The sequence below is a fragment of the Pogoniulus pusillus genome, chromosome Z (assembly GCF_015220805.1).
Source record: "Pogoniulus pusillus isolate bPogPus1 chromosome Z, bPogPus1.pri, whole genome shotgun sequence".
Lineage (NCBI taxonomy): Eukaryota > Metazoa > Chordata > Aves > Piciformes > Lybiidae > Pogoniulus > Pogoniulus pusillus.
Window position 1 is genome coordinate 30,567,845 of NC_087309.1, and position 288,358 is coordinate 30,856,202.

At 41.3% G+C, this 288,358-nt stretch overlaps 4 protein-coding genes across 7 annotated transcripts in view; 2 read left to right on the plus strand and 2 right to left on the minus strand.

The window, feature by feature from the left end:
- Positions 1-2,661: 2,661 nt before the first annotated feature.
- Positions 2,662-5,150, minus strand: ANKRD34B (ankyrin repeat domain 34B). Its single transcript, XM_064176612.1, has one exon. The coding sequence runs from the start codon at positions 5,120-5,122 to the stop codon at positions 3,620-3,622; it is 1,503 nt and encodes a 500-aa protein (XP_064032682.1). The 5' UTR covers positions 5,123-5,150; the 3' UTR covers positions 2,662-3,619.
- A 19,205-nt stretch (positions 5,151-24,355) lies between these two features.
- DHFR (dihydrofolate reductase) lies at positions 24,356-46,931 on the minus strand. 3 transcript variants are annotated; one of them, XR_010309095.1, is made up of 7 exons: positions 46,735-46,916; positions 46,229-46,278; positions 42,984-43,089; positions 42,035-42,161; positions 27,098-27,213; positions 25,417-25,953; positions 24,356-24,871 (listed from the first exon to the last, which is right to left on the minus strand). XR_010309095.1 is itself a non-coding variant. In XM_064176564.1 (7 exons), the coding sequence occupies exons 1-6, from the start codon at positions 46,818-46,820 to the stop codon at positions 25,869-25,871; spliced, it is 570 nt and encodes a 189-aa protein (XP_064032634.1). In that variant the 5' UTR covers positions 46,821-46,916; the 3' UTR covers positions 24,356-24,871; positions 25,844-25,868. The 3 variants fall into 3 exon arrangements, 2 of the variants coding, with proteins under 2 accessions (XP_064032634.1, XP_064032635.1); XM_064176564.1 differs by having other exon boundaries at positions 25,844-25,953; XM_064176565.1 differs by having other exon boundaries at positions 24,356-25,953; positions 46,735-46,931.
- An 8-nt stretch (positions 46,932-46,939) lies between these two features.
- Positions 46,940-187,935, plus strand: MSH3 (mutS homolog 3). Its single transcript, XM_064176566.1, has 24 exons — positions 46,940-47,221; positions 48,923-49,040; positions 51,444-51,667; positions 55,046-55,258; positions 56,940-57,056; positions 57,786-57,903; positions 58,868-59,013; positions 61,079-61,245; positions 96,884-96,996; positions 98,571-98,685; positions 109,496-109,580; positions 110,699-110,808; positions 125,755-125,887; positions 137,342-137,529; positions 141,537-141,705; positions 148,181-148,245; positions 149,651-149,767; positions 151,434-151,541; positions 154,578-154,692; positions 159,899-160,056; positions 183,120-183,306; positions 183,519-183,648; positions 184,754-184,928; positions 187,191-187,935. Exons 1-24 carry the CDS (start codon positions 46,961-46,963, stop codon positions 187,297-187,299), a joined length of 3,441 nt encoding a protein of 1,146 aa, XP_064032636.1. The 5' UTR covers positions 46,940-46,960; the 3' UTR covers positions 187,300-187,935.
- Positions 187,936-226,818: 38,883 nt separating this feature from the next.
- The window catches only part of RASGRF2 (Ras protein specific guanine nucleotide releasing factor 2), a 157,932-nt gene continuing 96,392 nt past the window's right edge, over positions 226,819-288,358 (plus strand). For both annotated transcript variants that reach the window (XM_064176660.1, XM_064176659.1), the window contains exons 1-5: positions 226,819-227,200; positions 276,019-276,125; positions 285,043-285,190; positions 285,799-285,888; positions 288,011-288,264. In XM_064176660.1, coding sequence (XP_064032730.1) covers positions 226,916-227,200; positions 276,019-276,125; positions 285,043-285,190; positions 285,799-285,888; positions 288,011-288,264 — 884 coding nt within the window. In that variant the 5' untranslated portion in view covers positions 226,819-226,915. The remainder of the gene's footprint in view (positions 227,201-276,018; positions 276,126-285,042; positions 285,191-285,798; positions 285,889-288,010; positions 288,265-288,358) is intronic.

The window sequence follows — 288,358 nt, forward strand, 5'->3', positions numbered from 1 at the left end:
ATTGCTGTTTGCCTGGCAGAAGAGGCCAACCCCATCTGGCTATAGCCTCCTTTCAGGTAGCTGTAGACAGCAATGAGGTCACCCCTGAGACTCCTCCAGGCTAAACAACCCCAGTTCCCTCAGCCTCTCCTCAGAGGCTTTGTGTTCCAGGCCTTTCATTAGCTTTGTCGCCCTTCTCTGGATACCTTCCAGCACCTCAACATCTCTCTTGAATTGAGGGGTCCAGAACTTGGCACAGGACTCAAGGTGTGTTGAGTACAGGGGAAGAATAACCTCCCTTGTCCTACTGGCCACACTGTTCCTGATAGAGGCCAGGATGCCATTGGCTCTCTTGGCCACCTGGGCACACTGATGGCTCATCTTCAGCCTTGTAGTGACTCTGGATCCTAAGCAGTGAATGAAAGGATGTATGTATTTCCATATTCTCTGATTGCAGGGAGGGGGTGGGGAAATAACTTTTATTTATGCATTGTTAACAACAGCCAGAAAACAAAACAGATTTGTTTGTCCTTTGAAAGGTCACTTGTAACACTGATGTAACAATAAACATTAACACTGATTTTTCACGTTGCTTCTGCATCAGCATTAAGCGCAAAAATATCTGGCAACACTACAGAACTGCCACTTCTCAAGACATTTGCCATTTTCATTCTCTGGGCACTCCCTAAAAAAGTTGCTGTTTCAGTTGAGTAATGCCATATGTGCCATTAATTTCTAAATCAATGCAGCAGAAAATGGAGCTTTTACCTTCAGCAAAGATACGAGGTAGAACATATTTTCTAAAAAAACAGTTTGTTTTTAAGATACATATTTTAGTTATGGGTGTTTAAATTCACTAAGAAATTAACAAATTGTCATTTCCATTGGCAGTACTATAAAAACCTTTGAAAAGCACATTTGTGCCTGTGGTGTTCGTAGGGACCAGTTGGTACCCAGTTAATAATGTGGGCATACATTGTTCCACATATTTTGCTGCCACAGAAAGGGTTCCATGTAATCCTTGTTTCTACCTGGTGTGTACAGATGCCAATGCAGCAGCATCTCCTGAAGTAAGAGGCAGAACCTGAATGGAACCTAATACTTCACCACCTCCATGTTTCTACTGTTGTTTAGCTAGCTCTAAATATGTAGGTAACCTCACTTTTGGAGTTTGTCTCATTTTTGGATGCCTAATGTGCAAAGTCAGGCATTTGGGTTTTGTTAACACAGGGAACACTTACATGCAGAAGCTGGAGTTTGTAGTCTGCAACCATCCATGAGTCTGCCAGTGGCTGCACAGTCCATCTCCATTTAAAGGAAACAATGCTGTTGTGTCTGATTTCTCTTGAGGGGTGAGAAACTAAACATTCATATCTGAGTAAGCCAAATGCAGTTATATATGGTGAAGCACTCCAAAGGCTCCACCTCTCAGCTGCCACCAGAACCCCACATCCCAGGCAGGCAGAGCTGTGACAGAAGGCAAGCACAGGACACCGCAACTTTTCAAGGCCTGTGTTTTGTAGTGAAGCGTTGATTTTGATAGTTGTAATACACACTTGCATCTTTGCTTTGTGAGAGCCTAGCCTGAGAATCCACAGCAAGATCATCTGCTTTGCAGCAGCTGTCACTTGACACTGGAGAGATTTTGTGCCAGACTGAATCAAGACTTAAATTTGTTGTTTCAGGTAAGTGCATGACGTACAACTCTGCATAGAAATGGAAGCCACACACATTCACTTTCAGATGTCAAATGTTCCCTTATTCATAATATGCATGTTATGAACTCATGGACATTTTAGTATTTTTACATTAGGATTTTTTTTAAAAGTATTTACAGAGACTGTCAGTTTATGGTCTACTTGAAATTGTCTTACACTAAGGGCAAAGCTAAGTAACGTGGCAGTGATTTGTTAAGTAGTGTCAGACCAGGCAAGTTTTGACTGCAGCTGAAAGAAGGCAGAGAGTACCCACTGTGTGTGCAGGAAAGCAGCATTTCAGTACACAGAAATTCACATCCTACAGTTTCAACACAATTTCTGTAAATTTTGACAGAACAACACAGTATCTCTCAGTCTTGTTACGCTAAATGCAGCAACAGACATCAAGCATTTATAGACTGTGCACAAAGTAGGTGTTTGGAACTGCAGAACACTGAATGGGAAGGAAAAGGGTATTTTGGATTGGGATACCTAAAAATACACAATAGCTAGGAGACAAAGGAGTGTTCCTCATCTGTAAGAAATTCAGTTGGCTGTTCAAATTAGGCAAAGTGAGGACTTGTACCTCTCAATACTGTAGCTGACAGATTTTTTTTTGGCTAAGTCTCAGCAAGAAAGAACTCTTCTGTGCCCCTAAGTGTACATGTGAAGTGTCCTTGCTGGTGAAGACATCTGAATGTGCCCCACTATCTGTATTCCATCTTATTCCATCTTGAAAAGAAACCCAGGCCTGTGACTGAGGAGAAGGAGCTCCTGCATTATGCAGTTAAATATATATATATAGGGTTGGACTTGATGATCTGTGAGGTATCTTCCAACCTTGGTGATACTGTGATATATATATATATATATATATATATATATATATATATATATATATATATATATATTTGGTTGGTTTTGAGGCAGGGAGAATGTCTGGAACTAAAGGCTCCCAGTTTAAAATAACAGACCTAGTGGAAAGTTAAGGACTCTAGTTTAGATATGACCTCTGCCTTCCCACACCCTTTCTCTTTTTAGATGAGCAGCTCCCAGCAGTCCCATAGCTTGAGAAGCCCAAGATGATTGGCATGCCTAACTGACAGTGAGCAGTGTTTGGTCATTTTGCATGAGTTTGCTCAGGACTTCTTGTTCACTGTGCTAGCTTCTTGACTCATCTCTCAAGTGATGTGTGCTGAACATGAGCTGTCCCATTCTTTGTGGGTCACACTGACTTCCAGGGGGCAGCCAGTAGTCTAAAGCAGGCTTGAAGCCTTTAGCTGGAATTCTCTACACATAGCTAAGTGTGCAACAGAGCTCTGCAGCATGGAGTTTGCTGACTCCATGCATTGTCTGTTTACATGCAGTAAAACCACTGAAGCCAGGAGACACTGCCCATGTACAGTTGCCTCTGCCTAACCCAGAAACACTGGTTGGGTCTAGTAGTTCTGGATATTGCACAGCTTAGACAGTCAGTCTGGTGTCCAGCATCACAGTCAAACACTTCTAGTCCCCACATTCCACTACCACCTTTCTGGGTGCAGCAAGGAGACATGTTTAGGTGAATCTAGGAGGCTTAGTGTTTCGAACCTAAAAAGAGAACTGCAGTGCCTAAGACCTGGGCTGTCATAGGTAAGATATCAGTGCTCACGGCAAAAACATTACAAATGTGTTCAACAGATTAATAAAAATTATTTGACAGAATTAATAATCCCCAGTTTGCAGAAAGCAGCATCATTGGTTAAGTCCATCTTTTCATATAGTAACTCATTCTAAGGCAGTGAGCTTTACATCACAGGTCTCCTATGTTTTGTGATATGTATCATAACAATCAGGTAGTGTGGTGTATATGTACGTATTGTAAAGGTTTTGTAACCCTTTTATCCCCTGTTAAAAATTCACTAATTGCTTAATCTGGTAAGTCCATAATGATTGCCTTCTTATCAGCGTTTTTCTATTTTGGTGTCCTTAGGTAAAGGAGGTGCTACTGGTACTAAGTGTTTTTGTCCACAGGAAATCATCCCAGAAACTCCGTTTATGAAAGTAGTATCTGAAACTGGGGGTTGAGGACTTACATTCAGTGGTGGAAGAAAACCTGGTCTTGTCTGAGCAACGTGATTCAACAACACAGTTCCCGAACCCTGTCTTTCTGAGAAAGGCTGGTTTCTCCCGCTGAAAATAACAGGAGGTGTGTTCTCCAGTACTTCTCTGGACCCTGATAACAAAGAGCGAGGTGGAGAGAGAATCTTTTTCTTTCTTGTCACTGACTTAAGTCCTGCTGTAGCAGAAGACATTAGATTAGTAGTTAACTGAGAATCAGAGCTGCACTGATTTGCTCCTGAATTTCTTTTTTTGATAATACTGCTGAGGTTTGAAATAAAGCCAGTATGTCCTGAACTGGCATCCTTACCTGCAAGAATCCTATTGGGGTTATGTTTCTCTTCAACACCTGGGGTCTGAGGGCTTAGCTCTTTATAGGATAATTTCCTTGACTTAGATTGATCAAAGGTTTTCAGTAAATGAGCAGTGTCTTTTATGTCAATACTTTGGTGCCTGGTGATGAATCTCTTCATTAAGGTAAGGCCACCAATTTTAAAAGAGAGTTGCTCTTCTGGAGTAATATCCTGAAGTTTTTTTACAGAGGTATTTTTTTTCTGGCGAAACAGTGAAGGGGAGCTCTTTATCCAAGGTTCAGACTGTAGCCACTGTATTGGCACCAGCTTGGATCCTGCTTTTGTTGAGCTGGATTTTCTCACCACTGAAGCTGTCTGAGATGAGTTGTCCACACGCTGTGGATGATCCAGCTGCTTAAAGTCAAATAGGGCTCTTTTGATTTGATCTGAACTTGAAAGTGGGGATGGAGACGTTTTCAGTTCTATTTCTGATGGGGAAGTGCAAGCAGGCGGGCTGTGGCGTTCCTCAAGGACTGCAGGAAGCATGTTTAGGTACTGCTTTGTCTTCTGCCTTCCTGATGGGGACTTGTCTGTTGTGATGATGATGACTTCTTTTCCTCGAGCCCTGCAGGCATGTAGAAGAATTTCCAGCGTCTCTTTGTCTTCAGAGTGTATTGCATACACAAGTGCAGAGCAATTGAAATGGTCTTGCAGGCTTGGGTCAGCTCCGCTTTTCAGTAGCAGAGACACTACTTCAGGGCCTGCTTTTTCTAAACAAGCATGCATCAAGGCTGTCTTCCCAGATTTGTCCTGTATGTTCGGATCAGCCTTGTTTTCCAGTAGGTATTTAACCATCCTTGCCTTGCTGACACTCTGGGAGTCCACATGCTTTGTTCTACAAGCAATCATTAAAGCGGTTTCACCTCTGTCATTGCTCTCATTGACGTAGGCACCACCCTCTAATAGCAGTCTGGTGAGGCGCAGACGGCTTTGATAGACAGCTCTTATCAAGGAAGTCCCCTCTGCTGGCAACTCCACCCTTTCAGTCATCATACTGGTATCACTTAGACCTTCCTAGTGGCTGAAATAATACCTGTTTTTCAGGAAAAGCAAAGAGGAACCCCCCCAAAAAAAAAAAATTAACTGTGCAAATTGCTTCTGTAAACAGCCTTGTACTTTGTGAAAAGAACAGGAAGAAAAGACAAACACACATCATATTCCCACCTTCTAGAGGTCAAGAAATGCATTAAAAATATGAAATAATATTTGTATGCAATTGAAACATTGCTAGATGCTTAAAGCATGGTGGTCACCTCTTGGGGTTTTGTTTGTTTGTTCTCTATGTTGTCACATTCTGCCAAATAGGCTGCAAAAGAACTTTAATTACCCCTATTCTAATACCTTTACACTGACTACACCCAAGTGGCTCTTCTCTGGTTGTACTACTTCTGATTTTCATCAGTGCAAGTCCTAGGTGAATCCTGCAGCACTTTTTTAATTGATAGTGTCACATTCCCTTAGTCTTTCTCATAAAGTGTCAAATGCTAAACATGTAGAAATAAATGAGAAGAAAGGCAATTCATGAGCTGTGATAAATAAGAAAAGCAAGACAGTAAAATATTTATCTAAGAAGAGAATTACAGAGATGGAAAATAAATATTAATGTGTTTCATGAAATGAGTTGAAATGGTGGAAGTACACTACCTTCCTTTAGCTCCTTTAGAAAGACACTGCTCTGAGTGAAACAGCATAAACGAAGTGATGACAGCCTGTCCCACTCATCGTGGGAATCAGCAGGCTGAGAGGAGTCCTGTACTTGAGCAGAGGTATCAGTTCTAAACCAAAAGAAATATTTGACAGCATCAAAGAAAATCTGGAATTATCACAGAGCGAAAAAACAAAACAAAACAACTTAATGTGGTATAAATAAAGGTGTTGTATGAAATACAACTGCATACATGCAACTAATACAGCTAAAGGACTTTTAGTTGTCTATCGTGTTTGCTTGCTCATCTGCAGGGGGAAATCTTAGATTAAAAACAAAACAAAAACAAACAAACAAAATTATTTGACAGTTGGCAAAGCAATATGATTCCAAAGACAAGATTATACATGAATACAAAAATAACATTTGTTTATTTCCCTTATTTTTCCTAGAGGAATAAAAATGTTTAATTAGCTTAACTGCAAAGGAAATCAAGAGAGACTCATTTTTATTTACCATTGAAAGCACTGTCAACATCCTGGCAAATAAACGAAGAGAAGTAATTTTGTTTTCTTTCTTTGAAGGCTTCTATTGAAGCCTTACTTTGATTTTCAAAATCAAAGGATATTATCCATGTAGTTTGTTCCAAAAGTCCAACAAACAAAATCAGTGGAAACACATGAACAGATTTCCTACCGCTCCCCGTTTATTCTATTTCACTTCACAGTATCATGCTCTGCAGCTACAGATGCAGCAATGTTCAGTAAGAACTTAGCAGTCACAATGAAAAAAGGTAGTTGAGGCCTTCATAATTTTAATGTGCTAATAAAGTATTTGTTATTTAACACAGTGATTTGGTGATATTGTGTAGTAATGCTCTTAGATATCATGTGTCTGAGTAAGACACTTCACAAAAAGACAAACACGCGAGATGAACCAGTTCATCTTTGGCAGCATTTATTTGTGGGCTTATGGCCCTCACAAAGACTGTTCAGCTGTGTATGTATGAATGCAGTCCTGAGCAACTAAGAAAAGTGATAGAAAGCCAGAAATTCTCTGCCTGCCCTTGTGAGAGTGAACATCGCACCTCTGACCACTGCTGACAACAGAGGCACCACTGCAATACTAACATCATCTCTTGACTGGTTGTTGAGGTTTTTTTTCCCCATTCTCTCTTAAAAAAAAAAAAAATCAAAAATTAAGTGATTGCATTGAAATTACTTTAAAGATTCATTCCATTCCACTGAAAGTACATGGTTCAGCAGTGTCATTCTCAGCTCTCATTGATGTTTAAAACATTATTATAAAATGCATGTTTTTAACAAGTAATATTATCAAAGTTATTATCGAGCCTTTTAATTAAAAAATGTATGCAATTAGTTTGTGCATTGAGGTTTCCAGAAACAGAGCAAACAGAAATATCTTTTAGATAACACACACGCTAGAAGTGTGGCTGTGTTTTCCTTTGGTTTTGACATACCTGGACGTCATTGGTGATTTTGTATTTCTCTCACAGTTACCTAGAGCTCTTCTGATACTTAATTGCTTGCTTCACTGAAGTGATGACACTTTTTACAGAAGTCTTTTCATCTGTAGAAATACCTTTTTTTGGACAAAAGAAGATTAGCACACATGGAGAGGACACAATGCTACTTGAAGTCAAGCAGTAGGTCAATCCTAAAATGAGGCAGTGTTTCTGACATCTGATCTCATGTGTTTACTTGCTTAAATTCACTGTCTCTCTAAACTACCAGGACTGTCAGTGTCAATGAGGGTAGAGAAAGGCTCGTCTCAGCCAATAGTTAATAGTTTGAAAGTCTGGATTAGGTTGTATTGTTAGGATGTAGCATGCTGTAGAGATGCTGCACTTAGGGACATGATTAATGGTGGGCTTGGTAGCATTACGTTAACAGTCGGATTCAGTGATCTTGGAGGTCTTCTCCAACTTTAATGATTCTAGGAACCCAGCCCAGAGAAAGACTGGGATGTCTTTGTGCAGTCAGGTGAGCAGTTCCAATGTGCCTGAGACTCTCCCCAAGGCTTGTAGCTACTAATAAATTGCATTTCAAAAAACAAACTTGTTTTATGTACACCAGTTGAGATTGTCAGGTCTACAGAGCAGGCTGTAGGAGCACAAGCACCACATTATTTGTAGAGTGATCTACACTTTGCACTGCAAAGGAAAAGGGGGCAGAGGAAAGTGGAGAAATAAATACAATCTGAGGACTAAAACCCCATAAATATTTCAGCATCAAATACTGTATGATTACAATTAAGTGTTACAGCTTTCCAATTGCAGCAATAGGTTTGGGGCTGTGTCATCCCAAAATTGCCACTGTGGGAATTAAGTGCAGATGGACTTTCAGAACACTCATACTGACATTTCCACCTCAGTGGAAATACAATGGCCACACGTGGATTTGGTACAAACTGCTCAAAACCCCCCAAACTCCACTGATAACTATCTCAAAGGGAAGGCCTACAGTTCATGCAGATTCCTAAAAAATGTATCTCATAATTCATCATAGATTGATGCTGAACAGATTGGGATTATAAAACATTCTCAAATCTAATTAACTCTGATGTCAGAACCACTGCTTGCGTGTTACTGAGATGTCAGGACTGACACAGCTGCTTTTCATCTGCAAAGGTAAACTTGTACCAAGGAATAAAGAGCTATGCAAGAGCGTGTGTTACATTGAATCATGAACTTTCAGATCATCCACAAATTTCAGGTGTTCTTCTACAAATAATACTCCTTGAACAATCTGTCTAGCAAGATCTTAATTTTGTTTTCAAAAAGCAGTATTATCCTGGGAATTATACCAAGATGAAGCAGCACAAAGCATCTCAGATTAGGAAAAACATTTTTTTCAAGCCAATGATCATTTGTTTCCAAGAAGACAATGGCTGCTGTTATGGATTGTGCTACGTCCTACCCAGAGATGAGGCTGGAATTATGAGTAGAACCCAGAGCCCTATTCTGATACAGGTCCTGCTGCCCTAAGAAAAGCCACTGGAAAAGTTTTAGCACTTCTTCCTCCAAACCTTGCTTCTCGAGTTGTAAATGGCATTTAAGTGCTAAGAAAAAAAATCATAGTGTTTTGTTCCATCTATCAGTGTAAATTTTGTTTTAAAAATCTCATTTATATATAATCAAATATTAATATAATTAATATTTTCACTAAGTATACAGGTACTATGAATAACTTCTCCTGCAAGGCAATCCTCACTTTTTCAATGTGAAAGCAAAATGTTCTGCCCTTTGTGTCTCAGCTGTCTCAGAGTTAAAGAAGCAAGCTTCCACACTAGTTTTTAGAGAGCTTAGAATAATTTCAGTAAAACGAAGTCATGGATTCTCATCTCTGGGGGGGAAAAAAAAAGTGCTTATATACTTAAAGAGCGTAATTCTTTAAATATCTCTGTGACTCTTAACATCTACATTAACCCTGTAAATTCTCTCAGTCAGTATAACAAAACTTCCACTTTCCTGCTTGTCCTAAAATTCATATGTTGTCATAACCACATTGAAGTTTACCATGTAAGAGTAAATTCTAATCACAAAAGTTGCTTTTCTAACACAGTCAAAACCGCATCATACACAGCCCCACCGCCGCCCCGAGTTGCCAGTATCAAGGTCAGTTTTGTAAACTTAGCCTGTGAAATGCAACTTTCCTTAGCGAAGCATCTGACTCGGTCAGCCTTGGTGTCCTCCGAGTTTAACCGCTGCACGGTCGGGATCCACGTTTCTCACCCATCTTCTCGGAGTTTCCCCTGCTTGTACTTCTGAAGAAAGTTTGGAGAGATGCGGCTAGCTCATTACGTCGCTTCCTCCTGTCACAGCATTTACTACCTTTCCCAGGAGAGGTTTCTTACCGTTAGTGAGCGCTGCCAGAGAGTGGTGGGGAACGCTGGGAGGGAAAAGTGTCCCCTGGGGCTCTGTGTTAAGGTCAGCGTTGTTGCTCACACGTTTCACAGCACCCTGGCTTCTAACGACTCTAAAGTTTTTGCTGAAGGAAACCTTAAGAAGAAAATATCAATAGGCAACTTCTCTACAGAGAACACACCTTAAAAGTAAAAATGCAGACTAGAAGAGTAAAGCATACTAAAGGCTTTTTCCCTTAAAAAAAACACCGAGAAGGAGGAGGCAGGTGTTTGAACCAAGAGCCTGACAGTATGGCTTTTCAAGACAAACATCCCCCGTTCGGACCTTTAGTCTAGTTCAGGATGCCCCTGCTGACTGCAGGTTGGGTTGGACTAGATGACTTTCGGAGACCCCTGCCAACCCAGACCATTCTATGATTCAGTCACGCACCTGAATCCTTCCTCCTCATTGCCGCCGCCCTAACGCACTACACCGCGCTAAAGCCCCACTCCGCCTGCTTGGTGTGGGAAAGGGCGAAGTCTGGGAGGCTCGGTCCGGGACTGAGGTGTCTGGGGAGAGCGAGGGGAGCGCTTTATCTGTCGCCGTCGGCAGCGCCTCCTTCCCGTCCCGCATTACGGCCCGCCCAGCGGGAAGGGACGCACCTGCAGCAGCTTGAGCAGCTCTGGGCGAGAGGAGGGCTCTGCCGGTTCGTACGGCTTTCCGCGCCGAAGCCGGGAATGCTCCCGCCGCCAGAGCACGGGAACGCCGCTTTCCGCAAGCCTCCCGCCCGCGCCGCAGGAGCGCGCAGCCTGAGGCGGCGAGCCAGAGGAGCGCACTGCCCGGCGGCTGCCGTCCCCGTCCCGTCCCGCCACAGCTGGCGCCCGGAGCTCACCTGAGGAGCAGGCAGCGAGGCGGCTAACGGTGGAGCTGGGAGCGAGGTGCGGCAGCTGGCGGGAACCGAGGGGAGCTGAGCGGCCGCCACGGGCTCACCCCCTCATACACCCTTCACGCCCACCCCTTGCCAGCAGCCACACCCACTCACACCCACCACTTGGCACACACGCACCACACCCCTCACACCCACTCAGGCCCACGGCCCCTCACAGACATCTCCCCAAACTTCACAACCACCCAGAGAAAGTCCTTGACGCTGCTTCACTCTCCAAACTCACATCCCCTCACACTTGAAACCCACGTACTCCTTCACTCCCGTACACCCTCCCATGTCCATCCCCACTCCCACTCAAACCCACAACCCATTACAGCCATGCACCCTGCTCACTTACACATCGTACACCTGCTCACTCACCCACACCCTGTCACACCTATCATAATGTACTCACATTCACCCATACCCTTCTTCATTTTCAAACAACCCAAAATCCATCCATCCGTTTTTTTATTATGCAGGAGGAGTCATGGACCTTGTGGGAGATTGGAGACCCTCATGTCAACACAGGACTATCTGACGTCGTAGGCTGCCTCTCTGCTGCTTGTTATAAGACCAAATGCAATCTGCTCAAAGCATGCCAAGGGAGAGTTTCTTTGCTCTCGAGAGCTGATACTGCCTGCCACCAGATGAGCTGGGCACAGCAGCAAGTAAGTCCCAGTTTCCAACATTTTCTTGCTTGGCAGACACACAAAAAGTTTATCTGCAACACTGCTTTAATGCAACTTCACTTTATGCAGTTTCCTGAGTAGTAGGTTACCTTATGTTTTGCAGTGTCTCAGAATTAGCCTCAGCACTCAACAAGTTTCAGTAAGCAAAAAATTGTTCTCTCAAAGCCAAGTTGTAGGCTCTGAACATTGGAACAAAATTTGCAAAATAGAGAAAATTCTTTGACATTCTAGAATTAAATTCTTCTGGCAGCTGACATGTAGCACTTCTCTGAGGCCTTCTCAGCTCCTTGGGTCCCATTATTCTAAGTTTATCTCATAGGACCTTCATTCCTACTGGGACATTTCAGGTTACTACTAAAATCCTGTGAAATTTCAAAGCATAGAGGAAGACTCATCTTGATTTTTGTGGAAGTTTGGGACACCTTCACAGAATTACAGAATGGTTAAGGTTGAAAGGGACTTCTGGAGGCTGTCTGGTCCAATCCCCTCTGATAAACCATGGTCACCTAGAGCCATTTGCCCAGAACTGTGTCCAGACATTTATTTTTAATGTCTCCAAGGATATAGACTCCACAACTTCTGTGGGCAGCACCAGGTCACCATGACAGCGAAAAAGTATTTCCCAGTGTTCACAGGGAATCTCTTGTTTCAATGGGTACCCAGTGCCTCTTGTCCTGTCACTGGACACCACTGAAAAGAACCTGGTTCTATCTTCTTTGCATCCTCATTTCAGATATCTACATATATTGATGAGATCTCTCTGAGCATTCTCTTCTCCAGGCTAATCAGTAGCAGCTCTTTAAGCCCCTTTCACAGCACAGTCACTTAATGGAGCAACTTATGCACGGTACTGTCCTTAGGCATATCAAGGACAGAGGGGCCATAAGGAGCAGTCAACATGGTTTTACCAAGGGAAAGTCATGTTTGATCAACCTGGTAGCCTTTTACGAGGCCATTACCAGGTGGATTGATGATGGTAGTGCAGTGGATGTGGTTTATCTTGAATTCAGTAAAGCATTTGACACTGTCTCCCACAGCATCCTTCTAGCTAAAGTGAGGCAGTGTGGTCTGGATGATCAGGTAGTGAGGTGGATTGTGAACTGGCTAAAGGGAAAAAGCCAGAGAGTTGTAGTCAATAGGATTGAGTCCAGTTGGAGCCCTGTGACTAGTGGGCTCCCACAGGGGTCAGTACTGGGACCAGTTCTGTTCAATATAGTAATCAATGACCTGGATGAGGGCACAGAGTGCACTGTCAGCAGGTTTGCTGATGACATCAAGCTGGATGGAGTGGCTGCCACACCAAAAGTCTGTGCTGCCATACAGAGAGACTTGGACAGGCTGGAGGGTTGGGCAGGGACAAATTGAGCAAAATTCAAGGGCAAGTGTAGAGTCTTGCAGCTGGGAAAGGACAACCTCAAGGACCAGTATAGGTTGGGGACTGACCTGTTGGAAGGCAGACAAGGGGAAAAGGGTCTAGGGGTCCAAGTCGATGAGAGGTTGACCATGAGCCAGCAGTGTGCTCTTGTGGCCAGGAGGGGCAATGCCACCCTGGGGTGTTGCTGGTAGGTCAAGAGAGGTTCTCCTGCCCTTCTACTCTACCCTGATGAAGGTGGATCTAGAGTACTATGTCCAGTTCTGGGCCCCTTAGTTCAAGAAGGACATAAAACTGCTTGAGAGAATCCAGCACAGAGCCACAAAGATGATTAAGAGAATGGAACACCTCTCTTATGAGGAGAGACTGAGAGACCCGGGGCTCTTTAACTTGCAGAAGAGGAGACTGAGGGTTGACCTCATCAGTATTTAGAAGTATGTAAAAGGTGAGTGTCAAGATATTGGAGCCAGGCTCTTCTCAGTGATGCCCAATGACAGGACAAGGGGCAATGGGTGGAAGCTGAAGCATAGGAAGTTTCACTTAAACACAAGGAGGAATTTTTTCACTGTGAGGGTGACAGAACAGTGGAACAGGCTGCCATGGGGATTTGTGGAGTCTCTCTCTCTCTGGAGATATTCAAAACCTGCCTGGATGCATTCCTATGTGATCTGGTATAGGTGATCCTGCTCTGGCAGGGGAGATTGGACTAGATGATCTTTCAAGGTCCCTTCCAGCCCCTGACATTCTGTCATTCTGTGATCATTTTCATGGCTCTTTGTTGGATTTTCTCCACTATGTCCATGTCTCTCTGTGGAGCCCAGAATTAGACATAGTACTCCGGATATGGTGTCACCAGTGCTGAGCAAATGTGAAGGATCACCTCCCAAGGGCAATATCTCACCTAACATAGGCCAGGCTGTTGTTAGCCTTCTTCGTAGCAAGACCTTGGGTAGCACTCATCTTGGTACCCACCAGGACTCCCAGGTCCTTTTCTGCAAAGCTGCTTTTCAGGTGGACAGCCCTAGCACATCATGGTGGTGTGGGTTGTTCCTCAGATACAGGATGTGGCATTTCTGCTTGTTGAATTGCTGATGTCCCTGTGAGACCATTCTTCATTCTGTCCATGTCTCTGGATTGCTGCAAGACCCTCTGATGTATTAGCCAGTCCTTCCAATTTCATGTCATCTGGGAACTTCCTGAGGCTACCCTCTGCCCCACCATGCAAATGCAAGTCTTATACAGGATTGGACCAAATATTGGCCCCTAGGGTACACCACTTGCTACTGACCTATAACTAGGCTTCATGCCACTGATCACCATTCTGTTGGGCTTGGTAATTTAGCCTGCTTTCAGCCCACTTCACTCTCTGTTTCTCCAGCCCAGCTTCTCCACAAGGATCTTCTGGTAGACAGTGCCAAAAGCCTACTGAAGTCCAAGCAGACATCTGTTATTACATGCTATTGTAGGAGGTCACCAGGCTGCTCAAGCATGACTTCTGTCCAGTGAGGCCAAGCTGACCACTTCTGATCACATTACTGCGCTGTGGGTAGTTACCACCTCTAGTGATGTTTATGGAGTTTCCCTTAGCACACCTGCAGATGATAGGACTTCCTAATACTCCAAGGATATTTTCTCAGAATACTGATTCCCACAAATGCACAAGGTAACAGTTCTACACAATGGTTTGCAAACACTTCTGATTTTGTCGTGCTAGCTTGGTGGCAAGGCATGGAGGATGAAACAGACAGACCCAGGACCTGCAGCAACCGTCTGGTCTGCCTCTCAAGAACTGTTAATTGTGGGGGCTGTAGTGCTCCTATTGTGCAAGGCCCTGTACTCATCTGTTTTAAGAGGCACCTGCTGCCTCTGAGATGTTGTTGTCTCTGTATAATAAAAGACAACAGGTGGATGCAGCAAACAAATAGGGGAGGTGAGGACAAAGTAAGAGCACAGCAATCCATCATGGTCGGTATAAATAAGTAGCAGTCACAGGGCACCAGCATCCTTGATGCTGTGGAGGGCTTTTTTAGGCATCATCACGGGGAAAAGAAGTTTCCAGCAGGAATGTGAAGGAGATGTGTGCCATTTGCCTTCATAAAGTGCATGACAGGATCAGTTAGATAGCAGCATGACTAAGAGCTGTATGAGACATATGAATAAGCCACTAAAACAAACGACATGCCAAGGGCAGGTTCTTCAGTAACCATTTAACCTTGTTTCTCAAAAAAATAAGTTGAGAGACTGTCCGCAGTCTACTTTTTCCCTTTCTGCAGTGTAGTTCTAATTATCTTTGTTTTCTTTTACTCTCTGCACCTCACCCACATTGTTAGTGCTCAGGCTTTGCCGACCAGTCTCAGAAAGGCATGTATATTGAACACCCACTCTTCAGTGAGGTTACTGCTCCTCTCAGACCTGTTGTTGTGTGAATTATATAAGACACGGAGGCGGTGTACACTTGTGTATGGTTCATCAATTCTGCTGCTGGAGCAGTTTCTGCAGCTCCTCATGTCTACTTTCTCCCATCTTTACCTGCATTGCACTGTTGTGTTTGTGATAGCCAACATAAGTCTTCTACCAAAAACAAACAAAGAAAAAAATATGCCTCACCAGTTCTTAGATGAGCACTTTTAGGAAGATAATTAGATGATTTTTATATAAATGTCAAAATATCCTCCCTTTTGGCTACTTTTAGTTGGATATAAAAACAACTGTTGGTATCAAGAATTTCTATGTTTACAGTGAAGGGGAAAGGAAAACCAGAATAGGGAATACATCAATGCAGAGCAACAATTATGTTAAAATACAGAAGATGTTTGCATATGCATATCAATTTGTCATACTTCTTGGCATCTCTCGCAGAATGTCTATCAACTCAGCTCTCTCCTAAATTTCACTGAGAATTGAGATAGCTAGATATCTGCCAGGGAAAAGTTTCATGGTCACAGAGTACTAATACTAATTTTAACTGACTGCAACACTTCACTGTCGATTAACTTTTATCCAAAGATGGGCAGACAGACAGTAAAGCTAAAAAAACATACTTACTTTTCTGGTAGCTTGTTCAACAATCTTCTGGAAGGCCAGAGATGAACTGCAGACCTTAACCTTGTTTTGGAAAGGTGGTTTCAGAGCTCAAGCCCTAGGAGTTGCACTTGGGAGTCCAGCCATTCACAGAATCACAGTGTCACAGGGTTGGAAGGGACCTCAGATGAACACTCAGATGAACATCCAGTCCATCCACCCTGCCAGGGCAGGATCACCTAGAGTAGGTTGTGCTGGAATGCATCCAGGCAGGTTTTTAATATCTCAAGGGAACAAGACTTCAGAACCTCTCTGAGCAGTCTGTTCCAGTGTTATGCTACCCTCACAATGAAAAAGATGATTTTTTTTCATGTTCACATGGAACCTCCTATGCTCCAGCTTGCACCTATAGTCTCTTTGTGTCTCTGTGCTGGATTCCAAGAGCCCTGCCTTTCCTGGTGCTGCTGAGGCTTCCAAATGCTATCAGCAACAGTACGGGGCTTTTCTGGGTCCTTGGGGATCCTAGGAATTAGTGAAATTAGCTGCTTATTTTGTTTAAAAATGAAAAAGAATAGAATTATGTTGGTATTATCTAAAGCAGAACTATTTTGGGAATTTGCTTTCCCTCAGGAATTGTAAGCATTTTGGTTGTGTACTGATTTAAGATAGCTCACTCTCACAAGCAAGCCCACCCCTCACAGAGCAGGAGGGAAATTAACACCAGAGCAAGCCCTGGGTTGAAATAAGGAGTTTAATGGAAATAAACAGTGTACAATTATCTTAGCCCATTTTGCACAGGAGCACAGCAAATGGAGAAGCAGCAGCAGCAGAAGCCAGCCCATGAAATGGGAGGCTCAGAGGTGATCTCAGCGCTGCCTACACCTACCTGAAGGGAGGCTGTAGCCAGGTGGGGATCAGTCTCTTCTCCTAGGCAACCAGCAACAGAACAAGGGGACAGAGTCTCAAGTCGTGCTGGGGGAAGTATAGGCTTGATATTAGGAGGAAGTTCTTGCCAGAGAGAGTGGTTTGCCATTGGAATGAGCTGCCCAGGGAGGTGGTGGAGTTGCTGTCCCTGGAGGTGTTCAAGAAAAGCCTGGATGAGGCACTTAGTGCCATGGTCTAGTTGACTGGCTAGGGCTGGGTGCTGGGTTGGACTAGATGATCTTGGAGGTCTCTTCCAACCTGGTTGATTCTATGATTCTATGACTTCCCAGCCCCAAACCTGCAGCCAGCCCAGTAGAAATAGACGAACACTCCAAACAGGAAACTGGAAGCAGCAACTGAAGCAGGAAGCCTCTTATGTTACAACACAAACTACAATCCCCATGGTGCTTTGCTCTACCCAGCACTTTCATTTTGAAGCAGATGTTACATCAGTATGGTATTGAATACCCATCAGCAGATTCAACTGAAGTCATGGCAAGTTGTCATGTCTGTTTGGTACTCAGCAGCCTTAGCCTACACTAGCAAAACCAGATTCACTTCAAGAAGGAGCCACAAGTGCTTGCTATACATAATTATTTATACATTAATGCATTAGTGTGCAAATTGCTTAGCATGGCATAATGTAAGTTATTCTAGTAATTCTCTTACTTTGTTATGAATCATACACAGAAGATTTTTCTACTATGAATAAATGGAAAAAAACTCCAATAAAACATAATTAACTCGATCTAGTTATGATAACTGAAAAAAACAAACAACCCAAACCAGAATGAAATAGGAAAAAAAACCCACACAAAAATCCAAATCAACAAAAAACCAAATCCAATCTGAAATTAGTGTTATTATATATTAGTTTGGTACCCAGAAGAAGTATTTCTAAACACTACATACAGAGGTAGATGTTTACTGTGCTAGAATGGTTTGTAGAGAGAAAAGCAGCAACACACTGTAAACAACAGTGTTTCTTCAAAATACTTTTATTAAATGTAACAGGCACAGCTGCTTGCTTGTTTAACAGAATGAAGCGAAATTATGCTAGTGATTTAGAAGCATAACTGAAGAGGTCTAAAAGAGAGGAGAGGAGACAGAGGCAGCAGGCAGGGTACAGAGAAGTGCCTTGTTTTGTTTCTAAAATAATAAGCAAAAACAAACAGAAGAAATTAGGACTGCATTAGGAGTCTCACAAAAAGCCATAACTCTGCATGCAGTATAAAATCTAGAATAACACTCTATTAATTTATTGGTTTGTTTATCTAGGCAGTTTTGATTTTGAAGTGTACCCAATATCATGCTGTCTTTGCTAACACATGCTGTGGGGTCGATCACATCACATAAGAGTGCTGAGACAGATTCATTTGACATTTAGTCAGGTATTACCTCTTCGGCTTCAGTGAGGCAATGCCAAAGTTGAGTTTTCTCCTGATTTTTGTCAAGTTTACTTTAATTGCCTCATTGCGACATGGCCTCTTCTTTCTGCAACGATATGCTTTCTGAAGTGTTCAGTGTAGTTTTGCTAATTATTTCCATTTAAAAAAAAACTGGCTACATGTGGGAATTGCACTTGTGATACTTGCAGGAAAAAATTCAGTTGGTGAGAGAACAGGAGTTCTTCACACAATTTTAGAGGATATATTGCAAGAAAATATCTTCTTCCACGGACCATTCACGACGCTGCAAAACACAGCTGCTGATTACCTAAGAGCTATAAATCAGCAGGCTCATGGGACAGCTTCCTTTTGCCAGGATTTTTATCTCCTCTGGTGTGAGTCGGATATTGCTAACACAGCGTGTGCACATCCGTAGAGTCATTTTTTTTCTCACAAATGTGTTCAGAAAAATTGGAAATAGATTGTGAAAGAAGTTATTTTTAAGATTACTTGACATTAACTGCTTTAGGCTTACTGGTAAAGCAAGAGTGTTGTAGCACAGCACACTCTCTGCCTTATAACAAAGACCTGTGCCAGTGTAGTGACTCTCAATCACAGCACTTGTTTTCCAATTAGGAGGAAAAATCACATCATAGTTCAAGACATCAACTGCTACTCTCTTTGCATACAGGCTTGTTTGAAATTCATACACTAGTGATGGTCAATACCAGATGAATCTTTCACACTGCTGAGAAGAAACACATACACTCAGTTTTGCCACACTTTTTGGTTTTTTTAGTCCAAACATATATAGGTAGATCTATCTATCTATGTCTCTCTATATATGTAGTTATATATAATTTTAGCAGATCAAGCCATTATTCTGCTCTAACTTGAAAGATACAGATTTCTTTCATGTGAGGATAAATAATACATGGAATAAAAGCAATTATTTAGATTGCAGCAAGAAGCTCTCTGTGTCCTTTGTGCACTCCAGTAGTTTCTAAAGAAACCTGAATTACACACTAGAAAAAAGCAGTGAATTGTGTGGTAAGCAATGCTGTAACTGCTGTGTGCAGAAGGAATAGCATTTACATGAATTCACCTGAAAGAGAGCTACAGTTTGATGAAGGATGCTGAGACTCAGTGCTCTGAAGAAATCCATTGTGAATGACTGAAACAGCAACACACATGAAAGTGCTGAGCAAAAAACTGCAGAAGAATGGATTGCTTTTCTACATGCTTAACAAGTGAATAAACATCAAAACAAAAAAAACCCCACACTATTGTAAATTAATTAGTTAGGTAAATTAATTATGTCTAAACTTCAGTATGTTAAACTGATGAAGTTTTCCACCTATGAGTGTTGATGGAAACAAGTCTAAATTTTAGCCCTTCTGAACAAACCCTAACAAGATGAGGTATAAGAATTAAAACTCCCTTTTTACACTTGTTAAAATTAAGCTCTCTTTTGGGCTGCTTTCACAAAAAACAAGTCGTTTTCAGGAGTTTATTGCTGTGTTTAATAGCCTACTGCTGCTGAATTGAAGAGTTCAAAAACTTCTCAAGTGCTTAATACAGCTGCACAAGCTTCAGCAGAATTCTGTGGCACAGACTATGTTAAATAATTTGCTCTCACAGGAGAGGTCTGTTTAACATTTTTGTTTCCTGTTTTTATTTACTGAAAGAATGGGAATGAGATGTAGCAACTGCAGTGAGATTGTATGAGGCTTAACAAGGTCAAATGCTGGGTCGCAACAACCCCATGCAATTCTACAGGCTTGAAGCAGAGTGGCTGTAAAGATATCCAACGGAAAATGATCTGGGAATGCTGGTTGACAGCCAGATAAAATAAGCCAGCAATGTGCTCAAGTGGCCAAGGCCAACAGCACCCTGCTCTGGACCAGGAACAGTGTGGCCAGCAGGAGCAGGGGAGTGATCATGCTCTTGTACTCAGAACTGGTGAGGATGCACCCTGAATATGTATTCAGTTTTGGGCCACTCATTCCAAGGACACTGATATGCTGGAGCATGTCCAGAGAAGGGCAAGGAAGCTGTTGAAGGGCCTGGAGAATATCTTATGAGGAGCAGCTGAGAGAACTGTGATTGCTGAGTGTGGAGGAGTCTGAGGGGAGACCTCATTGCTCTGTACAACTACTCAAGAGGAGGCTATAGTGAGTTTGGGGTTGGTCTGTTCTTCCTATTATCAAGTGATAGAATGATAAGCAATATCCTCAAATTGCAGCAGGGGAGGTTTAGACTAGATATTGGGAAAAAATCTTTACTGGAAGAGCAGTCAGACATTGCAACAGGCTGGCCAGGAATGTGGTGGAGCCATCACCCCTGGAGGTGTTGACATGGCACTTCAGGACATGGTTTAATAGCCATGATGGTGTTAGGTTGATGGTTGGACTCGATGATCCTGGCAATCTTTTCCACCTGAAACAATTCTGCTCATAGTTCAGAGCAGGCATCTTCCGAGCACACAGTCTGAGGTCTGCTCATTTCAAATGATTCCAGGTTTTAAAGCTGTTCACTTAGGTCTAGCTGAAGCAAGTGATGACATACTGCTCCTGCTTGGCTACAGCCGCCCAGGGCTGGAGGTTACTGCTCCCACAGCTGCTACCAGTGGGAAGGATCACCTGAGTTTTAACTCTCCCCTTTGGGCAAATGCACTTTGTTAATTTGAAACCACTCTTCACAGGACATTTAATGTTCACTGGATGAACATGAAAAGCATGTTACTTCCGAGGAGCAAATGCTCTGTTTTTTGTGCAAGTGTCCTCTGCTAAATCATTGACGCAATTTATAGCCAAAATGGCTTCTATACAATCACTTGTTTATTGAGAAAGATTCTGCTTGGTATTAGAGGCTCATTAAACTGAAATGCTGATGGAAAAGACATTGATTTAGGCTTTTGTGACTAATGGCATACCAACCATTTCCTGTCCTTTCAAGTTCTATATTTACTTTTTGGGAGGTTATTTTGTTGTTGTTGTTGTTGTTTGGGTTTGTTTGTTTGTTTTCATAGCAGACATAATTTAGGAAAATACTTGATTTCATAACTGATATATGCAAAATACATGTCTTCCTTTCAGAAGAAACACTTCCAGCTCATTAGACTCGGTTTGAAATACTTGCTTTTCTTGATCTTTTCTAAATGTCTGTAAATTTCCAACCTAACAAGATAGCTGGCATGATAAGAGACAGAACTGAAGATGAGGAAAGAAGGTGAGATGTAAATCCTGTATCCAAGACCATCAAAAGATAGGAGCACACCAAGATTTATATGTCAAGATAATCTACTTTATTAAACCACCTATTTTAACTGTAGGTAATCAGGCAAGTTTTGACTTGTAAGCCCTTGCTCAAGTCACCTGAAAAAGAAGTCTTGAGAAGATAACTAGTATAGGACTCTGTCTGAAAGCTTGTCTGCTCTTTTTCCAACCATACCAATTAACCTAATGAAAGACTTCTTGTACAGATTTTGCTTTTACACTACACAAAAGGAGACAGAATGACCTGCTGAATGATCTGCAGACAGAAATCAGATAAGAGAATAAATAATGCAGGCTGAGCCTGAAACTGGCAGAAGGCCTTTATTACTGAAAACAAAGAAAAAAAATCATCAGATTTCCCATGTGTGGTCCCAGAAGCATGTTCAGTCCTGTCTGGGAGATCATCAGCCCGGGCACAACGCCAGCCTGTGGGCTGCTGGGTGCTCTGGGATGGGACTCATGCTTTGACGTGTAGTGCAGGCACTTCAGGATAGGAACGGTAGCTTAAGCTGTCTGTGTAACTGATAGAGACAGCCACACAGACATCCAAATCCTCAAAATCCTTTGCTAATGAAATACTTTGTCACGGCATTTTACAAGTGCTAAACTCAGCAGTGGCTTGAAAGTGTCTCCCTAGTAATTATAGTTACAAGGCAAAATAACACTTCTAGGAAACTAATCCTCCCAGGAATCATCAGTTTCCTCTTCTCAACTCTTTCCCCTTCCTACTCTTCTCTTCAAGGACCTGCCTCTTCAAAAGAGTTTTGAGATTTTTTTGGTCAACTCACCCTGACTTGTTAGGCTTCATTCCTGGGCATGCAGAGACTTAATGCAGAGCTGAATAATGGGGGAAGTAACCCCATATCTCATACTGATCCAGGCATCATCACTTCTGGTCGCCTCACTCTCTGCGTGGATTAACAAACAACCCTTCCCGCAGCTTCTCCACTCTCCGAATCATCAGATGCCTGCCTCTTATCTTCCTCTCCTGTTTGCATAACTTTTAAACTACTGGGAATGAGTTTGGGTTTAGGTTGGAGCCTTTGGCAAATTAGCTGTTCTCATGAAGACAATATGGTTGCCTGGTCCCAGTCAAGACTCATGTCAAGTGCTCCTGAAGCTCTCCTTAGATAACATGCATAAGCTAATCACTGTCATTTTCCCCTTCCTGTTTTTCTGCCGGTGTTCTGTATGTATACTAGTAATACTCTGCTAAATTAGGGAACTCGTATTATTTAGAGTGTACCTTTCTTCTCCATGAATTGCTCTTCATAACAGAGATTTGTTGTTGGAATGTTCCCAATTTTGACCTTGAATACACTGCAGCTCTGATGCTATTGGTGAGCTACTGAAAGCATCAGCTTTCTACTGCCAAATGGAAGCTGCTGTCCACTGTCAGATAAGAGATAATGAGTGACAGACAAGCAACAGAGTCATGACTGGTTTGGTTTTCACCTCTTATGCAGACGGTCTGGTTTTGGTGATCTTGTTAAAGCTAGGTTTATGCTCAGAAATTAAAATTTTAATCTGTTTAGAACACTTTGTTCTTGGGAAAGCATGAATGAGGGGGAATAAATTATACCTGTGCTATGCTTTTCTTGGTGATTGGTAATTATACTGTCACTCATGATGCACTTAGCTGCATGGAGCTGGGGAAAAACATGACATTTCCCCCTGTACTAGACATAATGAGAATCTATGGCTTTTCACAGAATTGTACATCAGTGAGGTACAGGAGTAAACAAAACATAGGGAAGTTGTACTTAGACCAAAGAGTTTTTTTTCTTCCAGCCATAGTACAAAATATTTTTATTTCCATTGGAAAACGCAAACTGGTAGGTCACAGGTGCAATGCTCAATTTAGGTGAAGAGCAAACATTTTTCATCTGTTGCTTTCTCAACCAGCCCACCAACCAGTAAAAAAGTTTTTGAAAAAGGTCCCATGTAAGTTCAAGCTGCCAGCTCAGGCCTTCAGGGGATGAGTCCAGTTTGGTTTGGGGTAACAAGCTGAGGTATCTTTAAAAGACAGAGACTTAAAAAAAAAAGTGACATTTCCATTTGCTGGAAATAATGTAACTGTCAGCAGTCTAAGACAATGACTTAGACCCTTTTGCATCTCTATCTTCTTCAAACAGTAAGCAGATAGTGTCGTAGTGGTTATTATGTGTCATTAGGATGAAAATATCCAACCTCGCTACAAGCAAATGCATTTTTGCAGTTCTTGACTGGAATCCGCATGTCGTATTGAAAAACTCTGCAGCAAGAGATGCTGTCTAAAGAGAGTACCTTTGTTAAAAAAAACCACAACAAAACACACACACACACACATAAAAAACCCCCAAACACAAAAAAATCCAAACAAAAATGTATGATTTTTGCTGTGGTATGTTGAACATACTGCATCACTAACATGTTGTGAGAACTTTTAAGCAGGAAACTGATGTATTATTTCAAGTAGTTTTGGTGAATCATACATTGACTTAATTTGTTGTGGAATTGACAAATGAACATAGTTAAATCTCAAGAGGGTCAAGTCAGTCCATAGGGAGCTGGAGTTAACTATGTTTGTAGTAGGCTTGTTCGTATCCATCTTTGAGTTCGGGGCAACCAAAGTGGTTCAACAAAAGATTTTTGGCCCCAGTGGTTGGCATTTCATGCAATGTGTGCTTGGGCAGGAATTTTCTAACACATGTTCACAGCAGTATTACAGTGTAATACAACTCTTTGAACTCTCTGCTTCCACTTTTAATAAATGTCAGTTGCCATAAGCCATGATCCTTCGCAGAGCTTTCAGCAGTGACCTCTATTTGGTACTAACTGGCACTTACTAAGCTCTTCTGGGAGGTTATTTTCTCGTCAGGGTCACTGTGACTTATACTCTTTCAAAAAATAACATCCCTCTGGTAACTGTATTTGCCCTTCGCTTCTGCAATGTGTTGGCAAATTAAAACTCAGGAGACTTTTTCCTGTATTGTGCAAGTATATAACTTTGTTGTTTTAATACTTGTTGACTGATGTGAAGTCAGCACACATGGGGCAAGATCAGCATAGAAAAGCACTCACATTTTTAAGAATGAAAAAGTAACTCAGAAAACTAAGACAGGAGAGACCAATTGCTGCAAAAAGAAACCTTTATTTTTATCAGTTACATGTTGTAAATTGCCATGGGAAATTCAAGAGGTGTTGATAATTGATATTCTAGTTGCTTTTCTTCTATCTGAGAGGATTGGCATTTCAAGAGTAACCAAATTAGGGTTCAATCTTCCCTTAGAAAACCAGGTACTGCTACAGTACTCCGTACAACTACAACCCGTGTAAATCCAGCTGGTGCCTCCCTGGCATTAGACCCCAGGCCTCAGTGTGGCACTAAAGGATGAGAACTATTACTTGAATCTTCAAAAGGCAATGCTTATAAAATGCTCTGGAGAAAGAGACAGCAGAGTTTGGATGGCTAATTAAAAAAAAAAATCAAAACACTTTTTTTTTTTCCTCACTGTTCTGGTCTCCAATCTTCCACAAGAGAGGCTGCTCCTTCCTTGTAGGCAATCGTTCCCAGGGTGAGAGCTGCAGCTCAGGGACGCACAGATTGGTACCTTATGTCCAAGCTCCTCTGCTGCCTGAGTAACTCCCTGTCATCAGAGCACAGTTACAGTCCACTATTACTGGTCATGTTGCAGCACCATTGGCAATTAACAACTTTGGTCAATATTTGGTATTGTACATTGTAGTCACAGTGTTACTACAGGAGCAGTACACTGCTCTACTACTTTTACGGAATAGCAATGCGAAATATCATTGTGCTAGCTTTGTTTAATGGAATAGGACCCCACTAACTGCTTTTAATCCATATTTGCATGCCACACTAACAAATTAACACTGCATCTGCACTGCTAACACTTAGAAGAGACTTAAGAACAGAATCTGTTAAGAAAGCAGTTCTCACACTGCGAAGCGGCCATGCCAGACTGACATAGCAACTTTATAAGAGCATAGAGCCTTCACAAGGGTGTGAAGCTAATGGAAACACTAAGACTTCTTTATCACAGCCAAAAGGCTTGAAGTAGGCTGTGTACCCAGGACAGCTAAGACAAGAGAGGACTTCATGAAGGAACAGTGTATGCCTCAACTATGACCTGAGACTCCCAGACTCCATCCACTTGCTTCATTTGCTTACCTTTTCCAAAAGTCATAAAGATTGAAATGAATGTATAAATCACCCCAGTCCAACTCAGGAGTTTTGTTGCCTTCTCAGTGTTGCTTGTATTGACTTAGGAGATACTCAAATCCTCTGTTTAGAGAGCAAGACTCTGAGGGTCTAATGCCTTTCACTACTTGTGGAATTGTTAGGGATGCTGACATGGATTATAAAGACCAATGCAAGATCTTGTGCAATGTTAGTTGTGGTAAAACTTAAAGCTGTTTCTTTCACACTGCTGACCACTCTCCTATTTCTATGACAGGGTGCGTATTCAGAGTGTGGGGTGTGCATTTTGTAATAATTCACTCCTGAAGTATTGTATTATCAAGCAGGATTTTCTTTCAATAATTTAATATAAATTTGCACTCCATAAGACTTAGTGACTTAAAATGTGAGCCCTTACATGGAAGTATAGAAAGCCTAACTTGTCATGCTACAACATTTTTTTCATACACTTCAAACTTGTATTGGATGCCATTCTCTTCTTGGATATCAGCAGGGACACCTGGGTACCTGGGGAGAGGGGAGAAGAAAAAGCAGAAGTGAACAAGCAAATAAAAATATAATTATGAGACACCTGCAATTTATCCAATCCATTAGAAAAGATAGGACTCTAAAAAAGAGATGAAAATACCACCCTTAGAACAGGTATACCAAATACAAACTGTTGTTAGGAATCACATTAACTACTACTAGCAACTTGTACAGACATCTTTTTAAACTGAGACCGCATACTTTGATGCAAAAAAGTCTTCACCTTCTTTGCTTAATCAAAAAAATCCTGTCTGCAGCAGCTTCTTAAGGTAGCTGATGGCTACCAAGATGACTACTACCATGCAAAATATTCCTCTACACTTCAGATTTACTAAACCAGTTTTCATTAACAGACACTTTGAAAAATCTCTTCAGCCCCCAGTGACAGAAAAAAGATTTTCTAAGAGTAATGTTATTAGCTCAGTCTATCAGGTTTCCACTTTTGAGAGGAAATTATCTGCTATTTCACAAATTCATGCCATAAGCCTGAATTGTGATTTCAGCACACTGGGCAAAACCTATGTAAAACCTGAGAAGCAGCCAAGAGGGAAACAGGGGAGCTTCAGGTCAGGTAATAAGGGGGGCTCAAGCTCAGTGCAGTGCAGAATATGTTAGAAGTGAAGACGGCAACTCATGCTCCCTACTCACCTGATTTGTCTCTCCTGCATTCTTTTCTCCTGTCCCCAGTTAGTGGCCCCCACTTCAGTCCTAATCCAGTCCCATGTCCCTTGCAGAGATCTTGACTTGCCATACTTTCTGTTTCTTCTACTGCTGGTCTGTGACCAGCTAGGAACCAAAACAAGAATAGCAAGAAAAGAATGTCCTTCCCTTGCTGGCCCTCGAGGTAGACATTGGAATTTTTGACACCACCCTGCTGCCTGTTGGATGTAATCTCACGGGACAGGACAAAGCAAACCAACAAATGCAGTTCTTTACGGTAAAGTTTACTGGAAGTTTGAAGAACACAGCAAGTTCCAGGTTCTAAGTAAAATATGGCTCCAAGAGACAAAAATACACTGAAAAACTCCTCTAACTTCAACCAGAATAAGGACTCTTACACATTCAAAGCAGAGTATGAATTCTTCCCTCTGGACACAAGACTAGTATGCAACTTTGTACTTACTCTGTGAGAAGTTTGTAGTCTTTGTGGTTGATTTCTGGGAAAAATGTGTCACTTTCAAATTCCTGCAAAATTCTGGTCACAAATAATCGATGATTAATTGGCTTCTCCATTGCTGCCTTTTAAAACAATACAAAAAAACAGTAACATTGAGTTGTTCCCTGTAAAACAGCTCAACCATGTGTGAAGTAGTGTTGTCATTAGAATCTTTAATAGTCTTGTTTTATAACTGTGATTGAGGTCTGAAAGATAGTATCAAGCGTAAGCTCTGATTTGAACACTAGATTTCTTTGTAAACTTTGCAAATTCTTGTTTGGCCTGCACCAGCCATCACCATAGCAGCACTCAAAAAGAATCAAGAGATAAGAGTCTTGCCATATTTTCTACTAGTAGTTGGCACACCAAATATGTTATCTAAAATCAAAACTCAGTTACTATTTTGTATATGATGGAATTAAGCAAAGCAGTGAAAACTGAGCTCTGAAACTTGTCTTTCGGACTGTGCCCAAAATGATTTTCTAAAGGGAAAATTTCATCTTGTGGCAGCAATTCCTATCCTCAGAGCTTGGGCATCTGTCCAAAATTATTAAAATAATTATGAGTAGTCATGTGACAAGAAAGAAGCACTATGGACGTGTCTCAACAGGCAATTTCTGAATCTTCTTTTAAGACAGGAAGCTTTAAGTGGTAGCAGAGGTAACATGCTCCAATGTTTAATTACTATCACTGTCAAGGTTTTATAATGTATTTTTAGTCTGCCTCAGTTTCCAGTTCCAATGATCAAGTTACCTATCAGTTTAGCTTTGAAGTTTGATAACTAGGTGACAACAAAGTGAGAATATGCATTGAAAGTTACGTAACAACACCACTAAAGAAACTTTCCAAGCTCCTTAGATGAAAAAAAAAATGAAGCTATCTGCTAGGTGAATTCCTCCCTAACAAATTCATATAAACTCAAGAGTTAAGACAGGCCATTTTATCTCCAAATTAGACTGAACAGTCACCTCTTCCAGACTTTCTCGACATTAAAATAACCCATTAAAAGCCATAATGGTGCCTGGTTACAATACATTCTTTAAAAGCTTACAGCTGTTTCTCCCTTTCCCTTAAATTGGCAATGAGCAATGCTCTTTGCTAAAGGTGATTCACCATGCAGCATGCTATTAGGCATTACTTTTACAAGTACAGGAACCAAGTAATAGCATATGTAATCTAATAAAATTAATTGTACCACTGCTGAGAAGGTATTTTCTAGAAAAGCTTCTCTGTTACTAGAGAATGTCCTAAAAATGAAGGATAAGTCACAGCAACCAGCATCCAACAGCACTGAGCTGGTGTTTGCCCAGTTTGTATATTAACACCACATCCTCACCTGGTTTTAGCCTGTCCCCACAGCCCTGCCTAGTCATCCCAGGGCTGTATCTGACTGGTTATCTTCATCGGGCCTGATCCTGCCCTGTGGATTTGCCTCATCACCATGACCCTTGGCTGATGAGGACCCTGCCATGCCAGTCAGGTTATTGCCCATAGGTCCCACCTTCCATCCTTGGGAGCACCTGGTCCTCCACATTTCCCCAACAGTGAGATTCTAGTAACGTCAGAAAAGCAAATTTTGTGTCAAACATGAAATGGTCCACACATGGAGTCTCTCCAGGAACCTTTTCAGAGAGGACTGGACTCGGACTCTGCCTCTGCAAACTGTTGCCATGGACTTCACAGGATGGAGAAGAAGCTTTATCACAACTCTGACATTTGTATGAGGATTGAGTTAGCTCTTCACCGATCGGTAATGCCTTTTTTTGTTTTGTGAATTTTGTAAATGGGAGGATGATGTATGTGATGGAAAAAAGCAGGCAGTAAGAGAGGACCCTCTAGAAATAATTGTACCAGGGCATGGGAGCAGATTTTGAAAACAAAATGATGCTATCTCTGAGCTCATGCTTCTGCAAATTTGAAAAAAATCTGCATCTTCACTCCACAGTCATTACATTACTTCACAGCCACAATGGGCCTCAAAGTCGTTCATGGTACAATTTTAATTTCCTGTGTTTTCCCGTCATAATCCATTCAGTTACCTTTGGATGTGTTTGCACCTGCGCTGGTTTGCCTTCAGTCATCCCAGGTATGTGAGCCAGAGTGCATTATTACTCATATCTACCTGACCCTCATAATTTTGCTCACTTCCAAGAAATCCTTGTCAGGCCTGCCTCTGAAGCTCAAATCAAAAAGGAGGTGATGACCTAAGGATCATCTGCCTATAATTTCCAGCTGCACTGGACTGACAGCCATACAAGATTAGATTATATCTACATGCTCAGGACCATTAGTTTCTCTTTGCAGAGCACAGGTTAAAACAGTCCTGAAGCTCTGCAACACAGAATAGCTGTGTATTACAAGTAGATTCAGAAGTATTATATGGAAAATTAATCTTTCATAGATCTAATCACCAAACCCTTGTAAAGCAGTGGGTGTAACAACCAATTTCTGTAGAATGGACCAATTATTTCTAGTCATTTAAAGAATCACAGGTCTTAGGACACACATTGCTCCTGATTTCTCATCTTCTACTGATGACATAAAATAACTGCAGCAGCCAAAGTAACTATGTGAGGCACTTATTTTTCAAGTGTCTTCCTAGAAAACAACAATGCCAATCTAAATGAAGCACTACAACCCCCCTCCAAATTTCAAAATAAACACTCTGTTTATTTTCTGTTTTCCAATCTTTTATTAGTATTGGATGATATAATCAAGTTGCATTTAGAAGCCACGAGAGTATAAAATAGTAATTTTACACATTAAAATACCTTACAGGTGAAGATCTCACAAAGCTCTTGCTCTTACCTTGTTAAAAGGACTTTCCTAAGTTAAAGTATTAGGAGAGTTGCAGCGACAACTAGGAAAATCAATACCTTCAAATATCCTTCCTTGCCACACTGCTAGGGCTCAACTCAGTCAGGTACAGAACAGACCTTCCTCACCAAGGCACTAAGGCTAAGTCTGCTATGGGAGGTAGACAGCATGGTAGCTACCATCACCATTTCTCTGCCAAGGACAAAAGCAAGTGCAACAAAATTCTTCCATAACCATTATAAAAAAAGCCTGCCTGTTCTGCCCTTGCAGAAACTAAAGAAACACTTTAGTCACTAGACATTTCTGTCTATTTGTCTAAAACTAGGGTGTTTAAATCTTTTCATCTATGATCTCTGCAAGCATCTTTGAAAAAGAACTTTAAAAGCAACAACCTTTCATAGCTGTATGATTTGTGTCTGCGACTGACTCATATATTAACCTTTTTTAGTCATTATTTTTTCTCAGAGGAATGTCAAATCAATATGTTTGTTCACAAGAATGAGCACACAAAAAGCTTCTTTAGGAGTAGGAGCAATATTAGACCTTTCCTTCCAGATTAAAAAACCTCTAAATTTATTCTGAAGACTGTACTGGAAAGGCTTGGTATATCCCTCTCAAATCTACAAAAGTATAAAGATGCTAAATTAAATGAAAATTCTTAAACTTTTAGGAGAAAATATTATTTAGTCTACCAGTCCATTGCTAATATTGTAGTTCTGTTTCCTCTTGTTTTGTTTTTAACTAGGTGTCATGGAAGGTAGCAGAGCCCTTTTGTAGGCCCCATTTGTGCACAGGGTCGTGGCTCACATGAAGACCAAGTCATTGTAAAATCAAAACAATATTTCTATCTGCTGTCCCAGCAGCTACAGAGCCTCTGAGAAGACTCCTCCTTCAGAGGGGTAAAAGGTAAACATAGGCTATGTTTTGAGACAGGGACCTTGGTTCCATCGCCCGATGTCGCCCGCTGAACATCTGTTTGGGGCTGACCCCTGGGTGGTCCTACAGGTTGTTTGTGGTAATAATTGTCCAATTGTATGAATTGATTATAACTTTGTACCAATCTGTAATATTAACATAAAATCGCCTGAACTGGCTAAACACACCTCTCTTGAACACTATAAAAATGCTGCATTTACCTCAATTGGGAGCTCTTCGCCCTCTCGCTCTCCACCCTGCTCTCCTCTGAATGACACCCTGCCTGCACACGCAGCGCTCGGCAGCATTAAGAATTACGGCCAGCTCGGCACGAACTCGGCACGAACTCGGCAGCGCCCAACGATTGTCAGCCTCAGGGGCCAGGGCCCAGCTCAGCCCGGACCTGCAGGAGGCTCGGACAACGCACCTGAAATTCATAAATACTTTGAAACTCTTCTGAACTGCATTTGGACAGTGAGTAACTGACAAACTCTTTACTTAGAGACTGAATAATTTCTCAAGACTCAAACGAACTCTCTTAAAATCACAGACTCTCTTCATTTCAGCCATTTTCTATTTTAATCTGCAACCGCGAACCAAGAACTTACGTGGGACAGTTACAAACAAGTTTGGGGAAGGGGATTTCTAGTGTTTTAGTAATAAAACTAAAACTTTATTCTTTATAAATCGGCCTCACATGTTATTCCCCATAAATTCCCCTAAACTCTGTTCCACAACACTAGGTAAGCACAGCAAGAAGTATTGGCCATTGCAAGCATGACTATGATAGTCCCAGTATGTTTCACAAGCCATTAATCACAGATTTCACAGACTGCACTGGGTTGCAAGGCCCTCAAAGGTCATCTTGTCCAACTCCTATGCAGTCAGCAGGGACACCTCCAACTAGATTAGGCTACCCAGGGCCACATCAAGTCTAATCTTTAATACCTCCAGGGACAAGGCCTCAATCAGATCTCTGGGCAAGCTGTTTCAGGAATTCACCACTCTTCCTCTTTACATCTAACCTAAATTTACCCTTCTCCAGTTTAAAACCATTGGCCCTTCATCCTATCTATATAAGCCCTTCTAAATGGTCCTTTCCCAGCCTTCCTGCAGGTCCCCTTCAGATAAGGTCTCCCCAGAGTCTCCGCCTCTCATGAGTGAACAGCCCAAATACTTTCAGACTGTCTTCACAGAACAGGTGCTCCAGCAACTGATCATCTTTGTGGCCCTCCTGTGGAGCTAGTCCAGCAGGTCCAAATCTCTCTGGTGTTGGAGGCCCTAAAGCACTCCAGGTGAGATCTCACCAGAGCAAAGCAGAGTGTCAGAATCACCTTTCTCAACCTGCTGGCTGTGCTTCTTTTGATGCAACCCAGGATGTGATTTGCCTTCTGGGCCACAAGTGCACATTCTTGGCTCATGTCCAACTTCTTGTCCACCAGTACCACCAAGTCCTTTTCCGCAGGGTGCTCTCAAGAAACCCTGCAGTATCTCTAACAGGACAGTGCTGTAGAGCTCTGACTGACACTTAAACAACAGAGATCTTGGGTAATCACACTAGGAGTGCGCAAACTCTTCCTCAAAAAAACACCTAGAAGGTCATCAGAGAAATTGTCTTCCCATTCCCACAAATCTACACAACTACATACGGGAAAATTCTCCTGTAAAAAAAGTAGTAGTTAAATAAGAAAGTTACATTTGCACAGATGACAGGAGGACAGTAACCTGTCTCAGAAACAACTGCTCAGGACCATAAAAGTGTACCACTGAATAATGTTATCAGAGTGGTGGAACAGGGTAAGAACATACTATTAGCGCAACCATGACAGCCTTCACTTTACACAGGGTAATGTTATCAGCTTTCAAAAACATCAAGTGGATCAAACCATAATAATTACTTCACTCTAAACTAATGAATAAAAACCATAATGCAGTACTCAGTTTTTTACATTGGTTGCTCCCAGAGCAGAATAATGCTTAAGGCCTGCAGTGTGATGCCCTCTATGTCAATGGTGTCATGTAGCCTAGAGAAGCTTGCTCTTTGGAGCATGTTCTTTGAGAGTCCTGTTCAAGGGGAGCAACTTCACTGCAACCTGCAAGAGTGGAGCACCTGAGCATGGAAAAATGATCTGACTGCAGTTTGCAAGTGGATCCCAGTCCTCAGTCTGCAACACTTCCAAAACATGTTAACAAACACATTACTCTTTGTTCCAATAGCCACTCAGATTAAAATCATTCCGATAGGCACACAGCTCAAAACTACTTGGTCTTATATGCAGAGAAGGTAAAAAAAAAACTATTATATGTTTTACAGTTTACGGGAAGTTTAGACATACTGAAATGTACTCTTTAACATGTACAGATTAGTACATTAGTATTAGCTAGTAAAGTCTTGCAAGGCTTCAAAAAATCATGATAAAACTAGTGACTCAAATTGTTATTGTTAACACATCTCTATTTTAAAGAGGTGTTCCCTACAGTACAGCGAAGATTTGAAGCTTAGCACTATGTGGCATTCACAACCCACTCAAGGCATTCAGAACCCAGGACAACTTACTTGCTTAGTCCAGAAACTCTGTTTAAGAGGGTAATTAATCACCTGCAAGAGACTTGCTTTATGAAATATGAAGAGCAACTTCATTATTCAATAAATTTGAAGAATGAAAAAGGGCAGATTAACAAACATAGTATGTCAAATAGATAGGAAGACACCTGAGCATGAATATTAGATAAAATTTTCCCTTGGAGATTACTCCAAATTTAATTCTCCAGCTCAATTCTTTTTTGTTTAAGACTTTCCCCAAATGCTATTTATCACCAGCATCTATTTTCTGTTATGGCCAGACAAGATATTAACTAAACAGCAAAACCAAAACTTCTTATGAGAGAACTTTTTGTTCTGTTATGAAATTCTAAGTTTCTTCTCCAAATTTAATACATGAGTACAATTCTCTACTTCAGCAATATGACCTTGAGTGTTATTGTTTGCTTCTCTGGCATTGAGAAAGCAACAAGCTGAGTAGGAACATAAAAATTAGAAGACAATTTAAAGTGTTCAAGATGTTGTAGGAAAAACTGTTCTATCAAGGTTAAAACCTGTTTGACACATAGCCGGTTTAGTGTTACTAAAAAGGCCTTGGTTATGAGGACCTGAGTCATATTTTTTAAATTTTTTTTAAAAGTTCTGTTGTTAGGTGTTGGTTGTATATTTCCCCCTCCCCCCCTCCACTGGTAGGGATTTGTGCTTAAATTATTTTTACACAGCAAGATTTATATGAAACACCCTACAAACAACACAAGAAGACCATACCACCCACGTAAGTAAATCTACACCTGGTTGGGGTTTGGTTTGCTCTGTTTTGTTTGTTTGTTTGATTAAAAAAAAAGATTTTTAAAGAGTCCCGTTTAATATTTGGGCATGTGCTGGACTTCCAGTTCCTACTCCTGATAAAATTTGAATGCTGCTTTTAATCAGTTCAAAGAACAGTTTATAACCAGTTCAAAGGGACTGATCCCTTAGGATCTTCAGGTAGCACTACTTTTTGAGAATCAGTGCCAAGACCAGAACCTCTCGATTAAGAGACAATATGTCTTAACTCAGGACAGAAACATGGTTTTGAAATTAATCTCATTGTCCCCACTCACCATGCTTTAGCTGTACTGGGGAGCAATTTTGGTGTGCATTGACTAGATTTCTTGGAGATGAAACTAAGCCAGAATTTCTGTTCAAGGAACATGTCTGATGAGGTCTAACAGCTAATAGGAGTTCAAGGGCAAGAACCAATGTGTGAGTCATCACCACAGGTTTTCCAGCACACAATGAGCACTCATGAGCCAGCAGAAGGCTCTCAAAACATTAAGTACTCACACAAAATCATAGAGTGCCTCTCATGACACATAACAGCTCCATAATTGCTGTGACCTACTGGCCATTGCTGAGCTGATACACTCCTTCCTCATCTATCCAGTCGATATCAGCACCAGCTTTCTCTCTCAGGAGATCCAGAATAGTGCAGAAGATCCAATATCGTGCTACACTGAGATCCAAAGAAATGAAGCTTGTAAACTTGTCCTGCAAGAAGTCCAAAAACTTCCCTGAAGGCAACAGTACAACCTTGTGGCTATATCGGGAGATTACGAGCATGGTGATCAGTGTCAAGTCAAGTTTAAGAAGAAAGCTGCACCGAGCTGTTTTCACTCTTTTCCTCTCTCACAAATACCTTACTACGTTCTCCACCACCACCAAAATGTCTTCTATGTCTAAGTGTTCTGCCTTTTCCTGCTGCAGAAGGAAAGGCCCAGAAGAGAGCTTCTCAGAGTATGCTGCTGAACGTGGCATGAGTGTAACCTACACAAGGACTCTGATGGCCACTCTGTTCAAAGTTCATGTTTCTCTGGTCTTCAGAGGACCAGAGACAACTTATGACAATAGTCCCACCACCCTGGAAAGAACTGTGTCCTTGAGAATCTAGGAGTGGGAAAAATGGCCAGAAGGAAGAGAGCTGCACTATGTCCAACCAAATGTTTAGAGACTGTAAGGCTCATGCCTCTCTCCTCTGCTGTCCTACAAGGAAGAGCTGTGAACAGCAGCAGTACCTCACCTCCAACCCATAACTTGTCCCTCTGCTGCTGAGGGCAGCATCCTGTCTCAAAATGCCATATTCCAGCATGTGCTCCAGCATGTCTGTTTGCCTCAGTTCTTAGAGGCTGGGAGGGGACATTAGCCATTTGTACTTGAGACTGAGAAAAAGGTACTCTGGTAGCTCTACTACAGGTAGCTCTACCTCAGCACAGCTCTCTGGATGAGGGAAGGCTTGTGATTCAGCACAGAGGGGAGGCAGCTGTTCAAACACCTTGAATGACCCTGTGCAGAAAGAAGATGCTAGCATTCTGTTTCAGTCTGAGTTTCCCTGGAAACCTCCAGAAATATGTGACTATTGGTAACCCTTCCAGCTTGCCACCCTGGATTGGGAACCCGGCTGGGATGTGTGTGCTGCCCAGAACACCCTGTGCTGGTTTGAGGCTAACTGTAATATTTTAATGAGACAAATTAAATCCTTGGCTGTCAGAAGAAAATAACAGTGACAGCTATATCATTCTTCTGCTGAGAGACGCAAGCAGTCAAAACACAGAGAAGGCACTCATTTCTCACAGACAGTCTGTGGTTCTGGTTGCATCTTGCTTAGCTCCTTTACGTAAGATCTATGTAATCTGGTCTAACCTTTTTCCTCTAACCTCCTTATCATCTTTTTGACACCTCACCTCAGATCTCTGCAGATTTATCATGTGATCGATATGGAGACTGATCTGGATATTTTGGGGTGGGGGTGGAAAAAGAGAGGGAGAGGGAGGGGGGAAGCTAGTTCAGGAGTGTTCTGGGCAATCTGTTTCAAGAAGGATTTTGTATTTCTGTATTATTTTAAATTTGTATATAACTGTAAATATCTGTGCATATTGTGTTGTGTAAATTGTGCTAAGCTGTAAACATAAAGATTCATTCCTTAACTCCTAGCTGACTGAGTCTAGTCTGGATGAATTCCTAACCATGTGGGGGGGTGGGTAATCCCCAAACCACTACACATCCAAAGGATGTGAGAAAACAAAGAGAGCAAAGACCTGGGAGCCCATGTGAATGTACCCTCCTCATATCACCTACAAAAATATGGCTTTGGGGATGGCTTCAAGTTGCTCCATGACAATGACTCTGAACATGGTGGACCTTCCCATCCCAAAGTGATTAATTAATCAGAAGTCACTAAGGTTAGAAGCCATACTAAAAGGCTCTACAGAATAATAAGCCATCCTCCTGAATAATGATATAGACAACGTAAGTGTTTTCTGGCAATGGCAAAGCTGTTTGTAGCAGGTCTTACCAGATAGCCTCAGCTGAGCAACCTCACCTTCAACACATTCTACCTTCATCTACTTCCTCTTCTCCAGGAATTCCATACCAATCAGATGCCTCCGGCCTAAGTTCAAAACCTATGCCAAAGGCTGTAGATAATCACGGCAGAACACCTACAGTGAGAACTCCAGGAATGCCATTATCCCCTACCTTTCTACTTAGGCTTGTGCCTTTATGGTCAAGAAGGCCAATGGTGTCCTGGCGTGCATTAAGAAGAATGTTGCCAGCAGATTTGAGGGATATTCTCCTCTCCCTCTACTCTGCTTTGGTGAGGTCTTGCCTGAAATACTGTGTCTAGGTCTGGGCTCCCCAGTTCAAAAAGCACGAGGAACTACCAGAGAGTCAAGTAGATCATAGCCACTAAGCTGACTGGGGAAATGGAACACCTGCCTTATGAGGTAGCACTGAGAAAGCATGATTTGTTTAGCCAGGAGACGACTGAGAGGGGAATCACTTTAATGCTTACAAATATCTAATGAGCAAATGTCAGGAGGATGGAATCAGACCATTCTCAGTGGTGCCCAGTGACAGGATAAGGGATAATGGATATAAAATGGAACACAGGAGGTTCAGCCTGAACATAAAGAAAAAAAAATGTTCAGCTTGAGGATGACAGAGCACTGGAACAGGTTGTCCAGAGAGGTTGTGGAGTCTTTATCTCTGGAAGCATTCCAAACCTGTCTGAATATGTGTTCCTTGGTGTTTTACTCCAGGTGATCCTGCTATAGCAGGTTGTGTGGACTAGTTATCTAGATAAAGGTCACTTCTATCCCCTACCAAGCTGTGATACCCACAACAGCCTGTGACAGGCTACCAAAGCAGCCTGCCTGAAGTGCAATGAGTATGCATGTGACGTGTTCCCTTTAGTAGTGAATAGGACAAAAAAGTAGTGTACAGTATGGATTCAGCTATCCATATGACTACCAACCTGAACAGACCCAGGTGTGTACCATCTCATGCATGTTCCTTGGCCATTGGATAAGCTCACTCACAAAACTGTAACAGAGGAGCCTGCAGGCAGCTCACACTTGGTACTGATGACTATATTACCCGCACATCCTTGCTTTGATCAGAATAAGCAGTAAGAAGCTCTTACAAGTGAAATTCCTTTCCATTTGACAGCAGAAATAATAAACTTGTTTTTTTTTCTTCAAATAAAGTCCCATAATAGGATTGAAATGAGGTAGCTCTTTCTACAGACAGGGTCAGTGCATCATGCTGAAAGTGGCTTGGAGGCTTCTTCAATGCCATACAACTTAGGAGTTCCCAACATCTACAGGGATGTACTTACACTATTCTGCTCTTCTTTAAAGTGTTAGGTCTCTGAAATAGTGATTTAAATAACACTTCACAGAGTCAGGATGTTCTTCTTACTGGGATCACAGTGGACTATCTTCTCCTGGTGCCAAACAGCTCTTTACTGCACTATTGTGTGGCTGTGCTGAGATGCTGAAGATGATTCATTCAGCTGGTGCAGTAGCACGCTAGTTCTCATTACTTGTAAATGAGTAGGACTGGCTGAGTACAAGATCAGAAACAGAAAAGGGTTGATGGTGATTGGGAGCATCACCTCTAGGAGGCAGATAAAAGAAAATACAGAGCTTCCAGAGTGTCCTGCTCATCTCCTCATCAAGGTCTGTAATCATACAGCAATACCTGATTTAAAAGGCCTGAACTTAAGGTTAAACTCCTGGAAGTGCCAAAAGTGGAAATGTCATGTCCTCAGCACTACCTGTTTCAAATCACTGATGCTGCACCTAATTGCTGAAGTAATTACAGACACTTTTACCATTAAAGGCTTATACTAATAAACACAATCAGTTCTAAACCTTTGAGCTGTGCAAAGCAGGATGATCAAAATAATGCCTTAAAAGCAAATACCTACAACTACTGAATAAAATTACTCTCTTCAATTACTGACTGTTATTTCACTTCCCGCACATTTCTATGTGGTATAATGGAAACATTCTTGTAATCCTTTGCACACCCCTAATACAGGCACAAAAAAAAATACTTGCAGTTTTGGTAGAGGTGTATGGTTTCCATCAAATCCTGTGCTAGTTTGAAGCTAGCTAGAATGTTTTGGTGAGAAGAACTAGATTACAGGCTGTAAAAGGAAAACAGTGGTGATGTCTACTTCCCTCATAGGCTTGCTGAGATGTATAGGAACAAAAAATAAAAACATAGATAACCATTCTCACTTGGGGGGCTGCTGCTGGGGAACTGGCTGAACTGCATCTTACTCTCTAACCTCATCCTCCATTTCTGGACTAATCCACTTTGCTTCCTAATGCCCTAGCCAAACCTCTATTCTTCCTTGGGACTGGGTTAAGGTTAAGAGGGGTAGGGGGACGGTGAAGGGGTGGTTGACAGCACCTCCTGGGGACTCAGGTTTCTGGGAAGGGAGTTGTTTCTGTATTGCCTTTTATATTGTATATTTCTGTATATAACTGTATATACTGTAAATGTCTGCTTGTATATTGTGCTAAGCTGCAAATAATAAGCTTCATTCATATTTCCAAAGCTGTCTGAGTCTAGTCTGGTTGATTTCTAAAGTGTGGGGCAGCAGGGAACACCCAAATTTAACCAAAATCACAAAGTTAGTTTGAATGCAGCAATCTGCATAAAACTGGCAGATTTTTCCCTAATGAATTAAAAAATAATTTGAAATACCCCAGGTAGACAACTGAAAGATGGAAAACAGTTGAAATTTTAAGCCATATTTCTTTAGGCCAATCAACAGAAGTGGTATGTTGCAGATAGACTCTCAAACCCAGTCTCTTGCTAATATTGTGCAGCTATGCCAAATCTGTCTCCAGAAAGAAATATGCTACTCACTGCTTTGAAGCAGACATTTTCATGGCTGACATTGAAGGATACGTTACTCCTATATATTTAATTACAGACTGAATGTGTCTGGACATCAAAGATATCTCCACATGCAAAAGTAATTATAAAACACAAATTAAGAAAAAAAAAGACTAAGAAACATATGCAACTTACTTTTCTGACAGCCTTAGCAATATCTAACTACTTCGCATTTTTTTACTGTAAAAGATTCAGTGACAAGTTTCATGAAATCCACAAACTGTAAAAGCAAGAAATATCAAATTGTATTTTCCCATCTTGCACACAAAGCATATCATCATCTCTAAAATTTGCTACCAGGAACATGATAGCATTATCGTGACGTGCCTCAAGTCCAAGTGCCAAACAGGAAGTGCGGTATGCTTCCCAGCACACTTTTAATGACTAAAGGACAGCAGGGCTGTTTCCTTTCCTCTGTTCAAAAAATAAAGAATTGCTTTAAAATTCCTTAGTTTTTTGGTTTTTTTTATCAGAAAAAAGAAAGCCTCCTGCTGTCCTTGCTCCATATCCTCCTGGTATGAAAGGAACTATGGCTGATGGTCATAATCATTTGTGTGGTATTGTATAATAACAACAATTATGATGATAATAATTATAGTAATAATACAAATGAGAACTTGACAAAAGACAAAACTGTTTGAGAACTCAAGGGCAGAACCTTGGCTGTGCAGGGGCTGAAAGGATAACTTTATGAATGTGAGTGGAGGCATGTCATGGAAGGTAGCAAGGCCTTTAGCAGGCTTCATTTCTGCTAAAGTGTAGTGTCTCACATGAAGCCGTACAATTGCAAAACCAAAACAATATTCCTATCTGCCCGCATGACCTACAGGGCCCCTGAGAATATTCCTCCCTAGGAAGGGTAAAAGGTAAACACTGGCTTTGTTTTTTGAATTTAGGGACCCTGGTTCTCATGCTCGCTGACCACCTGTTGGGGGCTGACCCCTGGGTGGTCTTACAGGTTGTTTATGGTAAGAACTGTTCAATTATATGAATTGATTATAACTTTGTACCAATCTGCAAAAATAATGTAAAATTGCCTGAACCGGTTGAGCACACCCCTCTTAAACATTATAAAATGGGGCATTTTGCCTTAATCGGGAGCTCTCGCTCTCTCCCTACCCTTGCACCTCGAGCTCTCTCGCTCTCAACTCTCCTGAATGACACACTGCCTGCACAGCCTGCACAGCCTGCTCAGCACGGAACCAGCAAACGTCCGATCCTCGGAGGCCAGGGCCTACCTCGGCCCAAACCTACAGAAGGCTCGGACAACGCCCTGAACTCAGTAACACTTCAAACCCTGTTGAACTGCTTTGAACAGTGAGTAACCAACGAATTTTTACTTAAAGACTGAGCGACTTATCAAGACTCAAAAGAACTCTCTTAAAATCACAGACTCTCTTTATTTTAGTCATTTTTTGCATTTTAATCTGCGACAGTGGACCAAAGAACTTACGTGGGATAGTTATAGATAAGTGTGGGGAAGGGGATTTTTCATATTTTAGCAATAAAGCATTTAATCTTTTACAAATCGGCCTCGCATGTTTTTCCCCATAAATTCCCCTAAACTACATTCCGTAACAAGGCATCAAGAGCTGACTACACTTTACATGTGCGTAATTGGAAAATAAGAGGAAAGGTCTGGGGCAAGGGAGAAGGAGTGGCAAAGACATAAATGGAGGCAACAGATAGATTTTACCCAGACTTTCATGTTTCACAGCTAATATGCCAGTTAAAGACAGGAAGACTATTGCACTTGTGGGAAAACGGGACAGTTCATACAGGACTTTGTTTACACAGATTGTCCTGGGATTAAAGTGGTACATGTCATTTTCTTGCATATGAACGGGCACCTGAATACCCAAATACCCTTGACACTTTGACAAACTTGGGCCATGGGAACAGTAGGGACATTTGCTTGCTGGGTGGGAAAACAGTGATGCTACCTTTTGCTGCATGCATCCTCATTACTCACACCATCATCTGCCAGCTCTCTCTAAATTCTCTTTTCTTACCTGTATACCCGTGTAAAGTGCCATACTCTGTCTAAAAATGCTGGATATTTTTTCATTTTTTTCCACATCCTCTGTAAAGTCAATGTATTACAACAACAGTAAACACAGAAGTTTTGGTTGAAAAAAATAATCAATTCAGACATTTAAGAAAAGCTCTAAGAAGTGCAGCGACTGTATGACACTGGACCATTATCTGTAACAACCTCTGCATAGATGTTTTAAACTTGAGACTTGAGATCTTACTCTCCAAGACTTGTTCTCTTGGAATCATGAGAGTTTGTCGGGTCACATGAAGCAAAAACACTTTCTAAAGCAGAAGTAGCAGGAACTAGAGTCACCTTCATCCCATCGCAGAAAATGCCTATTTTAGGAGTACTGTAAATGTACCTTGTAAACTGAAGTGCCTCCAACGATCCAAACCATGTCTACTTTGCTTTTTAACTCTGGTGAATCCAAAAGAGCTAAAGCATCATCCAGACTTCGGGAAAGATAGTGTGCTCCTTTAGGGGTTTCCCTAGACAAAGCAAAAGCTTCATTACTAAATAATTAAAGGACCAATCACCATGATAATCGGTACAATCCAGACATACAATATGTTTTGTTGAATTCACAAATAACTAAATGTTCTAAATCAGTTGATTGGTTTGAAATGCTCATCATTGCTAAACTCTGTTAGAATTCTCACCTGACTGCGGGATTGTTTAATGACTACAGTTTAGTCATACTTGCGATGTAAGAAGCATTATCAATCACAGATCAGAAATTTTACAGCATGTTTTTAAAAAATTGCAACTGAGAACTGTAGGTATCTACAAAATTAAACTTCTACTTGAATTTTAGAACAGTATCAATTCCATAAAATCAGTCAAAAAGCCCCTGCCCCCTGCCTCCCCTCATCCTCAGCCCAAAACATCCTACAAAGCAATAAACGATTTTAAGTAGATACTTTTGAGAATATCTGGATGACTTCGACAAGAGAGAGCAAAAGGAGACCTACTGTTCTGTAAACGCTTAAAAAAACCCAACTTTAAAACAAAGGCCCGAGAGCTGCCAATCTAACCAGGAATGAGCTAAAGACAGTTAAATAAATGAGTCAGAAAGAGTATTAACAACTGTCAGATGGCTTGTGTTTCCAGATAGGACTAACATTTATTAAGCAAAATAATGACAATTATAAATGTTAATGAAAATATTAAAGGTAAAACAGTGATATCACTCAGAACCAATTGCAGAGATCTTTCCAAACACGATACCAAAAATGTTTCATACACTATGTACTGTTACATACACTTGTAGGTATTTTTTATTTAACAGGCCTCTCATTCATCATACATACTTGAGTTCCTTGCTGAGCACTATATTAATTCTGTCTTTCAAAGGACGATTCTTCTCAGGAATGGAGAACCAGGTTTTTTTACCCATTATCAGTGCATTCTGTTTACCTGAGCAAGAGAGAAAACACTTATTTAAAAGGTGCTTTTGCTTTGTCTCAAATTTGTCTTGGTAGTTAAGTGACACTTAACTCTCCCTCTGAACTCTCCCTCCCACCTCTGAATTCCATTTTCACAGTTAACAGAACTACAAGCTAAAGCCTCCATTCTTAATTCAGTCACAAAGATGCAAGAACACGTTGGTTGCCTCAAAGCCTTATCAAGCAGTTGACAACAAAGTAGTCTTATGCACACCTATATACTTGTAACCGAAAGAAAAAAACCCCAAAACAATCTCAAACAAAAAAACCCAAACATGTCATAATACGGACATTGACTCTGCTACAGCTATGGGCCCACATTAATGTCTGTGAGACCAGCGCACACCTTGTTATGGAAGGCCAAAATAAGCCTAAACATGTCCTGGCTTGTCCAGACATGCTCTCCTGTTCTTCCTCCCTTCTGCTTTTGGGAGAAGCAACTGCATGGGGCGGGGAAGCAACTCCAGGGAAGGAAGACAAAGGCTTGATGCCATTATGTCTCTTTCAAGTTGTAAACAGGGTACCTTCATGTGTTCACACACTTGTTTGCGTGCTGCCCCAAAAGGGTAAAAGCAAGCGCCAGCTCACCTAATATGGTCATGTTTGGCAAACTGCCATTCTGATTGGCTAATTTGTGGCCAAAGAGCCATTAGTCTTGGGCAGAATTGATAAAAAGAGATGAGGAGGTGGACACAACATGCTCTGCCTCAGCACTCACTGCCACTGCATATGTACTCTCTGCTGTTGTATTCTGCCATGCTTTTACCTTATTTGTTTTGTAGCATTATGCCTGCCAAGTCCCAAGTCAGCTTGCTGCATAATAACAAGCCCTGATGCTTTGAGCTTCTATACCTGGAATTACTTTAGTTTACCAGAAATAAGCATTAAGTGCTTTCACACAATTGGCTCACTTAGCCAATGTGACACTGTGCCCATCTGCACATCTGTAAGACATTGTGTCAAGTTAGCACATCTGCAAGTCTTCTGCTGAGACTAGGAGTTCTGGAAAGAACAGAGAGTTGTCCAAGAGGAACCAGGACCGGGTCAGAGATTGTCTGCCCCTCTTCCAGCAACCTATTGGAGCCTGGAAAGATCCGGAAGCCTCAACAAGATACTGACAGAAGTCCCTTCAAGTGTTTGGGCACTGTCTGAAATGGTAATTTAACCCCAGGAATCTGGAGATACTATTTTCTGAGTATCATAGAATCAACCAGTTTGGAAGAGACCTCCAAGATCATCCAGTCCAACCTAGCACCCAGCCCTAGCCAGTCAACTAGACCATGGCACCAAGTGCCTCATCCAGGCTTCTCCTGAACATCTCCAGGGACAGAGACTCCACCACCTCCTCAGGCAGTCCATTCCAATGCCAATCACTCTCTCTGGCAAGAACTTCCTCCTAACATCCAGCCTATACTTTTCCTGGCACAACCTGAGACTGTGTCCCCTTGTTCTATTGCTGCTTGCCTGGCAGAAGAGACCAACCCCCACCTGGCTACAGCTTCCCTTCAGGTAGTTGTAGACGGCAATGAGGTCACCCCTGAGCCTCCTCTTCTCCAGGATAAACAGGCCCAGCTCCTGCAGCCTCTCCTCATAGGGTTTGTGTTCCAGGCCCCTCACCAGCTTTGTTGCCCTTCTCTGGACACGTTCCAGCACCTCAATATCTCTCTTGAATTGAGGAGCCCAGAATTGGACACAATAGTCAAGGTGTGGCCTGACCAGTGCTGAGTACAGGGGAAGAATAACCTCCCTTGTCATACTGGCCACACTATTCCTGATACAGGCCAGGATGCCATTGGCTCTCTTGGCCACCTGGGTACACTGATGGCTCATCTTCAGCCTACTATCTATCAGTACCCCCAGGTCCCTTTCTTCCTGGCTGATCTCCAGCCACTCAGTCCCCAGCCTGTAGTACTGCTTGGGGGTGTTGTGGCCAAAGTGCAGAACCCTGCACTTGGCCTTGTTAAACCTCATCCCATTGGCCTCTGCGCATCCAGCCTGTCCAGGTCCCTCTGCAGGGCTCTCCTACCCTCCAACAGCTCAACACCTGCTCCCAGCTTGGTGTCATCTGCAAATTTACTGATGCTGGACTCAATCCCCTTGTCCAGATCATCAATAAAGGTATTGAACAGAACCGGGCCCAACACTGATCCCTCGGGAGCACCATTAGTGACTGGCTGCCCAGTCCACCATGTCAGAAAATTGAACCAGCTTAAGATGTTAAGCCAGCACTAAAGTCAGTGTGTATGAAGAATGAGGACAATGCTGCAAAACTCATTTCTTCTAGCAGGGGTAGGTAAGTACACAGCTAGCACAAATTAGTTGATCTCATGTTTTGCATTCCTATACCCGTTTGTGCTGATTCTTACAAAGTTTTCATCCCACAACAAACTGGTTTTATCTCACCAAATCAGAACAGTCTTGTGACTTTGCTGTTAATCTCATGCTGAATCTAAACATTATCACTGCACAGTACTGTGCAGCCATACTGCATACATTTCAGTACTGTTGCTATCTTTTGTCAGTACCAGTTAGACTCTTCCGGCATACTGGGATGGCTCAGCACTCAGAAAATCAACCAATGCTACTGTCACAAGGGTCAGAGGGGTGGAACAAATGTCCAAGGCTGAGCTAAATCAAACAAGTCAGATAAGCCAGTACAGTGCAGAAAAGATGTCTGTGAATTGATTAGTGTACAAAACCTTTTCATTTTTTAAGTTTGAGGTTGGAATTTTAGGTAAAGACAGGTAGGCGAAGTTTTCTACTCTGCTGGGGGGAAACAGGACCTTAAAACTTTTTTATTCATGTACCACCTTCAGGCCCTGACACATCTTTATTCACCCTGCAGTTTCTTTATCTGAATGAAACGATCTGCAGATGACATACATCACAGATTCACAAACTGCATCAGGTTGGAAGGGACTCTCAAAGATCATCTTGTCCAACAAATATGATACTTGTGACGCCGAGGAGGGTAGGCATAGCAGGCTGTTTGCAGAAATAGGACTTTTAATTCAGTGGAAAAGTAAAATTACCAGTCTCTTCCACGACTGATACCACACAAACTAATTCCAGCAAGTAGAGGCATGCCTCAGGCACAAACAGGACCTTACCTTCCACATTGCATGTGCTAGTCATCCTTTGGAAATACTTGTATTCATTCCTGTCAAAAATACATGTAAGGCATTACAGCGTGGTTCAGAAATAAGCTACAATTCTCCAACTGTAAAAAAAACCCAAATCACGAGTTTCGTTGGCGATCGTGAAGGAGGGTCTGGAGGGGGCCAGAGCCCGGTGCCAAGGCTGAGGCTAGACCTTTAGACTTGGCTCGGTTGCATGAGAAGTAACCCACGGCCAGGTGCCTGCCTGCAGACCTTCCGGAGCCCCGAGGGGCTGCGGGCCCACCCACCCCTGCCCGCCCTGCAGTACGCCCTGCAGTCCGCCAACCTCCCCGGTGGGCACTTTCCCGCCCTGCCGCACATCGCCCTCCCCGACTACGCGTCCCGGCGCGCACCGCGCGGACCCACACCGCTCGCAGGCCGCACCGCCCTGCGCTGCACTCTGGGAGTCGCAGTCCGACCGCCGAGCGGCGGGAAGACTGCCGCCAGGTCCGCCGTACCTCAGCGGCGGCCAGGGCAGGCTGCCGTCCTTCCCGATGCCCATGTTCTGGCATACGGCCACGATGGAGTTCAGCGAGCGCACCATGACGGCACCGACCGCTGCCTGCTGCCACAGCAGACTGCGAGCGCGCAGCACCGCAGCGAGACGGCGTAAAGGGGCGGTCGCAGCAGCAGCAGCAGCAGCAGCAAGAGCGTTACCCGGCGGCGGGCGGGAGAGTGGAGGCAATGCGGCGCACCGGGGGCGTAGGAGGCTCTCCGGGTGCCCCGCCCCGCGCTTGCCTTGGCCGTAGCATCCGGCGGGAAGGTGGTGCTAGTGCCCTCAATCTCGGCCCCAGCTCCGGCTCGGAGGCCGCTATTGCCATGCCTCGGGGCCGGCGGCGGGAACGTGGCGGCGGCGGCGGCGGCAGTGGGGGCAAGCAGCTTCTGCTGAGCAGATTCTTCGGAGCGGTGGGCAGCGGCGGGGAGCAGGGCGCTGCCAGGCAGACGGTGCGCTCAGGGCGGCGGCGGCGGCGGCGGCGGGAGAGCTGAGTGCCTGAAGGGTCGCGGGCCGGGCCACAGAGGCCCAGCGGGAACCCTCGTGGTTCAGAGGGTCCTGGAGCCTGTCCAGTTATACCGAGCTAGTAGATCCTGTCAAAAGCGGTGGCTGGAGCTGCTGCACGAAGGAGTGCCCATGGGGTGGCCCGTTAAGAGACAGGGCCTTGTAGTCACTGACACTTGCCATAGCATCTGTGACCCGTGTAACAAAGAGTAGCAGTACATGGTCTTCAGAGAAACATGCCGGTTTGGTAGGAGCTGAGGCTTGACGTGAGTGCGGTGAGCTTGGCGAAACCAGTTTGCTGGTTTGTGTCACAGGGGCTTTGCTCCCATGCGGCTGTGTTGTGTGCTGTGGCACAGGTTCTGCCCCCTGGCATACCAGGAGTGGAATTCATGGCCCAGATCGTGGAGTTCAGATTACTTTAGTCTACTGTTAGGTACAAGGCCCGGAGAGTCCACAGTGGTCCACTGGCTTCTCCATATTGCTGCTGGGAAGAAAAAAAGTTATCTCTTAAAACTCTGTGTCTTAGTGTCTCTTTTCTCTCTGTATTTAATAGTTCTAGCTCTTTCTGACCTTGGAAAGATACATGTTTTTTTCACCTCTATCTCAAGTCAACATTTTTTGTTACCTTTTGTCCAAATATCCACTGAAATGTGTGGTTAATGCTTTCTGTCCGTGGAGAAAAACTGCTTCCTAATTAGTGCTAATCTAGTGGTCTGTAACAGTGTACTTGGAAGGGAAACTCAGCTACTCACGTGGGTATGTTATGAAGAGGTTATGGCATAGTTGCTGAGGGCGAAGTTCCAACTTTGTTGTATGGAGATTAAGTTTCCCCAGTAGCAGTTTGACTGCAGCTGTTAAAAGCACCCACCTGTTGTGCGTTCGTCTGCAAACTGAAATCGTGCTGTATTTGTACATTGTTGGCAGTTGCAAGTTACTTCATATTTAGTCATACTTCTTGCATTCTGTCAAGTAGAGTATGTCAGTGATGTAACAATATCAATCGATTAATTTTGTTTGCAAAGTGTTAGAAGTGCATCTGTCTAAACACTAAAGCCATCTAAGAAGCAATAATCGAACCCACCATATTCTATGTAATCCCAAGGCAATGCTAACTAGGTGGTTACAGATAGTGTAGGAAAATCTTTAAAGCCTGGATTTATATTTCAGAATGATGTAGAGAGGATGGTCTTCTGTCTTTGGGTTGTAGATCATAGGAAGTAGTCCTCTTGGAGACACAGCTTGTATCTCAAAAAAAGGGCTCTGGGCAGTGGAAGTGAAGATTTGCAGAAAAGATATGATTGAGACACAGGGTGGTAGTGTGTCTCATGATCTGAAAGTCTTTCAATTGCTGATTCAGTTTTCTGCCACAGAGGTAGCTCTAAGCTGTTTTTTGAAACCATAGTAGCTGCAGGTGTTTCTTCTCTAGGGCAACAACCAGCTTGTTCACAGAATGAAGTATTTCTTCCTCATGTAGACTTGAATGTTAGCTGAATTGTTTTATAAACAAAAGTGTAGATAGTTACAATAGTAAGGCATTTAATATATTGTAAGTTAATTTCGCGTTTTGCTCTATCTCTATGAAATCTCTGGGCCCATTATTGTCTTTCATAGTAGCAAAGAGAAAAAGTAACAACATCTTTATTTTTTAGGCATCTGAATTTGTCACAAAAAGGAGAACATCCCCTGAAAGCAATGAACCCTGTGAAAAGAAGCCACGACAAATTACTCTAGAAGACATCTCTAACTCTCTGAAGACTCAGGATGAAGGTGAGTTGACTGTATATAAATCTTCATGTATTTATACACAAATCATAGCTTTTTTTCTTGTCAAATGTAAAAAAAAGTTTGGTGGATACTGCAGGAGGTGCCTTTTGAGTGTAAGATACATCTCTGAAGAGCCATTAGGAACATATTAACTATTCTGTTAAAGCACTTTTCTGTTGCTCAGAAGCTTAGTTTCTGAGCTTTGCTCCAGAATTGCTCTGCAAATATCCTTAATCTGACTCAGCTTTTACAAGCTGTTCAGTCAGTGAAGTCTAGATGCTCAGGCAGAAATCACAGTATCATCAGGGTTGTAAGAGACCTCACAGATCAAGTCCAACCCTTTACCACAGAGCTCAAGGCTAAACCATGGCACCAAGTGCCACGTCCAATCTTGCCTTGAACAGCCCCAGGGACGGCGACTCCACCACCTCCCCAGGCAGCCCATTCCAGTGTCCAATGACTCTCTCAGTGAAGAACTTTCTCCTCACCTCGAGCCTAAATTTCCCCTGGTGCAGCCTGAGGCTGTGTCCTCTCGTTCTGGTGCTGGCCACCTGAGAGAAGAGAGCAACCTCCTCCTGGCCACAACCACCCCTCAGGTAGTTGTAGACAGCAATAAGGTCAGCCCTGAGCCTTCTCTTCTCCAGGCTAACCAATCCCAGCTCTCAGCCTCTCCTCATAGGGCTTGTGCTCGAGGTCTCTCACCAGCCTCGTCGCCCTTCTCTGGACACGCTCAAGCATCTCAATGTCCTTCCTAAACTGGGGGGCCCAGAACTGAACACAGTACTCAAGGTGTGGTCTAACCAGTGCAGAGTACAGGGGCAGAATGACCTCCCTGCTCCTGCTGGCCACACCATTCCTGATGCAGGCCAGGATGCCACTGGCTCTCTTGGCCACCTGGGCACACTGCTGGCTCATGTTCAGGCAGGTATCAATCAGCACCCCCAGATCCCTCTCTGTCTGGCTGCTCTCCAGCCACTCCGACCCCAGCCTGTATCTCTGCATGGGGTTGTTGTGACCAAAGTGCAGCACCCTGCACTTGGAGCTGTTGAACGCCATCCCATTGGACTCTGCCCATCTGTCCAGGTGGTCAAGGTCCCGCTGCAAAGCCCTTCTGCCCTCCAACCCAGCCACATCTGCCCCCAGCTTAGTGTCATTTGCAGACTTGCTGATGACTGACTCCATGCCCTCATCCAGATCATCTATGAAGATGTTAAAGAGGATGGGGCCCAGCACTGATCCCTGAGGGACACCACTAGTGACAGCCGCCAGCTGGATGTGGCACCATTCACCACCACTCTCTGGGTCCGTCCCTCCAGCCAGTTCCTAACCCAGCACAGAGTGTTGCCATCCAAGCCATGGGCTGACAGCTTAGCCAGCAGTTTGCTGTGGGGGACCGTGTCAAAGGCCTTGCTGAAGTCCAGATAGACCACATCCACAGGCCTCCCCACATCCACCAAGCGGGTCACCTGATCACAGAAGGAGATCAGGTTGGAGAGGCAGGATCTGCCCTTCCTAAATCCATGTTGGCTGGACCTGAGCCCTTGGCCATCCCTCGGGTGTGCTGTTATTGCCCCCATGATAACCTGCTCCATCAGTTTCCCTGGCACTGAGGTCAGGCTGACGGGTCTGTAGTTCCCAGGTTCCTCCATCCGACCCTTCTTGTTTATGGGGATCACGTTGGCCAAATGCATCACCTTTCCTTTGTGTATTGTTTTAACTGCCTATCTTTTGGACTCAGACTGAAGCATGACTGATGCCTGATAGCAGTGCGGAATCTGGCCTGTTAGTGGAATACTTAAAAGGCTCCCTCAGAGTAAATGGTTCTACTGCAATGCTCTTAACTGTGAAATGATAGTCGCTTAATTGCATTGAAAATGCCTGTGCTGCATCTGGCTTTGAACTAAGAATTTAACAAATTAATTGTGCTAGTAGAAAAACAAATCAGTGGATTTAAAGTTCATTACATGTATGTCTCACTGAAAACAATTACCCTCTCCATTTTTTCTTGAAGAATGAATTACATTCAGTTTTGTGGGTGTAATAGTTTAAAGTATCAAGACACTATCAGCTGGTAATGCTATCTGCTTCAAAAATGTACAGAAAAATACTGCTCATCTAGCAGCATTCTTGGCTAATTTTCTGGTTTTGCAGTTACCAGTCCACAAAATAATTGTGCTGCTTCTCCAGTGTATGAAGAAGCTTACAAATGAGGAATATTGAGTTTCCAGGGAAGTTAACTAGGCTGATTACATATGTGATTTTGTCAGGCTGGCAGAAAGAGTGATGGGAAAGGAGAAGGAGACAGAGTAAAATGATTGCATTCTTTTCTAACTGATGTCAATCTAATAGACATTTGTTTTTGAAAATAAGTTTCTAATATGTTTTTGTTGTGTATTTTTACTGAAGAAGAACCTCAGAAGTGTGAAAAGCCCCGTATATGTTTGCAAACTCTAGAGAGACTGAGAGAATTCTGCAATGACTCAGATCAGCCCTGTAACAGAGGCCGAGAGGATAGTTCTTGGGAGAAAGATTCTCAGAGTTTCAAAAAATGTCCCAGTATTACTGGGAGAAGTTCAGAATTGAAGAGCCTTCTTCAGTCCTGCAACACGGGCGTAAAGGTTGCTCAGAAGGTATGTAGAATTTTGGTCTAGTGCTGTGTTGAGTACATTTTATGATACAGAAAAAGAAGCTTTGGCACAGAATTCCTTTTGTGTTCTGTAGTGAAGCAGTGCAGCAGTACCCAGCAGACCCATGTTAGCGTATAGTAGTACCTTTATTTATAAGGCTAATTAACGTAAGTTAGTTTTTTGGGTTTTGGGGTCACTTTGGTCAATGGTGTATTGAGGTCCCAAAAATCATACCATGCCTTACTGTGGTGGTGCTGCACTGAGACTCCACTGCTCTTTAGCAAAGCTCTACAGATCTGCAGATGGCTTTTAAAAAAAAAGAAAGATGTTGTAAGAAAGGTGTCATTCACTTGAATTTCTCTCTGTGGTGCCTGAACAAGCAATCAAAATAAAAATAGTGAAATGAACAGCTTGTCGCAAGAGATTTCTATTGTGATAATGAATTGAGATTGTGTAGGTGTGGTTAGCTGCAGAACATTGAGAACTGGTGTACCTCTTTATGAAACATTTGTCTGTTTGTAACTTAGTGGTTTCTGAACCTTTGTCCATTTGGTAACGTTGATGTTAGATGTTGCTCCTGCTAGTTTAATCTCTAAATTGTACTTTATCATACCTTACAGGTGTTTGTTCTCAAATTCTAGGCGCTGAACCTCTAAAATACGTTTTGCATGTGCATAGAGGTGTAATTTGCTTGAGGGACATTCAGTGATTTTTTTTTTTTTTCTGTTCTTCAACACCAGACACAGCATGTGCCTGTTATAGGTTATTGGTTAAAAATGTGTGTTACAGTAAGTGCCACATCTTTGGAGAGCAAAGCCAGGTGCACCCCTGCTTTCAGTAAGCTGTGGGCCTAATACAGCTGTTTCTGCAGAATTCAAATTTATCTTCAAACACACTTCTTAATATTCATATATCAGATGGTGCAGTATTTCTACCTTCTTCTGGAGTTGCTTTTGAATGCAGTAAAACTGGTGTGCTTTTTATAGCAGCATTACCACTGTATACTTAGGTGCTTCAGCACTTGCCCAGTTTATCACAGACTGTGAGATCATATATAGATTACCTCCCTTCTTAGATTGTAGAAGGGTCAGCTTTAACCATGTACATTTTGCATGCTGTTTCTCTGCACATAAAGTAGATCAAAGATTGTTTTATTCATAATATACTCAGTGAGGACTCATAATCTACTTGACAAAGCACTACTATTATCTTTCTGTGTAAGACACCTGAGTATGTGCTGGCCAGGCAGTCAGGTGGGCAAGGCCTGACCTGCCTATCTCAGATGTTTGTGTCTTGTGTTTCCTTAGAATTATAACCTCTTTATGTGAGTAATTTTTTTAATAAATTTCTTGAGCTGATAAATTACTACCATCTCAACAATTCAATTTTCATATGTGTTTTTGTCATGGAATATACACGTCCTGGCTTGCCCAGGCATGACCCCATGGTTCCCTTCTGTCTGCAGAGGTCGGGGAAACAGTGCACAGGGAGAAGACAAAAGGCTTGGAGACACCCACTTTGAGGGTCCAACACTTGCCCAGACTTGTTTTGCCCAAATAAGGAAAAGCAAGCTCCTCACTAATATGGTAGAGTTTGGCAAAGTGCCATTCTGATTGGTGCATCTGTGTGGTCGATGGGCCATTTCACTTGAACAAACAATGAATAGGCCTTTGCCACATGCCCCTTTACTTTTTTTGCCTGCTCTGCCCTGCCCCATTATGCTCTGCTTAGCCAGTGATGACTTTCAAGACACTGACAGAATTCCTTTCAAGTTTTGGTTACTGTGTGATTACTATTTTGTGAGAAAATATTCAAAACCTCTCTAAGAAGTTCTGTGACTAGATTCTATTGTGCCTTTCTGCCTTAATAGCAGAAAGGAGCCTCTCAAGTCCCCTGATGGACAAGAGGTATAATTGAAACTAAGAAACTCCTTCCAGTGTTAATGGTTGTATTTGCTTGTTACTTCCTTAAAGTGTAATAATTTGCCTGTTCCCTGTGTGTGTAAGTATGCAAACCATGCATTTCGAACATTCTAAATAAGTTTTCTGGTGAGATTTAATATCAATAAGCAATTTTCATAGTTATTAATAATATTTGGATATAAAAATGAATATTGATTATTAATTTTGCATAAGCTGTAATAGTTTTTACTTCTTTTGATTTCTACCATGGCCTCATTTCATATGCTTCATCACAATTTTCTCTGTAAACCAATATGAGGTCATACTGCTGGGCTGGTACAGATTTTGGATCAAAGGTAGCTGAACCCATGAGCTAAGGATTTTGCAGCAGAGGTATCAAAGATCCTAGGGCCATCTGAAATACAGGCACGGTACAGCTCTGTTTGTGCTGGGCTGTGCTATCTGGTTGTCAAATGGATCATCCCTTGTTTGCTTGCAGTTCTGGGGATTTTGCAGTTCACAATTAATGATGCAGCTAAGTGTCCTTCCCCCCACCCCACTTGAAGGTAGTTTTCGGACCACATTCTTCATACATTCATATGACCTAAAACATATGATTTGCACTGTCTGTGTTTCTTCTGAGTTACTGTTCTTCTAAATAGTCTTCTGACTTTGTTCCTTGTAATTCAGGTGGGACAGTTATTAGAAATGGAAGTTTGCCAGGTTTATTTGCAGATACAGAGACTTGCAGCACAGTCTGATCAGCTGCATTTTGCATAATTGTAGGCATAAACAACTTGTAGAGTTTTTTTTTTATCTTTTAAAATAGACTTTATCAGTGGTTGATAACATGACAGAAGTGAGGAGGAACTTAGTTTTGAAGAGGAGCACCTTAACAGCATTGTTCACTGCCCTTTTGAAATACTGAATTCATCACCCTGCTTATAGTACAGAACAGATGCTTCTATCATAGGCTGCATAACATATTGTAAATGATAAGTGGCAGAGAGGGTGTCTTCAAACCCTTAGCTGTTGAGGGATTTAGAAACTGTAATACAAATTTTCTGTGTTTAAGAATAAATTATTTTGGGAGATTTCTTGAGCTCCCTGTAGGAAGGACAGACTGAAGCAAAAATACAGTTTTGGTGCTTGAGATAGCGAAGTATGGCTTGTATTCAGTTGATGTACTTCTCAAACCATGCCCAATCTTTGCATCCTTTATTTCTGATTTGAGACCTCACAATACAGTTTCAGCTGACATGTCGGAAAACTGTTGTAAAGCAAATCAACTAATTGGTGAAAAATCTTTGACTTTTTAATTCCAAATTACCAGTATTTTGTGTATCCTACTTGAAGAGTTTTGCAGCAGTTTTGGAGGCTGTTTGCTGTAAGAACAATCATTAGCTCTATGATCAATGTGAGTCAAGAGCTGCAGGGGAGATTGGTTTCCTAACTAAACTTTTCCATCTTCTGTTTACAGGAGGAGTTGCACTGTGATCTTAGTCAGTTTTCTGCGTCTCTTAAGCCTTATGGAAATGCTCAAAATACTTCAGATATAACTCTTAATAAGAGAACTAAAAGCATTTACACTCCACTAGAACTTCAATTTATAGAAATGAAGAAACAGTATAAAGATGCCATTTTGTGTGTGGAATGTGGCTACAAATACCGCTTTTTTGGAGAAGATGCAGAGGTATTTCTTCCTAGATTATGGAAAAAATGTTTATATTAGTGTTGTATTAGGTCTAGAGCCTCTTACAAAGGGAAGATTTTGCAGGGCATAAGTTTTGTGGGTTTTTTTAATAGTTGAAGTCAAGATGGAAAGTCTCTACGTGCTTAAATTGAAGGCTGTCCGTCAGTCATACGTATACCTAGTTACTGTTTGCTAGTTTGTAATCAAATGGTACTGCTTGTTATCTTACATTTGAGAACTTTAGACAAGATTCTAGAATAATTATTTGTCAGAATTAAAATGCTTCTAGAGGTGAATTTTCTGTCGTGGACCATAACTCCACTTTGAAGACGGTACAGCAAGTGGTATGAAAATAGATGACTATAGCTAGTATAGTCTGGGTGCAGAAAGCTTTTTGGATGCACGTTTTGATGTGGCACCTTCATCTCAATTCAAGAGAGATGTTGAGGTGCTGGAACGTGTCCAGAGAAGGGCAACAAAGCTGGTGAGGGGCCTGGGACACAAACCCTATGAGGAGAGACTGAGGGAGCTGGGGTTGTTTAGCCTGGAGAAGAGGAGGCTCAGAAGTGACCTCATTGCTGTCTACAACTACCTGAAGGGACTTTGTAGCCAGGTGGGGGTTGGTCTCTTCTGCCAGGCAAGCAGCAATAGAACAAGCGGACACAGTCTCAAGTTGTGCTGGGGAAAGTATAGGCTGGATGTTAGGAGGAAGTTCTTGCCAGAGAGAGTGATTTCCCATTGGAATGGATTGCCCAGGGAGGTGGTGGAGTCACCATCCCTGGAGGTTTTCAAGAAAAGCCTGGATGAGGCACTTAGTGCCATGGTCTAGTTGACTGGCTAGGGCTGGGTGCTAGGTTGGACTGGATGATCTTGGAGGTCTCTTCCAACCTGGTTGATTCTATGATATGTAGGGACTGGAAAGTACTTTGCAGCAAACAATTTAAAAGTGACAGATCATAAGTGAATCATAACCAATTTTGTCATGATCTGTCTGCAGATAGTTGCTAACCAGTTTAAGCTATACTATTTTCACACCAAAGCCACCGAGAAACTTTGTTTAGCTACTGGAATTAATTTCTCTGATCAGATATTGTGTAGGTTGGCTAACTGTTTGCTAGTGTACACACAGTCCGAAAACACAAGTCTGCTATGTAGGTACACAGTTCAGTGCTTGCAGTTTGTTCTTGAGATCAAGCAAATAAAAGTAATGTATTATAATGTTGCAGTTTAACGTTATGTAATAATGTATTGTAATGTTGCATTGTTACCTAAACATTTTTCTATGAAATAGGTGCCATTGTTGTTTGGTGCTGATGTCTCAGTATTTTAGTTGATTAGCACTAAGTAAAAGAACTCCATTCTTTCTACATTTGTAGTATTATGGAAGTTATGTAGATTTTTGTTGAGATATGTTGCAGAATCTATCTGTGCTATGTAGGTGGCTTCCTTCACGATGGTCAAGATCAATGTTCAGTGTAATAATCTGATCTATGAAGTCTTGTACTGATATCCCCGTTTTGTTACAATGTACTGGAACAGGAAGGTGGAGAAATACAGCTCTCTGGGCTTTTTCCTGGAGCATTTATGTTTTGGTACCAAACTTCTGGTTGTAGCTGTGTAGAGATGAGGTTCGGTTTTGCGTTTTGAGCTATTAACTGACTCTTCTTCTCAAACTTTGCAGATTGCAGCCAAAGAACTGAATATTTATTGTCATCAGGATCATAACTTCATGACTGCCAGCATACCAACCCACAGACTGTTTGTCCATGTGCGACGCCTTGTAGCTAAAGGATATAAGGTTGCCCCTGACTTTTATTAAATTATGTTAAGTACAGAATAGTTGCACTGATTGTAGCAGAGACTTATTCCAGCTGAGAAAGCTCATTAACCTATTTTTGTGATTAAAATGGCTACCCTTTGTTTCAGTTTCTTTATTCTGGAGAGTGTTATAAAATTTAAGCAGGTGCAAGCTTCCTCTGTTTTACTGAGAAACATTTTAATATTTCTAGAATGGTTCTAGAGCAGTCCTCTCTCTCATTATTTTATTAAGACTTTGCACTTGATAATGAGAAATACATGTACACTCTCTTGTTATTCTTCCTCACATCTTTCTTTTTCTTATGCCAGCCCATTTATTTTTTTCATTTTTTTCCCTGTTGTTGATCCCTGAAGTTCTTTGGCTTTCTGTTGATATCTCTTTTTCTTTTTTCCTGCTTATGAGTAAAGGACTTGTTGAATTTAAATTGATTGCAGGACCGTCCTCTGGAAAATTATGAACTCTAAATTATTTCTAAGTAGGACAAAGGGCAGAAGTTGAGAGGGCAGTTAAAAGTAGACAGAGCATAAGCAAAAGTAGTGGCTTAACAGTCTCATTAGTAGGTTTGATACTAGCCTCTGCCCTTATTGCTCAGCTTTAATGATGCACTTGCAGTTTGCACATCTTAAAAGATCACCCAATTTATAACATTAAAAATAAAATAATATATTGTCAAAGAGATAACTTTGTTTCTTGTCTGTGTGCTTGTAGGTTGGAGTAGTAAAGCAAATGGAAACTGCAGCCCTGAAGGCTGCTGGAGAAAATAAAAGCTCTCTCTTCAGCCGGAAACTGACTGCTCTCTACACAAAGTCGACCCTTATTGGAGAAGATATCCTTTTCAAGGAAATTTGGTTTCACACTTTGGTGTATGAGAGGCCATAACTGTAGTATCATCACTTAGATGGAATATGAGTAGCTAGTGGCTGATACAAAATTAGCAGCAGGAAATTTCCTTTAATTTTGTGTTAAAATGCTATTCTGACTTTGTAAATTAATCTCCTCAGGGCTTTATATTTGTTGTGAAACAGCAGACCTTGTGTTTACTGTAGTTGTTTTGGGAAGTAAGCTTATGTCCTAAATCTCTAGATTTTGTTTTTCTGTATCCTGCCTTACCATTCCACTTAATTAAAGAAAAATTTCTTCAATTTGTCAAACTAGTACTTGCTAGATACCAGACCTAAAAAAAGTTGTAATGCTAATGCTTGTGATATTGCACTTAAGGACAAAGGGACACAGATAACACAGTCCTTAGATTTTGTTGGAAAACTTGTGGAGTACTTGCAGAATTTCTTGTAATGACCCATTCTGGTGGATTAGACATTCAACAAGTATTCTACACAGCAAACCTAATACTTCTGCTAAGATACAGACTTTGCTTCATTCTGGGTATTGCCTTTTTTTTCAACTGCTGTGTATCAAGTGAATTTTTGTTCACTCATGTACTTTATGGATATGAAGTTAAAACAAAGTGGAGCAACTTGTGCAGAATCATCAGCTGGTTCAGTTTCTGACATAGCTGCTCATTTGATCAGGAACCCAGACATATAGTTACAGATGGCCTTTGCCATGAGCTGATGAAGTCTGTATCTACCTGCACTTTTCAGTCCTGATGCTAACAGTGATCTTAAGCTCACCAAAATTGTGATAGAAGTTAAACCAATAGAAGCCAGACAGACCTTTAGTCTAAAAGGGCTGTTGAGAAGGCCTAGTCGAGAAGGATTTAGATCTAGAAGAACCTATGAATAATTTGCCAAAACCTGTGTACTATTTTATTTTTTTTAACCATCTGTTACATGTGAACCCTTTGCTGAAGCTAGATGAACCTGTAGATATTGAGGAGACAACAGCAGATGTCCCTGATAACTACCTCCTTTGTATCTGTGAAAATGGGGAAAACTTAAAAGACAGGAAAAAAGGTGACGTTGTTATAGGCATTATGGTAAGTTAGTTGCACAGGAGAATGTACTTCAGGTTTTTTGTGGTGTTTTTGTTGGTCATTGTTGTGTTGGGGTTTGTTTTTGAGAGGTAGATGATTATCTTCTTAAATGTATGGTTGTTCTTTCAGATTTTTTTTGAGGGAGTTTTGATTTGTATTGAGTTTGGATGGTTTGTTTGTGTGTGCGTTTTGTAGCAGCTTGCAGTTCAGGTAACATTTGTGTGTGAGTTGTGATTGCTTCATAGTGAAAAGTACAGAAAAAGTCAGGAGTCGACAGGTGAATATTGCTGATACTGGTTTTGGGGCACTGTCACTTGAAAACATAACTGTGTTTTAGCTAAATACAGGAAAGTTGTGTCTCAAATGGGAATCCTGTCTGTACGCTGGTTGTGGCAGTGCGGAGAAATTAATTGATGCGAGAGGATATTTTATAAAAATATATATTTATTAACTTAAATATTTTCAACTCTCGCCACCCCCAACCACTGAACTTTAATATTAAATTGTTCTTTACACAGTTATGAAGACATTATGGGAATATTTATCTACAGAAACTTATTAATAACTAGCAAACATTGGAACTATTAACAGAGAGAGTTTTCCCCACGGCTTAATGTCGCCTGGGGTCTTATACTATTTGCCCAGCAAAGCCGAGCTGAAAGCTGCTCTCTGCTTTATGGCAGACGTAATAGAAATTACAGAGGCATTCAAGTATTTACTCACAATTCGGATTAATACGAAATCATCCTCCGGGGCTATGTCACAGCCTATTGCAAGTGTCCAGTTCTTCAGGGTCTCTGCCTGTGGACTTTGAGGCTGTAATCCTCTGGTTTCAGGGGAAATAAGAGTCTCTGACCTTGCTGCTGATTTCTTCTGGCTGCTCTCTCCAGGGGTACACAGGCAGGATCTCCAGATACAGAGGCAGGATTCTGTGCAGTCTGAGCATGGGTCTAACACTGGCTCCTCGTGCCAATCGAATACAGACAAGTGGGTCTGCTGCTGGCAACTTGTGAGAATGGCACACACCAGATAATCATATAAAGGCAGGCATAAAGCTGCAAGGAAGTACGCAGTCAGGCAAGCAAGCAACATGGCGGAGCCGCAAGTAATGTGGGGGAGGCTGCACGTGAGCCTGTGCACCCCTATTTATTAAATGTGGGCCAAGAATTAATAATCTCATTGGCGACTAGAATGACCAACCAGGTTGGCAGCCAGCCAACCAATTGCCTGGACTATCCCAAATATGGGGATCACATGGGCTTACACCAGGGAGACATGAGCTGGGTGTGTGGGGGCTTACACAATCAGGTGTCCTGGGCAACTGACTTTATGGCCCTGGTCTTGTGCCCCTTTGTGCTCGTTCACCCCTCGTGCAGGCAGAGAGACATGTCCAGGCAGAGCAGGCATAAATAAGCGTGCTTTCGGGCCTACAGGCCCTCCACAACAGGTTGTTAGTTCAGATGCCTTATTTTTAAACATCTAAAGTTTAAGCTTTTTTAGGGTCAGTATTTGAAGCCTTTTGAGCACTTCTTTCCTCTCAAAATACTGTTCTTTAGAGGAAGAGACTTCTTTTTTTACTGTTTGTGCTTGAAACTTGTGTTCTTTTTTTATGGCGAAGATTAAAACTGTGATTGTTAAACTGGAAAAACACAATGAGAGCTGAAGCCCAATCTGCTAGTAATTCATTCACATTGCACCTGGGAGGAAACAACAGAAGCATGTGCTAGAATGACAGTTTCCAGGCAGAATTGCTTGTACCTTTGTCAGACTTCCAATTGCATAGATTTGCTGGATAATAAAAGTTGATCAGTGATGGACTGAGAACAAGAGCATGTTTATGTTTTGAAAGGTTTGCTGTCATTTACCAAGCAAATGTCATTGTCTTTCGTGTTATTACAATATCATAGATTTGAAAAACGCAGTTATATTTATCAGTCTGCCACATCTAGTAAGTGTGTGTGTGTGCTGTATAGTTTTGTGCCATACACCATAAATTTTCAGTTAGCAATTTGAGTTGTGGAAATACTGGCAGAAAATTTAAATACTCAATTTTTTGTTTGTTTGACAGGCAATTCAGCCAACTACTGGAGAAGTAATTTTTGACAGTTTCCGGGACTCTGCATCTCGTTTGGAATTAGAGAGTCGGGTTTTGCGCCTGCAGCCAGTTGAAATAATACTTCCACCTAGCTTGTCAGATCAATCTGAGAAGCTCATTAACAGTATAACTTCCATGAGGTATGTTATGTTGGCATTTTGTTATTATTTGCTGTTATTTTCTTGAATGTATGTGATGAACCTGCAAAATCTTGTGGAGGACATTTTTGTGAGAAAACAAAAGGTGTGATGATTTTTTTTTGTTTGTTTGTTTTGTTTTTTTCAAACCATGTATCTCTGGGCTGTAAAGAGCTAGGTTAGAGTTTGGAATTTCTGTTTTGAATTAGCCAGAAGGTATGGTTTCCTTTATGTATTAATAAAAAGTGGAACTAAAGAAAACCAAAGATAAATGAACATACTGTGTAGACAAAGTTTTATTTTGGGACAAAGACACGAGTGTCATCACCTTCCATATTGTGAAGATGGACAAATGAGTGACAGTCACATGGATTGGATCTCCTGACAGTCAGCTCAGTACCTTGACCACTTCACTTACACTCTGCCTAAATCATCATCTTTTAGTTTCTTCTAGAGCTTAATCAGCTTAACCAGCCTGCTCCACAAGCATTCCTTTCCCCATCTGCCAGCATAATCTGTCTTTATCCCTTGAGGTGAAAAAAAAATTGACTTGGAGTGGTAGGTAGACAGTCAACTCATCAAGCACAGCTGATTCTGTGGTACAGATGTTACTATACTCAGCTGTCAGGTTTTCAAGGCCATGTCTCTGTGAGGCAAGACTGAGAGCAAGGGCTGAGAATGTTTGATTTTGGAGTTAGGCATCTTAAGAAACTGTGTCTTGTGAAAGTGGTGGTTCATTATTCAGTGATGGTGTGACAAACTGGTAGGGAAAAGAGCTGTTGTTACGCTGTAGTCTTCTGTACTCTAAACTTGTATATGGACTGTAAAACCATAAGGAGTTGAAAAGGTCATCTCTAGGTGTTCTCAGCAAGCAATTTAATTTTATTTTCTGCAATAAAATGGCTTGTTAAGGTTTGTTCAGGTAAAATACCAGATTAGGAAGTAAGAAACCTTTTCCAGTTGCCACTAGATGTGCATACTAGAGCACAAGTCTTGTGAGGACTGGAGTTGTTTATCCTGAAAAAGAGACAGCATACAGCTCCCTGAAAGGAGTTTGTAGTGAGATGGGGATTGGTCTCTTCTAAGTAACAAGTGATAGGAGAAGAGGAGATGACCTCAGGTTGCGCCAGAGGATGTTTGGGTTGGACAGCTGGAAAAAATTCCTCACAGAAGCAGTTGTCAATCCTTGGAATGGCTGCTCATGAAAGTGGTGGAGTCACCATCCAGTGTAGATATGATGCTGAGGGGGATGGTTTAGTGATGACCTTGGTAATCGCAGAGGTCTCTTCCCACCAAAATTATTCTGTGATTTTTATGCCTTGCAATGCCTTTTATTTTGATAAACTTTCTCATTTGCCATTTAGGAGTATGCCTAAAATATTTCTAGATATACCATGATGAAGATTAACAGTTCTTATTTTTTCTTTGTTTGAGTTGGATATTTTTGCTAACATTGTGCACTGAGAGTTTTGTGAAAGACAGGGGAAGGTATATATAATGTAATAAAATGACAAAGTAATTGCCTGTTTCAGGAACAAGTACTTTACTTGTGCATTAAAATAATTCTGATGTTTGACAGGGTGATTTTTGTCGTCTTTTTTGTTTGTTTGTTTGTTTGTTTTTTCTTTTGATTGTGCCCAGCTAACACTATTAGTAGGTAACTTCTTATTTCTTTTAGGAACAGTAGCTGATTTTGAGAACTGGAAGAAGCTTTTTTTTTTTTTTTCCTGGTAACACACTTGTCAGCTCTCCAGCCTAAATGTTCTTAATTATGTGAGAGTGGCAAAAATACCACACATTAATTCAGTGTGCTTCCAATTCAAGGATTTTCTCATATCAAAGATATAACCACTAGAGGGCTCTAAAGTATTTAATATTAAATTAAGTGGTTCCAGCATGCTGCTTTCTTGTATTTTTAACTAGGCTCCAGGTTTCACATTCTTGCTTTTATAAAGGCAGTGTTTTTATTTTCATGTATATTGAGTGGATTCAATTTTAGTTATTGGACATTGCCTGGTAATTTTGTTCTTTGCATGCTCTGTTGTTGTAACTTCTAGTAAGAATCATCTATTTGATGGGAAAGATTTAACTTATTTAATTTTTTATGACCTTTCAAGATAAAATAATGGGAACTAGATCTTGTGTTATGATTCTATGATTCTTTATGTATTTATAATTCAGCAGAAAACTACAGAATTTGTAAAACAGAGTACCGACAGGAAAGCAGTTCCCAGAGGTGTACAGTTTGGAATGGTTATGAACAGAGCAGAGAGATCCCTCTCTCTGCTCACTGCTTGCCCACTTCATGTAAGAATTGCTCTCAGTAACTTGGGATGTAGTTTGGTTATGAATGTCCTGTATTAGAACTTCACGCTGAGAAATAAAGGTACTGTGGTCTAGGTCTCCACCAGCACAAAGATTATGCTGGTGGTTACTTAAAAAAAAAAAAGAGCAAACACTCTTTGTTTTGAAGCTGTCATGATAGCAGCATGATATTGAATGTCAGCAGGGCATTTAAACCACGACCGTGCATGTATTTCTTCTTTACAGAATGCTATGCTTCCCTCTTCATATTTTCTTCTGTGGCCACCACAGCTGTGTCTGGGCTCAGTAGTGTCATTCATACTGTTTACTACTGCTTCTGTTTTGGAGTTGTGTACATTTCCATGTCCAAATTTACATCAAAGGAACACCTATCACAGAAGGTAGAAACAGCTAAGTGGCAAGACACTGCTGTTCTAAATTTGCTTTTGTTAGAAACAAGAGCCAGGTAAGTGACCAGAAAGGTTTTAGTCTTTTAATCAGGTTGACAATCACCCGGATCTACTACTTAAGCCTAAGAATTACTTCCTCATGGTAGATTTTTTTTTACTATGAATTAGTGGTAGAATCATAGAATCTCAGGGGCTGGAGAGGACCTTGAAAGATCATCTGGTCCAGGCCCCCTGTCGGAGCAGGATCACCTAGAGCAGATCACACTGGAACATGTTCAGATAGTGCTTGAATATCTCCAGAGAAGAAGATTCCACAACCTCCCTGGGCAGCCTGTTGCAGTGCTCTGTCACCCTCACTGAAAAAATTCCTCCTCAGGTTCACATGGAACCTCCTATGCCTCAACTTCCACCCATTTCCCCTTGTCCTGTCACTAGGCATCACCAATAAGAGGCTGCCTCCATCCTCCTGGGAGTCACTCCTTACATATTTATAAACATGAACGAGATCACCCCTTAGTCATCTCCTCACCAAGCTAAAAAGCCTCAGCTCCCTCAGTCTCTCCTCATGAGGAAGACATTCAGCTTCCTTAATTATTTTGTGGCTCTGCACTGGACTCTCTCTAAAACAGCTCCCAGTCCTTCTTGAGCTGGGGTGGGCAGAACTGGACATAGTACTCCAGATGAGGCCTCACCAGGGCAGAGTTCAAGAGATGTTGAGGTGCTGGAATGTGTCCAGAGAAGGGCGATGAAGCTGGTGAGGGGCCTGGAACACAAACCCTGTGAGGAGATGCTGAGGGAGCTGGGGTTGTTTAGCCTAGAGAAGAGGAGGCTCAGGGGTGACCTCGTTGCTGTCTACAAGTGGCTGAAGGGAGGTCGTAGCCAGGTGGAGGTTGGTCTTTTCTCTCAGGCAACCAGAAATAGAACAAGGGAACACGGTCTCAAGTTGTGCCGGAGGAAGTGTAGGCTGGATGTTAGGAGGAAGTTCTTGACAGAAAGAGTGATTTGCCATTGGAATGGGCTACCCAGAGAAGATGATGGAGTTGCTGTCCCTGGACGTGTTCAGGAAAAGCCTGGATGAGGTGCTTAGTGCCATGGTCTAGTTGATTGGGTAGGAGTGGATGCTAGGTTGGACTGGATGATCTTGGAGGTCCCTTCCAACCTGATCGATCGTGTGATTCTGTGAGTAGAGGGGAAGGAGAACCTCTCTTGACCTACTAGCCACAGCTCTTTTAATACACCCCAGAATGGCACTGGCCCTCTTGGCCGCAAGAGCACATTGCTGGCTCACAGCCATCTTTCCATCCCCCAGGACTCCAGAGTCCTCCTCCCCTTCACTGCTCTCCAGCAGGTTGGTCCCAAACCTATACTGATACATGGGATTGTGCTTTCCCAGGTTCATGACTCTACATTTGCCCCTGTTGAACTTCATTAAATTTCTCCCTGCCCAGCTCTCCAGCCTGTCTAAGTCTCTCTGAATGGCAGCACAACTCTCTGGTGTGACAGCCACTCCACCCACCTTAGTGTTGTCCACAAACCTGCTGACAGGGCGCTCATGGAATCATCTAGGTCATTCATGAATACATTGAGTAATACTAGTCCCAGTACCAATCTTTGGGGAGCTCCACTAGTTACAGGCCTCCAGCTAGACTCTGTTCCACTGACTGCACCTCTCAACTTCTTTCCTTTAACCAGTTCCCAATTCACCTCACTACTTAGTCACCCAGACCACACTTCCTCAGTTTAGCTATGAGGATACTGTGGGAGACAGTGTCACATGCTTTACTGAAATCAAGGTAAAGCACATCCACTGCTCTTCCATCATCTATCCACCTAGTTATGTCCTCATAGAAGGTTATCAGGTTTGTAAGGAGTTCTGAGTAAGAAATTGCAAATTAAAAAAAATTGAAAATAGTTTAAAAGTGCCTCATCACTTTTTATGTTTTGTGCAGCACAGTGGTAGTGAAAAGTTTGCTTATCCTGCAGATCAGTGGATAGGTTTATATGTGTTTATAGTCTGAGAAGTTTATATGTGGTTCTGAATAGATTCTTCCAACAGGAAGAATGAAGTAAATTTTACAGTAAGCTATTCAATAACTTCAGTCAGCAGCAGGAGAGGTTTTGTAATAACGATTTAAAAGCAGCAGATTGATCTGTACCTTGGAAAGCCATTTGCAGTCTAAGTGAAAGATTTGGTCCTGTTTTTGAAGATCTCCATGTCTGCGTAAATGTTCATGTTGTGAACAGTTAGCAAGGTTAATTGCTGCTGTAGTGAGATTACTTAGGTGTTTGCACAATTTGGTGGAGTTTTAATTCAGTTAGTACAAAGCCAATTTGCATACTTAGAGTAGGACTCCTCCCCTTCCCTAATCAACAGGTATTGCACCACCAATTTAAATGAAGTTAGACTCATCCATCTTTTTGTAAAGGTTTTTGCTTAACCATTTGGGTTAAAGTCTGGTGTTTGTTTTTCTGAGTAAGCTTTAAAAAATACTTTAACATGTGTAGTAGATTTCTGTTACGGACTTTCCCCATTGAAAATTTAAGACTCGTGCAAAACCAATGTTTTTTGAAATGTTTGGTATGCTTTCATGTTTTTTTGCTTCTAGCACATTGCTGTTTCAGGTGGTAAAGGAAATATGCCTATTGCTAGATGTTTTAAGAGACATTGCCCATAAAAATTAATAACTAGAAAGTACTATTCAAGGACAGATTTAATGACTAGAAAGTACTATTCAAGGGCACTGAACTGGACATTGCTTTTGGTAGAGAGTCCTCCTTCAAAAGCAAAGTGTAAGTTAAAAATCCGTTATGGAAACTGGTTCAGAACAAACTGTTCTGTTGGGTCATGCTCTGTTCCCAAACTGTTTGTAACATCTGTTTGCAAGCACTGGCGTGGCTGGAGGAAACTTGGTTTTGTTCTTTCTAGAAAACCAAGAAAACTATTTTTTATTATTATTTTGGTTTTTTTTTTTTAGTACTGAAGTTTTACAAGAGAAGACTCTGTTTTGTATCTAAGCTCTTCCTAGTAAATCTAAAGTCAGGATGATATGATAACTAACCTCTCATCTATGCCCACGGATTTTTCACTTTATTCTTCCTCCTGTTAGCTTGGGCATGTAATGTCAGAGGCAGTTTTGACACTGCCGGCATTATGCATGGATCAGGCTGCAGGTAAGGTCAGCTACTTATTCCCCTGTAATATATCTTAAGATTTTTTTTTTTTCCTTTCTCTATGACATTGTGATTTCAGTTTTCACTTGAGTATTGTAATATTGCCTTTGGCTTGGAGTCTGCTCCCTGGAATTCCTGTCTGTTTCAAATCTATTGAGAATTAAAATCAACCTCCTTCCCATTGGTGAAATCAAATTACTTGGATCCCTCATGTAGCTGATCCTCTGTCATCACATGCAATGCAGGCATTTTTTTCCATTTTGTTTAAGGACTTCACTGAATAAGGTTTCAGGTTCTGCTTACAGTAAGTCATTGCAATGCTGATATGCATTGCAGTAAAGTCACTGCAGTGACTTCTGCTTCTAACATCATCTCAGTTGTGGTCTCTCAGGTACCTGCATTGTTCCATGGATGTGTTGCTCTCTAGTTTCAGAGCTGTCACGATCTCTTACCACCCCCAAAGCCCTAGCTGTTGCATAGCTGGTGGGGAAATTTGACTGCTGGTTGATTGTTTCTCATCCTGTCATCTTGTGCCTCAATTGTAGTTCACCAGAAATGAAGAAATAGGTGTCTTTTGGCCTTTTTTGTCGCTGTGTATGTGGTGCTGTAGTGGAATACGTCAGGGCTTTGAAATGGGAAGTTCTTTGAAATGGGAAGTACAAGTTAACTTGTAAAAGGTATACAGGAACGAGCTATGGCCTGTTTACTATGTGCATTGTTCATTGGTGCTATTCATTGCTGAATCCTCTCATGGACAGAGTTATAGAATTATGCCATTAGTTAAGGAACAGAAACTTTGTTGGAATGAACTCTGAAATAATGTAAATCAGTATTAAATGCTTTCAGTTTTGTGGCTCTTTATGTGTGGTTGATAGTTGCTTAGATCAGAGGATGCTTTCATACAGTTAATGTCAAGGATTTTTTTTAATAGGGAGCAGTTATACACGTATTCATATAGTTTATGTCATGAAATTTGTAAATGATGGAGAGGAAAGCTTGTGTCAAAAATGAGACACCGAATGGTTACAGTGAAAGTAAACAATATTGCAAATGTAATTGCTGAGCGGGGAGGTGAAAAGTATCTAAAGGATTGGTAATCATAAAACCCAGTAGTTGCATGGTTTGTATAGCTTGTAATGTTCCCATGGATTTTTAAGTGAAAAGCAAGCTGTGACAAACATCTTGAGAATGTGTTGTATAAATGGAAGCTACAAGCAGTTGAATTTGCAGTAGGAAAAAAAAAGGCAAATAAAGTACAAAACCAGCATGTGAGCTATTTTCTGTAAATAGAAAATCCAAATGCATCACTGAACAGATGTTTACTGAGTAAGGAGGCCTTTTGCACTTCTAATAATCCAATTCATGACTTAGACAGCTCAGCTATATGGAGACTTGCTTGAAGAATATTGGTCTTGTCATAGCTCACTTGTTTTGAATAGAAAGCAAAAAAAGCACCATACTACTGTGTTATCAAATCATGAAATGACCTGAAAGAATCGTTGAATAGGTTTTCTTTTTCCATTAAATCTTCTTGCAGTCATGAAATGTGCTCTTCTCAGTATTGTGGCTCGTTACTGTCTCCTGTGGCATTGCATGCGACTTAAAACTCTTGACAAATGGCTTACATGTAAAGTCTACTTCTTCACCATTCCCAGCTTACTTCCCTTCATAGTTGGGGACATTACACAGTCATACAACATCCTTGAGATTAATTACTGTTCCATTGTGTGAGCAGAGTTGTCACTAGAAAAACATGTAAAGGCAATTGCAGATCACTGCGTCTCAATGCAGTGCAGAGCACTTTTCTTACCCTAGGTGATATATTTGATTAAAAATGCTAATATGCTTCTTAAAGTAACAGCTGGCTTTTGCAGGTTTTGCTCAGCCCATATGTTTCTAAAAATTCCTCTAGGGAAAAGTGAGGATGTGTGCCCTGACAAGCTTTACCAGAAGTTCCTACCTGTTCAAATGCATATTATTTTTCATCTGATGGCAGGCAACATGGAAAGCATGTCATATTCTGGAGCTGTACTTGTGGCATTTTGGCACTGATTAGTGATATTACAGGACAGACACTGAGGTGCTGGAGGGAGTCCAGAGAAGATCAATGAAGCTGGTGAAGGGTCTGGAGGGCAAGGAAGAGGCTAAGGGAACTGGGATTGTTTAGCTTGGGGAAAAGGATGTTGAGGGGAGACCTCATTGCGCTCCACAGCTACCTGAAAGGAGTGAACTGGGCCTTGGTATCTTCTCATTTGTAAAAGTGACAGGAGGAGAGGAAATGGGCCTCAAGTTGCACCAAGGGAGGTTTAGAGTGGATATTAGAAGAAAATTCTTCAGTGAAAGGATTGTTAAACATTGGAATGCATGGCTTAGCACCAAACTTGATATAATTAGGCATTGATTAATCTTGATGATCTTGAAGGTCTTCTCTGACCAGAATGATTCTGTGAATTATAATTCCAGTGTTACTTTTTTCACCTGATATTTCAGCCAGAAATTGTTAAATGGAGAATGTATTAGTTTCGATGCTTATGCAGCTTCTTACTGTAAAAAAATTAACCTTCGAATTAGAAAAAAGCACATTATTACTGAAAGAAGCAGGAAATGTAGGACTTTAGAACATTTCATATTTTGTCATCAATTTATTACAGGATAGATCAGATGCTGCAGAAGGTGGCATGTAAGTAATTCTGCATTTTGTTGTCCTCTCTGTATGATGTTAATGATTTCTTTCTCTCATTATATATTTATATATTCTTTGGTTTTCATAGCTATTGTCAAATATTCTAAGGGAAGGGTGTTGAAGCTCACAGTTGCAAACCCAGATGGGAGCCTGGAGGTGTACACTTTCGTCCCCCAGGAGGTGGCACCACCATGCTGCAGTGCTGCTGGTCCTCATTCTAGGGAGGGAAGTTATGAAAGTTACCAGTTAGTAATAAGTAATTTTCCCTAGATATTGGCAAGGAAAAGAATTATGTTGTATTAGATTAATTGGTAGAGAAGGGTAATAAATTCTCAAGTTGCATAATCCTAACTTAAATGAAGAATTCTAATTTACATTAGGAATTCTGAAACTTGAGACAGAGGTAATTGCTTTGATTTAAAAACAAAACAAACAACTACAATTCAAATAAGCTAAGTACTCAAATGGCATTGTTATTCTGATTTTGTATAGCAATTTAATTTCCAGTTTTCAGATAATGCATTTACCAGAAAAGTGAGCATTTACTAATGTGTATTTGCTTTGCTGATAAGCTAATATAGTTTTAAATTGAAGGGTCTTACAATTGTTTTTAATACAGTAATTGCCTGCTGTACTGTAGTGAGAGGAGGGAAGGCATACACATGCTTAAAACTGGAAATTGTCTCAACCCTATTGAAGTACAGATATAAATGACTTGCAAAAGCATTGAATATCCCTGTAACTATCACTGGAGAGATACTGGGAAGTGCTGAGGTCATTGTCCTAAGCCAGACGCTTGTTTATGTTCTTTGAAGGGACCAGAAAAAGTAAGTGGTTTATCTTAAAAAGGAGCCAAACCCTAAACATAACTGACAGCTTTCAGTCCAAAGAAATATATTCTTTTTGAGGGGTCTAGTTACAGCAATACTTCACTGTTGTAATTCCGTAATCCAGGCTGTCCTGCACATCAGCTGATCCATGGTAACTTCCAATGTGCACTTCCTGTGACTTAAATGTGAAGTTAACTTGTCTGTTTGCCTTGAGAGAGGATTCAGCTGTACCTTTGGAAGAGTAAACATGTGGGTACATTTTGATCTGTTGTGGAGGAGCTTCCACACTGTGAAGCAGCATTTGTGTGTCTCATGCCGATATGCATGCTTTACTTTATTTCAGCTGTCACTGAAAATGTTGCAGGGCCTCTAACTAGAATGGATATTTTCAAATAGAGAAGGACTATTTAGCAGAGCCTATGAATGTTTGTTAGCATCTTTGTTACAAAGTCCTGGAATTTTCAATAATAATTTTTTGTCTGTAATTTATTCTTCTTTGAAGTCAGTTTTGGGTTTCCGTGAGGAACAGTGGCATCATGGACATCTTGGATGTGTTAACTTCTCAGATGTTACTACTTCTCATATTTCCTGACCTCATTGTTAGTGCTAGGAAATAGAAATCCAGGAATTTAAATCAAAACAATGTAGTGATATAAATTAAATGAGCATGGGAGAGAGGAAGGCTGAAGCTGTCTGCCTGCTTGACATGCAGGTAGCAGTGATACTAGGCAAGGGAAGAATAATGCTCATATACTGGTGGTTCCAAATTTCTCCTGAGTTAGGGAGGGGAGAAAGGCGGGTTTTATGTGCCATCAATCTACTGAACTGCAAAAGGGGACAATTTTTATCTTTCGGGATATCTGTAAGAATTTAATTTTGTGCTTGACTGCCTCACAACATTTATCTCTTTTAACAGATGTTCTTTTTGATATATGGCATATGTAAGAGGATTTCAGTAAATTAGAGTTGTGAAGAGTCTACTTTAACCATGATCTCTTTCTCTGGGAATCTGGAATAGTATAAATTGTTAGAAATACTTTTGCTTCTAAATCTACATGGATATTTCTGAGTTCTCAATAAAGAATGTGAAATCGTTACTAGGATGACTAAATCTTCCAGTGCAAAGCTTAGTAATACAGTAGATGTAAATGTAAAAAGGTTTAAGTATGTCTTTCTACAGGAGCAGATGGGCATATACTTAAAAACAATTTCTAGCAAATGAACCTTTTCCTATTTATGTTGTGCCTATCTTCTCTTGCTTCTTATCAGGAGGAAGATAGCTGCCTGCCTCTCCATTCCTTTTGCCTGTTCTTGTACAAACATGCTGCCTACTTTCATGAGTCTTTACCACCTCTTCATGACTGCCGTTTTGTGTCTGGGGTGCTCTTGTTGCCTTATCCAGCAAGATTCCAGGCACTCCTTGAAACAGGTTGCTTGGCAGTGTTCTTGTCCTCTACATGCTCTTACACAAAGGGCACAGACTTTAAGATGGAGAGAGCATCAGCAGCTCCTCAGATACCATCCTGGGGAGGGCATAATTCACACTGTTCCGTCTTTTTTGTCTTTCATATGTGATGGTGAAGTGCAGGATTCTGAAAAGGAAGAATAACTTCCCTGGGGATCTTGTAATTCATACCTTCTCAGTGGATGATAAACTAGACATGAGCTGGCAATCACATCTTTCTACCACCCTGTAGTGGATAGTAGGGATTGCCCTGACCCAGGAGCAGGACCTTGTTCCTGGCCTTGCTGAGCTTTGTGAGATTCACGTGGGTCCACTTTTCAAGCTTCTCTAGGTTCCTCTGGATGACATCTCGTTCCTCAGGCATGTCAACCACACCATTCAGCTTGGTGTTGTCTGCACACTTGCTGAGAGTGCACTCAACCCCACTCTCTGTCACTGAAGAAGATATTAAATGATAGTGGTCCTAGTATGCACCCTTGAATGACTTGTCCATCCTGACTTGGAGATGTTGACCACTAACCACTATCGAGACAATTCCTTCTTTACTGAGCAGTCCATCACAGAATGGTACCTGAAGGGGAGCCTGCAAGAAAGTCAGAAAGGGACTTTTTACAAGGGAGTTTGTTGTGATAGGACAAGCTTGAGGAATTTAATTTAATTGAAGCTTGAGGAGGGTATATTTACACTGGATATTAGAAGAAATTATTTCCAGTAAGGGTGGTGAGACACTGGAACAGGTTGCCTAAGGAGGCTGTGGATGCCTTCTCCTGTGAGGTATGCAAAATTCATGTAATTGAATTCATTCACAGGGCAGTACTACACCTGTTATTAAAAAAAAAAAAAGTATTGATGCATCTGAGAGAAATGGAAGAAATGGAAGCAGAAGATAGAAGGCCAAGAAAGGAAGCCTTTAATTTATGTAGAACAGTTGTGTAACTGTCAAAAATCTGTACTTAGGGTATTAATTGATAAAGTGTTTTAATTACTTGAAAACAGAGCCCATGGATTTGCATCTCAGAGTGGAGAAGTAAGCCTTGCCATGAAACGTTATATACTGTGAACACAGTGTGGTTGTTACTCCTCATGGCCTTGATGAAAGTATTCTCTGAGATGTAGTTAAAGGATATGTACTTCATGTTAATCTAGGTGAAAATATATACATGTGTAATACTGCAGTTACCTGTTTAGAAGTGAGCTGTACAGTGTTTTACAAACTCCTTGGCCATAAAAAGAAATTTTGTTCCATGAACAATTCATAGAATCATAGAATCAACCAGGTTGGAAGAGACCTCCAAGATCATCCAGTCCAACCTAGCACCCAGCCCTATCCAGTCAACTAGACCATGGCACTAAGTGCCTCATCCAGTCTTTTCTTGAAGACCTCCAGGGACGGTGCCTCCACCACCTCCCTGGGCAGCCCATTCCAATGGCAAATCACTCTCTCTGGCAAGAACTTCCTCCTAACATCCAGCCTATACCTACCCTGGCACAACTTGAGACTGTGTCCCCTTGTTCTCTTGGTGGTTGCCTGGGAGAAGAGGCCACCCCCCACATGGCTACAATGTGCTTTCAGGTAGTTGTAGACAGTAATAAGATCACCCCTGAGCCTCCTCCTAGCTATAAAATAGAAAAATGGAACAGCTTATGTTCTTTTACTTACAGACAGCCTAAAAAAACACCTAAGAAAACTGTAAACTGAAGGCTGGATGAAGAACATCAATCTTCCTAGACAAAGTTTTAATGTACTTTTTTGAAAGCTCTTAAAGGATTTAGTTCTGTTTGCATCATTACTATTTGCAAGTTAATTATATATTAGCTTGCATTTAAACTCAGATGAAAAAAATCATAATTTGACCTAGAAGATGCTGCAGACCACTTATTCCCTTTCTGAGTAACTATTTTTCAGCCAGGTTTGGTTAATGACTGTTTAGCGTAGCCTTGGATTGTGAAGAGCAGGAATTGAAGGTATTAGAGGAAGCTGTGAAGCCAATGCAAGCCAAGTAAGCTGCTGCTCCTCTCTGCTGGATTTCTCACATGTTTGCAGAGTGAACGCTGCCAGAAGGCTACTTCTCAGCTGTTAGGGAATGTGTAGTGCTTACTGGTTTGAAAGTGTACAGACAAATCAAGATGTAGAAAACATTCTTGAAGCTAAGTAGAAAAGGACTGAAAATTAAGAATATAGGAACAAAAATTTTATTATCTAAGCTGAATGTCAGAAATTACACATGGCCTGGGTTTCCGAGCTAGATTCAGGCCACAGACTCAACGTGGCATAAGAATTTCAGTGTTAATGCTTTTGGACTTTCAAAGTAAAGAGATGTTTTTGTGACTCTCTCAACTGAATATTGTTATGATTAACACGCATTAAATTACTTTGTATTTTGGAATTTGTTTGCTGTTTATTAATGAAAATTGTAATTTTTGCAAACCATGGCACAGTGGAAACTAACAACTTCACCAAGTGAAATAAAAATTGTAACCCTGAGGAGCAGAAGCAGCTGTTAGTTAAGATCCTTGGTTTTATGCTGTTTTATAGTATGTGTCTCTTGACAGAACAAGTACATCTCTTTTAGTTGGCACAGGCATGCTCTGAGCATGTATGTAATGTAGGGATCTGTAGCTCCGCCTCTGTCAAAGCTCTGGATTTAATACAGTCCAAAATGCATGTACTGAGTTTGAAGTGATGACAGTGGTGGTAATGTGGAAGTTGGGCAGAAAGGAGCTTTGTGACTTTGTATGAGTGTCTGGCCTTTGAAATATGATGGATCATCTTGAACATAGAAGTGCTGTAAAAGGCCTAGGTAAGGACTGTGACGAGCCAAACCACCTCTGATGTGAAAAGACTCATTATGTTTTTAATTCTAGAATTATTCTTTCCTCCTTGTATTATAGATTCAAAGATAATTGTGTGTGCCAGAGTGGTGTCATGACCTGATAGGAAGGGCAAGGACTGAAGAGAAGGCAGTAAGAGATAGGAAGGATCTCATGGCTACTGAGTGAAGGTCCATACATTCATTTTGGGAATTCTATTAGGTAACTGAAGGGATCCTGATTACAGAAGAGTTGTATTTGACACTTGTGTTATGGTTCTGAAAGGGTTTAAAGGAAAAGCTTCGTTTGAGGTGACAACTAACTGCTGTGTAACTTTTTGATGTTAAAAAAGTGAATTGAAATTTCCATGGCAATGTAGTCATCTTGTGGTATATAATCAGCATACTATAAAATGTTACTAACTAAAAAGCAGTATATTTGATTTTTAACATGCATGGAGTTTCACCAATAACTTTTCAGTGATATTGGTGGATTAAGCAATTGCTTCTGCTTTCCCACAGCCCCTTTCATGAGTCACCAGAATGGGCTGGCCCAAGAAGTTGTGGAGGCTCTAAACCTGGAGTTATTTAGAGCTAGTTTGATAGGGTCTTGAGCAACCTGGTCTAGTAGGAAGTGTCTCTGCCTATGGGGTTGGAACTAGATGATCTTTAAGCTCTGTTTCATTCCAAACCATTCTGTGATTCAGCACAGATGTTTTTGTGGCTTCATGATGAACTGCAGCAGGTAACTAGAACAGGTCAAGAACTGCTATGGTATTTTTTGCCTGTCTAGGATTCTTGTCTCAGTTCACTAAATGGTTGTACACATTTTTATGACAGTGCAAAAGCAAAGAGGTAAGAAAGAAGAGTTTGAGAATGGCAAGGCTGTTTTTTGCATTTGGTGGCTGTGTTAAATCTATCAGTTTGAACTGATGGTAAGGCTGTACTCCCACTTGTCTGAGTGCTGTGCTCTAAAAAGGATCTCTGATGTGATGAATTGAAAGAAAAAAACAACTAAACATAATTATTTTTCATTTTTCTTTTCTTAAAAGTAAAAATTGCTTGAAGCATGATCATGTTGACAGTTACACAGGTTTAGGTTGATTGTTGAGAGGATCTAGCTTGAACTGAAGTCCCCTTATTAGTGCCCATACAGTTAGTATTTCAGACACAAATCATTTTAAGAAATAGATATCTATTAATAGAAAAGTATTTTCAGACTATTCTGTCTCATCAGTTGCTGTGAGTAGAATGCAGACTAGAGCCTTGTACCTTTTAGAGTAGCCTAGGGGAGGAAAATTCTCGTGGTTTTGTTAGAAACATTCTTTTGGGACAGACTTCAATATGCTATACCAGCAGCTCTGTATATTTTAAAACTGAGCGAAAAGTATATTTTGTATATGAAAATCCTTCTATTCCTTCTAATCTGATCCTTCTATTCCATCTATCATTGTAAGCATTAAATGCCAGTTACCATTAGAATTAAGTTACTATTTTTTTCCTTCCATTTCTGTCTTTTTGTTTTAAAAAACACAATCGGATCTGACACTTCTGAGGACTTTTTTTGTTCTATTCTGCAAAGGTGACTTGCAGTGATACTGAAAATTGTATTTTGGGTAGAACTTTTGCAAGAGAAAACATTCACTTAAATCAAGTCTCCGAAGTGTAAAGATGAGATAAATTGATTTTAAATTTTGACTACTGATCTTTTTTTTTTTTTTCCTTGAAAAAAATATACCATTAAGCCTTCATCTGTTTCCTTCAAATGTGTTTTCCAGTTGTAAAATAATTTAACTAGCTTTTTGCTGTTGACTCATTGATCATAAATACCGGCAAAGCAGTTGTATGAAAAATACAGTGCATAGCATCTGTATGTTACATACTGAAGTAAGTTACAGGAAAGGTATCTTCCTTGCTTTATCACTTGTATTAAGTTTCCATGAATGTGTAATCAAGGTGAGTAGCTACTAGTGATTAAAATATGCTGCTTTTAATTGCAGGAATATGGCAGTGACAATAAAATTTTGTATATAGAGGGTGTAATTATTAACACTCTTTGTATTTATCAAATTGGAAATGTCACTGTGTTTAAGCATCTTTGTACATCTCACAGGAAAGCCTGAAATAATTTGAAAAATTAACAGCTTCATCACATTTAATGGATACTTAAATCTGTATCAGCTTATCAAAAGAAACATTAATTAAAAGTGTAATTAACTAGCCAGCTGTTTCCTGTTTTCTGTCCAGCAGGCTTTATTGAAAGCATTACAAAACATGTAAAGCTCTTTAGCTGAGGGAGATGAGAAGTTCCCTGTGCCAAATTCTGCTCAAGCAGGGAAATTGAAATGGTAGTTTCTTTGGTGCATGTTGAATGACCAGTATCTGATGGCTTCAACTGTTACATGTGGAGGTGGGCAATGTTACCAGTTGGCAGAGAAACCTGTTTTAAAACATGGCATTGAGGGTTAGCATGCTGCAGCATGGTGCTCCCAGAGGAGAGCACAGCATGACTAAAGCTGAGCGTGTGGTTGCATTCTCCCTGCATGCAAGAAATCCTTTGCTAGCAGTGCTTTTGTGTTGAGGGCAGTGCATAGGCACGTACAAAAATGAGCTCTACCTTGCTGAATTGGCATACTTTAGCAACTTAATGTACAAGTAATTTTCTGCATGAGTAGAATATGATTTGTTCATTAAGTTTGCAGCATTCATTTCTAAGTTTGGAAATTGTTCTTCCCAGATACAAGAAGCGGCTCATGGAACCATTCTGTCTTTCAGTTTTCTTTTTCTGTGTTGTTTGGGAGCTGCAAATGTGCCCTTGGTCATGGGTAATCTCAGTTGTTCTTTTGGGCATGCACAGTTAACAATGGAAATGTAACTAGCCTCCTTTTGTATCGATACTACACTTTCCATTGGGCTAGTGCAAGACAAATAATAACCGAACTCGGCAGCTACCTGTGCAGAATGCAGTTACACCCTCCTGGGGATTAATGTAGAACTCTCAGGTTTGAGAGAGTTCTTTTAATGTTTGTCTACCATTTGCAAGTTATGGTGGGTTTTTTTGGTTGGCTTGTGGGTTTGTTTGGGGTTTTTTTTGATTAATTTTTTATTCATGTATGTGTGTTAGCGCATGAGAACTAGATTTCTGTTTGAATTCAAATTACTAAAAGTGAAAATTCCATTGGGTCATTATAAAAGATGCACTGTAGCAACACACAGAAGGATCTTCCTTGGAAAATGATAAAAAGTCTTGCAAAGTATAGACCATGTGCAGAGGCAAATTAATTTTGATTATTTAAGCTTCTGTAGTGCATAGGGGACTTGAACACATTAGGTGCCTCAGATGCTGATCCTAGAAGTGGAGGGGAAAGAAAGAGAAAACCTAGTAAACTGATTAGTTACATAATCTATCTTATCCTTTTGGATGTAGTCAGTTCAAGTGATGCTGTCAGTAGCATGAGAGGAGAATGAAATGTGAATAGCAAATTACGTAAGTCAGAAAGAAAAAAGAGACTTGTGCCACAATCTCATAGGAAAAATATGGTTAATATCCTGCTCTTTCTGTTGCGTATAAATTTTGCTTTCAGAAAAGGGAAGGGCATATCTTTTCATACCATAACTACTGGGTGGTTAAAGTCATCTGTGTGAAAATGTATTAGTAGAATTCCTTAGTTTTCCAATGAGCATCCACTGCTCAGAACACAGATCTTGAGCTTTTGAGATGTATAAGTAAGATTTCTGTGGATTGAAATAATGTGAGACTATGATGTGGTCATAAACCAACTTTAGAACCATAATTATTACAGTGTCAGATCCATATCTGATCTCATTAGTGCTCTTTGTAAGCAGTACGTTAAGTGTATGCTCATCTTTTGTCTATAGCACAGGAGAAAGTGCTTACTAGAACTGCACTGTGAGGCAAGAATGGCAATGCAACCAGTCTGTATATTCTTCTTCTCACTGCAGTTGAGCTGCAACTGGCTTATAGTGTTGAATAACTTTCACAGTTTCTTAGAATCATTTGCTTCTCAAAATCTTGGAAACGTTTGGTTTGGATGGGATTTCTGGAAGTCATTTTGTTTAACCTCTTGCTCAAAGCAGCGGGCAGGCTTCAATGGCAGATGAGGTTTCATGCAGGGTTTTCCAGTTTGGAAAATCCTCAAAGAATGGAAGTCCCCAGCCTCTCTGTACCAGCTGCTTTTGTGCTTAATTGGTCTTGTGGGCAAGATTTTTTTCCCCTAAAGTCCATGCAGAATTCCAAACAAGTTAGAATCATAGAATGGCCTGGGTTGGGAGGGGCAGCCAGAGGTCATCTAGTCCAGCCCTCCCCACACAGTCAGCAGGGACATCCGCAACTAGACCAGGTTGCCCAGAGCCCCATTGAACCTCATCATGAATATCTCCAGGGAAAATGGCTCAGCCACCTCCCTGGGCAACCTGTTCCACCAACCTTATAGTAAAGAACTTGTTCCTAACATCCAATTTAAATCTACTTTTCTCTAGTTTGAAGCCATTGCCTCTTGTCCTGTCACTGCAGGCATTTGTAAACAGTCTTCTCCTTTTTTCTTGTAGGCCACCTTCAACTACCAGAAGGCTATTAGGTCAGCAGATCCAGAGCAGAGCAGAGCGACAGAATCAACTTTGTCTGCTTGCAGTGCATCTTTTGGTGCAGCCCAGGATGTGATTGGCTTTCTGAGCTGCAGTTGAACACTGTCTGCTCATGTCCAGCTTCTTGTCCATCAGCTCCTTCAAGGCCTTTCTACAGGGCTGCTTTCCATCTCCTCATCCTCCAGTATGCATTGATATCAAGGATTGTTCCAACCCAGGTGCAGAACCCTGCACTTGCTCTTGTTGAACCTCTTGAGGTTCACCTGGGCCCACCTCTCCAGCTTGCCCTGCTCCTTCTGGATGCAACCATCCATCCAATTCCTTATCCACTTAACAGTCCACTCATCAAATCCGTATCTCTCTAATTTGGGGAGTAGGATGTTGTGGGAGACTTTATCAAAACCCTTACAGAAGTCCAGATAGATAGTATCCATAGGTCATCCTTTATCTGCTGACATAGTCACTTTATCATAGAAAGCCACTGGGTTGGTCAGGCAGGATTTGCCCCTAGTAAAGCCCTGATGGTTGTCTTGAGTCACCTCTCTGTCTTCCATGTGCCCTAGCATGGCATCTAGGAGAATCTCTTCCTTGATCTTCCCAGGCACAGAGGTGAAGCTGACAGGTCAGTAGTTCCCAGGGTCTTTCTACCCTTTTTTAAAATTGGGATAGTGCTTCCTTTCTTCCAGTCCTCAGGGACTTAACCTGGCTGCCAGGACTTTTCAAATATCATGAAGTGTGGCTTGGCAACTATGTCAGCTAATTCCCTCCAGGACACTGGGGTGCATTTCGTCAGGTCCCACGGGTTTGTATATCTTCAGGTTGCAGCTTGCAACTGCTTGATTTTTTTCCTTTCATTCTGCATATCTGACAGGAATCTTCTCAAGGCTTTTCTAAATGCCTTTTATATACTACAGAATATATCTGGTTGGAAGAGACCTCAAAGATCATCCAGTCCAACCCTGAAACTGGCACTGAGGGATCAACACTAAACTATTTCTCTAAGTGCCAGCTCCACACCTCACTTGAACGCTCCTAGGGATAGTGACTCCACCACTGTCCTGGGTAGGTTATTCCAATGTTTTAGAACCCTTTCAGTGAAGAAATATTTCCTAATATCCAGCCTAAGCCTTCCTCGACACAGCTCACAACCTCTAGTCCTGTTGCTTGTCATCAAGGAGAAGAGGCTGCCCTCTCCTCTCTCCAGCCTTCCCTTCAGGTAGTTGTAAAGAGCAATAAAGTGTCCCCTCAGCTGCCTCTTTAGACTGAACAGCCCCATCTCTCTCAGATTAGTAGATACTCCCTTAGCTTTCTCCATTCCAAGAGAGGACATTTCCTTAGTCCTCTTGCTATATGCCTTAGCTCCCTACTTTTCTTAGAAGTCCTCCTGGATTCCCTCGAGTATGTGAATAGGTGTCTTGTTCTGAGGCCTAGACTGGACTCATTACTCACATTGGTTCTAAAGGATACCAAGTGAAGTGGAATAATCACTTCTCTTGATCTCACTGTCCTTGTGCTACTGCAAGCTGGAATGGGTTAGACTGCACTGCCACAAGAAATATTTGCCTTTGTAGTACTTAAATTGCTTCATCTTGGTGTGCTTCCCTGTTTTTTCTTTTGAGCAGAATTCACACCAGTATTCCTTCATGTTCTACCTGCATGGAAAAAATCATGTCTTAGTGACAAGAATGATTAGGGTCTGACTGTAACAGAAACAAACAAATGAGCACTAGTTTGTTAGCACTGATACCAGTAGCTGAGAGGCTCTCTGCATCACATTATTCTTTTTTATAACTGAATTATAATTGCTACATTGTAGCCTAAATGTATTCTTCCATGTATGTCTTGTAGTCCTGTTTAATGCTACTCTGAGGTTGGAGTGTTATGTGATACGTGAATAGCATGCCGTTGGTTTTCTTTTCCTCTGCAGCCCGGATAAATGCATTTCCCATTTTTTAAACAAGGAATAATATGCAGAGGAATGGCTACTTGTTTTGCTGATAATTAATAATAAAAAAATATTATTTGGGAGTATAAAAACTAGTGCAAAAGTATCTGGATAGAATTACCCAAATCTTGAAGATGTACTTTGGAATTTTCCTCCTTTTTGTTATAAAGTGTTGGAATAATGTGGTGTTTTGAGCAAGACTTCAAGAATAATTACACGTTTTCTGCCCAGTTGCCAGGTGTAATGACCTGTCAACATAGTTTGGAAACACAGTAGTGTGTATCTCTTCCCTTCAAATTTAAAGTGACGTGTTAACAGGCTGAATTTTGATTTTCTCTTTTTTTGTTCCTTATTTTTTAAAGTTGTTCTGTAATCCTACGGGGTCATGTGAAGTATTTATCAAGAGGATTCAGTATTTTTGTTTTGTTTGAGAGATTTTTTTCAGATATGTGTTACTAGTGGACATCTGCCACGTTGAGAACTAGTGAGTTTCTTCTGACTGAACTTGGCTGAGGAATGCATAGGAGAAATGTTAGACCATTGTTTCTGCTCTAAACTGGCTCTGCACTCCTAGTAAACTGGAAGAAGAAAATATCTTTTTTCCACTAGTTTATGTGAAGTACCAAGCCTTCCTCAGCTGTGAACACAAACCTATGGGTCAGAGGGCAGAGTTAGTTATATGTAGCTAATTTTGACTGCAAGAGTCAGAATATTACTTTCTGTAATGTAGACAAAGCATAGATAGATTCTTCCTGGAGGCCTTTCAGCTCTTCCATTCCCATATGACATCTGTGTGGAAAGTACAACCATCTGCTCCCTGGCCTTCTCCCTCCTTCAGGCTGTCCCTGGGGACCCTCTGCATTTCTCTAATTCCCTAGTACAGCAGTCCAGCCCAACAAAACAGCCAGACTGTCATCTTATACCAGTTTTGTTTTTCTCTACTTTTACTGTATGTTTATTGTAGAGATCGCTGAGTTTCCTTTGCAGGAAGCTGAAAACCACGCAGTGGGCATACAGTGCCTTTACAGAGCACAGGAAGGTGTAAGAGCCTAAAGAGGAGCTAGATCTCATCTTTAGAGCCATTAACATAAATTACTTTAATGCAGTGATGAGTGGAAAATCCAGTTACGGCCTTCCTACTTGCAGAACCAACATACTTAGTGTGGTTTAGCACTCCTAGTTAATTTCCACAGTAATTCTCATGCTGATTAAAGAACAAGATTTATGTTTTTGACAGCTCTTGTCAGGTGAGCTGTGGTAGTAGCGTAGGAGGTTCAGATTGATTTATAACAGATAGGAGGATGGACTCTCTGTTATCATCTCCATTATTTCTTAGATAATCATTGGAAATGATGTTTCATAAACTGACACTGACTCCCATTCAACTTCCCATTTATGCTGTCTGTGATAATAGAATATCCTTTTATCCATCACCTGGGCTAATGCATTATTCATGCTTCAGCCACAACCCTCAGAAGCACCATGAATTTTCTGTGACTGAAACATTCTGCAGCATTTGGCTTTGATTTGGGATTCTCTTTATTCCTGTGGAGAAATCACTAATTTAAACTCAAGATTCTGTCCAGAAGTATCTTGTGTTGTAGACATCTGCTTTTAATTTGTGCTTGTTTTAACCATCTCGTCTTGGAAGCACTTTGCTTTCTCGGACAAGAGCAATAAGTATTTTTCATATGTGTGTATAGGATCCAGAGAACTTGGAATGTTTTGAGGGCCAGTCATATTTAAATACATAAAACTCGAAATGCCTGAAAGATTTTTGCACAGCGTAAGGGAAAAGGACATCATAAAATGGGTGGGAAACATTGTTGAGCACTGAGCTTGACTTGATTCAAACTGAATTTGGGCCGTTATTTCTGCTGCTAGGGAATATTTGTCGTTGAGTAAGATGTACTCTACTGATATCCCACCCTCATCAGCTTGATCCTAGAATGAGGTAATGGTGAGTTTTAGTGACAGTAGGCAGTGATTTGTCAGAGGAGCAATGGTTGTGGCTTCACTGCAGGATCTGGTAGGTAGAAAGCTTTATTCAGAAAAATCAGAAGAGAAACAAAGATAAATGCTTTGTATTCAAAAGGTTTTGCTGTTAAAAATAGGAAAGTTTCATGTTCCTGTCGCTCAACACAAGTATGATCAGACAATATGTGATCTTATGAAGCAAAGAGCAGTATGTTCGCTTTTGAGAGATGTAGAGCGAAGCAAAGATGTGAAAATAGGGGAGTGTTGTAGAAAAGCTGCCTTTTAGAGTGAGGTGATAGTCCAAAATTCGTATATTTGTGCTGCAGTTTCTAAACTGATTTTGCATCAAGCTTGCTTTGTCCTTTTTCCTTCACTTTGCATGTCCAGAACTTTTTACATCCTTTTTATTTTTTTTAATTGACTCAGTTTTTATTTTTTTTAAGTATTTCTGGTTATATAATACTTAATATAGAGGTTCTTTTTTTCTGTCTGTCATGCTATTGTCTGGTGGTGTAGACATTCTTTTACAAATCCCTTTTGTTAAAAAAGTATGATAACTTAGAAGGGCTTCTGAGAGTCTATTATCGCTATATTAGAGGATAATTTAAATTAGCATTAAGCAGTTGCTGTAGATCTTCTCCTCAAATATGAAATAGCCTAAACTCTTTATATGAGCATATTTAACTGTGTTTTACGATAGGGCATCATCTTTGTAAAAGTAAATAATTCAGAATGGGCTGTGGCTGGCTTCTGGGGAAGACATATTCAAAAGCAGATTAAAATGATGATATAATTCCTGGATTGCATTTCTGCTTTCTTTTCCAGAGAGTTACGTAGATGGCACTCTTCATTTTGACCCTGACATTGTTTCTCTGAGTGAAACCTCTTTTCCCTAATGATCAGTTTTGTTGTACTTTCCAGAGAACAGCAGTTCCCAATGTTTTTTTTTTTTTCTGGCATGTCATGTGCTGGAAAAATCTTGGCACTCAGCTCCTTGTCATGGTTTCAGTTAGGAGCAGTTAAAACTCTTTTGTTTCTTACACTGCAGTATTTCCTTCTAGCATGAGTCTATATTAGCAGATAGATGTGCCGTTGTCCTGTGCTGTTCTCTGTGGGAGTACAGGGTGTAGCTCCTGCAGCTGTGGCTGATCCATCCCACAGCCTTTGCTTTTATGCTACATTTTAAAATTCACTTTGGTTAGAACTTGGTCTTGCTCTTACAGCCTGCTTCTCATTTTTGTCATCTCTTATACCAGTGACAGACATTTACACAGTTTGGTGAAATGGTCTCTCATGTTGGCATTGATCCTTCTTCAAGTGACGGTCTGGACAGCTTGACTTGCAGAGCTCTCTCAGTGATTTCTGTAGTTTTAGAGGCAGAAGTCAGGGTTCTATTCTGCTGACTGTGATCATTCCTGACATTCAAAACAAAGTTGATAAGCATTGTAAATATGAAAACTTGGAGGTGGGGAGGGCAGAAAGGTCAAGCAGTGAGAGGCATGAAGGGATGAGTCTTGTTGCTGACAAACTGCAAGAATGAAATAAAGCTTTGGGCCTTAGGGAGAATTGGAAGAAGACTCTGACACAAGCCTGACACAATAGTCAAAGTCCCTAAAGCTTTCTGGTGGCAAGCTTTGGCCACAGCCTCCCTTAGAGTGATCAGATCAGAGCTACTCTCTTCATGTCACTATCACTGTCTCTTCACTTTATTGTTACTGAGCCATTTAGCCATCCTAAACCAATAAAAAGGTTGGGGTTTTTTTTTCCTCCATCCTCCCACTGTGTATTTTCCGTGACATAGTATGCTCTGAATACTTGGTGTGGGGTCAGAAAGGCTTTGCAGCCACTGGAGGAAGAAGTGGGAATAAGCAGCCATGGACAGGATGGGAAGTGTGGTACCAGGATAGTGAGTACCTACGTTGACGTGGACATGCACAGAACTGCATCTGCAAAGTAATTGAGACCAGACACAATGAGAGCTACTGCTGAAGTAGATTAGTGTGTATCCGCTTCATAGAAAATATGCTTGTCTAGCTATACATTGTTGTATAAAATTTAAGACCCGACCGTCTCCCATAATATCCTTGTAGGTAAGCCTAAGAAGCTTAGGTTAGCTGAAGTGGATTGAGAACTGGCTGAAGGACAGAACACAGAGGGTTGTGACCTGTGTTTCAGGGTCTAGTTGAAGGCCTGCAGCTAGTGGTGTTCCCCAGTGGAGTAGTACTGGATCTAGTCTTGTTCAATGTTTTCATCTAAGACCTGGATGAAGGAAAAGAGTGAACTGTCAGCAAGTTTGCTGATAATACAAAAGAGGGGGGAGTGGCTGACACGTCAGAAGGCTGTGCTGCAATTCATTGACATCTGGACAGTCTGGAGAATTGGGCAGATGTGAACCTCGTGAAGTTCGACAAGGGCAAGTGGTAAGGAGTAACCTCATGCACCAGTACAAGTTAGATATTGATCTGCTGGGAAATAGATCTGCATAGAAGGACCTGACAGGCTTAGTGGACAGTAAGTTCACCATGAGCCAGCAGTGCACCCTCAAGGCACCTCTTCCCTGGTGAGACTGCACCTTGGAATATTGTGTCTAGTTTTGGGCTTCCCAGACCAAGAGGGATAGGGAATTACTGGAGAGAGTCCAACAGAGGGCCTTGAAGATGATGAGGTTACTGGAACATCCCTCTTGCAAGAAGAGGCTGAGCTCTTTAATTTGCTAAAGAGAAGACTGAGAGGGATCTTACATAAATATACAATCTTATATAAATATATATTTATAAGCATATAAAAATCTAAAGGGTGGGGGTCAAGAGAATGAGGCTGGGTTCTTTTCAGTAGTGATAGGAGAAGGGGTGAAGGATATGAACTAGAACACAGGAGGTTTCCCTTGAACTTAAGGGGAAACTTTGCTTTGAGGATGGTGGAGCACTGGAACAGGCCGCTCAGAGAGGTTGTGATCTCCTGGATATATTCCTGTGCAACCTGATATAGGAATACCTGTGTCAGCAGTGGGAATGGGCTAGATGATCTGCAGCAGTCCCTTCTAACCATTCAGGGTGAGAAGAAAATACAGAAAAATACCCTATCTGTTGCAAAAGGATGCAAATAATAAATATTTTATTTAATTCTTGGCAAAAACTTGAACTTCAGTCAAAAGGAAATGATGCATTCTTGATGGGGAAAAGAGAGGGTGAGGAGGTGAGAGGAGTTCGGAACTGGAAAATGATCCTGAAAACAGTGTGGTGCTTGTGAGTTTCATGACCTGTCAGCGAGGTGCAGAGAAAGAGACCTGCAGAGGAGTCTTCCACATGTGATTTTAGAACAAATAGCATAAATATGGGCTTTCATTCACTTATGTTTTTTATCTTTGTAACTATATTGTCTGTTTGAATTTTATAAATACATATATTTGATTTTAGGTTACCTCTCCTTACTCCCACTCTAGTTAGGATTAGTGTTGGCTTGAAGCTAAGTAGCAAGCATCAAATCACTCCAATCCTTCAAAATCCTTCATGTTGGTACATTGGATTGCTCTGGCAGCATGCAGCAGTTTATCATGTTTTTCTTTATCATAAGAAAGCTCTGTGGGTCATGTTAAGGCCATATTAGTGTCGTGTTATTGATGTCTTTTTGGAGAAACATCTAGTGACTATTAGGTAATGAATCTTTTGGCACACTCCTATGTGCTTGAACCCTGAGTGTTTCAGGCAGTGCAGTATAGCATGCATCTGGAATGAAGCTGTTCTCTGACAGAAAGGCACCACAGTGAAATCATCTTTTTAAGAAAACTAAACCAAATCATGTACTAATTCTGGTGGAAACTTCCAACCGTAGATTTGTATAACTAATGTCAGAAAATTCAGAGCAGAAATAGTCACAATTCAGTGAAACAAGTCCATAAAATATGCCCTTGTGTGGGAGACTTCATGCTGTGCTGAAAAGAGAGACAAACCGCAGAGGTAGCTATCATGAGTGAATAATTAGATCTATGTCTTCACTCTCTCTGCAGTCGCACTTTGATTCAGAGGGAGGTGTTTTCCATGGTGGGATGTGGCTGAGGGAGCATTATTTAATAGTTGTTAGTGTGGTATGACAGATATTAGGCAAGGTGTTCCTGTATTTTTTGGTGGTAGTGTTGTTGCTTTCGTTGGGTCTTTTTTCGTTTAAAGCCCTGTAAAAAGAAAGATTTTTGCTGAATGGCATTATCTCAAGTGGAGAAATCATGGTGCCACTGCTGATTCTGGGGATAACCTTCCACTGCTGGTTTATGAAGTTGTCTTTATCATCTTACTGTCAGGGGTGCAGGGAAAGTTTAACACCACAACTAGCACATAGCATATTAGTCCAGTGTGCTTTCAAGTCTCCTGGCAAGACCAAGTCACAGTATCACAGTATCACCAAGGTTGGAAGAGATCTCATATATCATCAGGTCCAACCCTTTACCACAGAGCTCAAGGCTAGACCATGGCACCAAGTGCCACGTCCAACCTTGCCTTGAACAGCCCCAGGGACGGCGACTCCACCACCTCCCCGGGCAGCCCATTCCAGTGCCCAATGACTCTCTCAGTGAAGAACTTTCTCTTCACCTCGAGCCTAAATTTCCCCTGGTGCAGCCTGAGGCTGTGTCCTCTCGTTCTGGTGCTGGCCACCTGAGAGAAGAGAGCAACCTCCTCCTGGCCACAACCACCCCTCAGGTAGTTGTAGACAGCAATAAGGTCAGCCCTGAGCCTCCTCTTCTCCAGGCTAACCAATCCCAGCTCCCTCAGCCTCTCCTCGTAGGGCTTGTGCTCAAGGCCTCTCACCAGCCTCGTCGCCCTTCTCTGGACACGCTCAAGCATCTCAGTGTCCCTCCTAAACTGGGGGGCCCAGAACTGAACACAGTACTCAAGGTGTGGTCTAACCAGTGCAGAGTACAGGGGCAGAATGACCTCCCTGCTCCTGCTGACCATACCATTCAGTCAGAGTGAGCTGCATCCTCCTGGTGTGATGTTGGGTTCATAGAATCATAGAATCAACCAGGTTGGAAGAGACCTCCAATATCATCCAGTCCAACCTAGCACCCAGCCCTATCCAATCAACTAGACCATGGCACTAAGTGCCTCATCCAGTCTTTTCTTGAAGACCCCCAGGGACGGTGCCTCCACCACCTCCCTGGGCAGCCCATTCCAATGGGAAATCACTCTTTCTGTGAAGAACTTCTTCCTAACATCCAGCCTATACCTACCCTGGCACAACTTGAGACTGTGTCCCCTTGTTCTCTTGGTGGTTGCCTGGGAGAAGAGGCCACCCCCCACCTGGCTACAATGTGCTTTCAGGTAGTTGTAGACAGTAATAAGATCACCCCTGAGCCTCCTCTTCTCCAGGCTAAACAACCCCAGCTCCCTCAACCTCTCCTCATAGGATTTGTGCTCCAGGCCCCTCACCAGCTTTGTTGCCCTTCTCTGGACACCTTCCAGCACCTCAACTTCTTTCTTGAATTGAGGGGCCCAGAACTGGACACAGCACTCAAGGTGTGGCCTGACCAGTGCTGAGTACAGGGGAAGAATAACCTCCCTTGTCCTACTGGCCACACTGTTCCTGATGCAGGCCAGGATGCCATTGGCTCTCTTGGCCACCTGGGCACACTGATGGCTCATCTTCAGCTCACTATCTATCTGTACCCCCAGGTCCCTTTCCTCCTGGCTGCTCTCCAGCCACTCAGTCCCCAGCCTGTAGCGCTGCTTGGGGTTGTTGTGGCCAAAGTGCAGAACTCTGCACTTGGCCTTGTTAAATCTCATCCCATTGGCCTCTGCACACCCATCCAGCCTGTCCAGGTCCCTCTGCAGGGCTCTCCTACCTTCCAACAGATCCACACCTGCTCCTAGCTTGGTGTCGTCTGCAAACTTACTGATGCTGGACTCAATCCCCTCGTCCAGGTCATCAATGAAGGTATTGAACAGGCCTGGGCCCAGCACTGATCCTTGGGGAACACCACTAGTGACAGCTGCCAACTGGATGTGGCACCATTCACCACCACTCTGGGCTCTGCCATCCAGCCAGTTCCTGATCCAGCACAGAGTGAATCTGTCCAAACCATGAGCTGCCAGCTTGGCTAGGAGCTTCTTGTGGCAGACAGTGTCAAAGGCTTTGCTGAAGTCCAAGTAGACTACATCCACAGCCTTCCCCACATTCACCAGGCAGGTAACCTGATCATAAAAGGAGATCAGGTTGGTGAGACAGGACCTGCCCTTCCTAAACCCATGCTGGCTGGGCCTGATCCCTTGGCTATCCTGTAGGTGCTTTGTGATGGCACCCAAGATTACTTGTTCCATCACCTTGCCTGGCACTGAGGTCAGGCTGACATGATATGCAAAACAAAGGGGACTCTAGCTGGAAGCTGTGCTGACTTCTGAAGAGCAGTTGTATGAGCTGGCACAGACCCTGCAAAAGACACTGAAGATCAGTTCAAATGGATGTGAACTGCTCTGTGTTATCATTTTGCAGGTAAACTCTGGATGTGTAATGGAAGTTTAATATTAGATATTAGAACTCTTGCTTATTTATCCCGCAGTCTACTTGCACATGTGTTGTTTATTCACAAGTTTACATGATGGAGAGAACTTACATTTTTATAGGTGATTTCTCCACTATGCTTTGAGCTCAGATTTGGTTTTATAACATTCTTTGTAGTCGCCTCAACTTGATACCTTTTTGAAGTTGACTGGAATTGCTCTGTTTTTCATGTCTAAGCAATAGTGAAGTATTGAGTGCTACCAGAGGCAGTATTAATCTTCATGCAACTTCGCAAAATAAGTTATTTCATTTTGATAGTGAACTCTCAGTACCATTCTGAGTAGTGTTCTCCTGCCAGTTTTGTATGCATTTTGTAATGAGTATGTCACATAAATCATGCATATGTAGTTCAGTTAGGGGAGCATGTGAAACGGTATAAAATAACCTCACCAAAGACAAGCATGTAGGAAGTCACAGGATCACAAGGTGTTAGGGGTTGGAAGGACATCTGGAGGTCATCAAGTCCAACTCATCTGCCAGGGCAGGACCATAATTTAGTGTGGATCACACAAGAATGTGTCCATATAGGTCTTGAAAGCCTCCAGAAAAGGAGACTCCACAACCTTTCTGGCAAGCCTGTTGGGAGTACTCTGTGGGCAGTGCTCTGTGACCCTTACAGTAAAGAAGTTCTTCCTCATGCTGAGATAGAACTTTCTGTGCTGTAGTTTACATCCCTTACCCCTTGGCCTATCACAAGGTGCAAATGAGAAGAAACCAGTCCCCTCCTTCTTGACACACAGCCCTCAGATATTTATACATTAAATCCCTTCTAGGTCTTCTCTTCACCAGACCAAAAATCCCCAGGTTCCCTATTCTCTCCTTATAGGACATGTGTTTCAGCCCCTTAATCATCTTCACAGCCCTAAAAAGTTGTCTCCTTCCTGCCTGTGCACAAAATCTGTTCCTTTCCATTAAAGGAAATTTAATGAATTTTATGAGATTTTATTTTTCTTGGCAAATCCATTCTGGCTATTAGATATCTTAATTTTTCTAGGTTCTCAGAAATAGTCTCCTTACAGTTCTTGGTCTTTTCTTGTAGGTTTCCAAGAAACATCCATTCTTCAGATAGACAAATGGAAAGAGCCTGAGGAGGATTTATGTCTATTCACAAATGCAATAGCTGCGGGAGCACAGCCATGTTTATATTTTATCCTGTGGTACCTAACTCTCTTCTCACAGAAAGCATAGAGTGTCATACAGTACCTACAAAACCCTCTGCTCTTAGCTTTTCTGATAGCATCTTTGCTCTACTTCTTTGGCAGCTTCTGCTTCTGAGTTTCTAAAGCTACAAGAATGTTTCCGTGCTTATAGATCTGGTTGGAGCTTCTTTCATCTGTAGTTCTGCTAAGGTGACTAGAGTCAGGATGTATGTGTTGAGAAGTGTTGATAGTTTGGATAGTAAAAGACAAGGAAGGAGCTTTTCCTCATGTTTATCTCTGTGTGTATGTGTATGGATACATGTACATAAAAGATACATATTGTATATTCATATTAATACATATCTGAGTTGCTTCTAAGCTCTTCACCCACCTATATCTTAAATGATGGGTTTGGGTGGGATGTTCAAAAAGCTGGAGGTCTTACAGGGTAGTGCATTGTGTGTGGTGTATTGACAGCATACATGTGGTGATAATTTGTTGGTTATTACAGGCAGCAGTGATTTATCTCATTCTCAGAGTGACAGATATTCAGAGCAGGTAACTGTACTGCCATTTTTCTTGCAACAATGTTGTCTCCATCTTTGTTATCTGAAGGCTGTTCAGAGCAAACGTGGGAAAGTACTTCACTGACAGGAGAAGGAAGCTGTGCTTGTAAAAATCTATGCACTCAGTGCCAAAAGAACAGTTGCTTGGAAATGTCTTTGAAGCTTTGCCAGAGAAGCTACTGGAGCTCCATGCCAAGATTTACCAAAAAATGAAGCATAGTTCTCCAATTTTCATAGACAAGTTCAAACCTAAAGCCCCTGAACTAGAAGCAGTTGTATAACAAAGATAACACAGTGGTGTCAAATAAAGGAAACGCCGCTTCTTCTGAGTATGTTAATAATGGAAGATCACGGATGACATGGTATGCTTGGATTTCTGAAGGGACTAATGCATTCAGGTTACCTTGCTGTGCTGGGCACTTAGAGCATTTTTTCCCTGCCATGACGTACTTGTCATCCTAGCACAATGCACTGTGAGAAGTGCAGAGAAATAACAGTTTGAATAAAGTGTATAGGAAAAGTAAAATAACCATTATTTGACCTTTACAAATGAGTGGAGTGCTTACTTTAGGTCCTGGAGAGGCACCATAGAAGGACAGTGAAGCTGGTTGAAGGATCTGGAGAAAAAGTATTATGAGAAGCAGCTGTAAGAGATGAGTTTGTTCTAGAGAAAGGGAGGCTGAGGGGAGACTTCATTGCTTGTTAGAACTACTTAAAAGGAGATTTTAGCAAGGTGGGAGTTGACTCTTACCCCTAGTAACAAATTACAGGAGGAGAGGAAATGGCCTCAAGTTGCACCAGGAGAGGTTTTGATTGTATATTAGAAGAAACTTTTTTAATGGAGAAGGTTCTCAAACACTGGAAGAGACTCCCCAGGGAATCCTTGGAGGTGTTTAAAAGCTGCAGAGATGTGCTGCTAAGGTACAGCGTTTAGCACCAGGCTTGGTAAAGTTGGATAATAGCTGTCATGATCATAACAATGTTTTCTGACCAAAATGGTTCCATCAGAAATAAAAACCTGTTACTAAATTTTAGGAACAGAGGTCTTCCTTCCAAAATCATGTATCATGTATGAACTTGTGCATTGATACATGGAAGTATAGTTAAGTACTGGTGCCTGCAACTCTGCATTTGAATAGCCCTAAGGCAGAATGATCACTACAGGATAGTAGTTGGAAGGTTCTGGAGTTATTTGCTTTCCTTAGGAAGGTTTCCTGAGCTTTAAGAAAACTTAGTTTGGATGTGTGTGACTTTTCAGGAAGTTTATGTACTTCATGCCTGTTGCTTGTGAATTGCAGAGCAGTAAAGAAGTGATTGTTGTTTTATTCAGCAGAGTGCAGTGAGCTCTTGTTCTTATGTGCAAGCCCATTCTTACCATAAAAGTTTGCTTGATTGTTTGTTTTACTCTTGGTCAGTTTCTGTAATTTTAATTCCTTTATGTTGTTTCATATTTTTTTAACTTCTAATTAGGGGTTGGTTTGCATTTTTTTGATCCTTTAGAATGTTTTACCCCCCTCTAATTTAGTGATCTCTTCTGCTGTCTACAACTACCTGAAGGGAGGCTGTAGCCAGGTGGTGGACAGTCTCTTCTCCCAGGCAACCAGCAAGAGAACAGGGGGACACAGTCTCAAGTTGTGCCGGGGAAAGTCTAGGCTGGATGTTAGGAGGAAGTTCTTGCAGAGAGAGTGATTGGCATTGGAATGGGCTGCCCAGGGAGGTGGTGGAGTCACCATCCCTGGAGGTGTTCAAGGAAAGACTGGATGAGGCACTTAATGCCATGGTCTAGTTGACTGGATGGGGCTGGGTGCTAGGTTGGACTTGATGATCTTGGAGGTCTCTTCCAACCTGGTTGATTCCATGATTCTATGAAATGTTTTCCCTGCTTCACTTGCTAAGCAACGAATCTTTAAGTGGATGCATTGCTTTGTCTCATAAATCAGTGGCTAAAGCCCATCAATGTTGTCCTTTTTCATTTTCCCAGTAGTGTGACAGATAAATTAGTCCTTGTAGTAACAGAATTATAGAGCAGCATTGGTTGCAATGCCTTAAAATTACTCACACACTTTTGTGTATATGATGTATCAGTGTAAATGTGTACGTTTTAGCATCTTATACTTCATATATTTATTTAAGGATACATTGATTTCACATTCTTAGTTGTAGTTGATTATTATCTCTTCAACTTCCATAGTACCTCTTGTGAGGAAGACAATACTGCAACAAATCTCAGTGTTAATGAGCAGGGAATTTTAATATGAGGCACTACAGGATAATTCATACTGTAAGCTGACAGTCTGAAACGATGAAACATATCAGTTTGCCTAATATCCAGTTTGAATGATGGCAGAGGAACTTATGAAGGTAAAAAAGCTTTGGAAAGTAGAGGTTCACCATTGACTCCATCAGCATTATGGGAAATGAGGATGGCTTGTTTTCAGAAGTACTGGAGGGGATGTCAGTCAAATACTGGAGGAGTTGCACAGCAGTTAATTGTAGATATTCTAACAAGAATGATGTTTACAAAAGCTGATGGCAAATTGACTTCTGATTTAAATATGCGTTGGTAGCTGGAGAGATGACGCATCAACGTACAATTCTGGCTATAATCAGAAAAATGGCCTGTGGGAGGTTGTCTGGATAAACAAAGGACAGATAGGAAACCATTCTGCAGAAGATTTTTTTTTTTCATATATCTTAATAAAAAGTCCTGTTTTTTTCCTAATGGAATAGCTATTTTAATTTATCTAGTATATCAGATGCATGCTTTCAGAAAGGCATTGTCAGATGTTGGTTGATGATACCTTATCTACCATAAAAATATCAAAATATGTGAAGAGCTTTACAGATCACTGAGTTACCTAATTCTAACTTGAGCTATTTCCTACTATCAATAAAGTTGATGAACAGATACACAACTGTAAGAGGACACTCAAATTATATTGATTGTAAGAGTGACTTGCCAAAGTTTGTGCTAGAGACGTAGATAAATTTGATTGTGAAGTGAAAGAAAATCACAAATACATTAAAGAAAATGATAACAATTATTTTTTATCCATTACTTTAAGGAGGTGTGATGTGACTCATCCAGTGAAATAATATACTGAAGCCTCCTGTTTTGCATTTGGTTCTAAAAATTAGCTCTGCAGACCATGCTAAACCTTGCTTTTTCTGAAGATTATATTAATAGGTAAGAAATAGAAACAAAAAAGGATTTCTCCAAGTTTGTACTCACACATTGTTATCAAAGAAGTCCTGCTGTCTTGTGGGACTATTTCAGAGACTTGTTCAGTGCTTACCTTCTTCAGTTCTTATATAGTGTTTTAAAGAGTTTGGTGCTGAAGTTGTATTCTTGCAAAAGGCTGTGGTAAGTACAAGACTAATTTACTGAAAAGGATGAATGTGTTAGAGGAGATTATTGGTGAAGGTTGGAGCAAGTGGAAAATGCAAACAATGAAACGGTTGATTGTTATTGGAGGCTGAGGAACCCAGACTAATAGTCTTCTACAGAAATCCATTGGCTTTGAAAATATTAGCTCATTCTGAGTAAGTTTGGGGCCGAGGGGAATCCTAGAGAGTGTAAAGACTGGAAACTTAATTGAATGAGTCATTTAAAACTCAGGTACTTGAAATAAGCAAGGAGTCATGTAGGATGTGCTGAGAAAAGTTAGACCTCTATGACTCTATTAGTTTGACGCCTATTACAGGAAAAGAACACTAATTTTTAAGAGTTGAGCCTTAGAGGCATATTGGTGTTTTCAGGTGGGAATATGAACTGTGTAATGCAGAAAACTTGTCTCTTTGTTTGGGGTTTATTTTGATTTGAAGTTGTAAAGCCCTGCAAAAGAATATTGATTAGTACCCTTCATACAATACCTGCACAATCCCTCTCACTGGCATAATTCCAATGTCCTCAAAGTATTTGTTTAATTCATGTCCCATTGGTGGTATGAGACTGGATACACTGAGGGCAAACACTTTTTATACATGCCTTTTACTGTCAGCTTTTTGCTGGCTGCTTCTTCAGTGCTCATTCTGTATCTGTGTAATTATGCTCAAGGGTTGCAGGGGGTGTGTGTGTCTTTTTTTTCTTTCTTTTTTTTTTTTCTCCATTTTCCTTTTTTCTTTATTTCTTTTTTTTTTCTTTTTCTTTTTCCCCCCTCTTCCTCGAATTTACAGTGTACAAATCAAATTGGTAATGCAGCATCCAGTTTTAATTTCAGTGAGCAGTTAGAGAAAGCAGCTAGTGCCCAATGCTTGTGTCTTGTAAATACCAGACATACTCTTCCCTGAGTCAGGTTTTTGCACCTTTAGTGTACTGCTTGATACTTATGCCCAAGTACTGAGCAACTTCGAGCTCGCACACATTGTGACAAATAAAGATTTTTGCCATGGTCTCACATAAGCAGGCTGTGAAAGCTGGGGTCACAGACAACAGGCTAGGTTAATTTCTCATAGATTGCAAAACTGGCTGAAATTCTACACTGCTGTGATTCTCAGCTACATGGTGACACTAGCAAAAGATTCATGGGATAGATCTCATTTAGCTTAATAGTGAAACAAAGGTATGTTTGCCACATTTGCTGGTACTGTTAAAGTGGGAGGAATTGCTGGCATGTTGTGAAGACTAAGTTTTCATTGATAACATCCTTTACAACCTGGACTGCAAAAAGACTGCAAGAAATATCTTAGCAGAAGGAAGAGAGAATTATAAAATAAGAACCAGCTGCATACAGGAAAAGATGTGATCGGTAATATTGCAAAAAGTTGTATAGCATAAAACAAAGCCTTTAGGGATAAAGGATAATTAAATATGGGAATAGGTAGCATAGGAGAAATACTTTATTGTTTAATCATCGTAAGTCTTTAAGAACAGATAAGGGAAGTACTTGTTACGATTGGAAACATATTTACATCTCGTTTGCAGGCATGCTGGGCAACCTTTTCAGGTCTATTTTACGCTTGCTTGTTGCTGTTTTTGTTTTGTTTGTTTGCACTTTCACAATGGAAAGAAGAAACATTTTCAGGAAAACCCACCAGACTGTTAGAGCTGTTCTGAACCCATGCAATTGTTTCATCTCTTCATTCTTTAACCATTTGATTTTTAACAGAAACCACACCTTTGTACCCTACTTTGGTGTTTTTCATGGAAAGCATAAATACCAAATGCAAATTATTACTGTCTTTCAGGTTACGCGATGATAGAATTAGGATAGAAAGGATGGAAAACTTCCACTTTGAATACAGCCATGCTTTCCAGCTGATTACTGATTTTTATGCAAAAGAAGTGCCTGATAGTACAGGTAAGTCACAGAATCGTAAAATGCACTGGTTCAAAGGGATCATTCTAGAGGTTTTCTAGTTCAACTGCCTTGCAGTAACCAGAGACATCCCTAACTAGATCAGATTGTTCAGAGCCCCATCAAGGCAGACCTTGAATATCTCCAGGGATGGGACCTCCTGCCTAGGCAACTTGTTGCAGTGTTCTACCATTCTCATAGTAAGGAACTTCTTCCCAATGTCTATGTCGTTAACAGTGTCTCTGAAATGTGCATCCTGGTGGGCTTTATGTAGATAAGGAAAAAGTATGGGTGCATCCCATCAGGTCTCTTAGACTTGCCTATGTTTATTTTATTGTAAGTGTTCCATGGCTTTGTTCTCCTTTGTAAAGGAGAAATCATCATTGCCTCAGAATTTTCCACTGGTTTGAGAGTCCTTGAATTTCCCAAAGCACATTGTATGAGTAAAGACCAAGACAAAGAAGGCATTTTGTTCCTCAGCTTCATGCATGTCCTTTGTCACCAGATCTGCTATCCCATTCAGCACTGGGTCTGCATTTTTCTTTTGTCTTAATTTTGCTACTATTGTACCTGTTAGTGCCCTTCATGAACCTTGCTGGTGCCAGCTCTAGATGGACTCTCTTTTTTCCTAGCCCTATCTCTGCAAGCTCAGACAAATTTTCAGTATTATTCCTGGGTCATCTCACCCTGCTTCCACCTATCATAGTTCTTTCTTATGTTTGAGCTAATCAGGAGCATCTTGTATATCCACGCAGGCCTTCTGCCACCTTTGCTTAATTTTCTGCACACTGAGATCTTTTTTGATGTTTGAGGAAGTGAACCTTGAAAGTGAATGTTAATTAAATAGAAACTAATACAAGGCTACCATCTCTTTTATCATATTAAAATTCACACATACAGGAACTGAGGGAAGTTATTCACCATCTAAAATATTCAAGATGCGTGTGTGCATTGGCACTCTAAGAACAAAAGAACAGCTTTTAAAAGCATCTCTGAGAAAACAACTGCATAAAGTTTTAAAAACTACTATTTTAGGTTGAGATGTCACAGAGTGAATTTTCTTATTGTTACAGCTGCAACAAGGCCTAGAGCAGACCATTGTTTAGAAATGCTATCAAATGCAAAAGGCTGTCTCACAAATAAAAAAATCATTATATGCAGACCATCCGAGGCAGATAAATAACCAGCACGTATGCTAAGACCTGTTCACTCCTGACTTGCACAGATGTGCCTCAGTAGTGGAGATTCTAGGATTCAGTTCTTGGTTTGTGTGCTTGAAAGTTTCTTATGCTAACAGTTTGTTGGTATAGTTTTATGGAGAAATGGGAGTCAAATGTTTGGTGTTTCATGATGGGTTTACACCAACGTTCTGTATTTTTTGGAGCCATAACTCTTAGCTTGGAACCTTGCTTTAGGTTGGTTTCTAAATAACATACAACACTGCATGTGTATTATAGATTTCTGTTTTATTAAATTGAAAAATACATTATGCTTCTTCTAAAATACATAAGTAGCAAATAGTGAGTTAACAAGAAAATAACATTATTGGGTTTTGGGGTTGTTTTTTTTTATTTTAGGTCCTCAAAAATTATCTGTAATACTGAGCTTGGATAAGCCTGTTATTTGCTCTCTGTCAGCAGTAATTGCATACCTCAAAGAATTTAATTTGGAGAGGATGCTTTACAGTCCAAGGTAAGTTGCCTTATATAAACTTCCAGTTCAGAACACCAATGCATGTACCAGTGCTGGCTTGTAATTTTAGCAGACAACTTCCCTTCCATGTAATGAACCCACCTGCTAGAGTGATAAACACAGTCTTGTGAAAATTATAGCTTACATTTAAGCTCCCAACTGGAAGAATCTAGTGATTTTTTTATTTTTTTAAGTGGTGTTTCATGAAAATGTTTATGAAGTATGTTTGTCAAGACACTGCTATTAGTAATGTAGATGAATATGTGCTGCTGCCAAGTATTTTTGAAAATAAAGTACAAAAACTAGATGCTAGAGACAAGTTCTAAAGTTTGTTGATCAATATTAGCTGTCACAGTATCACAGTATCATCATCAGGGTTGGAAGAGGCCTCACAGGTCATCAAGTCCAACCCTTTACCACAGAGCTCAAGGCTAGACCATGGCACCAAGTGCCACATCCAACCTTGCCTTGAACTGCCCCAGGGACGGAGACTCCACCACCTCCCCGGGCAGCCCATTCCAGTGTCCAATGACTCTCTCAGTGAAGAACTTTCTCCTCACCTCCAGCCTAAATTTCCCCTGGCACAGCCTGAGGCTGTGTCCTCTTGTTCTGGTGCTGGCCACCTGAGAGAAGAGAGCAACCTCCTCCTGGCCACAACCACCCCTCAGGTAGTTGTAGACAGCAATAAGGTCTCCCCTGAGCCTCCTCTTCTCCAGGATAAACAATCCCAGCTCCCTCAGCCTCTCCTCATAGGGCTGTGCTCAAGGCCTCTCACCAGCCTCATCGCCCTTCTCTGGACACGCTCAAGCATCTCAACGTCCCTTCTAAACTGGGGGGCTGAGAACTGAACACAGGACTCGAGGTGTGGTCTAACCAGTGCAGAGTACAGGGGCAGAATGACCTCCCTGCTCCTGCTGACCACACCATTCCTGATGGAACTTAACATCTCAACTTCATTTTTTTGTGAACAAAACTTAGGTTTTATATTAGCTTTTAAACAATAAAAGGAAAAAAAAAGGTTGCAATTTAGCTGTGCAGATGTTTTATTTTGCCAGAGTTATGTTAAAAAAAAAGAACTGTATCTCTGGAAGCAGATATAAATGCTAGTGCAGTGTAATGTTTAGAGAGTACTCAGAAGGTCTGTTTGACTTTGTTGACCTAATTATGAGTTACTGAGAAAAGAGACATCCAGCATGTCCTGGCTTTCTAAAAAATACTTTGTGTTGGCTCATTGGTAACCAGGAGTGGAGGTACGTACAGTTATCTAAAATGCTGTTGATAGATGTCACTGTGTGCAGGATACTACAAAAACACACAGAGACGGATACAGTCTTCTCTTCCCTTACCTAATTCCAACACCTAGGTATATTAGATATGCTCAGATGAGTACTCAAATTTTGTAACAGGATTATGCAGTTGGAAGCAAACAAATGTGGAAAGACACCGCCACTCAAGCATCCTTTTATCCTGTCTTGCACAAGTATAAAAGATTGTCATCCCACTTGTCTTAGGTTCGAGGCTTATTAGAAGTGCTTTACAGCTTTATCGTCATGGATCTTGTGCAAAATTTTCTCGTGGTTATCTCACTATTCCTCTGTCCTGTTGTTATAAAGGGGCCTAGTTGAATTCTGATTTTGGGGTAAAATGCAATGAAGCCGATTTAAAAGTTATTAAATAATGTATTAATATACACAAAATAATTCCCCCAGACTTATTTACAACTCTCCACACAAGTTCTTTGATGTGGTTAGCAGAACTATTTTACAGAATGTCTCTATACAATGGAATTTTGAAAGGTTTCAGAAAACATCTGTAACAGAGAGTCTGGCAGCTTAATTTGCCGCTTGTGAGGATGATTAAAATCCTTTAGCAACTCGAACAAAGAGTTAAGAATACTCACTAGTGCCAATGTCTGTGGCCTGAAACATAGGCAGGAAAATATTCAACAGAAGTCCTGTGGTGAATTCCACGTGGGCTGCAAAGTGGAGTCAGCTGCTGGCTGAGGTGGCTGAGGCGAGGGGTGGGCGAGCAGCAGGTGAGGGAGGAACAAACGAGCATGCAAGCTCCTTATTCCCCTGTTCACTCCCATTTATAGGGTAATGGCCCAATCACCTCTGGCAATCACCCAAGTAGACCCAAAAATGGAAGAACCCACAAGCAATGCAGACAGGCAGGTAAATAAGACAGGACATGCTCAAGCCCATTTTATGTCCTTTGGGACTATTCACCACACTTGTAACTAAACAGAATTTAAGAAAGTAACTCCAGCTGCAAACTGGAAACTTAAAAATGTCTCGTTAGGTGTAGATCATTCACATGTTGTAGGAGATTCTTAGTTTCAAGCTTTATTTTGAGGAGCGCCCTACATTGCTGTATTTTTTAAATGCAGCTGCAGTAAAAAAATTACTGCAGATGGCAGATTTGAATTATTTTAAGGTATCCACTAAAATATTTGGAAATTATATTATATCCATTTTTTCTGGATTTTAGGATAGTTTTGCTTCCTTAAGTTGCTGTCCTGGGTTTGGCTAGGATAGAATTATTTTTCTCACAAGAGACTGGGAGGAGTCATGCTCAGAATAACTGACCAAATCATCCAGTGGAGTGTTCGATATCATACTGCCTACTACTAAATCCAGTTGGTGGCCAAGCACAGGTAGTAATTCCACAGGCATCACTACTGGGGCCAGTTCTTTTTTAATATCTCTGTCAGTTATCTGGAGGAGAGGATTGAGTGCTGCTTATCTAAGTTTGGAGATGACACTAAACTGGGAGAGAGTATTGATATGCTTGAGGGTAGGAAGGTATACAGAGAGATCTGGACAGTCTGGGTTGATGGCCCCAGGTTAATTTGGTTTAACAAGGCCAAGTGCCAGATTCTGCCCTTGGGTCACAGCAACCCAAGGCAATGTTACAGCAGAATGGCTGGAAAGGTGTCTGCAGAAAAGGCCATGGGGTGCTGGTTGACAGCCACCTGAACATGAGCCCAGAGTATGCACAGGTGGCCAATTAGGCCAGCAGCATCCTGACCTGGACCAGGAACAGTGTGGCCAGTAGGAACAGGGTGGTGATCTATGCTCCTGTACTTGGCACTGGTGAGGCTGCACCTTGAATAATGGGTTCAGTTTTAGGCCACTCACTCCAGGGAGGATATTGTTTTCTTTCTTTGGACGTGCCCCTCAAAACTGGTGAAGGATCTGGAGGACAAGACTTACAAGAAGTGGTTGAGGTTGTTTAGTTTGGAGAAGAGGAGGCTGAGGGGAGGCCTTATTCCTCTCTACAGCTGAAAGCAGGCTGTACTGAGGCGGGGGTTGGTCACTTCTCCATAGTAACAAGTGACAGAATGAGAGGAAATGGCCTCAAGAGGAGATTTAAATTGGATATTGGAAGAAACTTATTCACTGAAAGGGTTCTCAAACACTGGAATAAGCTCTCCAGGGAGGAGTTTAAAAGATGTGGAGCTGCTGTGTTAAGGGAAGTGATTTAGTATCAGACTTTGTAGATAGATAACAATTGAAATAATGCAATGATTGTGAGGCTGAGGGTGGGAGAGGATTGCCACAATGATTCTTTTTTTTTTTTTTTGTGCCCAGCATAAAATTTGAACTGAATTGGTTTTATATCACTCAGTATATATTACTTCATTAATATTAACTTTATTCCTGTTGTTCATTCCATTTTTTTTATTGTTCTGTTAAACTCTCCTTACCACAATGCAGGTGGGTTTGTATTTCTCTTCCAATGTTTTCTTCTGATCCCAGCAGGGGTGGAGGGCAGTGTGTGAGCAGCTGCATGGGACTCAGCTGCTGGCTGTGTCTAAACCATGACAATGTTTGCTGAGCTTCTAGGCCTAATGACTAAAGAATCCTGACATCCTCTAAGACATCTACTTTGCCTCATCCAAAGATGAGGTGCTAATCTGTGGTGTCCCCACTTGGTTGGCTTCTTTGTTTTTGTTGAGTTTGAGTTGTGTGGCGTTTGTTGTTGTTGTTTTTTAATGCTTGAGTGGCCAGAAAAAAATCTTGTGAGACTTTCTGAAGAAAGTGTACTCCAAGGAAGTGCTATTCCATTGTAACAGTTGTAGATTACTGTTGTCACAGTGCCTTATATGCAGTCAGACATTACATGAATGTTCTTTCATATAATCTTCTAGGCTGGAAAAAAACTTTGAGATTATCTGGGATAACCATAAACCTAACACTGCTATGTAGGCCTTCTAGCTGTTTAGCTTTGGGGGAATATAAGCCTATGGGCAAGTATCAGAGCTCTGGGATATAGTTGATGGGGGAAATGCAGTATCCGTCTCTTACATGGAAGTAATGGATTAGCAGAGGAGAAACATCATTATGTGAAGGCTTCTGTAGCAGCAGTCACATTTGTAATAGCTGCATCTTGAAATGAAGTATAATTGCATGCTGGGAAGGAAAAGCACTAAATCTTAGGCTTCACATTTGCCTATTTGGGGTTGTTTCCATGGACATTACTTGAATGTGTAAGTACTGAGTGGAAGGCAGTGAACTATTTTGAATAGTGTCGATAGGCTATGTAGAAATAAAATACATTCCTAGAGATAACTTTGTTCCTCTGCTCAGCAGCTTGAATTCTGCTATATTTATTTCTGAAACTTTTGCTGTTTTGACTACCTGATACTGAATTCTGCTTGATGACTTTAGTCTTTGTCATGCATTGAAATGGTAAGCCAAATGCTGAGGTAAACTCAACTTCATTGTTTTTCCTAATGGCAGTGAAATAATATCTAAATACTGAAAAGTGAAAGCTTTATAAGCATGTACCAGGCTCATGCACCTTATGTGATTCCTCAGAAAACAGAGAAATACTTCCATTGCACTGTGAAGCAATTAAAAATTCCTAGAGAATTCAGGTCACTGAGCATATACTGATGAATCAGTGAGCACGGAGTCAGAGTTGTGAGGTAGTTTTCAGTTTATTAACGTAGGTGACACAGATCTGATTGAAAAATACCTATGTGATAGGAAGGATGAAAAAAAAATCCTTACACTTCTGTACCACCTTCTCCCAGCTAAAAAAGATTCCAGCTCCGTGTAATATTGAGTCATGAAATATCGCTTAAGTGATGAGGGATCTGGTTTAGTGGAGAGGAAGCAAGTTTTATTTTAACATTTACATCAAGCTTTCATACTTACTTCTAATGGCCTAAATAATGCACAATATTTAAAAAAAAAATCTACCACAGCAGGACTCTGGTATATGACTATAGACTTCATTTAGAGTTCTAGCAGCAAGTAAAAATAGACTTTACATTTTTTAGATCATTGTTTTCTAATACCTATATGTACTGAGAGTTTTATTGGACAGGAAGTTGGTACATGTCCAGGAGAGGTCTCCAAATGCAACTGCATACACAGTTTTGCTTGGAAAGAAAACCATTATTAGCATAGCAGTTGCTGTGAAAATGTGTCTTACTGTGTTTTAATTTTACCTACATGTTTTCTAGCATATTGGAGATGAAAGAGAGAGACAGTAATACATAGAATTTGAATAGGGATAGATGAACTTCCAGAAATGCAGGGAATGGAAGAGTCAGGTGTCTTTCTCTAAGGAGAGTAGCTTTGGGAATGGAGAACTACCAGCACTGAAGGTAGAAGACAGAGACAGAAGTGAGAGAGGAGAGTTAAAGTGGCTTTGAGAGAAGAAAGGAAGAATTCAAGGAAAGAAACATTTGGTTGCACCTTATCGTAGTGGTGGAAGGGAGTTGTCAAGGTGAAATTAAGAGAAAAGTTGAAATGTAAGTTCTTCAGCTTACCATCTCTGATTTTTTTATGGGAAATGGAACTAGGAATTGAAGGAATGGTGTTCATAAGGCTTTCTTATCTCTTGGATGCCAATGATGTCAGAAACATCATGGATGCAAGATGATGCATAGGCTTATTTACTCACTGTAAGAAAAAGATCACTGAAATTGTTTCATAAGGTGTCTAGTGGGAGGTGCCCCTGCTTATGCCAGGGGGTTGGAACTAGACAGGGTTTTTGAGATCCCTTCCAAACCTAACCGTTCTATGAAAGTTAGCTCAGGAACCCGAGACACTGAATAAAAGAAAGGCGTGGTTTTCAGACACTAAGAGGTGCTTAGCAAAGGATTTGCTATCTCTTTTGAGACCACAGAAGAAGAGCAGCAGGTGTGATGTTTTGCAGTCTGGACATTTGAAGCTTGTAGAGTATTGAGGCTGTATGCAAGGAAATATAGCCCGAGTGATGGCAAACATTTGAGTGGAACAAGGTTGGAGGCTTGCTTCTTGTGGTGAGTTCAGTGGAGAAAAAGAATACTAACTCAGGATTCAAATGAGGGAGATAGTTTTTGTTTCTCTTAATCTGTCCCAGCTAATTTCTGTTCTTGTCCCTTGTTTTGTGTTTCTCAATTTTATTTTGTGTATGTATGTTTATGTCTGTCACTTATGTCCAGGACTGTCTGGACTCTTATGGTATCTAGATCAGAAGTTCTAGCCCTGTGGCAATATTCACTAGTTAATTTAAATCTGGTTAATTAAATACAAAACATAGTCTGGGCCTGGTATCCTTTGCTACTTAGACTGTTGTCAATGTCTTTCACACCCAAAGAAATCTAGTGCTTCTGAGAAATAGAGAGCCTTGATTTTACACCTTAAAGGTGAACAGGGATTCTTGCAACTGCTGTCTAAATATATAGGTTTGTTCTGTGTTTATTCACCCTTAAAAATCTAAAAGACATGTTCTCTAGAGGACTGTGAAAGCTAATTGAGCAAAGAAAATGTCCTGCTTAGTATGCTTTCAATACAATGCCTTGTAGCTTTGCTGGGAAGTTTTTACAGATTGGCAGAATTGAAATGGTTGAGAACTACTGATCTGAATAACGTGCATTCACTGAGACTGGGTTACTGAGTATGAAATTATATATTCTATCTCCTGAGGAGGAATGAGTAAAGCATAAAATGCGCCCTTCACTGCAAGCTTGTCAGGAGGCAGAATGGCCAAGAAGATTGAATTTCACAGGTAACACACAGAATTCAAAGTCTGAGGATGTAGTTTATAATCCTAAATCAACTGTACTAACCCTTTAACACTCATCACAAGTGTGTTTCAACTCTGAAAAGTCAGTTTATGAATAGGAACCTCTTTCTCACGAGTATGCCCTTAAAGTTTCCTAAACCTTACAAGAAGCCTTGTGTTTCTTTTTTTCCCCTCTTTACACTTTTCTCAAGCCAGATTACATCATCCTATTTTGCTTTGTTCCTGAGTTTGCCAGCTTGCTCCATCATGTGTTTTGTGTTGAAGTATTCAAAAGAGTTGCAAGTCTGTTCCTTAAAACTTGGGTCACACTGTCACCTGCAGAAGGCATTTTGGCATTATGATCCAGTTGAAGCAATTTTGATGGGTCATTTTTACTGATCCAGGAGATTGCTGATAGTAGTACATTAACATTTCTCACAAGGAATTTGTGACACCTTTCTGTAAAATCAGCAGCAACTTAATATTTGTTTACAACTTTTTTTCTTATGCTGTTTATTCCCTACAAAGAATCTGTCTTTGTTCTCATTTATATCAAGTTCTCATCCCAAACTGAAGGAAGATGAGGAGGTGGAAGCAAAACATGTTCCATGCTGAGACATCTGGAATTGTTGGTTGGGCATGTACTGCAGCTGATCTTGGCTGTTACTAATACACTCTAAACTCTCCATTACCAAGGTTAATAGTAGGATGGAGTAACTCAGATAGAGCAAACACCTGGATAGTATAGAACAAACATAATGTGTGCAGTGAGAGGAACTTCAGCTTATCAAGTTCTGAAAGAAGAGTAAATATAGTCAGCAGTGGAGCAAAGTTAGTTGTCTTTAAGCACTCCTTATTACCAATACTACTTAATCTGTTGTGAACAGAATATACTCTCTGCTAAGTGTTCTGAAGTCAGGTGAAGTGGGGTAGCATCACTAGAAACAGTAAATTTGCAGTCTTGAAACTCATGTATAGGTGAATGAGGGATGATAGGAATAGCCCAAAGCATCCTATTCATTTTTGGGCAGTGTAAAGAGGTCACAGGCTCAAGTAGTGGCAAGCTGAAATGCAGCAAAAGCAAAACTACAGTTTAGGTAAGTCCTAGGTGCAGAAGAGGTGGTTTTGGAAGAGTGGGTGGAATTTGTTGTTGATTGCAGGGATTGGAAGCCAAGCAGAAATTATTCCTATTTAAATTTTGCTAGCATCACCAGTTGTGACTGAAGGTGATAAAAGGAAGCATTGCCTTGTTGCTTTATGTTGTGTATGTTGGATAATACTGCTGCTTTTGCTTCTGAGGTGGCAAGGAGACAACTTGTTAGTTGTTGGGATAGCACACTAATGACTATAAGTACATTTGTGAGTAGGCTCACTGGAAGCTGGCCTGTGTGGTGCCTATCCACAAGAAGGGTCGGAAGTATGACCCAGGAAATTCCAACCCTATCAGCCTGACCTCAGTGCCATGCAAGATAATGGAGCTGATCATCCTGAGAACAATCACAGAGCACCTACAGTATGGCCAGGGGATCAGACCCAGACAGCATGGATTTAGGAGGGGCAGGTCATGCTTGACCAACTTGATCTCTTTCTGTGACCAGGTGACCTGCCTAGTGGACATGGGGAAGGCTGTGGATGTAGTCTACCTGGACTTCAGCAAGGCCTTTGACACTGTCTGCCATAGCAAACTCCTGGCCAAGCTGGCAGCTTGTGGCTTGGAAAGATTCACTCTGATATGGGCCAAGAACTGGCTGGAGAGCTGGGCACAGAGAGTGGTGGTGAATGGTGCCACATCCAGTTGGCAGCTATCACTAGTGGTGTTCCCCAGGGATCAGTGCTGGGCCCAGTTCTGTTTGATATCTTTATTGATGATCTGGACGAGGGGATTGAGTCCAGCATCAGTAAGTTTGCAGACAACAAGCAGTTGGGAGCATGTGCCAATGTATTAGAGATCAGGAGGGCTCTGCTGAGGGACCTAGATAGACTGGATTCATGGATACAATCCAGTGCCGTGAGTTTTAACAGTGCCAAGTACTGGGTTCTGCACTTTGGCCAAAACAACCCCAAGCAGTGCAAGAGTTTGGAGACAGAGTGGCTGGAGAGCAGACAGGCAGAAAGTAACCTGGGGGTACTGGTGGATAGTAGGCTGAAGATGAGCCAGCAGTGTGCCCAGGTGGCCAAGTGCCAGTGGCATCCTGGCCTGTACCTTGAGTACCTTGAGTACTATGTCCAGTTCTTGACCCCTCAATTTGAGAAAGATGTTGAGGTGCTGGAATGTGTCCAGAGAAGGGTACCAAGGTTAGTGAGGGGGCTGGAGCACAGCCCTACGAGGAGAGGATGACGGAGCTGAGGTTATCCAGCCTGGAGAAGAGGAGGCTCAGGGGAGATCGCATTGCTGTCTACAACTACCTGAACGAAGGTTGTGTAGCCAGGTGGGAATTGGTCTCTTTTCCCACAGCAGTCAGTGACCAAACAAGAGGACACAGTCTCAAACTGCACATTAAGACGAAATTCTTCACAGAATGAGTGATTTAGCTTCGGAATGGGCTGCCTGGCAAGGTTGTGGAGTCACTGCTTCTGGAGGTGTTTAAAAGGAGACTGGATGAGGCACTTAGTGCCATGGTTTAGTTAATTAGAAAGGTTAGGTGATAAGCTGGACTCGATGATTCTAGAGGTCTTTTCCAACCTGGTTGAATTCTGTGATTCTGGCTGTGCTAACAAACTATCACTGAGCTTCCTGAGGGAGCTTGATTGATTTAGTCTGCTTCTTTAGGGAAAAAAATGTGGAAAATACTTCTAATTTGACCCATTTGTTAGGAACAAATTTGATAGCAGGCTCAAACACCAACATACAATATATGTATATACTATTAGTCTCTCAGTATTTCGTGTTTCTGAAAGTCTCTGTGCTGTTTTTGTTTTTAATAAAGCACAGTGCAGCTGCTTGCACCTAACAGTAAAGTTGGTGCATTTGAGTTCTTCCAGGGAGTTTAAAATCCAATGCACTGATAAAAATTTTGTGAGAAGTCAAGAAAGCAGTTTTAACTCCTACCCAGGAAGTCGTTCTGTTTAGTCTGGAAAAAAAAATAGTGTCCTAGATTTTGTGCAAAGGGCAGTCAGCAGAATGATTAACCTAGACAATCATGACTTGATTTGTCAGAAGCATTTAGTGAAGATCTTTCTCTTCATTTCACAGTCCTGACTACCACATGTGGATGTCTGAGACTTAAATAATTTTCATATCTAATATGATTGTAAAGCTAATACAATTATTAATGTTGATTCTGAATGAACACTGCCTTTGAGTTGATCTCATCCAGTTCTGGTAGGAAGTGTAAAATAATTAAGTAATTAGGTCATGGCTATTTAATATTAAAAATAAAATGGTGTAGTTTTAGTATACCCTGGTTTTATTTTCTTCAGTAATTGCACTAAAAGTCTATTTAAATTTGTAGTAGTAGTAAAAAAAAAAAAGGGGGAAATGTATTTTAATATGTTTTGATGACTTGTGTTAAAAGTTCCACTCTTGAAGTATTAATTCTTAGGTAGCAAGAGAGTTAGATTTTTATTCTAATCGTTGTCAGTCTTTGTAGGAAGCTGGGAAGTGAGTAGTAAATATTATTTTACCAAGCAGCAAATGGAAAGAAATTATTAGTCTTCAGTTCTTTTTAGTTGAATAGATTATAATTTCTTGATTAAAAAAAAGTACAACTAATGAATTCTCTCATGTGAGAAACCTGGTGATACTTCACCATTATGTCTGCACCTATTTTAAAATAGAACATATGAAATTTCTTTCTCTCCCCAGCAGTTTCAAACAGTTGTCAAATGAAGCTGAGTACATGACAATTAATGGGACAACAATGAAAAATCTGGAAATTTTACAGAATCAGGTAAGGACAAGTGTAGTTGGTTTTGGTAAATACTGAGATTTTCACAGCATTTCGGCCTACTTCTCCCAATGAAGTTAGCTAGGTTGGTTTGCAGATCTTACCCAGAGGGTTTACTCCCAGCAGGATTAATTTTTTTCATAGGCATGGCTATTAGAATGTGTTAGGACCTTTACTACAGATGGATTAAGAACTTTCCTAAAGTTTTCTTGAGCAACTGCAGTAAAGTAATATGGCTAGTGTGGCCTGTAGGACAAGGGAGGTTATTCTTCCCTTGTACTCAACTTTGGTCAGGCCACACCTTGAGTCCTGTGCCCAGTTCTGGGTCCCTCAGTTCAAGAGAGATGTTGAAGTGCTGGAAGGTGTCCAGAGATGGGCAACAAAGCTAGTGAGGGGCCTGGAACACAAACTCTATGAGGAGAGGCTGAGGGAGCTGGAGTTGTTTAGCTTGGAGAAGAGGAGGCTCAGGGGTGACCTCATTGCTGTCTACAACTACCTGAAGGGACATTGTAGCCAGATGGGGGGTGGCCACTTCTCCCAGGCAACCAGCAGTAGAACAAGGGGACACAGTCTCAAATTGTGCTGGGGAAAGTATAGGCTGGATGTTAGGAGGAAGTTCTTGCCAGAGAGAGTGATTTGCCATTGGAATGGGCTGCCCAGGGAGGTGGTGGAGTCACCATCCCTGGAGGTGTTCAAGAAAAGCCTGGATGAGGCACTTAGTGCCATGGTCTAGTTGAGTGGCTAGGGCTGGGTGCTGGGTTGGACTGGATGATCTTGGGAGGTCTCTTCCAGCCTGGTTGATTCTATGATTCTATGACTACAGTGAGGTTTTGGGTTTTTTTTTTTTCTTTTGGGTTACTGCACAAACCTTTGTGGGCAGACTTAATTTAACTTGTTTACTTTATTCTGGTCATGTTTCAAAAAGAAAACCATGCTTATGTATCCTGTGCCAGCTGGAGGTTGTTTATGCAGGGTGTTGCTGCTGAACAAGAGTGGAAAATGAACATGCAGTTGCTATATCCTGAAACCCGAACAGAATGTTGAAGAGGCATAACGAAGATCCTTTCATTACTTCATTGACTGTTCAGTTAAAAATAATGATGTCATTATTATTATTTTAGACTGATATGAAAACAAAAGGAAGTTTGCTCTGGGTCTTGGATCATACTAAAACTTCCTTTGGACGTCGAAGATTGAAGAAATGGGTAACCCAGCCTCTCATGAAATCCAGGTGAGGTAGCTCTTTATCTTGGGCTAAGTCTGTGTTTTATAATTATTGTATGATGTATGCCAAATATATTTATTTTTCCTGAAGGCCTGAGATCCATAGTAGAGGTGACAGAGGAAATTATGTGAGAAAGATGTATATGTTATATGTTTATATATGCTCAAAAGAGTTAAACTGCTCTGTTTGGTCTCAGAACATCTAAGTAGTTCAGGCTAGTTAGCTTGAAACAGATCAAAAATTCCTGTGCAGGAACCAGATTGGGTACTATTCTAATTCATCATCCTTTTTTAGACAATGAGTAAGGATTACCTGCTATTGGAGGAAGTTTTATTCCTAAGCTTGCCAATTAATCATAGAATCCTAGATAATGTTTGATGTCTTTCTTGTTTCACATGACTTTGCATTCTTAATGCATTTAATTTGTTCTGAAGTAGCTGTGGATGTTTGTTTTATCCCTGTGTACAGTGTATAGCATATGAAAGTATTTATTGTTATTAGTTTTGAAATGGGATGATTATTTAGTCACTTGAGCTATGCTTTTTTAATTAATGCTTTAGAAATGCTTTATTTTGTAACACCACCATGCTTATTTTTACTTGTCTCTATATCAAAATGGACTCCATCTTTTTATTTTTATCTTTTCAGGCATTTTATATCTGAATATGATGCAATAATTGTCAGTATTGAGTCCATGTAGTGGTTTTTGCCTACACCTTAATGTTTTGAATCTATTTCTTTGAATGTACGTTCCTGAAGCATTGGCAATGTAGAGTTTACTCAATCATCACTTTGTTTACTTCAGCTCTTTAGAGCAAATACTTTTAGTTTTATTATCTAAACTAATTTTTTCCCTCTGGTTCTGTAAATATATTAAACAGTATTTTTTTTAATTAATATTGCAGTATGCCAATGTTAATTTGGAATATTAGAAACTTTTTTAATTTGTAGAGGCCATACTGGTTAGACTGTTTCACATTACAATTTCTAGCAAGGATTTAATAATTTAATTTTGTTGAAAATAGTTTTATTCATTCTGATGATGGCTTTAATACATGTCTGTCTTTAAAAAAAGGGATTTGATATAACTATCCTAAATAGTATCAGACTTCGTAGAAGTTGATTATATTTCTGATGTTTACCTTAAAAGCATATAGGTGGAATTTCTGGGCTGCTTTATGGAAATAAATTGAAATAAATCAGTTTATTTCCTTTCCTGTTCTTGAAGCATCTTACACCTTTCTGAGAATTGTTTGTGAAGCTGTCAGCGGGGGGAGCCAGAACACAGGTTCTGGTCTGCTGTATGGCAGCTCAGAGAATGGGGACCTGAGAAGTGCCTCTAACCATCTCACTTCCAAATGCTTGCATATGTGTTGCAGAAGGTGAAATGTCATTCAACAGTAAAACAGAGTTCTTACCCAGACACAGAGGCAGGGAAATTGCTTGCCTGAGGACTTCAGACCTCCTTTCTTAACCAGTGATTTGAGTTTAGTGTTCTCCCTGATCTCAGTGCAATGCCAGCTTTACAAGTTTGCAGTTTTGGTTTCTTTGCTTTCTGCTCTGCTCTTTCCTACTTCTACAGAGTGAAACTTAACTTTTTAAACCTCCTTTCTCAGGATGTTCCATGGTGGGAGGTGATAGTGACTCTCAGTTGAAGCTATAAAAGCTATTTTATTTCTTTGTGTTTCTCCCATATTGACTCTTAAAGTTGTAGTTCCATGTACTTACTACTGCTGAACATCTGATGCACTTTTTCCAGTAGTGCGCATAAATGCACTTAGAGAACATTCTGTAATTGTAATTCACCTGTGCCTTCTGGAGTGACATTTTCAGAGGAAGTAAGGTTTCTGTACTGCATCTTTTCCAGTCAGTGGGTAGGTGCTTTTACCTTGGTGTGTCAAAAAGTGAGATGGTGTAATTATGCCTTATAGTTGAAAATTACTTGGGATGATGACTAAATTTCCAGGAGAGAAATCATATACGAGGTTGAATAGAGGAAGAATGTGTACACAGAGCTCATTTGGGGAAACTTGAAGATAACTATTAGATCACAGAATCATAGAATCAACCAGGTTGGAAGAGACCTCCAAGATCATCCAGGCCAACCTAGCACCCAGCCCTGTCCAGTCAGCTAGACCATGGCACTAAGTGCCTCATCCAGGCTTTTCTTGAACACCTCCAGGGACAGTGCCTCCACCACCTCCCTGGGCAGCCCATTCCAATGCCAATCACTCTCTCTGGCAAGAACTTCCTCCTAACATCCAGCCTATACCTACCCCCGCACAACTTGAGACTGTGTCTGCTTGTTGTATTGCTGGTTGCCTGGGAGAAGAGGCCACCCCCCACCTGGCTACATGTCCCTTCAGGTAGTTGTAGACAGCAATGAGGTCACCCCTGAGCCTCCTCTTCTCCAGGCTAAACAGGCCCAGCTCCCTCAGCCTCTCCTCACAGGGTTTGTGTTCCAGGCCCTTCACCAGCTTTTTTGCCCTTCTCTGGACACGTTCCAGCACCTCAACGTCATTGGTGATGCAGTACATTTAGAGACTTAAAAGAAGAGGTTTTAAGCATTAGGCCTGTGTGGTATCAGAAGAAAAGGAGGCTTAACTAAGGGAGTTGTACGTACTCACATAAGTATACAGAGATGATGAGGTAATGTGTAGGTCATGGAGGAATGAGTTTTTGAGGAAGAAATAGGAAAAATTATTTGGTTTTGTAAGAGTTGCATCTTTATTTTTTTGGGTTAAGGAACTCTTAGCTCACCTTGCCTACTTGCCTACTTGCTCAGCTTTTATAAGAGGAGCGGAGAGGAAAGGAAATAGAAAGATGAGTTGCTTGGAACATTTAAACTGAATGAAATCTGCTGTTTCCTTGTCAGGCAGTGGAGTTTCAGCAGGAAAAGAAGTAGAACTGTAATATATCCCACTCAACATCAAAAGAGCTGAGGACAAGTCTCAGGATGTAGTGTTGTAACATGGTGTGATCCTTGTGGGTTTTGTACAAGTGCAGCATTTAAAAATAAATTCTTTCTTAATGCAAAATTAATCTTGCAGCCTTTGAAGTTGATGTGAAACAGTCACTGTATTTTCAATAGCCACAGGAAGGGCAGAAAGATAAGCTTAACATAGGCCTGGTTAGGCAAACTCAGATCTACAGGGAAGTTGCTGCCCTGCACATGGATGATCTGAAGCCTAACCTCTGCAAAGTGTGTCTTATACCCATGGTTACTCCCTACCATCCTCGTCTTTGCATCTTCCATTCTTGTTCCTGCACTGAACAAGAACTGTGTCCTTCTCCTCACTGAGTATTAATTTGTGTCTGTGCCTTGCTCAGCTGTTGCTTCTAGTGTTGTTGTAGGGATTTTTTTTGGAGACTGAACAAACACCTTCCTTGACCTCATCAAGGTTGGCTGGAATTGAACAACAATTTTTAAACTGCAAAAGGCGGATAAGCTGCACAATTATATAGACATTTATTATTTCTGTACTAGATTAGGCTGTAAAGCCATTAAAGCTTGTAACTAGGTGCTTACAGTAGAAACTGAGTTAAGTGATAGATATATCATACGAGCAATCTATGGTCACTATAGGGGAATATTTGTGAAACTCCATTTCAGTGCAGAGAACTCTGTGGCCCATGTGCATAGAGGGCATTGTGTAAGAGACATTGTTTATGCCCCCCGCAGTTTATTCCTGGAGAAAGGGGGTATCTTTTAAATGTCAGTGGGTGGATATGATGAAGTATCATTTCTAGTAGTGCAGCCAGGGAGAGGATAGAGACTTTGCTATCTAAATGGAGGTAACCTGGAAAATGTTCACTTCTGTTGCAAAATTGTTTAGTTTATAAGTTAGAAGAGTATCTAGTGGAAAATTTTAAAAGCTTAGGTTGTAGTGGTTGCATAACTTAATGTAATAAAATGTTTGGGGGCTGCGTGTCATGAACATCTACTGGTTTTTGATGCTGTTCATAATTTGAAATAGCTTAAACGGCCACAAGTACCTAAATATCTTTAGTATTGTGTTGACTGTCTTAAGATTTTTTTAATATATGATGTGCAGAAGGTAATGTCATGAGATTTAGTAAAAAAAAATTGTGGAGAGCAGAATGCCCTCAATGGAAAGTTCTGAAGCTATGCAATTTCCAGCATAGCAAGCTTGCTTAAGGCCTTGGGGTGAGTAGGCTTTGAGCTTGTCAACGCCTGTTGAAAGAGAAAAAAAAACAGAGCCAACCAACAGAAAAACCCAAAACCAACAAATGAACAAAAAACATCTCTTCTCCCACGCACACAACTTCACATTTGTAATTTGGAGTGCATGTGTCAGTTCTGGTGTACTGCAAGCAGCACGTTGTTTAGTCTGCTGGAGTACATACAAAGCAGAAAATTAAATCCTCCAGTATAACATAGAGTGCCACAGAAGGAGTTATAATCTGAAGTTTCATCAATGTCTTGGGCCTCTGCTGTAACAGAGAACTTGCAAGAAAAAAATGCACAGTGCACATCTCACATGGAAGCTCAAGGTCCCTCTCCTCACTTTATGAAGGCTCTGAGCCTGTGGCAAGACATAGCCAGCACATGGATCCAGGCTTTCTCACTACTCCCAGTGCTATCTCTGCTGCTATTTCTGATGTCAGAGTGGTGGAGAAATGCTGAGGACAAACCATTAGTAGAAGTTCAGAAGCATAGAGTTAATTAGCTAAAAAGTATTTGATGTGTCAAACCATGATGATTAAACCTCTTTTGGGTGCTGCAAGGGTTACCATGAGATTAAACGCTGAAAGTCTTATTAGGATGAGCTTGCCTTTTTGGCCCCAGATTCACCCCAACCTATTGATGTATTTCAACATTGTTATGCTATGGTTCACATTTTTGCCTCCAAGGCATACTGTTTGGCAGAAATGAGTATGGGACAGCAGTGGTTGGAACACTATACTTCCTTGCTTGCATCTGTTTGTAGTCAGTTTATACCAACTTGATCTTTTTCTAGTTAAATCGGATATTTAAATCTCATGGAAGGAGAGAAGTTTTATGTTTGGAGAGTTGCCAAAAACATTGTAACCTTTGCTTTGCTGTCTGAAAAATGAAAATTTTTTATTACCCATTACAAATATGATTTCCACCTTTAATCTTTTTTCTTTCTGAGAGCCTGGTAGCCTTTGCCGCTCATTTGTTCTAGTTCTGGATTTGAGGATGCTTTTACTGAAGCCTTGTAGATTATTACTATTATGAATATACCTCAAGAGCATTACTACAATGCCTGTAGTTTTAACAGTGTCAGAACTGTAGGCAGTTCCTTAATCTGCCACTAAAGAAGAGAAAGTGTATAATTTAGTATTACTAATGCATTGTGACTTTTGTTTTGAGGATGTGTTCTGTAGAACTGGGAAGAGGACGGTCCCTTTATAGTGATGCTGACAACAACAAGTCTTTCCTAACATAAAAATAGCATATTCTAAGTCATGTAACTTAGAATGTATTGAGCACTGTTTTATTTATACTTCTATACACAAAGTACAGACCTAAAGGAAAGTGTTTCAAGTTTGACTTTTGCTAGTTCCCGTAACTGAGATACTTGGGCAGTAAAATAAACTACCTGAAGGTCTTTAACTCTGATTTAAGAAGGGTAGAAAGGAGGATCCAGCAAACTATCATAGAAAGATCATCTGGTCCAGGCCTGCAGCCAGAGAAGGATCACCTAGAGCAGATCACACTGGAACACTTTCAGGTAGTGCTTGAATATCTCCCAGAAAGGGAGACTCCACAGCCACCCTGGGCAGCCTGTTGCAGTGCTCTGTCACCCTCAACCTACTAACTATACATCTTCCAATACACCCCAGAAAGGCATTGTCCCTCCTGGCCACAAGGGCATGCTGCTGGCTCATGGCCATCCTTCCATCCACCAGGACTCCCAAGTCCTTCTCCCCTTCACTACTTTCCAGCAGGTCAGTCCCCAACCTATACTGATACATGGGATTGTACTTTCCCAGGTGCATAACTCTACATTTGCCCCTGTTGAACTTAATTACATTTCTCCCTGCCCAGCTCTCCAGCCTGTCTAAATCTCTCTGAATGGCAGCACAACTCTCTGGTGTGTCGTGTCAGCTGCTCCACCCACCTTGGTGTTGTCCACAAACTTGCTGACAGTGCACTCCATGCCCAGAGAGCATGGGCAGAGCCCAGAGAGTGGTGGTGAATGGTGCCACATCCAGTTGGCAGCCAGTCACTAGTGATGTTCCCCAAAGATCATTGCTGGGCCCAGGCCTGTTCACTATCTTTATTGATGATCTGGACGAGGGGATTGAGTCCAGCATCAGTAAGTTTGCAGATGACACCAAGCTGGGAGCAGGTGTTGATCTGTTGGAAGGTAGGAGAGCCCTGCAGAGGGACCTGGACAGGCTGGCTGGGTGGGCAGAGGCCAACGGGATGAGATTTAACAAGGCCAAGTGCAGGATTCTGCACTTTGGCCACAGTAACCCCAAGCAGCATTACAGGCTGGGGACTGAGTGGCTGGAGAGCAGCCAGGAGGAAGGGGACCTGGGGGTACTGATAGATAGTAAGCTGAAGATGAGCCAGCAGTGTGCCCAGGTGGCCAAGAAAGCCAATGGCATCCTGGCCTGTATCAGGAACAGTGTGGCCAGTAGGACAAGGGAGGTTATTCTTCCCCTGTACTCAGCACTGGTCAGGCCATACCTTGAGTCCTGTGTCCAGTTCTGGGCCCCTCAATTCAAGAGAGATGTTGAGGTGCTGGAACATGTCCAGAGAAGGGCAACAAAGCTGATGAGGGGCCTGGAACACAAACCCTGTGAGGAGAGGCTGAGGGAACTGGGGTTTAGCCTGGGGAAGAGGAGGCTCAGGGGTGACCTCATTGCTGTCTGCATCTACCTGAAGTGAGGTTGTAGCCAGGTGGGGGGTGGCCTCTTCTCCCAGGCAACCAGCAACAGAACAAGCAGACACAGTCTGGAGTTGTACCAAGGGAAGTATAGGCTGGATGTTAAGAGGAAGTTCTTGCCAGAGAGAGTGATTGGCATTGGAATGGGCTGCCCAGGGAGGTGGTGGAGGCACCATCCCTGGAGGTGTTCAAGAAAATCCTGGATGAGGCACTTAATGCCATGGTCTAGTTGATTGGGTAGGGCTGGGTTATAGGTTGGCCTGGATGATCTTGGGAGGTCTCTTCCAACATGGTTGATTCTATGATTCTCATCCAGGTCGTTCATGAATACATTGAATAATATTGGTCCCAATACCAACCCCTGGGGAACTCCGCTAGTTACAGGCTCCAGTTAGACCCTGTCTCGTTGACCACAACTCTCAGACTTCTTTCCTTTAACCAGTTCTCAATGCACCTCACTACTCTACCACCTAGACCACACCTTCTCAGTTTATCTATGAGAATGCTATGGGAGACAGTGTCACATGCTTTACTGAAATCAAGGTAAAGCACATCCACTGCAGTTCCATCATTTATCCACCTGGTTATGCCCTTGTAGAAGATTATCAGATTGGTCAAACATGACTTCCCCTTTGTAAGACCATGCTGACTGCTCCCAATGACCTTCTTATCTTGGTGTTGCTAAGGACAGCATTATCCACCTGTCAGTCTGACCTCAGTACCAGGCAAGGTCGTGGAACAGGTCATCTCAAATGCCATCATATATCATATAGGCTACAACCAGGGGATCAGGCCAAGTTAGCATGGATTTAGGATGGGCAGGTCCTGCCTCACCAACCTAATCTTCTATGAGAAGATAACCCAGCTACTGGACGAGGGAAAGGCTGTGGATGTTGTATTCTTAAACTTTCAAAAACCCTTTGATACTGTTCCCCACGCAATTCTTATCGACAAATTTGCTACTCATGGCTTGGATGAGCACTGTCTCCTGGATAAAGCACCAGCTGGACAGGAGGCTCAGAGAGTGGTGGTCAGTGAAGTTAAATCCAGTTGTTTGGTCACTAGTGGAGTTTTTTAGGGATCTGTGTTAGGACTACTTCTTTTTAACATCTTTTTTTGACAACCTTGATTTAGGCATAGAGAGTGCCATCAGTAAGTTTGCAGAAGACACCAAGTTAGGTGGCAGTGCTGACCTGAATGAGGGTAATGAGGCTCTTCAGAGGGACTTGGATAGGCTAGATCAATGGGCCAACGTTAATGGGATGAGTTTCAACGAGGCCAAATGCCAGGTCCTGCACTTGGGTCACAACAAACCCAAGCACTGCTACAGGCTTGAGGCAGTGTGGCTGGAGAGCTGCCTGGATGAAAGGAATCTGTGGATTGTAACAGACAGGCAGCTGAATATGAACCAGCAGTGTGCCCAGGTGGCCAGGAAGGCCAGTGGCATCCTGGCTTGTATTAAAAATGCTGTGTCCAGCAGCAGTAGGGAGGTGATTGCCCCCTTGTACTCAGCTACTCAGCTTTGGTGAGGCCACAGTTCGAGTATTATGTTCAATTTTGGACACAGCAATGCAAGAGAGATGTGGAGGTGCTGGAGTGGGTCCAGAGGAGGACAACAAAGCTGGTGAAGGGCCTAGAGAATAAACCTTACGAGGAGCAACTGGGGCTGAGGGGAGACCTCATAGCTGTCTACAACTACCTGAAGGGACATTGTGGGGAGGTTGGTGCTGGTCTCTTCTCACCCTCACAGAACGAGGGAGAATGGCCTCAAGCTGAGACTGGGCAGGTTTAGATTAGATATTAGGAAAAAGTTTTTACACAGAGAGAGTGATCAGGCACTGGAATTAGCTGCCCAGGGAGGTGGTTGAGTCACTGACCCTGGGTGTGTTTAAGAGTCATTTGGCTGTGGTGCTTAGGAATATGCTTTAAGGTGTATCTTGTAGACTAGGGTTATATGTTGGACTTGGGAATTGTGAGGGTCTTTTCCAACCTGGATGTTTCTGTGATTCCGTTGCTATTCAGTACTGTTATCAGCCACAGCCAGGTTAGAATCCTCTTTTGCTGCAGTGGTTTAGGAATAAAAGCCATCCATGCTACAGCAGAATTCCAAGGGCTAATTTTTTTTCCCCTGAGAATAAAAATTCTACAGCATCAGTGCCAATACAAAGTGCAGAAATTCAGGTTGCAGCGTATGCCTGAGGTCTCAAAATTGTAGTAAAGAAAAAGATTGCAACATCATCACAAGTATTCATTCATTTTTGCTAGCTATGTCTTGCTGCCATTGAGTGCTGCATCTAACTCCTTATAAATTTAGTAATCAGGCATTCATTCATGTTGCTGAAGTAGCTGATGGTTCCCTTTTTGGGCACACATAGCTAAAATACATTGTGTGTGAACATAAACAAAAGTCTTTGATTACCATTTGCATATTTTGGCGTTCTTTTAACAGATGTGAAGACAAAGTCTATAGTACTTGTATATTGCTGTTAAGTGTTTGTGATCCATTCAGCAATACTGTCGTGGCTGCTGTTCATGGGAACTGGACTTCTCTGGAGTATGTGGCAGTAGGAGTTTTGAGAGTAAATGACTCTTTCTCCTGCATATAGAAAAACAAGCTAATAGATCCAGAGGATTTTAGGTGTTTTGTAGGTTTCACTTAAATTCCACTGTAGTAATTGCATAACTACCCTTGCTTATACTTTTTCATTGTAAATAATCACAGAATTAACCAGGTTGAAAAAGACCCTTGTGATCATTGAGTCCAACCTATCACCTGATACCTTCTAATTAACAAAACCTTGGCACTAAATGCCTCATCCAGTCTCCTTATAAACACCTATAGGGGTGGTGACTACACCACCTCCTGGGGCAGCCCGTTCTGGTGCAAATCACTCTTTGAAGAGCTTCTTAATGTCCAGCGTAAACCTGCCCTGGTGCAGTTTGAGACTGTGTCCTCTTGTTCTGTCAATGATTTTGTGGGAGAAGGGAGCAACCCCACCTGGCTACACAACTTACTTTCAGGTAATTGTAGAAAACAGTAAGTTCTTCCCCGAGTCTCCTTTTCTCCAGACTGAACAACCCCAACTCTGTCATCCTTTCCTTGTAGGGCTGTGCTCCAGGCCCCTCACCAGCCTTGTTGCTCTTCACTGGACACATTCCAGCACCTCAACATCTTTCTTAAACTGAGGAGCCCAGAACTGGACACAGTACTCAAAGTGTGGCCTAACCAGTGTTGAGTACAGGGGAAGAATAACCTCCCTCGTCCTACTGGCCACACTGTTCCTGATACAGGCCAGGATGCCTGGATGAGGCACTTAATGCCATGGTCTAGTTGACTGAATAGGGCTGGGTGCTAGGTTGGACTGGATGATCTTGGAGGTCTCTTCCAACCTGGTTGATTCTATGATTCTGTGAAGGAACTCATAGTTTATGCAGTTCTTGTAAGAGATTATGACATAAGATTTCTATTTTTCTTCTTTTTTCCTTGTGTTAAAACTTTTTATGACTAAAAATTTTCTGCAGTTGTTGTATGGCAGTTAGTCTGAATTTTGCTCTGCTTTCAATGTAATGATATATTAGCACATCTAAAAATACTACATTTGTTTTGCTGTACAATGTCAGAAGATCTGTTAGTGCACCTGCAACCATCAATCTTAGATTAAGTTGTTCAGGTGAGTTAATTCAGTGCAGTGCCTTCTGCTTTGTCAAAACAATTTTTAGTTCAGGATTCAAATATTTCCGTATTTGCTGATTTTCTGTATTGTTCACCTATCTGGCAGCTGCATTGTACAGGGAAGTACCTCATGATTTAATTTCTAGTAGTTGTTTTAAATGTCTGGAATAAAAAAAAGGTACGGTTAGATTTTGTTATGTTTAAGTACTTTGTAAAGTGATTTTAATGCTGTATTAATGGTGCTACTCTTAGATGAAGATAAGGCAGAAGTAAGCATATTGCTTTTGGTCAGCTGACTTACATTACATTATTTTGCAGAAGATTGTTTGGAAAATTGGATAGAGTTCAAATTGCTGACATGGTTTATACAGATGGGAAAGAATAGGCTAATATTGCACCTAAATAGAGAATGAAGTAGTAGCCAGTTTATAAAATGTCAGACAGCTTTTTAGCCTGAGATGGTGAATCTTTGTGTGATGTTAGATTTGATTTTTTTTGTGGTGGATTTTTTTTCCAGATCATGTAGAGATTAGAACCCCCCAGATTGTACTTCATATATGCCAGATAACCTTGCAGTGCAGAACAACTGTCTTTTGAGGTGGTTTAACATCTGCTCAGTCTGATATATTGTTGCTCAAAAAATGTTTATTGATTCAGGTATGAATATATTTTTTAAAAATACTTTGAAATTCACCATCTAGGTGTTCTGTTGTATCTCTTCCCTCTCCTCCTTTTCTCCTACACACGGAGCTTTACAGAATTGTTCAGTGTATTGACTTATGAAATGGGAAACCTGCTTACCTGGAATAAATGGGTCATTTGATACTGGCTGTTTTTTTTCCTGAGCCTTTCTTATTTGTAGGATTAAGCAGAGAAACTGTAGGATGCTTAGTTTTAGATTACTGGAGCTACAGTAACATAGCCATATGTGAGGATGATTAAAGTGCAGATTAAGCTTGGAATGGAGGAGGTTTTTTTAATATCTGCATCTATTTTACTTATTACTGTATACTTCCAATGGGTCACAGATACAATCATGCTGTTTAAATTAAGTGACAGTGTTCTGGAACAAAATTCTGCTGCTTACATATGCGTTCTATGATAAAAGCACAGATTCTTTTCTTCTTCCTGTTTATAATCTCACAGTTCACTACTCCTTCAGACAGAGAGATGTTCCAAGGTCTCAAGTGTACTGAATTTCAGTAATTGTCCATGAAAATGTAATTGTGGCTACTGATACTGACCTTCAGAATTTTAGTATAACTGTTTGCTAGCTTCAAAGCTGCATGTTCAGGGTATTTTATTACTTTGTCAGTGATATAAACACTTCTCAATTTCCTTTCCATTATCCAGCTGTAGTTTAGAGCACCTCAGTAATTGATGTACAAAGCTTAAATCTCTGCTGTCTTGCTTGCACTGTGTGAATGCCAGCAGTGTGCTCTTTAGTTATTTGGTTGCATAACTTTTAGTAACCCTGGCAGTCTACACTAGATATGTGATTGTGGCTCTTAGAGATCGGATTTAAAGCTCGGATGTGTTCTGTGCTGAAAACAGCCTCTATAGGTTTAAACGGTTGCACTGATAGTAGCTGCTGTCTGCTGCTTTTGCTTGCAGGTTGCCTGGCTGCATAGAGGAACGGGAGAAGTGCTTAATTTTGTGCCTTTCGCATTGATGCATGAACGAAACAGTGGTGGGGAAGAAGGTCTTTTTATCACCAGCAGCAGGGCTGCTAAGCAGAGTCTGCAAAGTCTGACATTTTTATATTCCTCAGGTTGTGAAAGAACATTCTTTTAGGATATTGAAGTATTTTCAGTACTGTGGTGTACTTGGAGAGCCTGCTGTCCAGCTGAGAGATAACAGAGTGAGTTCTCAAGGTGTGCCGGGTCAAGACAGCAAGAGTCTCCCCAATTAATATAAGGGATGTGGAGAGGATATACCAGCACTCCAGATAGATAGTGTGGGTGGGGCACTGCAAATCCTGGTATACAGCCAGGTTGATCTGGGAGTGAATGTGTCACTTGTGACCACTGTGATCATTCCAACCACACGAAGGGCCAGAAGGAGGAACCAAGAAATTACAGACCTGTCAGCCTGACCTCCGTGCCAGGCAAGGTGATGGAACAGGTCATCTTGAGTGCCATCACAAAGCACCTACAGGATGGCCAAGGGCTCAAGCCCAGCCAGCACAGGTTTAGGAAGGGCAGGTCCTGTCTCACCAACCTGATTGCCTTTTATGACCAGCTTACCTGCCTGGTGAATGTGGGGAAGGCTGTGGATGTAGTCTACCTGGACTTCAGCAAAGCCTCTGACACCACAACAGGCTTCTGGCCAAGCTGGCAGCTCATGGCTTGGACAGATTCACTCTGATGTGGGTCAAGAACTGGCTGGAAGGCCGGGCCCAGAGAGTGGTGGTGAATGGTGCCACATCCAGTTGGCAGCCAGTCACTAGTGGTGTTCCCCAGGGATCAGTGCTGGGCCCAGCCCTATTCAATATCTTTATTGATGATCTGGATGAGGGGATGCTGGCATCAGTAAGTTTGCAGATGACAGCAAACTAGGAGCAGGTGTTGATCTATTGTAGGGTAGGATTGCCCTGCAGAGGGACTAGACAGGCTGTATGGGCAGAGGCCAATGGGACGAGATTTAATAAGGCCAAGTGCAGGGTTCAACACTTTGGCCACAGCAACCTCAAGCAACCCCAGCACACCTTGGGTACTTTGTCCAGTTTTGGGCTCCTTATTCCAGAGATATGTTGAGATGCTGGCATGTGTCCACAGAAGAGCGATGAAGGTGGTGAAAGGCCTGAAACACAGGTCTGTGAGGAGAGGCTGTGGGATCTCGGCTTGTTTGGCCTGGAGGAGGCTCAGGGCTGACCTCATTGCTGTCTACAACTACCTGAAGGGACAGTGTAGCCAGGTGGGGTTGGTCTCTTCTCCCAGACAACCAGCAACAGAACAAGGGGACACAGTCTCAAGTTGTGCCGGGGGAAGTATAGGCTGGATGTTAGGAGGAAGTTCTTGACAGAGTGATTGGCATTGGAATGGGCTGCCCAGAGGGGTGGTGGAGTCACTGTCTCTGGAGGTGTTCAAGAAAAGCCTGGATGAGGCATTTATTGCCATAGTGTAGTTGACTGGCTAGGGCTGGGTGCTAGGTTGGCCTGGATGATCTTGGAGGTCTCTTCCAACCTGGTTGATTCTATGATTATGTTTTTGGTTCAGGCTTACTTGCCAGAAACTTTCTGAGTATAGGTTGAATCCTTCCAGTTCACTGATACCCAGAGAGCCTGCCCAGTGACACACTGGAGAGGGACTCTCAGAAGTATGACCTGGAAAGGATGGTTTTGTTGAGAAATCTTAACAAATCTTCGCACAACTTTCACGTCATTGACTCTGTTTTGTAATGCACACTGTTACCTCAGAAATAAAACCTAAACCTGGAAAAGCTACATGTAGAGGAGTTGTGCTATTCAGCTTCGACACATATCTTTTCGCTGCTACCTTACAGTGGGCTTAGCTACCTTTTTGTTTCCTTTGCGTTCCACACATTGGTGGTGCTTTGTTATGCTACCTCCCAAAGACAAACTCCTAACCTGCATCTTTGGATACACCATGCATGCTTAATCTCAGCCTTTTCCTAGAAAGCAGCACTATGGCAACTGGGTTGCACATAACCCAGAAATGGAGTTCATTGTAGTTCTGAAATCTGCAGCTTGTTCGTGGATACTGGAAGTTGTAACTTTGTCACTACTGGCTCTCTTCTGACAGTGGCTGTAAGAATGGTTGTAAAGATGATGCATGTAACTGTAGACATGTTTGTTCATATAAAGTGTTTCCTCATTAATTGACTTCAAACCAGAAATGCAGAGTAATGTTACAGGGTGTGGAGGGAAAAGCAAGCAAAAATCCAAAAATTACTCTGATTCATGTAATTGCTGTTTGCTGGTCTGTGTCAAAAGCAGAGGGGCAAAATGGTGATCACTAATGATACCGTCTTGGAATGAAGACTGCTGCATATAGCTTAAATGTAAGCTCTGCCTGCCCTTCCCCCAGGTACTAGTCTGGAAATTCAAGGTTGTATATTGAGGGTTCAGCTTATATTATGTACCACTACAAAAGCATGTAGGCATGGGCACTGAAGTGTATAACTGGCTATTGTGCATAGAGGGGGGATAATGAGCTTATATCCAGGATCTTGTTTACATCTGGAATAAAACCTCACGTTCTCAACATCTCTTAATTCTTCTACTTGCCTACTCACAAGAATGGAAACTTTAGTAAAAGTTTTGGAAAAAAACCCAACAAAATCAGAACAAATGAAAACATTAACTAGGATATACGATTTCCCCTCAGAAAAGAATGAGTTTTATTCATTGATCTTCTTGTTATTCTTTTGCAGTGAAATAAATGCCCGGCTTGATGCTGTGTCTGAAATCCTGCAATCGGAATCCAATGTGCTTGGTCAGATTCAAAATCTTCTTTCTAAGCTGCCAGATATAGAAAGAGGCCTCTGCAGTGTTTTTCACAAAAAGGTATGCTCGTAATTACCCTAATTTATTATTTCCTAAATGGTATAGAATCATAGAATCAACCAGGTTGGAAGAGACCTCCAAGATCATCCAGTCCAACCTTTCCCCCAGCCCTATCCAGTCAACTAGACCATGGCACTAAGTGCCTCATCCAGTCTTTTCTTGAACACCTCCAGGGATGGTGACTCCACCACCTCCCTGGGCAGCCCATTCCAATGGCAAATCACTCTCTCTGTCAAGAACTTCCTCCTAACATCCAGCTTATACTTTCCCTGGCACAACTTGCCTTAATTTGTTCACTTATTTTTAGCATGTTTGCTTAAAACTGTTTTCTTTTTATCGAGGCTGAGCTTGAGATGATAAAGGGATCAAGTTTATAAAAAATATTTTTGCCTTATGGTAGAATCTTGGTTTTGTTATTCTCAGTGATATGCTGATGGAAATGCCTGAGTAGAGTTCTAGAACACAGCATTGCATTGCTAACAGGAAAACTGTAGTATTCATGATTTAGTGGCTGGATTCAGTGAGATGGGATGGGGCAATGGGGTCCTTGTGCCATAAATTATTTCTGTTCAAAACAAGGCATTACAATCTATATGCTTATCTGAAATCACACTTGCAAGTGGAACCACTTGGCTGCAGTTAGCTATTTTCAAATGTATGTTAGTTTGTTTATAAATTCTGTAATTTGGATCTCACTTGCACATTTTAATAAGAATTACTTGTAGTGAGACACTGACAGTTCTTAGTTGAAGTAGATTAATGTGCTAATAGCACCTGTGCAGTACTTCGTGTTCTTCTATTTAACTGTTATGTTTAGAGATTTCGACAGTTTGTTTTAGATGAAAGAATGAGTGAGTAGTAGAAGGAGAACAAAGTTGTAATTTCTTTGGATGGTACAGCACAAAGGATTCCTCTCATTGAAAACACAAAACTTCGTTTTCTATAATTGTCAAAGTCCTGGTGTGTTGCAGTGTTAGTTACATGGAAAGACTTGCATATTTCAGTATATGGACGCAGAATTCCACCCATAATGATGCTTATGCAAAGAGGGAGTTTATGCCCCAACTGCCACATCTTCTAAAATGTGCTGTATCTGTTTGATCTTTTTTTTCCCTTTAAAGCAACTGTCCAGGAATTGGATAATTCACTTTTTAATGACGCAGCTCATTTTTGGCAAAGTGAGATATGATGAGGTTTTTAAGGGTGTATATGTATTTCACAGCACTCTGACAAGCTTCCATTGCTATCCTGTGCTGCAGATTTCTTCAGGTATCCCTTTGCATTGTAGGACTGCTTACCTTTCTCAACCTCATAGCTGTCCTTTAGGTAGAACCTTTCACAGGCCTTGGATTTTTGTGTGATTTTCAGAGCAAGATGGTGATGTGTTTTGTCTTAATAACAGCAATTGTGCATGAAGATGTGCTTAGTGGATCAAATGTAGGAAAGAATTTGCAGGAGGAAGTGCTTTAGTGGAATCATTAAGGATAAATGAGGGGGAAAAGCTCCACAGATTCACTTTACCAGCTTGTCCTGCTAAAAATCTAGTTTTGTCATCCACAGAAGAACACTGTGGACAGTACCCAAAGCATTGACTAATCTGTGAAGACCTCTAGAACTTTGAGGAGATGACAGCATCCCTGAAGGACAGGGTCTGTTTTGAATAAAGAATCAAAAGCAGACTCCAGGAAAATGATTCTGCAGTCTAGACAGACAGTAAATACAGAACACAAGGAAAGATGTCTGCAAAGCAAGAAGAGTCAGTAACTGGAGTAATTGGGTTTTATAATTTCCCTCCATTCCCTCATAATATCTGGTGAGTGCTGCCTCTTCACTTCCCACTATGCAGCCTTTCAAGTTCTGTTAATTTCAAACATCCATCTCCCACAGGCTCAAAGGGAGGTTCTGTGCAATTTCATTCCCATTAAGGGATCCAAAATTGTGTGGAGTGCACTGATGGTTTAACTACAGGAATGGGGTTGCTAATTCAGTGTCAACTGCAGGAAAAATAGGTAAATGTGTTGTTTCATCCTTCAGGCCCTTTAGACTTCAATGACAGTACTTAAGGTGTGTTTCAGAAAGATTTCTAAAGTATACAGAGATGGCTAGACTGTTTCAGCCATTCCAAACGTCTTCCTTTCAGATTAGCCATTGTAGAATTTGTATTATGCAATGCACTTTGCACCAGTAACCTCTAGAGGAGACCGAATAAAAATAAGGCAAACTAACACTGTTTTGGAACTGACTTGGCAAGGCAAAGCATACTTATGGATGCTTTTCTGGTAAATACTATTATATTTTCCTGATTTGGATGTTACTTTTTGGGATTTAGCAAGTCTCCTAATGATTCTTATCTGGTAGCATCATTCAAATTATTAGTCTGACCCTCTACAAGTTCTTGTTACCACAAACCCAAAACACCGTAAATTGTTGCTGATCCTACCCTGAAGTACTAGCAATCTGGAATTAGAACAGCATTCTTCTAGTGTGGATTAGGTATTACTGTGGAGGTCATATTACCAGCTCCAAGTTTGTCCCAGCATGAAAACAGGACTATGAGAATGTTTAAGGAGATGAGCAGTGTTACTGTTGCTATGGAGAGTGGAATTAATACAAGGACTGCTTGTTCTTCTCAGTTCCTGCAGTTCCAGCACCTGACATCCTGCCAGTCTGGAATGCTTGTCAGCAGCAGACTGGCCTAACCTTTCTCCATGGCAAGAGAAGGATGGCTGGAGAGGACCTGTTTAATGACTTCTTGGTAGCATTCAGAGGCTGACTTCAAAAGGAATCTGAGATGAAGGGGATGTCATGTCTGGAGTTTTGTCTAAGAAGTGAATGAAACTGATACGGAAGACACATTGGCTCAGTGTCCTCCATAACCAGTTCAGTCATGCCTTCTAGGCCTTGGAGAGAGCCACCAAATAATAGAATAGGCCATTTGCATTTCTTTTTGTGCTATGCATCTCATTACAGTAAGAAATACGAATGGCAGGACCCTATCTATTTTTGTATTTGTTAAACGGATGACTGTTTAGCCTTGCCTTGGAGTGCACAGAATGGCGAGAGCAATCAGTGACCTGTGCTTGGACAGGTCTGAAAAGCAGCGCAGAGTAAACATGCCATCAGTACTTCTAGAAATGTCCTACGGGGCCATCCTGAGGTTGCTTGCTGGTTTTATGCCTGGTTTTGTGCAGTGTGTTTCAGAAGATAAATATTTATACAGGCTTGAACCATAAATGTTTGTCTTATTTGCACTTTTTGCTCAATAAACATTATTTTTTTACAAAAGCTTAGTCACCAAAGGAGACAGGAATCATCATAACAAATGGTCTTTGAATTTAAAGAACAGATTAAAGTGTAGCTGTTTCACTGAACTCTTACATGAGGAGTGAGGTCAGTAATGAAACCTTTCTGGGACATGCTGTAAATCACAGAGTCACAGAACAATATAGGTTGGAAGGATACTCTGGAGATCATCTAGGCTAAACCCTGTGCCAGAGCAGGTTCACCTTGAGCAGGTTGCACAGGATGGCATCCAGGAAGGTGTCAGATGACTCCAGGGGTGCAAACTCCACTATTTCTCCAAGCAGCCTGTTCCAGTGCTCCACCGTCTTCAAAATTAGGAAGTTCCACCTCACTTTTAGATGGAATTTTGGTTTGTTCTGCTCCTGACTTGACCCATAGGCTCTCCCTTACTCAAATATCCTCAAAATTTGCTGCAGTTGAGGAAAAAACAAGGTTCAGTTCTGAATCAGGCTCTAAAACTTACCAGGCTCACCTGTGCAAAAGAAAGCAGGCAGTTGCTACATGGTGGCTATTTGCTGCTTGGCCGTTAACAGCCTTTTTGTGGGGTTTCCCTTTCATTTTTGCGGGGAGTATCTCACTACTTCACTTTCAGACTCTTCAGAGGAGAACGGTGCTGCACAGCTAGGTGCTAAGTGTTCAGAATCTTTCACAGAAGTTTCCCTGCCAGAGTGACACTGAAAATACCTTTCCCGGGAGGTATGTTTGATAGGTCGTTGTAGATGGTGTGACTTTTGGAGGGTGCAGAGAAAACTGTTGTGTTTCTAATTTTTCTGCTCTTATTAAATCAGTACATGTTACACGTGTCCAGGAAATTAGTTACTGTTTGTACAGAATGTTTGAAATAAATTCTCCCCTGAGCAGAATCTATTGGCGATTTCGGCTAATACAGATATCATTACTTTTACATTTTTGCATTCTATGATAACAGCATACACATATTGTATATACTACTCATATTTTAAAGAATTTGCATCACACCCGTGTTTGGATTTGTAATTTAAAATGCTGATTTAAGCAAATTATTCTTTGTTAGCTGATTAATATAGATAATGTCATAACAGGAAGACATAATAACCTTAAAATTAAATACCTAATTTTTCTTAAACCAAAAATGTGGTTTTAGTATAGTGAGCATCCTAAATGTAGCTATTACAGTTTGAAAGGAATGATAAATGTATGCTGCATTTCAACTCTTTGTATGTTGTTTTTGAGGGATTTTTAATTTTTTTTTTTAATTTTTAAATGCTTTTAACTCAGTGGTCAATGACTGTCAGCAGTGGGTGTCTGTAAGTCTGTTTCCATCAGATCTAAAGTGATTTCATTAATACAAACAAGGCCAAATTGCTTTCAGTGTTGTTTGAAAAGGTTTTAGACCTGACGTACTTCTGTGGACCTTCTCAGTGGCAGCCACACTGTATTCAATACAGTGGGATATCCTGCTGGTTGAAACGGTTGTTTGCCATCACTGTCAGCTCTGAGATTATTGGTCTAGTGCCAGAGAGGCTGTATCTGTCATTGATGGCATTTCAAAATTAGACTTCAAAAATAGCTTTGAATAAGCTTGTGAGAATCTTCTGTGAATACAAGACTATTAATCCTGCTTTATGTAAACCATTTTTACTGTATATTAAGAGCTTCTAATGTATAACACATTTATATATCTTTTGTAAGGTTACTTGGATTTAAGTGGAATTAGTCCCACTTCAGTGGAGCCCAGATTTTTTGGAGTTGTTTTTATGCATCTGTTCCGAGTTATCTGTTTGCTTAGTAAGGCATTTCTGCAGTGCAGCCGTTAAATTTTAGACTTGAAGTCCTGCAGTGTTACTAAAATCAAGCCAAGGGATACAGTCATACTCTGTATAAGCACAAGAAAGGCATGTTCACCCTCTTTCAGTGGAACGCTGTGTTTAATAAAGTTGTTTGCCGTAAAGCATGATGAATTTACCATTCTCCAATGGCACTGTAGACTGTATCTCACAATAGAATCAAATAAGTTTCAACTCATTAGGTGACTGTTAAAATGTATAGGTATGCTGGTTTGGAATATTTTAATGAGAGAAGTTAGATCATTTGCTGTGAAAAGAAAATAGTAGTGATGTCTGTGTCACCCATTGGTTTTGCTGAGAGACATAAATGTAACAATAACAAAGTCTCTTCCCTTCTTTGGTTTATGTGCCTGGCTACATCCTGTCTTCACTCCTCTGCATGAAACCTATGTAACTCGATCTAGTAATTTTCTTGTAACCTCTTATCGTCTTTGGCAACTCACACCTGCTTATCTATGAATTAATCACTTAAGCTGTCAAATGAGAGTTTATTTTTGTTATTTCTGCAATAACAATGAGTGGGGAAAAGGAGGAAGTTGGTTTGGAACCCTCCTGGGCAGTCTCACTGTTCAGGAGGGGTTTTGAATTTCTGTATTAGAATCATAGAATCTACCAGGTTGGAGGAGTGTCGTGGAGGGGATTTCTCTATTCCTCCCCTGTTAGGGGGAGGTGAGAAATTAATTTGAGGCGGTTTTGATTTTTTATAAAATTATTTATTAAAATTAATATTTACAAATTTATACCACCCCTAACCACTATGAAATCCGGTTTGTTGCAAGTTTATGAAAATAGCTTGGGATATATTTACAGGGATTGATTATTAAACGGGAATATCAAATTATTAACAATTATTGACAGCGAGAAATATTTTCATAGGCTTAATGCCTCTTAACCACTCTAGTGTTTGCCCAGCAAGGGCTGAAACTGTGTGTGCTCTTTAGGTAGAGATAACTTATATTACAAAGGTATCAAAGCTTACTTAGGTGTGCTGCTCTTGAGTATTAATCATTAATCACCCTCCCGGGAATCTGTCTCAGCGTGTGCCCAGTATTTGGGGTCTTGGTATAGCTGGAATCTGTCCCAGCTTGCAAGGGGAGTTGATAAAGTGTTCCCAGTCTCTGGGGTAACAGTATTTCTCTAACCTTCTCTCCTGGGGTGATCTCTGCCTTGGAGCTGCAGCTTCTGGATGCTGTGTGTGTCCAGGGATGATCAGCTGGCAGGAATTTCCCAATGCAGGAGAAGGATTGGTCCGTGTAGCTTCTGACACAGTCACGCAGCTACCAGGCTGCATTCGTAGGTTTGCAGACAGTCTGAGGGTCTGCTGGGCCTGGGTCTTTCCAGACTTACAGTATAGCTGGCAAGCAGGTCTGTGCCGTGCTGCAGGGAGATTTAACTCCACAGATGAATCAAGATAGCTCTAGGCTTAGGCAGGGGGTCTCGGCTCCCCATATATGTATGGTGCAGGCATGAATGTGCTCTGCTTCTCAAAGGGCTCGCAGGTAGCTTGGCTGTGCCTTGAGATCAATGCATGAAGTCTGACCCTCTGTAATGCTTGCAAGTGAGTCAGGCCTGATCTTGTGTCTAGGCCATGCAAGCTGGGTCAGGGCAGCAGGATGCTGCTATGGATCACAGCTGAGTCTAAGTGCTCTACACTTCTCAACTGGTAAACAGTCTGGACCGTCTGAACAGACTGAACACATGGTGCTGCTGTGCACCCCCCTTTATAGGCTCTGGGCCGAGATTTGTGGCTCGTTGGACATCTAAAATGACCAATCAGGTTGGCTGTAAGACAAACCTTGCCCCAATAGGCAGTAGAGACATGCCTGGACCCTCCCAATAGGGGATTACCTGCCCGGACCTCAGGGGCACACGGGCTGGGTGTGTGTGTGTTACACAATTTGTTTGCTGCCTCGTGGGTCCTGGCAGAAGAACATGTCTGGGCATGTAGAGGCGTGGTGAAGCCTCAGTTTTGGGGCTGCTGCCCCTCCAACACAAGGAGACCTCCAAGATCATCCAGTCCAAACTATCCCCCAGCCCCATCCAGTCAACTAGACCATGGCACTAAGTGCCTCATCCAGTCTTTTCTTGAACACCTCCAGGGACAATGCCTCCACCACCTCCCTGGGCAGCCCATTCCAATGCCAATCACTCTCTCTGGCAAGGACTTCCTCCTAACATCCAGCCTGTGCTTCTCCGGCACAACTTGAGACTATGTCCCCTTGTTCTGTTGCTGGTTGCCTGGGAGAAGAGGCCAACCCCCACCTGGCTACAACCTCTCTTCAGGCAGTTGTAGACAGCAGTCAGGTCCCCCCTGAGCCTCCTCTTCTCCAGGCTAAACAAGCCCAGCTCCCTCAGCCTCTCCTCAGAGGCTTTGTGTTCCAGGCCCCTCACCAGCTTTGTTGCCCTCCTCTGGACATGTTCCAGACGTTCCAGCACCTCAATATCTCTCTTGAATTGAGGGGCCCAAAACTGGATGCAGTACTCATGGTGTGGCCTGACCAGTGCTGAGTACAGGGAGAGAATAACCTCCCTTCTCCTACTTCTAACTTGTGTATAATTTGTATGTAATTGTAAATACTGTGTACATATGCTTATAAATATGTGCTGTGCTGTAAATAGAGCTTCATTTTAACTTCCAGACATCTTGAGTTAGCCTGGGGATTTCAAGTGTGTGGAGGGAGAAACTCCTGAACCAGCACAGTAGGCCATGAGTTGCCAGATGCTGTGAGAAGATTCAGCATGTCAATTAAGTACCCTTTGAGAAATCTCATTATAACTTTGAGATTTGTTGTTTCCAGCCCCTGCCTCAATTCTTTTATAGGTGACATTGCCCTGAAATCTAGTTTCCTTCTATGCTTGAAGCCTCACCTTTGCCAGTCTCACCACTCACACTGAAGATCACCTCATGTGTTCTTAGATATTTAAATGTTTTCCTACCCTCATATAGATTGTGTAATAATTGAGTGCCTATTCAGTTCCTTTTAAAAAGAACAATTGTTAAAAGCTCTGACAACCAAACACCACCTGTTCAAATTACGTATTTTTTTCTGTCCATATTGCTCATTCTCCTGTTCTGGATATTGCTTTACTATGAATCACTTAATATTGTCTTGTCAGGGACTACTTTGCAATCTCATGTGGCAGGACTTCAGCCTTTGCTTCTCTCAGTACATTTTGTAGTCAAGGGAGGTCTTGCAGAGTTTTATCCTTCGTCTGTATCAAGGTTAACGATGATAATGCAGTCAGTTACACTGTACTTGACTTTGAGCCCAAGCTCAGATGGTAAATCTATCATTTGTTTCCTTTGTGCTTCGGCTTCAAATGCCATTGACAGATTTACTGCTTTATTATTTTGTTTTATGCCATTGTCAGAGCTTTTACAAGATAGAATAAGTATGTTCCGAATTATCAGAAAGATTGATAAATTGCAGCAAGTGAAGGAGCTGAATAATAGTTTTTGTTTGGTTTTGTTTGTTGTTTTGTTTTGGGGTTTATTGCTTGTTTTTTTTTAATGAAAGAAGATTTAAAACATTGTAGGTTGATTAAACTGATTAAAGGAGAGTAGAAGATTTAGAGATATTTCAAGGGTGTCAAAAGCAAAGGAGTTAACTTAGTGTAATAAGAAAGAGTATAGATAGAGATACTACAATGAATTTAATCAAGGGGAAATTTAGGCTATCTGATAAAACTTTCACATTATGGTAATTATTACTTTATGGATTAATTTCTGAAAATAAGTGGTGAGCACAGTCTCTTGGAATATAAGGGCTTGAGAGCAGTAGAAAAAAAATGGGCAATGGCAGATAAACTGACGAGTGAGTGTCTACTATCCTAAATGTCCATGGATCTGAAACAAGATGAACTTAGTTTTTTCAGAAACATTCAGAACATAATCTTTCTGGCTACTGTGAATGTTATGAAATGCAGCAGTTGCTTATTGCTTATTCCTTTAGTCAAGTATTTACCAGCCTCACCTGTCTGGTATGACAAGTTTGGATTTTCAGCACAAAGTTGTGTTTCAGGTTAGTTGGAAGAGTATCTGACAGGTACTGGCTTTACAAAACTCCAGCTACATTTATTTCTGTGGTTGGATGCATTTTAAAATGTGCAGTATTTTGTTGTTGTTTGTTTAATGTAGTATTTGTGATAGAGTAAATCTGTAAACACAGCAATTAACCAATTAACCTCCCTCCCCCCCCAACCCCGATTTTTTCTTTCTAATCTTACTGTTGTGATTTACTTAGAACTTCTGGTGTCTATAGTGTGTTGCTAAGTACGTTTGATAGAGAGTTAGGTGTATTTTTATTCTGTGATTACACAGCATGGTCTTCCATCACTGGTCTGACTAATGACATGCATTTAACGGGAAAAAGCTTAAGTCTGTGTCTGGAGTGTGCTTTATCTTTTTAATGTTTTCTGAAAGACTCTATTTAGATGGCCTTCAGGTTCTGAAGGGGTATTAGGCATTGCAGAGCAGCCTTACATATGTGGGGAAGGAGAGAAAGTGTTCCTTTCCTGTCCAGTATTTTTGTTAATACTTGATTCCCAGTTCATGTACAGAAGTTTTGGGAGGTAATTACAGAACAGATGAGACAATTGTCTTAGTTCTTGCATAAGGGTGTGTGAAGGAAAGAGAAATACAAGTTTACCTCTGGGGGAAGCTGGAAAGGGGAAGGCATGGCAAAGTACAAATGTAGACATCTTTTGTGAAATAGTAATTCACCAAAGCCTTTATGTTTTGCAATCAGTATTGTACTATTCACCATAAAATACTGACCAGAAATTAAACTACAAACTGTTGCAAGGTTAGAGGACAGAGAAAATGCAGAAAGAGAAGGATGCGCCACACAAAGAATATTATAGAAAAGGCACTCAGTATCCCCTTCCTTCCATCCTCAGGTGAGGAAAATACTTTTTTCGAAGTTGACTGGTGGGGGGAATTCAGAAGGCTGAAGAAGGAATGTTTCTACAGAGCAGAAGGATATGAAAAAAAAATCTGCATAATTATTTATAGACAACTTTTTTAATCCTTCTGAAATGGAAATCCTGGAGTCCCACTGATTTCAGCAGTGGTTGAAAGCATTAAGTGTCTCTTAGGACCAGATTTCCATTTTGTATAAAAATATAGTTTAACACAAACTTAGTTCTGTCAAGACCATTTTGGAGGGGAGCATTGATATTACTTAACTTGTAGGTGTGGAGTGAGTACCCTATGTAACTGAGAGTTGAGTGGGTCAACTGAGTTGGGGTTCTGAGGGAACTAGGAGTGTGGCATGTGTTGTGCTGTTCTGTTAGGTTGTTAACTGCTTGCAAAATCCTGGCCCAGGCTGCAGACAGTTCTTGAAAATGAACAAAAGGGAACAAACTGTGTTGGTGCCAAAGAGCACATGGAATTTAACAGCAAAACATTTGAGTTGTATCAGAAATAATGTTAATGGGTAAAAGAAAAAAAAAATCTTTTTCACAAGTCACTGCTTTTGCTGCAAAGCTGCCTTAAGAGAACCAATATTCTTCCACTCTGTGGGTACTATGGAGGAAGCTCTAAAAGTGCTGTGCCATTGGCTCTGGTCTGGGAGATTCAATGATACCCCCAGTAACTACCTAAAAGATAAGAAAATCTTAACTATAGTGAAGAGAAGATGGAAGAAAAAGTCTGGGTTAATGTGTTCTTCTTGGTGAACTCATCACTTAGACCTGTCAGTAACCATCCAGAGGCTGAAGCTGACAATATTTACAAGCACTTTCAACAGTGACTGCTGTTTTTGCTTTCTGTGCTTGGTTTGTTTGTTTGTGTTTGGTTTTAGTTGTTGTTTGGTGGGTTTTTTGTGGGTTTTTTTGTTTGTTTGGTTAGTTGTTGGTTTTTTTTTTTTCTTTCTTGTGTTCCTGTTCTCATATTCACCCTCTCTGTGCCTGACCTCGTCTTTCCAAACCTTCCCTTGTCAGAAGAGCAGACTGGGGGTTCAGAAAACAGCATGTAGAAACACAAGACTGTATGGACCAGTTGTCCTCATAAAATTACTCTTTTTTTTTTTTACTTTTTGCATATTGTTAACCCATTTTCCCATTATTTCTGTGCTGCATTTGTGTCAAAATCTCAACCCAGCAACAGGAATATTTGAGGCCAGCTCTTGACTGATTCTTAACAAAGTGGTTAAAACAATTGGAAGGCTTTGCTGACATTTTGAAAATGTGGTGAGATGATGCAGTTGTGTTACAGGCCATATAGTTTAACTGAGCTTTGTCTCTTTTAAAAGGTAGAAAACCCTATAGGATTTAATGAAAATATAATGCATTATAATGATTCGGACATTGCTTCCCTTCTCAGTGCTCAACACAAGAGTTCTTCTTGATAGTCAGCACCCTGTCTCGCCTGAACTTGGAAATTCAAGCTCTCATTCCAGTAATACATTCTCATGTGAAAACTCCTCTACTACAAAATGCACTACTAGAAATTCCAGAACTCCTCTCCCCAGTGAAATATTATTTAAAGATCCTTAATGAAGAAGCAGCCAAGTAAGTAATAAAAACATGGGAATCTCTGTCCCTCATTTGCTTTCTGCCTAAATGTATTCAGTTGTGTGAATGGTGCATCTTGTTGTAATATATCTTGTTTTTACAGTTTTAGGGCTTTTTGTTTGTTTTCAGACTGCTTTTAGTTAAAGCAGAGGTTGTTGTTTTCTGCACCTTATATTATTCTTTTCAAGTTAAACTAAGCAAGCATTTTGGCTAGTGGGTGTCTGCCTCAGTCTGAATAAATTCTTGAAGGTTTTTTCAGTAGGTTTGGGGAGTGAATTTAGAGCAAAATATGTTTTGCTCATGTTAATTTGTTTAACAACTTCTAATTTTTTCTTTTAATGGAGAAGATACTCTATTTGAAGAGAGACTTCACCTTTGTAGAGCTGTCAGAAATATGCTGTGTACTGTTACTGTGAAAACTCATCAAAGCTTTAAGAACCTCCCATTATTTAATGGTGTTTAATGGCTTTGAAGACTCTAGGCAGCTTGTGTGGTTTGTTCCCCCTTCTGGGGTTAGTGCCCTGTTCATGGGCTCCCTCTAAAGAATGACTAAATGGGCATGTGCCTCAGGCTCTGAATTTGATTAGACTTTTCCTTGCAATTGCCATCCTGCAGTATTGGAGAGGTGAGATGAACGTATGTCAAGTATTTGCCCGTTTTTTGTCATCTTTCCTTTGTTGAGCCAAGAAAAAAAAAAGTAAATGAAGATGCTAAATTGGGATGAATATGCATTATAAAGGAGACTATCTTTAAATAATTTGCTGTGTTTGTTTTTTTCTGAAGAACTGTTGCCTCCGTTGCTACCCTTAGATCCCAGTTTTATCCACAGGAAGACGAAGACAGAAGTTTTAAGATGCAGAATACTAAAGTGAGAACATGAGTTTACTAAGTGAGAGACATATAAGCAACCATTCAGGAGACAGAATACAGGAAGAGTACCCTTGTGGACAAGAACGTCATAGTCTTTCATTAAAGAGTATAAACTCTAGCAAGGGTTTGTCAAGGTGCTAGGGATAGAAGCAGTCTGAGCACCCAATGTGTAGGAGCATGTATCAGTTTCTGGTCTTCTTCCAGTGTAGATTTTTACACATGTTGAAAGGACATTCTGAACGCAGAATTAGTATCATCCAGCTTTATATCAATTTCATTCTAAATTTACCTCCTGTGAGAAAGTTTTATTTAACTTTGAACTCTTCCTTGTGTAATATTACGAGATATAACCTGTTGTGGTACACCTAGAGATTCTGTGATGAAAGATGTGGTAGATAGCTTAATGTGTAGGGGCAGAATAGACTTTTGTCTTCAGAAAAGACTGAAAATAAATGTCCCTTTTATTTGCACAATCTTTTTAATCTTCTTCCAGCTGACATTTAAAATCAAAGAAATTGAAGAATTAAAGCCTAGAGTTTATTTGCTGCTGAATTAGAGACAAATGTAAGGTGTGTAAATTTAGATACTAAGAACAGCAAAAACACTCTCTATCCCCATTGGACCGGTGGGATTAAGAAATTTCTACTGATAGATAGTATCAAATCACAGTTGGGGCAGGTTATGGCAAAACAGACTGTATCTTAATTATGCCAGATTTTCAATTTAAAATACAGATTTTTTTTAATTGTCACTCTGTTGATGATGGCTAGAATAGTATACAAACCTAAGGTACAGTGTTAAGAGTAGAAGATACTATCACTGATCATAGAAATCATAGAATTGCAGAATGTTAGGGGTTGAAAAGGACCTCCAGAGATAATCAGGTCCAACCCCTCTGCCTAAACAGGACCTCCTAAAGCTTGCCATGCAGGAACATGTCCAGGTTGGCTTTGAAAGCCTCTAGAGAAGGAGATTCCACAACCTCTCTAGGCAGCCTGTTCCAGTGCTCTGTCACCCTCACTATAAAGAAATGTCTCCTCGTGTTGAGGTAGAACCTCCTCTGTTCCAGCTTGTACCCATTTTAACTTGTCCTATCACTGAGCGCCACTGAAAAGAGCCTGCCTCCTTCCTTTTGACTCCTGCCCCTCAGATAATACAATCACAATGAAGACTCATGTACTCACATGCACACTATAGTGCATCATGTCTTAACTTTATTATGTGTTGTGGACAGAATCCTGTAGTGGTTTTCGAAAGTATCTTTCTGCTCCAGGGAAGTTAGAGTTTATTTTTTAAACTGTCAAGTTGGAAATTTTTGGTAGGCATTACATAGCAGTGTCTTCACAGTCAGCTACTGGCTACTAGTGATCTTTTTTTCCCCCTCGCATTCCCATGGAAACAGTCTGATTAACAAAAATGTGATTCCAAAGATTAGTATCGTATTTTGAAAGTGCATCTTTACCGTCAGTTATATAATAACTACATCCATGTAACGCAAAACCAAAGCACAGCTTCACGTTATCTTTCTGATCACTGGCTCTGGTGGTCGTTTCATTCTTGGACAAAGGGGTTATCAGAGTAGGTGGATTATTAGACTTTTTTATTATTTCCATGTTTTATTACTTTCTTTGCTAATTACATGCTCTCCAAATATTAGATTTCAGGGTAATTATGTAATTAACTGGTACTTTTGTATTTTGTCTAAAACACAAATGTGTATTCCAATTAACTTAGGGCTGATTGCACTGCTTTTTATTGTTTTCCTGATACTTATTAGGATAAGTTACATTTTTATTATTTTTCATGACAACCATATTTTTAGTAGCTTGTCCAGCTTCCCCATTTTAAGCAACTGACATCAGTTCCAGATTTCAATCCTGAGCTGAAATAATACAGCTGAAACAATCCTATGGTTCTTCAACGTTGAGACTAGAAAAGAACATTGCTTTGCGTGTATTAAAAAATAAATCTGGTTAACCTTCTCTTGAGAAAAGAAGGAATTGAGCATCTCCTCTACAAAGAGAGACTGAGAAACCTGGGGCTATTTAGTCTGGAGAAGAGAAGACTGAGAGGAAATCTGATCAGTGTATACAAATATATGAGGGATGGGTGTCAAGTGGATGAGGCCAATCTCTCTTTTTGGTCAGTAGCAGTAAGACAAGGAGCAATGGCAACCAACTTGAATGTAGAAGATTCTACCTCAACATGAGGAGAAACTTCTGTGCAGTGAGGGTGATGGAGCACTGGAACAGGCTGCCCAGAGAGGTTGTGGAGTCTCCTTCTCTGGAGACTTTGAAAACCTGCCTAGGTGCATTCCTGAATCAACTACCCTTGGTGATACTGCCTTGGCTGGGAGGTTAGACTCTATGATCTCTGAAGGTCCCTGCCAACCTCTAAAGTTCTGTGATTCTGTGATACTCAGAGTTAACTCCTGATCACATTGTGCTTTGATGAAGGGATTTTTCTTTGAAATTGTCATGAAAATCTGCCTAAATCTGGCCAACCTCTAAATATGTGAAAAATCATAGAATCATGTAATTTATGTTCCTGTTGTGCAGAAATTACCTAGGACTTCACCTTCAATCACGATAAAGGTGATGTCAGCTCTTGAGATGCTCCAGGCTGAGACAGCAATTGCATTCCAGAGTTTAGAACTGAGACAGAAGAGAATAATGTTTCTTGTGCTTCCTTTTCTTGCTCTGCTCCACTTGAAGGAGCACAAACAGAAAGCTGCAGGCTGCACATTTAAAGACAACAAAAAAGCGTCAAGTCAGTAGGATTTGATATAGAAGAAGAAGCATAGTGTTGTGGAGTAGAAAGGGACAGAAATAGACCAGTTTTAAATACACTGGAGGAGTGGGTATCTATTTTAGTGTAGCCTCCCAGAGTTCCTATAGGAAGTGCCTTTCTGTTCATGTAGTGTGTGTGACAGCTTTCTCTAAATATGCTGTAACATGCTCAAGTAACAAAAACTGTATTTAGAGAGGAATAAGCTAAAATAAATTAGAATAACCAACAAAAACATGGACATAGCCAGTAGAAATGAGGAATAAATTTCTGGACTTACTGTTGGTGGTTTTTTTTTTTTTCTTTTCTTTTTTTGTTTGTTTGTTTTTTATGCTTCTTATGTATAGGACTGGAGATAAAACTCAGTTGTTCAAGGACCTTACAGACTTCCCTGTCATCAGAAAGAAAAAGGAAGAGATCCTGGATGTGCTTTCTAAAATCCAATTGCATTTGCCAGATATTCGTAAGCAGATTAAGAAACCTTCTGCAGAGTATGTAACAGTTTCTGGTCATGAGGTAATATGTTATCTGTTATATCTGAATGTGCCCTTGCTTGTCTGAAGAACAACTTCAAAGTTAGACTTCACTGCAACTCTCTTCATTTCACATGACACTTGATGAGGTCACTGACTCTTCTTGACTATAATCTCTTGTACAACTTCAAAGAATAATTTTGTGACAGTGTCAGATTTTTTAGTTAAGTCAATTACTATAGTGATTTAAATAACACAAACACATTAGTGCAGTTGAACTTGATTCAGTAGTGCTTTGCTTTTCTGTATTTGTAAAACCAGTTTCATTCTTCCAAGATTAACTGTGTGGCTATTAAGTCCTGAAATGTTCACAGAGAACCAGGAAGCTCAGCATTAGATTAATTTGAAGAGTGGTAAAATAATCTGCGTTACGACTGTAATTTGTAAGATGGGAGAGAAAAGGTACAGTGTTAAATAATTAATTAAACACTGGTTTATTTCTAATTCTTAGAAATGGTGTTTGCAGAGTGGAGCTTTTGTTTGCTAGGTGCTGTGCAAATGTGCGCAGACCACATTTCAGCCAGCTCAGAATTTCAGGGCACGAAAGATGACAGATCCTGCCAGATTTGGGGTGGAACTAGAAGGAGCAGGGAGGTAGCACTATTCAGCATTGTCCTTTGGGAACCAAGAAAGTAGGATGATGGGGAGAACTCCACAGAAGAATGGGAAAAGAATGGAGTTAGGAAACTGAGAGTTGGGGGTGCAAGAGTTGGATAAGTGAGGACAGAGAGGAAAAGAGCCAAATGGAACTAGGAAGATGAGGAAGACCCAGGAGATTGCAGCAGGAAGCAGAAAGACAATGCTGAAATTCAATGGCAGCATGAGAAGACATGAATTAGATAAAGGTAAAAGCATTTACTGTATTTCTTTTTATGGTGTAGCTGGGAAGTGGACATATGGCTCAAGAGTTAGACAGGTTGTCAGCATGGATGGTGATGTCCAAAAAGAAACATGAATGAGTGCATTTGAGTATTGTGTGAGGAAGGGAAAAGCCAGGATTTAAGAGATTTTTCTCAGAGATGCTAGATTACAGGTGACTGATTGGGGGGTGGTGGGGTGTGGTGTGTGTGTGAAGAATTTGACTTAGAACTATAGTCTTTTTTTTTTTTGGAAAAGACCTTCAGTCATCAACCTAAGACCACCACATCATTAAGCCGTGTCTCAAAATGCCATGTCCACATGTTTCTTCAACACCTCCAGAAACGGTGACTCCACCACCACCCTTGTCAGCCAGTTCCAATGCCTGACTACTCTCTCAGTAAAGAAATATTTCCTAATACCCAATCTAAACCTCCTCTGGCACAGCTCAGGCCATTTCCTCTCATCCTGTCAGAGTGTCTTGATCAAAGAGTATAGAGCATCTGAAGAAGCATTCAAATGCGAACTGGACAGCGGAATTTCAGAAACCAGCAGTCAGTACACACGTTTGAAAGGAGGCCTTTGTAGCAGGGGAGTGTTCAGAAACTATTGCAGATAGATCTGTCTTGGTTTAATGAAAGGAGCTTCAGAGGCTGGGGATAGCTGTAACTGAATTACATCTGATATGACTGTCTCAGAGACATCAAAAGATACAGCAGAGGAAGGGTTAGAGAACATGAGGACATGAAAGATCCTGAAGGAATGGGAGTAATGGGAAGGGAATTGCATGAAACTAGCAGAGTGTAAGCATAACAAGAGTCTCTGAGTTGAGGTCTTTCTTCCTCAGATCTCTATGACATATTCTTGTGCTTTTACAGTGTTCAAAGGTGTCTTGACAACAGACTTGGGGATAATAATGGAACTATAGAATGGTTTAGTTTGGAAGGGTTCTCAAGGATCATCCAGTTCCAACCCCCTTCCATAGGCAGGACACCTCCCACTAGAACAGGTTGCTCAAGGTCTCATCCATTCTGGCCTTGAACACCTCCAGGGAGGGAGCATCAACAACCTCCCTGGGCAACCTGTTCCAGTGTTTTACCACCCTCACTGTAAAGAACTTCTCCCTAACATCTAGTGTAAATCCCCCCACTTCAAGTTTAAACCCATTATCCCTCATCCTGTTATTACAAGACCTTGTAAATAGTCCCTCCCCAGTCTTCCTGTAGGTCCCCTTCACATACTGGAAGACCACTATAAGGTCTTCTCAAAGCCTTCTCTTCTCCAGGCTAAAGAGCCCCAGCTCTTGTAGCTTGTCTTCATGGCAGAAGTGCTCCAGCCCTTTTGAGCCTCTTCATGGCCCACCTCTGGACTCGCACTAACAGCTCCATGTCCTTCTTGTGTGGATGGAGGAACCTGGGAACTACAGACCCATCAGCCTGACCTCAGTGCCAGGGAAACTGATGGAGCAGGTTATCTTGGGGGTGATAAGAGCACACCTGAGGGATGGCAAAGAGCTCAGGCCCAGCCAGCATGGGTTTAGGAAGGGCAGATCCTGCCTCTCCAACCTGATCTCCTTCTATGATCAGGTGACCTGCTTGGTGGATGTGGGGAGGCCTGTAGATGTGGTCTATCTGGACTTCAGCAAGGCCTTTGACACTGTCCCCCACAGCAAGCTGCTGGCTAAGCTGTCAGCCCATGGCTTGGATGGCAACACTCTGTGCTGGGTTAGGAACTGGCTGGAGGGCCGGACCCAGAGAGTGGTGGTGAATGGTGCCACATCCAGCTGGTGGCTGTCACTAGTGGTGTCCCTCAGGGATCAGTGCTGGGCCCCATCCTCTGATCTGAATGAGGGCATGGAGTCAGTCATCAGCAAGTTTGCAGATGACACTAAGCTGGGGGCAGATGTGACTGAGTTGGAGGGCAGAAGGGCTCTGCAGCGGGACCTTGACCACCTGGACAGATGGGCAGAGTCCAATGGGATGGGGTTCAACAGCTCCAAGTGTAGGGTGCTGCACTTTGGCCACAACAACCCCATGCAGAGATACAGGCTGGGGTTGGAGTGGCTGGAGAGCAGCCAAACAGAGAGGGATCTGGGGGTGCTGATTGATACCTGTATAGGGTTAACACTCCTGGGGGAGTGACCCTGAACCTGACCCTAGGGGTCTTGGCCCCTCCTCAGGGGTGGGCCACACTCCAGGTGATGGTTAGCCCACTCCCCCCACTTCCTGTGGTATAAAAGACAGGAGTTCTCCTGTCTCTTCCTCTTTTCGCCCTCTTTCTCCCTACCTGCGTTCACGAACACACACACACACTGATACTGCATACCAGCCACGAGGCAGAGACACCATCACACTACTCGGGTTGTATCCATCCCTGTTTTGTATTTTGCTGTTTTCCCTTCCTTATCCTTTGTAAACTCCCCTACCTCCAATCCCTTTTTCTAAGTTATTGTTAAACTTTTCCTTTTTTACTTCCAAATCGAGTGAGATTGATTTATTGGGGGTGTCCCTACCTCTTATCTCTCTCCCTGTCTTTTGGGGAAAGGAGGGGGAGGAGGGGAGGGCACTCTATAAACTCTAGAAAATTCTATAAATTGTCATTGGGTCTACCAAATTTATAAGAGTCTCTGGGAACTTGCATTTGAACCCAAGACAATACCCACCTGAACATGAGCCAGCAGTGTGCCCAGGTGGCCAAGAGAGCCAGTGGCATCCTGGCCTGCATCAGGAATGGTGTGGTCAGCAGGAGCAGGAAGGTCATTCTGCCCCTGTACTCTGCACTGGTTAGACCACACCTTGAGTACTGTGTCCAGTTCTGGGCCCCCCAGTTTAGGAAGGACACTGAGATGCTTGAGCGTGTCCAGAGAAGGGCGACGAGGCTGGTGAGAGGCCTCGAGCACAAGCCCTATGAGGACAGGCTGAGGGAGCTGGGGTTGTTTAGCCTGGAGAAGAGGAGGCTCAGGGGGGACCTTATTGCTGTCTACAACTACCTGAGGGGTGGTTGTGGCCAGGAGGAGGTTGCTCTCTTCTCTCAGGTGGCCAGCACCAGAACAAGAGGACACAGCCTCAGGCTGCGCCAGGGGAAATTTAGTCTCGAGGTGAGGAGAAAGTTCTTCACTGAGAGAGTCATTGGACACTGGAATGGGCTGCCCGGGGAGGTGGTGGAGTCGTCGTCCCTGGGGCAGTTCAAGGCAAGGTTGGACGTGGCACTTGGTGCCCTGGTCTAGCCTTGAGCTCTGTAGTAAAGGGTTGGACTTGATGGTCTGTGAGGTCTCTTCCAACCTTGGTGATACTGTGATACTGTAACTGCACACAGTACTCCAAGTACCAAGAGGTTTATGGTTTTCTAGTCCTGGAAGATACAAAAACTGTCAGGAAACTTTAAAATATCTACCTACAGTGAATATCTATTCAGGGAACAGGTTTTCTTGGACAAAAAAAATTTAAAATCCAACTATTTGCTCCTTTATGTGAGCCCCCAAAGCCAGAATTATGAGTACATGGTTAGATTTGCAGTCAGCCCACAGTTTTAACTTATATTTATTACATTTTTATTAGACTTCTGAGGAAGGTCAGTTGACAATAGATCCCTTTTCCAAAACATGAGGTTACACCTGTGCATCTGTCTTTTGCTTTCAGACATCTAACGTAACTCATAGTGTGCACCAAGCAGGACAGAAAGCTATCTGGGTAATGATACCACTGCTGTTTGTTCCAGGCAGGATTTGGAGAAAAATCACTACATTTGTCACATATTTGGTTCATATTCTGCATAGGCAGTGCTTTAGTCCAGTCTATTTGTTACTGCAGATATTTATCTAATAGGAGTAAGAATTAGAGGAAAAAGTAAGTACTTCTGTTGTTTTGCAGGTTGCAGCCTCTCTGCTTGTTTCTCACTAGCTACGCAAACCAGACAACTGAATAAGTTGTGTTGATTTAGACTATTTCAAGTTCAGTTGAGCATCCAATATAGAGAGAGATGTGGAGGTACTGATTAACAGCTGACTCAACATGAGCCAGCAGTATGCCCAGTTGGCCAAGAAGGCCAATGGCATCCTGTCCTGCATCAAGAATAGTGTGGCCAGCAGGACAAGGGAAGATACTCTGCCCCTGAACTCAGCATTGGTTAGGTCACACCTTGAGTACTGTGTCTAGTTCTGGGCCCCTCAATTTCAGAAAGATGTTGAGGTGCTTGAACATGTCCAGAGAAGGGCAACAAGGCTGGTGAGGGTGTTGGAGCACAGCCCTGTGAGAAGAGGCTGAGGGAGCTGGCGTTGTTCAACCTGGAGAATAGGAGGCTCAGGGGAGACCTTACTGCCAGGTGGGGATTGGTCTCTTCTCCCAGGCAACCAGTGACAGAACAAGAGGACACTGTCTCAAACTGCACCAGGGCAAGTGTTGTGGAGGCAGGGAATTAATGTGGCCAAGTCAGGGATTTATACAAAAACAGAGTTATTTTATTTTCCCGAAAACTCGCCCCCAAAACTATACACAGAAATTAATTTAGTTTTAATTACCAGATTCAGCTCGTTTGAGAAAATCCAATCCCAGCCCGATTCCAGCGTAGGCACTGCACGGGCACCCCTCGTGCAGGAAGGGCCCCTTGCTCTCCCCCTTCACGCCTGCAGGGCACCGGGGGGAGACAGGTCTTTTCGTGCCTTTTCCTCTCCCATTCAAGCCACAGAGGGAGAGGAATTTAGGGGTATACCGGGCTCCAGGACAGCAAGTCTGGGCTGGATGTTAGGAAGAGTTTCTTCAAGGAAAGAGTGATTTGCATTTGAATAGGCTGCCCTGGGAGATGGTGGAGTCACCACCCCTGGAGGTGTTTAAAAGGAGACTGGACGAGGCACTTAGTGCCGTGGTTTAGTTAATTTTAAGGTGTTTGGACGTATGCAGCCTGTTAAGTTCGAGATTCTGTGGTTTCTGTCTTCCTTTCACAAACACAACACATCTGTTTTGAGATGAATTTTAGAATAAACCATAATGCCAGCAGTGGCATCAACAGTTGACTCACTTTGAAATCTTTGCATATGTCTGCTTTTACCTACTTTTTATCTCATCTTATGTTTATTAAGTAGTTTCAGGTGTCTTAGGTGAATGAAGAACTAGCACAATATGTCCTTGCTGGAGTCTTCTGCTCATGTTAGGATCATGTGTTTGCACTTGAGAGTGTTAGCTGGCTGTTCTGTTGAGGTGTAGATACTTGGTATTTTTGTTTTCACCTAAATTACACTAACTGTAATGGAAAACCTTTGTCCCATGAGAGTCTCATAGTTTTCATAGAATGATAGAATCAGTCAGGGTTGGAAGGGACCACAAGAATCATCTAGTTTCAACCCCCCCTGCCATGGGCAGGGACACCCTACCCTAGATCAGGCTGGCCAGAACATCATCAGCCTGAGCTTTCTGCAAAGGTGATCAGATTCTGATTTTATCTAATCTCTGCTAGAAATTTGTTTCCCAGCTGAATTCTTTATTCGAAAATGCCTCAATTCTTTGACATCTAGGACCTCATACTAGTGTTACAAAGATAGCCAGTAGGGTGCACATAAAAAACTGCAATGAACACATCTTGTAATGCTGTGTTTATGTTTATTTTAGTTTTTAATAGAAGTCAAGAACTGCCAGAAGTCATGTGTGCCCTCTGACTGGGTTATGATTAGCAGGTATGTAAAATGTCTTCAAAGTTTGTTCTATTTTAGTATATAAGAAAAAATCAAGTAGTATTTTGGTGTTAAGATTAATTATGTACACATTCTCATTACTCAATGTGTTTGATTTTTTTTCTTTAATAAAATGAAAGAAACAAAATAGTTAGGATATTTTACTGCCATAATGACTTCTGCTTTAAAGCAAACAAAACCAAACTGAACAAGCAGAATTAATAGAACGTTTGTTTTCACATGCAGTACATCATTTGCTAAGTCCTTCAGAGTGCACAAACAGGTGTCAGTGCTGTAGTCTTGATCCAGTTGTGACTGTAGTTTGTACGTTCCCATCGTTCACAGAGTTTTGTCCTTATTTTGTTGGGAAAGGCGAAGGTAGCTGTGCAAATACCTGTCTGTGCATCTCAGTTAGATGTCTGGATGTGTTCCTGTGTGATCTGTGTTAGATAGGATTATCCTGCTCTGGCAGGGGGGTTGGACTTGATGATCTCCCTTCCAACCCCTAACATCCTGTGAGCCTGTGTGTGAGCCTGTAAATGTAGTTTTACATATTCATAGAGACCAGCCTTACTTGCTTCAGACCACAGGGTTTTGTCAGCGTGGGTTTACAGAGTTTCAGATGTTTTATCCAGTAGGTGGAACAGAGATTGGTGGAATTAAATAGTTGGCTTTGTCTTTTCAGTCATTTGTTTTATTGTTTGAAGGGGTTGAACATCTTAATGTTATAATGTGTGGAGTCCATGTAAATGCTGAATTCTCTGTGAGGCCTGATGCGTGTATGGGCACAGACATCTCACACTAGAAGTAGGCATAATTGAAGGTGAACTCTGAGTGTTCTGTTCCCTTATTTGAAAATTCACTGTTAAGAGCACACAAAGTAAGCAAAATTGAGGTGATAAAGAGCAAATTGCAGCTAATCTGGATTTTGTAAATGAATACCTCTGAATGACAAAGTCTTTAAAGACATACATAAGTAAATAGCAAGTGCCCTGAATGGAAGCTAGTGAGAAAAGTTTCAGGCTTATCATTAAGTTTTATCTCGTTAAAGTGAAATGTTTTTTAATTGGGGTTAATTTCATATGCAGTCAGTGACAGAAAAGTCATCTGTTTGTGCAGTGCACTGTCGAACAGAATTCTGTGAAATATACAAGTAGCAGCAACACACTACCTGCTGAGAAACATTTCAGAAACCTTCTGAATGGACAGTGGTGCTGTAACCTATCTACTTAAAATAAAGATTATTGGAATCAGTGGAGTTTGGTACTAGAAAAAGCCCCCATGTTTTTAACCTCCATTTTCATGGCTCACAGGGAGTAAGCAAAGTATCCCAATTCTACATGTAGACGGTGTAACTGATTGCTTAGAAAGTTTGATTTCCTATTTGGCTGTTTTCTGTCTCTTCCAGCACAAAAGCTGTCAGCCGTTTCCACTCTCCTTTTATTATAGAAAATTACAGACATCTGAATCAGCTCCGGGAGCAGCTAGTCCTTGACTGCAATGCTGAATGGCTAAATTTTTTAGAGTAAGTTTGCAAAACTGAGTCTTTTTTTTAATCATTGAACATTTTATTTTATGCTGTGTCTTTAAAATAAAGGTACTGTTAATTCACTAATATTGCCTACAACTTTAAAAAAAGTAAATTAAGATATTGTTTTTCAGTTTCAAGCATTTGAAAGCAAGACCTTTGCAAACTGAGTCCCAAAACCAGCAGAGATGTCTTTAGATTTTAAAATTCTGCTGAAAATACACTACTAAATATCTGAAATGGCTCTCAGAATTTAATAACAAATATCACAACTTAAGAAGCCTAAAACTGCAAATCAATGAAACTGAATCTAGTAGTACTATTATTGAAGTACAAAGTAAATTAAATGAAGAGTTTATTGTGCGAGGTAACCAAGTTAACTTCAGTGTATGGCCTCACTAAAAGGCATAATAGTAAGTTAAGTACAATGGCAGTGTTACTTGCAGTCTTTGAGTTAAGAATGTTAAGGGTGTTTGTGCAGTCACTTGAGTGATTGTGATTCTCTGTAGCCCTATATTTTATGTGCAAGCCCTGGGACTGTTAGCTGGAAAGTAATGGGAATGTAACTGTCCCTCACAAGTGGCACAGGAGATCTGTTTGTCTTAGATCAGAGTTTTGAATGTAGTTATTTAATTCCTTAACCAAAGGAACTTTGAAATGAGAGTTTAAAGATATTTCTCAAGCTTCTGAATAGCTTTTTTATTCTTTTACAGATGTCTGGTTGTCAACTACTTTGCCTTCAGTTTTAACAGGCCCATTCAAATTGTCCCCTTTATTGTGCTATGATTGTGGATTCACTTTCATTTGTGCCTTTTTCTTTGCTGCAAAAACTTTAAAAGTTCCTTCTGAAGTTGTCTTACTGAATGTAGCTGATGCCAGGGTTTGCCTCCTAGTAGCAACCTAGCAGCTCTGTAAATTTGCTAGAAACTGGAGAAATATTACAGTTGTGTGTTACCTTTTCAATATTATAAAAATAGTTCTAGTAAATAACTTACTTCATGTTCATATTGCTGGTTTTGGCACTGTTGTAGGATAGCAGCATACAAGGAAAGACACCTGTAGGAAAGTGGTCTTCTTCCCACCCCTACATATGTTTGGGTCTTTATTTATTTATTAAATTTTGCTGGTTTCATATTCCATGTTATATCTTTGAGACTGAGAGAGGAGTAAAAGGTATTCTGATGGTTACTGAAAGCTGTTCTGGCAAGGTCATTGTAAGTGAAAAGTGATTTATTGAATGTTGCATTTTAGGTGCCGTATTTTAGAGTGGGCTTTATGACTGTAACTTACAGTTGAAGTGAATTGGCAGTTGGGATTCAGTAGCCACTGTGATAAACAGTGGCATTTTTAAAGACATCACTTAAGCAGCAGGGGTCACCTGCAGACATATTGTATGCTGTGCAATGAATTAAATTTTGCCTGCTTTTTGGTGCTTAAAAATAGTTCACAACATAAGGTACAACGAAAGCATGAAGTCAGTCTTGATTAAGATTGTATCCTCATATTGTAACTTAATGCACTGCTGCGAGATTTGAATTCAAGAGTAATTTAACAACCATGGGAGCTCTGTGAGAAGTTTGTATAGGGTGTGTTTTAACAGTACATTTGCATCTGTGAATATCTTTTTTCTTTTCCTCCTGTTATTTTCCCTGTTTTGATATAGCCATTTTAGTGAACATTACCACCCTGTGTCTAAAGCGATTGGTCACCTAGCAACTGTTGACTGTCTGTTCTCATTGGCCCAGGTGGCTAAACAAGGAGACTACTGCAGGTACTCAATTTTTAATTTTTATTTAGGATTTGATAGGGAATTACAAGATAGTATTTAAAATAATTTCGATTTTAATATGTATACTATGATAAAATGCATTATTGAAATTGTTTACAAATTAATCTGATTTTTCCAAAGCAATACTTGTGAGTCTAAAGCAAGTACATAAACATGGCATTTCAGATTGAACATACTATATTTGACTGTTTGACCTGAGTCTTGTAGCTGACACTTTGTGTTGTGTTTATGTATATGTTAGACTTTGCATGGAAATGGTTTTTCCTCTTTTTTTTTTCCTCAGAAAGCTCTGAATTCATATTATCTTTCTAATATCTAAGATTCTAGGGCGTGTGAAGTATGTTTCAAATATATATATTTCAGGTAGATAAAAGGCAAATGTCAGTACCAGGTTCAAGAGCAGTAATGATGCCTCACCTAGAATCATATGTTAGGTCTGATGATCTTTGCACTTCTTTATGCCCAAGACCTACACAAGCACACTGAGCACTGCAGCCTGAGACTCTAGTCCTGCCAAGGCTCTCCCCATATCCCTTGGTGGTGGGGACATCTGAACTCTCAAGTCCTCTTTCACTGTGAGTTGGTCCAGAGCTGGCTCCTGAGCTTGTACAACTTGTAACTTATGTCTTCCTTCACCTCATGAGCTCACATCTCTTTCACCTGTGCAGACAGTCACTCTTACTGCGGTGCCTGCTTCCTTACCTCACTCCCCAGAGGCACTGGACACTCAGCCACTGTTTAAGCAGCTGACTACTGTCCTAGAGGCCAGCAGTTAACTCTTTCTCTGGTTTATTGCATGGACTCCTGCAAAGGCTTTTGGTTTCCAGTTCTCAGCCTTGCCCTCTGCCAGGCAGCTGACATAACTCTTTTCAAAAGTGTTATGTGTATGACTTTTTCAATGTTGTCATAGTGGAGCTGTTATACAAGTTCTTTGACAATTGCTAGGGAATAACCATATGAGTTAGCAACATGTGAGACCTGTGGAAATACAGCAAATCATGTGTTAAATGTGTGTGGAAGAAGGGAAGATTGCATATGCTTCTACTTTTTTACAGCATTTGAGATAATATTGATCACTTCTGGACTCTTGGGATCCTGTGTGCCTCTATCAAAATCTCTTTGAAAGTAATTGCTCACTTATTTCTGTATACTCAGATGATAAACTGAAATCTGATTAATTCACTGTGCAGAGTTTAAATAATTCAGTGAATTTTAGAGAGTGGCTTAGAGCTTATAAACTGTTGGGAAGGAGACTTCTCAGTGAACCTTCAGCTGCAGGAAAGGTGTCAGTAGTTAATAATTTTGGAGTGCTACTAAAGATAAAATGGGAGTTTTCATATTAACTCATTGCAGTACTTTGGGGGCATGGTTTTTGATGAAGTAATCACTCTACCTGAGGCTTGTGAGTTGTGAAGTTGTGAAGGAGCACAGGTGCTTTACACATCTGTTGAAGAGAAGTTACAGTTCTGAGGCATCTCAGGACCCTTGTGTTGGGAGACTCATCCTTTACATGGATGATGCCCAACATCAGGGCTCTCAGGCAGTAAAATTAGATAATAGAGATGATGATGTAGGTAAATAGGCCAGAAATTGTTGTCTAATGTTTGAGCATCCACTCTGCAGACTGATTTTGTTCAAGGAATCTGTGGAAAGAGTAGTGCACGACCAAAGGACATGCTATATGTTCTACAGCAATTTACACTTATTTATTCTTTTTTTTTTGTAAGTTTTTTGTAAGTTTTTTTTCCTTTTCTTTCTCTTACTGCACGACACACAATTGGTTGTTGGGAACACAAAGTAGGGAACACTTGTAGATTAACTGTGGCTGAGGCCCTACTTCCGCAGGCCTATTGTGTGAAACCAGAACAGGCAGTCAGCAAGGTTCATGGCATCCTGAAACCATGTCCTATCTCACAGTTATGTGGAAGGAGGCTCAAGCAGTTAAAAAAAGTCAATTGTTTTCAAAGACAAGGCAAAATTATAAAATGGCAAATTGATTGTTTAGCTGTAATCTTCCTCTTGAATGAAGAGTGGAAAAGTACTTCTGCTGCCTTTTCAGACCAGTGCTTTACAGTTCCAAACAACTAGCCCATCAGCAACTAGGGGGTGGATTTTCCTTTCCTAAGACTCTGTGTTGGTTTCATCTCAGCTGTGCAACTGCTGGAAATAGCTTTATGCTAAAACACCTGATATAACTGGGGCTGTTTAGTCTTGAGAAGGCTGAGAAGGGATCTTGTCAATGTCTATAAATATCTGAGGGGTGAGTGTCAAGATAGAATCATAGAATCAGCCAGGTTGGAAGAGACCTCCAAGATCATCCAGGCCAACCTAGCACCCAGCCCTATCCAGTCAACTAGACCATGGCACTAAGTGCCTCATCCAGGCTTTTCTTGAAGACCCCCAGGGACGGTGCCTCCACCACCTTCCTGGGCAGCCCATTCCAATGGGAAATCACTCTCTCTGTGAAGAACTTCTTCCTAATATTCAGCCTATACCTACCCTGGCACAACTTGAGACTGTGATACACATTCTAATACACCCCAGAATGGCATTGGCCTTCTTTACCACAAGAGCATACTGCTGGCTCATGGTCAGCCTTCCATCCACCAGGACCCCCAGATCCTTTTCCCTTTCACTGCTCTCAGCAGGTCAGTCCCCAGCCTATACTGATATATGGAGTTATTCTTTCCCAGGTGCAAGATTCTACACGTGCCCTTGTTGAATTTCATTAAATTTCTTCCTGTCCAACTCTCCAGCCTGTCTGAATATTCTCTAGGTAACATAGAAAAAGTCTTTAAAATGTCTTATTTCTCTAGTAATATTTTTTAAGTAACTGAATAGAACAACAACCAAAAAAAAGCTTTAGAAATATTTGATAGCAGTAATTGATTGTTGTGGTTTATATTTTTTTTCACAAAAATCTGCATTCTAGATGACCCTCCTGCAGGCTTTAGTTACAGCAGTTCTAAATAATCAGTTACAACACATGCTGAAATTAATGTCTTTTCCTTTTTGCAGACCAACTGTGCGAGATAATTGTCGAGAAATAGTTATAAAAAATGGGAGGCACCCTGTGATTGATGTGCTACTGGGAGAACAGGATCAGTATGTTCCAAATACCACTAACATTTCAGTAAGTACTGAGGTATTCAGAGAGACCTGGGCAGGCTGGAGAGTTGGGTGGGGAATGTTTAATGAAATACAGTAAGGAATCATAGAATCAACCAGGTTGGAAAGACCTCCAAGATCATCCAGTCCAGCCTATCTCCCAGCCCTAGCCAGTCAACTAGACCATGGCACTAAGTGCCTCATCCAGTCTTTTCTTGAACACCTCCAGGGATGGTGACTCCACCACCTCCCTGGGCAACCCATTCCAATGCCAATCACTCTCTCTGTCAAGAACTTCCTCCTAATATCCAGCCTATGCTTCCCTCGGCACAACTTGAGACTGTGTCCCCTTGTTCTATTTCTGGTTGCTTGGCAGAAGGATGAGCATAGAGTCTTGCATCTGGGAAACAAAAGCTCCATGGACCAGCATTAGACTGGGGATTGACCTGTTGGAGAGCAGGAGAGGGACCTGAGGATCCTGGTGGACAGGAGGAGGGCCGTGAGCCGGCAGTGTGCTCTCGTGGCCAAGAAAGCCAGTGCCATTCTGGGGTGTATTAGAAGAGGTTTGGCTAGCAGATGGAGCGAGGTTCTTCTCTGCCTGTACACATCTGGAATATTGTATCTGGATCTGGGTCCTTCATTTCAAGAAGGACAGGGAACTGCTTGAAAGAGTCCAGTGCACAGCCACAGGGATGGTGGAATGAAACATCTTCCTTCTGAGGAAAGGCTGAAGTATCTGGGTCTCTGTAGCTTGGAGGAGTCTGAAGGATGACCACATCAGTGTTTACAAGGATGTGAAATGCAAGTGTCAGAAGGATGAAACCAGGCTTCTCTTTGTAATGTCTGATGATAGGGCAAAGGGTAGTGGGTGGAAGCAGGAGCATAGGAGGTTCCATGTGAACATAAGGAAAAGATTTTTCACTGTCAGTGTGACAAAACACTGGCACAGGCTGCCCAGAGAGGTTGTGCAGTTTCCTGCCCTGAAGACTCTCAAAACGCACCTTAGTTACCCTCTCACCCTCTCTGTGATTCTGCTCTGGCAAGGTGGTTGGACTAGATGACCTCTGGAGGTCTTTTTCAATCTCTAACATTCTGCAGTTCTGTGAGATACTGCTTAGGATTTAAAATCATTCAAGAGAAGGAATCTGGGATTTGCTTTTTGGCTAGAAAGTTGAGATAAATAATTTAATCATGCAATTGCTTGAATTCCGGAGAACTATTGCTGGATATGACCACGTCTGTTTTGTCCTTTTTCTGGAGTCTGCAGCCAGGTGCTCTCTTCACAGCCTCATTCAGCTTTAATAGCATAAAGAAAATAAAGATGATTGCAAAATTAGGACCCTGAAAGTTTTAAATGGCTATTTTTGAATAATCAGGTTTTCTAACAGCATCAACAGGTGTCTGTATTTAGTTGTAACTTCATCTCAAATGGCTGATGTATTTTTAATATATATAAGCTTGTGTAACATCTTACAAACTCAGTTTCCCAAACTAGTCCTAGGACAACTCATTTCTTTTTTAGGTATTTCTCTACTATGTTTTTTTTTTTTTCCCTTTCTTCCTGGAACTATTAATTTCCTGTAGTCTTCCTTTATCTGGAAAAAACAATCTTGGAGCTCTGACTCAGCTACATAGTATCAAGTACACAGTCTTTTAGACTGCACATCAGTTTAAATAAGTCTTTCATATGAGTATATGATAAATATTTTTCCTGCAAGGTGTAGATTGCAGGCTGTGTGTTACATTTTAGTCTCTCTCTGGCTGCTGTTTTCTGCAGTGAAGAATGATGTTGAGAAGTAGTAAGACTATGACTTTGCTGGTATTGTTCTCAACAGGTCACAGAAAGTGGGAGGGCTGTTTCTTAACATTTTCTCTACAGTGTTACCTAAATTGTATGACCTAAAATGCCTAAAATTGCTAAAAATTTGCAATTACCATAGGTAGGAAACATGGTGTATTTTATTGCATATATCAGTGAAATAAAATAAGGCATTTATTGTATTTTAGTTTGTTTTAATTGTTTTTTCCTTCCTGGAAAACTAACATTTTTGTTGAATATTTTAAAAGTATTTACCTGTCTGTATCTAGTAGCCCTCTATGATGAAATTACTGCAGCAGTTGACAAGGGAGGGGACCTATGGATGTTGTCTACCTGGCTTTCTGTGAGGCCTTTGATACAGCCACTTCCAGCATCCTTCTCTATAAATTGTAGACTTTGATTTGATGGGTGGACTATTCAGTACATAAGGAATTGGATGTTCATATACTAAGGGTAGTGGTAAATGGTTCAATGTTTGGATGGAGATAGGTGACAAATGGTGTCCCTCAGGGGTCAGTTCTAGGACCAGTACTGTTTAATATCTTCATCAGTGACGCAGACACTGGGACAAAGTGCACTCTCAACAAGTCTGGTGATACACCAAACTTAGTGGCATGGCTGGCATGCTGTTGGGAAAGTGCAAGGTCCTGCACCAGGGTTGGTGCAATCTCAGGTCTATCATTACGGGCTGGGGGGTCGGGGGGTGGGGGGATAAAGAGACTTACAACAGCACTATGGCAAGGACTTGGGAGTATTAGAGGATAAAAAGTTGGACATAAGCTGACAATGTCCACTTGCAGTGCAGAAGACCACCCATATCCTGTGTTGCATCAAAAAAAAACCATGGCCAGCATGCTATAGAGTCCTCTTCCCCCTCTACTCTGCTTTGGGGAGTACTGTGTCCAACTCTGGAATCCGCAGCACAAGAAGAACCTGTTTGAGTGGGTTCAGAGGAGTACCACAAAAATGATCAAGAGTGCTAGAACACCTCTGCTATGAAGAATCACAGAATGTTAGTGGTTGGAAGGGATCTCCAGGAATCACTGCGTCCAATCCCACTGCCAAGGCAGGGTCACTCATGGCAGGCTGCACAGGAACACAGGCAGGCGTTGAAAGACTTCAGAGAAGTAGACTCCACAAAAAAGGCTGAGAGAGTTAGGGTTGTTCAGCCTGGAGAAGGCTCCAAGGAGACCTTACTGTTATCTTTCAGTACTTTAAGGTAGCCTACAAGAAAGCTGGAGAGAGACAGATTTTTTTTTTTTTTAGCAGAACCTGTTGTGACAGGAGTAGGGGTTTCAAACTGAAAAATGGGACATTTAGACTGGATGGAAGCAGTGTTCTCTAATGGAAGTGGCAAAATTGGCCCAGATTGCTCAGAGAGATGGTCAAAATATCATTCCTGGAAACACTAGATCAGCTTTAACTAGGCTCTGAGCAACCTGATCTAGTTGATGTCCCAGCCCTCTTCAAGAGGGTTCCTCTAGATGACCTTTAAAGGTCCCTTCCCACCAGAGCATTCCATGATTGCATGATCTCTTTTGGAATACTGCATCACTGGTTTTAGTAAATACAGGTTCTTGTAACTTAACTCTAAATACCTGGGTTTTTGTACAATAAATACAGAAAAGGTATGCAACAGACGTCAGTGTGGAGCATTGCTGTGATAAACACCATTCAAATTTGTATGTGTTTTGGGAGAAAGTGCTGCTCTATACCGAACAATGATGCAGATATTGTGCAGTACTTTAGGGAATCTTTCCAGAATTATTTGTCAACTTCAAACAAGTAACAGATGGCATTTACAAAAAATGCAGCATTTTCATTCAGTAATCATGCATTTTCCTCTGTTAGCCCCATTCTTATGTTGGCTTTCTAAATACTGAGTATTACGAAATCAGGTGTTCATGGCAGAAACCTCTTGGTTTCAGTTCTCTCGTTTTTTGAGAGGTGGGTGGGAACTCAGTTTATTAAAACCCCTCTAGATTTAAAATGACACGTTTTAATCATCAGGATCTCCTGTCACATTTTCAGCTGAAATGTTACTGGCTGCCTGACTTTATGAAAAGCTTTATTGCAGTGCCCAGAAATAAGTATCTTCCGTTCCCTGCCTCATCCCCAAATATTCCTGAATTCTTTTAACTTCAGCTATAAATTCCAATAAGATTTTAGCTTATGGTTGATTGCATGCAGTTGTAAGGGCAGATGGATTCTCTGGTCTGATGTTACAGCATATGTTCTTTCCGAAAGCTGGCTTTGCAAACCAGCCACCAGTCTCACAACACGGTTGGAGAGACCCTGGAGGAATACCAAACACATGCAAGTAATTTGTGTATTTTAACAGATGAACTCATTCTGGTCTTAAGTATCTATAAATTCTCTTGTGTTGAGCCAAATGGTGGCCCTGATGAGTTTTATAGTTGTAGTATTGAAACTGTACCTTGGGGACTGAGATTTTATGAATTCTGTACCTGTATAGCACATGCATTTTATTACATACATCCTTTATTCCTGATTATGGCATTTTCTGGGTTTGGTTTTTATTGCAACTTCCTTATGAATGAGGGTTTCTTTGAAAAGACTCAGTGGATTTTTACAAATGATAAATAGTCTTTGTACATATCTTTCTGTACGATCTGGATTATGACATAGGTGAGTCCTGTCTTAGCTTTATTTGCTTCACTACTGACAAAATGAAAACCCAGCTGAAAAACAAATCTGTAGAGATTGTTAAGGTTTATTCTTTGGAGATCACTTCTTGTTGGTATCACAGTGTCTGATCAGTTCCAAGTTTACTAAATAAGTGTAGCTAACGTTCATTATGCACAGCTTGTCTCTCCCTAACTTTTGGTTCATCAGTTTTTGGGACTTCATTGTACATACCCAGTAAAAAGGAAAAGTCTAGTTGTCTGAAGTCCTTGTCTTGATTCAGGCTATGAGAAAGCTTTTAGATTCATTGAAGAGTTTTAATTTTGCATTAACAATTGTCTTGTACCAGTGGAAGACAGTTTTGTTCTGGAGATGAACCGTATTAGGACAGCAGTAGCTATGCTGAAAGTTGATGAGTTTCTCATTTTGCTCAAAGAAAATGGCATGGAAAGTTCTTGGTGTCCTTTCATGCCTCCTTAATAGAGAAAGGGAAGATTCTCTCATGTTCTGTCCATTTTATTCAAGAGTGATGAAAGGTGATTGTGAAGTTTCTCTCTCACCAGCCTGGAGAAGTCTTAGGAAGGTCTATCTGTCTGAGGCTTCATAGTATCTTGAAAAGTGAATGTGATGAATTCCAAAAGTGAAGGAAGCCTTCAGTCCTGAGGAGGCTTGCACTGTGTAGCTCTAAACACATGCAGACTCTAGAGTCTCATATTAAAGCACCATGTACAGGACGATGTTTTTGACCACTGTTTTATGTTTCCAGGGAGATGGTGAAAGGGTCATGATAATAACTGGACCAAACATGGGAGGAAAGAGCTCCTATATAAAGCAGGTTGCACTGATCACAGTCATGGCGCAGATTGGCTCATATGTTCCTGCAGAGGAGACAACAATTGGTGTTGTGGATGGTATTTTTACCAGGTAACCTTTCACAGCTTGCTCTGTATTTGTGAAAAGGCCATTGTGGCAGGGTGTGTGGGTTATATTGAAGTATAATTTCATTTAGAGCTTTAGAATTTGTACTTGAAACTTCCTTTTTCATTTCAACTGCATGTACTAGTTATGCTTCAATTATGATTTTCTGATAAACTATTGCATTTGTTTTGAAATCTTTCAGTTGGTAAAGGGTAAGAATGTTACTGTGTCTATCTTGATTAAGATACAGATAACTAACTTTGTCTGTCTGGATGTCTCAGCCAAATTTATTCTGTTTGATTGCCAATTGGTGTTTTTTAATCTCTGAAAAACATATCACAGTTTCAGCTATGCAGCTTGGTTCTATGTACTCACATACCTGTGACTGGGTATTTGGGGCCGCGTATATGCTATGCTTCTGTACTAATCCATCATGAACACATTTTATGTGATGTCTTTTAAAGAATGAATAAAGGAAGCTTGTTTCACTCAGACTCGTTTTTAGATAGTGCTGAGTAATTTTTAAAGGTTATCGGTACAGTCAAAACCTTTGTGTTGTATAACCTAGTATTACCAAAGATTATCCATCTGTTTTTTCCCTTTTTTCTTTACTTTTCAATCTGATGGTGTTTTAGATGGATAATAATTTGTAAGTTTCACAGCAATCATGTATCTGTGGTAGAATTACATTTCTTGAAATTCTAGATCTGCGATGGCACTGTGCAGTTCAGACTTAATAGTATCTGAAATACTGCTCATCTGGAATTGCTTCCTCATATAAAGGTGTTTGTTCTTATATGTCACTGTGTCATGATGACAGTGATTTAAATTGCACTTTGATGCAGTTCAGTGCTAAGCAGTTGAACAAAATAGAAAATAATCTGTGTTATCCCTCCAAAATTAATTTTAACTGTTTTGAATTTTCAGTTGCCTTTTCTTCCCCTATACCATGTTGAAAGTAATTGACTGGATTGATTGGATGAGCATTTCTTGAGGGCACATGGAGATATGCAAGGTCTGATCAACTTTACAGAAAAAAAACCCCAAACATTACAATGTTACTAACCATTTGAGGTTATTTTTTTATTCCTCTGTGTTTTTTAGGTGAACTCGGAGTACTTCTGTTCACAATGACTTTATTTCTATCCATATAAGCCTTACTCTTAAGATCAGTATCCTCTTTGCTCTACTTTTATTTGGCTGTCATTACAACAATGTTCTGCAGAAAAATCAAGAAATATGACACAATCACCTGGGACTGCTATTTTGTTCTGTGAACAAATTCGTTTTGCCCTAAATTTGGTATTGGAGCCACCTGTTCCTCAGTGTATTTTATAGAATCATGGAATCATAGAATGGGTTGGGTTGGAAGAGACCTTAAAGATCATCTAGTTCCAACCCTTTGCCATGAGCAAGGACACCTCCCACTGGACCAGGTTTCTCAAGGATAAGGATAGCGATCCAACCTGGCCTTGAACACCTCCAGAGAGGGGGCATCCGCAACTGTCATGGGCGACCTGTTCCAGTGTCTCATCACCCTCATTATAAAGAATTCCTAATATCCAGTCAAAATCTACTCTTTGTTCAGCTTAAAGCCCTTTTCTTTCATTCTGTCACTACAAACCCTTCTTAAAAAGTCTCTCCCCAGCCTTCAGAATTTCTCTGATTCCACTCAGATTTTCTCTGTTTTTCAGATAGTACAGTTGAAGGTAAAACTGAAGCTTTCAGATTTCAAAGCAGACAAATGTAGAGTGCATCACTGACTGTGAGGTTTCAAAGCATTTAATTTGAAGTTCAGTCAGATTCTGACACGGGGTTGATTATTTGGTTGGTTGATTTTTGTTGGATTTATTGTTTTTTTTTTTACTCCTATCTAAATTAGCCTCAGAGGCTCAGCTGGATCACTTGGAGTCGTTGTGGATGTCCCCTCCCTGGAATGAAGTGTTGGATGGAGCTTTAAGGAACCTAGTCTAGTGGAAAGTGTCCCTGCCCATCGCACAGGGTTGAAACTAGGTGATATTTAAGATCCCTTCCAGCCCAAGCCATTCTGTGTACTAAAGAATTATTGAAATTCTTGTTGTTGCATTGGTAATTAAGAGTAAACACACAAAATTGTTAGGGTTGGAGAGGACCTCAAGGGTCATCTAGTTGCAATACCCCTGCCATGAGCAGGGACACCTTCCACCAGATCAGGTTGCCCAGAACGACATCCAGCCTGACTTTAATCACCTTCAAGGATGGAGCCTTCCACCACCTCCCTAGGCAACCTGTTCCACTGTCTCACCACTCTCATGGTGAAGAACTTTTTCCTAATGTCTAATCTAAATCTCCCTTCCTCTAGCTTGGATCTCTTCTTCCTGGTCCTATCCCTGTCTGACACCCTAAAAAAGTCCCTCACCAGCTTTCTTGTAGGCCCTATTGAGATATTGGAAGGCAACAATAAAATGTCCTCAGAGCCTTCTCTTCTAAAGACTGAACAACTCACTCACTCTGTCTTCATAGGAGAGGTGCTCCAGCCCTATGAAAATGCCTTATTGAGATAGAAATAGTCATGCATTAGTTAACAGGTTGACAGGAAGCAAAAAACTCAGTTTCTGTACTGCATTCCTTCAAATGTCAAGGACAGTCACTTCAGTTTGTAGAGGTAATCAGTGGAACTACTAGTCCGTGTATCTCTTTAAAACTTCTGTCTTCTCTGTAACGTAACTTGAGGAAATGGATTGTACTGCTGAGGAAGACGTAAGCCATTTGTAATGGACTTGCAGGATACTACATCTTCACCCAGTAGCAGCTTCTCTTCCAGTGCAAATGTTCAGGAAAACACTTGCATTGTGATTTTGCTTTAACATGGGTAGTGTGGGGGCTTCCCTTACTCTACATATCCAGGTAATGATATTCACACCCCCCAAGTACATCAGTTGTCAGTGCTGTTTTCTGTCCTGCTCTATTTGATTATCAGTAACCAAAATGGTCTTTACTGTCCTTGCTTAATTTCTGCTTCACTTCACTGTCTCCGAATCACGAATCCTTTTCCAATGAGAAAAGGAGTAACTTACCGGATTCTGTGGCTCAGAGGTACAGGGTGTGTGAAGACCAAGAATTAGGCACCTCTATTTTGGTTGGTTTGGGGTTTTAGGGTGGTTTGGTGTTGAAGTCTGTCAGACTAGGTTAATGTGGTGTTATAGTCAGGGTAGTTCTCTAGCCCTAGGAATTTATCTCTGTAATGTTTTCAAATGATTAGTTAAACAAGAGAAACAATAGATTAATCTTGAAAATTATATATCCTACATTGTTTCTTTAATGTTCTGTCTGTCTGAACATACAGTTCTAAAGCCTCAGCTTTTGCTAAGAACTCTCCTCTGATAGGGAAACAGCTTGAAGAGATTAGAAATTTTCTCTTATCTTGCCCCAAATTTTTTTCTTTTTCCTCTCTTTTTTTTTTTCTTACTTTTTTTTTTTTTTTTTGGGGGGGGGGGGGGGATTGTCATGCAATTTGTTTGTTTTTTTAATAGGATAACAGCTATGCAGACCTCCTGTCTGCACTGCCACCCCAGGACACAAGTGTCTGCCTGGAAAATTGATTTTTTTTATTGATGACATTGGTATATTTTTATTTTTTTTAAAAAAACATTTCATAGGAAGATGTCCATTCCCAAGTTATTTTCACCACTGTCATGGTGTATTGCTTTCTAGATGCTGCTATTAGCGTAGCACTCCTGCTAGGAGGAATACTGTACAGGCTGACTGCTTAAAGAGTTCTGTGCATTGGGAGCACTAACAGTTCTGCTGCTTGCTAAGTTTGTGAATATTGGTGCTTTATACTGCAGTGCATTTTTCATTTGTAGACTGCATCTTTGAAATGTGAACTTATATAGGTTTAAGAGATTAATGTTCATCTCAGAGTCGTATCTTGTGTTCGAAGTAGAGTTTCCATGGAAATTGAAAGGTTGCTACTATGGTTATTCCTTTCGATATATTTAGTGTTTATGTGTTGCAGCTTCTCTAAATTGACTTCCAATGCTGCAGTATGTTAAACATTTTTAAAGAGTCAAAAGCAGTTGTGTTGCTCACAGGTACAGTGAAAACAGAAATTATTTGTCTTCATTACTGGGTGTGAGGACACAATACAGTGCTGGCTAGTTTCAACATGTTAGAGTAGGACTGGTCATTTCATCCTAAAGAGGGAGAAAAAGAATCTTCCACTGCATAATGCTCCTAAGCCCAGGTGATATGCTTTTAGAAATCTGTGAAGTGAAGATTTTGGGGAGAAGGGAGCAATTTCCTGCAATACACTCCTTGTGTTACTTATTTCTTAAGGAAGTCTCTGAGTACTCCTATGGATTCTCCCACATCTCACCATTTCTTATGTATGAAGCCAACCTTGCTACTTCCATTGGCATGCTTTTTTCTTGTTCCTGGGAAGAGGATGCTAAAAGTTCTGAAATAAGTAAAAAGTTTGTTTTATTGTTAGGTGGCTGCAGCTTCATAACATCAGACAAAAAAGACATTAAACCATTCCTCATATTTTTATGTATTTTCTTTAAAGTTACTTTTAGAATAGATGTTAATATAGTGTTATGAAAGCATTTGTATAAGTCTGTCACTTGAAACTCCTTACTTACATTATATTTTTGTGAGTTGATGTGTATGTAAACCATTCTGTACAAAAAGTTACTATTTTCCAGACCATATGCAATGTCCATTATTTAAGGGACATCTGTGTAATCCAGAGAAAGTAGGCAATGCTTTGGGGATTTTTGAGAATTGTATTTTGTTTCTTTCCCTCCTCCTTTTCCAGTGAGGATTAATGTTTTCATGGAGCCTTTACTTAAATACTTTAACTTGCTCAGTGTCATTATATTTAAGAATTTTAGAAGAGTTTTAGAGAGGTCAGCACCTAATCTGTATTGATGCTTAATGAGGTTTGAATATTAATTCTCTGATACATGAAAATTCCCATCCAAGTTTCAATGTTCAATGTTTACTTTAACCTTCGTTTTGTGTTAGTTCTTCTAACAGAGTTGTTCAGACATTGCAGCTAATACCACATTTCTGTAGAAATACAAATCAAGTGTGGACACGGCACACATGATGAAGCTAATGAAAGACATTCTCTTGACCTACTCGTGCATTTAGAAGAGATGATGTTTAGCTGCTGAAGGAAGCAGACCTTTAAAGAGCTCCCATTTATAATCAGTTACTCATAATTTCTCACAGCTAGAAGACTTCAGCCTACTTCCTGTAGGTCACAAGTAGTTCTTCACAAGGGTCAGTGTTCAAAATTTAAAAAAAATGAGAGAAAGAATGCTGTAACAATTGGAAGGTAAAAACTGTTCAAATGAACAAGCTACTTATTAGCTGAAACTACCTTCTGTCCAAGATTTTAAGGATCAATTTATTGAAATCACAGGCTACCATTAAAAGAGTACTATGAAGGAGCCAACTCCTACCAACTCTAAGCAGTGGTAAAGGGATAGAAAAAAAATTCCTTCTACAGCATTTAACTGCTTGATTTTCTTTTCTCATTTTGGAATGAAAGCTATTTCACTTACTTCAGTGATCAGACATGAGTATGCACAGTCACATTGCGGTTACATTCATCTTTCAGTGTGGTTTTACTCCATCAACCAAATTGGACATACTACTAAAGTTGCAGCTTCACTTGTCTGAACAAATACAATGCAGCACTTCAGCTGCACTTGAAAACTGTCTCTTGCAGGTTACATGCCATGTGCCTAAAAAGTTAAAGGAATAAATAGAAGCATCCATAAGACTCATGTAGATTATCCTCTCATGCACTCTCTCTAAAGAGTTAACTTTTTGTTTGCAGATTTGTAGCATCTCTTGAGTTCTTGTGATGGCAAAAAGATAGTTTGAGTTGCCTAAGTTGGTGTCTTAAGAAAACAGAGAGATGGAGGAGGTTGGCAGTACAGGTTAACAGATGATAGTGGTAGATGACTTACGTAAGCAGCAGCTTAATTCTTTTGCTTTGTGTAAGACATAAGACATGCAGTTGCCTACACTTTAAGCCAGTGGTTTCAGTACAGTTGCTGCACATGACATGATGCTTTGTGTAAGACATAAGACATGCAGTTGCCTACACTTTAAGCCAGTGGTTTCAGTACAGTTGCTGCACATGACATGATCTGTGTTCATGTGTACAGAACTTTATCTGGCGTTTTAGCCTTGTCACAGATTTTAACAATGTGTTTCTAACTCATTTCTGAGTCTGTAGTTGGGAGATACACAGTTCATATTCCACTGACTATCTCAAAACACTGTGGGAAAAAAAAATGATGCTTGCTTACCTTGTTTGGTGAAGGACAGTTTTGTTCTGGTTTGTATTACCTGGCTATATACAGGTCTGCCAGGTAAATATGGCTACAAGTGGGATCCTAGATTTCTCTGTTCCAGAGCAGAAATTACATGGATGTTTTGGTATTTTCTTGTCTGTCTGTCTTTGTACAATGATTTGGAACTTGTCACAGTAGTTGCACATTCAGCTAAGAACAGAACGTAGAAGTCTTCAGGCAGCTGATCCTTACATGTAGTTGCAGAGCCTTGCAAATTAGACCTTGTGACTTCAAGCTATTGTCATCATGCAGTGACCTCATGCTTCTGATTGATTCAGAAGAAGATGTGTCCTGCTGGGGTACTTCCACATGTCCCTGGCATGCATGTGGTCTGCTTTCATTCCCAGATGTAAAAATGGAAAGAGCATCAGATTCAAGCTGTGCTTCTTGAGGATATATTTGAAAGTGCTTTCAGCTTTTGGCTCTATAAGGAGAGGGAGAAAGCAGAGGAAAGAAAAGGAAAGGATGTTTTTTACGTAGAACAAAAGGTATGAGCCTCATCCAATACTGAAATAATGAGTTTTGTTCCATGCACCATTGGGTCATTTTATTTCAAGTCCAGCAGCAAAGATCCAGTTCCAGGCATGTACGTCTCCAAGGAGTGGTGATTCTGAGTTGATGAATCACTTCAGTAAAGGGTAGTAATTGTGATTGCTACAAGGGAAAATGGTGATACCAAGAGAGTTGCTGACCTAAGATCCCCTCCTGCTACTGCAAATTGCATTTGAGGACTACTTATGTGAGTATCAGCTATGTCCTCGCAGAGGGTTCATCTGGTGATCTTTTAGGGGACTCAACTCACCCTGTCACCTGCCTAGTCTTTCTAGAGTCTAGCAAAACAACTAAGAATAGGCTATGTCTGTCCTTGAAAAGACATCAAAGTTACATACATTACTCAGTTTGGCATAGGAATGTCAGTGTTCAAGGCACCAGCCATCTAGCACATCTAGACACAGACTAGCACACCACCCAAGCACGGCTTTTTTTATCTCAGATGAGCCTGCTTTCTAGTGGAGGAGTGGCATTTTGTCTCAGATGCACCCAGTAGGGCCTACCCATATGACCCTTTTTATCGTTCTAAGGAACCAAATAGGTGGAAGGAAAGTAAGCTCCTTCTGTATTCTCAGTTCTTTGGACAAGGTGGACCATGAATATTTTTCTTTGCACAAGTTAGCCAGTCATGTTATTAATTTAAAGAAGAATTGACATTATTTACATGTATGCCTGATTTACCATGGTGACACTGATGCAGTTAAGTCTCTTTTTGTCAGTATGAAGCTACTTTAAAGGCCAAGACAAAAAGGGTCACAGAGTGCTTTTAAGTGGGTAGCTCAATGCATCATGCTGTTCTACCAGCTGGTGGCTGTACTTCCCTTGCTGCTGGTCAGTGCTTGCTCTGCTACAGATCAGGTAGTATTTTAACTGGTTCTGGATCCCCAAAGCTTGGATCTGGCCACTGCACCTAAGTTTGTGAGTGTTGCACACTTACATGGGAGAGAGCTTGATTGAAAAAGATATTGAATATCTTGCTTAACTGATGTGACTGACACTCATCATTTCTGTCCTGTGAGCAGAAAAGACTTGTGTCAGTCATGTGCAATTGGGTCCATGAGCCACAAAAATGATTAAGGAAGTCGAACATCTTCCTTAGGAGGAGAGACTGAAGGAGCTGGGGATTTTTAGCTTGGAGAGGAGACGACTGAAGGGTGACCTCATGCATATATAAGTATGTAAAGGGTGAGTGCCAGGAGGGTGGAGCCAGCCTTTTCTCGGTGGTGCCCAGTGACAGCGCAAGGGCCAATGGGTGGAAGCTAGGCATAGGATGTTCCATGTGAACCTGAGGAAGGAAATTTTTCACTGTGAGGGTGACAGAGCACTAGAAGCAGATGCCCAGGCAGGTTGTGGAGTCTTCCTCTCTGGAGATATTCAAGAACCATCTGGATGTGTTCCAGTGTCATCTGCTCTAGGTGATCCTGCTCTGGCAGGGGGGCTGGACCTGATGATCCCTCAAGGTCCCTTCCAGCCCTTGACATTCTACATTCTATGATTCTATGAAGATGGAAGAGGAAAGAGCATTTATGTATCCCAAAGTAATGCTTTGTGTTTGAGTTAAAACTGCTGTCACCAATCCTATCACCTGTATTATTTCTCTGCTTTGATTCTTGTCAATTGAATGAGAATTTATGGGCCAGAAAGTAGGGGAAAGTGTGTGACTGTGCAAGAAGTGGGAATCATGGAGCCCTTGGCCTGTTTCCCATTAACACCTACAAGGGCTGCTGGTGTCTGCTCCTGCAGGATCTGTGCAAGAGGTTTTTTCCCCACTGATGTATCCTGGTTTTTTTTATTTCTGCTTTTTGTTTTCCTTGTTCTCAGAAGGCACAAGGCCTCTTATTGTATATGGCATGATGACCAGCTGCAGGGCACAAACTTGAGGTGCAGAGGAGTCGGGGAGTGCAAGTAATACAGTCCTTCTGTCAAGTTCTCTTACTATGCACAGCAAAGCATGGCCATTCCTTTGTCAGAGTGGAAAAACAAACTGAAGTCATTCTGACTGACGTATTGCTCTCCCATGTAGAAATACAGCTTTGTTCCTGCGCATATACAAAGGCAGAACTGTGACTAGGTGTAGGAGATATTTATATTTATTACAAAGGAGCTTTAGGAAGACTGGAAGTTGTTTTAAGGTCCCTAAAGATGACCCTGTTTTGGCATGGTATAGAAGATAAAATAATCTGTAAAAAAATGCTGTTAAGCCTTAGAGTATCATTTAGTTCATAGAATCAACCAGGTTGGAAGAGACCTCTGAGATCATCCAGTCCAACCTAGCACCCAGCCCTATCCAGTCAACTAGACCTTGGCACTAAGAGCCTCATCCAGGGATAAAGGATTTCTTGAAAGTTAAGTGAGAAACTGAAGGGAACTCAACCCATATCAGTTTTCATTTCTTTAAAGGCCGTGCATCAAACATGCTATAATGCTTTCTTCTTTGTGTTTTATTCAGCATGTCTGATTGTCTGATCACTAAATGGTGGAACTGACTTTCAAAAAAGTTGAGTCTTGCTGTAGATACGTTGTGGATGTTACCTCCCTGTGCTTTAACAGTTATTTAACTCTGACAACACGACAAACTTGTATTACAATTTATTTTTTTTCAGGAATGTGTGTGTGGAGCTGAAAGAAACTACTAGACAAACTTCACTACTTTCTCTATAGACAAACTTTTTTTTTGTTCTCAACTGGATAAAATGTACATATTTTAGTAGAATTAAAAATCATGACAGAAAGCAATTACTGTGTTAGCACTTGCAAACGTTTGGGCAGAAGTCTCTTCCTACACAGTGATTTCACTAAACATGATAAAGAATCAGACATCCTTCATCTAAAGCTACTCTGTGTATTTAACCTCGATTGCTGAGGGGGCAGCATGCTGATAAGATTTAAAAATGGTTACTAGTGTGCTGGAAAGACTAGAAGCGCCTTTATGTCTTAAGTAGACCTGTCACATATTATTCTTAATCCTTTATGAGTAGAATATGATGGTAATACTCCTCACCTCTTACAGAGGTCTACACTGATTTTTGTTTTGTACTAAATCTTAAATCAAATACACTACTCTTGGAATTTTACATGAGAGATTACATAATAATGACTTTCTAGAAAAATCCACTGCAAAACTGTTCCTTGAAGTTCCTGCATCATTACCCTTTCAGCTTTTCTGTGCCTCCTCTGGAATTCTCGCAGTGGCCACGAACTCCAGAATTAGTCACATCGTTTGTCTGGATTGGCTTAGGTTTTGCACATTCACAATAAGGGGTTATTGTCTGATGTGACAAATTCTTCAGTATTTGGCCAGAAAAAATATGCATCCTCTCATTTATATATCACATGCAAACTTTGTTCTTAACTGATCAAAAGACCAATTACCAAACCAAAAAATTATGCGCTTACATTTATTATTTGATTAAGCTTGATTGACTTTGAGATGTAAAGGATAGGACTTCAAAGATGAATCTTCCTGTCTGTCCCAGAATTATCAGCTAAATCACAAAACCTGACAGGAAGATTCAGCTACTCAGCTTCTTCCTTACCTTTATAATAAAAATCTAGGGTGTAAAATTCTAGTCTTGAGGTGACAGCAGTGTTTGGCAGCACAGTCTGCAGGCGTCCTGTGTAACAGAAATCACCAGGAGATTGAGTGCTGAATAGAAACTGTGGAGGAGTTCATCTCAGCAGAGCTACTTGTCTGTACATTACTTGGTTTTGGCAAGAGCTTCAGCTGACACATTGCTAGACCTTTTTTATTTTTTTGGTGGCGTTTTTGGGTGGGTTTTCTTGTGTTTTGTGTGGGTGTTTGATGGCTTTTGGTTTTGGGTGTTTTTATTGTAGTTATGCTACCTCAAAATCAATGTTTCAATTTAAGTCTTTTAAATGGTTTTGAATTTCGATCCTCTCAATTTGCCTGTGTGCTTAGGTTCTGAAAAATAAGGGCCAGAAAATTTGAAACCAAAGGTACTTTTCACACTGTAATGCTGTTTTTGCCATACACATTAATACATGTGTTGTGCAGGGAAGCAGTCGTACAAAGCATTCCCAAGTGACTGACAAGTCCACATGAGAAGATTATATACTGATGTGCTAAACAAGTAGTATTTCTTTTGCTACAAAGCAGCAAAGACAGTCAAACAGAACTTGCTACATGTCAAGAATGCAAAAGTAATTTTCAGGAATATTACTTCTTTGTGGCATAGTAATTTGTTTGATTTTGTTCTTCCTTAATTGTATTTGTGTTATTGCCAGAATAACAAAAAATACTTAAGCTTTTCATGATTATAGTCATATAATCACATCTCTGGGGCAAATTATTCCCACCTTTCATGGACAAAAAAAGGAATGGTGTATTAAATTCATTGCAACTTTTTTTTTTTTATCAAATGGAGATGTTCTATTTGAAAAAGAAAAGAGTATGTAAAGGTTGATTAATGTTGTCAAATCAAAAGTAATTTTGTTTGGGGTTTCTGGAAGGGTTATGTCTTCGATGTATAGTACATTTGAAATGTAATCTTATCTGAGTATTCTGTAGCTCTGAAGAAATTAACCTATGATATGACTAAATATAGCTAATTTAATGTCATGTCTGTTAATTTCATACTAACGTGCATTTGTAGTGTTAAGTCATATTGCATATACAGTAATAGTAGTTAAAATTCTTTAGTTTATGTAAGTGGCATTTGATAAAACCATATATGCAAACAACTGTTTTGTTTGCAGGGGTTAAATCAGGCTTGATAATTCATTTAAGTCAATAGAAGACAGTTTATATATATACAGTGAGATTTATAAACCAATTTCTCCCACATATTGCAGTATTCCTGAGAAGTATTAAAAGGCTTTCTCCATAATGGTATATTAGAGAGGCAGAGAAAATTTGCCTGTGAAGCTGGCAAACTATTTTATAGTAAAGTTGAAACTCTTGCATTGAGCAGTATTTACCTTTCTAAAACTCTTCCATACTGTGATTTAACCTAATCACAATTTGAATTGGATTTTTTGTAATGTCCGTAGGTTTAAAGGGGAAAAGTTCACTTGTGCTGAATGCTTCAGCTATTGTCCCTAGTCTGTTGCTATAGCTTCTGCTTTTTAATCCCCTGTGGCCTCAATCCTTCAGCTATATATGCACATTAACTTAATTACCTTGAGTTGCCTCACTGGAATCCAAGAGTAGTAAATGTATTCCTATTTTAGAGTTGGTTTTGTCCTTTTCATTTTTTTCAGCTTCTTCAGGATAATATTGATAGCTTGCAAATAATCACTCTAATTTGAATGTCTATGTTTATAATTTATTCTGCGGCAGAATTATTGTATTCTTAATTTTCTTTGTCTTGACCATCAATAACATTTGTACAGTGTTAATGGTTTCCTTCAGAGAAATCAAGAGTAAAAGCATGTGTTTGGAGCCTCAATTGCTTAATGGAGCCTTCGTAGTCTTCCTCTAATACTGGCCTTGCGCTATTGACTGGTGTATCTCTTGGCCAGAAGGTGAAGCTGCAGTAGAAGTCTCAAGTTTGATATTTCTGTACAGGAGCACATCATAGGTTTCTCACTGAGGGTGAGAAAAAGAAATGGTTTGTTCTGTGTTTTAATAAATGTAAAAGCTAATGGACCTGTGGAAAGCAATCCATTGATATGGTATGTGTACAGTGTCTTTTGCATGTCTGCATTGCAAAATTGAACCTCTTGCTATTATGTTCTGTTTCTGCTACCAGGCAGCTCGCTGCTCTGAGTGCTCAGCTCTCACATCCTGACAGCCAGCTGCTGCAGGATTGTTAAGTAATGAAGGACAGAGAAAATAGAATGAAGACTCAGGTCAGTCCAGGTTCAAAATACCATGGAAAATTGTAGAATTGCAAGAAATACAAGATTGTTTTAACAAGTGATGCATTTGCCCTGTGTGATGCAACAAGCATTTTTAAGGAGTTCTCATGTTTCTGAGGTTATCTGCTGAATTTCTGAAAACAAGTTTTTCGAGTGGTTTTCACTAGGTAATGTAACACAAGGTTTTGAAAGAAAAAACAGGATTTCTGATGCGTGATAAAGCATTAGGAATGAGACAGTATTGGGACCTTCTTGTCACTCAGTGATTGTGTTGAGTATACTGCTGTCTTGTCCTCTGAACTCAGTCCTACCTGTTTTGACACTTGAGGTGAAGCTGTTAAAATATTGAATGTTCACTGCAATCCATGAACGTTTTTCTTTCCTCTGGCTTTCAGCAAAAAATCAGTGCAGTTCACATCTTGAAAGCTAATCCTGTTAGATACGTTTTTTTTAATATAATTGAGTGCTTGTTTGTGCAGCAGGCCTCTGTTGGCCAAGTCTATATGGTAATGAGGATTTAAGTGATTATTTTTTCTGCCTATTTTAATTACCTAGTGATATGGGGAGAGAGAAGGGGGAGGGGCAAAAATCACTATGAGATCGATGATTAAATTTGCTCCGGACTGAGTATTGTAATTGCTTTGGACGTCCTTTACAGAATAATGCAGTCTTAGGGTTTTCTTTTTATTTCTAAGTGACTGTGAGTGTCATTTCTCTACAGTCATTTACAACACACAATATTGTAAATTTAATGTGTAAAGACTTCTGTCAGGCTTTTCAGCAACTGCTCTTTTAAACTGGGTAACATACCATCAGTAATTCTTCATGTCGAATTTCAAAAGAAACAGTTGTAAAATGGTTGAGCACATGTGTGCATGTTGACTGTAAACAGGTTAGTGTCACTGAGCATCTTTTGGCTTTCTATTGTCATCCACATAACTTTGCACATGTTTACCTCTTAGGTGTTGCCCATCAGTCATGGAAAAACCAACCAAATAAGTGTGCTTTCTGGTATACTTACAATAAGAGTTGTTTGTGATTTTTTTTTGTTTGTTTGTTTTCTTTTTTTCCCATTTATTACCAGTTTCAGTAAATTATTTTTCTTACTGTCAATTTTGGGTTTGAATCACTAAGAGCTTGATGGAAATGAAGTAAATGATTTTTGCAGTACTCTGTGGGGGAGTGTGAAGCATTAGTTTCTTGCCAGTGAACTGTTACAAATTTGCAGATGCTATCTTCTACAAAACTGCTTGATGCATTTTCATGGTATGTGGAAAGTAGCCAGCAGTTGGGCTACTTTTGTACTAACTATTTTGAAATTCTTATTAGCATCAATCGTGTTTCTGAAATACACAGGGTTTCAAATCTCTACTGCAGGCAAAACTGAACGTCTCTTCTTGTTAAAGACATTTGTTAAAGATTCCTGCCACAGGGAAGTCTGCTGCCTCCCTGGGGCCTAGGCCAGGGATGTTACCAGAAGGCTGTCTACTTGCAGTGCAGCCCTCTGATTACTATCCCTTGTTAGTTATACAGGCAGCAAATGATGAGGTTGATAACAGAGGTCTAAAAGCTATCGAAAGGTACTTCATGGTGCTGGGAAAAGCAGTCAGGGGAGCAAGAGCACAGGTAACCTTTTAATCTCTACCCTTAGTCACAGGTTAAAATGCAGAGAGGAATAGGAAATTGTACTTGATTAACAAGTGGCTCACAGGCTGGTGCCACCAACAAAATAGGAGATTCTTTGATCTTGGGGAACTTTATATGACCCTGGGTCTGCAAGCAACAGATGGGGTACAGCTGATTCAGAGGGCGAGGAAGATCCTGGCACATGAGCTGGCTGGGCTTGTTGAAAAGGCTTTAAATTAGGCTGGAAGGAGGAGGGGGTGAAACACGACAGCACTAGAGATAAACCGAAGGAAGCTGAGGGTGGTAGGCCAGAGAAAGGGATAAAAGCAGCAGCCCAGCTGAAGTGTATTTACACTAATGCATGCAGCATGGGTAACAAACAAGAGGAGCTGGAAGCCTTGGTACAAGAGGAAACCTACGATGTTTCACAGAAACATGGTGGGACGAGTCACAATTGCAGTGATATATCCAAAGGCTACAGACTCTTCAGGAGAGACAGGCAAGGGAGAAGGAGTGGAGGAGTGGCTCTGTATGTTAGGTATGCTCTGGATGTCATGGAGGTACATTAAGGAAGATCAAGTTGAGTCCCTATGGGTGAGAATTAAGGGGAAGGCCAACAGGGCTGATACCCTGGTTAGAGTATAGACCACCCAACCAGGAAGAAGAGGTTGATTTATTACTCTTTAAGCAACTGGAGGCTGCCCCAAGATCACCTGCCCTTGTTCTTGTGGGCAACTTTAACCTGACAGACATCTGCTGGGACTTTAATACTGCGAAGAAGAGGCAGTCTGGAAGGTTCCTAGAGTATGTGGAGGACAACTTCTTATCTCAGCTGTTACGTGAGCCTACCAGGATTGCAGCCCTGCTTGACCTGCTGCTCACAAATAGAGAGGGGCTGGTAGAGGATGTGGTGGTCGGAGGCTGCCCGGGGTCCAGTGACCATGAAATTATAGAGTTTTAAGAATACGGAGAAACCAGGAGGGGCATCACCAGAACCTCCACCCTGGACTTCCGAAGGGCAGACTTCAGCCTATTTAAGGAACTAACTTGGAAAGTTCTTTGGGAAACAGCCCTTAAAAACAAAGGAGTCCAGGAAGGTTGGACCTACTGCAAGAAGGAACTCCTAAAGGCACAGGAGCAGCTGTGCCATTGTGCCAGAAGCCAGACTGGATGGGCAGGGAGCTGCTAAAGGAATTAAAGATAAAAAAGAGAGTATATCGCCTTTGGAAAAAAGGGAAGGTTTTCCAGGAAGAGTTCAAGGATGTTGCTAGGTCTTGTAGGAAAATAATTAGAGAGGCAAAAGCCGATTTAGAACTTAAGCTGGCCACCGCTGTTAAGGAGAATAACAAATGTTTCTATAAATATATGAATGGCAAGAGAAGGGCCAAGGACAACCTCCAGTTATTGTTAAATAGAGAGGGGAATATAGTGAGAAAGGATGAGGAAAAGGTAGAGGTACTTAACACCTTCTTTGCCTCAATCTTCAATAGTGGGACAGGTTGTCTCCAGGACAACTGAACTCCTGAAGTGGCAGATGGAGTCAGGGACCAATATAGTCCCCCTCTAATCCATGAGGAAGAAGTAAGGGAACTGCTGAGTCACTTGGATCCTCACAAGTCCATGGGACCAGGTGGGATCCATCCTAGGGTGCTGAGAGAGCTGGCAGCTGAGCTGGCCAAGCCACTCTCCATCATTTGTTAACAGTCCTGGCTCACTGGAGAGGTCCCCAAAGACTGGAAGCTGGCCAATGTGATACCCATTCACAAGAAGGGCTGAATGGTGGAATTAGAAAACTACAGAGCTGTCAGCCTGACCTCAGTGCCAGGCAAGGTCATGGAACAGGTCATCTTGAGTGCCATCACAAAGCACCTACAGGATGGCCAAGGGATCAGGCCCAGCCAGCATGGGTTTAGGAAGGGCAGGTCCTGCCTCACCAACCTGATCTCCTTTTATGATCAGGTTACCTGCCTGGTGAATGTGGGGAAGGCTGTGGATGTAGTCTTCCTGGACTTCAGCAAAGCCTTTGACAGTGTCTGCCACAACAAGCTCCTGGCCAAGCTGGCAGCTCATGGTTTGGACAGATTCACTCTGATACAGGTCAAGAACTGGCTGGAAGGCTGGGCTCAGAGAGTGGTGGTGAATGGTGCCACATCCAGTTGGCAGCCAGTCACTAGTGGTGTTCCCAGGGATCAGTGCTGGGCCCAGTCCTGTTCAATATCAGTGCCAGTGGCATCCTGACATGCATAAGGAACAGTGTGGCCAGTGGGACAAGGGGGATTATTCCCCTGTACTCAGCACTGGTCAGGCCACACCTTGAGTCCTGTGTCCAGTTCTGGGCCCCTCAATTCAAGAAAGATGTTGAGGTGCTGGAACGTGTCCAGAGAAGGGCAACAAAGCTGGTGAGGGGCCTGGAACACAAACCGTATGTGGAGAAGCTGAGGGAGCTGGAGTTGTTTAGCCTGCAGGAGGCTCAGGGGTGACCTGATTGCTGTCTACCTGAAAGGAGGCTGTATCCAAGTGGGGGTTGATCTCTTCTCCCAGGCAACCAGCAACAGAACAAGGGGACACAGTCTCAAGTTGCTCTGGGGGAGGTATAGGCTGGATGTTAGGAGAAAGTTCTTCCTAGAGACAGTGATTTGCCATTGGAATGAGCTGCCTAGGAAGGTGGTGGAGTCGCTGTCCCTGGAGGTGTTCAGGAACAGAAACACTTAGTGCCATGGTGTAGTTGATTGGGTAGGGCTGGGTGCTAGGTTGGACTGGATGATCTTGGGTGATGTCTTCCAACCTGATTGATTCTATGATTTGGATTCTTGGGACCACAGTAGGAGAGAACATGCAGTAGTTGGTCCACCATTTGGAATGCTGTGTTTCTTTTTTGTGGCAGCCCAATTTGTTTTTAAATTCAGCCTGCAAAATCTCAGTAAATGCTGTTTGCTAGTGTCCTAATCAACAGTCGATAACCCTGTTTGATGGTAGGTTTATCTTAAGTGTGGGAATGAAATTGCTCTGTGTTCTTCCATTCTAGTCAGGATCAATACCATGATTTTCTGTTCCCATAGACATAATCCTGAATTAATACCGTTTTTTGACCACCTGTCTTCTGCAGACACTACCTGAAGCTTCACCTGGAAGGAGTGTTCTGTGCAAAAAATAAAAAGGTACAAAACAGTTGTTTGATCTTTTAAAAAGATCTAGGTAGTGTTGATCAAAGAGACATTGTAGAAAACAATCCCACACAAGGAAAAGGATATGCTGTAAGGCTAAAGTCCATCTAATCTTTTTTATAAACTAGTTATTTTAATTTAAATAACTTCTGTTCCAATACAGTGATCTTTGAAATGACATTTTGAAGGGCTTTGTAAGTGAAGGGTTGAAGTGTATTGTAAAGTCACATTATGAATTTATTTTATTTGTGTTTTCCAAAGTGTTCTATTTGAATCACAGAAGAAATGGGGTTTTTTTGTTGCAGGTTTTGAGAAAGTAGTGTTCTACACCTTACATTTAAGATATTGTCAGAGAAGAGAGTAATTTTCTTTTAATGTTAATTGTTCTGGATGAATAAATAAATCAACTATGAGTACTTTCTGAGTTGAAGTCTGGCTTCAATTCTGATCCCTGGGAAGTCAAACCATATCTGGAAGCCTAAATGGCAAAGGCAGTGTGTAGGGACTGTGTGTGTAGGTTTATTCTTCTGTAATAGGCACTGGGTTTCATTTCTCCAGTATTTTAGATGAACTTTTAAAGTCAAGTGCATGTTTTTAAAGTTACATCGAAAAACTTGAAATTTAATTTCAGAGTTTTTTCAGCATTAAGCATTGTACAAAGTAGGAATTAATAAATAGCATCAGGACATTGACAAGTGTGGGAAGATAAGGCTTTAAGAAATTGTTTTGAAGTCTTTTTTTCTAGGATTTATTCTGTGCTATGTAGTTTTTCTTGCTGCTGTAAGCTCTTGTGCTGTTTGGTCATTTTCAGAAGCAGTGTGAGGAATTCATATTAACGTACAAGAATAACAAAATACACATGGCCCATGTAGTTTATCACCAAACCAATTAACAGTATGTTGGATGTCTTTTTTGGAAAGGTAGCATAGAAAAAGCCTTAACTAGAATATTCTGGTTTTCAGATTAATTTTTGTACCCAGGGAATTAGATTTTTTTTTTTCTCCTGCTGCTTTCTGTCATATTAGGACAATTTCTGGTTTAGCCTACATGTTGTCAGTTTCACCCCTGTGCTGCTTCCATCAGGCTGCTGCCATGGGGGGCCCCTCTGCTCCAAAACAATGTCTTGGGTTATTCTGTTGTTCTTACACCACAGCTAATCATCAAGACACTTTGAGGGTTTGAGTGCAATGATAATAGGATGCTTAGAGAAGGAGCTCCAAGAAGAATTTATTGGCCTCAATCTAAATTTCTTCCTTCCATTTGAATTTTTAGTGGATGCCTGTCAAAGCCCTCAAACGTATCTCAACTAATCAAAAACTCAAGAGCACCAGATTTGCCGGTATCTTTCAGGGATGCACAGTTTAGCAATATTAGTTCATGTCTATTGAAAGCTAGTTTGAATAGACACTGAACACATAGCAATTCTTGAGATGCAAGGAAGAAAACTACTATAATTAGTTCTAGTGGTACCATAGATTGTATCACCGCCAAAAAATCCTAGCATTTATAGAGACTCACAGGACAAAATATTGTAGGATACCTTCCCAGGTATCATAGGATACTTTTCCCTTGCATTGAAAAAAAACATTGCTCGGTATTGATTCAGGAGACCAGATTAAAAATCCAGACACTCAAATGCTACTTGTTCAGAGTAAGGAAGTCAGTACTTTTTTTTCTCTAAAGAGTCAGGTAGAGGTTAAGCAAATAGTGCTAGCTGGTTTACATGAAGCTAGCTTCTGCTGCATATCATCTAATTGATCCTCAAAACTAATCTATGAAAATGTTGCCTCCCTGTTGTTTCTTTGGAAGCTATAGACCGCTTGAAGCCCCCCACTGAAAAGAGATAATGCCTTCTTAATTATTACGTTTTTCTTTACATAATAATTGTCTTGTACCTTTTAAGATTAAGAGCTTTTAATTGTTTGAGATTTGGTTGGCTGCCAAAGAGAGACGAGTAGTTTCTTCAGCCAGACTGCATTTGCTGAGAAGCAATGGATCTCTTGCAGGCACCTAAAGAGACACTCTTCACATTGGATGTCTGCACACACTCCTTGTGGGCAGAATACTATAGGAAAAAGTTTAATGTTTAGGAGGCAACCTACATGAGAATGTAAATTCTAAGCAACTGAATCTTGTAGAAGTTTACTGGAATTTATTCCAACTGGTTTAAACTATTAAGAAAAACAAACATTTAAGCAATTGTGTGTTTTGACTGCAAAACCATATAGTTAGGGACCAGTGCCTTGGTGTGTTCTAACTGTTGGATTTATAGATGGCAGTCATCCATAAAACAGTTATTCCTACTTGTTTCTGGGATGTAAGTTCAAAAACTGGATGTGATTCTTCTAGTACCAAGGATAGAGGCAGGAAAAACAATGTTACCCATTTTCTAAGGATGATATTTAAGAGGGTTTATGTAATTTAAAAATACACTTTTTTTTTTTCAATCTGTGGATGAGCCAGAGTCAGATTTGCATGTTCTAAGATGCTGAAAAGAGAGACTTATTTTGCAGCTGTTACTAACAACTGGAGAAATATAATACTGATTTGTGTTTGCATCGTGAGCATGTAGTGAGGAAGTTCCAAAAATTATTTTTGTGAATTCAAATTAGAAACAAAATGACTAAATGATTTTTAGGGCTCTATGGAAATGACGCAATCCAAGGCAAAAATAGAACTGAGAAATCAAAGTGTAGTCATCAGTGCTGAATAGACAGCCTACTAGATGCTGTTGCTGTAATGAAAATCCAAATAAAAATGGTAAAATAGTAAAACTAATAATCCTAGGCTCATGAAGTCAGTTTACAGTCGCCCATTATGGAGGCAGGGATCAATTGGACATTAAAAATATTTGTTGTTCCGGTGGGTTTAGTTGATGGTGTTAAAAGTGGATCTGAATGATATTGTTCTCTGTGCAAAATTGCAATGAGAGGGGATTGTTTTATTTGACAGTAGCACACAGTGATGGAACCAAGCTAGGGAAGGGATGTGGGAGTGTCTGCGGCACTGTGAGAAAGTCTTCAGTAATATGTTCATAGTTCTTAAGCAAGCATTTAAAAGGATTACAGTAGTAAGTGGCTTAATAAAATGTTAACTTCACAGACCTCAATATCCTTCTCTGGAGACTTTCAAGGCCTGTTTGGGTGCATTCTTCTGTGACCTGAGGTAGATTGTATGGTCCTGCTCTGGCAGGGGGTGTTGGACTCGATAATCTCTTTGGGTCCCTTCCAACCCCTGACATCCCATGGTTCTGAATTATGTGTTTAAATCAGTCAAATTCACATGGAGATTAATTAGGTTGTGTGCAAAATCACCTTTCTTCCAAAGTATGCAGGAGCACACCTACTGCATTTTTATGTGTACACAACTCCATGAAGTGAAAACACTCAGTTTGCTCAGGTAGCACAGTGGCCGTCTCCAACCAAAACTGGTTCATTTTCAGTTGAAGATTTGCATGTCGTGGAGTTGTGCATGTCACCATCCCAGATTTCCAGGGTAGGTAACAGAGAGTATCAAGACATGGTAGCTGTACTGCATCTAACCTTCTAGGTTTCAGTATTTGTAGTCAGTTTCTCTCCACAGTCATAAAATCATGATTATCTTGCTTGTTTTTCTGTAAGTAATGGAATTAGAGAGAGATGCAGAGAAAGATAGAGAGAAAACAACCTATACTGGGATTCTCTTTAAAGGTTTTGATTGGCTTTAAACACTGTTCTGGCCAGCTGTTGTATTTGAAAATGTAATATGCTAAACCCATGAGTCAGTTTTCCTGAAATCATTGTGGCTTGTGTGTAACTATGCTTTTGGCTGATGAGAATGAATAAATCCATTTTTACAGCCCTACTCAGTGGCTTGCTAGTAATAACCTATCTCAGAAGTGATACTGTAATATGATTAGTGTAATTGAAAAGCATATGTGGAAAAAGTAAGTGTTCTTTTCTTCAAGGTAGAAAGCATGTTGATTGAATAAGTAAGGAAGGCTGCTGGGTGGAGAAAAAGCAGGCATTGCCAAGAGGTTTCTGGGATGAGAACTGCAATTTCACAATTTGAGATAGAATTTGAATATTGAAGGTTGCCTGAATCTGAAACAGCGCTGAAAGACTCGTATGATACGTGAGGGAGTGTTTGTGTTTGTGTGTATGCATGTAGAGCAGAAGCTCACCTACACGGAGGCCAGTAAGTTCAAGCACAATTGTGCAAAAGGATCAGGAACAAAGCATTTACCTTCACATCGTGTTGAAGCATGGTATCTGTATTGTGTACCTGTGTAATTGGGAAGAACAATTGTTGTTTTGTTACCACCTGAAGGAACTAACCTCAGTATCTGATCACATCATAATCCACTCTATATCTGCTTGGAGATGATAATATTTGATGCTTTCAGGTGTCAGTTGCGTTAAAAAACAACAACAATTTAAAAAATCCCTCACATAAAAAACCCACATACAAATTAGATAATTGAATTAAACAACAACAAAAAAAAATTCATAGCTGCCCTTGCTGGAATCTTCCTGATGAACTGACTGGTCTGAATTTCCTCTCAAGGAAAGGGCTGCCTTTCATGACAAGAAATACTCCCTTGTCTACCTCTGTGCTAGTTTGAAGCAGGCTGGAATGTTTTTGTGAGAAGAACTAGATTACAGGCTGTGAAAGGAAAACAGTGGTGATGTCTACTCCCCTCATAGGCTTGCTGAGATGTATAGGAACAAGAAATAAAAACATAGATAACCACTCTCACTTTGGCTGCTGGCTGAGATGCATCTTACTCTCTAACCTCACCCTCAATTTCTGGACTAATCCGCTTTGCTTCCTAACCCCCTGGCCGAACCTCTGTTCTTCCTTGGGACTGGAGTAAGGTTGAGAGGGTAAGGTGCAGGGGTGGTAGAGAGCCCCTCCTGAGGACTCAGGTTTCTGGGAGGAGAGTTGTGTTTCTGTATTACCTTTTATCTTGTATATTTCTGTCTATAACTGTATATGCTGTAAATATCTGCTTGTATATTGTGCCAGCTGTAAATATAAGTTTCATTCATATTTCCAGAGCCAGCTGAGTCTAGTCTGGGTGATTTCTAAAGTGTGGGGGGGCAGGGAACACCCAAACTGTCACAACCTCCCTATTTTTTCCCCAGTTCATGTAGTTGACATAGGATGCTGAGGTTTCTCTCCATGGATTTACATTGGAGCTAGATTACTGATGGCTCAGAATATTCTCTGCTGTCCCTACAGTCTAACCTACTCCCCACTGCTCATACAGTGTGTATACCGTGTTATCTCAGGAAATGCGTCCAAGCCCTTATTTAATGAAGTATATGAGTAGTTCCTTCTGCACCTTTCATTGGTTTAGAATACCCTCATATCTTCTCCATGCACTGCTGTTGCGTTTTCTCTCTGAGCAGTAGCTTGTTCTGGGGGCTGAATGTTCACCTTTTTTTCCTGCTCTGCTCAGGGCAGGAACAAGAGATTTGTAACAAAATGGTTTCATATCATTTTTTTTTTTCGGTGTTATCTGGCATTTATTTGATTTTAGTAAGCTGATCTGTTTTGTATCCCCATGCAGAATGGGTGCAGCAGACAACATTTACAAAGGCCGAAGTACTTTTATGGAAGAACTGACAGACACCGCTGAGATAATAAGAAAAGCAACTTCAAGATCACTAGTGATTTTGGATGAATTAGGAAGAGGAACTAGCACACACGATGGGATTGCTATTGCTTATGCTACACTTGAGCATTTTATTGAAGATGTAAGTGTTCCATCTGACTCACCCTTGTGAATACTTTTTTAGCCTATTCTAAGGTAGATTGACTTTGACATGGGGTGTTTTTTCTTGTAGGAATGTGGCATGTTTGAACTCAGAGCAAAGGGATGTGGTTAAAGGATACCAGTCCTATGTTGATGTGCTTGGAAAAAGAAAATAAATCCAATCCTTATTCTCTGTATGTTTCATCATTGTAGGTGCAGTCACTGACACTGTTTGTCACTCACTATCCCTCTGTTTGTGAGCTAGAGAACGTGTATCCAGAAAAAGTTGGTAATTACCATATGGCTTTCTTGGTGAATGAGGAGGAAAGTGCTGAACTAAAAGGTACAGTAATCATTTGTCTGAGGGGTGGGCATCAAGTGGAGGGGCCCCAATCTCTTTACAGTGGTGCACAGTAATAAGACAAGGAACAATCAATACAAACTTGAGTATAGAAGATTTTACCCCAACATGAGAAACTTCCTTACAGTGGAGGAGGTGATAGAGCACTGGAACAGGCTGCCCAGATGGACTGGGGAGTCTCCTCCTCTAGAGACTTTAAAAACCCACCTGGATTTATTCCTGTGTGGACTACCTGAGGTGATCCTGCTTTTGGCAGAGAGGTTGGACTTGATGATTTCTGGAGGTGTCTTCCTACCTCTATCATTCTATGATTCTGACACGGTAGATAATAGGGAGAAAATGTAAAGTTGTGTTACTTAAAAGCTTGATGTAAAAGTGGCACATCCAAACTCACTACCTACTAGTCTGTACACACATTCTGAGGTGCCCAAAAACTCAGCAGCCATTTCTCTTTAATGTAACAGTGACTGAGCTATGTCACATAAAAGATTCACCCAGCTCAGTATCCAACTTTTCACAGTAGCCAGACACAAAGGATTAGGGAGAAGGGATTAAGGATCAAACATATGGTAACTCTTTCTCTCAAAGATCTCACTGTCTGCAAACATTTGCTATTTAGGGAATAGCAAATTCCCTTTACTTCAAGGGCTAGATTTAGTATCTTCAGTGGATTTCATTTTAACGAGGTTGGTTGGTTTCCCTGAATATCCTTGTGTTCCTTTTACATTTTCATCCTTTGTCAAGGGAGCTCCAAAATTTAACACTACTTTGTGCGAAGAACCACAACCACTCATTTGCTTTGAAACAACGTGTAGCTTCACTTCATGGTTTCAGTTCTTAAATTGGAAGAGGGAATAATCTCTGTTTGCTCTTTCTATACAATGCATAACTTTGTAGATTGCTTGTTCAGTCTCATAATAGGCAAGTAAAATGTGTGGTCTCAAGGAAAGATTTTTTTCACGTATCTTCAGTGGAATAACTCACACAGGAAGCATGGATGATGATGAGACCCCAGTCCTTGCTATTTCAGTCTTTGGTCTCCTACATTTTATTAATAAATTTTTCTATATTTGATTATGTTTTTTAGATTCTGAAGGAGAAGAGAATCCTGAATTTATCACCTTTCTTTATCAAATAACAAAAGGAGTGTCTGCAAGGAGTTATGGGCTAAATGTTGCCAAACTGGCAGATATTCCTGAAGAAATCTTGAAGAAGGCAGCTCACAAATCAAAGGAGATGGAGACAGTGGTGAATATGAAAAGGTCAGACAATTGTGGTTTGGTTTGGGATTCCCCGCCCTCCCCCAGTAATAATTCAGCTATGAATTGAAGAGCATTTCACACAGCGTTCATTAAGAAGAACTGTAAGAGCTACTTCAGACATCCTGCTAGCTGTTAGGGAAGAAAAAATATGTACAAAGTCGTGCTATCCAAATCAAACAGGGCTTTAGAATTTTGTGGATAACTGCTACATCACAGGTTAATTGTTGTCTTCTGGAGAAAGACTGAGGAAAAGTCAGTGCACATGGAGGTAACATTAGGAATACACTATTTTCTGACAGCAAATACTGGCAAATTTATTTTTTCAGGCACATTTTTTTGATAATTTAAGCAAGATTAATTTGAAATACAGTTATCCTCTAATACCTATTTCTGTTCTTACCATTGGTTGTGGAAGTATTAATAAGTTCCATTTAGAAAGTATATTACTCATTTTGGAACTTGAAATAGTATCTGCATACTATAGTATAGAAGAGAGCACAAATACTCTGACTTAAAATATAGTATTTATAATGATTTTGGAAAAAAATTATTGGAAGTGCAAGGATTTTAATGTTATTCTGACAAAAATAAATTCATTAAGTGCATGCATAGCTTGTATGTTAGACTGGCATAGAAATTTCCATGTGTGTCTCTGATAGCTTCATCTTTATAGAACTTGTTACGTGCACAGTTTAGATATCAGCTATGTGCTACTATTCATGTTGCTTCCTATGAGTGTTTTGCTGTTATCATTTTCAGTGGCAGTCCCGTCAGCAAAATTCAAATAGCTGTTTAGGAATGTAATAAATCAAGATCTTTGTGGTCTGATGACCACAAGTAATCCAAACTGAATAATTCCATGTGACAAAATCTTAAGTATTAATTATTTTTAGTCATGAGCAGTTGTTTTGAAACTTATTGGTTAGTGCTTAGTGCTTGACACCAGTTTTTGTTCCCCCTTAGGAAAATCAAATAAAAGCATTCTATTGAAGATATTTTCCCCTATAAACTGTCATATATATCACATAAATGTGGTAGCTTATGCGAGATGGAAACAATGGCCCATAATTGCCAAAAGTAAAACAAGAAATTACTAGCAATAGCTTAACTCTGTTGTTACAGGATATGTAGGCCTCTAAAATCAAGCAAATAATAGTGTTCAGAAAGGTGGGAGTATGAGCTGCAAAGCCAGAGTTCCTGTGTAATAAAATTTAGATGTCAAACAATACAGTATCTCCTTTTGGTTTGTCTTCCTTTGTTCTGTGAGAATCATGCTAGCATATTACTTTGACAGGGCACAAATGGAGTTCTAGCATGTCTCTACTGCTAAAAAGAGAGTTAATTGCATACAAAAGCTATAAGCAATAAAAGCGGTATGCAGTAATGTAGTTCAGATTGATTTGCAGTGCCTGCAGAGGAGCAGAATGAGGGCTGCCTGGGCAGTCTTATTTATAGGATTTAATTGTATCCTGTTTATCAACTTTTGAATATGTAAGCTGCCACACGTATTTTAAAGTATTCCTAAGGTGAGAAAGAATTAATACTTAACCAGAAGCTGTGATGAGACTTTTCCACCCAACCTGCACTAAAGCTGTAAGACCCTGCACCCCAACACTGCACTATATACTGCTGCCATCTGAGCTGCTCCAGAACATGAATGGGGGTGGATCAGCTGGAGCAGGCTTCCCAAGACCATCTGCAGGGCACTACTGGAGAGGGTGCTTGATTTTCTCAGTGTTTTATTTAGTTTTGTCAGTGCTTCTATAAGTTAGTTATGTAGAGCTGGAATACATGTATTGGAAAATGTTAACTAATTGTTTAAAGATCACATAACCATAGAATCATAGAATCAACCAGGTTGGAAGAGACCTCCAAGATCATCCAGTCCAACCTATCCCCCAGCCCTAGCCAGTCAACTAGACCATGGCACTAAGTGCCTCATCCAGTCTTTTCTTGAACACCCCCAGGGATGGTAACTCCACCACCTCCCTGGGCAGCCCATTCCAATGGCAAATCCTCTCTCCATGAAGTACTTCCTCCTAACATCCAGCCTATACCTCCCCCAGCACAACTTGAGACTGTGTCCCCTTGTTCTGTTGAGCATCGAGCTATGCAAACTGCTATTTTTGACTGAGTATAAAATTTTTCATGTGACTGTAAGGCTTTCAAAGTTTGATGTGCTTAATGTTAAAATGTGCCTGTATTTTGACTGAAGGTTTTTTTCTCTTCTCTCTCTCTTCTCCTCCCTCCTCCCCCTGCCAGAAAAGAGCTGAAGTCCTTTGCTGAAGTATGGGAGATAAACGATTCTCAGGAACTGCAAAAATGGAAAAGTATGTGTGAACCTGAAGATGAAAGAAAGGACAGTTTTTAATCCTGAAATCGTGCTTAAACATAGGAAATACTGGGGATATAAAAATATAGGTCTGGAAACGAATAGATTCTATCAAGGTGTACTTCTTCTAGGAGCGTTAAGTTGACTTTTGATGTTTGAGAGATATGAGATGCTGCATTGTGATACAATATCCTACATCAAATTCCTGACTCTGTGCAATTTCCACCCCCCCTACTTTGCTCCCCTGAAATGTTTTCTACCCTTTTCCTTAATTGCAGTGTTGCTGGCATCAGATTTAGTTTCTTTAGAAAACAAGAAATTATGTTGGTAAATTATGAGGTAACTCTTTTATAAATAAAATGATGTCTTTTACCTTTATAGTACTTCAGTTTCTCAAGACATATTCCTCTGCATTGGGAGAATGTAGCTGAGTTGTGACTATGTTATGCTGCTATGTAACTGGTTAAGAATGAACTCCACAGAAAGACTTTTCATTTTGTTCTAGTATAAATGCATTTAAAATTCACTGGTTTTGTAGAACACTCCCTAAATTTTATATGCACAATGAATTTAAGAAAGTCTGTGTTATGTGACTGGATTGGGAGAGTTTTATTTCTGCTGTTGGGATTGATGATGGTGCAGTTAGTAGTTTTCTAAACAGCAGCACGAAACACATGTTGCCTGTGTTTTGTTTTCCTTTCATTCATACACGTCTGCTTCCTTTTCACTTTGAGCTTTCTGCCTGATTTGGCCCTCCATGGCAGTCTGGGGATTTATCCTAAATAATGTTGAAGTATTATGAGGTGAAAGGGGCAATTGATGTGATTTACCTGGACCTGAGCAAGGCCTTTGACACTGTCCAGCACCACATCCTGGTCTCCAAGCTGGTGAAACATGGGTTTGATGGGTGGACCACGAGATAGATAAAGAGCTGGCTTGATGGCCACATCCAAAGAGTGGCTGTCAATGAGTCCATGTCCAGGTGGAGGCCAGTGACAAGTGGAGTCCTTCAGAGATCGGTCCTGGGACTAGTCTTGTAGAACATCTGTGTTGGTGACATGGACAGTGGCATTGAATGCAGCAGATTTGCTGGTGACACCAAGCTGTGTGGTGCAGCAGACATGCTGGAGGGAAGGGATCCATCTGGAGGGACCTGGACAGGCTGGAGAGAGGTGCTCACATGCCAACCTCATGAGATTCAACAAGACTGAGTGCAGTGTCCTGCATCTGAGTTGGGGCAATCTGAAGCACAAATCCAGGCTGGGCAGTGACTGTCTGGAGAGCAGCCCTGAGGAGAGGGACTTGGGGGTGCTGCTGGACCAGAAGCTCAACATGAGCCAGCAGTGTGCACTTGCAGACTGGAGGGCCTATGAGACTGGGCTGTATCAGGATCAGGTCAAGTAGGTCAAGGGAGGTGATTCTCCCCCTCTGTTCTGGTAAGACCCCACCTGGAGTACTGCATCCAGTTCTGGAGCTTCTATTACAAGAGGGATGTGGAGATGCTGGAGCGTGTCCAGAGGAGGGCCACGAGGATGATCAGAGTGCTGCAGCACCTCTCCTATGAGGACAGACTGAAAGAGTTGGGGCTGTTCAGTCTGGAGAAGAGGAGGCTCTGAGGTGACTTTATTGTGGCCTTCCAGTATCTGAAGGGGGCCTATGAAAAGCTGGAGAGGGACATTTTAAGCTAGCAGGTAGTGACAGGACTAGGGGGAATGGAATGAAGCTGGAGGTGGGGAGCTTAAGACTTGGTGTGAGGAGGAAATTCTTCACCATGAGAGTGGTGAGAGCCTGGAATGGGTTGTCCAAGGAGGTGATTGAGGCCCTGTCCCTGGTGGTGTTCAAGGGCAGGCTGGATGAGGGTCTGGGCAGCCTGATCTAGGGTAGGGTATCCCTGGGCATGGCAGAGGGGTTGAAACGAGATGATCCTTGTGGTGCCTTCCAACCCTAACTGATTCTGTGGTTCTGTGATAAAATGGATGCACCAAAAGGAGGCTGGTACATCATGGGAAGTGTGAGGTAGAGCAGGCTCCTGGCACGACCTTTGGAGAGAGGAGCCCATGCTGGAGCAGGTTTGCTGGCAGGACTTGTGACCCTGTGAGGGATCTATGCAGAAGTAGCCTGCCCTTGAAGTACTGTGCCCCATGGAAGGGGCAGTTCATGATGAACTGCAGGCCATGGAAAGGAGTCAGTCCTGGAGAAGCTCATGATGGGTTGTCTCCTTTAAAATAGACCTCTTGATGAAACAGGGAACAAGTGTGAGGAGGCGGAAGAGGCAGGGACAATGTATGATGAACTGACTGCAACTGCCATTCCCCCATCTACCTGTGCTGTTGGCAGGGAGCAGGCAGAGAAAAATCAGGAGTGAAGCTGAGCCCAGAAAGAAAGGCCAGACACACACACACAAACACCTTCCCTAAGGTGTTTGAAGATTTAGTTTTATTTCTCATTATCCTGCTCTGACTTGATTGGTAATAAATTACTAATCCCCAAGTTAAGGCTGTGCTGCCTGTGATTGTGATTGATGAGTGCTCAGTCATCTCAATCTACAAGCCTTTCGTTCTGTTTTCTCTCTGCTGTGCATCTGAGGAGGGTAAGTGATAGAATAGCTTCAGTGGGCATGTGGTGTCCCACCACAAGTGGGAAGAAGTGAAATAAAGTTCTGTCTTGATTTTGCTGTAAGGGAAAGAGCAAAATAAGGTTTTGTAATCTTTGAGACAGATGAAGCTTTAGAAAGCTTTTTTTTTTTTTTTTTCCAGTAAATGAGCTTTTTTTTTTTCTTTTTAGCAAAATAATATGTGTCAGATGAATGTGAAATAATGCCACTGCAGGTAATTGATTAGGCTGGCCAACGCAGAGAACTTTGTGCAGAAAAGAGTGCATTTGGGGTTTTTTTTCACCTGTTGTAAATACTAGCCTTCGTGAAAGTCTTTTTTCCAGGTTCTTTAGATGACAAAGCATCCTTTAAAATAGTTTCTCTGCTACTCAAATAGCAGTGATCCATATGAGCATCTTCTTCCAGAGTGCAAGGCACATTTATCTAAACTAGAAGAGCTAAGGAGAAAACTGTTCTTTCAAGGTGTGTTTTTGTATGCCAGGCAGTGCATGTAATACTCCATTATTAATGCACACAGGTGTAGAGCATTGGATCTAAAGACCTTTGCCCATAGCCTTCAAAAGGAAGAAATGGGCCACTGCCAAATTCCCATATGTGCTAAATGTGCTTTCGCTAAGGCTCTCTTCCTTCTCAAGAGAGCATTCAGAATATGCTCTGACAAGAAAAAAACCCCTGGATGTGGTCTGGAAGAAAAAAAAAAAAAAAGAGAGAGATATAATTAAGAGCAGGGAAATGGACACAGTATTACTGGCGTGCTCGTGCCATCAAGTACAAAGCAATTACAGCAAGCTTTCCTCTTAATGGCTGTGATCATGTTGGAAATAACTTTTGATTTTAGCCCTGCTCAGTTCAACAGCAAGGGGTTATCTGGCAGTCCCAGTAACACCTCTCCTAGGTGTGCTGCTGATTTGTGAAGCTACTGTTCTGCTCGCTACTGATTGTTATAAATCCTAGCAAATATGTAAAGTGTCCATTTGAGAGTGCACTATAAGGAGATTCACACTGTTGTTAGATGTGTTTACTGCTGATTTTGGGATATGTTTGTAATGAGCCACACAGTGCAGTGCAGATGTAGCTAGACCACGTGCTGCCACTGTGGAGCAGCTGCACACTCTTAGCAGAGTGAGCACCATGTGAGGGTGATCGCTCTGGGATGTGATGAATTCAGAGCTCACTTGGGCAGTCTAGACAGGCAACCAGACAGACATTCCTTGGTCTTTGGTAGCACAGCATGCAAGGAGTATATAAAGAAACAAAGAGTAGCTGAAAACAGGGAAAGGCATTAATTTTGTAGGAGTGTTTTGTGGGTTTTTTCCATTTCTTTTGCTGTGGTAAATTGGTATGCTGTGTCTGTCATAGCAGGAGTTGTTCTAAGAGGCACACAGATGAGAAGCTTCTCTTCAGTTTTCCTTCTTTTTCTGCCTCCCCTTGTTGTGGGATTTTGTGATTTTTGTTTTTTATATTCTTTCAAGTTTCATCACACCAACTTCCCAGGAGATATTCAAGGTGAGGCTTGATGGGGCTCTGGGCATCCTGATCTAGTTGAGGATGTCTCTCCTAACTGCAGGGAGGTTGGCCTAGAGGACCTTTGGAGGTCACCTCCAGCCTGGACCATTCTGTGATTCATCTTGCAGAGAATTTAAGGGCAGTTCTGGTAGTGCTGTGATTTTGGAAATTATTTTTAAACACAAGCAATAAAGTTTTGTTTGCTGGGTCAGCACATTTAATTTTGCATGCTGATGGCTGTAAGATTGAAGAAGCATGACCCATACTTAGGTGGTCCTTGGTAGTAGTGGGAATTCTTGCTACTCTTGAGTTTGCCTTCAAGAAAGGAATTTCCAAGTATCTTTGCCTAAATATTAATTTTTTTTTTTAAACTATGAGAAGTGTTGGCCCTTACTACCTGAGGGGTGGTTGTGGCCTGGAGGAGGTTGCTCTCTTCTCTCAGGTGGCCAGCGCCAGAACGAGAGGACACAGCCTCAGGCTGCGTCAGGGGAAATTTAGGCTGGAGGTGAGGAGAAAGTTCTTCACTGAGAGAGTCATTGGACACTGGAATGGGCTGCCCGGGGAGGTGGTGGAGTCGCCGTCCCTGGGGCTGTTCAAGGCAAGGTTGGATGTGGCATTTGGTGCCATGGTCTAGCCTTGAGCTCTGTGGTAAAGGGTTGGACTTGATGATCTGTGAGGTCTCTTCCAACCCTGATGATGATACTGTGATACTGTTAGCATCTTAACTGGCATAGTTAAAGTTTAGTATTGATGTGAAAAATAGAGTTTTGTGTGCTAATCTTAAAGGTATGATCTCCTCGAAAGGCTTTTGCACTTTTGAGTTTTATCCCATTTTTCTAGAGATGTTATTTATCACTTTCTTAATATTTATCATTATTCTCTCTTCCCTGGTCATAACATAAACATTTAAATGCCCCTGTGCATCTCATATGTACTGCTTTTAGAAATCACACTGCCACAGGTTAGCAACAAGAAATAGTAGACCATTTTGACAGAATAGAAGGAGAGAGAGAGAGGGCTGGATGCACTGTGACTGCGTTTTTGTGTTTGGTTATATAAGAACATTTTTATAGACCACGCAAAGTAAAACACATTACTAGCAGCAGTTACCTTTCTTACTGGCATACAGCATCTTTCACTGAAGTAACTCTCAAGAGGATTTTTCTTTGTATCACAAAGTTTTCCAAAAGTATTTATAGAAATTGTGTGAATTAACCTACCACATAAGTTTACAACATGTATTAAATGAATTTAAAGATCACTTAAATGTCAGTTTGAGTCAGATACTGCATTAAGTCTGTTCACTGCAATGGAAGTAATGCCTATTTGATGGAATGTGTTGGAAAGTAAATTATCCAAATATTTCCACTGCATGCAAAATTTCTGCTGAAGTCAGTTGTTTAAACTTCTTAGTTCTGATGTAAATGCATGTTTCAAAGGGAAATAAAAGTTTGGTAGATGGAATTGCGCTGACAGAAGAAGGACCCTGTTCCAGAGTCCAGGTCACATGTCGTAAAAGTTACTGGAGGGGCCTCCTCCCATAGTCACTCCAAGTGGACATTGCAGTCTCCTCCAAAATTGTGGCACCAGTACACTGAGTCTGGGACAGCAATTCAAAAAAGTAAGTTTGAGCTGCCTGTCTCTTTCCTGCCTTTCAGATTTCAGGGCATGTGAATGGAGTGGATGATTCTTAGTAGTTTTCTAGTTGCTCCTAGCCATAAATGCCATAGTAAGTTGAAATTCACTGTCTTTTCCTAATTTTCCCATCTGCCTTCCAAGTTTTTTTCCATTTCCTTGCAAAACTTCTAACAGACTTCTGACAGTCAAAGTCAGATCAAACATTTGTTAAATTCGAATTCAGTCCTGGGGTACAAATCTGCAGTCTGCTGACTTGAATCAGGAGGCTTTAATAAAGAAAAAAAGGCACACAGCTGGAGCCCATAAAGGGATTTACAGCTGAAGGAGGATGAGCTCAGGGTTGAAAATCCAGCTGGTAGGTGAATGTGAGGTTCAGTTCTGAATTTGTTTGGGTTATTGGCCTGTCAGCCCAGCACAATTGACTCCTCTTGTTTTGTAGGTCTCTATAGGGGAAGCCATGGACTTTCCCAGCCAAACTCTGCTTACCTTAACAAGGCCTCAATTCTCATCGAATGTGGCTAAGCGCATTTGTGGTGGAAATATTTCCCTTGAAGTGGTGGATCAGTTTCTTCTTTCTCAGCTGAAAATGTAGAGACTAGATGACTTTGTTAATTTTATTAGAAAATCTATTGAGGCTGGACATGAGGAGGAAGTTGTTCAGCATGAGAGTGGTGAGAGCCTGGAATGGGTTGCCCAGGGAGGTGGTTGAGGCCCCATCCCTGGAGGTGTTTAAGGCCAGGCTGGATGGGGCTGTGGCCAGCCTGAACTAGGGTAGGGTGTCCCTGGGCATGGCAGGGGAGTTGGAACTTGATGATCCCTGTGGTCCCTTCCAACTCTGACTGATTCTATGATTCCATGTATGCAAGCCCCAAACTACACTGCTACATGTGTTGTCGCATCACAAACTCACCCTGAGCCAGCTAGAACTCTGCTTTGGAACTGCTTTAGCTAAATAACATCACAATTACTTTGCTGATTACTTCAGAGGATCATAATGAAAACTTGCAAAAGATTTCAGGTCCAAATGGCAGTTCCTAAGTTGAAGCAATGGTATAGATCCTTGTGGTCTCTTCCAACCCTGTCTGATTCTATGATTCTATGATATTTTCTCCTTACCTAGCCACTGAGACAAGCAGAAAGCAAAAGATGTTTTCTTAATTTCTTAAAAATCTTAAAGGTTCTGAATCACAGAACACATCTGATTAGAAGAGACCTCAAGGATCGTCCAGGCCAACCCTCAACCCAGCAGTGAAATGTCAGCACTAGCCTGTCCCTAAGTGCCAGGGCCACGCGCTGCGTGAACACTTCTAGGGGCAGCAACTTCACCACTGCCCTGTGCAGACCATTCCAATATTTGATACCCCTCTCTGTGAAGAAATATTTCCTAATATCCATCCAGAACCTCCCCTGGCTCAGCTTGTGGCCATTTCCTCTAGTCCTGTCACTTGCCACCAAGGAGAAGAGGCTGACCCCTTCCTTGCTCCAGCCTCCCCTCAAGTAGTTGTAAAGAGCGATGAGCTCTTCCCTCAGCCTCCTCTTCTCCAGGCTGAACAGCCCCAGATCCTTCTCATAGGCCAGGTGCTCCAGGTGCTTCACCACCCTCCTTGCCCTTCTCTGGACATACTCCAGCACCTCAGTGTCTTTCCTACAGTGAGTGGCCCGGAACTGAACACTGCAATGCTTCACCAGTGCTGAGTAAAGGGGCGTGATCACTTCTCTGTTCCTGCTGGCCACAGTGTTTCTGCTGCAAGCCAGGACGCTGTTGGCTTTCTTGGCCACCTGAGCACACTGCTGATTCATGTTCAGTTACAGAATTGTAAGGGTTGGAGTGGCCTCAAGGTTCATCTAGTTCTGGCCTCCCTGCTGTGGGCAAGGACATCTTCCACTAGATCAGGTTGCCCAGAGCCAGAACCAACCTGGCCTTAAGAACACCCAGGGATGGGGCTTCCACCTGAGCAACCTGTTTCAGTGTTTTCAGCATCTCACCATTCTTACAGTGAAGAAATTCTTTCCAAGACCTTATCTAAGTCTCCTCTCCTCTAGTTTGGATCCATTCTTCCTATCACTATTTGACACTCTAAAAAGTCCCTCAACCAGCTTTTCTTGTAGGCCCCCTTCAGGTATTGGAAGGCCACAATAAGGTCTCCTTGGAGCCTTCTCCAAACTGAGCAACTCCAGTTCTCTCAGCCTGTCCTCATAGGAGGACATTGTAATGAGGGGTTTAAGTAGGTCCCTCTCCAGATCAGAGCTTTCCATCTGCACATCCCCAGATCTGTACTTACCATGGGGTTTCTATGACCCGGGTGCAGGACCTGGCGCTTGGCCTTGCTGAGCTTCACACAAGTAGCCTTGGCCCATCTGTCTAACCTCTCCAGATGCCACTGTGAATCTTCCCTACCCTGCAGCACACATCTTGTAAGACGTGTGTGTGTGCAAGCTATGCTGTTAAGAGTGAGATGCTGTATATGACTGAAACGTTGGAGTGGTTTTGGTTGTTTGGCTTTTTGTTTAAGCAGTCAGTTCTTACGACTTTGCAATATGCTGTGACAAAAAGGGCAGTTCCTGGGAAAGGAGAGATTGGAAAGCACAATACACAGGAAATTTCAAACACGTAGACTGCAATAAGGAAGACAAAATCAATGTTGCTTTTTACTTATAATAATCCAAATATCCAGGATGACTTAAAACTCGGTGTCCTGAATACTGGGAAGATTACTAGATATAATTGTCTCACTCTTACATAACACAAAATTAAAGTTTCAGTCAACTACTGAGCTTTTCCTTCTACTTACATATTGAAATGTTTCTCCTTACATATTCCTCTGAATCAAGCATTAGAAATCAATTGTCATCTTACAGGATTTCAGAATATCTCCTGCGTTGTATAGGCACGTATTTATAGTCCTTAGTGTTCAGATGAGGAGAAAAATCTCTCTGCCATGATGCTAATCACTAAAGGCAAGTATCACCGAACTTACCATGTGGGACTTCCTTTTGCTGGAAGGTTTGTCAGGGTGGTGGACTGTTGGTTCCTTTTACATGGCTGTACAGAACTGTCTCTCTCAACCTCCCCCAGGCCTCTGATCCTCTGGCTGGACCACATCACTTGCCGGAGGAGGGGGAGAGCCTGCAGCAGCCACTGCCCCTCCCTGAACATGGGCACGGTGAGCCTGCGGGGCCCCATCAGGGCAGAGGGACAGAGCTTCCACCCTTGGAGGGTTGGGTTGTTTAGTCAGCTGAGATTCCCACTGCTGGAAAGGGCGAGGCAAAATGTCTGTTCTCTGGTTAGACCAAGTTGATCCACGCCAGGGAACAAAACTGTGGATGGGATACAAAAGGCAAATGTTTGTTTTGCAGTGAGGTTTCTGCGTAGATGTGCTAACTTAGGCAGCTTGTCAGCCCCACTGTGTTTCTGAAACGTCTCACTGGTAACTGCTGGAAAAACAAGGACTTCTGTGAGAGCAAAGAGAGGAGCAGGGGAGAATATTTAGGGAGAAGACTTAGAAATAATGTTTTTGTCTTGGTTTAAGCCAACCTAGAAGGTGCATCACTAGGGAGTTACTAAGACTTCTGATTTAGATTATATTCTGTTTTAGCCCCAAAACTGGTCTTGAATAAGTTTTAAGAGTACCAATTATACAACACCACGGTACACTGAGCTGATTTTTCTGTGCAGCCTAAGAATATTCCCAGCTATTGGACTGTCACGTTGCAAGTGGCACGGTGTCCAATGAGATCACTTTCTTCCTAGCTGGTTTGTGTCTGTGGTGTTTACATTCTCCTTGGGTATGTTTTATGCATGCTTGAAGCTAATCTCATTTCTTTGTGTCTTACTGTGAAAGTATTTCTGTATAAAGTGAAATACTGTGCTCTGTTTGCAGTACTTAAGCAAAGACTGCATAAATGCAGTAAGTAGCTGTATTAAATGAGCTGATCTTCTCTATTCAAGACCCTATTCTTCAAAGCTTCCACAAAGGAAAAGAAAACTTTGCTAATCTTTTAATTAAATTTGAAAACTAAAGCTGTGTAAGCCTTTGACACTTTTTCTTTTTTAACAAGTAATTAAGTCTTAAAAGTAAGCTCAAGCCCATGACCAGTGATACATTTCACCTTTGTATTACAGCAGGCTGGGAAGCTGTAGCTTTCCTTCTGGGTCCCCAGCTGTAAGACAAAAACCTCCACCAGTTTCCCACATGATGTGCAGCCTGCAAACAGCATATATGCCTAGCACTTGGAGCTTATCCATTCCCACAGAATGTCTCCCAGGAGCGTCTTTAGTCTCATAGAATCATAGAATCAACCAGGTTGGAAGAGACCTCCAAGATCATCCAGTCCAACCTAACCCCCAGCCCTAGCCAGTCAACTAGACCATGGCACTGAGTGCCTCATCCAGGCTTTTCTTGAAGACCACCAGGGACGGTGACTCCACCACCTCCCTGGGCAGCCCATTCCAATGCCAATCACTCTCTCTGTGAAGAACTTCCTCCTAACATCCAGCCTATACCTACCCTGGCACAACTTGAGACTGTGTCCCCTTGCTCTATTGGTGGTTGCCTGGGAGAAGAGACCAACCCCCACCTGGCTACAATGTGCTTTCAGGTAGTTGTAGACATTAATAAGATTACTCCTGAACCTTCTCTTCTCCAGGCTAAACAGGCCCAGCTCCCTCAGCCTCTCCTCATAGAGTTTGTGTTCCAGGCCCCTCATCAGCTTTGTTGCCCTTCTCTGGACACGTTCCAGCACCTCAACATCTTTCTTGAATTGAGGGGCCCAGAACTGGACACAGGACTCAAAGTGTGGCCTGACCAGTGCCAAGTACAGGGGAAGAATAACCTCCCTTGTCCCATTAGTCACACTCTTCCTGATGCAGGCCAGGATGCCATTGGCTCTCTTGGCCACCTGGGCACACTGCTGGCTCATCTTCAGCTTACTATCTATCAGTACCCCCAGGTCCCTTTCCTCCTGGCTGCTCTCCAGCCACTCAGTCCCTAGCCTGTAGCACTGCTTGGGGTTGTTGTGTCCAAAGTGCAGAACCCTGCACTTGGCCTTGTTAAACCTCATCCCATTGGCCTCTGCCCACCCATCCAGCCTGTCCAGGTCCCTCTGCAGGGCTCTCCTACCTTCCAACAGATCAACACCTGCTCCCAGCTTGGTGTCATCTGCAAATTTACTGATGCTGAACTCAATCCCCTTATCCTGGTCATCAATAAAGATATTGAACAGGACTGGGCCCAGCACTGATCCTTGGGGAACACCATTAGTGACTGGCTGCCAGCTGGATGTGGCACCATTCACCACCACTCTCTGGGCTCTGCCATCCAGCCAGTTCCTGATCCAGCACAGAGTGAATCTGTCCAAACCATGAGCTGCCAGCTTGGCCAGGAGCTTCTTGTGGCAGACAGTGTCAAAAGCTTTGCTGAAGTCCAAGTAGACTACATCCACAGCCTTCCCCACATTCACCGGGCGGGTAACCTGATCATAAAAGGAGATCAGGTTGGTGAGGCAGGACCTGCCCTTCCTAAACCCATGCTGGCTGGGCCTGATCCCTTGGCCATCCTGTAGGATCTCTCCAAAGCACCTTTCCATCATAGCATTTCCTCTGCCATCGCTGCTTGTTTTCATTAGGCTATAGCTTTACCTCTCCTTTTAATAGTTCTAACAGGTGTTGTATATCCACTGGTCTTTCTCAACCAGTTTGTGCTGCAACTAGCTTGTCTATTGTAGCCTGTAATTTCACTTCCTCCTCGTAAAGGTGGAGGGTGCTCAACAGAACAAGACAAAATAAAACAAAATTTAAAGCCTTTGATTCTAAACTGAAACTTTCTCTACAGCAGTACCTTGCAACTAACTCATTCTCCCTCCAGTAACGAACTGCAGGCATTTCAGTAGAGGATACAACAGTGCTCTGGATTTTGTTGCTAAAGCTTTAATATGAAAATGTGTCAATAATTCCTTCATTGTGCTGCTCTTTAGGCCAGTGTGTTCTGCAGTCTCTTCTCTCCCTCAGTTCCTGTAAAGACCTGTCCACATGCCTCACAATCAGATGCAGGGTGGATGAGACCAGTCACACAGTAAACAAGCTGTTTGGCTGCAAGGATCTCTTCCCTGCAGACTGGGAAATGCTGGGCCACTGCATCTTTTCCTCTTACCAGAGTGACTGAGTTTGCTGCTATTTGCAGTTTCTTAGCAGATCTTCAGTTCTAGAAGTTTATCTTTAGGGCCACTTATAAAGGTTCCCAGGGAATTTAGCAGGAGTCAATTTAGATTCTAGGTTAGAAATTGGTTTGTTATTTCCCTGGTGCTTCACAAAATCTCAGCTAGCATTCTCTGTACAGCTCTGTTTTTAGCTCACACTTCTAATTGTTCCTTCCTTCTGCATTTTTGAAATGTGGGCAAAAGGCTGATAGCAAGAAGCATTTTGACTCCTCCTACCACCTTTGCACAGTAATCCTTTAATGCTTGGCTTTTCACCATGGTACTGGGATTAAGGAATATCTGACAATACGTTTCTGAGGTCTCAACTTTACTTGGTTTCTTAGTTTTAGATCCACTGTGTTTTACAGCAGGTTGTCAGGAAGTGGCCTGCTGGTGTTCATCAGTTGCTCTTAGCTTTCCTGACAGATCTCTGTGATTGCTACTGAGCATTTTAAAATTTTCCCTTTCTTTTCTTGTCCCATTATCTTTGTGCATCACAGACAGCTGCCTTGTCAAGCACAGACTGAAAGCAGATTTATTTTAATCGTTATTGTGTTTAAATCCTCACTATCTTCCTCTGACAGCCCTTGCAGTGAAGCTGTCTAATAGAAATAAAGGTGCTCAGTGTTGCAGGAGGTCAGCTGGACCACAGGAAGCACAGTGTTGCAGTGAAAAAGGAAGCAAGAAACCGAAGCTGACTGAGCACACCACTGTTGTACACTAAGCTGGTGAAGTGCCTGAAGAGTAGAAGAGCAACTAAAAGAGCTGAGGCTGTTTAGTTTGGAAAAAATAGAGGCTGATGTGAGACCTCATCACAGCTGTGTGAAAGGACATTGTGGAGAGGCTGCTGCTGGTCTCTTCTCACAGGTAATTAGTGATAGAACAAGAGGGAATGGCCTCAAGCTGTGACTGGGTAGGTTTAGACTGGATATTAGGAAACATTTTTTCACAGAAAGAGTGATCAGGTATTGGAATGGGCTGCCCAGGGAGGTGGTTGCACCACCAACCCTGGATGTGTTTTAAAGTCATTAGGATGTGGTGCTTGGGGATATGGTTTAGGGTGCACCTTGTAAAGTAGGGTTATGGGTTGGACTTGGTGATCCTGAGGTTCTCTTCCAAACTGAATGTTTCTGTGGTTAGTGATCAAGGAGGTCTGTTCCTGCAGAGCTTTCTGTTTGGCACTGAGCTTGAACACAGTCCCAGTCTTTGGGGAGACGAGAAGGTGGCTGTAGTAGCAGTCTATAATGCATATATTTCCCTTAGGAGATTTACAGTAGTTTTCTGTAATTCATTGCATGTAGAAGATGTTTTCCCAGGTTAAGACTACATGTCCTGGTAAAAGATGTATACATTGTGTTTGAGCAGAGTTTGCCAGTCTTTTTATTAAAGGACCTAAGGTGGTGTAACCTTTTCTTTGCTGACAACATCCAGTCACATCCTGGTCTGCATCAAAAGATGCATGGCCAGCAGATCAAGAGAAGTGATTTTGCCTCTTGGCTCTGCTGAGGCCTCACCTGGAGTAATGCATTATATTCTGGAGCCCTCAATTATAGGGAAGACATGGACCTAATGGAGTGGGTGAGGAGCGGGCCATGGAAATAAGCAGGGGGCTGGAGCACTTCTGCCACAAGGACAGGCTGAGGGAGCTGGGGTTGTTCAGCCTGGAGAAGGGAAGGCTCCGGGGAGAACTAATCACCACCTTCCAGTACCTGAAGGGGGCCTGCAAGAAGGTTGGAGAAGGACTGTTTACAAAGGGCTGCAATGACAGGATGAGGGGCAATGGTGTTAAATTAGACAAGAGTAAATTTTGGTCAGATGTTAGGAACACATTCTTTACAAGGAGGGTGGTTGAGCACTGGAACAAGTTGCCCAGTGAGGCAGTTGAGGTCCCATCCCTGGAGATATTCAAGGTCAGGCTTGACAGGGCTCTGGGCAGCCTGATCTAGTTGAGGATGCCCCTGCTGACTGCAGGGGGGTTGGACTAGGTGACCTTCAGAGGTCCCTTCCAACCCAGGTGATTCTATGATTCCCTGAGTGTCAGGAGGAGTTTATAATGTCCTAAACATGGAGAAAGGGTTAATTATTTGCAATGAATGATCCTGCAGCTGGTGTCAGAGTGGTCTTGTCGTAGGTGATGAGCTAAACAGTATGTGCTGTTGAGTACTTGCCTTAGAGCTTTATAAGTTGTTGCAAGGAAAGCTGTTGACATACTTGACATGCATGGAAAAGTGCACTGACACTTTTTTTCTTTTAGAAACTAAAGGCTGTCAATTTTGTCTTTTGTCTTTTGGCTGTCCCAAGACAAACAGTGTAGCTGTTTTCAGCTTTAGTCCATGTTACACTTATGAAGAAACTGGTAAGAGCTGATACTACTTTGGGCTTTACAGTTCTGTGATGTGAATTGATTCTCCTGAAATAAATGGGATTATAAATAGAGGATAAAATTGTCTTTAAAGAAAATACAGCATTTTCAACAAGTGCCACCACAAAGCCATGAAAAACCACAATTACAGAATGTCAGGGGCTGGAAGGGACCTTGAAAGATCATCCAGTCCAACCCTCCAGCCAGAGCAGAATCACCTATACCAGATTATAAAGGAACACATCCAGGTAGGTCTTGACCATCTCCAGAGAGGGAGACTCCACAATGCCCCTGGACAGTCTGTTCCAGTGTTCTGTAACCCTCTGTGGTAGTTTGGGAGTTTCCTAACCCCCATGAATTCAACAGACTAACTCAACCAGCTGGAAGGTAAGGAATGAAGCTATATTTATAGCACGGCACAATTTACAAGCATATATACACAATTATACAGATATTTACAACTACATACAATTATATGCAAGTTAAAAGGAGCACAGAAAGACAAGACCCCTCCTGAACAGTAGAACCACCCAGGAGGGCTTTCAAACCAACTCTCCTCTTTCTTTCCACCCTTTCTGCCTTATTTCAGAATCTCCTACATGCAAGGGGTGAGATGCATGTAGGATCCAGATAAGAAGTTTGAAGCAGAGTAATTAGAGTTATACAGGTCCAGGCAGAGGAATTAGTGAGCAGCAGCCAGAAAGAGACTGACTTTGTTTATGTTTCTTGGTTTTTATATCTCTCATCAGAACAAATGAGTGATATAGACATCACTATTATTTTATTTTGATAGCCAATGATCTAATTTTTCTCATTAAAATATTCCAATTAGCCTGAAACCAGCACATTCTCACAGTTAAAATATTCCTCCTCATGTTTCCATGAAAATTCCTATGCTTCAACTTCCACCCACTGCCCCTTGTCCTGTCATTGGACATCACTGAGCAGAGCCTGGCTTCAGCCTCCTGGCACTCACCCTTTACATATTTATAAATGTTGATGAGGTCACCCCTCAATCTCCTCCAAGGTAAAGAGCCCCAGCTCCCTCAGTCTCTCCTTGTAATAAAGATGTTCCATTCCCTTAGTCAGCTTTGTGGCTCTGCACTGGACTCTCTCAAGCAGCTCTTCATCCTTCTTGAACTGGCAGCCCAGAACTGGACACAGAACTCCATGCAGCCTCACCAGGACAGAGTAGAGAGGAGGAGAACCTCTCTCGACCTACTAACAACTCTTATTCTAATACATTCCAGAATGGGATTGGCCTTCCTGGCCACAAGAGCACATTGCTGGCTCATGGTTACCCTCCCATGCACTGGAACCCCCAGGTCCTTTCTCCCTTTGCTGCCTTCCAGCAGGTCAGTCCCCAACCTATACTGATCTCTGGAGCTGTTCTTTCCCAGCTGCAAGACTCTGCACTTGCCCTTGTTGAATTTCATTAAATTTGTTCCTTCCCAACCCTCCAACCTGTCCAAGTCTGGCTGAATGGCAGCACAGCCAAGGATAAGCTGCTCCATTACCTTTCTGGGGGTGGATGTGAGGCTGATAGGTCTATAGTTGTCTGGTTCTCCTTCTTACCCTTTTTGAAGACTAAAGTGATGTTTGCTCTCCTCCAGTCCCCAGGCACCTCTCTTGTCCACCATGACTTATTAAGGAGGATGGACAGTGGTCTGGCAATGACCTGTACCAGCTCCCTCAGTACCCATGGATGTATGCTATCAGGACCCATGGACTTACAGATGTCTCGATTACTCAACTGTTCCTTAACCCAGTCCTCATCAACCAGGGAAAAGTCTATCATGCTTTCCTCTGGTGCCTCAGGTGTCAGGGGCTCCTGAGGACAGTCTCCATCAGTATAGGTGGAGACAAAGGCATTTAATAACTCCACTTTCTTTGTGTTCTCTGTCACCAGGGCACCCACCTCATTCAGCAGAGGGCCTATGTTGCCCTGACAGTTTTCCCTGAAGTGTATTTGAAGAAGCTGTTTCTGTTGTACTTGATCTCCCCTGCAAGGTTGAGTTCCAAAGAGGCCTTAGCCTTGCTGGTTGCCTCCCTCCATCCTCTGAAAACAGTCCTATATTCTGCCCAAGTGGCCAGCCCCTCCTTCCATGATCTGTAGACTCTCCCACTTAAGTTTGCTTAGCATTTCCTTACTTAATGATGCAGGTCTCCTGCATCCCTTTCTTGTTCCCACTTGCTGGGATGCACTGATCTTGAGCTTGCAAGAAGAAGTCCTTAAATATTAACCAACTATCATGAGCCCCTTTGCCCTCTAGTACCCTGTCCCATGAGATTTCCCCCAGCAATTGATTGAAACAGCCGAAGCTGGCCCTCCTGAAATCAAGGGTTGTAGTCCTGCTTGATATCCTGTTCCTACCAGACAAGATTTTGAACTCCACCATCTCACAATCACTAAAGCACTGTCCTTCAACCAGAGACCCTCCTTGTTAGTGAAGACCCAGCAGTGCTCCCCTAATTGGCTCCTCCACCTTCTGCATCAAGAAGTTATCACCAGTGCACTGGCAGAACCTCTGACTGGCTGAGAAGCCCTTCCAGCAAATATCTGGGTAGTTAAAATCCCTCATGAGAACCAGGGTGTGTGATTGTGAGGATGTCAGCTGCCTGTAGAAGTCCTCATCAACTTCCTTGTCCTGTTCAGGTGGTCTGTAATAAGCACCCACAACTCTATCACCTATGCTAGCCTGTCTCTTAATTCTCACCCACAAACCCTCAACTTGCCCCACATCCATCCCTGGACAGAACTCAAGACATTCTAGTTGCTCCTTCATCTAAAGAGCAACTTCACCACTTTGCCTTGTTGAGGTTACTATTTGTGTTGTATCCCTCTTGGACTCACCATGTCTGTGCTCTACACATGAGGCTGGACACTTCCAGCCTGGGTCAGTGTTTTGACATTCAATCACGTGTTGTATGCTAGCTTAAATTAGGCCTCTCTGGGGTTTGCCACCACTACAGAGGTATGTGTGAGCCTCTTCCTGCTGTAGATGTACTATGGACAAACGATGGACACAATCATCACACGCCTCATGTCTCTCCTATACCTACTTTCAAGCCTTGAGTATTTCTTGAGCTTATTGGCCAGTTTCAATCCACATCTCAAAGATATGCTCCACAGCAGTGCACAAGGAAGCATGATGGTCGGGGAGAGAAGGCCCAAGTAAGTCTCAAAGACTTGCTGGGAAAGAACAAGCAGGCATCAGGCCCTTCTCTGTGATGCCACGCTCAGTGACCCCCCCCCCCCCCCAGCTCATGCAGGAGTTGGACTTGTGCAGCCAGACCACTTGGAAATTACTCCACCAGGCCAAGTGAGAGCCAGCTGCTATGGGTAGGATATTTGGGAATGGGCAAGAGACTGAGGGAAGGAGGGCTCTGCTTTTTCCACCACTAATGGGATCCTGTTAGAGATCTTTCCTTGAGGCACAATGATGTTGTCAGAAAACAAAAGTCAGCAAGTCAGTGTATTGCTCCTGCACATGCATACAGGTATGCATGCTGAAAGCCATCTTCTCCCTTGTGGGAAGCAATGGTTTTGAAAACACATTGCTGCAACTGAACTGCATTTTTTCTCATGCAATCCTATTGGATTTGCTACTACTGCAACAGCATGTGTCAGTCCTGTCCAAGTGGTTTTTAATGACGAATGTCGTGCCACAGTATAGGCAGATTTACAGGGCATCCTGAACTTAGACAGCTAATGCCACATCAAATTCTCTGGGACTGAGGATGGCAGATGTCACAAAGCATACAGGGAGGACCAGGCTCCTCAGGTATGGGTCCTGCCCTGGGATATTTCAGAGAGGTTGGCAATGCTATGGTTGTGCATGTTTAGGTAAGTGAAGCCCAAGCAAGTGTCTTGCTCGATGCTAGATTGCATAAGCATTTCCCTGGTTGCATCTGCAGCTTGTTTCATTGAGCAGCTGAACGCTGTTTGTGCAGGTACCATGCTTCAATGCTGATGCACCAAGTCTTCTTTTACTCATCTTTGATCACCTATCTCTGACCCATCTCAGATGACTATACAGTGCACACTGGTGCATTGGATCACAGCCATTCACTTATAAAGGACAGGTGACAAACTGTTTTTGGTTTTTTTTAGATGAACTTCTACTACTTTTAGCAATGAAGTTCCCCTGTGTTTCAAGCAGTAGATGTTTGCAAGAAAAAAAACCACTGAACCAGATTATACCACACTGGAGGATTTATTTATGTGGTAAAATTCATACTCAGTCTCCAAGACCTACATGCTTTGTTTCTGTGTTGTGACATGTCATAGCAGCCAGAGGTGGCAAGGATTCAGTCATCCATGCTCCACAAGTCCCTTCCAGGAACAGCACAAGGCTGAAGTGTCCTTTCAGTCTCCACAGAGCTCCACGTAGGCAAGCTTTACATTGCACCAAGTTCATCCTTGTCTATCCACGCTACTAAGTAGCTGTGGTGCCACAGCGTAGCCATCTCTAACATTTCTGAGCACTGCTGCCTCCTTTAAGATGCATCATGGGCAGAATCCTCTCTGTGCCTTTAGAGAATGCAGCTCCCCCTTGTTCCTTGAACATGACCAATAACAATTTCTGCTGGGAGATGGTTTGTGTATTTTGTTACTGAGGCTGCTTCCCTCCCACCCCTCCATTCACTAGGAATTCATATTGCACTATAAACAAAACATAGTTCAAGGATTTGTTTTATTATTATTATTACTATTCTGAATGGTAAGCAGTCTGTTGCTATGTACAGAATGAAAGCGTTGAAGAGGGCACTTTATTACAGCCTTCACAGGAAAATACAAAACTAACATATCTAACTCTCAGATGAAGATTGTTTATGTACTGCAGCAGTTAACTGTTGGCTGAAGCCTTCACCTCACACATAAGTAGCAGGTAACAGTCTGTCAGTCATCTGCCTTAAGAGTAGATATTGTGTGGATAGCATTAGCAGCAATTTCACATTTGTGCAAACTTGTCAGGGTAAATATCTCCTAGGTGCACAAAATGGATAATTTAAACACTCCTGTAACAACAACATTATTGACTGTTCAGAGCCCAAACTAGAGTTTGCCATCAAAAATCTAGATTCTTCTCTCAGGACTTCTTTTCCCTGTTCATCCATCTCGATTTCAACTCCTCCATCCACAGAAAGGGAGATAGTACAAGTCTAATTTAGGGTGGCAATGTAATGAATGTTTAGCCTGTTCTTTCTTGTGATTTGTCTTGTGAAGAAGAAGCAGCTTCTAAAGACAGCAGTGTGCATGAGCAGAGGTTAATCAGGTATTTTTTTTCAGCTGAGAGAAAGCTTACATAAGATCATGTCATAATGAAGAATCATAGAATCACAGAATAGCTTCAGTTGGAAGAGACTTTAAAGATCTATAGTTCTCACCCCTCCACGATGGTCAGGAACATTCCCCACTAGATCAGATTGCTCAGAGCCTTATTGAGCTGGGTCTTGAATATATTTGGGGATAGAGCCTAAACTACCTCCCTGGTCAACCTATTCCAGTATTGTTTCCCTTCCAACCCAAGCCATTCTATATGTTGACCACCTGAGCACAGTTTGTTTCCTTACCTGCTAAGCCATGTTGTACCTTATTTACTTGCAATGAAAGTCAAGATTTAATCATCATTTACATCAAAGAGCTCCTAAGTGCAATACTGAGTGCTTTGCTCCTGTTGCATCTGAAGTGCTAATGCTTAACAAGAGCACAGGTTGGGTCAGGGCAGCCCTGAACACAGGGCTGTGATGAGGAAACAAGGAATGCAGAGTACTGCTTGAAGGTTCCTGCTGATATCCAGATTTGTTGTATGGCAGGTCTGTACTGCTGGAGAGAAGTTTAACATTAGCTTACTATCTCATTGTTTTATGTGAGGAAAAATGTTCTATGCTCTACAGATGAGGACATGGGATACTTTGTTGGGTTTCCAGTTTGTATAACTAAAGATGATCTGGTTTGCTCTTAGAAATCTTGTGTGGCTTGCTCTTGTGGATGCTGTTATATGTGTGAATGGAAGAAAGTCTCTCTCTGTATGCCTTAAAAATATGTCATTTTTGCATCCTAGGAATGAAGTCACTTCTCTGCATTTGTGGAGTGGTGAGGACATAAAGCAGCAGCTTTTCAAGGCAGTAACTAATAATAACACCTCACTTCTTCCCACCCTTCCATCATGAACTGTGATGAAAAGTGCCCTGTAAACCAGGAAATAGACAGCTGCTATCACAAAGAGCAAATAACTGCACTCTGAGCCAGCCTGGGCCCACCACAGAAAACAGTGCTTCTAAAGAGGCTGTTTCAGGAAGCTCTGTTTGACAAGAACTTCCAAGGAGAGAAATGGCATCCATGGGAGGACAATCAATTTGCTATGTGGCTCAGGACCACCACCAATGAGTGCAATGGGAAGGATTTGCCCAGGGCAATCTGGATATAAAGAATCCCCATTTTCCTAGCACCAGTGTTAAACCATGTTATCCAAACAGTACTTGGAAAGGAAACTTGTAATATTTCTTTTCTTCATGCCTCTGTTTCCTCTCTTCATGCACTTAGAGGAGCAGGTAATGTCTTCATGGGTACGTTCAGCTCATATGGCTTGTGCAGTGTTATCTCCTTCAAGGCTTGTTCTGCTTCTATCAAGCTTACAAATGGCAGCAGCAGACCAACAATTGCCAATACATGGCAAAGCTTGAATAAGAGAAAAAGTTAAAACCAGTCACTGGAAATTAAACAATTTGGGCTGATACCAACCACATCTTCCCAGCCAGCAGGGATAAGAAACAACAGGAGTTGTAGGTGGTCTCTGGCTGATACTCTATTGCTGGGAATTTTTGTGGACAAGAGAGAATTTGGTTCTGGGTATTAATACTTAAAAGAGCAAGCTGCTTTTCCTGGAGAAATGTAATTGTGATTTAAAAATACTGATAAAATAATTAATAGGTAAATATGCAACTAAAAAAAGAAGGGGCAGACTGGAAGCAAAAGCAGGTGGCATAAGTTTAGGTTAATAAATGACCCATAACACTCACAGAGGATAATTTCTGCAGCAATTAAAGAAAAAAAGTAACTTTCACAACACAGTGTAAGTTCTGCTGTGAGAATACACGCTGACATTTCTGGTTTCATGATTTTCTGGATTTTTCCTTCTGCACAGCTTTAGTTCTCAGATTGTCAGACACAAAAACCACATTCCCCCAATTAACATATCTCTTGTTTGACTTGCTCAGAAGATCTACAGATGGATTATTTCACCAAAAGGCACAATAAAGAGATTCATTGTAAAGGTCGTAAGTGAAGAAGAATTGCTGTCTTTCTCCTGGTTTCAAAGCAGAATCTTATCACCTCAGCTAGCAAAGTGTAAGCAGGGCAAATCAGGATTTCTTGAGATTACTGAGTCATGGGAGGGGAGTTTTCACAGTGGATAAAGGAATATGAACTTTTCCTCAGCCTATGGAAGCTTCTCCATCTTATAACTCAGCTAAAGCTGTTAAGAACTGAAATCAGCTGATGTGATATCATCTCAGGGGTTTCAAGATGAGTTTTTAATGCATTCTGTGAGTAGAATAATGTTGATTTATTTCAGAAACAATGAAACAAATCCATCTACTCTTGCTAATAAACTGCAGTACATCTCACTACAGTTATGGGCTGCAAATCAAGTTTCACAAAATATATTATGTCAAGTTGCTAGAGTGAACAATAGTTGTTGTCAGGAAATAGGTTCTGATAAGTTGTACAAACAACACTTCCTCCTTTAGATTTTCCCAAATTGCAATTACAGATTGTGGCCTGGGGACAAAGTGTACTCTGAGTTCTTGAAGCAAAGGGAGATTCATTTCTGGCTCATTTCCACGGGGTCTTAAAGGGTGTGAAACTGCCTTCATCAGACCAAACCCACAAATGTTCCCTGCCAGCTTTTGTCCTGAGCCAGTCCTGCAGGAAATCAGTCATTGTTTCTGATGATGCTACCCACGGTGCTTTGCTGTTCTTCAGATAAGGTGTCTGCACAGAAGCAATTACCATGTGGGTTATACCATATCACCTCCTCTACACTGTCTTGTATCTGCAGAGCTCCTGAGACGGGAACTATGCCCACCAAAGCTCTGACTGGGCTCACTTCAGCAGCACAAAGGACTTGGGCCATTTTTTTGTGTGTGGTTCTTAGTAAAGAAACTCAGCTGTGGAAACAGTGTCAGCCGCGCAAAACTAAACGCCTTCTAATCAGGCTGCTTTGACTAAGAGCACAAAGCATTAACCAGCAACACTGCACTTGCCAGTTGCATCATCCTCTGGATTCCCCGGGAGGAGGGTTTCTCTGGCTGACAGGAACTCTGCACTCTGCAAACCTCTTCTCTGCACTCACTGCTGTGAAATCAAATAATTAGTAGGGTAGGACAGGCCATTCCTTATTGCACGAAAAAAGCATGTCAGTAATTACATGTTCCTTTCTCTCCATACAGCTATGAGAGTGCCACAAGACTAAGAAGACTTTTGGATAGACTAAAACACAATTTCTAGTGAACATCCAATAGGCAAAATGTTAGATTATCATTTGCAAGCACATGACTATGGAAAGAGTCCAGCCACAAAGGACAGGTTTTTTTCTAGATCAGATATTCAAAACCTGCTGGTGCATTTAGGCATTTTCCTACTAGGAATGAGGAAGAGAAGCTGCTGGAGAGGGCAGGTGCTTCTGGTGACATATAAACACATACATAAAACATATATAAACTAGCCCCAGTTGCAATTTGACTGTTTCATATTCTCAGGGCAACATGAGAAATAAGCACTAAAATGTTGTTATAGAAACTTATGCCACCTTTCTTCTGGAAAGGGGTTGTTACTAAGCCTAAGATATATCTTGTGTGCTGAATTCGCTGAGGTTTCTGAACAAAAGCTTGCATTTGAAGATTAAGACAGTGCAGCTAATCATATTTAAACATCATTAAGACAAGAAGCAAGAGAGACAATAGAGCCAGCTCTGGAACTGCAGGAGAAGCTGCTGAGTCCTGTATGTGCTCTGCAGCTAGAAAGTGCCAAGCCTTCTGATGTTTTTAAAATTAACATTTGTCAGTGAGCTTTTGTTGGTAATTTATGCAGATAGAGATTTAATGTCATTAAATGTAGCTGTGTACCCTGCGTGCTGCTCCCACTTCAGAAAAGGTGTCATTTCATGGTCGTCTGAATATGCTCTAAGACACATTGTTGCTGATAGAAAGTGGTGTGCTTCTCGCACCCCCAGACCGAGGCTATCTCCTTTTGCATCAATCATAGCAACTCTGTGGCCACGAGGCAAGAATTACTAATATTTTTGTTGCTTCTTTAATTCTCAGGCAGATGAGCAAGCTGAGCCAGTTTACCACACAGCCATGGGATTGCTATTACCTAAACAAAGCAATTAGTAAAAATGCTCAGATGGGATAGGGGGAAAGAAATGGTCTAAAATGAGGGCAAAACTGCCCTTAAAAAAAAAAACAAAACCAAGCACTGTTGTGTCAGCTTGTGATGAATGACATATTGTGGCCATTTCAGCTAGACTTCTAGCTCAGACATTAAAAAAAATTAGGAGCAGAGAAACTCAGATACCGATTATAAAGTGGAAAAGTACTGAAGTCTCTGAGTGGAGAGGTGAACATTCCAGGGATAGGCCATAAAGTGGCAATGATGGATAAATTAATATAATTGCATTGGAGCATCAAAAACTTTATGTCTGGAAGTACAGCTTGTATCTTCCTCTTTGCTGCCTCTCTTGCATTCACTGCTGTCTTCCCCCACCGCCGTTTTAGCTGCTGTTTTGCTGCTTTGTGTCCCCGTCCCCATTCCCATCTTATCTAAGGTTACTATATTCTGTAATGGTTTTATTCTGTCTATACTATTTAGTTAAACTGTAAAAATATAATTTCATTTTTCAGACTTCCCAAATTCTGAGCTGTAGTGAATTTACTCTCTCTGGGGCAGGTTTGTAATAAGTTATTGGGAGAGAGATCCACTCTAACCCTTCACACATATCATGTCTTAAGTGATCTGAAAACCCAGGTGTCCTCAGGCTCCAGTTCCACAAGCACATTATGCCAGAAAGATACCCCTGCTGCCATGAAAATTGGTCCTACTCTGCTCTGCCCTGCATTCCAACATCCAAACATTTGTTTGAGTTTTGGAGGCGTGAGTTGGATATCCTCAAAACTGTACAGTTTGGAATTTGTTCTCCTGTATTTTTTTCTGTACAGACACACACACACACACACACACTCCGTGTTACAGTAACAGTTTATCCTATAATCTGGTTTAGGTGGCAGTTTGCAGAAAAAAAGATCCAGAGCTAGTCATCAATCATAATCTGAATGTGAGTCAACAGTACCATGCTGTTGTGAAGAAGGCAGACATTAGAAGAAGCAATGTAAACAGGAGTGTATCCTGCATGACAGGTGATGTCACTCTCCTGCTCTCCTCAGAGCTGCTGAAGATTTGCAGCAAACTAGCCTTGTTCAGCTGTGGGCACCATATCAGGAGAGCCATTGGCCTACTGGAGTGAGACCAGAAAATGATGTGTTAATGATGAGTTATCTGGAAACAAGGCCTAGGATCAACTGCAAAATGGCTTAACATGGAGAGAGGAAGACATGGCAACAGTCTTCTGAAAGATAAAGGGCAGCTGCAAACAAGAATGAGCCTGTTCTCCATGTTCCATGGAAGTGTGAAGGGACTGAGTCACCCTACTGCAGAAAATAAGATTCAAGTTACATGTAAAGGGAGGACTCCTGAAGGTAAGGTTAGCTAATGACTTGAATAGATTGTGTGAAAGATCTGGGGGAAAAAATCCAGACCCTTGGAGACCTCTGAAGCTGAGGAGATAAACATCAGTCAGGGATGATGGTGGCTTTGCTAAGACTGCTTGGAGAAGGAAGAGGATTAGCTTTTTAAGCCCTGTGAGTTAATAGTATCCTAGTCAGTGTGTCCATTTGAGTTCTCACACATACACAAAGATGAATAATATGCTCCCGTGTCATGTGCTAGTTATCTCTGTTTCTGCAATTGCTGTTACAAGCCCTATGATTGTAGAAGTTAAGAGAGACTGGCTACCTTCAAAAGTCTTTCCTCAAAGTATAAAGAGTACAAAAAGATCAGAAGGTGTTCATTCCTGTTGGACATGAATTCAACGATGTTTGTCTTTTCTCTTTCTTAGGACAGTGCCTGAATGGTAAAACTGTCTTCTGAACTTAAAGTTACCTGGATCTTTTCAGCAGAAACTTCACCCACCTGCAAGAATTTGAAGCAGAGAGGCTGAGAGGGGAGCTGTATGCTCCTTTTTTGCTAATGAATTTTATGCTTTTTTGAAAGATTGACAATAGAGGGGGGCAAGAAGAGCTCTGAACACTGAAAGCTGTAAGTCAGGACTAGCCGTTAGTCACCAACAGCACCAGATCATTGATATGCATGCAGCCTGCTAGTGTTACAGCAACAGCAAGTCTTCATCAAAGGAGCTCGGCAAACACACTTTAGAACAGACGCAGCATCAGCCAGCCCTTTTGCAAGGTCCATTTGGGGCTGCACCTACAGGCTATTTATGGCCAAGCAGCACAAGCCATAGTGATCATGCTTGCAGAATACCCATACTGTACAGAACTGAAGGAGATTATGCCAAGATGCTGCTCTTGTAAAAGAGAGGTGGCAGAGCTGCCACTTGCAGCCAGCGTATTTGCCCACTGGGTTTGCTCCTTAGTCATGAGTGAAAAAACAACACTGCCTTCCACCCCAAGGATGACTACAATCTGGCTCTTCTATTCAACTCTCTCAATAGGCTGTATCAAACCCAAGATTTTGTTTTCCAGGGCCTTCAAGTTGTTATGAATTCCATTCCCTCAAAAAAAAAATAAAAAGGAAGGAAGAAAAGAAAAGAAAAGAAAAGAAAAGAAAAGAAAAGAAAAGAAAAGAAAAGAAAAGAAAAGAAAAGAAAAGAAAAGAAAAGAAAAGAAAAGAAAAGAAAAGAAAAGAAAAGAAAAGAAAAGAGAAAAGAAAAGAAAAGAAAAGAAAAGAAAAGAAAAGAAAAGAAAAGAAAAGAAAAGAAAAGAAAAGAAAAGAAAAGAAAAGAAAAGAAAAGAAAAGAAAAGAAAAGAAAAGAAAAGAAAAGAAAAGAAAAGAAAAGAAAAGAAAAGAAAAGAAAAGAAAAGAAAAGAAAAGAGAAAAAAAATTAAGGAAAGGAAAGGAAAGGAAAGGAAAGGAAAGGAAAGGAAAGGAAAGGAAAGGAAAGGAAAGGAAAGGAAAGGAAAGGAAAGGAAAGAAAAGAAAAGAAAAGAAAAGAAAAGAAAAGAAAAGAAAAGAAAAGAAAAGAAAAGAAAAGAAAAGAAAAGAAAAGAAAAGAAAAGAAAAGAAAAGAAAAGAAAAGAAAAGAAAAGAAAAAAGAAAAAAAATTAAGGAAAGGAAAGGAAAGGAAAGGAAAGGAAAGGAAAGGAAAGGAAAGGAAAGGAAAGGAAAGGAAAGGAAAGGAAAGGAAAGGAAAGGAAAGGAAAGGAAAGGAAAGGAAAGGAAAGGAAAGGAAAGGAAAGGAAAGGAAAGGAAAGGAAAGGAAAGGAAAGGAAAGGAAAGGAAAGGAAAGGAAAGGAAAGGAAAGGAAAGGAAAGGAAAGGAAAGGAAAGGAAAGGAAAGGAAAGGAAAGGAAAGGAAAGGAAAGGAAAGGAAAGGAAAGGAAAGGAAAGGAAAGGAAAGGAAAGGAAAGGAAAGGAAAGGAAAGGAAAGGAAAGGAAAGGAAAGGAAAGGAAAGGAAAGGAAAGGAAAGGAAAGGAAAGGAAAGGAAAGGAAAGGAAAGGAAAGGAAAGGAAAGGAAAGGAAAGGAAAGGAAAGGAAAGGAAAGGAAAGGAAAGGAAAGGAAAGGAAAGGAAAGGAAAGGAAAGGAAAGGAAAGGAAAGGAAAGGAAAGGAAAGGAAAGGAAGCTCTCAAGATAGAGGAAAATACATTATCAACTTTGTACACATGGTTTACGGATGTGTGCCCAGATGCTAGTGTATCCCAATAGATACATCTGGGGGAGATGTAGCTCTTCTATCCATATATGACATGCTTTGCTGCATGACACTACACCACCACTGGCTTAATTGTATTTTAACTCTTCTTTTTATCTTTATTTTGAGTACATGATTGTCTTTACTGCAAACTCTGTTTAGCCAAAACTTTCAATATAATTGATTATAATGAAAAAATGTGTTTGGGGAATAAAGTCTTGTTTCTAATGTGCATAAATTAATATTTCTGCTCTTTTTTTTTTTTTCCCCTGGGTAGATGAGCACTGCAGGAAATCTGTACATGGCTATGTTTTTGTTTGATTAATTAAGAAGATTAGTTAAGAAAAGGATACTGGAGAGGCAGCAGAATAAACAGGCACTTTGAGACTTTATTATCTTTCCTGAATTTTTTTTAAATGAAGTGTTTTGCTGTATCTAGGAAGAAAATAACAGAGAGAATGACAGCAGTGAATACTACCAACAAGTCCAGATGAAACCACTGTGCTGTTACTTCATTGTTCTGTTTCATCCTTGGCTACCAAACTCCTTTACCTATCTCCTCTTGTCTATTCCTCAGTGGTGCTAATTTTAACAGCTATTCTGCTGTGTGTATATATATATATATATGCCAATAGACTTACATAATTTGTACAGTACATCCAGCAAAGCTGACAATGTACAGCTCACAGCTGAATTCAAACTAGAGCAACAACTTTTAAAAAAAGCAAAAAAAAAAAAAAAAGCATAAATGTGGTGCAAAGAGAAATTAAATCAGAACAACACTTTTCATATTAATTATATACATTTCACGTAAATTTCACATCAGTTTCTATGCAATAGTTTTTTTAACTGCCATGGGAGAAGGGAAAAAGTAGAGTGTCACAGAACAATGAGAGCACTGTCTTCATTTATAACTATATGTGTGTGTGTGTGTGTGTGTGTATGACTTATCCAGATGTGAGCCAGTCATTTATCACAGCCATAGATGAATGGGCAATTGCAACATGATAAAATTAGTCCAGCTGTGATGGTTGCCCAAAGCTCCTGCAAGCACGTAGGTAGGGTTAATCATGTAGGATTCATTTCATTCCCACCTACAGCACAAGGAGTGAAAGTCAGCAGGAGGAGGCTTAGCATGTACAGCTTTTAAAGATGCATGTATAACTTTTTAAAGATCACTGAAGTACTGTCACTATTATCATGTATGGGCTGGAGAAAGGACCAGAAGATGCTAAATGCTGTAGCCTAATTCTGTTGGCACCTGGAGGACTCCCCAGAGTGATTCCCTCCCCCTCCCCACTCCTACCCCCCCCCCCCCCTTTTTTTTTTTTTTTTACACCTCAGGAAGATAGTTGTAAATGAGAGAGAATGTGGCTCAACAGGTGTATGAGACATGCTGACCACTTTCCTCTGGTTTCTATTCCCTGTTCCCATAGCTGTATGATCTATGAAGCCACTGAAACCAGACAGGCTACATTGCCTACTACCCAGATAATAGACAACATTTCAGAGGTAAACGAGCAATCATTTACTCCAGTGGAAATTTTATAACTTAGGGCAGGATTTGTCATTTGTCCTAATTACTGTCTTATACTGAATGTGAACCAGTGACCTGAGGGCATAAAACTCTATATCCCATTACTAATTCAATGAGCCATTCACTTACCTCACTCAGAGCATTTTAAAAGCTTTTCTGAAAAAGAGATTGGAAAACTTTCAGGATGTGGCTACCAGAGAGACTGAGAGGAATAACTTGTATTTATTCTCCTCTTCTGCGCAGATCCCAACGCTCTTTTGACGTTGCCCGAGAGACATGTAGCAAAACTCTTATCAAACAATTTCAATATATGCTATTTCTATAAGTGTCCTACGCTCTAGAACACTCATTTCTCTTTCTTTTGATTACACTCCTTGTCAACTTGCATTAGGTGAGTAACACTGAAACATAAAGACATACCCTCAAGAAGAAAAAAAAGACAGTTTTATAGGATGAACAAGCTTAATCATATACAACAATTACATCAGTAAGTGATAACAATAATGGCATCCTAGAATGTTCCTGAGTCAAATGGCAGTAACTTAAGAGAAATACACACATGAATAATTAATGAAGATAACTACAATCCATATTAAGAAAGCCTATGAAATACTAACATATAATAGAAATCTTTCTGTCAAAAATCTCAGAAGCTAATTCCCTGATATACAAGTTGGGTTTTGTCAGAAGTGAGAACACTAAATGCACACAGGATGCACTTTCCTTCTACAGTTCAGCAGAGCACGACAGCCTGTCACCTGAAGCTCTTCCAGTGAATTCTCACTGATGCAATTCAAAGTGTTTACATATAAATGCGTGGATTTGTTCCTACTGGATTGAAGCTAAGACAGAAGAAAATGCTATAATGTCTCTAAGGCCAGTTATTTTCATTCCAGGAGAGAACCCAGGTATCATGGGGTCTTTATGCTGGAAGTGACAGTGATTTTTGTAAAGCTGCAGTTCACATGAATAAATTCTGTTTGAGCAGGTAAACATTTTGAAGGAAAGCTGGTACTTGAGACAGGTTTGACCTCCACTCTGTTTTGTGAGTTTTCAAACATATAGGACCCTCTGATTTCTGCAAAACCAAGCTGAAAATGCCTGAATTTCCCAAGTTGTTTAAATGGTTGAACAATGTAACTTCTCTAATCTATTTCTTCCTTAGAGTTTTGGAAAAGAATATATATACATATACATATATGTGTTTGTGTGTGTGTATAAAGAGATTCCTGCAATGAGCATAATTGATAAAGGATGGATGGATTTTTAAAAAGTCTTAAAACTGGGGATAATGTTTCTCACTCAATCTTCCACTGCAGGCTTCATGTGCTTCATTTACATTTGCTGCAGGCACATGTGTCTATAAGATGTGCTAATTCTAGATCTTTGTTGTTCTTCCTGAAGAAGACTCTAAGGTATTATCAGATAAGCCTTTCTAAATACCCGCCACAACTACTGTGTGGTGGCTAGGTCTGTGTATGTACACATACATAATCAACTTAGAATTATCCATACCACAGCAAAACACAGAAATGGTGTAAGGCAAGTAGTTTCATGTTGGATTTTGGTTTGGTTTGCTTTGTTACTGTTTAAAAAGGAAAAACAGCACCACTTGAACAAGAAGTAATCTTATTCAAAATCCTCAAATATTACAAATGCAACTTCATTAATAATCCAAGAAAATAAGACACTAGACTGGAATAAATGTACCTTTCAGCTCTCCCCACTATCACTAGTATTTAACAAGGACGTTATGTTAATACCCCCAACAATACAACTATCACAAGAAGACAAACATACCACAATAACAGTAACACAAACAGCTGAAGGCAAATTTAGGCTTTTTTAAAATGGAAAAATAACTCTACTTCCTGATTTTGCATGCTAGAGGAACCTACTTGTGAAATAAGTTGTGACAATTACATCAAATGTTTTATTTGTTTTTTTTCTTTGTACTCTATTAAAAAAAAAAAGGTATTAATATGAAGTGCCATTAATAAACTTCTATTTTGGTGTTTTCCACTGTAAAAGATGAAGTCACACATTTGCTGCAGGATATTGTGATGCTGAAAATAACTGTACCTTGGCTACTTATGATTTTTAAAAACTTGTGTCATATTTTTCTCATTTTATTTTCTCCTTTGTTGTTCTTGGTGTTTGGTTTTTTTTTTTTTTTTTTTTTTGTTTTTTTTTTTTTTTGGTTAGTTGGTTTGATTTTTGTTTGTGGGTTTGGTTGTTTTGTTTTTTTGGTTTTGTTTTTTTGAGGGGGGCCGTTTTTTTTCTGTTCATTTGTTTGTTTGTTTGTTTGTTTTAAATTCTAGGGAAGTGTACTCCGTAGCTCCCAAACAGCTACAAAAGTTACCATCTGAACATGTGAACAACATAAATCTGGTTGAGGAGGGACATGGATTAGCAACAGTGCAACAGCAATTACACAAAGATACCTGCTCTCTACCTCCCACCTGACCAGGAATGTCCCAAACAGTGACAGGTGCTAAGATTAACTTCTTCACTCTTGTGAAGCAAGCCTTGCCTGGTATGTTTCTGTGGCATATTTAGGGTGGTAATCTTGGCTCAGATCACTGTTGCCAGGGTTGCTCTGCCTTGTAATTTTTTTTCCCATGCTTTACACACATTTTCTCTGGGCGTATGTGGGGCTCCAGCCACAGCTGAAAGGTTTCATTAAAACAGCTGTCAATATATTGCATCTGTATCAAATATAAATGTAATGTTCTCATTAAAAAGCATTGTCTCAGAAATGTTGCATGATCTTGAGGTGTTGTAGGTGCCCTGCAGCGTCTGATCTCCATTATGAGAACAATGGATTCCGTTTCCCGTGAAACTGATTTTTATGGTGTATGGGTCTGCCTACCTACGAGGTAAGGTGTTGCACTTCTGAAAGCTGCTCAACTGCATAATACATTAAATGTCTCTTTCGATGTGACTGTGGGGAATTTTACTTCTACTTTATGAAACCTGTTCCCGTTGAATTATGCAACCCTGTGGCAGATTATTTGGAGGCTTTATGCCAGATGGATAGAGTTCTCTGTATCAGGATCAAGCCTTGTAAACACCGCAAATTCTTCTTAGGGTTACTTATTTATTCCAGATGGCACCCACTGCGCTCTCTGTATCTTTCTTCCAATCTGTGGGACTTACTTTTTCCCAAGAAATGAGAATGCTTTAATATTTTACACATTTTCCCTACTTTTATGCCAATATGTGAGAGTATCCTGACAGAATAAGCAAAAACTGATTTGCACTCACTTCACATTGAACAAGGAAAAAAAAAAAGAAACGTTACCCTACTACATATTCTTAACTCTAAAGTCATTTTCCTAGTTACCAAAGGCTTTCTGAAACTGTGTAATTGTAGCCTGATGTTTACTGAAACCCATTACTTGCAAGAGCTCAGCCATCAGGCTGTCTCTCTTGACTCACATTCGGAGACCATTATGAAGCCTGTGTTATGACATGCCAACGTCTTTGGAACATATCAAATACTAATTTAAGCTGTCTCCCACGAATGTCAGGACAGGTTCATACTTTGCCTGTTTGTGAGCTGTAGGACAATACTCTTTCAGGGACACTGTGCTAATCACAAGGTCTGTGAAATTCTCATTACACAGCTCTCAGAGCTGGGGGAAGGGGAGTAACCTCTACCAACTTCAAAAATTAAGTCTCATCTCTGACAGCCACATTTCCACTATGTGTGTGTGCTTCTCAATATGAAAATTTTATCTGCGTGAAGAAATCTTAAGAATATCATTTTCACCATGCTTTGCATCATAAGCTTAGAGCTTAGATTGTATCTGTTGCATCTGTGTTACATAAAGTACTTCTGAATCTTTTAGTTAACTAAATATAATTATATTTCTTTATACCTAGGGTAGACAAGCTGAGTACAAGCTCTTCCATTTTAATCCCAGCTAGTGAACCCTTGCTGTTTCTGGAGCAAAGGAGCTGCTGAAAATAGGTTTAAGGAGAAAAGCTGTCTGTCTTCTCTTCCCTGTGCCATTTCTGCACTGATTTGGACTATCAGCATTTCCACATTTGAAACCCTTTATTTTTCAGGGTTACCCCTGATCTCATCCTTTCACTTTGTGTGCTGTGTTGAAGTGGCCCTGACTCTCCTCTTCCTCTCCCACATTACTGCCTACCATCCTTCTCAATCTACCCACTCACGTGTTTGTCTCTTTTCTTTTTGTATTTCAGTGTCCTACTCTTATCCTCATGATCTCTGCAGAAGATTTCCAGTTCTTTGACAACTATCTGATTTTCCAGCCTTACCCAACAGCCTAGCCTCCCATCTTCTGTTGCTCCCAGCTCTGTCTTGTCTGCAACTCTCTCTCCATCACAACCTCCCAGTAACTCCTTCCTCTGTTCCTTACTGTTAGGATCCTCATGCTGTCTTCTTCAGTTCCCTAGACATTCTTAGCCCTCCCTTACTCACACTGGCTTCCTCTGCTTTTTATTCATTATCATCAGTCTGACAACCAAGCTGAATTATTCCACAACCCACTTGCTTTTGCCTCCTGCCTAAACAGTGCTATTTCTTCAATTTCATTGAGTCACTCAATTCTAGCTTTTTTCTTCTTTTTTTCCCCTCCCTGCTTTTGCTTCTCTCCAACCTGACCACGAGACAGCTTCTGCCATGACTTCCACCCCTCTCCCCCCTAATTTTTCAATCATCCTTCATATTTTTACATGCTGTCCCTGACCACGGGCAAGAACTCCCTAATGACCTCTACTTATAGACCAAATGGTTTCTTTCAGAAGTTCCTTTAAAACCTTCTTTTGCTATTCTTATTCCAAATCTCAGTAACAGATATGGTAGTTGTGTACCGAGGATTCTGCCTATAACAACCAGCAGTTCTTTTACAGGTCCTTGTACTTCTTTCTACTGGCTGTAGTAACCTGATTCTATACTTAGTCTAAATTGCTCCTGGCATGGCTATGTTTCTTCCATTTCTACAGCATTCATCACAGAGGGTAAGGCATTAAACCATGAAGATGATATACTCATCTGCATAATCACACAGAATGGTAGGGGTTGGGAGAGACCTCTGAAGATCATCTAATGCAACCTCAGTTGCAGATATCCTCCCTCTGATGAAATTTCCCACTGAAAGAAGTGTGTTCTTTCTTGCCCTTCATTATAGCAGTGAAAGTACCTCAGTGCTTCCAAATAATTTTAAATCCATCATAACAGCTAAACAGCACTTGTATGCATTGTAATGAGATGTATGTGCTAATTACAGAACTGTTAAATTTTATTTGTGAGTGCAAATGCTCTTCCTTAGAGAGATGTGCAAGTGGCATCAGAAGTGCTGCTCACATTTTGCATAGAGTCACTGTAATTTTCCTCACTGTGTGGATGGAATTCCACGAACTCCCATACAGCTGAGGGGTTCTGTAGTCACATCTCTTTCACAGAAAGGCTGACCCCAGTGTCTGCTTCCAGCTGCTAGAGGAATAAGTAACTACAAGGAACGAACTGCCATGACCTTGTATACACAAGGATACAAAATTGGTTAGCTGAGATGATTCTCCCCAAAACAGTCTACATAAAACAGGAAAAATCGATCTTCTCAAAGTGGCACTGAAAGCTAGATAAAGCAAGCACAAAACTGTAGTAATTTAAAAGATCTTTTGTTTTCAAGATGTTCAGTACTTATTATACTGGTGATGTATAATACGACGTGTTTGAAAACTTTCCTGCCTTATCAGATAACTAAATCTTAGCTTCATGTTATAAATACCCTTCAAATAGGCAAACAATGCTCTGCACCTTAAAGAGTAAACCACTCTGCTAGCAAAACTGTGCAAGTAAAATTACAAAGAAGACATTAGTTCAGTTCTACTTCTCAGACTTTACATAAGGGGAGATATAGGTATATTCTTAGCAAAACCTGGTTTCTTCCCTGTAAGATACTGTAGTAGCTGTACAACAGCTTGATAAAATTGTTTTGCATCTGATACACTATGTTGACATGAAAAGGTAAATAATGATATACTACCCTAATTTAGTGACAAATAAGCATTCTAAATGCAACATACAGCAAATACACACAAACACAGACATAAAAGTGACAGCATAAGAGACTTCCCCCCCCATTGCATTAATAAATTGTTATTTTCATTATGCAGGTTATATTTTTCTGAGGTGTTTTTTTCAGAATAGAGGCCTATATTATACATACTTTCTGAAATAAATTTTCCTGTCACCTGTCATTCGCAAGAATGACAACTCACTGACTTGCCCCCAAGCTCTCATGGTCACTTCTGGGTATCAGAATTGATGATTGCACTGTCATATGATGCTATGTATTTCACTGTTTATGGCAGCTTTGAACAACATGCAATGAATTAGCTCCCAGTGGAGGCTTAATCTGTTAAACCATCTCAGCTAATGTGAGGCCACAACTTTCATAGAATCATAGAATCAACCAGGTTGGAAGAGACCTCCAAGATCATCCAGTCCAACCTAGCACCCAGTCAACTAGACCATGGCACCAAGTGCCTCATCCAGACTTTTCTTGAACACCCCCAGGGATGGTGATTCCACCATCTCCTTGGGCAGCCCATTCCAATGGCAGATCACTCTCTCTGTCAAGAATTTCCTCCTAACATCCAGCCTATACTTCCCCCAGTACAACTTGAGAATGTGTCCACCTGGCTACCCCCCTTCAGGTAGTTGTAGATAGCAATGAGGTCACCCCTGAGCCTCCTCTTCTCCAGGATAAACAACCCCATCTCCCTCAGCCTCTCCTCATAGGGTTTGTGTTCCAGGCCCTTCACCAGCCTTGTTACCCTTCTCTGGACACATTCCAGCAACTCAACATCTCTCTTGAATTGAGGGGCCCAGAACTGGACATAGGACTCAAGGTGTGGCCTGACCAATGCTGAGTACAGGGGAAGAATAACCTTCCTTGTCCTACTGGCCACACTCTTCCTGATGCAGGCCAGGATTCCATTGGCTCTCTTGGCCACCTGGGCACACTGCTGGCTCATCTTCAGCCTACTATCCACCAGTACCCCCAGGTCCCTTTCTTCCTGGCTGCTCTCCAGCCACTCTGTCCCCAGCCTGTAGTGCTTCTTGGGGTTGTTGTGGCCAAAGTGCAGAACCCTGCACTTGGCCTTGTTCAATCTCATCCCATTGGCCTCTGCCCACCCATACAGACTGTCCAGGTCCCTCTGCAGGGCTCTTCTACCTCCTGACACCTGCTCCTAGCTTGGTGTCATCTGCAAACTTACTGATGCTGGACTCAATCCCCTCATCCAGGTCATCAATAAAGATGTTGAACAGGACTTTCTGCTGTAGTTTTACAGAAAGTTGCTTGGGACTTACAAGGACACAACACTCGGTAATATGGTTCTATAACTGACTCCTCTTGGAATAAAAACAACCAATGAATGAAGGGTTAAGTGAGGAGGATATGGAATAAAGTAATGTGCTTTTCTGTATGTTCATTTCTTCAATGTCCTATGGAATAAATTGTGTCAATAGATTCCTTTACATCTGTTTGCACTCATGTTCATACATATGAATTTGGCATAGATGTTCTGTTTTAAAGCCCACAAGCCACTCCTTCTTTACTGCTGTTAATGAAGAAATGAAAACAAAAAATAATCACATTTACTTACATGTGTTTAGCTGTAGCAGATATTACTGTAGCAGTAATAAAAGCAAGGCTGTGCCTTTATAAGATTCATCAAGTAAAACATAAAATATGACTGAGTGAACTAAATCATACAGGATCACAGTATCACAGGATGTCAGGGGTTGGAAGGGACCCAAAGAGATCATTGAGACCAACCCCTCTACCAGAGCAGGATGATACAATCTAGCTCAGGTCACAGAGGAGAGCAACCAGATGGGCCTTCAAAGTCTCCAGAGAGGAAGACTTCACAACCTCTCTGGGGAGCCTGCTCCAGTGCTCTATGACCCTTACAGAAAGGAAGTTCCCCTTTGTGTTGGGTTGGCATCTGCTGTATTGCAGCTTACATCCATCCTATCACAGAGAGCAAGTGAGCAGAGCCTGTCCCCTCCCTCCTGACACCCATCCCTCAGATATTTATAAATATTTATTGGATCCCCACTCAGTCTTCTCTTTTCCAGACTAAAAAGCCCCAGGTCACTGAGCCTTTCCTCACAGGGCAGTGTTCCAGTCCTCTAACCGTTCTTGTAGCTCTCCTCTGGACCTTCTCCAGCTGATTCCCGCCCCTCTTAAACTGGAGAGCCCTAAACTGAATGCAGTACTCAAGATGAGGTCTCACCAGGGAAGAGTAGAGGGCGAGGATAACCTCCCTTGGTTTGCTGGACAAAATCATCTTAATACACCCAGGATCCCATTGTCCCTCTTGGCCACAAGAGTACATTGCTGTTCCATGGATAACTTGTTATCCACCAGGACTCCCAAGTCCCTCCCTACAGGGCTGCTCTCCAGCAGATCTTTGAACAATAAAGCACAGGAGTTCATGGCAAACCGATGGTTACACAATCAGTGTTGACTTGTGAACTGCAACATTAGATGCCTCATAACTCCTGTGGATTGCTGTGCCATGATATAATCAATATGTTCAACCTATGTGTCTAGGAGAAGATGATATAGTAAAAGGAAACCCTTTTTTCCTTAATTTTTAGTTACAATTTATATCCTGTCATTTATTTTTACTGTGTGTCTCAGTTGTTGGGGTAGAATAGGTGGTGCATACTCACTGCTGATTTATTCAAAAGCTTTATTAATGTACAAATTACATGAACTGGGGCAAAAAGTTGCAATCTTATCTTGTCAAATATGGGTTCTTACTATAGCATTTGGTCATGATACATAATGTGCTTGTTTTGTAAAGCAAAAGCTAGTCACTTAACATGAAGTATTTCACACACCAAATTAATACTGACTTGGATAGCACAAGCTGAGCAGAACTGAATTAAAGATGCATCATAAGTGACAAGCAAAAGATGCAGGAATATGAGTTATTTCATGCATGCAAATAATCCAATTGATCTCCAATCCCTGCACAAACCTTGGACTTCTCTGAGCATGACACATTAAGCTCAGATTTCATTGTATGATGCCACAAGGCAGAGCAGTTACAGCAAGATCTGTGCATCTGTTTGTTTCTTCAAATACGAAGTTGGCTGCTCACAGAGAGTGTTAAAACTCCACATGGGTCTGCTGTTCCTGTAAATAATGCTCAGAATCATAACTACTGATAGAGATCACACAGGGAATGTTTTCTAACTCAATCTATGCATCATACAGCATACTGTGATTTTCACATTTTTGTTCATACAGGAAGAAAATCAATTTTCTTTCCTACTTAATATGGCTTAGTAAGAAAAAGATACATTGCTACATTTGCAAAATATGTTTTGAAGTCATGGAATAATAAAATCATATAACCATAAATTTGTTTCTGTGGAAAAGACCTCTAAGATCATCAAGATGACTGAGTTTCAAATGTGTGCTAGTGAAAGAATCTTAAACGGAAGTTTAAACATTTTGGCAAATCAGCATTGCAGAGAGCTCTAGTTGGTAGAAATTTCCATATTGCTTATGTTTTATGTTAAACAATTCTTGACACTAGCTCCTTTGCCAGGGCTTGTTTTTCAAATGAGGGTCTGCTGGTACCTCACTCCGCTGTCCTGCTTGCAGAAACATACCCCGTGCCTGCTGCTAGCCTCCTTAAACTTGGTGTAAAAATAAACCCGAGTAACTCCTCTCCAGGCACTGCGCATGCAGATTCGCTCGTCGGGATGCGCTCAGCCACCCTCTTCTCTCAGCTGTCCGCACACGCCATCCTCCCTCCCGCATCCCCGGGAGCAGGAGCCTGTCCTCCCCCGCCGCGCTGCCTACGGGATCTATGAATGGTCCCTGCGTGCCGCTAGCGAGCCCGGATACACGGCGGGTTGCTGCAGTCCGCGCTCTCTCATCTGTGCTCGACACCGAGGCCAGGGGAAGTGCAGGGATGTAGGTCCCTGGGGTGAGACCTCCGGCGACGCTCACCTCGCCCCCCTCCCTTGCCTTCGATCAAAGTGCACGGGTTAAAAGTAGTGGGTTTCTGGTGTTTCTCTTGGGCTTCACTTCTTGCTTGTGCAGCTCGGAAGCGAAGTTAGGGACTCTGGCAGTGGCGCTCACCCCGCCCTGCCGCTCTCCAAGATTTCCAAAGACTCGAAAAGGAGAACACTGTAGGGAAATCAACCGGCAACCCGAAATCTCTCAGCGGCTCCCGTCCAGTCCCGTCCCTCTCGGCAGCCAGGCTGCCTGCAATTGCCTCATCCGACCCCGACACCCCTTCATCCCCACGGCCGCGGCCGTGCAGTGCCCCCCTTCTTCTCCCCGTGCCCTCCGCGTCGGGAGGGAGGCGGCCCTGCCGCCGGGCGGAGGGAGGGACCGGGGAGCTGCGGCGGCGACTTTGCTCTTTAAATCGCTCTCCAAAGCGGATTGCGGCTTGATCCCTCCACGTCACGCCGGAGTTGCTCGGGGGGCAGCTCTCCGCCATCGCGTCGATCTCCTCCCGCGGGGCGTCGGCGAGGAGGGGAGGAGGAGGAGGGAGGACGGGGACTGACATGCACACACATCTCCTCCACAAACACACACGCGGGGTTGTGGGGGGATGAAGCGGAGGGCTTAGCGGCATCCGCCCCCGGGGGCGGGCGGAGCTCTGTGCCGCCCGTCGGTGCGTGCCAGCGCCCATGAAGCGCTGCCGTCGCGCGGCACAGCCGCTGCCGGTGCCGGCGCGCTGAGTGCCCGCCAAGGCTGCCCTACGGCGGTCGGTCGGCCGCAAGCTCCCGGCCATCATGCAGAAGAGCGTGCGGTATAACGAGGGGCACGCCCTATACCTAGCCTTGTTGGCCCGCAAGGAAGGCACCAAGAGGGGTTACCTGAGCAAAAAGACAGCGGAGACCAACCGCTGGCACGAGAAGTGGTTCGCCCTCTACCAAAACGTGCTTTTCTACTTCGAGGGAGAGCAGAGCGCCCGGCCCGCTGGCATGTACATGCTGGAGGGTTGCAACTGCGAGAGAGTGCCGGCTCCCAAGGGCTGCGCCGCCGGCAGCGCCAAGGATGCCGCACTGGACAAGCAGGTACGGCCGCCCCCTCGGGCAGCCCGACGGCAGCGGCTGGAGGGATGGAAGGAGGAGCGGGGAGGAGGAGGGCAGTCAGGGATGGCCTCCCTCGAGGTGAGGGAGAGCGAGGCACTGTCGGAGTCTCAGCCGTCGGTCCGCCCCCCATAGCTTCCCTCCGGGAGAATGAGGATAGCCACCCCTGGTCCCCAGGCCCCGGTAGGGAGGTCTGTGCCGCTCCCGAGGTACGAGAGAGCAGCAACCTCTCAGAAAGTGGCAAGGCCAGCAGCGGCCAATGGATCTCCTGTCCCGTACCATGCCTCTTCCCTCCTCCTTGACTTTTTTTCCCCTAAACGTCTGATGGCCTAATTTGTTAGAGTGCCCAGGGAGCAGCATATCCCAGACTAGGTGTTTGGTGGTCTTGATGCTAATCTTCTTGAACAGGACTACATGTTTTCAACCAAATTCACCAGAGAGTGTGAGGGGGAAAAGTATCGAAACTTCTAAGGAATTCTCGAGCCTGTCCCTGGGTAGGTGTGGGGCTGCTCCCTCTCTCAGTGATGCTGTGAGGGGTAAGTGGGTCTCAGTGCTCCCTTAGGAATCTCTGAGAGCTGGCTGGCGGCTGGGAGGCAAGGGTGAGCGTGTGGCCTGATTTACAGCCTGCGCCATTCAGCAGAAGTGGAGGAGCTCTCAGGAAGCCAGGTGTTGTGAAGCCAGTTGTGCTTTCGATAGAAACGGTGGCGCAACACTCGGCCGGGTCTTGTGTTGCTTTCATCAGGTGAAGAATACCAGAGGCTTTGATGGGATTTGTTTCTGTGAGGGGTGGTGGTTCCTAACACATGAACTGCCAAATTCCCCCTCAGCAAGCTGATTGGTTGACACGTATGTGTCAAACAAGCAAGTGGTTAAACACTCTCTGTGTATTACATAACCATGGACATGATGTAGTTGTTCACTGTAGATAGAGATCAGGTATCTAAACTGCATGCCTTCTATTGCCTCATGTATGTTCTTGATCTAAGTTGCTGTCAGTTGAAATTTGTTTTAGTCATCATCTGGCCTTTCTGCCTGAATAGGAGAAACCAAACAGGTGTCAAACTGGTTGGGAAAGTTTGGGTCACTGCAAAGAGGGTGGTTTCTAACCAGCTGCAGGCATTTCCTGCTGATTGTGAGGACACTGACCTAAACCAGCTCCTGAAATACAGCGCATCTGAATGCTGCATGAATGTAATAACTCTGAAAGGACAACTTTGTCCTGTGTCTGTGCTTTTTTACTCATCTAGTGGAAATACTTGTGTACTTAAGCAGCCTTTGAGATGGCACATAGTTCAGTAGCTGAAGTTGGGATGGCTGTAGTTATGCCGTATTCATCTGTCATGTTCTTGTTTGTTGCTTTGAGGCATGTGTTTATAAGCACTGATAAGTGAAATGCTGGAGGATTCCCTAGATTAAATTAAACATGAATATTTCCCTGCCTGCTTTACATTGGCTTTATACACTTGTTTGTAGATAGTGTTGTTAAACTACAGCTTGACTAAGAGAACTGTGTGAAAACAATGCCTTTCCCTATCTGTTCTCTTGGAATCTTGAGTTGTGCTTTTATAGTACTGAATGTCTGAGTTGGTTGTAATTACATTTAGTGATAGCAGAGACAAAATAATCATAGAGGGCAAAGCTGAATTTTGCTTTATTTAAACACCTATTACATTAACATTCTTAACAAGAGCAGACTGCTGTTAAAGAGGTGGAAGATTTCAGCTATTTTTCATGGGATCCTAGTGAGAAAACTGGCCTGGTAGACTGTGTGTCATATTCAGCATTTGAATGATGCAGCATAAGCTTTTGAGTGGTAGTAGTTTTTACAGACATTTACTCATTAAAGTGCATCCTTGTGTGTATATGCATATAGACACAAACTTTTTCTAAGGTGTGCAGAAAATCCCTCGCTGATCAATCACAAGAAGAGACATAAATATATAAAAATGAAGCAAGCATTTCTGTTCAGAAAACGTGATCATAGTCTTACAGGTTTGAGCCCCTAGTTTATTAACAGGGGGAAACAAAGTTATTTTAACCAGATAATGATGAAAACTCAGTGTTTGTTAGCTACTGGCAGTGTAAAAATACTTGCCTAGTTCTACTTTCATTTGATTTGACTACAGAAACGTGTTAATGAAATGAAGAGGAAAAGTTATCCCAATTTTTAAATACTCATATTTCTCTTCTCTGGAAGAGAGAGAACAAAAATTATTTTAAAAAAAATCTCTTTTAGCTTGTTTTTTTTTTTTTTTTTTTTTTTCTTTCTTTTTTTCACCTAGACGATTTAGGCATTAGATCGGTATGTCCTATAGAGTTACACAAATGAGAGAGAGAGAAAGGAAGAAGAACTAATCACACAGGAGCTTCATCAACGTCATTTGAATGGATATTTGAAAAAGCAGTACGTTTTATTTGTGATGTAACTGAAGATGGTGGAAAACTTGTGCAGAACAATCACAGTTTGTTTTCCTTTGTTTGTAGATCCTCTTAATTTCAGTTTGAGTTGTTTAAGGATTGCTTGTCAAGTCATATGCTTGGTAGGAGCTCTGCTGAAAAGTTGTCAGAGTTCAGTTCAGAGCATGTTAGAGCTGTACTTCCCCATACAGGAGACCATATTTTGGTCACCAGATATGTTTAGGTTTGGGTATCTATCTCCCAAGCTCCCAGAAGCTGCATGATTTCACATTTCATCACTTCTGGTGCTGTTAGGCCCTCTCCACAGTTCTTCACAAGGGGACATCACAGAATTACAGTAACCACACCATTGTTCTGTGGAAGATGTCAAGTGTCTTCATAAGATTTAGAATCAGTCAGTGTTGGAAGGGACCTCAAGGATCATGCAGTCCCAACCCCCTTGCCTTGGGCAGGCACACCCTACCCTAGATCAGCCTGGCCTTAAACACCTCCAGGGATGGGGCCTCAGCCACCTCCCTGGGCAGCCCATTACAGGCTCTCACCACGTCCAACCTGAACCTTCCCATCTCTAGCTTCGCTCCATTCCCTCTGGTCCTGTCACTCCCTGATATCCTGAAAACTCCCTCCTCAGCTTTTTTGTAGATTTGATGAATATTAAACTACCAAGAGCTTGAAAATAAAAAAATACAGTGACAGAATGTGCTTTTTTGGGTGTTTTGCATTAAGATATTAGTGTATTTTTTTCTTTTCTTCAGAGGGATATTTGCTTCGAAGCAAATTCTTTTAAATATGGAGTACCTTTCTTATTATCAACAACTGCATAATGCATGAATCAGTTGATATTCTGGGAATATGGGATCAAATTAGGTATGGTGCAGATATTAAATGATTTGTAGGGGGAATTAGTAAAGAAAAGTGCTTGTTTTGATCTGAGACTTTAAAAAAGCTCCTGTAAATGCCAAACAGGTGTTGATATCCACCCTGATGTCACATTTTGTGGGGAAAAAAAAAAAAGAAAAATATGGCAGGTTTATTGAAAGAAAAGCAGTGTGGAAGAAGCTGATTTGCAAATCAGCAAATTAGGACATGAAGATACTACATGGGACATTAATTAAACTGCTTCCTCCCAAAGGAGCTGTGGGTTGTAAACAAGTGCAGTTCCCTACAAATCCTCCACTGTGACAGTGAGAGATTTCATGAGGGTGAATTTCAGCTTTTGTTTCAGGAACTCTGGAAAGAGAATGGCTTTGTCTCAGTGAGTGGCTAGTGACTTCCAAAAGTGGAGTAAAACCCCGGAAAGTCATGCTCTTGGTAGTGCTTTTTTGAAGACTGGCACTTGTGATCCATTGAGCTCATACACTATGTCTTCCTTTTTTAAGGATTATGGGACACAAATGAATAGAGGAATGTAAATATTATTATTGTTGTTGTTTGCACTGGGAGGAGGCCTGCATGTTTAATTCATTACATAGCTGTGGACTGAATACATGGAAATGTTCTGATATAGTTATTACTACCTGTCAGTGTATTTAAGCTTGTAAATATATGATTTGAACAGAGACTATTCTTTGTGTCTTGCCTGCAATAATCTTCCTCCCACTTAGCAAAATTAAATGCAGTATTAAATCCATGTCCCCACAGATTAACAGAATCCAATTATTTGATTTTTTTTCTGCTTACTGTAGCTCTGTATTTATTTTATAAAGAACATTATGATTTTGTGGTGTTTGAAACCTCTCTGGTTTACATATTTTCCTCAAGGTGATAAGCAGATGTATGTCATCAACACCGTTTCCTGCACCTCTCTGCTAATTCACTGTATATAAAACTTAGCAATATCACTTAAAGGTAATATTCCTCCCTCCCTGGTATAACTGATGTAAAGTTAATCTATTTACTTTAATTTGGCAAACCCATCTCCTATGTTGTTCAGCACCCCATGTCTGTTAGAGAATTATAGAATTGTTCTGCTTGGAAAAAATCTCTAAAATCACTGAGTTCAATCATTGACTTAACACCACCGTGGCCATTAAACCATGTCCCAAAGAGCCATGTCTACACAGTTCTTGAGCAGCTCCAGGGATGGTGACTCTACCACCTCCCTGATTAACCTATTCCAATGCTTGACCTACAGCAGTTATACGTAGTAGGTGGCTGAAGATTGGTGGTCTGCTTTTCTGCAGGATGGCTTGCCACCTTTCTTGTGCATAAATCTTATTGCTTGCATGTGGACAAACAACTCCCTGAGATGTTCTAGTGCAAATGTTCACCAGAGATGCTTATATTAGAGAAATTTCCTGCAACATGTAAAAAATAACAGATGAAATTTTTTGGTGAGTTTTTTGGTCATTGTTGGAGGGGTTGTTTGTCGTCTTCTTCTTCTTCTTCTTCTTCTTCTTCTTCTTCTTCTTCTTCTTCTTCTTCTTCTTCTTCTTCTTCTTCTTCTTCTTCTTCTTCTTCTTCTTCTTCTTCTTCTTCTTCTTCTTCTTCTTCTTCTTCTTCTTTCTTCTTCAGTGAGCTGCCTTCAACAGAAGTGAAAATTAAAAATGGCTGGTGGGAAAATTTGAAGATAGTAGTATCATTGCAATTACTGTTTTTGTAAGACATTTTCATTAGTATGTGAATGGTTGCTGCATGAAGACAACTTTGGGGTAACCAGCTCTTCTTTACTCTGTCCCCTTCCCATTATTCAGTTATTGTCATGACATAGTTTCTGCACACATTCAACATAGGCATTGAAGAAGTAACTGAAAAGGGAGTCACTGGCATTGCACTTAAGGCAAGCTGCACCAAAGTGGATGCCTCTGGCTCTTTGTGGAGAACTTTAAAGTGAGTGTACAATGTGTTTTCCAATGTGATGCAACAAATAGCAAATCAATACATAAATATAATCCTTGTGATCTCTCCAGAGGCTATTTGATAAACTTTTTATGTATACCTGCAATGAGCACATTTTGAGGATAAAGAAAAGAATATGAAATCTCATGACCATGTTTATTGCTATTTTGCCAAAATGTAAGCATTTCATTCTAACTCTTGGAAAGTTATCTTTCTGCTGTAGTGTTACAAAATCAACTAGTTGTAGCTGGGGGGATACAGAGTGGCTGACACACCTGAAGGTTGTGGTGCTATCCAGTGATAACATTTCCTCTTGAAATGTTAGTTAAATCCATACACATGTCACTTGGAAAATATTGTTGCCATTGAATACTCTAATATTGTGCCTTTGGCTCCTTCCATCCATTCTAGAGTGTTTGTCCCAGTTGAGAGCAAAAGACAGCCACAGGCACCGTCTGAGCATCTTGGACTAAAAACTGATTAAAAGAACATTGGGACTGATGGTGAGACCAGATTTTGGTGTAACAAAATATTACTGAAGAGAAATCACAGAGTGAAGCCCTTAACACTTCTCTGTGATGTAACATAGGATTCTGAAATATTACAGTATGCTTTGACAGAAGTACATACTCCTTAATTAAGTTATTTGAAAAATAATTAGATCCCCAGGCAAATGACATTTGGCCAAGGTTTATTTGTAGAGTTGCTGGGAAATCCTTTTAGCTAACAGGTGAAATGTCAGCGAGTGAAAGACTGGAAGTGGGTTAGAACTAAATTAGAAATGCATCCCAAATTGTAATGAACAAAAACATCACACAAACCTCATGTAGGAATAATGTGTTCCATGTTTTCAACCTTAAACATGACACAAAGGCTGTGCTCACATCGATAATGTGAATAGTCATATTACATTCAGGACAAGGTATCACAGCAATTTAACATGAGTTTCATTACGCCACCAGTCTTACAGTTAATGCCTCTTCTTTTTTCATTTTCTCTCCTTTGTTGACAAAGCTGTATCAATCTCATCTGTTCAGTCCCTCAAATGTAAGGGGAAAGTTGTAGAAAACAAACAAACAAAATATCCTGAGCACAAGAAATAGCAAGTCGTTCCCTAATCTACTGAATAATTATATTCTATTTATCTTAATTTGTGTTTAAATTTCAGAATAGATTTAATTTTCTTCTCCATCATTACCTAAGCAGACTGGTAAGGCATGTATCATTTTTTTTTCTGGTAGCATGCTACCTATATTAATGTCTCACTGTGTGTCTGAGTAGAAGATCCAGGCAGAGCTTCCTCTACTTCTATAGTAATATGGCCACATTACAATAGCTTTTATATATTGATGTATTACATACATTACAATGTCATCACTTGTAATATATCAGCATTTTTGGGGTCCGCTTGCTGAGGTTTTCCACTCTAAGAGTCTGTGTGTACAATAAAAAGCGTCCTGGTTGCTCAGTTTGGCTGCACAAAAGCTAATTGCCAGTCTTGTTCTGCTGCTTGCAGTATGTCTGCATTTCTGACTACTTTATGCAGAGGGAAGGGAAAAGGCATTTTTTGGTGCACTCTGGTATGGTTCCTGGCATGTACGTCCATACTGCATCTTGAACAGCTATGGTGTCCAACCTAGTTGTTAGTGCATAGTGCATATGCAGAGAGCTGACTACTGCAGGGCACTCTGCCTGTGCTGCAAGTGGAGTGCCCACGTAGTGTCCCACTGGGTGACTTCCACATAAAGAGAAGCAAACTCATGCCAAGAAGAGCCCCTTCAGTGCAGTAAATCATTAGCATAGAGGTGGTTGTGTTGCTGAAGACAGTGAGATCTGAAAGCACCAATCCACCACTTTTGGGCATCCTTAGCAACAGATTTTTGCTGCTAGGAGTAACACATTTTTCTAGATTCACTGCCTTAAAGCGACTTTGGTACCATGGCTGCTACAGAATCTGAGGCAACGTGAACCTGTTCCTCAGTGTGAATGTTCTAAACTTTCTCATTTTGTGCTTTCTGAAGCAGTGATAGGGCAAATTTATGTAGCCTTTCATAGATGTGCTGTCTGGGATGGTGGTAGGGGAGTGTGCAGATTTTGTCTGAATTGAAGAAAATGCTGATATTTGTTTGTTGCTGATTGTTCACTAGTACAGCAGTTCAGAAAGATGCTGTCCTCTGGCTGCTTGTATACTTGCAGGAAAATGAGGTTCCAAATAGTACCTTTTTTTAATTTTTTTTTTTTTTCCCCCTACCAGCCATGGTTGATGCTGAAGACAGATTGAGGGAAAATGTGGGGTTTGTTTGTTTCTTCTCATATTGACATGGAACTTCCTGTCCATTGTTCCTTGTCCTACTACTGAGTGGCCATGGAAAAAAGCTGTTCGCATTCCCCTTGACACCCAGCTCTCAGATATTCATATACATTAACAAGATCCCCTCTCAGCCTTCTCTTCTCCAAACTAAACAGTTTCAGTTTTCTCAGACTTTCTTCATATGAGAGATGTTCAAGTCCCATAATCATCCTTGTAGCTATTTGTTGGACTCTCCTGTAGATTCCTGTCTTTCTTGAACTGGGAAGCCCAACACTGAATACAATATTTCAGGATGTGGTCTCACCAGGGCAGAATAGAGGGGGAGGAGAACCTCCCTAGACCTGCTGGACACACTTCTACTATGGCTTTCTTAACCACAAGGACACATTGGTGTCCCACAGATAACATTGTCCACTAGGATTCCAAGGTCTCTTTGGAGTTGTTTGTCACAGCACAACCCCTATTATGTAATAGTGTCTGGTATTATTTCTTCCCAGGTGCATGGCTCTGCACTTGTCCTCACTGAATTTCATGAGGTTCACCTTTGCCCAGCTTTCTAGCCTGCCCAGATCTCACTGGATAGCACCACAACCTTCAGGCATGTCAGCCACTCTGTATCCCCCTCAATCCCCTCCCTCTCATTTTGTATTATCAGCAAACTTGCTGAGGGTATGCTGTATAGCCTCACCAGGTGGGATTATATTCTCCTCTTTCCTCTCCTGAAGGAGAAACACTGAAACACTGACTGGTGTGCCATTTTTGCCTTTTGAATTTTTGACTGCACTATAATGTCTGAGTAGCAGAAATTATCTGCTGCTGAATAGTTCTGCAGTTTTGACCCATTGTGGTTCAAGTTCCTGGACTACTGCAAGACTTCTGTTGCATTCCAATGGGCCCTTTGCAATATTTTGAACTTGGCAAGCTTTATTCTTTGAATAAAATCTCTGCAATATACTTGAATGTAGGGTAGAACTTTAGGTGCCCCACATGAGCTATAACCCATTACAGAGGGTAAGTCCTAGCTAGTGCAGTCCAGAGAACTAGTCCCCCCATCCTAAATCTTCACTGAGAGAGTCATTTGACACTGGAATGGGCTGCCCGGGGAGGTGGTGGAGTCGCCGTCCCTGGGGCTGTTCAAGGCAAGATTGGACGTGGCACTTGGTGCCATGGTCTAGCCTTGAGTTCTGTGGTAAAGGGTTGGACTTGATGATCTGTGAGGTCTCCTCCAACCTTGGTGATACTGTGATACTGTGAAATCAGGTGTTTACATCTGTTAAACATCGCAGACCCCACCCACTATAGTAATTAACTCTCAGCTGACTGTTAGGTGAGCTGAAACATATGGCTTGTTCTCCAACACCTGAATCTCAGGCACCTCAGACAACATGTTAATCTCATGCATTCATGAGTGCCTAGAATTTGACAGAGTCTCTGATGACCTCCAGAATGAAACCAGGAATCTGTTCGTAACCCCATGGTTTCTTGGATGCTCTGGCATGAGAAAAAAATTAGTCTTCTGTTGCACTAGTCGTATTCTCTTACATTTGGTACTCACAGAACAATGCTAGAGAAAGATTAAAACCTCTCTGTCCTAATAAATCCATAAGGGAGAATTCAAAATGTATGGGCTACCTGTGGAGCATTCTGAAAAGAGAGTTGGAAGAGAAGCTGACAGAAGAGAGGAGGGATGCAGCACAGACACCTGTGTAATATCACCACTACTCAATGCAGTTGTTCATGTATCACAGTACCACACAGTATCACAGTATCGACAAGGTTGGAAGAGACCTCACAGATCATCAAGTCCAACCCTTTACCACAGAGCTCAAGGCTAGACCATGGCACCAAGTGCCACGTCCAACCTTGCCTTGAACTGCCCCAGAGATGGCGACTCCACCACCTCCCCGGGCAGCCCATTCCAGTGCCCAATGACTCTCTCAGTGAAGAACTTTCTCCTCACCTCCAGCCTAAATTTCCCCTGGCGCAGCCTGAGGCTGTGTCCTCTCGTTCTGGTGCAGGCCACCTGAGAGAAGAGAGCAACCTCCCCCTGGCCACAACCACCCTTCGGTAGTTGTAGACAGCAATGAGGTCACCCCTGAGCCTCCTCTTCTCCAGGCTAACCAATCCCAGCTCCCTCAGCCTCTCCTCATAGGGCTGTGCTCAAGGCCTCTCACCAGCCTCGTCGCCCTTCTCTGGACACGCTCAAGCATGACGAGAATGCTACAAGCAGTTCTCAGGTGACCACACTGCCGTTGCATTTCGTATTGTAAGTATTTTCTTCTGTTCTTAGGAACTGACCATGAATGTCAGGCACTTGAGGGCTTGGCCTCGTGTGTGCAATTTGCTTCAGATAGGGTTTTTGTGTGTCTGAGGCCTTTATGCAGCTCTCTTGCTACAGGAAGTGTGTAATGACTGAAAGGAACACCAGGTGAGCTAAGGAGCTCCCGTTCCTCAGGGAGAGGCTGCAGAGGAGCTGTTCGGGCTCGGTGGTTTCGTGGCAGCGGGTGTCCGGAGAAGTACGTGCCGCCTCCCTCTAGTGGCTGTTCACGCCACGGGGGGCTGCCCGCACACTGCCTGGTGCAAGGTCCCCGGGCTGCAGCAAAGTCAGTGGTCTTGAAGTTGCTCCTTGCTAGTGCATATTGGTGCAAATGTTCTGTCTCTTTTCTGTGAAGTCCTAGGAGCTATGTGTGTAGAGTCAATGAGCAGGCTGTAGGGGTTCAAGATTGAGGACCTGGCAGGTATAGAAGGACAGAGCCAAGGCCTCTTGATCAGCCCAGAGTCACTCAGGATCACAGAATGGTAGGAACCTCTGGATATTCTCTTGACCAATACCCCTGGTAGAGCAGGATCACACAGAGTAAATTTCTCAGGAGCACACATACAGGTGGGTTTTAAATGCCTCCTGGGACTCTTTCTTCTGTGGTGCTCTGTGCAGTTTCATGAGATCTGTTTCTCCCCTGGGGCTCCTTTCTCATAAAGTACTGAAAGGAAGTATTATGATAAATATCTTGAAGAGAATATTTTTATAAGTTTTTTCTAGTTTCTCCCTCTCCTTCTCTGAGCATGTCTAGCACATAAGGTATGAGGCTTCAGGAACAGAAAGATGATTTCATGGTAAAATCAGATCCCCATCTGTAGGAACGAGATTCTCTCTTTTGCCTAGGGTCTCTGTGAAAAACTGCGCAAATCACATCCACAAAGTGTTTTATGGTAATCACCACTTCTTGTTTTGGGAAGCCAGCTTGACATGCTGTTCTCTGTGCTAGTAGCTGCTAAAGCAAATATATAAAAGAAGTGCCATTTGGATACCAAAGGCTGATGTTTTTTTTCAGATCAGACATCCCAGCTGAGACGTATCTGAAACTGCTGGTTTTGTGCAGACCATATTTGCAGTAATTCCTTCCTACCTTACTGGCTGTTGTGAAAATAAATGCATTAAGTCTGTGGAAGCAGCTGAATGATGTCATGAGAAGTGTCACAGGACAGCTTGTAAGAAGTTTCTGAGCTCTGCTGATTAGTGCACAGCAGATAAAGCAGGGAGACATGCATTCAGCAATCAAGATAAAATATGAAATCATGTCTCAGTTTACATGTCATAACTGAATCAGGATCTCCTGAAAGACGAATTGTGTAATAGAGGACTGCAATCATTACACTTGCACACATGGAATTAAATTAGCAACGCACAAGGCAGCCTCAGTTTTGGCACTTTTCCTAACCTCTGCATATCCAATGCCAAAAACTGGGGGAAAAAATACTTTAAAAAAAAAAAAAAGATAAGCAGAAACCTGAAATCCAAACCTTCAAAATACCTTAAAAACACTAATATGAAATTGAGGTATAAACACACTAAAAAAAAAAAAAAAAAAAAAAAAGGCAGCTTTTGGACACGATTTTTGTAATGGAAACAACCAAATAGAGACAATTAATGTATGCATAGATTGGTCATTGTAATAAGTGCAAGCTTGCCTGCCCCAGACTAGGAATTTTCTCACATTTTTGCTGCCTACTGCTGATGGAAGTTTCATAAGTGCATTACTTGGTGGCCTGAGGGAAAGCCTAGCTAGCTGGTGTCCAGTACTATATGGTCCAAAATGTGCAGCGACCTGAGAAGAGCTCTGTCATCAGCAGTACGAAAATTGCTACAGATGTACAGAGAAGTTATGTCTGCACCACAGATACTAATATTAAAATGCCTTAAAGAGAGAGATACTCTTCTCTGGGTGCTGCACTTCGTTCTTGTAGCTAAGCAGCTCATAACCTGGCTACATGCCAGCAAAGTGAACAAAGTAAAGACAACCACTTGGGTGTAGTCGACGATTTAGAGTAGTGCCAAATAGTTCTTTGTTAAGTACATAAGTAGATAGATTTACCTTTCATAAAAGGTTTAAAGGAAAAAAGTAACTTCCCAACTCTGATTTTAAATAGGTTTTTCTACCAATTATTGACTTTATGCAAACATCTTTCTGAATTGTATTGTTTTTCAAGAAGACATCTGAATGTGTGTGTCTTCTGTGTGCTCATAGACTGGGTGATGTGGAATAGAAAGGTGGTTATTTGGGTTATGTATGTCTTGGATGCATTTGCTGCCTGAGCCACTCACTCCCTCTGGCCTCCTAGTGAATTAGTTCCTTGACTGGCTTATTCTGCCATAGTAAAACAGGCCTAATAGTGCTTCCCATATGCCAGCCTATGGGTAATACTGTCTGCATGGGGATATTTGTTTGTCCTTTCAGTATCCTAGAGTGCTCAATGGGCGAACACAGGAGTGGTTACCCAGTTAGTCATAAGGTACCATGTCTATGTTTCTGCACACAGGAAAAAAAAATGTTATAATGGACTTGAGAAGTTCCTGATGCTGAAGTCTACATTCCTCCTGTATTTATGACTTTATGTCCCTCTGACAGTGGTTATGCTGTGTAGATCAGTCCCTGCAGACAAAATGATCTTGATAGTCCTGTTGACTGTTTCAGGCAGCTCAAACTGGAAAAAGATTCTCAGTTGTTTTGATTTTCTTTTCTCTTTTCTTTGCTTTGCTTTGCTTTGCTTTTCGCTTTTCTTTGCTTTTCTTTGCTTTCCTTTGCTTTTCTTTGCTTTTCCCTTCCTTCCTTCCTTCCTTCCTTCCTTCCTTCCTTCCTTCCTTCCTTCCTTCCTTCCTTCCTTCCTTCCTTCCTTCCTTCCTTCCTTCCTTCCTTCCTTCCTTCCTTCCTTCCTTCCTTCCTTCCGAACCTCTTAATGCTTGTTACTCTAGAAGACTGTTTCTTCTCTGTCAAGATTTGAGATGGTAGTACACACGTTTGCTTAGTCTTCCTGGTGTGTTAAATTTCAGTCTTTCCCTTTGGTGTTTCGTTTGTCTTGTGTAAATTTCAAACTGCTTTTGTTTTGTTTTCCTCTTCTGGTTTCTGCCAGGCAAATATTAATGGATTGCTTCAGAGCTGCCTTATATGTGCAGTGCTGTGAACACTTTATGAGTTGTCTTTGTCTCTGTGCTCCTTCCATTCAGATCATACTAGAAACGTGTTAGCAAGGGGGAGCACCTGAGCAAAACTCAGGGCCTGTCTAAGAGTCGTTTCATTACTTTTGTCCTTTCCCATGGCTTCTCAAATGCAACGTGCCCTACTGACAAAACTGCTTCAGTATCTTCCAGGGCAACAGCATTTAATTTCTTGCTCTGATTAAGATCCTGACTTTCTGCTTTTTTTAAGGTGAGTGGAGAAATGTGAGCAACCAAGTCTTACAGTAATGTGGTGCACAGGAAGTCACTTTAAATGCAAAAGGGATCATGCTCTTTAATCAGCTTCCATGCAAGAGTTCTGGAATAAAGTACTGTGCTGTGAGCCCCAGAGAGTTGCTGTAGAGAGTGCAATGCAAGGCTGGATTTTACCTGAGAGACTACAGCTTTAGGATTTGTAATCTCACTGGGAATCCTTGAGTACTTGCCTTCATGGGACTTCTCACTTAGCTCGTGCATTAAGGGTAGTTTCTTACAGTGAACACCCTTTTATGATGTAGCTTTCTTTAGCTCCTGTCTTGGCCACTTTTGCCAGATTTCCATCTTCAATTTTCTGGTTCAGGTACTAGATTTCTAAGGTGTAAGGAATGCGCAAGACCTAATGAATTTGCTATATGATAAGTATATAATTAAAAGTTGTGTCTGCTTTAAATGGCTCGTGGAATGACCTGAATGTCCAGAATGAGCTCTATTTGCTTTGCAAAGGCCATGCAGCAACCCCAAGCAATTTTGAAAGCAATCCTAGTTTTTGTCTCTAATGTTACTTTTTGAAATCTGTGGTTGAGAGTGAGCTTTGTCAAGTAAGAATAGCAAAACAATGCAGCATCTAAGGCTTCTAATCTTTTTTAGTTGTGGTTTTTTTTTCATATTTTCTAACGTGTTTTTGTTTGGACTTTACCTCCTATAACATCTCTATTTCACAGCTGTGAAATAGTGAAAACACTTTTGGTTTTCCCTGTAAATTACTGCAGTTTAATTTAAAAATTCAGATTTTATAAATAGTTGAGTGACTCAGAACAAAATTCTCTCTGACCCTGAATCTGTCTGTAGTCTTTAAAGATGTCTTAATGCAAGTCAGTGATATCCAAACTTTTTGCTTTAGTATCATTGTCTTAGAGACTTTAAGGCTGTAGAATGACCATGGTGATTGGGAAAAGTTCCTGAAGACTGGAAAAATGCAGGTGTCACACATATATTCAAGGAAGGCAAACAGGAAGATCCAGGAAAACACAGGCCAGTCAGTCACACTGTGGCCTATAGAAAAGAGATGAAGAAAACTGTCCTGAAATGCATTTACACACACATAAGCACATAAGGGTGAATCAGCGTGGTCAGCATGGATTCACAATGGGAAAATCATGCTTGAGCAACAGGCATGCCTCTCACAGTAAGGTAACTGTCATCATCATAGAATCATCATCATCATCATCATAGAATCAACCAGGTTGGAAGAGACCTCCAAGATCATCCAGTCCAACCTATCCCCCAGCCCTAGCCAGTCAACTAGACCATGGCACTAAGTGCCTCATCCAGTCTTTTCTTGAACACCTCCAGGGACGGTGCCTCCACCACCTCCCTGGGCAGCCCATTCCAATGGCAAATCACTCTCTCTGGGAAGAACTTCCTCCTAACATCCAGCCTATACCTACCCTGGCACAACTTGAGACTGTGTTCCCTTGCTCTAGTGCTGGTTGCCTGGGAGAAGAGGCCACCCCCCACCTGGCTACAACCTCCCTTCAGGTAGCTGTAGACAGTAATAAGATCACCCCTGAGCCTCCTCTTCTGCAGACTAAACAACCCCAGCTCCCTCAGCCTCTCCTCATAGGGTTTGTGTTCCAGGCCCCTCACCAGCTTTGTTGCCCTTCTCTGGACACGTTCCAGCACCTCAACATCTTTCTTGAATTGAGGGGCCCAGAACTGGACACAGGTGTGGCCTGACCAGTGCTGAGTACAGGGGAAGAATAACCTCCCTTGTCCTACTGGCCACACTGTTCCTGATGCAGGCCAGGATGCCATTGGCTCTCTTGGCCACCTGGGCACACTGCTGGCTCATCTTCAGCCTACTATCTATCAGTACCGCCAGGTCCCTTTCCTCATGGCTGCTCTCCAGCCACTCAGTCCCCAGCCTGTAGTGCTGCTTGGGGTTGTTGTGTCCAAAGTGCAGAACCCTGCACTTGGCCTTGTTCAATCTCATCCCATTGGCCTCTGCCCACCCATCCAGCCTGTCCAGGTCCCTCTGCAGGGCTCTCCTATCTTCCAACAGCTCAACACCTAGCTTGGTGTCATCTGCAAACTTACTGATGCTGGACTCAGTCCCCTTGTCCAGGTCATCAATAAAGATATTGAACAGGCCTGGGCCCAGTACTGATCTTTGGGGAACACCACTAGTGACTGGCTGCCAACTGGATGTGGCACCATTCACCACCACTCTCTGGGCTCTGCCATCCAGCCAGTTCCTGATCCAGCACAGAGTGAATCTGTCCAAACCATGATCTGCCAGCTTGGCTAGGAGCTTCTTGTGCAGACAGTGTCAAAGGCTTTGCTGAAGTCCAAGTAGACTACATCCACAGCCTTCCCCACATTCACCAGGCAGGTAACCTGATCATAAAAGGAGATCAGGTTGGTGAGGCAGGACCTGGATAGAGGGAAAACAGTGGAGGTTGCTGAGGTTGTTTAGCTCACCCTTACTGAAGTCTTTGATTCTGGCTTCCTAGCATAACCACTGTATACAGCTAATAAAGTGTGAGTTACCTAAGTGGACAATCATGTGGACTGAAAACTGTCTGAATGGCAAGGCCTGGAAGACAAGTAAAAGACAATGTCAAATCTTCCCCCCAGGACATGTAGTTCTAAGACAGAACAGTTGGCCCCAGCAGTAGGAATTTTTTTTTTTTTTTTGTAAGGGAAAACTGCAAGGCTTCCCACTTGACTTTCTTATATTTTCCTCTCTGCTTGTTCCTAGGAAGCAAAACAATGGTTAAAATGTGCCAGAACACTGGTTTAAGTTGCTGTACAGTGATCAGGCTTACTTTTCTTTCTCTGGAAGAAATTTACTATTGTATTAGCATCTTAACTGATGCTTTATTGAGAGCCATAATAAAAAAATCTGAATTCATAATTTGAAAAAGTTTTATGAAAAGAAGATGAAAATTCTGTGTTTTTATGCTTGTGATATGCCTTTATTTATTTTTCATGTTGCATATGTTAATACAGTGTTTATGTGGCATGTGTTTTCTGCTTCAGGTATTCTCTACTTTCTGGGGGAGTGAGAAGTTATTTTCTGTTTAATTGTTTCCCATCTAATATAAGTTTGAAATAGTCATTCTGTTTTGGCAAATGTTTAAATTCTAGCAGGAAAAAATTGTGCAACTAGAACTTAACTCTAAACTTATTACACTAATGAGCAGAATGCGATAAAGCTGTTGCTAACTAAAGATGAAGCCATTTTTTCCTTCTCTTGAGTTGCTTGGAATATATCCATAACTCAGCATTTTTTCCGCTTTTGTTTTCTCCTTGCGCTGAGCAGTAATAATATTTACAAAATACTTAGCTTTGCTGCCCTTGGAAATGTAGCATAACTTCAGATCTTCTTCAGGCTGTATTTATTATAGAAAAAAAAAAAAAAAAGAGAGGGGAAAGTGGCTGTTAAGCTTTAGTATATTCAAGAAGCTGTCAGAAGAACCAGTGCTGGCACTGGCTAGTATCCTATTGCTACCCTTTCTCTTCCTGAGGTTTTTCCTCTTATCCTTTTCTTGCCTGTGACTTCTTTTTTTATTTTTCAGTCCTCTCTCCCCTGATACATTTAGGGAATACCTATCCAGTACTGAAGCTGCATAACGTATGAAACTGGAACACCCCCAGGCAAAGCTGGAGCATTGTAAGGGTTTGCTCCTGCTCTGCTTACTTTTATAAAAAGGCATGAGTGGTGACATAAAGAGCATAGACTGTGTGTATATCTGATATAGTTTTGCTGGAGTGGATTATTTAAACCAAGTGACTTCAGAGTTTAGAGTCTTCTAAATATACCAAGTGGAACCAGGTGCCTGATCTGCTTTAATACCATGTACCTTTTATTAGGGGTTGATCATCTGCCATTTCCATTTATATTTCCTGATGTTCCTTCTTGATTCAAGGTTATTTTTAAGTAACCCAGGTCAGGAAGGATATGAGTGGGGTGGGGTGACATGGGAAATACGGACAGTTAATGGAAAACATTTGGAAGAGAGTTTTGAGAGCTTCCAAAGAAATGTTTTAAAATGTAACTGACTCATTTGATTACAAATGCTTATCGGAGTCTCTTAAAAACCCCTTGATGTAGCTGCAGCAAATTATTGCAGTATCATTGAGTAATGCTCCTATCACTAACAGTATGCAGTCCTACATGTATTGTATATATAACCATTTATGATGGGTCAGTCATGTCATGAAAATGTCAGTGCACATTAACTTTTAGTTGTTTGGGATTCTAGAGTAAGTTAAATCTGCTTAAACCACTAGCAGTTTATCCATGAATTACTTGAGAAAAGCTGAAGGTTACTAAGGTAAAAATGTGCAAAGTTTCAGTCTAGAATTTTTAACACTCTCTGGCTTTTAACTTCAGCACTACTATGTGGCACAACAGAGTGTGACATAACATCAGTTTTGCCTGTTTTTTAAAAAATTCAAGACTTTAAAGGGAGCAACTAGCTCAGCAAGATACTTAAAACCCGTTTTGTCACTGAGAGTGGGCATATCTGTTTTGAGTGTTTATGTTGAACAAAAACTGTCTCATAGAAGAAATTTTTACAGTTACAGCTGTCAGTAGACTATAAAAATCCTTTCTACCAGAAAATTGAGACTGGCACTAAAAGAAATTTCTCTTCTTCTTCTCTTTCCTTATTTGCTTCTCTTTGATCTCTCACTACTTTATTAAAGTCCTCTTTGACAGGCAAGATAAACTGCAGGTTTTTATTATACAGATGACATTAGCTGTTTCTAAAACTATCTCCTCCAAGTAATGGAGAAAATATGTGGTATTGTAAACTGTTCTGTGATGAATGGGTTCACGTGTTGGTTGGTCTTGCCACCCCTGTACTGCTTTGATGCCATTGTTCTGTTGAGCAACCTGTGAGTTCATTCTTGTTTCTGGGTGGGGTGGGTGGGGAGGTCAATGTTATTTGTATATCTGTCATTAAAGATATCAAAGTACTCTTATCAAGTAACATCTTCCTGTTAGAATTTATCAGGCTTGATGCCTTTGAACCTGTAGCAGCCATAGGAGTATAGAGAAAGCCTTAATCAGTTTCTATGCACCTCATTAAATACTCAGATAAGCTTAATTTGAAGATGCTGCTTCTATGTGGAGGAACCAAGGCTGTATAACTGTAGGCGTCTTAGAGCTAGGCATACTTAGCTTACCATACATAGACACAAGAAGGCACAGTAAGATAGAGCAGACATTCCAGATTGGATTAAATGGAAGTTGGCATCTGTTAGCATAATAAACACTGAGTAGACAGCAAAAGCCCTTCTGATCAGTAAAACAAAATATGCAATATGGGCTTAGAAGCATGGTGAGATGCACTTTTTTTGTTGTTGATGTTGTTACAGAAGACTGCTCTGAAGGTGTGCTTGAACTCTAGCACTTGAAACATTTGCTTTTAAAAGTTGTGCTGACTAAGTTGTTGTTATGTATTGATTAAGCAGCATGGATTTAACTTTTGCAGACTTCTACTGATACTTGCTTTAAGTTGTTTCTGGTGCTTGAACATGAGTTTGTAAGTGAATTCAGTGCTCTAAAAATATATTATTTTGCACATTATTAAATATGACCTAACATTTAATATTGAATACATTAATATTTACAGCAGTAATCCCAAAGCTTAGGAAAATTCTTAAGTAATGTTTCTAAAGTAGACCTTCTTAACCCTCTGTTATCACCTAGAAGACCTTGTAATATCAAAATGCACTTCATTAAGTGCACTTTATTAAACAGATTTTTTTGACATTTTAACCTACATAATTCTTATGGCCACGGATGTGCAAACACTGTAATAATAATTCCTACTTAGTCTACTGGGCACCCATCACACATTCAAGGTAGCTCATTGGTTCTGTAATTAATATGCCTTTTTTTTTAAAACCCATATCACAGTTTGTGCTTTAAAAAGAATGCTTGTGCTTTGATGACAAGATAAGTTGTCTACTGGATAAGGAAAAGTCTCTTCATATTGTATTCCTAGACTTTCAAAAAGCCTTCGATACTGTTCCCCACACAATTCTTGTAGACAAATTTGCTACTCATGGCTTGGATGAGCACTGTCTCCTGGATAAAGCACCAGCTGAACTTGAAGGCCCAGAGAGTGGTGGTCAGTGAAGTTAAATTCAGTTGTTTGTCTGGTCACTAGTGGAGTTTTTTAGGGATCTGTGTTGGGATCACTTCTTTTTAACATCTTCATTGACTACCTTGATTCAGGCATAGAGAGTGCCATCAGTAAGTTTGCAGAAGACACCAAGTTAGGTGGCAGTGTTGACCTGAATGAGGGTGATGAGGCTCTTCAGAGGGACTTGGATAGGCTAGATCAATGGGCCAACATTAATGGGATGAGTTTCAACAAGGCTAAATGCCAGGTCCTGCACTTGGGTCACAACAAACCCAAGAAATGCCACAGGCTTGAGGCAGTGTGGCTGGAGAGCTACCTGGATGAAAGGAATCTGTGGATTGTAACAGACAGGCAGCTGAATATGAACCAGCAGTGTGCCCAGGTGGCCAGGAAGGCCAGTGGCATCCTGGCTTGTATTAAAAATGCTGTGTCCAGCAGCAGTAGGGGGGTGATTGCCCCCTTGTATTCAGCTTTGGTGAGGCCACAGTTCGAGTATTGTATTCAATTTTGGTCACCGCAATACAAGAGGGATGTGGAGGTGCTGGAGTGGGTCCAGAGGAGGACAACAAAGCTGGTGAAGGGCCTAGAGAATAAATCTTATGAGGAGTGACAGAGGGAGCTGGGGCTGTTTAGTTTGAAAAACAGGAGGCTGAGGGGAGACCTCACTGCTGTCTACAACTACCTGAAGGGACATTGTGTGGAGGTTGGTGCTGGTTTCTTCTCAAAGGTAATTGGAGATAGAACACAGGGGGAATGGCCCTCAAGCTGAGACTGGGTGGGTTTAGATTAGATATTAGTAAAAACTTTTCATAGAGAGTGGTCAGGCACTGGAATGAGCTGCTCAGGGAGGTGGTTGAGTCACTGACCCTGGATGCGTTTAAGAGTCATTTGGCTGTGGTGCTTAGGGATATGGTTTAAGGTGAATCTTGTGGAGTAGAGTTATAGGTTGGACTTGGTGATCCTGAGGGTCTTTTCCAACCTGGATGTTTCTGAGATTCTGTGATACATGTTTTTTACGGTTATCTACTTTATGACAAGCTAGCTAGGTTTTACAGAACCAGCTGACAGACAGCAAGAATGATATGATTGCATTAAGTATATAGTTTTATCCAATGTATTAAAAAAAAAAAAAAAAAAAAGGCCGTGAAAACTTGCATTGTAACCGATTTCCTTGTCACATACATACACTCAGATCTGGAAACTGATGTCTGGTGTCTTGCCTGAGGTGTTTTGATCCTTGCAGAACATTAGATCGCTGACAGTTATGCACTCTTACTTAGCTATACATTTCACAACAAATAGTAAAACAGTGAGGTCCCCCTTATAATTTCCTGTACTCTGATAATGTGTCCTTGTCTTGACAGGGAGAAATTCTACTGCCTCCCTTCAGCATGAAAACGCAACTGTTTGTATCTGGGACCTGAATATACAATGAAAGCCTTTAAGTGCTGAGGGTTGCATATGGCTAGGGACTTCTCACCTCGTAGTGTGTCTTGCTGTAATCAATAAAAGAGATTGCCATGTTTGTGCAGTGATGTCATGTGGTGCAATTTGTTGTTATCAGATAATTTGTGAATCTTGACTTCCTAGAGTGAACAAGATCAAACAGACCAACAAACTTCTTTTTATTTATATGGCTCAAGGCAAAGCACTGTGTGCTTGGTTGAGCTCTGTGGATAAGGAGGTTTATTATTGCACTGCACAGTGTACCTTTTTTAACAAATGGTATACTGAGACCACTAGGCAACTTCTGAACAGATGCCATATACTCCAAGTATCAACTTTTGCTATAAATCAGACTTAACTGCATGCCATTCATAATTGTAATTAATGTTACAGAATGTCATCTTCAATTGCATAACAGTAGCAAGAACTGAGTAAGCTTGACCACCATACATCAAAAGTTCGTTGAACACAATCTACACTCTCTTAGTGCCAGTGGCTGAAGGATGGATTCGGTGTGATTCTGTGATTCTGTGACTCTCATGCTCACTGACTGGTGTGACTCAGTATTTGCTAGGAGTCACATTCAGTCCAGTTGTGGGCACCACACTGACCTCTGTAACCTTTGATCTGTCGTCAGTTCTGGAGCACTCGAAATTCCTTTCTTCTACTCGCTCCACCCCCACCCAACGCGGGTCTGAATGGGGATGAGAAGACGACGTGAAAACTTCTTCCCCCTGCCCTGTAGGCTTGAAGGGGGAACAGCAGGAGGTGCCATTCCACAGGTGTACTGACTCGTGTGGCAGCGCTGGAGTTGCTCCCAGCATAAAATGACAAATTGACACTTTGTCAAGAAAAGTATAAATAGAGCAAGGGAGAAGGCACAAGGTGGTTCCTGCCTTGAAAGAGTTCCTGCCTGGACAGAGTTCCTGACAGGACAGGTTCCTGTTATGATAGAATTCCCGTTTTGGGAATTTTACATGGCTCTCGGTTTTACACCATCCCTGCCTTTGGATGGCTCTTCCCACTTTTCCACCATTCTCTGCAAACTTTGAAGCTTGGCAAGTCCTGGGGTCCTTTTGAGAGAGCTGCAGTGGACACTTGGACCCAGCTACTCTTGGACTATATCACAGCCAGCTTCTTGCCTGCTATCCCTATCTGGGGAGACCCTAGCAGTTTGGCTCTCCCCTGCTGCTGTAGAGGCATCATTGCTTCCATGAATCCGTATATTGCAGAAGCCATGTCCAGAGACATTTCTGAGTTTGGCAACTTTTCCACTCACCCTGGGATTCTGCAGCGTGGATCCAGACTATTGGATATTGCTTACAGCATCAGAAAGCACTTGAGCAGCAGAGAAATCCAGCAAGGGATCACCATTGAATACCTATCTCACCTCTGTGACTAAAGCCTGCTGTTCCCTTAATTCTCTGCTCGGCCTGATTGATAGTGGAGTAAAGCTGTGTTTATAGCTTAGCTTTTTCCATTTCATGACTTCTTAAACCTCCAAATTTGTCCGTAACATCCTTTGAAGTATTCCTGATCGAATTAGAATCTGTAAATAAACCTAAACTAGTTTTGTATATGGTTTGGGGGCAGGGTTTTCAGGAAAATAAAGTAATTCTGTTTTTATAATTCCTGACTCGGCCACATTAATTTCCTGCCTCCACAACATCCATACACACATGTGCATACAGCTACAGAGTCACCTCCTTCAGGAAAATGATTAGAAATGGAGTGTGAGGTGGAAAATAGGAGACACTGTGATCACCATGCACAAAGTATGGATGAGCAGATGTGCTGGCCAGATTGGTACTTTTCATGCTTGTTGATCATTTTCTCTGCTGTGGTTTCTTCTGTAGTCATCCTCTAACAAGTCTTTTATAATCGCTAAATGCTCTTCCTTGATTCCCATGACAAGTGTCTTACTCCTACAAGCACCATTTTCAGCCTGCATGGTCAAAGAGCCTTTCTACTGATTTATCTGTGTTCTCACACATCAGCCTTTCTGCTGATTTGTCATAGTGTTTCTCACTATGTTTCCCCATCTTTTCTCTGTCCATTTTCTTCCAAGCTGAAGAATCCCACATGTGCACAGGACCTTTATATACCTTTCACTTTATTTCTTGCCATTCACTGTAGCTTACAGCTCTGCCTTATCCTTTCTGAGATGAAGAATTTTAGAATCACAGAACAGTTTGGGTTTGAAGCAGTTTACAAACTAATGCTTTATTTTGGCTTTAAATTATGAACAAGAGAGAGGAACTTTCTGGACATTCTTTTGAGTATAGAAGGAATTTGCAGGGCACTGGCTATAACAGGAAAATAATGATGAAGTTTACATCATTCATTGGTTTGCTAATTGGTATAAAAAGCCAATATATAAACAATTTATCATTCTTTGTTCTCTTCACTTTCTGCCTTCCACCTCCTCCACTGCACCTCTATGCATGGCTAAATACTAACCTTGACTGAACTGAAAATGCATGAGATCTTGGCTTTCTATGTGTGGGGAGAGAAGAAGGTGGTAAAGGCCCCTTCTGGGCTTTTTTTGTCCAGGGAAAGGGGTGGGATTTGATTTCCATACTATTTCTAAATTTTAAGTAATTGTATATAACTGTAAATACATGTAAATATATATATATATATATATATATATATATATATATGCTTGTAAAATCAGCTTGCTGTAAAATATAGCTTTATCTTACTTCTGAGCCATCTGAGCTGGTCGAGTAAATTTTATCTGGCGGGGGAGAGATGGGTACGTGTGGAATTTCCCAGCCCATCACAGAGTTGAAAGGTCATCTAATCCAAACCTGCAGCCATGAGCCATGGCTAGGGACATCTTTAACTAGATCAGGTTGCTTAAAGTCCCATCCAGACTGACTTTGAACACTTTCAGTGATGGGCACACTGTGTCCCTGGGCTACCAGTTACTGCGTCTCACCACATTCATTGTAAAAAATGTTTTCCTCACACTCAGTCAAAACCTACCTTCTTTCAGTTTAAAGCTGCTGGCCCTTGTCCTGTCACTAAGGCCTTACTAAAAAACCTCTCTCCATTTTTTAATAGGCCTCCTTTATATATTGAAAGACGATAATAATGTCTTCCCAAGGCCTTCTCTTCTCCAGGCTGAATGACCCCGTATTTCTCAGCCTTTCTTCACAGAAGTGTTTCAGACCTCTGATCCTTTTTGTGGTCCTTCTCTGGACCCAGTCCAACAGGTCCTCGTGTTTTCTGTGCTGATAACTCCAGAGCTGGACACAGTACTCCAGGTGGGCTTTCACCAGAGTGGAGTGGTAGAATCTCCTCTCTTGATAGTCTGGGCACTCTGCTTTTGATGAAGCCCAGGATACAGTTGGCCTTATGGGCTGCAAGTACACATAGGAGGTGTTCAAGAAAACCCTGGATGAGGCATTTAGTGCCATGATTTAGTTGATTGGACAGGGCTGGGCGATAGCTTGGACTGGATGATCTTGGAGGTCTCTTTCAACCTGGTTGAGTCTATGATTCTATCACTACTGGCTCCTGACCAATTTTTTATTCCTCCAGTTCCCTAAATCCTTCACAACACTGCTTTGTATTCCTTCATCCCCCAGCCTGTGTAAAGAATTGGGTATTGACCTGACTCAGGTGCAGGATTTTGCATCTAGAAAAGGAGAGATCTAATAGTAGCCTTCCAGTACCTGAAGAAGGCCTACAATAAGGCTGGAGAGGGACTGTTCACAAAGGCTTGAGGTGAACAACAATTTTAAATTAGAGTAGATTTAGATTGGATGTTAGGAACAAGTTCTTTACCACGAGGGTGTTGGTACACAGGACCAGGTTGCCTGGAGAGGTGGTTGGTGTCCCATCCCTGGAGATTTTCAAGGTCAGGTTCGACAAGGCTGTGAGCAACCTGAGCTAATGAAGAATATCCCTGCTCACTGCAGGAGACATGGACCAGACAGTCTTTGTGGGTCCCTTCCAACTCAAACCCTTCTATGATTCTATGATTTAGTTGTGATTTCTATGATTTAGAACTCCTTGGGACTTGCATGGACCCACTTTTCAAGCATTCCCATCCCTCAAGCAGATCAGTTAGAGTATTCAGCTTGGTGGCATCAATCCAGGATGTACTTGGCACTGAAAATATAGTTTGGCCATTTATATACATTATGGCAAAGAGCCATTTTCTGTTTTGATCCTGTGCTATTCCCAGAATCTCTTTCTGATCGCAAGGCACAGACCTGAGGTTTTCCATTACAGCCCCAAGGCCTGATTGGTACATTGTCAGCTCAGAGCTTGTTATTGTGCATGCAAAGTGCAGGTTGTCTTTCACTGTATATTTACTTTCCTATTTATTTACATTAAATGTCAGACACAGTTTTAGTATGTGGTTGGTTGATATTGCAAAGCTTTCCTACAGATATTAAGAGGCAGTCTTGTTCTACACTAGTTTGAATTTACTCTGCCAAAAAAAGTATTTGGTTAGGATGTAAGATCCTGTAAGTATTTTGTTTTGTAGAGGAAAGGTGACCTGGATGTTAAGAAAGTACCTTTCAGTGTAATTAAAATGCAATGACTATTTTTACCATAGATTTGTTTGCTGCTAACATAACTTACACATCTACCTTTTGGTCACACTTACAACTGGAGTTCAATGTGTCAAATTAATCTTGCAGTAATTGTAATTCAGGTGGCAATTTAGCCACAACATTACTAGACTTGGAAGACCAGCTGCCTGAGCATTCATTTAGTGACAATATATGTTTATTTACTTTTATTATAGATGGCTACTCTGAGCAGTTTCTATTTTTTAAACCATATAAGAAAATCTGGAAGATGTCTGCTGAAAAGATTTCTTGAACCACAAAACAGAAACCTCACAGCAAAATGGAAAACCTGTTAGCATGAAGTTTTCTAGGTGTTCTTAAATTAAATCACACACACACAAAGGATTTAACTTAAAAAATCATGTCCCTTTTTATTAGGAAACTATTCTGAATGTTCAAGTCATGGTGTGGGAAAGTAATTGTTTGTAAAACTGACATATTTAATTTTCTGCAATGTATCTGATCCACATAACTCACTGGATAGATCTTTTGTGTTGCGGTTCTGAGTAGCAGTCCTGTGTGTGCAAACAAACACTAAAGTGGTAGTGCTCCTGTGTCAAAAATACTTCATTAGCTTCAGTGATGAGGCTTAACATTAATCATTGCTAGTCTTCAAATGATATAACATGACTTGAGAAATGTGATCCCAAAAGCCTCAGGGTACCACCGATGCATATGGGTGCAGGGGTGATAACATAATAGTGAGGAGCCTGGGAAATTTGGACCAAAGCTATTTAGGCAATTAAGTAGGATTATTTTTGTTACTATTTCAGTTACATGCAGTAATAATTTTATCTCTCCTAGCTTGAAACAAATTCTTTTTCTACAATGCTTTTGGAGTCAAGGCTGTGTTAGTGAAGTCGAAGGTTTTGACACACTTCTGTTAGAAACCATGCCCATGACTCATAGATCATTTTTCCAAGCTCTGATGTTCTGAGCACCACAGTTGGATTGTGTGCCCTTCTGCAGTAGTATGAGGACATGCAGAAGTGTTTTAAACTGCTCTGTCTTAATTATATATAGTACTTGTTCAGCCAAGTGCATTTCATATGGGTTGTAGTGGACTAGGAGTGGCCAAACAAGGAGCTAGCAGTTTCTTGCTTCACAAGCTGCCTATAAAAGTGGTCATTCTATGAAGGCTGTGTTATGTGACTAGCAAGATCCTGTTGGTCTGCAAAACACTGAATAATATGGCCCCTAAGTGACAGAAGGAGATGAAGTTTCAGAACTGTGAACTTGCTGAGACTAGCACTGTTGATAGTTCTATGACTTGACATGTCTAGTGACCCCTGCTGTATGTTTCATCTCGGCATGAAATGCCTGATGCTTAGTTTTGGATATTTTAGCTTATGTTTCAACTATTGCTAGTGCTGGAGATGGATTACTGTCCTAGATTAACGTTCACTTTGTGCCTGTATGGCCATTTAATTACTAAATTAACTGTCACTTTATTTTGATTCTTAGGATATTTGCCCATTTAAATATGTTTTACTGTGGGGGTTTTTTGTGTTGATAAAACTCTTCATAAATTGATACCAAATTATTTTTTTTTTATTTCTGTGATTGGTTTTATGAGTTAGCCTAACATGCAAATTGTACCTTCCTTTTTTTTTCTGTTTCTCAAGAACAGGAAAAAAAATCATTATTGCAAGTATAAGATACAAAGCTTATTTTGTTTAAAGTACACACATATTGTATCATAATTATAATATATCAATTTATCTATATTTGCACTTGGTTTATGTTTTGTAGGGTTTTGGTCTTTTATTTGTGTGGTTTGTTGGTTTTTTTTTTGGGGTTGTTTCTCTTTTTTGGTGTGTTGTCCCCCCCTCCCCCCCGAAGCAAGAAATCTTTATAACTTTGCCTTCTTTACACTGAATAAATAATAAATCAATCTGGGGCAATTTCTTTTCAATTTCTGTATCTGAGCATGCAATGTGAACCATTAGCTCCAGCCCTGCTCCTTGAGTCTCATGCAGGTCATTTAAAAACCTTTGAGATGAGAACAGCATAGAGTGGATATGATACACTAAAGAGGCAGAGCAAAAGGAAGAATTTGTGTGCTAGGACATTCTGCATGCATTAGGTGTTTGTCTAGAAACTCATTTGGCAGTTAATACGGGAAATAAGAATATTAAGAAGAAATAATGAGTGATGCTAATTGGATCTACATTGTTTTAACTTCAGTGTGAGGGTCAGATCTAAAGACTCCAAACTTCTCTGCATTTGATTGAAGTTTTGCCATTAACTTCAGTGATAATAAGATTTCAGCCTGGGAGTCATGATTTAGCCAGTTAAATAAGAGGACAGATTATCAGGAGAACCTATGGTTCTTAATTATTTGTGATGGTTTGGGAGTTACCTGCCCTCTCCCACACCCCCAGTGAATTCACCCAGACAAGACTCTGCCATCTGGAAATTAAGGAATGAAGCTTTATATGCACAGTTTAGCACAATATACAAGCAGGTACTTACAATATATTACAAATATTTACAGCTATATACAGAAATATGCAAGTTAAAAGTAATACAAAACCAAAATATCCCTCCCAGAAATCAGAGTTCCCAGGTGGGGCTCCCAACCACCCTTCCACCTTCTTTCCATCCCCCTACCTTATCCCAGAACTTGCCTTATATGCAAGGTGAGTTGGAAAGATTGGCAAGGAGGTTAGAAGCAGAATGATTAGTTGGGTTACACAGATCCAAGTAGAACGGCAGAAGCCCAGACAGAAATCACAGATGGTGACAGACTCCAACAGACAGTCTTATCTATATGTCCTTGCTTTTGTACATCTCAGCAAACCTATGATGAAGTAGACATCATGATTTTATTTTCACAGCCTATAATCTAGTTTTTCTCATTAAAATGTTCCAATTAGCCTCAAACCAGCACATTACTCTAGCAGAGGCAGTAGTGCGTGTTGTGGAGGCAGGGAATTAATGCAGCCAAGTTGGGAATATCTATAAAAATAGAATTATTTTGTTTTCCCAAAAACCTGACCCCGAAACTATATACAGAAAATAACTTAGTTTTAATTAGCAGATTCAGTTTGATTGAGAAGATCTTACAAGGTTACCGTAGATAAATTTGACTATTTTAGAAGTCAGGAGGAGACGCAAAAGGCTAAGCTACTAAACATACATTCCCCACTATTAATCAGGCTGAGCCAAGTTTACTCACAGGTGAGTGAGGCTGTCTGAGAGAAAGGGCAGTCCAGATGCCTGTCGGCTGGATCTCTTTCAAAAGACTTCTGAGGCTTGTTAAGGCCTATCAAGCTGCACAAAGTGGGTGCTTATGGTGGGAAGCCATCCAAAGCAGGGATGGTCCTGTCCCTCAGGAGCTTGTCCTTTGCTGTGCCAGGGGACTCTTTCTGCAGGAACTATCCAGGTGGGGGAGAACTCTAAGACAGGAACCCCAAGGCAGGAAGTACCCCAATATTTATACCCTTCCTAGACAAAGAGTTGAGTTACCACTTCCTAGGCAAGAAGACCAGAGCCAATCCCCAGGCCAACTCCAGTGTGGGCATCTGTACAGGCATCTCTCGTGCCAGAAGGGCCCTTTGCTGCCCCGCTTCACGCCTGCAGGGCAGAGAGGGAAAGAGGTTTCTCGTGCCTTTTCCTCTCCCATTCAAACCACGGAGGGAGAGGAATTTTGGGGTTTACAGGACTCCAGGACAGTGCTGTGTTTTACGAAAGCATTTTTTAAATCACCATTCTAACTCTCTATGTGAAGGATAGTGGTATTTGTATTGCTGTCTTGAACATGAGGTTGTATTTTCTTCATAAAGAACTGGCTTGATGGCCGCACCCAAAGAGTGGCTGTCAATGGTTCCACATCTAGGTGGAGGCCAGTGACAAGCAGAGTCCCTCAGGGATCAGTCCTGGGACCAGTCTTGTAGAACATCTGTGTTGGTGACATGGACAGAGGCACTGAGTGCACCCTCATCAAGTTTGCTGGTGGCACCAAGCTGTGTGGTGCAGCAGACATGCTGGAGGGAAGGGATCCATCTGGAGGGACCTGGACAGACTGGAGAGGTGCTTACATGCCAACCTCATGAGGTTCAACAAGACCAAGTGCCAGGTCCTGCACCTGGGTAGGGGCAATCTGAAGCACAAATCCAGGCTGGGCAGTGACTGTCTGGAGAGCAGCCCTAAGGATAGGGACTTGGGGGTGCTGGTGGATGAGAAGCTCAACATGATCCATCAGTGTGCATATGCAGCCTGGAGGGCCAATGAGATCCTGGGCTGCATCAGGAGATGTGTGGCCAGCAGGTCGAGGGAGGTGATTCTCCTTTTCTGCTCCACTCTGATGAGACCCCACCTGGAGTACTCTACCCAGTACTGGAGCCCCCATTACAAGAAGAATGTGGACATGCTGGAGCATGTCCAGAGAAGGGCCACCAGGTTGATCAGGGGCCTGGAGCACCTCTCCTATGAGGACAGGCTGAAAGAGTTGGGGCTGTGCAGGCTGGAGAAGAGGAGGCTTCAAGGGGACCTTATTGTGGCCTTCCATTATCTGAAGGTGACCTATAAAAAATCTGGGGAAGGACTTTTCAGGAAATGACAGGACTAGGGGAAGTAGAGTGAAGCTGGAGATGGATAGGTTCAGATTGGACATGAGAAGGAAGTTCTTCACCATGAGAGTGGTGAGAGACTGGAATGGGTTGCCCAGGGAAGTGGTTGAGGCTCTGTCCCTGGAGGTGTTTAAGGCCAGGCTGGATGGGGCTGTGGCCAGCCTGAACTAGGGTAGGCTGTCCCTGTCCATGACAAGGAGGTTGGAACTAGATGAGCCTTGTGGCCCCTTCCAACTCTGAGTGATTCTATGATTCTATGCATGCAAGCCCCAAACTACACTGCAACATTTGTTACCTTGTCACATCACAAACTCACCCTGAGCAACCTAGAACTCAGCTTTGTAACTACTTTAGCTAAATAACATCACAATTACTTTGCTGAGTACTTCAGAGGATCACAATGAAAACTTGCAAAGATTTCACATCCAAATGGCAGTCCCTACGTTGAAGCAATGGTATAGATTGGTGTCTGTGTTGTGAAAGTTAAAGGTAAAATCATCTGATATAAATTAGAGATACCTCTCATTGGTAAATTGAAGTATCTAAAAGGCAAATCTTGTAAAATGTGAAGGGCTGTGGCACTGCTTTTAATGGAACATTAGTTCAACAATTCAGGCTTCTGTTGGAATAAAAAAGGATAGGCAGTGAACATGATTAGTTGTACTGTAATTTACACACCTCTTAAGTCAAGAACTGCTCATTGCAGCACTGGTGGTGCAAGTATAGCATTTACATACTGTCTTTTGCAGTAGTACATGTCTTTGGTTTTAAATGATTAGAACAAAAAATGGAGAAGGCTGAGAGGGGATCTTACTAATGTCTGTAAATATCTGAGAGGTGGGTGTCAGGATGAAAGTGACATTCTCATTCTGTTGGTGTCCAGTGGTAGGATAAGGAACAAGATGGAACACAGGTTCCACCTCAACATGAGAGAAACTTCTTTACTGTGAGGGTGACAGAGCACTGGAACAGGCTGGACATTCTGTGATGCTGTGAAAACAGCTCTTGGGAACCTCAATCACAGAGAGTGCACTGACAGCAGCCACTAAGGACAGCCACTACAGTTGTGTTTTGGTAACTTTATTGTGTGTTCTCAGGAACAGTTTGTTCTTCCCCCCTTTCTCTGAATCCTTTTAAGAGCTGGCAAGTGGCTAAGGTTACGGATAGGATGGTAGATGTGTCTAATATGAGCCAACATGGCAAACTCTTTAACCACAACATGTGACTCCCTGCCGTGTCCTCATCCTGCTTTATGTCTATACAGAAATTATTTTGTGGCACTATTATACCACATTTTTACTCAGCATTTTTTGGAGAAACCGTAGGCTGTCTTCATAGAGCCAACAATGTTTTGTTGAAAAGAAAAGGAGTAGGAGCAGAATGAAAATGTTTCCTTGGGTCTTGTTGACTGAGTTTAAATTAAGTTGCTTGCTTATTGGTTACATTTTGAGTACCTCTGAAGTAGAAGATAAACAAACTTTTGCATGTTACAGTTTACACTGGAGCTGTTTGGTTACAGTGTCTGGTTCCCAGGCTCACATTAGACTTGAGTCACTTGACCTACGCTCAGACTGCCACATTGAGGCAGTCCTTATGGTGGTATCTTTGAAACACACTAACAGGTTCAGTTGAGGTGTCCTTGCTGTTTGAATGGGTAGGAGGTCATGCCAATGGATGTTAACATTGTTCCATCAAAATCTTTGGCCATGTATGAATAGAAATGTGGGTTTTCCTGTCCAGGGCTCTTGAAAGAGTAAGAAGTAGGTCTGGTTATTGCCCTCATTTACTTCCTATTGCTCTCTTTGTACAAACTTTGTTGTTTAATAGAGTTGGAATGATAGGTGTGATTAAACATAGAGTATTCACAACCAAAATTTTAGGGGAATCAAAATCCAGGCAGTCTCTAGAAGAGGGGAAATATTTCTATTCTATCTTCAGAGAACGTGAATTGTTAAATTACTTTAAAAGGGATCTTCAACATGCCCTTTGTTTTATGCATGGCAGTCAGCTGGTTGAAAAATCAGGTATAATGCCTGAGTGTTCAGAGTACTCCACATTGTGCACAACACAAAATCTGTGTTGCTAACAGGCAACCTACTGAATGTTTTAGAGCTAACATAATAGTAAAAACCTGAAAAGAAAATGTGTGCTGCAGTTAAAATTAGGCAAATTGCTGAAAACTGAGTGTATGCTTTCTTTGACAGTAAATACTATAAAATGTTTGGCTTCTACTATTGGTTTTATAGCCTGAAAATAATTTTATATTGTACAAGCCGTAGATGTATTTCAGCAATATCCACCCAAATTATGAAAAACAGGTTTTGGCCCAACATGTCTGTTGTTCAGTTCAGTTCTCACCTTTCATATAAAATACTAGTGGATGTGACACTTTTTTTCAGTGTGAGATTCTCATTTATACATGCAGAATGGGTTAGGCAATTTTTGGTTTATTGGCACAGCATATCCAAGCAGCTTCATCAGTTAAGGACATTTCAGTGAACTCTAGTACTAAACCTGGGATTAACAGTGGATGGTCAGAAGCTGAAATAATACTTCTGAGGGTTAGGAAAGGATTGTTGTACAGACTGAATCATCTTAGTTGCTGCCTGGCTGAAGTGAGGTGCATTGGAATTTTTTTTTTCTCTTGGTTACTCAGAGAACTTGAAAGATAGCAGTGTTGTGGAGGCAGGGAATTAATGTGGCTGAGTCAGGGATTTATATAAAAATGGAGTTATTTTATTTTCCCAAAAAAACACCCCCAAAACTATATACAGAAATTAATTTAGTTTTAATTACCAGATTCAGCTCGTTTGAGAAAATCTACAGGATGCCATAGATAATTTGAAATCAGAAGTTGGAAAAGGCTTTTAGCTATTAAATTATAGCATTTTTTCTTAATAATAAAGCTGAGCCAAAAAACTCACAGTCAGGCTGGCTGAAAAGGGTGGTCCAGCTGCCTGTCCACTCGGGTTCTCTTTCAGAAGCTGTAGGAGAGTCGTTAAGACCTTAATAGGCGCTAATGGGTGAAGCAGTCCTTTGGAGCAGAACGCAGGGCTCCTTCTGCACAATCTATCCAGGTGGGGGGGAGAAGTCTCAGGCAGGCAGGAACGCTCAGGCAGAGGTGATCTCTAAGGCGGGAACCCCAAAGGTGTGAAGTCCTCCAATATTTATACCCTTCCTAGACAGAGAGCAGAGTTACCACTTCCTAGGTGTGAAGGGCACAGCCAATCCCAGCCCGATTCCAGCGCAGGCAGTGCACGGGCACCCCTTGTGCCATCAGGGCCCCTTGCTCACCTCCTTCATGCCTGCAGGGCAGGGGGTTGTGACAGGTCTTTTCGTGCCCTTTCCTCTCCCATTCAAGCCACAGAGGGAGAGGAATTTTGGGGTATACAGGACTCCAGGACAAGCGGTTACAACAGGTGTACAGAAATGCCACAGAAAATGGCTTCAAATACTTCTTAGTAGATGAAATATGACACAACTCAACTACTGGATCTCTGATGTCCTGAAATAAGGTAAATGTTTTCTTGCTCTGTGTATCAGAGTGTGCCCTGTATACTCAGGTGGTTTTGAGACAGAGTGGTCCAAACCACTGCTTGGTGGTCTTGAAAGTCCAGGTGTGCTAAGAGGCTTAGTTATACTTCCTTCAAATTGGTAAATACTGTTTTGCTGCTCACAGTTGTTAGGGATGAGTTTGAGAAATGTGAGTTTGCTTAAGAACTTGTTTCTATATGAGTTATGCTTAGAGACTCAGTTCTGAGTAGATCACAGATTCTGAATGCTGTTGGCCTCCTGAGTTTGGTTCAGGTAGGAGCCATCACTCCTTTCAGTGGAGTATAAGTAAATAGAGGGTGAAGGTCTAGGCAGGAGGACATGTATCTGGCATTGAAATGACCTTTTATTGCTTAAAACTATGTTCTGTCACTTTTCTTCCCAAGTTTCATGCTGGGTTACATCCAGACTTCAACTCCTAGGCCTCGTTAACCACAGAGCAGGACTGTCAGTGATTGTGGTGGTTGCAAGAAAGATATTTTTCCATGTAGTAAAAGCTGTTCAGGTTTGTTAGAAAGTGTTGAAAACATTGTATATAGTCTTTTTTTTTCCCCATGAGAGCCCTGGCAACCTCCGGTGCTGGTGGGTGACTGCACCAATCTTATCCCTCACCTCACAGAATACTGCAGTTGCTTTAAAATTTGAGTGTTTTTTTTTTCCTGAAAATGTTTATAGATAGAAATTATAATATATAACAGATACGTAACAAGGTCTAGAATATGCTGACTTCTTGTTCTTGCTTCTCTATCGTATGTTGGCTCACTAAAGCAGAGAAGGTCTGTTTATAGTAGTCTTGAGTTGAACTCATTTACAGCAGATCTATATTTGGACATCTTCGCACATATCCTTGTGTCTAAAACTGGCACTGTAATTCTTACCTTGAAGAGGAGTTAGAAGATTAGTTGCTGTCTGTAAAGAGCTTTTAAAAATGACAAATGCTGTGTTTGCGTATCTTCAGAATATAATTAGGAAGCCAGCCAATCAATCTGCTTCCTAGAAATTAACACTTCAAAATTACTTGCTCTATAAAAATTGTTTATGTGTATGAATTGGGGTAGTTATATACCCGTTTAATTTTTTATGCTTTTTTTTGGGGGGGGGAGTGTGTGTGTGCATATGTGGTTACTGAGAAATCCAGGCTCTATCCTTGCATCATTAGAAATCTCATTATTTACCTGTTTACTCATTATTTAATATGAAGATGTGAGTTTTCAGTAGTGAGGGTAATGTAGTATTTAGAGCAGTTGGACATGGACTCAGCTTGGTTTTCCATTACTTCTTATATTAGGATTGATTAAGGAGGGTCTGTCTCTCACCTTGATCCTACATGTTTAGTGCAGAAGCCATCTAGTGAGATTTTTCTGCCCTATGTTACATAAGTTGGCAGACTAGAAGGTTGTAAATGTCCCTCTTGGCCTTTAAAGTCTGATCTTTTAATTAAAATACAGGGTTGTCTTTCACAGGGCAAAACAAATGCTAAGATAGTTCATGGCTGAAATTATGTGGAGGAGCTCTGTGTCACTGCCAGATTTCAGACACAAAAGTTGGAGAGTGGGTTCTCTGGCTATGGTACAGATAAGGAGGGAAAGTCTTTCAGTACATGCAGAAAGATTAGGTTTGTTAAGAATAGTGAAAAAGACCAAGATACAAAGTCTAATTCCTGAGAAATATACACAAGTGCCACTGATTACAGTATTCCCTGTTGTCTTTCTATCAATTTCCCCCATCTGTCCTTTTTTTGTTGTCACTTTGAGCAGCACAGTTCTCTACTAATACAGCTGTGTTGTGCTCAGTTATGCTTTAGGGATGTAATCTTGATTCTCTCTAGTTGTTCCATGTTTGAGGAGGCACCAGAACTTGGGTTACTGTGACTGCTCATTTCCTTCTCTTTGGCCCCAGTGGAAAGGCAACTAACAGCACACAGGAGAAATGGTGTTAGAGAGAAGTGAGGAGCTGTGCCCTCATGTCTGTGCTAGAATAAGTGATCAGTAGGAATAATAGGATTTCTATGCTCCTTTTCCATTGATTGCACTGCAAGTTTCACTGCAGGAGATCATGGTCCAAGAAAGTACCTGACTGTCCATCTACAGGTTGAATGTCTGTGTCTGAAAATGTCTCAAACTGCCATTAAAACTAACTCTTTCAAAGGAGGGCCTCACAGGCTCTTCAACCACCCCCCAGTAAAATGGTGAGCTGTAGGCAACCCAGGAGACTCCTAGGGTATCTCAATGATAACTTCTAAAGACAGGAAATAAACAGCCCTATCTGAGGGGATGCAGCACAGGACCATCAATGCAGGTGAGCTCATCAGGGATGTCAAGAATTGAGGCAGCTTGGGCTGCAGTGATCATGCACTGGTGGATTTCCAGTCCTAAGGGATACAAGTCAGACAAGGACCACAGTCAGGACCCTGAATTTTAGGAAAGAAAAATTCCAGTTTTTCAAGGAGTTAGTCAGTAGGACCCATTGGGAAAAGGTCTCTGGGGACAAGAGAGCAGAACAGAGCTGGCAGATCTTTAAGGACACTTGCCTTGGAGCGCAAGAGCGTGCAGTCCCCCAGGCAAGGAGGGATGAGGCCAGCATGGCTGGGTTGAGACCTATGATCAAGCTGAGACAAGAAGGATCTGCACAGTCAGTGGAAGCAGGGACACATCTCTTGGGCAGAGCATAAGGATGCTGCCTGGTTGTGTAAAGATTAGGTCACTGAGGCCAGGACACTGCTTGAGCTGAACTTGGCAAGGGATGCAGAAAAAAACAAGGGCTTCCACAGGTGTGTCAAGCAGAAAAGGAAAATTAAAACACATCTACACCTGTGATGAGCAAGAGTGGCAAGCTGGTAACAAACCATGAGAAAGCTGAGACTCTTAACAACTTTTTTGTCTTGGTCTTCACTGGTAACCTCTTTCTGACACCTTCTGAGTTGAAGAACTGCAAGATAGGGACCAGGGGGATAAAGTCTCTCTTGGTGTAAGTGAAGATAAAGTTCATAGCCACCCGAGGAAGACAAACATGCACAAATTCATGGAGCCTGATGAGAAGCATCCCAGAATCCTGTGAGAATTGCCTGCTGTAGTTGCCAAGCCACTCTCCATGGCATTCAAAAAGTCCTGACAGTCAGGTGAAGCCCCTGAAGACTGGGAGAAGGGAAACATTGCACCCATTTTTAAAAAAGGGTAAAAAGGAGGACCCTGGGAACTGCTGACCTGTCAGTTTCACCTCTGTGCTTGGGAATATCATGGAACAGATTCTTCTAGAAGATGTGATAAAGCACATGGAGGACAGGGACATGATTTGAGACAGCCAGCATGGCTTTACTAAGGGCAAGTCCTGCCTGACCCACCTAGCATCTTTGTACAATGGAGTGTCTACATCAGTAGACAGGGGAATGGTAATGGATGTCATCTACCTGGACATCTATAAGGCCTTTGACACAGTCCCCCACAACATCCTTTTTAGTTGGAAAGCATGGATTTGATGGGTGAGCTGTTCAGTGGATAAGAAATTGGATGGATAGTTGCATCCAGAGGGTGCTGGTCAATGGTTCAATATCCAGACAGAGATAGGGACCTTACTGGGGCCAATGCTTTTTAATACCTTCATCCATGATACAGACATTGAGACTAACTACCTTTGGGAGGTTTGCAGACGACAACCAAGCTGAATGGTGCAGTCAGTTTACCAGAGGGATCTGAACAAGATGGAGAAGTGGACCCAGTTGAACATCATGAGGTTCAACAAGGCCAAGTGCAAGGTTCTTCACCTGGTTCAGAATAATTCCCACTATCAATCCAGGTTGGGGGGGGAGGATGTGATTGAGAGCAGCCCTGTGGAAAAAGACTTATGAGTACTGGTGGATGAGAATCTGGACATGAGCCAACAATGTGCATTTGCAGCCCAGGAGGGCAATCACATCCTGAGCTGCATCAAAAGGAGCATGGCTAGCAGGTCCAGAGGTGATTCTGCCCCTGTGCTCTGCTCTGGTGAGACTTCAATGTTATTACTATGGAATTATGAATATTAATACTTAAAAAAAAAACAAACACCCAATCACGCATCCATTTTTAAAACTTCTTTGCAGGGTGTTTTGTGCTTGGTTGTGCAAATAGACTACAGAATGTGTATGCTGCATAGGGCAGCACCAAACAATTTCAAGCAATTTAGCAAAACGAGCAAAATGCAAGCAGTAAGCTTTTGGAGAGGTTCTTGCAGTGCAATGTGGCACTTGCCCTCTAGTGGGACTCGGGGGGGCTCCTTTCTGCTGAAGCAGAAGGCAGTTACAGAGTAAACAGAGCCAATGCGAAGAGCTTTAATTATAAAGAGGCTTTCCAGAATATTTACTCACAAATTAGAATCTCCAGATTTCTAGGCCTGCATTATAGTCCAGATAGTACTCAAAACACTTGGGAGGGTGCTGTTGGTGATATGGTAACTGTTAGAAGCTTGTGGAGTTTTCCCAGGCTCTCGCAGTGTTCTAGTGCTTGCATGGTCTTCTGACGTGGTCTTGGTCTGTTCTGAGGCAGATGGTTTCTTTCCAGGGCTCTGGACTTGACATGGAGGTTCAGAGGTGTGCAGGCAAGCACAGTGTCTTTCTGCTTGGCAGTAACCTGCTCTCTGTCACCATGAAGGCTGTGGTAGAGCTCTGTGTAAGTAAGCTTTCCAACTAGGAGCGGCTCACTTGCTTTCAGTAGCTATAACTGCTTTCTTGGGGGCACTTGCCTTCTCTGGTCTTACCCCTTCTACACGCTCTAGGCTGTTGTTACCTGCCGGTGGAGCTGTTCACACTAAGGCTGACCAGTTTTGAGCAGCTTTCAGCAATAACTTATTTCCTACAATGTGAGTATTATGCTTCTCTCTGGTAAACCGAGATACAGCAAAGCTTCCAGGTAGACAAGCTTGAAGCTTCCAAGTATGATATAGCAGAAAGGCTGGGTATTAATCAGCAAGGCTTCCTAATACTCAAGGCAACAGGGAAAGGCTTGGCAAGGCTTGGCAAGGCAAGGCATGGCAAACTATTTATGACTTCTGGCCTACATTTATCAATTGTCTGACTCTTAATTGTTCCAGTAGGCAAATGAGACATGCACATCCCTTAACCAATCGGAATGACACTTTGCCAGAACTACTCATATTAGGTGAAGCCACAGGCTTGCTTTACCCATGTTTGGGAAAACCCAGGTCTATGCATGAGGCAGGCACAAGCCAGGTATATGAACTTTATTAATCACAAGGTGTAAACAGGAGCAAAACAAGTCTGGGCAAGCCAGGGTCCTCAGACTCAGTGCCTCCAGGTTCTTTGTTCTCTTTCCTGCTTCTCTCCCAACTCTGGAAAGGGAAGGGAGAGCAGGTGACCATGCCTGGACATGCCAAGGTGCATATTAACCTATCAACCAAAGTACTGTAACCAGCTGTGGGGATTTTCAGAATGGAGGAGAGTGTCCAGAGGAGTGACACAGAAATGATGGAGCACCTCTCCTCTGAAAACCATCTGGGTGAGTTCAGGTTGTTCAGCCTGGAGAGGAGAAGACTCCTGGGAGACCTTACAGAGGTCTTCCAATACCTGGAGCAGGCCTACAAAAAAAAAAAAAACCAGGGAGGGACTGTTTACAACATGTAGCACTAGGACAAGGAGCTATGGTTTAAACTAGAGCAGTGTAGATTTGGATTGGACATTAGGAGGAAATTCTTTCCTATCAGAGTGGTGGAACACTGGAACAGGTTGCTGAGGGAGGCAGTGGAGGCCTCAGAGGGGTAGACTAAATGACTTTCGAAGGTTTCTTTGAAACCAGTGCATTCTATGATTCTGATTTTACTTTGCAAGCATAAGGAATATATTATAAAGAAACTGAAGACTAGAAGAGACCTTGAGGTAACGTGTAGTAATTGAAGTTTAGAGATTGGATCTGTAGACTTGAGTGCTGTGTCCTTTTTTCAGTGCTTGGGAATGTGAGACTCCCAGGAATACAGGTGAGATCATACAGTGGTGATCAGAAGGATACTTACACTGTTATTTGGAAAAAAATTGCCTGTCTCTTGGCTTGGGTGGGTTTGATTTGTCTTTCACTTTAGAGAAATACAGAAAGTATAACTGCAGATATAGAAAGTATATTCAGGGATTGGATAGGGCTGGGTGATAGGTTGGACTGGGTGATCTTGGAGGTCTCTTCTGATCTGGTTGATTCTACTACCCAGTCACCTAACGAAGTTAGATGTTGAGATATAACTGTTTTAGTCACAGAGGACCTTACACATGGGAAGAGAGGCTAAGGGTATGTCTGAAGACAACAGCTCTGGGAATGCTGTAATTGTTCCATAGTAAGCATACTGGCATTGGAATGCAACCTATCGAGTCCTTAAAAACTCACATGAAGGCCTTACGGATTGGTCTGCCAGACTCAAGCATAGTGGTAGAGTGCAAGTCCCAAGTTGGTTGTCAGCAAGCCTTAAGGAGACCTGTCTTGTATACAGAGTTTGCAAGAAAATGAGACACTTAGCCTGATGGTCCTGAATTCCAGACCTGTACACACATTATAGACCTTGTTCTCTCTTCAGCACAAGTCACTGGAGACATCAGCAATAATGAATGCTGCAAGAACAGAGGAAATGTTCTGCAGCCTTCTAGGCAAGTAGCTTGTGATTTCTGGCAGGAAATTCCCACTGGACAGTGTCAAATATGTTCTGAGGTGATGGTAACCATGTTCAGTTTATTATTAGTTAATAATTTAACTGCACTTACTGTGTTGCATCAGCTCCTGTAGGCTTTACTTTGTGAAAATTTCTTCTGTGTAGCAGGATTTTTCCCTGCTGATAAACTACTGATGAAGTACAAATGGTCTGCATTGAAAATATAGCAGATGGGACCATATTAGCCTGATCTCTCATCCATGAAAACAAATGCTGTAACCATTGTAATTTGGCATAATTTTGATGCAAGTCAACAAGAGTTACAAGAGAACCAAGTCCTGTGGTGACTTTTGTGTGTTCTTTGATTTCTGTTTTACATGCAAGCTGAGTATGGTGGAGTTTTACCTATTTAGTAAGAGTTTATAGAACAGGGTACATTTATGCATAATCTCTCTAATTCCAAAATGGGTGATTGCATAGTTCAATATAATGACCTCAGAATGCTCTTGCTATTGGTTGAGAAAATATTTGAAGAATGGCTCAGAAAGGTGGGTCTCTGTCAGATGCCAGAAGAGATTTCATACAGCAGATTGTAACATGGTTGATCCAATGTTGGTTAAAAGGAGAAGACATGAAGCCATTCTACTTACCATGCAGTATCAGGTGCATATAACTATTGTTACACCAAAGCCAAGACAAGTAAAACCCATCTCTGAGTCTCCTCACTGAGGGAAATGGAGATCCAAACCAATGCCTTCTAATGTGTTCTTGGGCCAGTGACTTGGCAAATAAAAGCTCTGTTGGCATACACCTCTACAAGATTTGTGTGTGTAGTGCTGTTCAAGATCAGATTTCTATCTACCAGAGGTGGTGAAGTAACATCAAGGTAACCCCCCACCCTTAATTCCTTAGGTGCCACCACAAAGAAACACAGAAGATGAAATATTGTAGAGGATCTTTACCAGTTTTGCAGGTTGCCTACACATGCTTTTAAAGACTCAAAACCAAAATGTGAGAGAAAAAAACCAGACAATTAGTAAGAACCAGCACTTCACGAAACTGCCAATGTATCTTGATTATAATAAAGTGTAAAGCAAGTTCACGGATTTAAAAGACTGAAATACCATCAAGTGAAGTTTTAATTAGCTCTCATAAGACTATGAGAAAGGCTTTATTTGAGTGGACCAGCAGTCCAACTAGTCTAAGATCCTGTCTCACACTGTAGCCATGGGGACATGCCAAAAAAGACATCAAATTAGATACATATTTTACTTTTCTGTTCCCTCTCTGCAACTTTAAACTTCTAGTTTAAACTTCTAGCTTCAGGACTACTGTTTGAGTTCTCCATATGTGAATTTTATGTTCAGGAGCCCACAGTTTCCTTGTGGTGAACTTTGTATCTCCTTGCAATCCCTTTGACAATTAATGCATTTACCAGTTCCTTTGTCAAAGATCATCACCAGCTGACTACCAGTTGCATAAAGGACTATTCCATTTGTTTTGCAACTGATTTTCTTGGGTCCCTGCCCACCTCTCCTGCATTTCTTGTGATTTTGTAGACCCATGTTTTATTCCAAATCTGTTTCTTTCTACTGAAGAGTCTCTCTGAAGTTTTCACTTGTAAGGATATTTGATTTCAACATATGCAAGCCTTTCCATATTACTTTTATTTATCTTTTTCCTGACTCTTTCCCATTTTGTGTGACGGGAGGTCCAAAACTCTTTGTAGTATTCAAGATGGTTAGTAACATAATATCTTTGTCTACTTGGTTCTGCTTCTTTCCCTAACACTCTGGTTTGTTTTTCAGGCAACTGCTGAGCACTAGGTTTGTGTTTTCATCGAATTCCCTTCAGGTTCTTACTCCTGAGTAGTAGTACCAAGTACTGAGTCCATCTTTTCACATATGCTGATTAGAGTTCTTGTTATATATATGTCACTTCACATTTGTGAACAATGAATTTCTTCTGCTGTTTCACTGTCCAGAAGCTCAGGCATGTCGAGTCTGCAGTTCTTCATAATAGGTCCTTATTACTACTATTTTGAATAATTAACAAACTTTGTCATCCTATCCCAGTCCTCAGTGAGGAAGTCCTGTGATGACTTTGTTCCATTGTAAGAACTGACAGGCAGTTCTGTGTTCTAGCTCTCTTTCCTAGCTTTTGATCAGAATTTTTCGTTTTATGTTTTTATCCATGAGAGCATGTTTTTGTTTTAAGTCCTACATGCTTAAGTGTTTCCCTAAAACTCTGTCAGAAGCATTTAGAAAATCATGTCATCGTAATCCTAATGCTTGCTGACCCCTTCAGAGAGCTCCACTGGATTTAGAGGAGATGACATCCTTTTACAGAAGCCATACTGGCTCTTCACAAGTACATCATATTAATTCTGACATCCGCTAATCCAGTTCTCATTATTGCTTCTACTGATTGGTGTGACACAGACATCAAATGTATTGACTCCATAGATCCCTCTGGAAACTTTAAAAGCCATTGTCATGGTTCTTGCGCTCTGTTGCTATTCCATCCTTATGATAATTTAAAGAACAGTCTACGAATTCTCTGCCAGTGCTAGTGATCCAGCAAGTCTCAAGGCATAGTAAAACCCAGCCCTGCCATTTGCCTTCCCTTGTTTCAAGGCATAATACACTCATTCCCACTAACATGCTACTGGTTCAGTGATGAGGAGAGGTTGTATTCTTCAACCCCAAACATTTCCCTCGCCATCATACATTCATCCCTTTGCACTTGTACCTTTTTAGGAATGCTTCCTTCTTCAAAACATTACTGTCTTTCTCTCTCTCTCTCTCTCTCTCTCTCTCTCTCTCTCTCTCTCTCTCTCTCTCTCTCTCTCATTCTCTCTTTCTTTCTTTCTTTTTATTTTTTTTTTACCCTTTCCCCAGGATATAAGAAATACAGAATGCATGTGATGTTTTGTATTTGAGTAGCTGGGTAAAATACTGTCAGTATAACACTCCTGAAAACATAATGAGTTAACACATCCTTGAATAGTACAAGCTGCTTTGATTTAGACTGCAGTTTACTGCTTTTCTTTCAAGGTTATTGGGGATTCTTCAAATCATTTGCTGCAGTGATTTTCCTCTTCTTTCAGGTAATTTACTAGTTTTTGAGGTGTATACAGGTTTGCATATTCTGAAAATAAAATCTCTGTAGTAATCAAGAATGAGAAGTGTTTTTAGCTTGTCAACTTAAATTTTAATTAACAGCTTTTAGCCTCAGAGTTTAGTTGTGGGGTTTTTTTTGTTGTTTGTTTGTTTTAACATGTCCTTTTAAACAAGAAGTAGTGAAAATAAGCCTTAAAGACAGAGTAAGTGATTAAGCTTTCTTGCGCCTCACCTTGAAAACAGACTTTTGTTAGGGCTTTGATTTTTCATAGCAACCTTGATTCATAGACTAACCTTTCACAGTTATTTTGCAGGTATAGTCTCCATTCTTACCAATATTGACAGCTGGAGTTTCTTTTAAAATCATTCTCAAAGTTCTGGTTTCAAGACTGTGTAATAAGTCGCTAAAAGATTAGGAAACAGCATCTAATTAGATTGTGACACATCTAAGACATTTTTATAGCATATCGTGAAGATAATTAAATTCGGTTTATGTTTAGTAAAAAAAGTTTCAGGATAATCAGTTCACAGGCAAGTAGCTATTACCTCACTCTAATAATTTACAAGCCCACAATACTAGAAAGTTTGGCAGTCACTTTAGAATCTTTGGAAACATTTAAATGTTTATGTGTTGTGCTGATGGAAGGATAAGTTCATAAAACTGCTGTTGACACATGAATCATTTCTCCAGTATGAGTTTTTCCATCTGGACATTCAAAGCTAATCAAATCTACAAGGATCTTGCAGTGGGAATTGTCAAGCAGTGTTATTATCTGGGGTGGGAACTTTTCTGCACGTGACAGGCAACAGTACCACCATAGGAAGATGAGTGCTCATTCTCTTTAGTCCTTCAGTGTTTCAGTAACTGAGTTGTTCCAGACATCACCACTAATTTATACATGGAAAGGACAGGTTGGGTTACTGAAACTGCTGAGAGATAAAGAGGAGTAACCAACAAAATAGTTGCAATGATAAAGTTATCATGGGGTAGGAGAGATTAGACAGGTTAGGTGGTGTCTTTTACAGCTTTTGTGTGTGTTGGAGGTAAAAGAAAGAGGTGTGGGATTGTTTCTGCGTTGGAGAATCTCGTTCTTGTGTCAGTGTGACCCCTCATAAAGGTCAAATGCATTTGTTGGTAACAAGGAGAATGACATTCTGCTTTTAAGAAATATATTCTTAAATGTTTACATAGTGATGAAAGCTCTATGTTCATATGCCTCAAGATTAGTGTTTCTGTTATAGGCCACACATAATTCGACTTGTCCTTTTCATTTTTCCTTTTGTGGGGGCTCTTTTGTGTGTGTGTGTGTGTGTGTGTGTGTGTGTGTGTGTGTGTGTGTGTTGGGGTTTTTGTCATTGTTTGGTTTGAGTTTTGGGGTTTTTTTGGGGGGTGGGTGGGTTTTTTTTTAGTTGATTGGTTTGGTTTGGGTTTCTTGGTGTTTATTTTTGAAGGGGCTGGGGGCTGAAGACTGTGCTTTTTCATGTTTGGTTGGTTTAGGTTTTGTTTTTACCAGAACTATGCTTGATTTTCACCTCAGTGTACATGGACTCTTAAGAGCTATCACTGTCTTGTTTTGAACACAGACATTATTTGGACAGTTTTATAAGGACAAAGGTGTAGTGTGAACTGTCAATAGGAAGTCCACACAATTAGCAGTGTGCTGTGGCAGAGGATTCCTTCACTTGGAGTCTTAACCTTGTGCCAGTCTTATCTCTGAAGTAGAGATGCTCATCAGATCATTCCTTATTCTTTTCGTTGTAGCAAGAAAGTCTGAGTAGCACGAGATGCAAGTTAGAGAAATGTTGCACAGGGATAGTCTTGATGCGTCCTAATCCTGTTGTTTTCTTGACTGTCAATCAAGGCAGCACCTTCATACCTGTGCAAGTTATATGGAACTTTCCATCCATGCTGTGGTGGGTTAGGAACTTTCCCTTCCCACTATTTGAAATTTACTGGACCAGTTCAGACACCTTGGAAGTAAGATAAAGCTATATTTACAGCACAGCAAACTTTACAAGCATATGTACACAATGTGTTTACAAGTATTTACAATTATATACAAATTTGAAGCAATAGAGAAATATAAATTCCCTCCTAGATAAAGAAACTGCCCAAAAGGAGCCCAAAGTCTCTATTTCTCTCTCTCTCCTAGACAGGCAAAACAATCAGCAAAGTTTACTTGTTATCTGTTAAGGGAAGATATTAGAGCGAAGCAAAGGACAAGCAAATATATCCAGTGCTTAGGAGTGAAGAAAGCAGAAGGAGGACATATTGTTTACATTTTTGCTTCTTATCCCTTTCAGCAAACAATTGAATGATACAGACTTCATCATTATTTTCTTTTTACAACCAATGATCTAATTTCTCCCATTAAAGTATTCCAACTAGACTCAAACCAGCACACATATTTTTGCAAGCTTTACTTTGAATTACTGAGTTGATGTTCTCATTTAAAACAAAGACTTCCCATTTCTGCTTGTTCATACCTGAATATTAGACAGACACCTTACAGTGAAGTTGCTTCATTTGTTTTACGTAAAGGCACAAAATGTTAATTTTATTTTCTATGAGTCTGATTATTTACAAAATAAATACAATAATAAAATAATTGTCCAGCTGCAACACAGGCTTAACTTCAGACATGAGAGCCTGCCAGGTAGTCCAACAGACATGACAAATGATGATGAATAGTTCATGTAAATATGTTCTCTACTTCATAAATATTTGCTGTCATCACCCCAAAGAACTAATAGTGTGTATGCAGACAGGTGGAATTTACCTTTACTGTACTGCAGTGATGTGGAGGCTGAGCTGTTTAACAGATTGAATGTTAGTGCTAAAATTATATATGTCTACTATATATATGTATGTATAGGTGTTACTGTAGAGTTGACTACTTCTGGGTAAATGATGTGAGAGTTGGTGCTTGAGGGCAATATGCCTGTTTGAGTGGCGTGGAGGATCTAAATGATTTTTGAAGTATTTTCTGAGAGTGCCTTTATCACATAGCTTTTGCTTCCATTGGCTCCAGTCCTGCTATAGTAGCCCTTAAAGTTTGTTTGAATTTGTGCATTTTCTTGGTTTGACTAGAGCACTTAGATTGTGCCTATCACCATAGTAACTGCACACCTCTAAGTTTAAATTGTGTGACATGAGTCTCTCTTTCAAAGAAAAAGTGGAGAGGACAGTAATATTGTCTCTCCCTTAACTTGAAACCCTACACAATGGGATTAAGTCCAGTGCTTATGTACACTTGTGTTTTTATTCTAATTTTATATCTAGCAGCTATATGAAACTGAAATAACTTGTTACAAAAGATGCAGCTATGGAAAGTGCGGTGTCTTTAAAAAATAGACTATTCCAGTTTATAAACAGAGGAGATTTGCATGAGTAAGCTTGCTTCAATTTTACTGTCCTGGAAGTTGTTTTCAGTAGCACTGTATTGTTATAAATCTTTTTGTCTATCACTACTGTAGAGGATCCTATGGACTCAATTAAATGTTTCGTTCTATTAATGGCATTCAGGCTGAAGTGATATATACTGTCCAAAAAAACCCATAGCTTTATAGGATTGTCCTTTTAACGGTTTACTGATCCTCATCTGTGCTCTGGAGTTCTTTCATTTCTGCAACTTTACAGGTCTGAACCTGGACTTTGTTTCTATAAGCTGTTAAACATGAATGCTGCATCTTATTTTTGCCTTGTTTCTGTTATGTTGGTCTGTTGATAATTCTGCAGTGCTTATGGTGTTTTGTATGAAAAGTGGTTTGTATACATATAACAATATTTAGTAAATTAATATAATGCACAAGGGAGTAGTTTTTTTCTCTGTAAGATGTCATCACACGTACTCATGTTATCCAAAATGAGACCCTGTGTCTGAGTCTACTCAGCTGCACAGATGCAGCTGGGTTTTGTAAACACGAGGTCCCCACGCACAAAGCTTGAAGCAAATACAGGTGCAGAGACAGTGCTAGAGCCAGTGTAGTGAATCCAGTGCATCTGGGGTGTACTGAACCTGCTCCATGCACACTGTGCAGCTGCTTTGTGTACTGTATGTGCATAGCAAGCTGCCAGATGTTTCAGAAGAGTCTACTAAATGGCTGAAACAATCTCTTTTTACACGGACAAAATTTATTATCAGTGTTGACAATATCTTCAGCCAACTCTCAGCAGGTAAAATTTCATCCCTTCTGTTTCTGTTTATGCTTGTGTTCCTTCTAGCTTAGAAATGACATTCAGTTCTGAAGTGGTTTGTATTTGCTTGGTCTCCAGCATGGTGTTTGGCTTAGGAAGGCTTTTTCAGCTAAGCTGTGGATTTGACAAGGAGGGTATAATATTTCTTGCCATCACTTCAGGTTTCCTACTGCTATAAGCAATAGCTTATGGCATGGGAGAATGCAGGTTATATACCTCATTTGCTGACTATAGCAAGTCTGGAATTTGCTCTAGAGAGCAACTGTTGCCATATGTGCTTATAGTCAGTTCCCTGTTAACTGGGATGAACATGGAAGAGGGGTTGAGAAGATCTAGGTCATGAAGAGAACTGAGCAATCTAAGAAACCTCTGGCTTAGTCATAGGTGTGCTTAAGGCACCTGTGGAAATTACAAATATGTGTTTAAGCAGAATATTTTCTCATGTATTTTCATCTTAATTGGAAGAATTCTATTGCTGCTTGGCTTTATGTTGGTAAACAAACAAAGCAAAAGTTCATGAATGAACCTTATGAAATTAATCTTAAGGTGGATGACTAGGGATATTCCACTCCACACTGGCTATTAATATTGTTACTACACTCTGAGAGTAGCATAAAAAAAACTTACCTGAAATTCTTCATTCTGTGGAAGATACTGCAGTCAGTGTCCTTCAGGTAAGAAATGCCACTGAAGAATATGACACTTCTTGTGTGAACAGCATTCTCTTGTGAAAACAAAAAGTTGTTGCAGTGACAGTTATGGATGAGGCTTCTTGAGAGAAGGGCAAAAACGTTCTGGGAATATAATGTGTGATCACGGACACTTTCCTTGTTCTTTTGGAAAGGTGAAGAAATAAGCTAGAGTCAGTGCACTTCCTAGGGAGGAAGAAACATTTCAGGTGGAAAAATGCAAAGGAAAAAGAACTACAGACACCACACTACAGTCACAGTTTTGTAGTTGACTGTAGAAGCTTCTTAGGGAATTATATTCTGTTGTATTTTATGTGGGAGCTTAAGAACAGTAGCTTACATTAAGTATCATGAAAGCTAAGCTATTGCCTTGATACACAAGGGAATATGTTAAGGATACAGTTTCAACTTAAATTCCTGTTTTTATGTCTTAAAACACATCTTCCCAGGCTAGCAATGCTTTGGGCTGTGCTTAAAAAGTCAGGGTTTAATTTTTTTTTTTTAACGTATATATATGCATACACATTTAAAAGAGTTTCTGGTTTTGTTTGTTTCTCCTAATTTGCAGCATTACTTTACTGTTCTTTTTGGCCATGAAGGGCAAAAGCCACTGGAGCTCCGTTGTGAGGATGAAGTTGATGGAGATGAATGGGTAGAAGCTATTCATCAAGCTAGGTATGAAACTTATTTTATTATAAATAAATTGGTGATAATTTGAAAAACTAAATTAAATAGATCTTACAGCCTATTAGATATGTATTGCTTGTGAACCATGGGTGTATTTTAAGGAAAAAAAAAAAGGCTTTATCATTTGTATTTATCTCACTGTATTTTAGCATTTATGAGCAAACATGTTACAGTTTTAAATCAGTTCAAGAATACTTGTTTTATTGGAAACCCGTAGGATTAATCCTCTGTTAGAGACAAAGTGTGTTATGTGAATGAAGAAATAAGTGATATGCCAAATGAATGTTGTTTCAAAAGCTCTCATGTAGATATAAATATAAGAAAGAGAATGACAAACTATTATGGTGATGAGGTGCAACAAATAAACCCTTTACTTCAAAACTGAAGTCCTGAACAAAGATCCTTTTTTGTGAAGAGGGCCACAGTAAGACTTCTAATCATGCAGTAAGATTTCCATAAGAAAAGATCTGTGAGGTGAATGGGCAGGGCTTACAGTATAATATAAGTGAAAAATTATCTAACTGAAGATCTGTGAAGTGGTTTTTGGAGGCAAATGTCTGCTGAAATGCACTTTCTCCAGCATCCTCTTACAGACACTCACCTCAGCTAATCTACAGTGCCATGGTAACGCAGAAGGATCCAGGAATTTCCTGAGTTGCTTAGGACATGAGCCATGAAAACAGAAGTGACTTTACTTTATAACTGAAAATGAGCACCACCAGCTAGTGTTTCTTTAATTTAGAACTTGTGAAATAAGGCCCTGAAGCTGCAGGTCTTGTCACCTAACATCCAGTCTTTGCTTTTAAATCCTCTTCTTAGTGTTGGTACCTAACTGAATGAGGGCTTGTCCTTTCTTGGAAAGCAGCTGATGGGTTATGATATTAGATGGGGCACATTTTGCATGGTCCCCCTCTAGGGCAACGCATTATTTCAGGTCTTGGGAACTTAGGAGGTTTTGACCTGTCAGTACAGTGCAGGAGAGCATGTCCACCAGTAGACAGTCCCATTTTACTGAGGGAAGAGGAGAGAAGGTACATTTTTCTGTGGATTTGGGTCACATTTTTGAGGATAGGACTGCAAACAAGTGAAGAAAGCAGCTTGACTTTTTGTTTTGTGGTAAAGGCATTTAGAGGAAGCAGGATCTTACAGTTCTTTGTTGTTGGGAAAATTTGCTACTTGCCCATTGCCTGGTGTAAAGGGATGTAAGCAAGAAGTGCATCATCACACTAAGTTAAATTTATTTCTGGGTGGTTCAGTCAAAAAATGAATCACACATTATTTTTCAAGGCAGAACGAACAGAAAACCAAGCCAGATAAACAACACACCATTGCAAATAAGGAGAAATTAAACTTGCTAACAAGAAGTTGGCTGTGAGAGTCAAGGTCAGGGTAGCAGAGGTTTGAAAGCACCAGGCAACTGAATTTCTTCTGTATCACTGTCACTTTCAGTGACAGATTCTCCCCCCCTTTTTTTGAGTGTATCTGAAATGACACTCCTAGTAAGATCAAACTATAGACACCACTGTGAGGGATACTCTCAAGGGCCTCTGTCATTTGAGGGATTTTCTTTAAATGTTTTTCTTCACAGGTCCCTAAATTTCATGGGGAAATTTTCCAGGAACGTGGACATGGCTTCTCTTGTGTTATGCTTTCCTTGAACAAAATATCAGCAAGTGACAAAAGCTTTCTGAAATGTAATGCTAAACCAGAGTGTTGTATGCTTCTGTGGTGACCTCGTTGTTCTTACATCTGGAAGCTACATTCATTTTCCTGCATCATGATTTAGACATTTTTCCTTGAGTTCATCTATGCTTTTAATAAATGGAACAAACTTTGGCAACTTCTTCAGTGTCACTGTTTATTTGAGGCTAGCTTAAGACATTTCTGACCATTCTTTTCAGTTGTGTTGTTGTTGCTGTTGTCGTTTTGAGCTACTAACTGACATTTTGTGTAGCTTTCTGGAAAGTCTCATCCTCTTGAGTAGCTATGGTAATCTACATTTCAGCTGAGACAAAGTAGTTGAAATTTCCTTCCTTTTTTTCTCTTCCCCCCCCTCCCCATTTGGCTTTTCTTAGACTGAGATATACAAAACCAACTCTTGGATTCCTTTTCAAGACTTTTTGCCAAACACACATTTGCAACCATCAAAATATCTTATGTGTTTTATTTATTTTGCAAGTTAGAAAGAGATTGTTGAAAAGAACAATACAATCTCACTACACCCCATGTTGCATTGTGGATAAATAGGTGTTTCATCTGAATGCAAATTCATAATGAAAGAATTTTCTGCTGTGTCATTTTCCCTTATTCCTTGGAAGATTTCACTGTGGGTGGGTTGCTACTGCTTATCATTTGGAGGGTACCATGCATACTCTTTTTTAGAGCTGACAGGCTCTTGACTGGTGCAGCTAGATGCTGCATTGCTGATGTTCCAGTCTTCATATTCCTAGTACTCTCACCTTATTTGAGAGCAATTATTTGCCTTGTGAACTTGCAATAAGAGGTGCAATTCACCATGTTTTGATGGGACATCATTATATGCTCCACATGTTCATTATGAGCTCCACTTTTCATCTCTTTCCATTTTATTTGAATTCTTAGTGTCTCCAGCTCTTGGTAAAATACACGGTGGCAGAGTAAGGCTTGCTTCTTCTGAGTTACATTTCTGGGCAAGAGGATCTATTCTTAGCAAATCCTAGTTCCTCTGTCAGTGCCTGCATGTGGAAGTCCTGTTTGGGCTTTGTTCCAGAGCTCATTCTCTTACAAGAAAAAAAATTCTGGTTTACCCTCAATACACTTAGATGGAAAGTTCACCCTCTTACAAAGTCTTCCACAGCTTCTTTTGTTGTTGTTGTTGTTGTTATTGTTGTTGTTGTTATTGTTAGGAATATGCTGCTCACTGACATTTATTGACCATCTCTACTTCAGCTTGCTGAAAATTCTTGGGTGATTCAGCCTGTACTTCCATGCATACTTTAGTCCTGTATAAGTCCACACTGCTGCGAAGGGAGGCAGTTGTCATTCTCACAAGTCAGCCATTCATTCCCGCACCTTTATCAATGCTTCTTTTATAGAAGCTTAGTCTGTTTCTACTTTGATGAGGACAGAAGCCCTAGAAGGGCCAGAAGGGTTTTGCTCACTAACTTCTGTCCATGCTGGTGTGACAGCCCAAATTCTGCAAGACCTGCAATGACAGAAACTCTTAGAGCTCCTGTTTAAAGCTTTTTCCTGGAGATAATCCTTATACAAAAGGCACCACAGTCACACAACCAACCCTCTTGCAAAGACTGTTTGAAAGAAGAATGGAATAAGGCAAGAGACTGAGACTTAGACTACTGGAGAGTGGTGGTTTTGTTCAAGCTAAACTGTTTTCCCAATCAGGGTGTATTTGGGAGTTTCACAGACACTAAAAATATGTTATTCAGGAAAGCTTCAAACTGCCTCCTTTGTCCACAGCATATGGAAATTCCTGTTCCCATCGTCCAACAAACAAAATATCACAGTTATTTTTTTTGCCATTGGAATAGGCTTCCCAGGGAGGTGGTGGAGTCACTGTCCCTGAAGGTGTTCAAGAAAAGACTGGCTGAGGCATTTAGTGCTATGGTCTAGTTGACAGGATAGGGCTGGGTGCTAGGTTGGACTGGATGATCTTGGAGGTGTCTTCCAACCTGGTTGATTCTATGATTCTAAGCACAAGTGTAAACTTCATTGGGAAGCTGATTTGCACTATAAGGAATTATATTTTGTTCAAACTTTTGCCAGAGTAATTTTAACCCAGCTCATTCCTCTGGATTCAAACAACACACCTGTGTTCATTGTACAAGGCAAATGGAAGCTCATGGGCGCTGTGTTTGAAGGGAAAGGTAGTGGGAGTGTTTCTTTCAGCTGGGTTCCTCTTCCAAGCATATGAAGAACTACTGTCCTTCAATCAGCAATTAAGAAAAACAAAAAGCACGCACATGAAAAAAGGCTTGCTGTCACATTTTTTGGCACAGTTTGTTTGCTAATGCAGAATGTGCTTCACACAGGGAGTTGTAAGCTCAGTATGGTAGCTCAGAGCTGCCTGGAAGCTCAGAGCAAATGCCTTGCTACTAATGCCTTGCTGTTGGAGAATCTGTATTAGATGAGTTTGGAGCTCTAACAATCTCAATTGTTCTTTCAAGCTGGCTGGGAAAGGGACAGAGAGAATTTCAGTAATACTCAAAATATGGGCAAAACAATCTGTTATATTCCTTCCAAATAATGTCTAGATCTACAGAACAAAGTGGTACCTACTGCCAGATTCATTAGGTTAGTAGAGGGGAGGCTGCTGCTGGTTCCTATATCCAGGTTGAACCAGTAGTAATTCCAATGCAGATGAACAAGCATATGTACACACAGATACAGCTGGCCATAGGGATCAGCACAAACAGGAGCATGCAGCTCATCTTGATGGGTTTCACTTACTGGGTGATGATGCCAGTGTCTCTCTTGTCCCAGTCCTAGGGGAATCTGTAGGGCTTGTTTCTTGGACTGGGTTACTGTGGTTCAGTGTCTGGCATAATTGCCTTTCTTGTTCATGGAGATCTGCTTTTCCTGGTCTGATCTTGTGATAGACTTGGCAGCAGCCAGGTTAAGGAGCTCATTTCTCTCGATTAGGCTGAGTTACAACAGCCACTATTGTTCCTGCTGTTGGTTAAGATTAGCCTTTATCACATGCCCTAATACTGCCTACCAGAAGTGACCATGCCTCCTACGCTTGTTGCACAGCACTTCACAGAAATCTGTTATATCTCCTAAAAGAGCTGTGTACCTGGTGTAGACATCTCAGTGCTGCTGCAAAGAGCTCCACGAGTCCCTCAAGCACGTTCAGGGTCTTGGCAAACAGCATTTCAGACAGATCAGATGTGAAACTTCAAAGGCAGTTATATTCATACCGATAATTATGGCTATCTGGAAGATTTGTGTCATAGTTGTTTTCTAAGGGAACACACGGAATCCCACACAACACTCTTTGGAAATAGTAGACACAAGTTCGTAACAGCTGTGTGAAACCTCAGCTCACAGAGCAAGGAGTGTCTCTGCTGTTGTGATTGGTCTGGACTTCATAGCTGCTGTTCAGTCTTGTCTCAGTTTTGCATGATGGAATAGGTGCCTTTGTGCTCCAGCGTGTTTGTTGCTGAATTCCTTTACTCAGATTTTCCTGGATAGATTTACCAGGACAATGGGAACAGCTGGGTTTAGTACGAGTTATGAGTCACATGAGTAACAGTTGGCTAATGAAGTGTGCTTTCAGGTTTGTCTCATTCTCATACAAGAGGGTAGAATTCTCCTGGAGCAAGCCTTTCCCCCACTGACATGGTTTGGGTACAAAGCTCTCATGGTTGTTGGGACTACCCTTCCAGAAGACTTTCTATTCCAGTTTATATTTTCTCATCTCAGCTGAAAGGATCTTGTAGTAAAAATCCTTTGGGGTGTGAATTTCTCATCCTTCTCCAAGTATCACACAGTCCTACACCCAACCTCCAATCGCAGCTGCTACAGTTTTTTACCAGTCCAAGTGCCACTTCCCACCTCTGTGCTTGAAATCAGCAGATATCTCTTTTACAGCCTTTCTAAACAGTTGTCCATGCCTGTCTGAAAGCTCATCTTTATTTGGAGTCTTCTGATAAGCTTTGGCACTGTAACCCTCACAGCCATACTTGTCCTTTGATATCCTGTGTTGTACAGAAATTCATTAAAGTTAATGGTATTTGTGTTCAGATGGTCTCCCAGATCACCTTTGCTAGTCATAAGCTTGCATAAGTTCTGTTGTAGCTTCTATTGTTTCCAAACCTAGCATAACTGTTAATGTGTCATTATACTTATCAAATCTTTCTGAAAGTGATTCCTCCTCCATTAAGGAGTCCTATAGCTGCCTGAAGGTAGTTAATATGGGCAGAAATAGGTAATTTGTTTTGTCTTTTAGATCCCCAGAGCCATATATCCTGGTTTTCATAATGAGTTGATTAGATTGTGTATTTTGCATTTCAAAAGGGTGATTTGATATAGCCATAAATAGTTCTGGCCAGGTCCAGTGACTGGTTCTTCCAGCTGTCTGAGCTAAATAACTCTGTTATTTAGTACAAAAATCAATTAAATTTGCTGTTAGCACTACTGGAGTCTTTATCTTGGTCTGCTATCACAATGAGAAGACCTAAATAATGAGTCACTGGTTAAACTAGATTTGCTTACAAGTAATTTTTTGACTTTTTCATCTTCCTTTGACATTTGGACACTTTGCTGCAGTTTTTTTAACAAACCATTTTGTACACACGTGTAATCCCATCAGTGTTGAAACTCTACCCATTAGAAAAGCTCCTGGCATTATGCTGGATAACAGCTCAGCCCTTCAGGCATAATGATTTTTAACTCGTATGTACAGAGAGATGAATGAAAAGAGTTTTTGGAAGCAGAGGAAGTTTATTCAGAGTCCCATGATTTTCCCTTCCCAGAACAAGTGGCAATTTTGAGAAGGAACGTGGTGTACATAGGCTTTTCTAATTAACTCCTTTTCATACTGCTAATTATGTGAGTGAAGTTGGTTTCCAGGATGAGACTAACATTTCAGACCACCAAAGCCACTAACTAGGCAAAATAATCCTAATACATCTCAAAAGATTAAAACCTTTTCAATCTTCTGCAGAAAAGCTCTTGTTCCCTAGTAAAGAAAGACTGTGGAAATCTAATTTAATGCACTTAAAGAAGCTGAAAAATCTAGATGATGTTTCTTCCCCTAAAGGAGGAAAGTAAAAATAGAGTGGAGGAAAGACATTGTACATAATAGTATCTTGAGTCTTGCGTCAGCTCTGACTGCAGCTGCTGTTCACCCTTTGTGATTCTGTGTCCTGCTGTTTTCCTCAGCCTTGAGTAAGAGCAAAGCCAAATCTGTCAAATTCTCTGTTTGCAAAAGTTACATAAAATACTGAAAAAGAAAAACAAACAAACAAATAAATAATATCTTGTCACCCATTTGGACCTGAATTTGGCCACTGGAATGGGCTGTCTGCTGAGGTGGTGAAGTCACCATCCTTGGAGGTGTTTAAAAGGAGACTGGATGAAGCACTTAGTGCCATGGTTTAGTTGATTAGAAGGTGTTATGTGGCATGTTGGACTCGATAATCTTGAAGGTTTTTCCAACCTGGATAATTCTGTTATTATGTGATTTTTAGGTAGAAAAGACCACTCTTTACATTAAACACAAATCAAGATGGTGCTGCAAGCACTAAAGAATGCATTTTCTTACATAGGTATATTTTTATGTTTGTGATTCCTCTCATCATTGTAAAACTTACATGAGCTGTTTCTAACTGAGACAGATTTTATCATGTGAAAATGTCTTTTCGGTTTCAAAGAGTTTAAGCACCATGATTTCTGAAAGTTAAAAAAAAAAAGAATCCTTGAAAAGCAATAAAGAACTGCATCTTGTACTTTATTATTGGTATTTATTGCACAGTTAAGTTATATGGGTTGCTTCATGACACATTCTTTTATGCATGTTGTTTTACTTTTTGGGAGAACTGCTCTGGGCTTCATAGTTGGGGTTTTTTTGTTTTGTTTTGTTTTGTTTAATTTTCCCCATTTATTGTTTAGTATTGCAGTAGCTAATATAAAATAACAAATGCAGTATAATTTTTTAAAATTCTTTTATTGTTTATTCAAGGAGGGAAAACTTTTGCTTTATGATAGCTGTGAGAACTCATTCTAATTATCTTAAACCTAAGCTCACTTTCCAGGTTAGGCATTGAATTTAATAGCTTCACTCAATATCGGTCCCCTCCAGTATCTAATTGCACTAACATTGTTTGAAATGGCAGTAAGTATATGCAAAATGCATATTCACTGGAGAGGATACACATCAATATATTTTCAAAAGTCTCACAGTGTTTAATGACAAGTGTTCATATTCTATGAGAGCTGTAACAAATAGAAAGAAATCTAAAAGGTAGAGATGTACAAGCCAGAAACTCCTTCTGTCAAATCCCATGCTAACCTGACAGTGTAAAACCAGTGTGTATGATGGCCTGTATTTTTCAATGATATATCATAAAATTATAAAGAGATCTCTTGTCAAAGATTTAGGGCTTCATTTATGCAGTTTGTGCTTTTTCTTGTAAAATTATTTAGCTCTCAGAGGAAAAACTCAGATAAAGAGGCAGTATGCATCTGCAGATTTTGCTAAACTGAAGTTGGAAACAGACCTATGGTATGATGCTTGTCACTGCTTTGATTGTGACATCGAACTGTGCTTGGGATAATCCTCCTCTTTGCAGGAAAATATGCCAACAACAGTTTGCCACTCCAAAGATAAAAGAAAGGTTGATATCATAGTTTCTGTTACTGATTAGAATGTATTTGTGTAGCCATAAACTGGCCTAAACAGTAAAATAAGTGTTAGCAAATTAAATCCTTCTGCAAAGAAATCTGGCAGGTGGAGAGAATTACAAGTAGTTCTATTGAAGTTTTGGATACTCCCCACGAGTCCTCCTAAAAGATGGGGGGGGGGGGGGGGGGGGGGGGGAAGGCAGTCCTTAAAATAAATACTAGAATTGTTTGGGTTAGCCTGACAATTAGATGATCATAAGAAGATCAATGCAATTATCTTGCTCTCAGTAATCAGATACAAGAAAAATGTGTACTACCTGTGTCTAATAAGGTAATTGTAGACCAAATGTTTGGATGATTTATTATCACAGAATCATAGAATTGTTGAGGTTGGAAGAGATCTCCAACTGCTAATCAAGCTCTTCTTTATATATTAAACAAGCAATTACATTTTTTTCAAGTTTCTTGTTATTGATGAAATGTTTATTCTGTCAATATTCCATAAGGGGACACAGAAGATGGTATCTGACTTTTTTTACTAATGCAAATGTTCCCTCTTTAGTTATTCAGATATTCTGATAGAAAGGGAGGTGTTAATGCAGAAGTACATTCACCTCGTGCAGATTGTGGAGACTGAGAAGATTGCAGCCAACCAGCTTCGACATCAGCTTGAGGATCAAGACACAGAAATTGAAAGGCTTAAATCTGAGGTATGTGCCAAAGTCACCAAATAATCATTGAATTATAACATTTTGCTGTGTGCATTACAATAATATTCAATATTTCTGTAATATTTGTGAAAATAATGGAGCCCAGTTTAGTTAATATGTAAATAACCATATGGCTAAATATTCTTCTTAGAAATATTGAGGACTGTTACACTCACTGGATTACTTCTTTGTTTGAGGCTTTAAGATAAGACATTGCTTCTCAATATGGATGCCACTCATTTCCTACCTATCTTCAAATGAGGGGTTTAATTCTCTTTGATTTTGGCAGTATGGCGAACTATCCCAAATTGCTCTATTTCACTGAATATTAAAAAGTTTGTTGCAGTCCTAAGTTGTTTAAGTTTGAAAGGCACATTTTTCTGTGAGAGCTGAACCAGCTCTTTTCTGATCCTTCCTCTGTCTGGATAAGAGTCTTGCTATTCAGAGAACTGTGTTCATTTCTCTGTGATCAGACATGTGCTTGTCATTCTTTGCAGCTTTAAGAGGCTTGAAGAGGTGGGAAATATTTTTTGCTCAGTTCTGCTACTAAGAGTTTCATTAACCTGACAAAGCATTTAATGAATACTTTGGGTTTTATTTTTGTGCAGATTGTAGCTCTCAATAAAACAAAAGAAAGGATGAGACCTTATCAAGGCAACCAGGAAGATGAGGATCCAGATATTAAAAAAATTAAAAAGGTAAACATGTAATATTGTGTACTGAAAAGGAGGTTCTATATTTTAATGTCCAGCTTTTGCCTCTGTTTATTTTCATTAAATAGAGTCCAATGCCCTGCCCTGGCTTACATCAGCTTGCTGTGTTTCAGTGCCACATTTATCCTGTGGTGTATTTGTCACTGCAGTATTTGTTTCCATTTTCAAATTATATATTCTGTTTATTAAGCCTGCACATTCCATTCAGCTGCATATAAAGACTGAAATGAAGTTATCAGCTATGTCCCATGGAAATCAAATGTACAGTGGCTTTATATTCCTTTCTTATAAAATGCTTGTAAGGTTGTGAGAATGAATGATATTTTTTTTACTACTGGATGCAAATACTGAAAATACAGAGAGCAGTCTTGATTTGGGTTGTCATCTGATCTGTTTGATGATGATTATTCCAGGATACTGTGGCAAATTTTTTTTTCATAACAGATGCAGAATTGTCCCAGTCTGTATGGCATTTACATGTGCAGCTTTTGGTAATGCAACTTAAGGCTGAATACAATCATCCTCTAGAATTGTGCCCATTGCTGATTCTCACAAGTCCAGAATTCATGCTTGAAGATGTGATCTCATGTGTGTTACCCTCATTCTCATAGTGTTCAGCCTCTTTTATTGCCTAATATCCTTTATGGTACATGGACTTAAATTCTGATTTTTTTCTTCTCTTGTGGTCTGCGTCAGGGTCAGCACTGAGCTCATACTCCTGTGTGAATTTTCCTTTTCATGTAGATTAAACATTGTAATAGAAGCTGAAAGTGTCTCTTTCAGTAGAAAGAAAGCTACGATTCTCTATAAAATTTAGTGCACTCTGCATCATGATTGTTAGAGTTGTCTCTTCAGAGTAAACTGCTACCAGTGAGATTTCGCATTTCTCTTTCAAAATGCATGATTTTCACAACAAGATCAGGGCAAAAACATAACTAATTTTTTTGTGACCTTTAATCCACTTGAACCTTCAGTGGATATTACACTGTGCTATAGTTATCCGTGATACAGAGATGTTTTTTTAAGAATTACAAAAATCTGCCTTTTCTTGATAGTAGTATTGCTGGCCTAGGTGTTTGATGCAAAGCAATATGTCAATAGGTAGCTTTAAATACACACATGCAGAGATACCCATTCAAAACAGAACACAAACTGATTTTCAGAACTGTTTCAGAATTATGTCACTAATGGTACTGAATTTACCTTGAAATTTCTTACCTGGAAGCACTGCACAGTACTTTTGAGGGTACATGAGAAATGTAGAAGGGGAGGTAAAAGGAGTTAAAAAAGTTGCACAGTGCGTAGCACAATGGTGCTGACAGGAAGAGTATTTACAAAGCTACAACATTTGAGACTGCAGTAAAAGTCACCTTGGTATGTATGGGGCATAGAATCATAGAATCATAGAATCAACCAGGTTGGAAGAGACCTCCAAGATCATCCAGCCAAACATAGCACCCAGCCCTAACCAATCAACTAGACCTTGGCACTAAGTGCCTCATCCAGGCTTTTCTTGAACACCTCCAGGGATGGTGACTCCACCACCTCCCTGGGCAGCCCATGCCAATGCCAATCACTCTCTCTGGCAACAACTTCCTCCTAACATCCAGCCTATACTTCCCCTGGCACAACTTGAGACTGTGTCCCCTTGTTCTATGCTGGTTGCCTAGGAGAAGAGACCAACCCCACCTGGCTACAGCCTCCCTTCAGGTAGTTGTAGACAGCAATGAGGTCACCCCTGAGCCTCCTCTTCTCCAGGCTAAATAAGCTCAGCTCCCTCAGCCTCTCCTCATAAGGTTTGTGTTCCAGGCCCCTCACCAGCCTTGTCGCCCTTCTCTGGAAACATTCCAGCACCTCAACATCTCTCTTGAGATCTTTTCTATCTGTTTTCTAGGAACAGATCCAGCCAAAATGTTGTGAAAATTTAGAAAAAATATAATTTAGGAACAATTATTGATCAACAAGGGAAATAGATTTTTTTTAAATAAAAACAAGCCAACAAACAGGTAAATTTCATTTAGAGGGTTACTTTTACAACAAAAAGCTTATGATAAGTCATATAATGATTTTTTTCCTGACTCTTCTTTTCTGCTTGGTTCATTTTTAGGTTCAGAGTTTTATGCGGGGATGGTTATGTAGAAGGAAATGGAAGACTATTGTCCAAGATTATATTTGTTCTCCCCATGCAGAAAGTATGAGAAAAAGGAATCAGATAGTTTTTAACATGGTGGAGGCTGAATCTGAATATGTGCATCAACTTTATGTCCTTGTGAACTGTTTTCTGCGTCCCTTAAGGATGGCTGCAAGTTCAAAGAAGCCACCTATCAGTCACGATGATGTCAGCAGTATTTTTCTCAACAGGTATGGTGGGTTTTGTTTGCTTTTTGGGGTTTTCATTGACTATTTCATCTTTTCTGCTTCACTTTACAGTAGTGAGGTCTGGTATTTGTTATTT

Bases quoted from the DNA above. Each gene is read 5' to 3' on its own strand.
- ANKRD34B (XM_064176612.1), bottom strand. From the start codon at position 5,122: ATGATGACTGAAAGGGTGGAGTTGCCAGCAGAGGGGACTTCCTTGATA.
- DHFR (XM_064176565.1), bottom strand. From the start codon at position 46,820: ATGGTGCGCTCGCTGAACTCCATCGTGGCCGTATGCCAGAACATGGGC. The intron at 42,162-42,983 runs GTATGTATGATG...TGCTTTGTCTAG, and splicing joins GTGCTCAGCAAGGAACTCAA to GGAAACCCCTAAAGGAGCAC. The intron at 25,954-27,097 runs GTAAGTACAAAG...CCCTCTCCCCAG, and splicing joins GACTACAAACTTCTCACAGA to GTACCCAGGTGTCCCTGCTG.
- MSH3 (XM_064176566.1), top strand. From the start codon at position 46,961: ATGCGGCGCACCGGGGGCGTAGGAGGCTCTCCGGGTGCCCCGCCCCGC. The intron at 55,259-56,939 runs GTATTTCTTCCT...CAAACTTTGCAG, and splicing joins TTTTTGGAGAAGATGCAGAG to ATTGCAGCCAAAGAACTGAA. The intron at 137,530-141,536 runs GTAAGTAATAAA...TCTTATGTATAG, and splicing joins CTTAATGAAGAAGCAGCCAA to GACTGGAGATAAAACTCAGT.